At 42.7% G+C, this 288,358-nt stretch overlaps 1 protein-coding gene and 1 long non-coding RNA gene across 3 annotated transcripts; one reads left to right on the forward strand and one right to left on the reverse strand.

Annotated features, from left to right (window-relative positions):
• Positions 1-30,882: 30,882 nt before the first annotated feature.
• On the reverse strand, positions 30,883-209,443 carry LOC118392253 (chemokine-like protein TAFA-5). 2 transcript variants are annotated; one of them, XM_035784042.2, is made up of 5 exons: positions 208,810-209,443; positions 108,977-109,126; positions 49,372-49,499; positions 37,154-37,330; positions 30,883-32,012 (listed from the first exon to the last, which is right to left on the reverse strand). In XM_035784042.2, the coding sequence occupies exons 1-4, from the start codon at positions 208,919-208,921 to the stop codon at positions 37,322-37,324; spliced, it is 399 nt and encodes a 132-aa protein (XP_035639935.1). In that variant the 5' UTR covers positions 208,922-209,443; the 3' UTR covers positions 30,883-32,012; positions 37,154-37,321. The 2 variants fall into 2 exon arrangements, with proteins under 2 accessions (XP_035639935.1, XP_035639936.1); XM_035784043.1 differs by lacking the exon at positions 208,810-209,443 and adding an exon at positions 167,213-168,221.
• Positions 110,694-112,332, forward strand: LOC118392254 (uncharacterized). The gene is made up of 3 exons (XR_004827336.2): positions 110,694-110,843; positions 110,956-111,106; positions 111,317-112,332. It is a non-coding gene; the product is annotated as an uncharacterized LOC118392254 (long non-coding RNA).
• Positions 209,444-288,358: the final 78,915 nt, after the last annotated feature.

Genomic DNA, 288,358 nt, shown 5'->3' on the forward strand with positions numbered 1-288,358 from the left:
TTATTTTATTTATATTGACACAATCTATTTCTATCTATTTCTGATATTTATACTATTCAAGCAACCATTTGGCTTTTACACCTTCTGTAAAGACCCATCCACTTAGCCATACTTAGCAAAATATTGATATATAAAATGAATATTGATGTATGGTCATAAGATGATTATGTGGCATACCACAACAATATCACGTGTCCACCACATAAATATATGGCACATGTATTTATGTGCGGTACATGTGCACCTCACTCAGGTTTCAGCTCAGGTTGCATGGCTTTAACTTATGTATGGAATGCTATGTGATATGTTCCTGTGTAACAGTATATAACGTCTGCTAATGTACTGGTGTAAAGGCATTTGAGCAGTGGTGTAAAGTACTTCAGTAAAAAGACTTTAAAGTACTAATTAAGTATTTTTGCATGGTATCTGTACATTACTTTACTATTTATATTTTTGGCAACTTTTACTCTTACTTTACTACATTCCAAAAGAAAACAATCTACTTTTTTCTCCCTGACACCTAAAAGTGCTCGTTACATTTTGACAAGAAAATTGTCCAATTCACAATTTAGTACTTTTTCCACCACTGGATGTGGCTGGGGGTTATAGCATTAATTTCACATGACCCATCAATTTAGACAAGTTTGTCTGGGTAAGTGTCATTTAATATTTAATATTTATAAAATATTTTTTTCTGTTTACCTGGAATTTTTCCTTATTGTAGGCTACTACCAAGCATAATTACTTTCCTATTGTTCCTCAAAAATGCAGGGTATGATATATCATTTTGCAGCTGGGTGTAACGTCGTTCTTCGTTTGTAGAAAGAGAGTCGGACCGAAATGCAGCGTGGTGGTTACTCATGACTTTAAATGAAAAAAAGTGACACATGAAATAATTATACAAATAAAAAAACAACAAACGGAATGTGAAACCTAATTACAGCCTATCTGGTGAACCTACACAGAGACAGGCACAATCACCCACGAAATACAGAGCGAAACCCAGGCTACCTAAATACGGTTCCCCATCAGAGACAACAAGAATCACCTGACTCTGATTGAGAACCGCCTCAGGCAGCCAAGCCTATACTAGACACACCCCTAATCAACCACAATCCCAATGCCTACAAAAACCCCAATACGACAATACAATAAACCCATGTCACACCCTGGCCTGAACAAATAATTAAAGAAAACACAAAATACTAAGACCAAGGCGTGACACTGGGTCTCTACTTTTATCCAATGTAAAAAGCCTAATTTCAAATTTTGCTACATAAAACCGATTTGAGCTGGTCCATCGCAAATACCAATAATCTCAGTAATTTCACAAGAAGTCAACAACTGTTTGGGGGAATTACAATCAAGGTAAATTAACTTCCCCTTTACTACTTCTCAATCTGAGGTTGGTGGGGTAAATTACAGCGCCTTCAAGTATTCACACCCCTTGATTTTTTTTCAACATTTTTGGTGTTACAATGTGGGATTATAATTGATTTAATTGTCCTTCTTTGTCACTGATTGATGGTGTCAAAGTCGATGAAAATGTACATCTTTATTAGATAATCATTCAACCCCGTGAGTCAATATATGATAAAATCCCCTTTGGCACTGTGAGTCGTTCTGTGTAAGTCTCTTTCGAGTTTTGCACACCTGTATTGTAGAATATTTTTCTTTAAAAAATTAGCTGCCCTAAAACAATACATAATACAACATATTATTTCATACCACTCTACCACATCATATCCACAATACAAAATCAATAATACAGCAAAATAACAATATTAAAATGTATATGTGTGTAGAATGCGTGTGTTAGCATTTGTTTGCATATTCTGTCTATGTACCTTTCTGTGTCTCTTCACAGTCCACGCACAGTCCGGTGTAGTTTTATCTGGGGGGTTTTAAATCTGATTTTACTGCTTGACTGAGTTACATTTACATTTACATTTAAGTCATTTAGCAGACGCTCTTATCCAGAGCGACTTACAAATTGGTGCATTCACCTTATGACATCCAGTGGAACAGCCACTTTACAATAGTGCATCTAAATCTTTTAAGGGGGGGGGGGGTGAGAAGGATTACTTTATCCTATCCTAGGTATTCCTTAAAGAGGTGGGGTTTCAGGTGTCTCCGGAAGGTGGTGATTGACTCCGCTGTCCTGGCGTCGTGAGGGAGTTTGTTCCACCATTGGGGAGCCAGAGCAGCGAACAGTTTTGACTGGGCTGAGCGGGAACTGTACTTCCTCAGTGGTAGGGAGGCGAGCAGGCCAGAGGTGGATGAACGCAGTGCCCTTGTTTGGGTGTAGGGCCTGATCAGAGCCTGGAGGTACTGAGGTGCCGTTCCCCTCACAGCTCCGTAGGCAAGCACCATGGTCTTGTAGCGGATGCGAGCTTCAACTGGAAGCCAGTGGAGAGAGCGGAGGAGCGGGGTGACGTGAGAGAACTTGGGAAGGTTGAACACCAGACGGGCTGCGGGGTTCTGGATGAGTTGTAGGGGTTTAATGGCACAGGCAGGGAGCCCAGCCAACAGCGAGTTGCAGTAATCCAGACGGGAGATGACAAGTGCCTGGATTAGGACCTGCGCCGCTTCCTGTGTGAGGCAGGGTCGTACTCTGCGAATGTTGTAGAGTTACATGATGTGGAATAGAGTTCCATGTAGTCATGGCTCTATGTAGTACTTTGCGGTTCCGATAGTTTGTTCTGGACTTGGGGTCTGTGAAGAAACTTCTGGTGGCATCCCTTGTGGGGTATACAGTGCCTTGCGAAAGTATTCGGCCCCCTTGAACTTTGCGACCTTTTGCCACATTTCAGGCTTCAAACATAAAGATATAAAACTGTATTTTTTGGTGAAGAATCAACAACAAGTGGGATGCTATCATGAAGAGAAACGACATTTATTGGATATTTCAAACTTTTTTAACAAATCAAAAACTGAAAAATTGGGCGTGCAAAATTATTCAGCCCCTTTACTTTCAGTGCAGCAAACTCTCTCCAGAAGTTCAGTGAGGATCTCTGAATGATTCAATGTTGACCTAAATGACTAATGATGATAAATACAATCCACCTGTGTGTAAAGTCTCCGTATAAATGCACCTGCACTGTGATAGTCTCAGAGGTCCGTTAAAAGCGCAGAGAGCATCATGAAGAACAAGGAACACACCAGGCAGGTCCGAGATACTGTTGTGAAGAAGTTTAAAGCCGGATTTGGATACAAAAAGATTTCCCAAGCTTTAAACATCCCAAGGAGCACTGTGCAAGCGATAATATTGAAATGGAAGGAGTATCAGACCACTGCAAATCTACCAAGACCTGGCCGTCCCTCTAAACTTTCAGCTCATACAAGGAGAACACTGATCAGAGATGCAGCCAAGAGGCCCATGATCACTCTGGATGAACTGCAGAGATCTACAGCTGAGGTGGGAGACTCTGTCCATAGGACAACAATCAGTCATATATTGCACAAATCTGGCCTTTATGGAAGAGTGGCAAGAAGAAAGCCATTTCTTAAAGATATCCATAAAAAGTGTCGTTTAAAGTTTGCCACAAGCCACCTGGGAGTCTGCAAAAGACCTGAGACTGGGACGAAGATTTGTCTTCCAACAAGACAATGATCCAAAACATAAAGCAAAATCTACAATGGAATGGTTCAAAAATAAACATATCCAGGTGTTAGAATGGCCAAGTCAAAGTCCAGACCTGAATCCAATCGAGAATTTTACATTTACATTTAAGTAATTTAGCAGACGCTCTTATCCAGAGCGACTTACAAATTGGTGCATACACCTTATGACATCCAGTGGAACAGCCACTTTACAATAGTGCATCTAAATCTTTTAAGGGGGGGGGTGAGAAGGATTACTTTATCCTATCCTAGGTATTCCTTAAAGAGGTGGGGTTTCAGGTGTCTCCGGAAGGTGGTGATTGACTCCGCTGTCCTGGCGTCGTGAGGGAGTTTGTTCCACCATTGGGGAGCCAGAGCAGCGAACAGTTTTGACTGGGCTGAGCGGGAACTGTACTTCCTCAGTGGTAGGGAGGCGAGCAGGCCAGAGGTGGATGAACGCAGTGCCCTTGTTTGGGTGTAGGGCCTGATCAGAGCCTGGAGGTACTGAGGTGCCGTTCCCCTCACAGCTCCGTAGGCAAGCACCATGGTCTTGTAGCGGATGCGAGCTTCAACTGGAAGCCAGTGGAGAGAGCGGAGGAGCGGGGTGACGTGAGAGAACTTGGGAAGGTTGAACACCAGACGGGCTGCGGGGTTCTGGATGAGTTGTAGGGGTTTAATGGCACAGGCAGGGAGCCCAGCCAACAGCGAGTTGCAGTAATCCAGACGGGAGATGACAAGTGCCTGGATTAGGACCTGCGCCGCTTCCTGTGTGAGGCAGGGTCGTACTCTGCGAATGTTGTAGAGTTACATGATGTGGAATAGAGTTCCATGTAGTCATGGCTCTATGTAGTACTTTGCGGTTCCGATAGTTTGTTCTGGACTTGGGGTCTGTGAAGAAACTTCTGGTGGCATCCCTTGTGGGGTATACAGTGCCTTGCGAAAGTATTCGGCCCCCTTGAACTTTGCGACCTTTTGCCACATTTCAGGCTTCAAACATAAAGATATAAAACTGTATTTTTGGTGAAGAATCAACAACAAGTGGGATGCTATCATGAAGAGAAACGACATTTATTGGATATTTCAAACTTTTTAACAAATCAAAAACTGAAAAATTGGGCGTGCAAAATTATTCAGCCCCTTTACTTTCAGTGCAGCAAACTCTCTCAGAAGTTCAGTGAGGATCTCTGAATGATCCAATGTTGACCTAAATGACTAATGATGATAAATACAATCCACCTGTGTGTAAAGTCTCCGTATAAATGCACCTGCACTGTGATAGTCTCAGAGGTCCGTTAAAAGCGCAGAGAGCATCATGAAGAACAAGGAACACACCAGGCAGGTCCGAGATACTGTTGTGAAGAAGTTTAAAGCCGGATTTGGATACAAAAAGATTTCCCAAGCTTTAAACATCCCAAGGAGAACTGTGCAAGCGATAATATTGAAATGGAAGGAGTATCAGACCACTGCAAATCTACCAAGACCTGGCCGTCCCTCTAAGCTTTCAGCTCATACAAGGAGAACACTGATCAGAGATGCAGCCAAGAGGCCCATGATCACTCTGGATGAACTGCAGAGATCTACAGCTGAGGTGGGAGACTCTGTCCATAGGACAACAATCAGTCGTATATTGCACAAATCTGGCCTTTATGGAAGAGTGGCAAGAAGAAAGCCATTTCTTAAAGATATCCATAAAAAGTGTTGTTTAAAGTTTGCCACAAGCCACCTGGGAGTCTGCAAAAGACCTGAGACTGGGACGAAGATTTGTCTTCCAACAAGACAATGATCCAAAACATAAAGCAAAATCTACAATGGAATGGTTCAAAAATAAACATATCCAGGTGTTAGAATGGCCAAGTCAAAGTCCAGACCTGAATCCAATCGAGAATTTTACATTTACATTTAAGTCATTTAGCAGACGCTCTTATCCAGAGCGACTTACAAATTGGTGCATACACCTTATGACATCCAGTGGAACAGCCACTTTACAATAGTGCATCTAAATCTTTTAAGGGGGGGGGGTGAGAAGGATTACTTTATCCTATCCTAGGTATTCCTTAAAGAGGTGGGGTTTCAGGTGTCTCCGGAAGGTGGTGATTGACTCCGCTGTCCTGGCGTCGTGAGGGAGTTTGTTCCACCATTGGGGAGCCAGAGCAGCGAACAGTTTTGACTGGGCTGAGCGGGAACTGTACTTCCTCAGTGGTAGGGAGGCGAGCAGGCCAGAGGTGGATGAACGCAGTGCCCTTGTTTGGGTGTAGGGCCTGATCAGAGCCTGGAGGTACTGAGGTGCCGTTCCCCTCACAGCTCCGTAGGCAAGCACCATGGTCTTGTAGCGGATGCGAGCTTCAACTGGAAGCCAGTGGAGAGAGCGGAGGAGCGGGGTGACGTGAGAGAACTTGGGAAGGTTGAACACCAGACGGGCTGCGGGGTTCTGGATGAGTTGTAGGGGTTTAATGGCACAGGCAGGGAGCCCAGCCAACAGCGAGTTGCAGTAATCCAGACGGGAGATGACAAGTGCCTGGATTAGGACCTGCGCCGCTTCCTGTGTGAGGCAGGGTCGTACTCTGCGGATGTTGTAGAGCATGACCCTACAGGAACGGGACACCACCGAGAATCTGTGGAAAGAACTGAAAACTGCTGTTCACAAATGCTCTCCATCCAACCTCACTGAGCTCGAGCTGTTTTGCAAGCAGGAATGGGAATAAATGTCAGTCTCTCGATGTGCAAAACTGATAGAGACATACCCCAAGCGACTTACAGCTGTAATCGCAGCAAAAGCTGGCGCTACAAAGTATTAACTTAAGGGGGCTGAATAATTTTGCAAGGCACTGTATATAGGTGTCTGAGCTGTGCGCTAGTTGCTTAAACAGACAGCTTGGTGATTTCAACATGTCAATACCTCTCACAAAGACAAGCAGTGATGCAGTAAATCTCTCCTCCACCCTGAGCCAGGAGATATTGACATGCATATAATCAGTGCTGGCTATCCGTGCTGCCAGCCGTGCTGCCATAGATTTCCCAGACAATTTAAATCAAAACTGTAACTCGGCCATTTAGGAACATTTAATGTAATCTTGGTAAGCAACTCCAGTGTATATTTGGCCTTGTGTTTTAGGTAATTGTCCTGCTGAAAGGTGAATTTGTCTCCCAGTGTCCGTTGGAAAGCAGACTAAACCAAGTTTTCCTTTAGGAATTGCCTGTGCTTAGCTATTTTTTATCCTAAAATATTGACATTTTTGTCATTTAGCAGACACTCTTGTCCAGAGCAACTTACAGGGACAATAAACTTCTGTAGTCCTTGCTAATGACAAGCATACCCATAACATGATGCAGCTACCACCATGCTTGAAAATATGAAGAGTGGTACTCAGTGATGTGTTGTGTTGGATTTGCCCCAAACATAACATTTTGTATTCAGGCCAAAATGTTAATTTCTTTGCAGTATTATTTTAGTGACTTATTGCAAACAGGATGCATGTTTTGAAATATTTGTATTCTGTACAGGCTTCCTTCTTTTCACTCTGTAATTTATGTTAGTGTTGTGGAGTAACTACAATATTGTTGATCCATGCTCAGTTTGTTCCTATCACAGCTATTAACTTCTTGGTGACATGGGGGCAGTCCCAGATACTAATATATGCATATTATTAGTCGTATTGGACAGAAAACACTCTGAAGTTTCTAAAACTGTTTGAATGATATATGTGAGTATAACAGAACTCATATGGCAAGTGAAAACCTGAGAAAAATCCAACCAGGAAGTGGGAAATCTGAGGTTTGTGTTTTTCAAAGCTTGGCCTACCTGTCTATGGAGTCAAGTTACACTTCCTACGGCATCCACTAGATGTCAACCATCTTTCGAAACTTGTTTGAGGATTCTACTATAAAAGAGGGGCTCATGAGTGCTGTTTGAGTCAGTGGTCTGGCAGAGAGCCACGGGCTCATGACGCGCGGTCACGAGAGAGTTAGCTCTCATTCCATTGCTTTTCTACAGACATAGGAATTCTCCGGTTGGAACAATATTGAAGATGTATGTTAAAAACATCCGAAAGATTGATTCTATACTTAGTTTGGCATGTTTCTACGACCTGTAATATAACTTTTTGAACTTTTCGTCCGACGTTCGGCTGGACCTGAACCGCGCGTTTGGATTTGTTTACCAAACACCCTAAGAAAAGAGGCTATTTGGACATAAATGATGAACATTATCGAACAAATCCAACATTTATGGTGGAACTGGGATTCCTGGGAGTGCATTCTGATGAAGATCATCAAAGGTAAGTGAATATTTATAATGCTGACTAATGTTGACTACCCAATATGGCGGATATCTTTTTGGCTGCTTTGTTGTCTGAACGCTGTACTCAGATTATTGCATGGTTTACTTTTTCCATAACGTTTTTTTGAAATCTGACACAGCGGTTGCATTGAGGAGAAGTATATCTCTAATTTCATGTGTAACACTTGAATTTTCATCAACATTTATGATGAGTATTTCTGTAACTTGATGTGGCTCTCTGCAAAATCAATGCATGTTTTATAACTACTGAAAGTAACACGCCAATGTAAAATTATATTTTTTAATATAAATATGCAATTTAGTGATCAAAACATACATGTATTGTGTAACATGAAGTCCTATGAGTGTCATCTGATGAAGATCATCAAAGGTTAGTAATTAATTTTATGTCTATTTGTGCTTTTTGTGACTCCTCTCTTTGGCTGGAAGAATGGCTGGATTTTTCTGTGACTTGGTGGTGACCTAACATAATCGTGTGGTGCTTTGGCTGTAAAGGATTAACGAGAATGTCCTCTTTAAAATGGTGTAAGATACTTGTATGCTTGTGGAATTTTAATTATGAGATTTTTGTTGTTTTGAATTTGGCGCCCTGCACTTTCACTGGCTGTTAACCTCAGAGAGGTTAACCTCAGAGAGGTTAAACTATTTAACTGTTTTAAAGTCACCATTGGCGTCATGGTGAAATCCCTGAGCAGTTTCCTTCATCTCTGGCAACTGAGTTAGGAAAGGCATCTTTAGGTTAGGAAAGGTATCTTTGTAGTGACTGGGTGTATTGATACACCATCAAAAGTGTAATTAATTACTGCACCATATGCAAAGGGGTATTCAATTTCTGCTTCTTTTTTTTACCCATCTACAAATAGGCACCTTTCTTTGCTATACATTGGAAAACTTCCCTGATCTTTGTGGTTGAATCTGAGCATGAAATTCTCTGCTCAACTGAGGCACCTTACAGATAATTGTATGTGTGGAGATGGGGCAGTGTGGCGGAAGAATTAGAATTAGCTCGGTAACATAGATAATTAAGATGTCTTATCTGTATAATATGCTTATGTGATTAAAACTGTTGATCTCTTGTTAGAATATATAATATTAGAATATATCCCTAGCAGTTGCACTTCCTCCCTCATATGGGCCTCAGTCATCTGGGGCCCCAGAGATGGGAGACGTCAGGCTTGTCTATCACATGTCCCTGTTGCTATGCAGAATATCAGAAAGAGAAGAGGACAGGAGGGAACATTGTCTTCATATGTGGATATGTATCTTTACCTATTACAAACCATGTGACGGGATGGCGTGATTAATTGGGAACCAATATCTTGGCAGTGTATCAAAAAATTGATTTGACGGTGTTTGTTTGTCAGTACCTTGCAGATGTCACCCTTGATAGCTGGCTGTGTAGTGGGGGTAAAGTTTACCTTGGCCTGGGGGGAATGTAGAGATCAGTGTGTGTAATAGCCTAGCAGGGTGACTCTCTGTAGCATTGCTACAAAATGGGGTTAATAAGGAGATATAAAATGTCGTAGAAAATGGCTAGTTCGAGTCCCCGAACAATATCAGACACCGCCTTATGCTCCACAGGAAGTGAATATGAGCAAAGGAAGAAAGTTATGTAAGTTGTGAAACGTAAGATCTGTTTCATGATGATTATAATGCAATAAAGAGGTATACCATGATATTGATACATCTCAGGGCTTTTAGCCATGACATTGTTCATATACAGTACCATGTCGTTTGTGTGCATTATCACTTAAGTAATCTACAGTCAATTGGAGCTTCTAAGGAAATAATCATTTGTAAAAGACACATTTGAAGCTGGCTCAAACTGTAACACTATATTTGGATAGTCCAATCTGTCGGTGCTCTACAGACTATCAGTAACATTTCAACTAACAATATATACTTACTTAGAAATTAGGGTATGGAATTGTTCCCTGGAGTACAGAAATATCAAAATACACATAATGCACCTTCAGAGGTTAAACAAATTTGTATTTATTTATTTTACTAGGCAAGTCAGTTAAGAACAAATTCTCATTTTCAATGACGGCCTAGGAAAATGAGAATTTGATCGTTAGTACTCTATTGACCTCTCGTCCTCTGCATTGTGTATTTCTTACACCCCCCCAGATAATTTAAAAAATAAATATACTTAAAATGTATTTTTAGAAAACATGAACAAATAGATAGTATAAAAACATTAGCAGTAAGCATAAAATCATTCACATTAAACACATTGCATTTCTATAAAACACAAAAGGCATATTGTACTTGCTGTTACAATAAGAAATAGATTCCAAACAAAGTTATAGAAAATAAGTATTAACAGGTGTAATGATGATGTCCCTACCACATCCTGTATTAGGAGGAAACTCACAAAAAATAATTGTCTACAAGACATTAATATTCAATCGTCCTATTGGCAAGGTAATCATTCACCAAGTCCTTTAAAAGTGACCAGCTCTTCCACACTGGTATCAGTACCACATAGATAACTATTAGAAATTATGTTCTGACAGTCGGCCGGTAGTGAGGAATTCTTCTTCTGTTCCACTGGTTGATAAGGACTTTTCTAATGAACACTTCACTGGTGATTTTGTATCATTTCAAGTACAGACCTTGGGGGGATATTGCTTCAGCTTCAGACGGTAGATTCTTATAACCTGTAACGAAGAAAACAAAAAAGTGAAAATAACATGTCCTGGTTTCAAGAGAAATTGATATTTCACGTAGATTTCCCAAGTAAGCGTGTCCTGATTTTCAGGAACAAGTTTGGCATTTCACCTAGATATCACTAATATGATGACTGCGGTGTACAACATCAGATTCTGATCATCTTACTATGCTTCTTTCCCATCACCCATTGTCCTGGTACTATGTCATGTCCCCCTCGGGGGTTATTCCCCATACCTCTTTTACGTGTCTTTGTTTGGAATATATGATTTCTCCATGTGCTTTCATTTTCAAAATTGCAACTTGTTCAGGTAACTGGAGAGCATTCAGTAATCACCTCTGGTCCATTCTTCACAGGAACTCCCAGTGATGTCATAAATCTTCTGTTTTTCCATATTTTTCCAAAATCATGGGTAACGCCGAAAGCATACCTCGAGTCTGTGTCGATATTAGCTGTTTTTCCTTCAGCCTGTTTACACGCTTCGGTCAAAGCCACCAATTCCGCCACCTGTGCTGATGTTCCTGCAGGTAACGTGGCTGTCACAATCACATCGTCCATTGCAGTAACTGCCCAGCCTACCTTCCTCACACCCCCCTCCACAATGCTTGAACCATCTGTGTATAAGACAAACTCAGGGATTTCCAACGGATGACTAAATAAACCCATCAGAGAGCTGATCGAAAAACCAACTCACAAGAGTCATGTTCAAGTAATGTGGTATCTGGAGGAAGCATCAGAGTATCTGGATTACATGGTGTGCCATGTTGTATGATGTTAGGAGCCTCCACTACTTTAGTAGCAGCCATAGATTTCTTTCGTATGGGATATTGTTTGTGCAAGGTGGGGCAACACCTGTCAAGCACACTGGTACCATATCCAAAGTTTCACACTCAATTTTAATTGTTGTCCAAATAGGATGGTTCTTAACTATAGATTCCTGCAGCTGTCTAATTTGACATGTCTCCTTCCCTTCAGAAATGTTCAATGTAATAATAACAGCCTAAAATAGGTTGTTCTAATGAGCCTATCCACACCCCTGTATCACTTATCATTGGACCAATAGAAATTGATAATGGTTTGGTTTGTTTCATATCTGTCTACCCCTCCCCTGTCCTCAGTGATTCTCTCCTGTCATTATCTCCACAGAACAAAGGGACAGGATGACATTTTATAACCCAGCCCTAGCCTGTGGTTGACCAATTAGAATTCCTTGCAATAAATCCTATTTCAGATTCAATGTATAAACAATTTGGACCAATGAGAACTTGTCATGTAGCTATGAGTCCCGGACTGAAATTCCTCCTCCTCTGACCCATTGATATTACAGAAAAACGACAATTTCCATTGATCGGTAGTACTCTATTGACCTCTCATCCTCCGCATTTTGTCTTCAAAATATTCCTACAGTATCAAGGTGGAGATAACCACTTGTGCATTGGGGAAAGTAAAATAAGCATTTTCAATCATTCCCTTGAATTTATTACAGTACAATCTGTGTCTTGTGTATGTCGGCAAGGGGTGTGGGACTGATAGGGTGGCTGACAGGGAGGGTGCTCAGAGAGGGTGGGTTCCCCTGGGCTTGGGGTTCTTCATTTGTCTGTTCTGCTGTGATGTTGACGTTATGGTCAGGGTCTGGGGTGGACTGTTCTGCAATGGTGTTAAGACTTTTGCCAGGAAAAGAGGTTGGAGGTCTTGTTGGCTTCTCTGCGGGGGTGGCCACCTCTCTAATCGGTTGTTCTCTGTCACACACCATACACCTCATCCTCTCCTCTAGCAATCTGATCCTCCGTTTTTCTCCTGCTCCTACTCTTTCTCCTGTTGAAGTTTTCTCACCACAGTCGAGTGCAGATATGTCTCCCTCCACCTCCAGCTCTCCAATCTGTTTGAGGGGGTGTTGTTGAGCTGGACAATTTTTTGTGCTGATTGGAGTGTGTTCATCTCTTGTTCCAGCTCCACCAACTGCCTTACCTCCTACTGGGTGAATGTGTCCTTAACCTCTCTGTGCACGGAACCCGGTAGTGGAATGAAATTCCACAACATAGGTGATCGCTACATAAATAGTCATATTAAATTCATGAAAATACAAGTGTCTCGCATGTATCGAAAGCCTAGAATCTTGCTAATCCAACTGCGTTGTAAGATTTAAAAAAGGATTTACTGCGAAAGAATACGATGCAGTTATCTGAGGATAAAGCCCAATAAAAAACAACTATTTCAACCAGCACAGGCGTAATAGAATCACAAACTGCATTAAAATAATGTTGTTTACCTTTGACGATCTTCCTCTGTTTGCAATTCCAATGCTCATTGTTACACAATGAATTAGCTTTTATTTGATAAAAATCCGTTTTTATAGCCTAACACGAAACATTTTGTGAACCGCTTGTGTCGTGAATTCCGTCTCATTCAATTTTCGACGACACATTCGAGGTAAATACCTATACAAAACGTGACTTTTCCGGTCATGTTTGGTTTCATTGTAATCAACTGGTTTGTTTGTAACACAACCAACTGGTTTGTTTGTAACACAACCAAACCTGATGGGCCATTTCGCGGGACGTATTGACTGAAAGAAACCGATTTGAAGACAACAAGTAATGACATCACTATGCACCAATGATATGACCACTGTTTCGTTGATTGACTGTATTTTAACCCAATGACCACTGATCGTCTTGAAATTTAGCTGGGTAGATAGCCACTGAGCTGAGGTAAACGGCAATATGCAATGGTTATGTGTTGGAAGACCAACCCATGTAGTAAACTCCGGCGTAAAGAGAGTCCTTCGCTATTGAAGTTTTATACCGGAAGGAGCTACGCATATTACGCACAGCATTGTTTTGGTAAACGCGCAGATTTAGCTGTTTATATATCAATCAGTATGGCGACTAAGTCAGGGAAAGCTAAATCTAAGTCTAGATATACAGATGTACTCACAATTTTAGAATAAATTGATCGGGAAAGTGAGACAGAGATTGTTGTAGGACGATTCATTTAGTGATTCCCAAGTGGAGGAATATTTTTTGAACAGAGAGGACATCGTTTTGGACTGGTAAGTTCTTCTCATGCTAATGCCCTTGTTTGAAATGAATAATATAAAATATTATTTGTATTTTTATTTTTTATTTTAGAGACAATATATAAAAATGTAATGAAATGAAATGTTAGATGCGTGTGTCTGCCACCCCACCCCAACCCACATGAAATAGCCTATTTGAGGCTGTTGAGGGGAGGGCAGGTCCACAACAATGGCCAAAGTGAAATGGAGACAGTAGATACAACTGGTATGTTGTAATATAATAAAGACAGTAGATCTAGCTGGTCTGTCATAATATAATAGAGACAGTAGATCTAGCTGAAATGTCATAATATAAAAGAGACAGTAGATCTAGCAGGTCTATAATAATATATTCAACCTTATGTTCCCTGTAAATATATATCTGTTATTTATACCTGTTGATACAGGGCTCATATGTGAAACTATTCTAACTGAACATTTTCTTTCACAGTGACACTGACTCTGAATGGGAGCCCCCAGTGCCAATGTGTCCATTCCGCCACTGAAGCTGGTTCATCCAGCTCCTGCCACAAGTGGTGTTCATCTGCCCAAATGTATTTCTGCAGGCATGGATGTGCCTCAGGGCCAAAAGGGCACAGCATGGAGGCGTCGCTGTGTTCTTTGCAAAATTAAGTCCCCCATCACCTGCATCACATGCTTGGTGACCCTCTGCTTTACAGCAGAAAGAGACTGCTATGGCACCTTGCATCAGCAGCACAATATTGTGTAGAGCTTTGGCAAAGTGGGTGGGGTTATATCCTTCCTGTTTGGCCCTGTCCGGGGGTCTCATCAGATGGGGCCACAGTGTCTCCTGACCCCTCCTGTCTCAGCCTCCAGTATTTATGCTGCAGTAGTTTATGTGTCGGGGGAGTAGGGTCAGTTTGTTATGTCTGGAGTACTTCTCCTGTCTTATCTGGTGTCCTGTGTGAATTTTAGTATGCTCTCTCTAATTCTCTCTTTCTCTCTCTCGGAGGACCTGAGCCCTAGGACCATGCGTCAGGACTACCCGGCATGATGACTCCTTGCTGTCCCCAGTCTACCTGGCCTTGCTAGTGTTCCAGTTTCAACTGTTCTGCCTCCGGCTATGGAACCCTAAACTGTTGGAACCCTAAAATCACCCACTGTTAGTTTATGCCTGAAAAGGGAGGGATGGATATTGGCAGTATTGGAGGGATGGAGTGAATGGGTAAAAAAAAAACACTGATGCCTTGACATGCAAAATTCAGCTGTCAACTCGCTCGGTGAGCCGGGTCAGAATTATCGCTTGACCGATACAGGGGGATACGGCAACACTCACCGCTCATGCTCAATTCTGTCCTCCCTCCTTCCCTCCTCAGAAAAATCTTCCACCCCAGCAGTCCTGGCCTAATGGAATCTGACAGGATGTAAATTCGTTTTTAAAAGAGTTGCCTGGCGGATGGTCATTTTTCTCATTTAGTGGTAAAATGAGCTGACCGAGCCCCCAGCTGTCTGTCTTCCTTCCTGTGGATTAACAGGATGAGAGGCTCAATTCAACACATCAGGCCTTGATTACCATCTTGACGAGGATGCTCCTCTCCCTATTTCCTTACCTCGCTGTGTCTCTTTTTATTTTTTTCTCTCTCTCCCTCTCTTTTCCCCTCCCTAACTGGGGAAGCAGAGAGAGAAAGAGAGCAAGTGCGAGAGAACAAGAAACCAAGTGAGAGAGAACAAGAAACAGTCACCGTAGCGATGTGCTCTGCTTCTTCCGAGCACCCCTGACTGTCTCTCCAACCTGGCTCTCTCTCCCTCTCTCTTGCCTGTCTCTCTCCAGGCTCCAGCTCGGCTGGCTGTGTCAGAAGCTTCTCCCTCCTCAATATACAGAGCCTATAGGAACAGCCAAACCAGCCTTATTAATCGACTGGCCATATCCATAATGCATGTGTTTATACAAAATACCTGATTAAGGGCTTGATAAGGATTATACATAACAAAAGGATGTACAATAGGCTTTGGGGTTTATATTAATTCTAACAAGTGATGCCAGGTGTTTTTGTGTGTTTCTTTATAATTGCTTTGGTAACTGTAAGCTTGTGATTTATTGTTGTCCAATCTGTCCCTGTTTTTGCTGGGTTGAAGAGATGGCCTTAGTTATCCTGAACATGTAAAATTATTTCATACAGCTCATGGCTCCATGTACTCAATTTGTTCTGGTTCACAACTACATTTGACCTTCCAATAAAGTCTCCAAGCCAATGATATTTACCTTCAATCAAGATGACCTTTTCCTCCTTTGAGTAATGAGCATTTCTGAGAACACACATTTACAATACCAAAAGTGCAGTAACAAAGATTCAAAGCCAGCTCCATGTCCACATGCACCAGATGTTTCCTGGTTTCCTGTGAGCTGCATGTATAATGAGAGAAATAGAGAGATTAGTCATTCACCTCTTGATTCTAGCCATCCCGGATCCGGGATCGTGAATACAGCCTCAAGCTCATTACCATAATGCAACGTTAACTATTCATGAAAATCACAAATGAAATAAATATGCTAGTTCTTAAGCTTAGCCTTTTGTTAACAACACTGTCATCTCAGATTTTCAAAATATGCTTTCAACCATAGCAAAACAAGCATTTATGTAAGATTATTGATAGCTAGCGTAGCATTTAGCGTATCATTTAGCGTAGCATTCAGCATGCAACGTTTTCACAAAAACAAGAAAAGCATTCAAATAAAATAATTTACATTTGAAGAACTTCATGTTTTCAATGAGGAGACTCTCAGTTAGATAGCAAATGTTCAGTTTTTACAAAAATATTATTTGTGTAGGACAAATCGCTCCGTTTTGTTCATCACGTTTGGCTACGAAAAAAACCTGTATCCAGGAGTGTAATTCTCTAGGCAAGCTCATTAGCATAACGCAACGTTAACTATTCATGAAAATTGCAAATGAAATGAAATAAATATATTTGCTCTCAAGCTTAGCCTTTTGTTAACAGCACTGTCATCTCAGATTTTCAAAATATGCTTTCAACCATAGCAAAACAAGCATTTGTGTAAGATTATTGATAGCTAGCGTAGCATTTAGCGTATCATTTAGCGTAGCATTCAGCATGCAACGTTTTCACAAAAACAAGAAAAGCATTCAAATAAAATCATTTACATTTGAAGAACTTCATATGTTTTCAATGAGGAGACTCTCAGTTAGATAGCAAATGTTCAGTTTTTACAAAAAGATTATTTGTGTAGGACAAATCGCTCCGTTTTGTTTGGCTACGAAAAAAACCTGTATCCAGGAGTGTAAGGCAAGCTCATTAGCATAACACAACATTAACTATTCATGAAAATCGCAAATGAAATTAAATAAATAGATTTGCTCTCAAGCTTAGCCTTTTGTTAACAACACTGCAAGATGGCGTGTGTTTTGTCTTGGCCCGTCCTGTCTAGTGTAAATATAGTTTTCTTCGTTTTTTTTTCTGTATATATTTCGTACATATTTTAATCTCACTTTCCAACTAGAGCTGAATATACTCTCCTGCAACCCGCATCACCCAATGTGGTACGGATCTGCTTTTTCTATACTTTACTTTAGAACCGGAACCACCATCAGAAGCTAGCCAGCTAACTAGCTACTAGCTAGTACTCAGTTAGCCATTGCTAGCGGTCTTCAAAGCTAACTAGGACACCAGCGCGACATCAACCCAGAGCATATCAGACTGCTCTTTCTCTACCACATCTCCGGATTCCTACCGCAAGCTCTGAACCTTTACACCGGATCATCGCAACTAGCTAGCTGCAATCCGAGTGGCTACTCCTGGCTAACGTCTCTGTCCCAAAACAAGCAACAGTTAGCCTTGAGCTAAGCCCATCTCTCGACTAGCCGAAGAGGCCCAACAATACCTCTTTTGCCAATTGGCCTGGACCCTTTACTGCCGACACGGAGCCCCGCCGATCCATCACGACTGGTCCGCCGACATAATCGTCCGAGGTGGTTTCAACAGGCTTTTTCGTTGCGACATCGCCAAAGATCCATCTGCTGGCCAAGGCCCGCAAGCTTTCTGAAACGCTGTGTCTCCAGCTCACCTAGCGTACTAGAGCACCTGTAGCATACTCCTGGGCTACAATTACCCGGGCCCACGACCGGTCTGTCAATGTCACCGCAAGAAGAGGAATAAACAGACTCACCCCATCGCGACGTCCCCCAAAGGTTAGCTCTCCAGCCCTCGCTATCTCCCTGCTTGCTAATTCGGCCTGCTAACGGCTAGCTTGTCTAGCCCGGGCCTACGAACTGTTAGCTTGTTAGCACAGGCCTGCTAACCATCTGAATCACCGCATCCCAAACACTCTGAACCCATTTACTTTCTATCTCTCTTTGATTTTTATTTTGTTTATACCTTCCGGAAACCTGCCTCACCCACTGTGATACGGAATCGCTATTACTTTTAATTTTTATTTTATTTTTATGACACACTCAAGAACCTCCAGACGCTAACCAGCTAACTAGCTACAAGTTATTTAGTCATTGTTAGTTTTTTATTTTAAACCTGGATAACACTCGCCAGCTCAGCTTCCTTGCCCATCCACCGCTGCCCCCTGGACACTGATCTCTTGGCTACATAGCTGACGCACGCTGGACTGTCCATTAATCACGGTACCCCATTCTGCTTGTTTGTTTATCTGTCGGCCCAGTTGCCTAGTCAACGCCATTTTACCTGCTGTTTGTTGTGCTAGCTGATTAGCCTCGCCTACTGTTTTTAGCTAGCTTTCCCAATTCAACACCTGTGATTACTGTATGCCTCGCTGTATGTCTCTCCCAAATGTCAATATGCCTTGTATACTGTTGTTCAGGTTAGTTATCATTGTTTCAGTTCACAATGGAGTCCCTAGATCCACTCTGCATACCCCTGTTACCTCCTTTGTCCCACCCCCCACACATGCGGTGACCTCACCCATTACAACCAGCATGTCCAGAGATACAACCTCTCTCATCATCACCCAGTGCCTGGGCTTACCTCCGCTGTACCCGCACCCCACCATACCCCTGTCTGCGCATTATGCCCTGAATATATTCTACCATGCCCAGAAACCTGCTCCTCTTATCCTCTGCCCCCAACGCTCTAGGCGACCAGTTTTGATAGCCTTTAGCCGCACCCTCATACTACTCCTTCTCTGTTCCGCGGGTGATGTGGAGGTAAACCCAGGCCCTGCATGTCCCCAGGTACCCTCATTTGTTGACTTCTGTGATCGAAAAAGTCTTGGTTTTATGCATGTCAACATCAGAAGCCTCCTCCCTAAGTTTGTTTTACTCACTGCTTTAGCACACTCTGCTAACCCTGATGTCATTGCCGTGTCTGAATCCTGGCTCAGGAAGGCCACCAAAAATTCAGAGATTTCCATACCCAACTATAACATCTTCCGTCAAGATAGAACTGCCAAAGGGGGCGGAGTCGCAGTCTACTGCAGAGATAGCCTGCAAAGTAATGTCATACTTTCCAGGTCCATACCCAAACAGTTTTAAACTACTAATTTTGAAAATTACTCTCTCCAGAAACAAGTCTCACACTGTTGCCGCCTGCTACCGACCCCCGTCAGCTCCCAGCTGTGCCCTGGACACCATTTGTGAATTGATCGCCCCCCATCTAGCTTCAGAGTTTGTTCTGTTAGGTGACCTAAACTGGGATATGCTTAACACCCCGGCAGTCCTACAATCTAAGCTAGATGCCCTCAATCTCACTCAAATCATCAAGGAACCCACCAGGTACAACCCTAACTCTGTAAACAAGGGCACCCTCATATAGACGTCATCCTGACCAACTGGCCCTCCAAATATACCTCCGCTGTCTTCAACCAGGATCTCAGCGATCACTGCCTCATCGCCTGTATCCGCCACGGAGCCGCAGTCAAATGACCACCCCTCATCACTGTCAAACGCTCCCTAAAACACTTCTGTGAGCAGGCCTTTCTAATCGACCTGGCCCGTGTATCCTGGAAGGACATTGACCTCATCCCGTCAGTTGAGGATGCCTGGTCATTCTTTAAAAGTAACTTCCTCACCATTTTAGATAAGCATGCTCCGTTCAAAAAAATGCAGAACCAAGAACAGATACAGCCCTTGGTTCACTCCAGACCTGACTGCCCTCGACCAGCACAAAAACATCCTGTGGCGGACTGCAATAGCATCGAATAGCCCCCGTGATATGTTCAGGGAAGTCAGGAACCAATACACGCAGTCAGTCAGGAAAGCTAAGGCCAGCTTCTTCAGGCAGAAGTTTGCATCCTGTAGCTCCAACTCCAAAAAGTTCTGGGACACTGTGAAGTCCATGGAGAACAAGAGCACCTCCTCCCAGCTGCCCACTGCACTGAGGCTAGGAAACACGGTCTCCACCGATAAATCCATGATTATCGAAAACTTCAATAAGCACTTCTCAACGGCTGGCCATGCCTTCCGCCTGGCTACTCCAACCTCGGCCAACAGCTCCGCCCCCCCCGTAGTTCCTCACCCAAGCCTCTCCAGGTTCTCCTTTACCCAAATCCAGATAGCAGATGTTCTGAAAGGGCTGCAAAACCTGGACCCGTACAAATCAGCTGGGCTTGACAATCTGGACCCGCTATTTCTGAAACTATCTGCCGCCATTGTCGCAACCCCTATTACCAGCCTGTTCAACCTCTCTTTCATATCGTCTGAGATCCCCAAGGATTGGAAAGCTGCCGCAGTCATCCCCCTCTTCAAAGGGGGAGACACCCTGGACCCAAACTGCTATAGACCTATATCCATCCTGCCCTGCCTATCTAAGGTCTTCGAAAGCCAAGTCAACAAACAGGTCACTGACCATCTCGAATCCCACCGTACCTTCTCCGCTGTGCAATCTGGTTTCCGAGCCGGTCACGGGTGCACCTCAGCCACACTCAAGGTACTAAATGATATCATAACCGCCATCGATAAAAGACAGTACTGTGCAGCCGTCTTCATCGACCTCGCCAAGGCTTTCGACTCTGTCAATCACCATATTCTTATCGGCAGACTCAACAGCCTCGGTTTTTCGGATGACTGCCTTGCCTGGTTCACCAATTACTTTGCAGACAGAGTTCAGTGTGTCAAATCGGAGGGCATGCTGTCCGGTCCTCTGGCAGTCTCTATGGGGGTGCCACAGGGTTCAATTCTCGGGCCGACTCTTTTCTCTGTATATATCAATGATGTTGCTCTTGCTGCGGGCGATTCCCTGATCCACCTCTACGCAGACGACACCATTCTATATACTTTCGGCCCGTCATTGGACACTGTGCTATCAAACCTCCAAACAAGCTTCAATACCATACAGCACTCCTTCCGTGGCCTCCAACTGCTCTTAAACGCGAGTAAAACCAAATGCATGCTTTTCAACCGATCGCTGCCTGCACCCGCATGCCCGACTAGCATCACCACCCTGGATGGTTCCGACCTTGAATATGTGGACATCTATAAGTACCTAGGTGTCTGGCTAGACTGCAAACTCTCCTTCCAGACTCACATCAAACATCTCCAATCAAAAATCAAATCAAGAGTCGGCTTTCTATTCCGCAACAAAGCCTCCTTCACTCACGCTGCCAAGCAGCTAACCGATCGCTGCAGCTGTACATAGTCTATAGGTAAATAGCTCACCCATTTTCACCTACCTCATTCCCATACTGTTTTTATACTGTTTTTATTTATTTACTTTTCTGCTCTTTTGCACACCAATATCTCTACCTGTACATGACCATCTGATCATTTATCACTCCAGTGTTAATCTGCAAAATTGTATTATTCGCCTACCTCCTCATGCCTTTTGCACACATTGTATATAGACTGCCCATTTTTTCTACTGTGTTATTGACTTGCTAATTGTTTACTCCATGTGTAACTCTGTGTTGTCTGTTCACACTGCTATGCTTTATCTTGGCCAGGTCGCAGTTGCAAATGAGAACTTGTTCTCAACTAGCCTACCTGGTTAAATAAAGGTGAAATAAAAATAAAAAATAAAAAACTGTCGTCTCAGATTTTCAAAATATGCTTTTGAACCATAGCTAAACAAGCATTTGTGTAACAGTATTGATAGCCTAGCATAGAATTAAGCCTGCCATTCAGCATGCAACATTTTCACAAAAACAAGAAAAGCATTCAAATAAAATCATTTACCTTTGAAGAACTTCAGATGTTTTCAATGAGGAGACTCAGTTAGATAGCAAATGTTCAGTTTTTACAAAAATATTATTTGTGTAGACAAATCCCTCCATTTTCTTCATCACATTTGGGTAAGAAAAAAAACGAAAATTAAGCCATTAAAACGCGAACTTTTTTCCAAATTAACCTGTTACTCCTACCCCCTACTTTTTCGAACATTCTGTTAAAAATGGCGCAACATTTCAGCGCCGTGCTACTCATCCCAGGAATATAGTATATGCATATGATTAGTATGTGTGGATAGAAAACCCTCAGACGTTTATAAAACTGGTTAAATCACGGCTGTGACTATAACAGAACGTGCGTTTCATCGAAAAGTGCAGGAAAATCTGATCACTGAAAATCGGAAAATATATCCATGCGCCACTTCAACCAATTGTTAAAGTGAACCACATTAAATGGGGCCGAGGTTGCAATACCTACAGCTTCCACATGATGTCAACAGTCTTGTCATTTGCCTATGATTTGTTTCTTGGTCAAACAGACACAAGGCAGCGCAGTTCTTCCGGTCTCCGACCGGATATTTTGGTTGAGATTTACCCGGACATTATTTCCAGACGTACAGCTATAGAATATACATCACCTCGTGATCAATTTGATCGCTTATTAACGTTTACTAATACCTAAAGTTGCATTACAAAAGTATTTCGAAGTGTTTTGTGAAAGTTTATCGTCAACTTTTTTTATTTAAAAAAATGACGTTACGTTATAAAACGCAATTTTTTTCGTTGATCACACAGTCTTCATAGATCGATATCTAGGCTATATATGGACCGATTTAATCGAAAAAAAGACCCAATAGTGATGTTTATGGGACATCTTGGAGTGCCAACAAAGAAGATGGTCAAAGCTAATGAATGTTTTCTATTTTATTTGTGCATTTTGTGTAGCGCCGACTATGCTAATTATTTTGTTTACGTCCCCTGCGGGTCTTTTGGGGTGTTACATGCTATCAGATAATAGCTTCTCATGCTTTCGCCGAAAAGCATTTTAAAAATCTGACTTGTTGCCTGGATTCACAACGAGTGTAGCTTTAATTCAATACCCTGCATGTGTATTTTAATGAACGTTTGAGTTTTAACGAGTGCTATTAGCATTTAGCGTAGCGCATTTGCATTTCCAGATGTCTAGATGGGACGCCTGCGTGTCAGGTAGGAGCAAGAGGTTAACTCCATAATATCGACAGAAACATGGCAAACGTTGTTTAGAATCAATCCTCAAGGTGTTTTTCACATATCTATCGATGATAAATCCTTTGTGGCAGTTGACTTTCTCCTCTGTGAAGAAATGGAACGCGCATGGACCTGGGGATTACGCAATAATTTTGACGCAGGACACCGGGCGGACACCTGGTAAATGTAGTCTCTTATGGTCAATCTTCCAATGATATGCCTACAAATACGTCACAATGCTGCAGACACCTTGGGGAAACGACAGAAAGGGCAGGCTCATTCCTGGCACATTCACAGCCATATAAGGAGACATTGAAACACAGCGCCTTCAGAATCTGGGGCATTTCCTGTATGCAACTTCATCTTGGTTTCGCCTGTAGCATTAGTTCTGGGGCACTCACAGATATAATAATATCTTTGCAGTTTTGGAAACGTCAGAGTTTTTTCTTTCCAAAGCTGTCAATTACATGCATAGTCGAGCATCTTTTCGTGACAAAATATCTTGTTTAAAACGGGAACGTTATTTATGCAAAAATTAAAAGAGCGCCCCCTATCTCTAAGAAGTTAATGCAGACTGTTAATGGTGTTTAATGCAGCCTGAAAGCTCAGCTAACACCGGCATGTCTTCTTCTTCCTTGGGTTGGAGGGGAGAGCCAGAGTGCCTTGATCAAGAGTCAAGAGGATAGCACTGGCCTGGAGCACCAAGCAGAGATGTGGAGGGATACTGTACAAGACCAGGCAACGGGTACGATGATAAGAGGTGTTTGTTTAGACAGAGGCTGGCTTTTAACCTGATATTAACAGTTGGGTTGAACAGCTCTATTGCAAAATGTTTAGATTTGTTACAAATTCCATTCTGGTTAAGGAAAACAGACATTCCGATTCACAGTCCAACTCTCAGCTATCTTTGCAAAGATCGAAATGTAAAAGGCAGTCAATAGAATCACATCATACAATTGCTTAGCTCTGCTCTCCTCCTACAGTACATCCCTGGTGTATCAGTCAGGAGCTGAGGAAATGTTTAGTCTCTCACTGTATCTAACCTTGACAGATCATTGGATCCAGTGCTCAGAAAACACACAACATTTTTATGGCTAGAAAATATTGCGCAAGCCATATTGCTTATTGATCCCCTTTCGAAAAGCGCTAGTTGCACTTCATTAGATTTATATTGTAAACAAAGACTTATATTATCATATGTGAATTAGCACTTAAATGTTATCCATTACAGCAGTTCGTATTTTGTGCCATTGGTGCAGTATTGGTATTGCAGCAGACTGCAGACATTTTTGTGAAGGGAGAAGGAGTCTTCCCTGTGAGTTTAGTGTTGGTTATTAAAGCAGAGACAGGCTGTCTGCTCTGTCTCTCTCCTCTGTAGATGCAGCTTAATGACAAACACAACACTGTGCCTCAGGACGGTAACTGGTAAGTCGAAGGTATACCATCACCGTCAACACTCACACATGCAAGGAAACACATACACACATGTACAGTGCAATTGGAAAGTATTCAGACCCCTTGGCTTTTTTCACATTTTGTTACATTAGTGTTATTCTAAAATGGATTAAATCGCTTTTCCCTCATCAATCTACACACAATACCCCATAATGACAAAGCTAAAACAGTTGTATTTTTTCGGGGCCCAATTTTTTTGAACAAATATCACATTTACATAAGTTATCAGACCATTTACTCAGCACTTTGTTGAAGCACCGTTGGCAGCAATTACAGCATCGAGTCTTCTTGGGTATGACGCTACAAACTTGGCACATATATATTTGGGGAGTTTCTTCCATTGTCTGTAGATCCTCTCAAGCTCTTTCTGGTTGGATGGGGAGTGTTGCTGCACAACTATTTTCAGGTCTCTCCAGAGATGTTTGATCGGGTTCAAGTCCTGGCTCTGGCTGGGCCACTCAAGGACATTCAGAGACTTGTCACAAAGTCACGCCTGCATTGTCTTGGCTGTGTGCTTAGGGTCGTTGTCCTGTTGAAAGTTGAACCTTCGCCCCAGTCTGAGGTCCTGAGCGCTCTGGAGCAGATTTTTATCAAGGATCTCTATGTACTTTGCTCCGTTCATTTTGCCTCGATCCTGACTAGTCTCCCAGTTCCTGTGGCTGAAAAACATCCCCACAGCAAGATGCTGCCACCACCATGCTTCACCGTAGGGATGGTGACAGGTTTCCATCAGCCTTGACAAGTTCAATCTTGGTTTCAGAGATTCTTGTTTCTCATGGTCTGAGAGTCTTTAAATGCCTTTTGGCAAACTCAAAGTGGGCTGTCATGTGCCTTTTACTGAGTAGTGGCTTCCATCTGGCCACTCTACCATAAAGGCCTGATTGGTGCAGTGTTGCAGAGATGGTTGTCCTTCTGGAAGGTTTTTTCATCTCCATAGAGGAACTCTAGAGCTCTGTCAGAGTGACCATCAGGTTCTTGGTCACCTCCCTGACCAAGGCCCTTCTCCCCCGATTGCGCAGTTTGGCACAATCATGTCTCTGAGCTCTACAGACAATTCCTTCGACCTCATGGCTTGGTTTTTGCTCTGACATTCACCGTCAACTGTGGGACCTTATATAGACAGGTGTGTGCCTTTCCAACTCATGTCCAATCAATTGAATTTACCACAGGTGGACTCCAATCAAGTTGTACAAACATCGATGGAAATAGGATGCACCTGAGCACAATTTAGAATCTCATAGCGAATGGGCTGAATACTTACTTACGTAAATACGTTGTTTTATAGGTTTTCACTTTGTAATTTTTATGTATTTAATACATTTTAGAATAAGGCTGTAATGTTACCAAATGTGGAAAAAGTCAAGGGGTCTGAATACTTTCTGAAGGCACTGTACAAATACAAACGGAACAACAGGATTGGGAAATGCAGATATGATACACATATCACCATAGAGCTACAGTGCTTTGCAAAAGTATTAATCCCCCTTGGAGTTTTTCCTATTTTGTTGCATTACAACCTGTAATTAAATATATTTTTATTTGGATTTCATGTAATGGACATACACAAAATAGTACAAATTTGTAACGGTTTTCTTCCTGGGAAGGAGAGGCAGACAAAAACGCAGCGTGGTTATAGTTCATGGCGCTGGGCAGACGGGTAGCTCAGGCGGCGCTGGGCAGACTGGAGACTCCGGCAGCGCTGGAGAGGAGGAAAGCTCTGGCGGCGCTGGACAGAGGAGCTCTGGCGCCTCTGGACTGAGGGGCGGAAGCTCTGGCAGCACCGGACAGGCAGGAGACTCCGGCAGCGCTGGAGAGGAGGAAGGCTCTGGCGCCTCTGGACTGAGGGGCAGAAACTCTGGCACTGGCGGCAGCGCTGGAAGGGCGGGAGACTCCGGCAGCGCTGGAGAGGAGAAAGGCTCTGGCAGCGCTGGACAGACGAGGCGCACTGTAGGCCTGGTGCGTGGTGCCGGCACTGGTGGTACTGGGCCGAGGACACCTCAGGGCGAGTGCGGGGAGCTGCCACCGTAGGGCTGATGCGTGGAGGTGGTACTGGATAGACCGGACCGTGCAGGCGCACTGGAGCTCTTGAGCACCGAGCCTGCCCAACCTTACCTGGTTGAATGCTCCCGGTCGCCCTGCCAGTGCGGCGAGGTGGAATAGCCCGCACTGGGCTGTGCAGGCGAACCGGGGACACCATGCGCAAAGCTGGTGCCATGTACGCCGGCCCAAGGAGACGCACTGGAGACCAGATGCGTAGAGCCGGCTTCATGGCACTTGGCTCGATGCCCACTCTAGCTCGGCCGATTCGAGGAGCTGGTATGTACCGCACCGGGCTATGCACCCGCACTGGGAACACCGTGCGCGCCACAGCATAACATGGTGCCTGCCCGGTCTCTCTTGCCCTCCGGTAAGCACAGGAAGTTGGCTCAGGTCTCCTACCTGGCTTCGCCATACTTCCTGTGTGCCGCCCCCCCAAGAAATTTTTGGGGCTGCCCCTCGGGCTTCCTTGCCACCCATGTTTTCACCTCATATCGTCGGCTCCTCTCTCCGGCTGCCTCTGCTCTCCTAGCTGCCTCCACCTGTTCCCATAGAAGGCGATCCTTTCCAGCCAGGATCTCCTCCCATGTGTAGCAACCCTTGCCGTCCAATACATCATCCCATGTCCATTTCTCCTTGCGCTGCTCCTGCTTCCGCTGCCTGTCACCACGCCGCTTGGTCCTGTTGTGGTGGGTGGTTCTGTAACAGTTTTCTTCCTGGGAAGGAGAGGCGGACCAAAACGCAGCATGGTTATAGTTAATGTTTTTTTAATAATAAAACTCAACATGAACATAATACAAAATAATAAACGTGGCAAAACCGAAACAGCCCTATCTGGTGCAACAAACACAAAGGCAGGAAACAACCACCCAACCATCTAAATATGGTTCCCAATCAGAGACAAATGACTAACACCTACCTCTGATTGAGAACCATATCAGGCCCAAACACAGAAACAGAAAAACTTGACATCCAACATAGAATGCCCACTCAGATCACACCTCACAAAATTGGTGAGGTGGTGCGTGCATATGTATTTACCCTCTTTTCTGTGAAACCAATTACTTTCAGAACTCACATAATTCTAAAAAATATATATATAAATATAAATATATACAGTTGAAGTTGGAAGTTTACCTTAGCAAAATACGTTTAAACTCAGTTTTCACAATTCCTGACACTTAATCCTAGTACAAATTCCCTTTCTTAGGTCAGTTAGGATCACCACTTTATTTAAAAATGTGAAATGTCAGAATAATAGAAGAGAGAATAATTGATTTCAGCTTTTATTTATTCTTTCATCACATTCCCAGTGGGTCAGAAGTGTACATACACTCAATTAGTATTTGGTAGTATGGTCTTTAAATTGTTTAACTTGTGTCAAACGTTTTGGGCAGCCTTTCCTCAAGCTTCACCACAATAAGTTGGGTGAATTTGGCCCATTGCTCCTGACAGAGCTGGTGTAACTGTGACAGGTATGTTGGCATCCTTGCTCACACACACTTTATCAGTTCTGCCCACAAATGTTCTATAGGATTGTGGTCAGGGCTTTGTGATCGCCACTCCAATACCTTTACGTTGTTGTCCTTAAGCCATTTTGCCACAACTCTATAAGAATGCTTGGGGTCATCATCCCCATCATGCTGTGGGGATGTTTTTCCATTGGCAGGGACTGAGAAACTGGTCAGAATTGAAGGAATGATGGATGGAGCTAAATACAGGGAAATTTTTGAGGGAAACCTGTTTCAGTCTTCCAGAGATTTGAGACTGGGACAGAGGTTCACCTTCCAGCAGGACAATGACCTAAGCATACTGCTAAAGCCACACTTGAGTGTTTTAAGGGGAAACATTGAAATGTCTTGGAATGGCCTGGTCAAATCCCAGACCTCAATCCAATTGAGAATCTGTGGTATGACTTAAAGTTGCTGTAAACTAGCAGAACCGATCCAGCTGGAGCAGTTTTGCCTTGAAGAATTGGCAAAAATCCTAGTGGCTAGATGTGCCAAGCTTATAGAAACATACCCCAAGATACGTGAAGCTGTAATTGCTGCAAAAGGTGGCTCTACAAAGTGTTGACTTTGGGAGGGTGAATAGTTATGCATCTCAAGTTCTGTTTTTTGTATTATTTCTCATTTGTTTCACAATTTAAAAAGAAATGCATCTTGAAAGTGGTAAGCATGTTGTGTAAATCTAATGATACAAACCCCTCCAAAAATGCATTTTAATTCCAGTTTGTAAGGCAACAAAATAGGAAAAATTCCAAGGGGGGTGAATATTTTCGCATGCTACTGTATAGGAAAGAGAGAAAGAGTTTTACACAGACAGATATACACCCACAGTAACATTCTCCAAGTTGTATGTCACCCACTTTGCTTCTTTCTCCATGGGAAAGACATTATCACAAGCTCTCTTTTGTACCTACACGTACCATATAGCTCTAGGAGAAACTCCTCATTGTACTTTGTTCTAATCAAATTAAAACTGTTATGAGACACGACTCCTCCAAACATCCCACCGAACCTCAAGGATACGGGAGAGATTATTGAAATTCAATCAGATGTAATTAAATATTTATAACCGTCTTGACAATAACAGGCTACACTGGCACATCACACACACACACACACACACACACACACACACACACACACACACACACACACACACACACACACACACACACACACACACACACACACACACACACACACTCTCTCTTTCAGGAAAGTCACTTCTCATTTGCATCTTTAGAAAACTTTGTCAACAACAACTGTATTAATTATCTCCAGCTGGTGTTGGTGGAACAGGCTGATCCAGTCAGTTAGGATTAGGAAGGAACGTCAGTCAGTCAGTCAGTCAGCCAGCTAGCTAGTCGGACTGGTCCCAGTCAGTCAGTTAATGAAAGTCAGTCAGTTGGACTGAACAGCAGAGAGCCAAGTGTGGATAAGAGAAGTTCAGCATCTGGATCTGAACCGAAGTGAATCCGGACAAGTTGGGGGTTAATCTGGAAGGTGTAGGCCTTCACTCAGAGCCCAACACAAGACCTTTGAAGCCTCTAAGAAGGCTTGGATTTGTGTCTTTCATGGAATCAGAGCCCCATGGACAGCACCATCTAATGTAGCGGGTGTCTGGTTATGTGGTGCTGTCCAGGGAACTGATATCTCTTTTGATGTGTTTTCACTTGCATTTGATCCGTAGCCCTTTACAGGGTAACCCTTTGTAAGTTCTTCAACATCATAATCTTGAAGGTCATTAAATATTGACCAGGTGTACTATTCTGCATATGTACTGTATATTCTTGTATAAATGTGGAATCCCTTCCACCATAATACATACAGCCAGCAGCATACACATATTGAGTCAGTCAACTTCTATTACTTCAGTCCTAATTGTCACTCTGAGCAAATGCCTTTATCAACTCTGCATCTATACATTCATATTCATATGTTATTGTAATCAAGTCCCAGCGAGACTGTCTATAAATAATTTGATTTGGTTTACTTATGTATATCAGGTGTTTACCTATTAGATATGTATGAGCAACTTACATGTTGACAATTAGACACTGTAAAGTATATGGTCTAGAAGAAAAAAACTATTTCAGGCTGTCAGTTTTTGGCATATAGGACAGAACAATTAAATAAACGTAATACAAAATAAGATATGATAAATCTTACTTGAATAGATTGGATGACTTTGAATATCCAAGTGTCTGTATTAGCTAGTGATGGTTATTTCATGTATTTATTCTTAAAATATTTAATGATAAAAAAGTATGTAAATTGTTCTAAAGCTTTTCCCGCAATGCCTCCCTTCTTCACGTGTCATCATCATTTTCGTCACTCAGGACTGGAGATCAGCATTGTGCGACAAACACAAGCACAAAAATAAAATGTGACATTATGGAGAAATTAGTCAGTATTCCAAACCTTTTACAATGCAATACTTCAGCAATCATCAGGCTCCAAAGGCTGCTCATTGACTAAAGTGACAAAATCTCTGTCTGTGATTAAGCTCAATTCATGTTGTAATGTAATTTTTCATGTTTTTGATAGATAGTGACTCTCATGCCGGAATTCAATCAATTGCAGATAAAGGGAAACAGCATTGAGGGTTCAGTCAGATTGTATATGCTGTGTCAGTTGTTAACCACATTAAAACCATACACAGCAAGACTCTCACAAACATCTGTAAAATATTATTATTAAATATTTAAAACATTCTGAGTGAACTCAAGTGCATTTCTTTCCTTTATCCGTGATTGATAGATTGGGAGATTAGAGGTATGAGGAGAGAAGTTTCTTGTCATGAGAACAGAAAGAGAGCAGGACAAACCAGCGTCAGAGAGCTTGTTTTTCACGTTCTTATGGCTGCCATTTTTGTGACCACATTATTCATGTCGAATAAGGTTCTCTACAAAGGTACAACATATAAAACTGTTAAATATATACGCTTTATGCCTTTCAAAATACATTTAATGAAATTTGCCTTTCCCCCGCCCAACAGCCGCAATCAGAAATGACAGTTTCAATATTCTCTTTTTTGCCTCAATGATGATCAGTAGTTTTACTCTTTTACCGTTTTACCAACCATGCTTATTGCAACGTGTCCCAATTTGTAGCTAATGAAAAATGCAAATCAGATTTTTTTATACACATATGTTTACCTATATCTTCAGTTTCAAAATACAGTGGTGGGTTTAGTCAGAGAAAAAAAAATGTTTTTAAAGGTAACTCCTTTGATTGTATACGTGTCCCACTAGACTATAGTCTATGTTCAAAATTACATAAAGCCCAACATCTACAGCTATGTGGGCAGTCATTGTGGTGTAGCAAGAAAAACAAGTATCCATTTCTCTTTCCCAATCTGGTCCATCTAGTCTTACAATGAACTGTTATTTTTTCCTCTTTGGTCTATAAAAATATGAAGAGTGCCAAAGTTGTACTACTCCAGCAGAAGTTCTATTCACAGCAGAGCACAAGGCAAGCAGTAGGATCTGGTCCAGTCTGGTCCATAGTCTGGATAGATCCAGTCCAACGTTTGGTCCAGTCCATAGTCTGGCGCTAGGTCAGACACTTCAGAGAGGGCCTGGTTCACAATAATCCTTGTTCTTAGGGAAACGTAACTGTCCCATTACAGTCTAACAGAAGCAGGTGTGGTTGAAGTAGTGGGAGTCCTCTGTCCACTGAAAATTAGCAGACATTAGCTGAACAGTACAGTAGTCGATCCAAAATGGCTCCATAGTTACCAGTCTCTCCCTCTCTGGACAAGGCCCCGCTGGACACCTGACCTCCTTGGCACTAGAGGATTCTGCTCATTTACAAAGCAGACGGACAGTAATAGGAGCAGGCAGACGGGACATGTTGATCCAATGACAGACAGTGGGTTATCTACAGCGGATGGTCATTGGTTGGTCAGAGCCGTAGACGGGTAGAGCCAGGAGTCAGGGCACAAGGAAACTTCTCCAGAGTCAAAGATGAGACCTCGCTCTCGACTTCCCCAAAGTTCCCTCAAACCCTCCAGTATTGGCCATGGTTGACTGTGTTTAAGAGACCTGCGGATCAATGAGAACACAAGTTCTGTCAGAGTACAGGATAATCAATGCTAGCTAATGACAAAAAATGCTACGTTGCTAAAACTTCAAAACATGCTAAAGAAACCAATGCTTGTAGTAGTAGTTGCCAAGGCCATAACCACAAACAGATCTAGGATTAGATTTCCAAATGTCAAATCTCAATGTTGACATTGAAGGGGGTGAAGAATACCTTGGACTAGTTGTTAGGGTCAACATCAACCTACTCCCCAATGATTGTCCCTAGATGAATATTGTACTTTCACTCCATTATTTCCCTAATAGATACTGTATGTGGAACGTCTTAAAATGTCTACAACTCTTATAGGAAGTTATGGAGAAATTAGACAGTCCCATGCTAATCACTGTCAACAGCAGGTTACTCTGGCATCCAAATATTGTGAATTCTGCTGGGGCATTAAACCCAATAACAAAACAATTACACAGAGTGCAAATTCCCAAGAAAGGGGGCAGGTGTTAGATTACAACTGGGGAAATCTGGGGATAAAAACACCAGGAACAGAGCAATCAGCAACTAAATGGACCTGCATCATTTAATAGGATAATGTCACAGTGTAGTGTAGTCAGTGGCTGCAGGGGAGACGGTATGGAGGGAATGGGCTAAGAAGAGGGGCATGTCTCCCACTAATACGACCAGTGCAGCACCAGCCAACCTGGCAATTAGCGCCATTAGAGATTCTGAACTGCTGCAGCGTTATTATGGCAGTGACAGCCACGCTGCCCTCTAGTGGCAGAGATTACACTGAGACTGAATTACAGTAACACAGTGGATGGAATAGGCAGAAAAAGTGGTGGTATGACATGGAAATTTTTGTTGATTCGTTTGTTCGTTCAATTGATCACTCATTAATTAATTAATTAATCAATCCATCCACTCATTCAACAGAGGGTAATGGAAAAAACATGGCAGCTAGAGGTCAACCAATTAATCTGCTTAATTAGGGCCGATTTCAAATTTTCATAACGATCGGTAATCTGCAATTTGGATGCCGACTATGGCCGATTACATTGCAATTCACAAGGAGACTGCGTGGCAGGCTGACCACCTGTGGCGAGTGCAGCATCAAAAGGACCTTGTGGCTGCAAGGAGCCAAGGTAAATTGCTAGCTAGCATTAAACTTATCTTATAAAAAACAATCAAACTACACATGGTTAATGATATTAGTAGGTTAACTAGCTTGTCCTGCATTGCATATAATCAAAGCGGTGCCCATTAATTTATCATCGATTCACAGCCTACTTCAACTTCGCCAAACAGGTGATGATTTAACAAAAGCACATTCGCGAAAAAAAGCACAATCGTTGCACAAATGTACCTAATCATAAACATCAACGCCTTTCATAAAATCAACACACAGAAGTATATATTTTTTAAACCTACATATTTAGTTGAAAGAAATGCATGTTAGCAGGCAATATTAACTAGGGAAATTGTGTCACTTCTCTTGCGTTCAGTGCAAGCAGTGTCTGGGTATATGCAGCAGTTTGGGCCGTCTGGCTCATTGCGAACTGTGTGAAGACCATTTCTTCCTAATTAATTTTAATAATTAATTTTCCACAATTTTACATAATTATGACATAACATTGAATGTTGTGCAAAGTAACAGCAATATGTAGACTTAGGGTTATCACCCATTCGATAAAATAAGGAACGGTTCCGTATTTCACTGAAAGAATAAACGTTTTGTTTTCGAAAAGATAGTTCCCAGATTTTACCATATTAATGACCAAACATCGTTTTTTTGTGTGCTTATTATAATTAAGTCTATGATTTGATATTTGATAGAGGAGTGACTGAGCAGTGGTAGGCAGCAGCATGCTCGTAAGCATTCATTCAAGCAGCACTTTACTGCGTTTGCCAGCAGCTCTTAGCAATGCACAGCGCTGTTTATGACTTCAAACCCCGAGATTAGGCTGGCAATACTAAAGTGCCTAATAGAACATACAATAGTCAAAGGTATATGAAATATAAAAATGGTATAGAGAGAAATAGTTGTCGTGTCATAATTCCTATAATAACTACAACCTAAAACTTCTTAACTGGGAATATTGAAGTCTCATGTTTAAAGGAACCACCAGCTTTCATATGTTCTCATGTTCTGAGCAAGGAACTTAAACGTAAGCTTTTTTACATGGCACTTTTACTTTCTTCTCCAACACTGTTTTTGCCTTATTTAAACCAAATTGAACATGTTTCATTATTTATATGAGACAAAAGTCATTTTATTTATGGATTATATTAAATTCAAATCAAATTGTTCATTGTTCAATCAGTATTGTTGTAATTGTCATTATTAGATTTTTTTTTACAGGAATAAATACATTCGGACGATTAATCAATATCGGCTTTTTTTGGTCCTCCAGTAATCGGTATCGGCTTTGAAAAATCACAATCGGTCGACCTCTAACGGCAGCCTAATACAGTAAGTGGCAAGGTATCGCTGTGATATCTCAGAATTTTAATGCAAATTACTTTAAATAGACCACAGGCAGTGAGTCTGTCTGTGTTAGCTCCCCTTTCTCACACTGGTTGTGGTAAAATATAGTACTGTAAAACTTACACACAAATCTGATCTCTATAAACCTGGAAACTGGCCATCAATATGGCAATGTAATATGGGCAATTCTGACCTGTAAATAATATGTATAGGCACATCATGATTATTGAATAGGTTGACATAGAAAATGTTATTTCTTAATCTAATACTGTATCTTCAAGAACAGATTTCTGATGCTTAGGAGAATACTAAAAGCAATCATGTTGGCTAAACAGATATATTCTGCTTTAGCTGCCCAACTTTCAGGGTGACCCAAAACAAGAGCATCAATGGAGATGTGCTATTGTCAATAAAGTGACGAGGTGTTGCATTCTCACGGCACAAATGTTGTTAGGGGCCTCCCAAGTGGCGCAGTGGTCTACCAGCTGTGTTACTACAGATCCTGGTTCAATACAGGGCTGTGTCGTAGCTTGCCGTAACCGGTAGATCCATGAGGCAATGCACAATTGGCCCAGCGTCATTCAAGTTAGGTAAGGGTTTGGCCGGCCAGGGTGTCCTTGTCCCATCGTGCTCTAGCAACTCCTGTGACTTGCACGCTGACACGGTCTCTAGATGTACAGTATTTTCTCCTACAAATTGGTGCGGCTGGCTTCCAGGTTAAGCGTGCATTGTGTCAAGATACAGTGCAGTTTGGCGGGGTTGTGTTTCGGAGGACACACAGCTCTTGACCTTCGCCTCTCCTGAGTCCGTACGGGAGTTGTAGCGATGGGACAAGACTAACTACCAATTGGGGAGAAAAAGGGGAGGAAAATGTTAAATATATTAAAAAACATTTAAAAAAATTTAAATCCACTAAAATAATCATTTGTTAGGATGTGACAGAACTTCTGGGAAATTTTGAAGTCAGGCTGTAAAACATCAAAATGTGGAATAAGTCAAGGGGTATTAATACTTTCTGAAGACACTGTAGTTAGTCTCCTCACCCTGTTTCTAACCCTGACAGTTATTATGAATGCAGGTTACAGATTAATAACAATTCCATGTGTTGGATATCCTAATGTTGGCTGGATTCCAATAACAATTACAAATCTCTGCAAGCCAGTATAACGTGACTTGAAGGTAGGATTGCAAAATTCTCGTAAATTTCCTCATGTTTCGAGAAATCCCGGGTTGTGAACATTCCTGGAAATGGGAGGGAATAAAAGGAAATCCTTCAACCATGATTTTTAGAAAATCTCATAATTTTGCAAGCTTACTTGCAAGGTCTGATTGTGGACTGTAAGATATGAGTTTCAGGCCACTGTGTTAGGGTAAGGCTAGGACTCAAAATAAGGCCTTATGCGATACACTACCATTCAAAAGTTTGGGTTCACTTAGAAATGTCCTTGTTTTTGAAAATTACTTTTTTTTACAGTGTAGACATTGTTAATGTTGTAAATCACTATTGTAGCTGGAAACAGCTGATTATTTTATGGAATACTGAGGCCCATTATCAGCAACAATCACTCCAATGTTCTAATGGCACGATGTGTTAGATAATCCAAGGTTATCATTTTAAAAGGCTAATTTATCATTAGAAAACCATTTTGCAATTATGTTAGCACAGCTGAAAACTGCTCTGCTGATTGAAGAAGCAATAAAACTGAACTTCTTTCGACTAGTTGAGTATCTGGAGGATCAGAATTTGTGGGTTCGATTACAGGCTCAAAATGGCCAGAAACAAAGAACTTTCTTCTGAAACGTCAGTCTATTCTTGTTCTGAGAAATGAAGGCTATTCCATGTGAGAAATGGCAAGAAACTGTACTAACTGTACTACTCCCTTCACAGAACAGCACAAACTGACTATAACCAGAAAATAATGAGGAGTGGGAGGCCCCGGTGTACAACTGAGCAAGAGGACAAGTACATTAGAGTGTTTAGTTTGAGAAACAGACCCCTCACAAGTCCTCAACTGGCAGCTTCATTACATAGTAGCTGCAAAACACCAACCTCAACGTCAACAGTGAAGAGGCGACTCTGGCATGCTGGCCTTCTAGGCAGAGGTCCTCTGTCCAGTGTCTGTGTTCTTTTGCCCTTCTTAATATTTTATTTTAATTGGCCAGTCTGAGATATGGATTTTTCTATGCAACTCTGCCTAGAAGGACAGCATCCCGGAGTCGCCTCTTCACTGTTGACGTTGAGACAGGTGTTTTACGGTTACTATGTAATGAAGCTGCTGTGTGTGTGCGTGTGTGGTGTATCGTTCAATCCTCTGTGTGGATACAAGGCTCTGTAATGGGTGTAATACTTTAAAAACAACATATAAGGCATGTCAATATAATGGTACAGAACTCAAGGGACTCTTCCTTATGCTATACACGTGGATTTTTTGTTGTTGCAAAACTGACTCTGGGGGCCTTTGAGCTCAAGGCGTGGAGTTTCTACACTTCCATAGAAATAGAATTGCAACACTAATATACAATATCATATTATTACCAGTGTATCTTAGTGCACACTTGTCAACATCATGCTGCAAGAATATTACTCTGCCAGAATCATAAAAACAACATCGGTTAGGTTGGATGTTTGCTTTCCCATTATGTTTTGATGGATTCATTCTGTACCTTGCTTTGTGGATAATGCCCAGTATGGTTTAGAATTGGTTGTTCGTGTTCATGGACCGGTGGTGGTGATTGGTGGTGTGGGCTGAGGCTGTCTGTCAGGGTCATCAATGCTCTCCTCTGCCATGGTACTGTCAGAGGAATGGAGGATCCACAGGGACTCCAGTCACGTCATAGAGCCTGGAGGGAAATCAGAGGTTACAACAATTGACCAATAGAATTAGAGCAATATGCTACCGTGCAGCTATCGTAAATAATAATACAGTAACACAAAAATCAATGTGAGATCTCTCTACAAATTTTCAAACCATAAAATACTTTGCAAAATGGAGGTGGTGATGTGTGTGTGTGTGAGAGAGAGAGAGTGTATGTGTCTCTTTCTAGCCAATGGTTTGAAGTGTGCATGGCAGTCTCAGACTAGGGAGGAAGGCTTGGCAGTGGTGGCTAATGGTTTGCAGCGGCTGAGTCTGTTTTGCATGGCAGTTGGAGCATCTGTCCTCTCCGCGGTGATTCTGTTAAAGCCTCAACTGGATGTGTTCTGCACGGCATGCCAGCCATGTGTGTGTGTTCTGTAGTACCAGCTGGGCCCAAAGGGATCAATTACACAGCAAGGCAAGGCAGGCTGTATCGTATCATACCCTGCACCACACCACCGGGAATCCCTCCAGTACCCACAGCACTATACAGCCTCTCTAATGAGTTAGCTAGGACTGGGACTATGGATGATCCAAATCCAAGGGATTTGTTACACACTCTGTTCAACAGTCATACAGTACAAATACACTCTTAGAAAAAAAGAGAGCACTTTTCTAAGAGGGTAGTGTGTGCATATATAAACCAAAATAATGTATTCCCATTTAAAATAATATTTTCCCTAACCTAACCCTTAACCCTAACTCTAAACCCAAAACGCTAACCATAAAACTAAACCTAACTCCTAAACCTTAACCCTAATTCTTACTCTAACCCTCATTGTAACCCTAAAAAATTATTTTCCCTTGTGAGGCCCGAAGAAATGTCACACATTCTTTCCTTGTGAGGACCACACACACACACACACACACACACACACACACACACACACACACACACACACACACACACACACACACACACACACACACACACACACACACACACACAACACCAAGAGGTAACACTCCCAAACTCCATTAAGACTGTGGGATCCGGCCTCTCGAGAGGCATCACTACAGTCCCGGATTCAATCTCCGGCTGTGTCGCGACTGGGAGAAAAAAAAGAGACTGTGGGATCACCCTTTCCTCACAATCTCCTCAGTCCAAACACACGGACTCCTTCACTTCCTTGATTAGCAACTCCTCCACACCATGTCTGCTGCTGTGAAACAGCCTTGATTACAGTGTGGTGCATAATCACAGGCTTTCTCTCAGTGGATGCCTCCGACACCACTCTCTATTCTGTAGTTAAATACCCCAATCAGGAGTGAGCTAATGGATTCACTGATTAAATTCATAATCCGCCACTTAAGAGGCTACCCCACTATGTTTGGTATAATCAGTTTGTGTGTGTGTGTGTTTTAGTTTATTAGGATTATTACTCTTCCTGAGGTCCACATAAAACGTACAAATACATGTCAGTGTGTGTGCGTGTGTGGCTAGCCCTCCACACATAGTGTGAAGACGAGAAGTAGCAAGGGCCGTTTAGGCCGACAAAGGAAAGTGTGTGTGTGTGTTTGTTGTGTTAAATTGTTTTCACTGAGTCAGATGGTTCAATTGAGACAAGCCTCGCTCATTTATTTTGAGTTAATGTTTAGTTCTAAATGGAACTTAAAGTCTGAATCAATCTTTGAGAAATGAGATCTATAACAAGTGAGTGTTTTGGTAGAGCTTTGAGGCATATATTTTAGCTGAGGATGTGTAAACATTAATGTGCAGGGCTTGGATATACTGTATACTGCGCTGTTATATTCACCTCAAGATCCACTGCATGGTGTTCCGAAGATGAGATTCATCTTGGGAAGGCGGTTTTCCGCCAGGAGAATGCAAGTTCATGCATATATCACTTCCTGCCAAGATGAAATGTTCTTTTAAAAACCTCATAATCCAGAGGCGAAAGAAACGCACACCTATTTAGGTGAGGTGCTGGCTAGCGGAGTGGAACACTTTTAAAAAATAGAGCCGGACACACTATAGGAGCTCATATGCAAAAATGTTATGTCCAACGTTTCGACAGACAAGCTGTCTTCATCAGGGTATAATGACAAACACTGCGGGGTGACTAATTTATATAGTGTCAAAAGACACACAGGTGTCTGTAATCATGGCCGGGTGTGGCCTGATATCATTGGTTAATTCTCATATATTAAGATAGCATACAAAAAACATAAATGGATAGCGTATGATCATAGATACAATTTAGCTACATAAGCCTACAAACATTAACAACAGCAAAATCACAAAATTACAAGAATGGCTTCAGATCAAAATCTATGTTGAGACCGAAGGAAGCAAGGGTCTTTAAATTAAAGATCCAGGCAGCCTCTCGTTTTAACAAAAAATTGTCGAGGTCACCCCCTCTCCTAGGGAGGGTGACATGTTCGATGCCAATATAACGTTGAGATGAAATCGAGTGGTTTGCTTCCAAAACGTGGGCTGCAACTGGTTTTTCAACCTAATGGTGCTACGACTGGTTTATTTTACCCACATATTTTTTAGGAGGATCTACATTTATAAGTGCCATTGCATTGAGCACAGTCATTACACTTGTAGTTTCCATCCAGTAGGGGTGCAAATACACATTGTGCAGGGATATTTTGGGGTGGTAAATCAGAGTTTACCAAATGATCTCTGAGGTTTCTGCCCAGCAAGAATACGACCAAGGGAAGGTCAGAAAACACATTACCGATACTATCATCGGATCTTAGAATGTGCCAATATTTGTGAAGGATTCCCTTAATTTGTTCAGAGCACTTTGAATAACGGGTAGTTAGAATGCAAGAATGCTTCTTTTTGCGAGACTGATCTTGAAAAAGGTTATGTCTCGTTTTGTTTTGAATTTTCTCAATGGCAGTATTAATCTGACCATTTTTGACCATCTGACCACTCCTTGAATTTTCTTTGCGTCTCAGATCTCTGTCGAAATCTGATGTTTTTTTTACAAATTATTTTGTATTCAACAAAATTGGCTGTAAGGCAAACTATTTTTCAAGGGAAGTGGGTGACAACTATCAGCCCCCAACAAACTGTTACGATCAGTGTATAGAACATTTTCTTCACACAAGATCAAGAAAACTGATTTGATGTGTATCAGATTGCATAGTAAATCTCAGATGATCAGAACAGGAGTTAAGAAAAGAATGGAACGCCTGGAGCTGTTTTGCATCACCCCTCCATAGAACAAAGATATTTGTCACTATGTACTGTAAGCTTTGTCAAAAGTCCCAGTGCCTTGTCTGTCCATGTTCACAACCAGCACGGGTAGGCAGGAACGTAGGCAGGCAAACACGCACCCACACAAACACACATACACCTAGCCAGTGCGTCAATTCACACAGACAGCTCGTCCCTAGCCAACTAGGGCCTCTGACCGTCCATTTGATGTACAATATGGAGCAGCCATGAATACCTATCATCTCTCAGCCTCTCGGTGCCGACCGTCGACACAGGATGACAAACCGCTTTCTAACTCGGGTCGAAATAGACCCACCCAACCTTCTCTCTATACCTCACATCTGTCATACACAACAGACGTATAGCTCTGGGAATTCTTTGTGTGATAGATATACCTGTTTTTTCTCAGATAATAAATGGTTGAGGTCAATCATCAAGGTTAAGGATTTCATATGCAGGTAACAGTAGAAGGGAGTTAGTTACAAGGGGGTATAGGGCTCCACTTTGACCGATTTCACTTTGACCGTAGCTTGTGCATGTCGTGATAGTCTTAGAAGCAGTCCCTCTCTGCCAGGAAACAAAAAGCGAACAGGTATTTCGGACAGAAGTTCTGTCATTTCACCCCCATATTTTGTGCAATGCTTGCAGTTTTTTTGTCTTTTGGTATGCGTGTGGGATAGTGGCGCTCACCTTGAGTCTTATGATGGTTGTGAGGTTGCTTTGGGCCCCTAATTCAGCCATTTCCAACACCAGCTACTCTCTGAAGGCCCACTGGGACAAAGGGTTTTGACCTTTTGCTTTGGCCATCTGCTTGTGGAGAATGAAAGAATTTACTCTAGCAATGCCCACAAAGTGGTAAATAAAAGTATACCTCTTCCTGGTCTTGTGGAGGACACGGTAGTAGCCTATCAGAGCATCAGATAGGTCGACACCCCCCATGCTGGCATTGTAGTCCTTCACAGAAATGGGGACATTGTTCCTTTTTCACCCTCCTTGAGACATGGTTGTTATTGAATGCCTTATGCTGTGTGGTGAGCATGAATAACTCCCTAGTGTCCTTCAATTTCACAAAATGCAGCTTGTTAGTCCTGATCCAACATATGGTCCCTCTCTTTGCTGTCTTCGTCATCTCGTTTATCTTGTTATTGGGGAAACCAATTATGTTAGGACGAATGGTGCCATAAGCCCCTATTTTCTTTTTCAAGAGATATTTGAAAAGTAGATGTAGAACAATCAGACTAGGTGATTGACATTGCAGGTGGGGGTGAGGACCTTGACTGGCGGGGGTGCTTGCTGGGGGGGGGCTCTCAAACATCATCATCTGCATCCTCCACTCTGTGGTGAATAAAAATGTCATGAAAATAATTTACTTAGAGATCTAAAAGTGGATCCAATCCTTCTAGGAAGCAATCTTTGTCTGCTGAGTCAATCCTCCTTGTACAAATCGCTCCCCTGATCCGAGTCCGACCAGTATTTTATTCAAAGTTTCTATGTTCATTTATTCATTGCTGCCTTCTTTTTAGCTTCCTGTTCGATATTCTTAGTTTTCACCCCCTTTAGAAGCCATCTTTAATGCTAAAACAATGACATTACAGTGATGAAATCTGTTCTCAATGTAATGTAGTGTGCTAGGTGAGTCTCGTCTCTGAGCCAGGTAAAAATAGTTGCCATTACACATAAAAGTTATTGGCCTTGCTTTGTCCAATGCAGGTCAACTACATATCCCTGGAAAACTTATCTTATTGGCTACAATAGTGTCAAGCTGCCATAGTAGCCAATCCCCTGTGTAATGGATGCCTGTAAGCAGGCAACATCATACTTTTGATGCGCAAAGATATAGTCACTCCTTTAAAATTGTTCATAAATATTATCCTGCCAACCACCATATGAAGAAGTTTAGGGAAAACATAAACTCACATTGTACCTTTTGTAATGACCACCCAAAAACTGTGTTGCATCTTTTTTGGCATTGTATTCATGTAAGGGAACCGTGGCAAGACATCAGTAGATGTATAATTTATTAAGATTTCACACTATTGTGGAAAGATGTACTGCTTGCATTCTTTACCTACGATAGAAAGACGCTGAAACAATTTTGTGTAATTCATTTCAATAGTCTTTAGGCCAAATTTCAATGTACATTTACAAACAACACCACATTTTCTTACCATACCAAAATAAATTGAACTAAATTAGGACAAATAAATACCCTACTAACAAAAAAATTATAAGTGTATGTATGTCCCTTAAGGTCCATGTGTAATGTGATATTGTACCCCCTAGCCCAATTGTCCTTTGTATATTATTTATATATACACTTGTGTTCCCACATGTGTACTTCCTGTATTGGTTTGATGTTAATAATATATATATAAATAAAAGTCTCTCCGTGGGTATTCGATGTTGCCATTAAGTCATACATCATCAGATAACATTGCCAATAGGCTGGATTTCTTCCTACCAATTTAAAGATTAATTTCATACCCCGCATGTAGCTATAGCTCAAACACAGCCTTATCGAAGCTTACCTTGTAAGATGTTTGCTGTTCGGTGAAAACGTTGGGTAAAATAAATATTTTTATTCTCGGGGCTGGTGGTCAATAACGGTAGGTTACAGGCAGACAAATAAGACATCCTCATGGTCTGTGGGGTCCCGGCTTTCGGTGTGTATCATTTTATTCCGTGTTTATTTCGCTTATGCTTCAAGACGCTAAACGGAATGTAGGTAGAAGCCACCTTGAAATTAGGTCATCGGCTCGACCTGCGCTTATACATTCGTATGCCCATATATGGTAATAAATCACACCAAAGATTTTAAGGCACATATCAATAGCCAAGATACTCAGCTTTCCGCAGACACGCTTCTACTGATTCTATTACCCGACTGAATTTAATACAACAATCTAATGGGGAGGCTAAATAAAGGTAAAAAATAAAACAAAAAAAGTGATTCTGACTGTAAAAGGTGCTGCATGGTCAATCCGACTTCTGCATTGGCCGTGCAGCATTTCTGCTCATACGGCCTCTGCAGAAGTCTGGGTATTCATACTTTTTGCGCTTTGCAGTGGCGAGCGCAGAGCTGTTGTGAAGGAAATTGTCAAAGAAGTGAGTTTGTGTTTATACAGGACTTCCCGCCTACACCTAACGTCAACCAATCATGTCAATTGTGTCACACCCTCTATATGGAGCCTCCAACCACATACTCAAATGAACCATACATTGGCTTTAAGTCGCTCTGGATAAGAGCGTCTGTTAAATGACTGATATGTAATGTCTACAGTATGCAATGATATAAGAGGTTTGTGGGGCTCAACTTGCGATGTTGAGCAAGAGAGAGACTCGATAATGAACTGCATCAATTGGATTTAATTTTAGATTTAATTTAATTTTGAAAATGCTACCTGGATCTGAGACACTGCGTCAGCGTGACTCAGCGCATCTCTTCAGGAGAAGGATTAAACAAGTTTGAGTTAGCTGATGACTTAAATATGACACATACATTAATGATGTGTCCTATGCTGGTCAGAGGTCACAAATTGCGGGTGGAGGGGTCCAATTGGGGAGAGAATGCTGCGTAACGAATGTGCCCAAATTAACAATATTTCATTACAAATGAGTGGAAGGCAGGGTGGAGGCAGGAGAGTTTGCAACACTGGGAGAGAGGGAAGCGACGGTGGGTGTGTGCACTGTAAAACTTTCCCCTGTAAATTACAGCATTATACTTGCAGCAGATATGCCAGCTAGAGGAATTAATTAATAAATGAAATTCATTGAGGGAAGACAGGGTTTGTATTTTACAGTATTTTACTGTAACTGCATGGGATTGGTGCAAGCATGTTGGCTGCTAGGTAATGTGTTTTCATATTACAGAATATCAAATATATACACACAGTATGTAAAATATGTATGAATAACTTGCACTTCTAGAGGCCTTAACAAAGGCTTCCAAATTGCAGTGACTACAGAGCAAAACAGACCAAGGAAATAGAAAATACTCAACCGTTGAAGGTTTGCAGCTTGCTGCCATTTCCAATCTGTCCCCTACACACATTTAGTTGTTAGTGTACTACTTACTACCACGTATTAGTTAAATTGTACAACACTCTCACTCATGGGTGTAACAAATGTAGCCTCTTACAAGGCATGCTTCAAAATATGTTAATGACGAAGAAACAACAATACCATTCATCAACTAGTGGTCATAAGGTTTTTCGTGATCCAAAAATAAGGTCCACTGTAAACCCCATTTTTAACTCAAATACTTCTAGTAAGTAGTACTCAAAGTCAATGAAATTACTACTTAAATGGCTTATGTGTAACTGACTCAAAACTAAATGAAAATTCACAGAACTACATTTTTGAAAGATATGATAACAAATGAACTTTTTTCACAGCATGCTTTAAAGCAGGAAGATATTTTTGGAATTGTTTTTAATATTTGTGTTTTATCATGCACATTGAGTGATTGATTGATTCAATGTTACGCTACACAAAGATAAATAATTGTTTTCTAAATGAATCCAATCATTGAACTTTTGCACCCCTTACTGAAATGGTTGTTCCAGTTTAAAACCTGTTCAAGATAGGGTGCAGTATTTCCACTTTGGATGAATTGCGTGCTCATAGTGAACTGCATCAAAACCTATCCTAAATTGCTAATATATGCATGTTATTATTAATATTGGATAGAAAACACTCTGAAGTTTCTAAAACCGTTTGAATTATGTCTGTGAGTATAACAGAACTATAACAGACAATCTTCCAAACGAAGATTTGGAATCCCAAAAGTTTTGAAATCCTTAAAGTTGGGGCAACTTTGACGTCATCGCCCCCTCCCTTCCCAACAAGTTATGGATCTGGAAACACTTCCTACGTCTTCCAGTAGATGTCCTCATTCAGTAGAAAGTGTAATGGAGCATTTGCTGTTAACTTTGACCTAATGGGAAGGAAAGTAGTTGGTGTCGCAAAAGGATGCGATTTTGTTGAGGCGCGTTTGCCTTTGAGTGCTTCGGCTGTTCCAATCAGCCCCAGATGAAAACGAATGATCCAGTTGGAATGCTATTGGATATATATGATTATATCATCCTGAAGATTGATTCTGCACTTAGTTTGACCAGTTTCTTCGACCTGTAATATGTCATTTGGAAGTTTTGATGCAAAGTTATCCTGGACCAGAAGTAATTTTTTGGGCATTTGAGCTGAAAGTGGTAGCAAATGCTGCTACTTGGACACTAGAATTGAACATTATGAAACAAAACGATTTATTGTTGAACTAGGACTCCTTGCACTACATTCTGATGAAAGATCAAAGGTAAGGGAATATTTATGTTGTAATTTTGTATTTCTGTTGACTCCAACATGGCAGGGAAATATTGTTACGTCTGAGCGCCGTCTCAGATTATTGCAATGTTAGGCTTTTTCCATAACGTAAGAACCAGTGTATCTTTAATTATATGTAGAACATGTATCTTTAGTCAAAGTTTATGATGATTATTTCTGTTATCTGGCGTAGCTTTCTATAATTCCTCCGGATATTTTGGAGGATTTTCTGAACATGGCGTCAATGTAAACCGAGATTTATGGATATAAAATGCATATTATCAAACAAAACATAAATGTACTGTGTAACATGTCATATGACTGTCATCTGATGAAGATTTTCAAGAGGATAGTGATTGATTTCTTTTTAAATCCTGCTTTTGTGATTTTTATCTTTTGCTGGAAAAAATGGCTACGTTTTTTCTTTGGTTTGGTGGTGGTCTAACATAAATATATTTTGTGTTTTCGGCGTAAAACATTTTAAAATTCTGACACGCTGGGTAGATGAACAAGGTGTTTATCGTTCATTTGAGGAATTGGACTTGTTAATGTGTGGAGGTTAAATATTTCTAAATAATATTTTTGCATTCCCTGCGCCATCTTTTCAGCTGAACGGGGGGGTGGAGAGGTTCCTGTAGGGGAACCCATCACCTCAAGAAGTTTAAATAGCTTAGGTAGCTTCCTCCCACTGTTCTTAACCCTGGCAGTCATTATGAATACAAATTGCAATTTTATCTGTCGGATTACCGACAGTGGGTAGATTCCGATGGAAATGACACATCTATTTGCAACCCAGCATAATGTGATTTAGAGTTAGTGTTGCAAAATTCTGGTAAATTTTCCAGAAATCCTGGTTGGAAGATTATGGTTTGTGGAATTTTGCAACCCTACTTGCAGGCCTGACATGACCTGTAAACTATGACTTTTTCAGGCCACTGTATAAGGCCTTATGGTATATGTAATTAATCATATTTGCCAAAGAACTCACTTGACAAAGACCACAGGAATGAAAACGAACAAATTCAGCAACAATGTCTCTGTCACTAACAAATAAAGTGATTTATTCATTAATATTATTTTATTTAAAAATGATTTAAGTAGGTAAGTCAGTTAAGAACAAATCCTTATTTACAATGATGCCCGACCTGGGCCAAACCCTCCCCTAACCTGGACGATGCTGAGCCAATTGTGCGCTGGCCTATGGGTGGTAACTCTACAATTCATTCGAAAAGGCAAGGCACACTGGGAAATTATTGGAGGTGTGACTTAGTGGGGGCGTTAACCTCTTGCTCCTACGCAGGCGTCCCATCTAGACATCTGGAAATGCAAATGCGCTACGCTAAATGCTAATAGCACTCGTTAAAACTCAAACGTTCATTAAAATACACATGCAGGGTATTGAATTAAAGCTACACTCGTTGTGAATCCAGGCAACAAGTCAGATTTTTAAAATGCTTTCCGTGAAAGCATGAGAAGCTATTATCTGATAGCATGTAACACCCCAAAAGACCCGCAGGGGACGTAAGCAAAATAATTAGCATAGTCGGCGCTACACAAAACGCAAAATAAAATATAAAACATTCATTACCTTTGACCATTTTCTTTGTTGGCACTCCTTCTTTGTCCCATAAACACTATTGGGTCTTTTTTTCGATTAAATCGGTCCATATATAGCCTAGATATCGATCTATGAAGACTGTGTGATCAACAAAAAAAATTGCGTTTTATAACGTAACGTCATTTTTTTAAATGAAAAAAGTTGACGATAAACTTTCACAAAACACTTCGAAATACTTTTGTAATGCAACTTTAGGTATTAGTAAACGTTAATAAGCGATCAAATTGATCACGAGGCGATGTATATTCTATAGCTGTACGTCTGGAAATAATGTCCGGGTAAATCTCAACCAAAATATCCGGTCGGAGACCTGAAGAAATGGGCTGTCTCTTCTTCGTTTGACCAAGAAACAAATCGTAGGCAAATAACAAGACTGTTGACATCGTGTGGAAGCTGTAGGTATTGCAACCTCGGCCCCATTTAATGTGGTTCACCTTTATCAATCGGTTGAAGCTGCGCATGGATATATTTTTCCATTTTCAGTGATCAGATTTTCCTGCACTTTTCGATGAAACGCACATTCTGTTATAGTCACAGCCGTGATTTAACCAGTTTTATAAAGGTCTGAGTGTTTTCTATCCACACATACTAATCATATGCATATACTATATTCCTGGCATGAGAAGCAGAGTGCTGAAATGTTGCGCGATTTTTAACAGAATGTTCGAAAAAGTAGGGGGTAGGAGTAACAGGTTAAATTGACGTTTACCTTTAAAAAAAATGCATTTGTATTACTCATATGAAAGTAGTATTGCTCACTTCAGTTATTTAAATTTCTTAATTTAATGTTTATAGGTAATTGGTTTCCTAAAATGTTTGAGTAGCCAGAACTTCTCCAGTTTTACTGTGTAGGGTACTGTATTCTGTGGGGTGGAATTCCAGTACCATTTAAATACACAACTTCTTTAAGGTAATTTACTGTTAAATCCAAGTTTCATTGGAATTGACTGTGTAATTGACCAGTTACGCCTAATATCACCCAGAGTGCATTGCGATTTACGGCAATTTACTGGAAATAATTAAAACAGTACATTGCTGTTAGTTGTATAATACTGTAAAAACAACTATATTTTTTAACATTGCCGCATAGAAAAAAAACCATTGCGCCTGTATTATGGGTCATATCTTTTGAACTGTTTGGGCTAGAAACAAGCTGTTTTCTCTGTAGTAATGGTGCAAACATAATGGTTACGAATATGTGTGTTTATTCACTATGGCACTGAGAGGCTGTGGTACAGCAAAGCCTAAACATTACAACAATTATTATTTTTCAGCATTTTACCCATAATGCAGTGCAATCTAGAGCATCAATTCTGTAAAACACAAGGTATTTTACTGTAATTTTACATTGTTTTACTGTTGAAATTACATAAAGTCTTACAGTGTGTGCGTGAGTGAAGCGAGGGAGGGAGGCTATTTTTCTCCCCAAAATGCATGCCGTGAAGACTCCATCTGCTCCAGTCATTGGGTTTAAGAGGGAACCTTAATTCAAACTAATTGCGAGCGATGAACAGGTAAACAAACCACTGTGTTGTTGGGGAGAAGTAGGAGGGAGCGGAGAAGCGTTTTAAGTACGCTTGCTTAGTTGTACGTGGATGGGGTTGGATTCATTAATATGAGCGTTCTGCTGTCTGCTGCCAGCTAGTGTAGCTAATTCTGGGATGGAACTGTGGAACTGTCGGGATCTAAACTGAATTGGGAGCCAAGTCATAGCTTGTGGTGTGGTTAGTGAGTGAGTGAGAAAAGGTTCACACTGGGTTGAGGCTACACATTGGTGGTTGATGGAATTAGAATGACTACAATTTACATACCTATTCAAGTTAACATTCTGGTCATTCTAATTCCAAGGAGTTACCCCCACAATGTGCTTTCAAACATAGTGAGAAAGAATATACATTCTGTAAATAAAACTCACTGTAGTGGTTTTGACTCTGCCACCTGGTTGTGTACAAGTCCATCCAGATTTATTGATTAACAGGTCACAGCCCTCATCTTCCAAACATGGGACCATCTCACACCACTGTTTCGTCCGAACGATACTAGCTGCGGAGTGAGAGAGGGAGGGAGGGAGAGAGGATGATAGAAAGGGAGAAATAGAGAAAAATGGTTAACCTCATTCGGAAGGGTCAAAACACAGTCTCAGTTTTTAAAACAATAAGCAGGTATTTATATTATTTTCAGATGCTATTTTGGTTCTATAAACTCAATTGATTGAGGCACTACAAATAGTATCCTTCTGGATATATGGCAAGATCATATTAACTATTAAATAGTTAGCACACAGAGCCAGAGTACGATCAAATATTCTGCGTTACTGAAATCCGCCTGACTCGCTCACCCTACAGATGTATGATCTTAATTGTATCAATCTGTGACATGAAAACTTTCCTGCAGTGTATTTGAAGTTAAAAAAAGGTTTCTGAAGTTTGTAATTTCAACGTTGAAATTTCAGACCTGATTTTCTCTTACGACAAATTGATCAACCCCTACAAAAATGTTCATAAATTATAATCCACATAATAATTAACATTTCTTGTTGCTGCAGGATTATCTTCTGCTTCATCAAACTGGCTCAAATGAAGATCCTACTTCTGTACATCCAAAATAGTATCACTAATCTTTCTTTTTCTACATCAGCCTTGTCTGGGCTTGTCAAAGTTTGTGATGACGCACTTCTGAAACATGTTCATGGGCATCCTTATCCAGCTTGACTGTGGACTAATCAACAGATAGAGTATGGACTAATAATAAACACTTCTTCTGAAACCAACCAAACTGTCTGTCTAATCACAGAGCATTGTATTTGAGGTAGGCTCTTTGGTGTAGGGACTTCATATACAAAAGTCTAATTTTAAAAAGAAGGACACACTAATCCCAGCCCTGCACACCTTCAGACAAATGGCACCCTCAACTGGCCTTCAGAGAGAGAAAGAGTTAGGGAGAGGGAAAAAGGGAGATAGACATCTATAAGAGGGAGAGATTTATTTTCCATCTGTAAATGAGCTTGTGAAGCAATGGGAGACAAACAAAACACAGAGGGTGAATTGTTACACTGAAATATATTGCCATATTCTGTCATGGCACCTATGATATTCAGATCTAGTAACAAACCATATGCAAGAAAGATACATAATATGTTTTGATCCATACACAGCAAATTGGCCAGTGTTATCTAGTGTTAATTTTTCAGTTGAATAATTCTCGTGTTGATTCAAATGTTAAATGAACACGCAGTGGTATAAAAGAACCCCAGTATTGGTGTTAATAACCTGCTAATAACCAGTGTTGAGTGTGAGAGTGTGATTGTGTCAGTTTTACTCTGTGGAGAGTAAAATATTGTTTCCATTATATCCAATAATGTTGGATTCTAGCTTGAAATACACTTATTCATGTTGCCATACTAGAACTTATTGATTACTTTACATGCATAATTAATGTATATATTGGGGTCAATGGAGGGTAATAAATCAATTAAATGTATTATTTTGACTGAATCTCCAACTAAAATTATAGTGTAGAAATGTTATGCTCTTAGTGTAACCTTTATTTAACTAGGCAAGTCAGAACTAGGCAATAAGAACAAATTCTTATTTACAAGGACAACCTACTCCTTCCTCCCCCGTCAGGGAATTGAACCCCGGTCCCTGCGCACAACACGGATATTCTTACGCTCTTTAACTAGCCCAGTACTGTGTAGCCTACTCCCGACCGTCACGTTGTACAGTGCCATATTTTCCGTTCCATCCTAATGGAAACCCAGAGGGTTTTTTGTTTTTCTTGGAATATAAACACCATAATATTAATCAAATTAATCCCAAACTCTGAAAGTAATTGGAAAGGTAGATACAAATTATTTGTGACACTGTGGTTACAATAAAGAATGTAAACAATATGTAAACAAGATGCCGTGTTTTTATTTACAGTAGTGATGGACAGCTGGTGACATTTTGAAAACAGGTTTTCAAAAATGTGTAGCCCGATTAGCAGGACAATAGACTCTTTATAGCCTGGCTACTGTAGGTGTGAACATCCCGTGTGAACATCCCCCTACCTGCAATGTATTCATTGTGTAAGTACTCTGAAACAGCAGTAAAACAGCAGTACACTATTTCTTCATGAGCATCTTTATACTTTCTTTAATAAAATAACTAGAAAAATACATTCAAAATGCAGACGGTTATTTAAACTACATTTTAGTTGCACTTCCACGGGTAAAAAAAACTTGCTGAGATGATCAGTGTATTTGTTGCATTGTAGTATCATCAATTTCTCTAGCCAAAACGTCATAATGGCCTCAAAAGTTTGGACACACCTACTCATGCAGGGTTTTCTTTATTTTTACTATTTTCTACATTGTAGAATACATCGCAACTATGAAATAACACATATGGAATCAGTTAAGAACAAATTCTTATTTACAAAGACAGCCTACTCCTTCCTCCCCATCAGGGAATTGAAGCCCGGTCTCCTGTGTGCCTGCACGACATGGGGATTATTTAGCTAAATGTTTTCTGTTCCATCCTAATGGAAACCCAGAGGGTTTTTCCTTTTTCTTGGAATAGAAACCATAATAATAATCAAATGAATTAAGAAACATTTCTTAAAATCATTCCCATATACAATGTTCTTACAATTTCTTTTTAATTTTTTTTTTTGCCTCACACAGGAAGCGGCGCAGGTCCTAATCCAGGCACTTGTCATCTCCCGTCTGGATTACTGCAACTCGCTGTTGGCTGGGCTCCCTGCCTGTGCCATTAAACCCCTACAACTCATCCAGAACGCCGCAGCCCGTCTGGTGTTCAACCTTCCCAAGTTCTCTCACGTCACCCCGCTCCTCCGCTCTCTCCACTGGCTTCCAGTTGAAGCTCGCATCCGCTACAAGACCATGGTGCTTGCCTACGGAGCTGTGAGGGGAACGGCACCTCAGTACCTCCAGGCTCTGATCAGGCCCTACACCCAAACAAGGGCACTGCGTTCATCCACCTCTGGCCTGCTCGCCTCCCTACCACTGAGGAAGTACAGTTCCCGCTCAGCCCAGTCAAAACTGTTCGCTGCTCTGGCTCCCCAATGGTGGAACACACTCCCTCACGACGCCAGGACAGCGGAGTCAATCACCACCTTCCGGAGACACCTGAAACCCCACCTCTTTAAGGAATACCTAGGATAGGATAAAGTAATCCTTCTCACCCCCCCCCCTTAAAAGATTTAGATGCACTATTGTAAAGTGGCTGTTCCACTGGATGTCATAAGGTGAATGCACCAATTTGTAAGTCGCTCTGGATAAGAGCGTCTGCTAAATGACTTAAATGTAAATGTAATGTAATTCTCTAGTACAGCCACTAATTGAAGGCTATCAAATGCTTCTCAAAGATGCCCTCTGGTGGTCAAAGTAGCACTAACGAGCATCGGTGCTAGTTAGTGCTACTTTGGTACCGTGGTTGGCGCTTAAATAACGTGCTATAGAATTCTGCGGGACCAGCAAGCTGTGCTGCAGTATGCTGCAACTTTTAAAGGACAAACCACTGTATGCTCCAAAAGCTTATTTCTCTCAAATGTTGTGCACAAATTGGTTTATATCCCTGTTAGTGAGCATTTCTCCTTTGCCAAGATAATCCATCCAACTGAAAAGTGTTGCATATCAGGAAGATGATTAAATAGCATGATCATTACACAGGCGCACCTTGTGCTGGGGACAAAAAGGGGGATGTTTAGGAGTATTTTCTTCTGTAATAAAGCCCTTTTGTGGGGCCCACCCATGGTGCCCACCCATTGCAGCACCTTGACCAAGTCATGTAATTTCCTAATATGAACTGTGACTCAGTAAAGAAAATGAAATTGTTACATGTTGCGTTTATATTTTTGTTCAGTATACAATTAAAATATTGCCCTATTCCTCTATGGCAAAGATATGTCTCCCCTTTCATCAGTGTCTGGTGTTAGCTAGTTGCTTGCTAGCTAGGTTATCAGCCAGCATGGAACAAAAAGGGGGAGGGTGGTTCAAAACTCTGACGCAGTTGTCAAGTGAACACATCTGTCAGTGCTGCTGTGAAGAGCATCACAAGTGACATGCCAAATGGGGGATATAAACACTGCTCAAAAAAATAAAGGAAACACTTAAACAACACAATGTAACTCCAAGTCAATCACACTTCTGTGTCTGTCAGCGTAGTGTCCAGAGCATGGAGGCGCTACCAGGAGACAGGCCAGTACATCAGGAGACGTGGAGGAGGCCGTAGGAGGGCAACAACCCAGCAGCAGGACCGCTACCTCCGCCTTTGTGCAAGGAGGAGCAGGAGGAGCACTGCCAGAGCCCTGCAAAATGACCTCCAGCAGGCCACAAATGTGCATGTGTCTGCTCAAACGGTCAGAAACAGACTCCATGAGGGTGGTATGAGGGCCCGACGTCCACAGGTGGGGGTTGTGCTTACAGCCCAACACCGTGCAGGACGTTTGGCATTTGCCAGAGAACACCAAGATTGGCAAATTCGCCACTGGCGCCCTGTGCTCTTCACAGATGAAAGCAGGATCACACTGAGCACATGTGACAGACGTGACAGAGTCTGGAGACGCCCTGGAGAATGTTCTGCTGCCTGCAACATCCTCCAGCATGACCGGTTTGGCGGTGGGTCAGTCATGGTGTGGGGTGGCATTTCTTTGGGGGGCCGCACAGCCCTCCATGTGCTCGCCAGAGGTAGCCTGACTGCCATTAGGTACCGAGATGAGATCCTCAGACCCCTTGTGAGACCATATGTTGGTGCGGTTGGCCCTGGGTTCCTCCTAATGCAAGACAATGCTAGACCTAATGTGGCTGGAGTGTGTCAGCAGTTCCTGCAAGAGGAAGGCATTGATGCTGTGGACTGACCCGCCCGTTCCCCAGACCTGAATCCAATTGAGCACATCTGGGACATCATGTCTCGCTCCATCCACCAACGCCACGTTGCACCACAGACTGTCCAGGAGTTGGCGGATGCTTTAGTCCAGGTCTTGTAGGAGATCCCTCAGGAGACCATCCCCCAACTCATCAGGAGCATGGCCAGGCGTTGTAGGGAGGTCATACAGGCACGTGGAGGCCATACACACTACTGAGCCTCATTTTGACTTGTTTTAAGGACATTACATCAAAGTTGGATCAGCCTGTAGTGTGGTTTTCCACTTTAATTTTGAGTGTGACTCCAAATCCAGACCTCTATGGTTTGATACATTTGATTTCCATTGATAATTGTTGTGTGATTTTGTTGTCAGCACATTCAACTTTGTAAAGAAAAAAGTATTTAATAAGAATATTTCATTCATTCAGATGTAGGATGTGTTATTTTATTGTTCCCTTTATTTTTTTGAGCATTGTATATATATATTAGAGAGAGAATTGATGCAATTTCAATGTTGCTTATCACCAAATTTGCTTGAGATGATTTTACTGCAACACTGCTCACTGCATCCAAGTTGCTTGACATAGGCTTTTCAAAAAGCTGTCAGTCAAGGCGAGCTCATGAATATAAGCTCTCTGCCCACTCAGAATGTATTTTGAAACATCCTGGTAGTTAGTCATTAGAGAAAAAGTACTTTTCAGAATAACTGTTCAGTGTTGCTTTAAGTTAACACTGGAGAATTTGGTGTGTGCCTATAACTCACTGAGATCATAGATCATAGAAGCAGTTCCCTCCTACTCATGAGACTAGATTAAACAAATGTATTCTAAAAAAACATGTTCTGTGAAGCTTTATAATGATGAATGTCATTCTAAGAATAAACATAGCAAAACACTGATGATTCTCATTGCCACATTCTGCATTCGATTTAATATTTTTTTTAACTTCTGAAATGTTCCTTTGTAATAAGCTAATTGTATAAACACAAAGAACACTTGAACACAGCTCAACAATCAACTCAGGAGTGTCGTAACATAACACGCCTTCAGACAAAAGGCCTAATCAGTCCTAAAGTTGGATCTAATCGAGAAATGTAGAGCAACAGTAATCAAGGCTCAATGGGATCTGCTTTAGGCCTGTTTTCACATTGCGTCGTGTCACTTTCACTCCCTGTGCTGTGGTTGTTCACACAATGACCACACAAGAGCAATCAATTTATGCCCCAGGACAGGCTTCTCTTGCTTCACATTCACATCCATGCACACTCGCTCGCATGCACAAGAATACACACACATGCACACACACACACACACACACTCACATGCACATGCACATTCCCTTTCAAATCAAATTGTATTTGTCACATGCCCCCGAATACAACAGTTGTAGACCTTACAGTGAAATGCTTACTTACAAGCCCAACTTTTTAGGGATAGCCCTCTTTTTTTCAATTTTCGCCTAAAATGACAAACCAAACTTAACTGCCTGGAGTCAGGCCCTGAAGGAAGGATATGCATGTTCTTGGTACCATTTGAAAGAAAACACTTTGAAGTTTGTGGAAATGTGAATTGAATGTAGGAGAATATAACAATAGATCTGGTAGAAGAAAATACAAAGAAAAAAAACAACCGTTATTTCTACTACCGTCTTTGATATGCAAGAGAAAGCCATCACTCTGGTTGTAATTCCGATAGTGTCCACAGATGGCAGCAGTGTGTGTGCAAAGTTTCAGACGGATAACTTGAAGTATGAGCGAACTACATGACATTTAGTGTAAAGTCACCCAGGTACATTTGGGCAAATCGTGAAGGAGACATTTGCATTCTTATTAAATTTTTCTGCAAGAATATCATAAAATCTGTATACTTGGACTTTGATTTAGCTTTTCCAGTATTAGCAGCCATTATATAAAATCAACATTTGCATAACTTCATAACTCTGAATATTCTTATAATTCTTGTCCAAAAGGAAAAGGCATGCAGTCACACAAGGTTAGTAGCTACATTTTATGACAGATACAGGGTTTCCAGACATTCCCGTAAAGCCCAGCTAATTGGCTATCTAGCTAGCTTTGTTTGGCCCCGATTGGTGCTTATTTGACAAAGTCAGAGTCGTTCAAGTGAAGACCGCCCGCGTCCCAAATGTCAACCAATTCCCTATACATTGCACTACTTTTGATCAGAGCACTATGGAAAAGGGTGCCATTTGTGACACGGTCATGGTAATATTGTAGGTCCTTCTCGGTTGTTTGGAAGGCTCACAATGATTGTGATAGCCTGTAAGCCCCAATGAATAATCCAATCTAGGATACAACGAGATGAAGGGGCCCTGCTCCGCTAACATTCGACCATGGGATTAAATTACAAGGCACAACTCTACACATGGTTTATCTCATTTCGTACACAACTAACACACCACCTGCAAGCATGCACACACACAGGCACAACACACACCACACACCACTAGCAGCTCAATGAGCCATCTGACAACATTTGAATCAGATTCACCCTCCATCTGTAACACCCTCCACATGTCTTGATGCCATTCATTCTACTCTCTGTCTCCTGGCATTCCTGTTACACTATCTTTCCTTCTTTCTGTCTATAAAATCAAGTCTAATTTTATTGGTCACATACACATGGTTAGCAGATGTTAATGCGAGTGTAGCGAAATGCTTGTTCTTCTAGTTCCGACAGTGCAGTAATATCTAACAAGTAATCTAACAATTCCCCAACAACTACCTAATACACACAAATCAAATGTGGTGAATGAGAATATTTACATATCGTATATGGATGAGCAATGGCCGAGCGACATAGGAAAGGTGCAATAGATGGTATAAAATACAGTACATACATTTGATATGAGTAATGTAACATATGTAAACATGATTAAAGTGGCATTATTTAAAGTGGCATTGTTTAAAGTGACTAGTGATCCATTTATTAAAGTGTCCAGTGATTGGGTCTCAATGTAGGCAGCAGCCTCTCTGAGTTAGTGATTGTTATTTAACAGTCTGATGGCCTCGAAGCTGTTTTTCTATCTCTCGGTCCCAGCTTTGAGGCACCTGTATTGACCTCGCGTTCTGGATGATAGTGGTGAGAACAGGCAGTGGCTCAGGTGGTTGTTGTCCTTAATGATCTTTTTGGCCTTCCTGTGACATCGGGTGCTGTAGGTGTCATAGGATGGCAGGTAGTTTGCCGTAGCAGGCGGATACAGTCCAACAGGATGCTCTCGATTGTGCACCTTTAAAAGTTGGTCAAGATTGTTGTGTGACAAGCCAAATTTCTTCAGCCTCCTGAGGTTGAAGAGGCACTGTTTGCACCTTCTTCACCACACTGTCTGTGTGGGTGGACCATTTCAGTTTGTCTGTGATGTGTACACCCAGGAACTTAAAACTTACTGCCTTCTCCACTGCTGTCCCTTCGATGTGGACTACCAGCAGTATTGGCCTATAAAGTATACCATGTAACCAGGGCAAGCCGTGTTATGAAATAAAAACACTCCTCCCTTCCCAGCCCAGTCCAGTAGATGTAATTTGATTGAGGAAAGGTATCTGTGGGTGAGTTCATGTGGCGGTGATAAACGGAGGAATAACATCATTACACCCACGGTGGGACACTATCTCAGTGAAATGGTACATCACACTCATGTCAACAAGCCAAAGAGGTCTGAGGTGATAAATCCTGGCTAACAGAGAGAAGAGCTGATGCTCTGGCTGGCAGGAAGGAGAGAGGTAGGACATGGAAATGCTCATCTACCAAAGCCTGGGATAGGATGGGGATGGATACAGCAGGAGTCTCTGTACTGATGCTAGATCTGCTCACATGATTATAGCTCGGAACCATCTTTTATAGCTGATAGGGCCAGAATCAGCAGTTAAAGTCTACATCTGGAGTGCTGCTGATGGTGTACCACCAAAAGTAATGTTTCAAGATGTAATGGCTCTCTCTGTCTTTCTGTTATCTGTGTCTTTCTACATCATACACAAACACTGACTGGGGCGGCAGGGTAGCCTAGTGGTTAGAGCGTTGGACTAGTAACCGGAAGGTTGTGAGTTCAAACCCCTGAGCTGACAAGGTACAAATCTGTCGTTCTGCCCCTGAACAGGCAGTTAACCCACTGTTCCCAGGCCGTCATTGAAAATAAGAATTTGTTCTTAACTGACTTGCCTGGTTAAATAAAGGTACAAATAAATAAATACACACATCTCTTAGTTGTCCCCTTTTCTGAATCCATGCCCATTCCTCACCCTCAGTCCCCAGTCCTGACCTTCTGCCTACCAGCTGTTCTCCCACATTAGCATTGTCAGCAGGCCCCTGCTCAGCAATGACAGCTCAAAGACCATTTTAAGTAAATGTAGTGTGTCTAAATTTCACAGTCATTTACAAACACGTTGGGCCCTATTGCCAGTCCCCACTCCTTTCCTATGGGCTAAACGGCTAAACTTGTGTGTGTGACAACTTAGGATCTTAATTAATATTTTATTATTATTGATATCAAGGATATGAAATACTGTAAGGGAATACTGTAAATACTGTAAGGGAATACTAATAATAATAATAAGGGAATACTGTAAAATGCAGGCTATTGCATACAGTTTGATCGTCAGATCTACTCACAAGATCATGATTTTCATCCTCGACCATGAGATGTAAGGGTTCTGACGTAGAAGCCAAGGGAGGCCGAGGATGAAAATCACAGACTGGGTACCCGAAAGCCAGAGGTCCTGCTTCCCTGTCCTTTGTGGTTCCACGTCGGTTGAGAGTCCCGTGGTTTCCCTTCAGCCCAACATCCCGGAGGTATACGGAGGTATATTTCCAAAACCTGCGCCATCTGTCTCCCTCCTCATCACCCCTGGGACTGAACCATTGACCTGCTTGCAGGCTCTGCGCCTCCACGCAGACGCATCTAACCTCTGTTGGTGACTGAAACGCAGGCCATGGAGGAGTACATCCATGAGGCGCTCCAACAAGTTTTCATTCGCATGTCCACTTCACTTGCGTCAGCAGGTGTCTTCCACTTCTCTTACGCCCATGTATTGATTACAGAGGACTCAATAAAATCACCACCAAGTACCGTTACCCTCTCCCATTGGTGCCGGCAGCCATTGAATAGCTCCATGGGGCCTGGTTCTTTACCAAATTGGACCTGCGGAGTGCATACAATCTCATCCCCTTCCAGGAGGAGGATGAATGGAAGACAGCTTATAGCACGATGTCTGGTTACTACGAATACTTGGTGATGCCATGTAGCTTAGCCAATGCTTCGTCAACGAGGTGTTCCGGGACATGCTTGGATGCCAGGTAGTCATATATCGACGACATCCTGGTCTACTCGGCTACCTTGGTCTACACATCACTCACGTCTGAGTAGTCCTGGCTAACCACCTGTTTGTCAAGGCTGAGAAGTGCCAGTTTCATCAGGAGGCTGTTTCCTTCCTTGGCTACCAAATCAGCCCGCAAGGAGTGAAGATGGACGTCAAGAAGGTAGATGCGGTCAGGTCATGGCCAGTCCCAACCACCATAAAGGGGTTACAATGGTTTTTGGGGTTTGTCAACTTCTACCGCCGTTTCATCATGAACTTCAGCTCCGTCGCCGCTCCTCAAGCATGGTCCCCATAGGTTGGAGTTCAGCAGCTGGTGAGGTCTTCCGCCTACTGAAGGGACATTTCACCTCCATTGCTTAAACACACAGATAACCTTTTTATTTATTTTTATTTTACCTTTATTTAACTAGGCAAGTCAGTTAAGAACAAATTATTATTTTCAATGGCGGCCTAGTAACAGTGGGTTAACTGCCTGTTCAGGGGCAGAACGACAGATTTGTACCTTGTCAGCTCAGGGGTTTGAACTTGCAACCTTCCGGTTACTAGACCAACGCTCTAACCACTAGGCTACCCTGCCGCCCCGGCAGGTGGAGGTGGATGCATCAGAGGTGGGCGTGGGGGCAGTTCTGTCTTAACAACAAGGTAATCCACAGAAATTGTATCTGTGTGCGTATTACTCTAAGAAACTGTCCCTTGCAGAGAGGAATTACGACGTCGGTGACCAAGAGCTCCTGGCGGTGAAATTGACATTAGAGGAGTGGAGACACTGGCTGGAGGGCACCAAGGACTCATTCACCATCCTTATCGACCATCGGAACCTGGAGTACATACGGACAGAGAGGAGGCTGATTCTGCACCAAGCAAGGTGGGCCCTGTTCTTTATAAGATTTGACTTCACGCCGAGCTATCACCCAGTTTCAAAGAACACCAAAGCCGATGTCTTGTCCCGTCTTTACGATTCGGTAGAGGTTCCTGTCCAGGATGCACCCATAATCTCTTCCTCTCGAGTGGTCTGGGACGTAGGGCAGGCGGAGTGGGAGGTCTGCCAGGCTCTAGATAGGGAGCCCACACCCACTACCTGCCCTCCTGAGCACATCTACGTTCCCACAGGGATAAGGGATTGGCTGCTGACCTGGGCGCACACAGCTGTCGTCACTGGACATCCAGGTATTTCTCGCTCTACCCAATCTATCTCCGAGAAGTATTGTTAGCCTACCTTGGTGCAGGACATTTGTCGCTACGTCAACTCCTATTCCATATGTGGTCAGACCAAATCCCCCCGGCACGCTCCAGCCAGGAAACCCTTTCCCCTTCTCCTACCTCAGCGTCCCTGGTCTCATCTGGTCTCGTCGTCCCTGGTCTCATCTGGTCTCATCTTGAGTGGTTCAGGCACGCAGAAGAATTGTGGCGCAAGGCTCACGTGAGACTCCAGCGCGCCGTCCACTGTCAGAAGGAGTAGGCAGACCGCCACTGTCGTGAAACTCCCGTGTTCTATCCTGGGGATCGTGTCTGGCTCTCTACCGAGAACCTCCCACTCCACCTGCCCTGCAAGAAGCTGAGAGCCGGTTTGTGGGGCTGTTCAATGTTCTCTGTAGGGTCAACAAGGTGACATATAGGTTACAGCTTCCCAGTGACTACTCTATCTCCCCTTCTTTTCATGTCTCTCTTCTCAGGCCGGTGGTTCCTGGTCCCCTGGCTGATGCTGTCCCCTACGACACACCTCAGCCCCCCTTGGTAGTCGAGGGAGCTCCCACCTATGCCGTCAGATCCCTACTGGACTCCCAACGTCGTGGGGTCAGCTCCAGTACCTGTTGGACTGGGAGGGGTACGGCCCAGAGGAGCGGTGTTGGTTCCGGTGGAGGACATTCTGGATCCCAACATCTTCCGTGATTTCCATCTTCACCCCTGCTTCTCTTCCTCGGGGCCTCTGGTTGGCGTCGTCCTGCGACTGGAGCTTACCACCTGCACCTGCTTCGACTCCCAGCATCTACGTTACAATGATGTAAATGTACTATAGATGTTACTATAGGTTTCATTTCAAGCCTTTGGAATATTTGTACAATGTAGCATACCACTGTGTTTTTGTAGGTGCCATATTTGTGCATAATTGGCTTTTTTTTTACATGCCAATGTTCTTGGTGTCTGCCAGTGCCCACGGCATATGCCTGTGTGTGTGTGTGTGTGTGTGTGTGTGTGTGTGTGTGTGTGTGTGTGTGTGTGTGTGTGTGTGTGTGTGTGTGTGTGTGTGTGTGTGTGTGTGTGTGTGTGTGTGTGTGTGTGTGTGTGTGTGTGTGTGTGTGTGTGTGTGTGTGTGTGTGTGTGTGTGTTCTCTGAGCCATCAGGCACACTGGGGGAAGTATGTGGAGCGGGATGGGAGGTCTTCAGTGATATCGTTCACTTGCAGATGTGCTCTGACATTTCCTCCATCCAAACACACACGCACAAACATAGCCTGGAGAAGCAGTAAGCCAGAGGAGGAAATGTCAACCTGAACAGGAGTCTTCGCCGATGGAGATAATTTAATAATAACTCAGGTCTGCTGGGACCTCTGTCAGTACATCTGCACCAGACAGACACCAAGGCCCAGTCGGCTGCTCCTTCCCAAACGTTGAAACATTTTGCTATTCTGCTTTTTTTATTTTCTATATCAAGCCATTATGTGAAATGCGTTGTACATACTTTACATGATCAGAAGAAAATAGAATAATATATACAGTACCAGTCAAAAGTTTGGACACTCAAGGGTTTTTGATTTGTTTAACACAATTTGGTTACTACATGATTCCATATGTGTTATTTCATAGTTGTGATGTCTTCACTATTATTCTACAATGAAGAAAATAGTAAAAATATAGAAAAACCCTGGACTGAGTAGGTGTGTCCAAACTTTTGACAGGTACTATAAATATATAGAATGTAAGTTATTGGTAGTCCTCGGAGTTTCCCCTGGTCAGGTTCATATGTAGCCATGTACTGTTGAGAGATTGCTGTATAATATGGCCCGGGAAAAGGTCCGGGAAAACTACTGGACCTAGTCATTAGCTATCCTTGAATTATAATTCCTATGAGAGGACACACAGGCAGAAACAACAAGATAGCATACCAGTACACTTAGCAATAATGAAAAGCACACAGAACACGTAGTGCTACATGATGTTCCTGTTCACACTCAGACTCCCAGATGTGTCAGCTCGATGTTTAACTTGTTAATGAAGAATGTATAAAGCTGGGCTAAACCAATGGCCCCTCAGGACACAACACATAACACTTAATCCCCCATCTCTCTCTCTTGCTCTCTCTCTCTCTCTTCTACTTCTCTGTGGGTGCCTCTCTCTGTCTTTCTATCGCTTTCTGTCGCTCCCTCCTTCCCTCCCTTTCTACCCCCTCCCTCTCTCTGTCTCTCTCTCCTCTCTCGTGTGAATCAGGCAATTTAGCCTCTATTGACCTCTCCATACCAAACAAATCCACTCTAAATTATGCATAACCTTTGCTTGGCAGATTTCCCACATAACCAGTGTTTATTCCCTATTCTCACCACATAATACACAAAGACTGCTGAACACTAAACAGTGTATTTCTTCAAGATATGAGATTTATAATAATAATAATAATAATATATGCCATTTAGCTGACGCTTTTATCCAAAGCGACTTACAGTCATGTGTGCATACATTCTACGTATGGGTGGTCCCGGGAATCGAACCCACTACCCTGGCGTTACAAGCGCCATGCTCTACCAACTGAGCCACAGAAGGACCAGATTTCTAACCTTCACATCCTCTCTCTCAATATTCAACCGTGTACCATGAAAGGGACAGTGATGTTTGCTTTGTACAGTATGACATATAAAATAAAATGTTATTAGTCACATACACATGGTTAGCAGATGTTATTGAGATTGTAGGGAAATGCTTATGCTTCTAGATCCGGCATTATCTAACAGGTAATATCTAAAAATTCCACAACAAAACCTAATAGCTAACAAATTCCACAACAAAACCAAATACACACAATATAGTAAAGGAATGGGATAAGAACATATAAGTATAAAATATATGGATGAGCAGTGACAGAGCGGCAAAGATGCAATAGATAAAGAATAGATAGTGAAGGATACAGTCTACATTATGTACTGTACATATGAGATGAGTAATGCGAGATATGTAAACATTCTTAAAGTGGCATTATTAAAGTGACTAGTGTTCCATTTATTAAAGTGAACAATGATATCAAGTCTGTAGGTAGGCAGCTACCTCTCTGTGTTAGTGGAGGGTGTTTAACAATCGGATGGCCTTGAGATAGAAGCTGTTTTTCAATCGCTCTGTCCCAGCTTTGATACTGACCTCGCCTTCTGGATGGAAGCGGGGTGAACAGGCAGTGGCTTGGATGGTAATGGTCCTTGATGATATTTTTTTCCTTCCTGTGACATCGGGTGTTGCAGGTGTCCTAGAGGGCAGGTAGTTTGCACCCGGTGATGACCTGTGCAGACTGCACCACCACCTTGCGGTTGTGGACGGTGTAGTTTCCGTACCAGGCGGTGATACAGCCTGACAGGATGCTCTCGATTGGCACCTGTAACAGTTAGTGAGGGTTTTTGGTGTCAAGCCATATTATGTCAGCCTCCTGAGGTTGAAGAGGTACTGGTATGCCTTCTTCACTATCCTGTCTGTGTGTGTGGACCATTTCAGTTTGTCTGTGATATGAACACAGAGGAACTTAAAACGTTCCACCTTCTCCACTGCTGTCCTGTCAATGTGGATAGGGGGGTGCTCCCTTTGCTCTTTCCTCAAGTCCACGATCATCTCTTTTGTTTTTCTGACATTGAGTGAGAGGTTATTTTCCTGACACCACACTCCAGGGGCCCTCACGTCCTCCCTTTAGGCTGTCTTGTCGTTGTTGGTAATCAACAACACTGTTGTGTTGTCTGCAAACTTGATGATTGAGTTGGAGGCGTGCATGGCCACGCAGTCGTGGGTGAATAGGGAGTACAGGAGGGAGCTGAGAAAGCACCCTTGTGCCCAGTGTTAAGGATCAGTAGAGTGGAGATGTTGTTTCCTACCTTCACCACCTATGGGAGGCCTGTTAGGAAGTCCAGGACCTAGTTGCACAGGGCAGGGTCGAGACCCAGGGTTTCAAGCTTAATGATGAGTTTGGAAGGTACTATGGTGTTGAATGCTGAGCTGTAGTCAATGAACAGCATTCTTACATAGGTATTCCTATTGTCAAGATGGGATAGGGCAGTGTGCAGTGTGATGGTGATTACATCGTCTGTGGACCTATTGGGGCGGTAAGCAAATTGTAGTGGGTCTAGGGTGACAGGTAGGGTGGAGGTGATCCTTGACTAGTCTCTCAAATCACTAGTGATGGGGGGGAATTACTACAGCTACATATCGCAATATTATTTGTGGAAGATATTCTATAGAGTAATATATACTCTGAACAAAAATCTAAATGTAACATGAAACAATTTCAAAGATTTTACTGAGTTACAGTTCATATAAGGAAATGAGTGAATTGAAATGAATAAATTAATCCCTAGTCTCTGGATTTCACATGGCTGGGAATACAGATATACATCTTGTTGGTCACAGATACCTTTAAAAAAGCAGTGGTGTGGATCAGAAAACCAGCCAGTATCTGGTGTGACCTCCATTTGCCTGATCCAGCGTGACACATCTTCTTGCATAGAGTTGATCAGGCTGTTCATTGTGGCTTAAACTAACGGATTTTGATGGGGAATTTTTTATTATATTACTTAGATTGGGGGTCGACTCTAGGGGGTTAAGGTTAAGTTTAAGGTTAGGGTTAAATTTAGGCATTAACTCCTAAAGCTTAAGGTGAGGTATTCACTCTGAATGGTTAAGGTAAGGGTTAAGGTTTGGAGTAGGCTTAAAACAAAATTATATCTCTGGTTTTAAACATGCAAACTTTGGCACATGCTTGTACCCAGTCACCATCCCTGCCGACAACAATGTATCAATGTATCAAAACCCGGTACTTCCGGGTTGGAGCGAGCGGTCGCATCGCACTTCGCTCCGCAGGTTGTATAACTTTTTCATTACATTTCATTATAGTACAACGGTTGATTTGTCTAATCTTAGCAATTTCTTCTTAGCTAGCTACATAGCCGTCCTTGTATCAGAGATAATTGCATAATTATCGTATTTCGTCGCCCTAACGTAGCCTTCACTGCTATTCGCCCAGCAGCTAGCATACGCTAGCAAACGCTAGCAAACGCCCACAGATTAGCATCACTGTAGTATATAGTGCTATTCACTCAACTGAACGACTTGATTAGTTTAGTGTTAGCTAGCTACATAGCTGTCTTTGTTTCCAAGATAATTGTGTAGTTTAGAGTGTGTAGTCTTGGAGTGATTATCTTAATTTACCGAGGATCGCTAGCCAGCTATTTGTCGTCCTTAACGTAGGAGACTCTGCTAGCTAGCCAACAGCTAACAGCTAACAGCTAGCCAACGTCTACTGAATAGTATTCAACAACCCGGTCGCATTCACAGGTAGTATCACATTTTCATTTCATTTCATTACAGTTCAACGGTTTGATTTGTTTGATCGTAGATAGCTACATAGCTAGCTACATAGCCGTCCTTGTATCAAAGATAATTGTGTAGTCTAGAGCGATTTTCTAGGTTAGCTAGCCAGCTATTGTCGTTCTTTTAACGCAACGTAACGTAAACAACACTGCTAGCTAGCCAGCTAGCCCCCGAATAGTAGCACTGTAGAAACTATTACACTCAACGGAACGACTTGATTAGTGTAGTGTCAACAACGCAGCTACTGCCAGCTAGCCTACTTCAGCAGTACTGTATCATTTTAATCATTTTAGTCAATAAGATTCTTGCTACGTAAGCTTAACTTTCTGAACATTCGAGACGTGTAGTCCACTTGTCATTCAATCTCCTTGCATTAGCGTAGCCTCTTCTGTAGCCTGTCAACTATGTGTCTGTCTATCCCTGTTCTCTCCTCTCTGCACAGACCATACAAACGCTCCACACCGCGTGGCCGCGGCCACCTAATCTGGTGGTCCCAGCGCGTACGACCCACGTGGAGTTCCAGGTCTCCGGTAGCCTCTGGAACTGCCGATCTGCGGCCAACAAGGCAGAGTTCATCTCAGCCTATGCCTCCCTCCAGTCCCTCGACTTCTTGGCACTGACGGAAACATGGATCACCACAGATAACACTGCTACTCCTACTGCTCTCTCCTCGTCCGCCCACGTGTTCTCACCCCGAGAGCTTCTGGTCAGCGGGGTGGTGGCACCGGGATCCTCATCTCTCCCAAGTGGTCTTTCTCTCTTTCTCCCCTTACCCATCTGTCTATCGCCTCCTTTGAATTCCATGCTGTCACAGTTACCAGCCCTTTCAAGCTTAACATCCTTATCATTTATCGCCCTCCAGGTTCCCTTGGAGAGTTCATCAATGAGCTTGATGCCTTGATAAGCTCCTTTCCTGAGGACGGCTCACCTCTCACAGTTCTGGGCGACTTTAACCTCCCCACGTCTACCTTTGACTCATTCCTCTCTGCCTCCTTCTTTCCACTCCTCTCCTCTTTTGACCTCACCCTCTCACCTTCCCCCCCTACTCACAAGGCAGGCAATACGCTTGACCTCATCTTTACTAGATGCTGTTCTTCCACTAACCTCATTGCAACTCCCCTCCAAGTCTCCGACCACTACCTTGTATCCTTTCCCCTCTCGCTCTCATCCAACACTTCCCAAGCTGCCCCTACTCGGATGGTATCGCGCCGTCCCAACCTTCGCTCTCTCTCCCCCGCTACTCTCTCCTCTTCCATCCTATCATCTCTTCCCTCTGCTCAAACCTTCTCCAACCTATCTCCTGATTCTGCCTCCTCAACCCTCCTCTCCTCCCTTTCTGCATCCTTTGACTCTCTATGTCCCCTATCCTCCAGGCCGGCTCGGTCCTCCCCTCCCGCTCCGTGGCTCGACGACTCATTGCGAGCTCACAGAACAGGGCTCCGGGCAGCCGAGCGGAAATGGAGGAAAACTCGCCTCCCTGCGGACCTGGCATCCTTTCACTCCCTCCTTTCTACATTTTCCTCCTCTGTCTCTGCTGCTAAAGCCACTTTCTACCATTCTAAATTCCAAGCATCTGCCTCTAACCCTAGGAAGCTCTTTGCCACCTTCTCCTCCCTCCTGAATCCTCCCCCTCCTCCCTCTCTGCAGATGACTTCGTCAACCATTTTGAAAAGAAGGTCGACGACATCCGATCCTCGTTTGCTAAGTCAAACGACACCGCTGGTTCTGCTCACACTGCCCTACCCTATGCTCTGACCTCTTTCTCCCCTCTCTCTCCAGATGAAATCTCGCGTCTTGTGACGGCCGGCCGCCCAACAACCTGCCCGCTTGACCCTATCCCCTCCTCTCTTCTCCAGACCATTTCCGGAGACCTTCTCCCTTACCTCACCTCGCTCATCAACTCATCCCTGACCGCTGGCTACGTCCCTTCCGTCTTCAAGAGAGCGAGAGTTGCACCCCTTCTGAAAAAACCTACACTCGATCCCTCCGACGTCAACAACTACAGACCAGTATCCCTTCTCTCTTTTCTCTCCAAAACTCTTGAGCGTGCCGTCCTTGGCCAGCTCTACCGCTATCTCTCTCAGAATGACCTTCTTGATCCAAATCAGTCAGGTTTCAAGACTAGTCATTCAACTGAAACTGCTCTTCTCTGTATCACGGAGGCGCTCCGCACTGCTAAAGCTAACTCTCTCTCCTCTGCTCTCATCCTTCTAGACCTATCGGCTGCCTTCGATACTGTGAACCATCAGATCCTCCTCTCCACCCTCTCCGAGTTGGGCATCTCCGGCGCGGCCCACGCTTGGATTGCGTCCTACCTGACAGGTCGCTCCTACCAGGTGGCGTGGCGAGAATCTGTCTCCTCACCACGCGCTCTCACCACTGGTGTCCCCCAGGGCTCTGTTCTAGGCCCTCTCTTATTCTCGCTATACACCAAGTCACTTGGCTCTGTCATAATCTCACATGGTCTCTCCTATCATTGCTATGCAGACGACACACAATTAAACTTCTCCTTTCCCCCTTCTGATGACCAGGTGGCGAATCGCATCTCTGCATGTCTGGCAGACATATCAGTGTGGATGACGGATCACCACCTCAAGCTGAACCTCAGCAAGACGGAGCTCCTCTTCCTCCCGGGGAAGGACTGCCCGTTCCATGATCTCGCCATCACGGTTGACAACTCCATTGTGTCCTCCTCCCAGAGCGCTAAGAACCTTGGCGTGATCCTGGACAACACCCTGTCGTTCTCAACTAACATCAAGGCGGTGTCCCGTTCCTGTAGGTTCATGCTCTACAACATCCGCAGAGTACGACCCTGCCTCACACAGGAAGCGGCGCAGGTCCTAATCCAGGCACTTGTCATCTCCCGTCTTGATTACTGCAACTCGCTGTTGGCTGGGCTCCCTGCCTGTGCCATTAAACCCCTACAACTCATCCAGAACGCCGCAGCCCGTCTGGTGTTCAACCTTCCCAAGTTCTCTCACGTCACCCCGCTCCTCCGCTCTCTCCACTGGCTTCCAGTTGAAGCTCGCATCCGCTACAAGACCATGGTGCTTGCCTACGGAGCTGTGAGGGGAACGGCACCTCAGTACCTCCAGGCTCTGATCAGGCCCTACACCCAAACAAGGGCACTGCGTTCATCCACCTCTGGCCTGCTCGCCTCCCTACCACTGAGGGAGTACAGTTCCCGCTCAGCCCAGTCAAAACTGTTCGCTGCTCTGGCCCCCCAATGGTGGAACAAACTCCCTCACGACGCCAGGACAGCGGAGTCAATCACCACCTTCCGGAGACACCTGAAACCCCACCTCTTCAAGGAATACCTAGGATAGGGTAAGTAATCCTTCTCACCCCCTAAAAGATTTAGATGCACTATTGTAAAGTGGCTGTTCCACTGGATGTCTTAAGGTGTATGCACCAATTTGTAAGTTGCTCTGGATAAGAGCGTCTGCTAAATGACTTAAATGTAAATGTAATGTACTTGAAGGTAACAGTGCTCCGTGTTGCCCCTAGTGGCCAGTTTCCACATAATCTCCAGACCTTAGACATGGATGGATATCGAATACTGACTTGTATCATGGGTGACCTGGCTGCAAAATACAGGCAAATAACTGATATTAAGTTACTCTGAAATGCACAGTAACCACTTAACAGTACAGCTCTTTATTGTCACAAATGCTCTTACAAAGATTACAGCACTGACAGAGTTAGAAGATTTGCTCAACCTTTGACAAGATAACCATCAAACACTTAAACTGGTACAACACTTCCACTGACGGTTGGCAGAAACACACAAAATTCTGTAACTTGTTATTTACCATTCTTTCACTGGGACCAGTAGCCTGTAGAGTATGGTAAAATTAAACAACAAATTACTCTCATTTCAATTTCTAAAATCTCTCTAATCTGTAGCAAAACAGTCCTGTAGTTTAGCATCTGCTTCATCTGACAACTTTCTTATTGACCGTGTCACTGGTGCTTGCTTTTTTTGTTTTTGCTTGTTAGCAGGAATCAGGAGAATATAATTATGGTCAGATTTGCCAAATGGTGGGGGAGGGAGAGCTTGTATGTGTCTCTATGTGTGGAGTAAAGGTGGTCTTGAGTTTTTTTCCCCCTCTGGTTGCACATTAATTAGGTGAAACTGCTCCTGTACAGTTGGCTGTAATTCCAGGCAGCACTGCGTATTACAAAAGTATCAACAGTTAAACGGTTAAACGTTCCATGTTCCTCCTCCGCTCTGAATTCCTAGCGTCTCTATTAACTGTGAGTGATTCCCCGGCTTCAGCTGTAAACGAGAGCCGCTGACGGTCCTGTCAGAGTCAGAGAGGATGATAGAAACGAAGAGGAGGCACTGGTTTCCCGGGTCCCCAGCAGTCTTGACCCAGTTAAGACGGGTTCTGTGACTGATGGCCGACGCAGAGATCAGCACAGCCTCAATTGAGACAATGAATGAGGAGGGAAGCAGTGTGTGTGTGTGTGTGTGTGTGTGTGTGTGTGTGTGTGTGTGTGTGTGTGTGTGTGTGTGTGTGTGTGTGTGTGTGTGTGTGTGTGTGTGTGTGTGTGTGTGTGTGTGTGTGTGTGTGTATGTGTGTGTGTGTGTGTGTGTGGGTGTGGGTGTGGGTGTGGGTGTGGGTGTGGGTGTGTGTGGGTGTGGGTGTGTGTGTGGGGATGTGGTACCGGAGCGCCAAGTCTAGGACCAAAAGGCTCCTCAACAGCTTCTACCCCCAAGCCTTAAGACTGCTGAACAATTCATAAAATCGCCACCGGACAATTTACATTGAACCCCACCCCCCTTTTGTACACTCGCTGTTTATTTGTTACCTTTGCATAGTCACTTCGCCCCCACCTACATGTACAGATTACCTCAACTAGCCTGTTTCCCCGCACACTGACCCGGTGCCCCCTGTATAAAGCCTCGTTATTGTTATTCTTATTGTGTTACTTTTATTATTACTTTTTATTTTAGTCTACTTGGTCAATATTTTCTTCTTCTTGAACTGCACTGTTGGTTAAGGGCTTGTAAGTAAGCATTTCATGGTAAAGTCTACACTTGTTGTATTCGGCGCATGTGACAAATAACATTTGATTTCATGTGTGTGTAAGGTGTGCAGCACCACATGGAGGGAGAGCATTAAGGTCTGTATGTAGCTGTCATAATTGCTGTTGTGTTGTGCATCCCCAGCCAGCACTGATGTCAATGTCGATTTCTGATCTTTAACTTCGCCCTGATGTTTTTGCTGCATAAGTCAGAATGGATCAGAATGCATCATTCCCCCCTGCTTGGAAAGTGCTCAGTTAAAGATCAAAATCTGATCTGATTCGTGGACACAAACACATACAAACACACACACACGCATGCAAGAAAATACGCACGCACCCACGCACACACAGCCGTGGTGCGTCACAAAGCACAAAGAAAAAGCCATAACATGTTTCGCTATTATCCTATTTTTATCTTGACTGTCAAAGTTATCGGGAGAACTCGGGAGCTAAAGAAACATCTCAAAACTTTCCACTGAAGTCCAATGAAGTCCAAGTCCAAAGTCCAATGTCAATGTCTCTGTCTGAATCTCTGAAAGGCCCATTGAGGTTAATGAACAGGAACAGTAGACGGACACAGAAAAAGAAGAACAGACTGATTAAAACTTGGCTAATGTGGCAGAGACCCACAGACACACCATCAATGGCTAATTAGGCTAATTGGATATGCCCACCACACCAAGATGACCTCTTGTAATTATCCCAATGGACGCCTAGAAGCACTGAGAGGGTATGTGTGTGTGTGTGTGTGTGTGTCTGCGTTGGGCCGGCGTGTTTTTGCATGCAATGCATGTATGAGTGTGTGTGTATGAGTGTGTGTGTATGTGTGTGTGCGTGTATGTGCGTGTGTGTGTGTGTGTGTGTGTGTGTGTGTGTGTGTGTGTGTGTGTGTAGCAGACCAGATAATACCTGTAGCTCTGAGTAAGCCAACGAGTTTTAACGTGACATTTAGAAAGATCAGTTTTGATCAATTGGAAAGGTTAGGGAAACAACGGCCCCCATGTTTGTTGATGCTAAAAAGAGGAAGAAGAAAACAGTCTGGTTATGACTTTCCCGATCTGCAATTTCTGACCGATTTCTTTCCACATCGATTGAGAACAACACCGCTCAGGTCAGGAAGGGATTGAGGGTGTTTTGATGGTAATTGTAATTGTGATGCAGGTGATTAAGCCCAGGCTGTCTGTTAGAGGAATAAAAATACAGCAAATATTAACTGTGGGGTATAAATAAAATAAAATAAAATTAACATATATAACATATTTTGCCAATGTTGTCGCAGGTGCAGCGAAATGCTTGTGCTTCTACCCCCAGACAGTGCAGTGATACTGAACAATACAAAACAATAGACACACATCCCCAAAATAAAAATAAATATTAGAACGAGCAATGTCAGAGTCTGGAATATAAACATATATATGTATAGTATGTATTCTGTATGGACAATATATGAATAGAAAATGTGTTTACAGCAGTAGTTATATACTGTAGGATGAGCCTTGACTAGAATACAGTATATACATATGAAGTGGGAAAAACAGTATGTAAACATTATTAAAGTGACCCGTGTTCAATGACTATACAACTGCATTGCTTGCTTTTTGGGGTTTCAGGCTGTGTTTCTGTACAGCACTTTGTGACATCAGCTGATGTAAAGAAGGGCTTTATAAATACATTTGATTGATTGATTGACTATGTACATTGGGCAGCAGTCTCTAAAGTGCAGGGTAGTGTACCGGGTGGTAGCCAGCTAATAACAGTGACTAAGTTCATAGCAGGGTACTGGTGACTATTTAGTCCCAGCTTTGATGCAATTGCACTGTCTCCACCTTCTAGATGGTAGCAGAGTGAACAGGCTGTGGCTCGGGTGGCTGAGGTCCTTTATGATCTTCTTGGCCTTCCTAGATGTCCTAGAGTGCAGGCATTGTGCCCCTGGTGATGCATTGGTCTGACTGCACCATCCTCTGGAAAACCCTGCGGTTGCAGACGGTGCAATTACAGCCCAACAGGATGCTCTCAATAGTGCATCTGTAGAGGTTAATGAGGGTCTTCGGGACCAAGCCACATTTATTCAGCCTCCTGAGTTTAATCTCTTGAAGCTAGGGGGCACTATTTTTATGTTTGGAAAAATAACATTCCCAAAATAAATGGCCTATTTCTCACGACCAGATGCTAGAAAATGCATATAATTGACAGATTAGGATAGAAACCACTCCAAAGTTTCCAAAACTGTCAAAATATTGTCTGTGAGTATAACAGAACTGATATTGCAGGCGAAACCTGAGGAAAATCAAACCAGGAAGTGGCTTCTATTTTGAAAGCTCCATGTTCCATAGCCTACCTAAGCTCCATTTAAAGGGACATCAACCAGATTCCTTTTCCTATAGCTTCCGCAAGGTGTCAACAGTCTTTAGACATAGTTTTATTTTGAAAAATGAGCGAGAAAGATCGCGTCAGGTGGTCGCATGAGTTTTGCTCACACAACCGAGTTTGGGCAGCCATTGCCTTTCCCTCTCCTACTGATAAAGACAGGTGTGGTTGATATATTATCGATTATATATTTTAAAAACAACTTGAGGAGTGATTATAAAAAAACGTTTGACATGTTTCTATGGACATTACGGATATTATTTGGAATTTGTCTGCGTTGTCGTGACCGCTCTTTCCTGTGGATTTCTGAACATAACGCGCCAAACAAACAGAGATATTTTGGATATAAAAATAATCTTTATGGAACAAAATGGACATTTATTGTGTAACTGGGAGTCTCGTGAGTGAAAACATCCGAAGATCATCAAAGGTAAACAATTCATTTGATTGCTTTTACTGCACACAGAATGAGTCCATGCAACATATTTATTGACTTTTTCAGCAAATTTACATTTACATTACATTTAAGTCATTTAGCAGACGCTCTTATCCAGAGCGACTTACAAATTGGTGCATTCACCTTATGACATCCAGTGGAACAGCCACTTTACAATAGTGCATCTAAATATTTTAAGGGGGGGGGGTGAGAAGGATTACTTTATCCTATCCTAGGTATTCCTTAAAGAGGTGGGGTTTCAGGTGTCTCCGGAAGGTGGTGATTGACTCCGCTGTCCTGGCGTTGTGAGGGAGTTTGTTCCACCATTGGGGGGCCAGAGCAGCGAACAGTTTTGACTGGGCTGAGCGGGAACTGTACTTCCTCAGTGGTAGGGAGGCGAGCAGGCCAGAGGTGGATGAACGCAGTGCCCTTGTTTGGGTGTAGGGCCTGATCAGAGCCTGGAGGTACTGAGGTGCCGTTCCCCTCACAGCTCCGTAGGCAAGCACCATGGTCTTGTAGCGGATGCGAGCTTCAACTGGAAGCCAGTGGAGAGAGCGGAGGAGCGGGGTGACGTGAGAGAACTTGGGAAGGTTGAACACCAGACGGGCTGCGGCGTTCTGGATGAGTTGTAGGGGTTTAATGGCACAGGCAGGGAGCCCAGCCAACAGCGAGTTGCAGTAATCCAGACGGGAGATGACAAGTGCCTGGATTAGGACCTGCGCCGCTTCCTGTGTGAGGCAGGGTCGTACTCTGCGGATGTTGTAGAGCATGAACCTACAGGAACGGGCCACCACCTTGATGTTAGTTGAGAACGACAGGGTGTTGTCCAGGATCACGCCAAGGTTCTTAGCGCTCTGGGAGGAGGACACAATGGAGTTGTCAACCGTGATGGCGAGATCATGGAACGGGCAGTCCTTCCCGGGAGGAAGAGCAGCTCCGTCTTGCCGAGGTTCAGCTTGAGGTGGTGATCCGTCATCCACACTGATATGTCTGCCAGACATGCAGAGATGCGATTCGCCACCTGGTCATCAGAAGGGGGAAAGGAGAAGATTAATTGTGTGTCGTCTGCATAGCAATGATAGGAGAGACCATGTGAGGTTATGACAGAGCCAAGTGACTTGGTGTATAGCGAGAATAGGAGAGGGCCTAGAACAGAGCCTTGGGGACACCAGTGGTGAGAGCGTGTGGTGAGGAGACAGATTCTCGCCACGCCACCTGGTAGGAGCGACCTGTCAGGTAGGACGCAATCCAAGCGTGGGCCGCGCCGGAGATGCCCAACTCGGAGAGGGTGGAGAGGAGGATCTGATGGTTCACAGTATCGAAGGCAGCCGATAGGTCTAGAAGGATGAGAGCAGAGGAGAGAGAGTTAGCTTAAGCAGTGCGGAGCGCCTCCGTGATACAGAGAAGAGCAGTCTCAGTTGAATGACTAGTCTTGAAACCTGACTGATTTGGATCAAGAAGGTCATTCTGAGAGAGATAGCGGGAGAGCTGGCCAAGGACGGCACGTTCAAGAGTTTTGGAGAGAAAAGAAAGAAGGGATACTGGTCTGTAGTTGTTGACATCGGAGGGATCGAGTGTAGGTTTTTTCAGAAGGGGTGCAACTCTCTACTCTTAATTTCTACTCTTGAATTTATTGTCTTGCCATAATGTGCAAACATTTCGAAAAGCAGAATCCACTTTGACATTTTGGGGTATTATGGCTAAGCCAGTGACAACATTTTTAAAAACAATTTTAAATTCAGGCTGTAAAATGTGTAAAAAGTCAAGGGGTGTGAATACTTTCTGAAACCATACTACAACTCGTGTCAGAGCCGTTGAATTGCGACTCCACTTTGTCCCTGTCCTGTCGTTTTGCATGTTTGATTGCCTTACTTAGGGCATAGCTGGTCTGTTTGTACACTTCCACGGTTAAATGCAGTGGTTCGAGCTTTCAGTGTACAAACAACACACATTTCTTCAGCCTCCTGAGGCGCTATTGTGACTTCTTCACGGCACTGTCTGGTTGGGTGGACCATTTCATTTTGTCATTGATGTGTACACCGAGGAACTTGAAGCTTTCCAACTTCTCCACTGCGGTCCCGTTGATGTGGATAGGGGGGATGCTCCCTCTGCTGATTCCTCAAGTCCACGATCATCTCCTTTGATTTGATGATGTTGAGGTTGTTTTCCTGGCATCACACTCCCAGAGCCCTCACCTCCTCACTGTAGGCTGTCTCATCATTATTGGTAATCAAGCCTACTACTGTTGTATCATCTGCAAACTTGATGATTGAGATGGAGGTGTACATGGCCACACAGTCATGTGTGAACAGGGAGTACAGGAGGGGGCTGAGCACGCACCGTTGTGGGGCCCCAGTGGTGAGGATCAGCGGAGTGGAGATGTTGTTTTCTACCTTCACCACCTATGGGTGGCCCGTCAGAAAGTCCAGGACCCATACCGGAAGGGGGAGTAGCAATGGTCAAGAGTGCTCGATGAGCAAGTAGCACAAGAGATGTGTTGATACAACTTCGGTAGCGGTTTCCTCAGATTTTCCTCATATATCTGGTTTCTACTGCATGAACCCAAACAGTCACACCATATGGCTTCCTTCCCTCCTTCTACAGCTATGTCTGATCCCCTATGGAGCCTCTTAGTGCTTGACACATAACAGTCAATAACAGCCGCCTCACAGTAGATGTTTATGCCTTGAGAGGTGCCTGTTATCTGGCCTCGACGCACTGGAGAACCTCAGAGACCTCCATGATGAAGTCCAACATGCAGTGCGAGAGGTATTGTTCCAACCAGATTGCAAACAACCTAATCAATAAATCATTTGGCATTTGGCTTCTGAGGGAAAGAGGTTTTCGGGGATCCACTTTTCGAAACCAAATGGTCTAAATCAATCATGACTCAGCTGAGACCGCCTCATGGAGAACGATGGTGAGTGGAAGTGATTCTTGATGGCTCCCTCATGATTCTCTTTTCCTATTTTTCTCATTCGGTCTCACTCTCCATCTCTCTTTACATCTCTCCTTCCTCTAGCTCGCACTTTCTCTCTTCTCTCTCTTTACTCTTTCCCTCCATTTCCTTCTCTCCTTCTCTATGTTCTGTTGTGCTGTTTGTTGCTACTTGGCTATCTGCCAAACTTTTCAGTTTTTACTTTTAATACATTTACCAACGTCTTAGTTTTTCCTCGCTCGACTGTTTTCATTAAACTTTTTCACCCCGGACATTTTATCTGGACATGGTTCTACAGGACCTCCACCAGCCGAAGCTAGGTAGTAACACTAACACTATTCCATCTAATTGCAGTCGCTGTACTCATAATATACAGGACAACTATTGCCTTGTGGTGAGGATAGCTGTGTTGCAAGCACAGCTTCAGATGCAATCGTTCGGCAAAGGCAATTTAAGTATAGGAAAGGATGAAACAGTGTCTGTGCCACCAGTAAGTAAAGATAGTAGTATAAATCCCCCTGCACAGTCCCCTTAGCTGGACAATTTTCTCAAGGCTTCTGTAAAGAAATGCTATCGGCGTACTCAACCGGTGTCGCTCATTCAGCAGACAGAAACTTTCAACCCGTTCTCCACATTAAGCAACGAGTCGGAATCAGAGGACGAGCCTTCTCAAGTCTCTCCCCCACCCCTTACGGGGTCTGAGAAGCCGAAGCCTCCCACCATTAGCTCGGACAAATTGAAAACCCTAGTCATTGGCGACTCCATTGACTGCAATATTAAACTTAAAAAGAATCATTCAGCGATCATAAACTGTATACGAGGGGGCAGGGCTACAGGCATAAAGGCTACTTTGAAGATGGTGCTGTCACGCCTTGGTCTTAGTATTTTGTGTTTTCGTTATTTATTTGGTCAGGCCAGGGTGTGACATGGGTTTATGTTGTGGTGAGTTTTTGTGTTGGGGTTTAGTAGATATTGAGTAGGGGTGTCTAGAGTAGGCTTGGCTGCCTGAGGCGGTTCTCAATCAGAGTCAGGTGATTCTCGTTGTCTCTGACAAACCACAAACGGACCAAGCAGCGTGGTAACAGGCATGAGCAGCGAAAGGAGGAATGGACATGGGAAGACGTGTTGGATGGCAAGGGTTGTTACACTTGGGAGGAGATACTAGCTGGAAGAGATCGCCTCCCATGGGAACAGGTGGAGGCACTTAAAAGAGCAGAGGCAGCCGGAGAGAGGAGCCGACGATACGAGGGAACACGGTTGGCAAGGAAGCCAGAAAGTCAGCCCCAAAAAATGTATTGGGGGGGGGCTCAGGGAGAGTGTGGCAGAGTCAGGGTTCAGACCTGAGCCAACTCCCCCTGTTAATCGTGAGGAGCAGCGATCAAAGGACTTCTGGACTTGGGAGGAGATATTGGACAGAAAAGGACCCTGGGCACAGCCTGGTGAATATCGACGCCCCAAAGAAGAACTGGAGGCGGCGAAAGCGGAGAGGCGCTGGTATGAAGAGGCAGCACGGCGACGCGGATGGAAGCCTGAGAGTCAGCCCCAAAAAATATATTAGGGGTGGGCTCACAGGGAGTATGGCTATGCCAGGTAGGAGACCTGCGCAAACTCCCTGTGCTTACCGGGGGGCTAGAGAGACCGGGCAGGCACCGTGTTATGCTATGGAGCGCACGGTGTCTCCAGTGCGGGTGCATAGTCCGGTGCGGTACATACCAGCTCTTCCTATTGGCCGGGCTAGAGTGGGCATTGAGCCAGGCAAGGTTGGGCAGGCTCGGTGCTCAAGAGCTCCAGTGCGCCTGCACGGTCCGGTCTATCCAGTGCCACCTCCACACACCAGTCCTCCGGTGGCAGCTCCCCGCACCAGGCTTCCTGTGCGTGTCCTCTATCCAGTACCACCAGTTCCAGCACCACGCACCAGGCCTTCAGTGCGCTTCGCCTGTTCAGCTCAGCCTGAGCCTTTCTCCTCTCCAGTGCTGTCGGAGTCTCCCACATGTTTAGTGCTGCCGGAGCCTCCCGCCTGTTCAGCGCAGCCAGCGCTTTCCTCCTCTCCTGCGCTGCCGGAGTCTCCCGCCTGTTTAGCGCAGCCAGAGCTTTCCTCCTCTCCTGCGCTGCCGGAGTCTCCCGCCTGTTTAGCGCAGCCAGAGCTTTCCTCCTCTCCTGCGCTGCCGGAGTCTCCTGCATGTTCAGAGCAGCCAGAGCTGCCAGTCTGCATGGAGCAGACAAAGCTGCCAGTTTGCATGGAGCAGCCAGAGCTGCCAGTCTGCATGGAGCAGCCAGTCTGCATGGAGCAGCCAGAGCTGCCAGTCTGCATGGAGCAGCCAGAGCTGCCAGTCTGCATGGAGCAGCCAGAGCTGCCAGTTTGCATGGAGCTGCCAGTCTGCATGGAGCAGCCAAAGCTGCCAGTCTGCATGGAGCAGCCAGAGCAGCCAGAGCTGCCAGTCTGCATGGAGCAGCCAAAGCTGCCCGTCTGCATGGAGCAACCAGAGCTGCCAGTCTGCATGGAGCAGCCAAAGCTGCCAGTCTGCATGGAGCAGCCAGAGCAGCTAGATCCGCCAGTCAGCCATGATCTTCCAGATCTGCCAGTCAACCAGATTCTTCCAGATCTGCCAGTCAACCAGATTCTTCCAGATCTGCCAGTCAACCAGACTCTTCCAGATCCGCCAGCCAGCCAGGATCTGCCAGAGCCAACTACGTGCCTGAGCTTCCTCTCAGTACTGGGCTTCCTCTCAGTCCCGGGCTTCCCCTCAGTCCCGGGCTTCCCCTCAGTCCCGAGCTCCCCCTCAGTCCCGAGCTTCCACCTCAGTCCCGAGCTGCCCCTCAGTCCAGTGGGGTCCTTGGTGAGGGTTATTAGGCCAAGGTCAGCGGCGAGGGTCGCCAATCAAAGGACGCATTACAGGGGACTAAGACTTGGTTAAAGTGGGGTCCACGTCCCGAGCCGGAGCCGCCACCGTGGACAGACGCCCACCCGGACCCTCCCCTATGGGTTTAGGTGTGCGGCCGGGAGTCCGCACCTTGGGATGGGGGTTCTGTCACGCCTTGGTCTTAGTATTTTGTGTTTTCGTTATTTATTTGGTCAGGCCAGTGTGGGACATGGGTTTATGTTGTGGTGTGTTTTTGTATTGGGGTTTAGTAGGTATTGGGATTGCGGCTGAGTAGGGGTGTCTAGAGTAGGCTTGGCTGCCTGAGGCGGTTCTCAATCAGAGTCAGGTGATTCTCGTTGTCTCTGATTGGGAACCATATTTAGGTAGCCTGGGTTTCACTGTGTATTTTGTGGGTGATTGTTCCTGGCTCTGTGGTAGTTGTCACCAGACAGGCTGTATAGGTTTTCACGTTCCGTTTGTTGTTTTTGTATATATATAGTTATTTCATGTATCGTCGATTCTTCATTAAAGAACATGAGTAACCACCACGCTGCATTTTGGTCCGCTTCTCCTTCAACAGACGAACGCCGTTACAGGTGCTGGCTAAGGCTAAAACAGGCGAGTGTAGAGAGTATAGGGATATTGTTATCCACGTCGGCACCAATGATGTTAGGATGAAACAGTCAGAGGTCACCAAGCGCAACATAGCTTTAGCGTGTAAATCAGCTAGAAAGATGTGTCAGCATCAGGTAATTGTTTCTGGACCCCTCCCAGTTAGGGGGAGTGATGAGCTCTACAGCAGAGTCTCACAACTCAATAGCTGGTTGAAAACTGTTTTCTGCCCCTCCCAAAAGATAGAATTTGTAGATAAGTGGCCCTCTTTCTGGGACTCACCCACGAACAGGACCAAGCCTGGCCTGTTGAGGAGTGACGGACTCCATCCTAGCTGGAGGGGTGCTCTCATCTTATCTACGAACATAGACAGGGCACTAACTCCTCTACCTCCACAATGAGATAGGATAGGGTGCAGGCCAGGCAGCAGGCTGTTAGCCAGCCAGCCAGCATAGTGGAGTCTGCCACTAGTACAGTCAGTGTAATCTGCTCAGATATCCCCATTGAGACTGTGTCTGTGCCATGATCTAGGTTAAGCAAAACAAAACATGGCGGTGTTCGCCTTAGCAATCTCACTGGAATAAAGACCTCCCCCATTCCTGTCATTATTGAAAGTGATATCTCACATCTCAAAATAGGGCTACTTAATGTTAGATCCCTCACTTCCAAGGCAGTCATAGTCAATTAATGAATCACTGATCATAATCTTGATGTGATTGGCCTGACTGAAACATCGCTCAAGCCTGGTAAATTTACTGTGTTAAATGAGGCCTCTCCTCCTGGTTACACGAGTGACCATATCCCCGTGCATCCCGTAAAGGCGGAGGTGTTGCTAACATTTATGACAGCAAATTTCAATTTACCAACAAAAAACAATTACTGTTTTCATCTTTTGAACTTCTGGTCAGTCATGAAATCAATGCAGCATACTCCATCACTTTTTATAGCTACTGTTTACAGCCCTCCTGGGCCGTATACAGCGTTCCTCACTGAGTTCCCTGAATTTCTATCGGACCTTGTAGTCATGGCAGAAAATATTCACATTTTTGGTGAATTTAATACACACATCTAAAAGTCCACAGACCCACTCCAAAAGTCTTTCGGAGCCATCATCGACTCTGTGGATTTTGTCCAACATGTCTCCGGACCTACTCATTGCTACCGTCATACCCTGGAACTAGTTTTGTACCATGGAATACATTTGTTTTTCCTCATAATCCTGGACTAATGGACCACCATTTTATTACGTTTGCAATCATAACAAATAATCTGCTCAGACTCCAACCAAGGACCATCAAAAGCCGTGCAAAAAATTCTCGAACAACCCAAAGATCCCGAAGGACCTTCATGATACTCTGGACCCTGATCTCTTTTGACGAACATTTCAAGAATATTTCAAGGACAGCTTTTTCTTCGTAACATTGCAAAAATCAGAATCTTTCTGCCCAAAAATGATGCAGAAAAATGTATCCATGCTTTTGTCACTTCTAGATTAGACTACTACAATGCTCTACTATCCGGCTACCCGGATAAAGCACTAAATAAACTTCCGTTAGTGCTAAACACGGCTGCTAAAATCTTGACAAGAACCAAAGAATTTGATCATATTACTCCAGTGCTAGCCTCTCTACACTGGCTTACTATTAAGGCTAGGGCTGATTTCAAGGTTTTACTGCTAACCTACAACCCATTACATGGGCTTGCTCCTACCTATCTTTCCGATTTGGTCCTGCCGTACATACCTACATGCACGCTACGGTCACAAGACACAGGCCTCCTTACTGTCCCTAGAATTTCTAAGCAAACAGCTGGAGGCAGAGCTTTCTCCTGTAGAGCTCCATTTTTATGGAATGGTCTGCCTAACCATGTGAGAGACGCAGACTCAGTCTCGACCTTTAAGTCTTTATTGAAGACTCATCTCTTCAGTAGGTCCTATGATTGAGTGTAGTCTGGCCCAGGGGTGTGAAGGTGAGCGGCAAGACACTGAAGCGACAAACTGCCCTTGCTGTCTCTGCCTGGCCGGCTCCCCTCTCTCCACTGGGATTCTCTGACCCTATTACAGGGGCTGAGTTACTGGCTTACTACTGCTCTTCCATGCCGTCCCTAGGAGCGGTGCGTTACTTGAGTGGGTTGAGTCACAGACATGATCTTCCTGTCCTGTTTTGCACCCCCTGGGGCTCGTGCAGTGGAGGAGATCTTTGTGGGCTATACTCAGCCTTGTCTCAGGGTAGTACGTTGGTGGTCTGTTGATATCCCTATAGTGGTGTTGGGGCTGTGCTTTGGCAAAGTAAGGTGGGGTTATATCCTGCCTGGTTTGCCCTGTCTGGGGGTATTGTCGGACGGGGCCACAGTGTCCCCCAACCCACCCCTGTCTCAGTCTCCAGTATCTATGCTACAATAGTGCCGGGGGGCGAAGGTCAGTCTGTTATATCTGGTGTCCTGTGTGAATTTAAGCATGCTCCCTCTAATTCTCTCTCGCTCTCTCCCCTCCCGGAAGATCTGAGCCCTAGGATCATGGCCTGATGACTCCTGGGTGTCCCCAGTCCACCTGGTCGTGCTGCTGCTCCAGTTTCAACTGTTCTGCCTGTGGCTAGATAACCCTGACCTGTTCACCAGACGTTCTACCCTGTCCTGCACCTACTGTTTTCAACCTCTGAATGCTTGGCTATGAAAAGTCAACTGACATTTCCATTTATAACCACTGTGATTATTATTGGACCCTGCTGGTCATCTATGAACGTTTGAATATCTTGAAGAACAATCTGGCCTTAAATGACCATGTACTGTTATAATCTACACCCGGCACAGCCAGAAAAGGACAGAGCCTGGTTCCTCTCTGGGTTTCTTCCTAAGCTCCTGCCTTTCTAGGGAGTTTTTCCTAGTCACTGTGCTTCTACATCTGTAATGCTTTCTGTTTAAGGTTTTAGGCTGGGTTTCTGTATAGCACTTTGTGACATCTGCTGATGTAAAAAATGGCTTTATAAATACACTTGATTGATTGAATCTCTCTTTTTTTTCCCTCTTCTCATTCCCTTTACCTTTCCCCATCTCTGTGGTTTAGAAACCGACAGAGTAGGTAGAGGTAGAGAAAGTAAGGAGCATAGCCACATAGCCAGGCAGTGTTCTGCTCTGATGGCACTTTGTGTTTATGTGGAGGTCAGAATGTTCCTGTCAGTGCCCTGAGGCTGAGCGGGACTGGCAGGTGTATTATTCTCCCTCGCTCCATTGTCCCTGGACAAATTCAAAGGCAATGTTACCCTACCACTCCACAGGAGCCACTCTACTCCCTCCCTGCTACTCCCAGACCGAGCCAAGTACCTATCTCAGGAGTGACTCTGTGTTTGTGTTTCTCCATCTCTCACAAAACACAAGCAAATACCGCTTCTCTGGGATATATAACAGCATTGCAGTCATCTGCTCAAAACTGGAAAGTTTGGGGGTATGAATTGTGAAGATGTACTTGCATGACAGTGCATTTAATACTATGAAAACATGATAAAATAACCCAGGGTGGGCGGTATTCGGTAATGGTGAATAAAGTCCTACTCAACCATAAGAGTGCATACATTTATAGAGTGGTGCATATTCCTGCATCCATCGTAGATGTTAAGTGAGTGGAATTGCTGTTATTAGTATATACAGGCGAATCAAGGCCTGCACCCTTTTTGGTAAAGCAAGTTCATGTGGAGTTCAGTGTCAAATTGCCTATACATCATCAAGGAGTGAAAGTAGTTGAAATGCTTGGTAAACAAACACGTACACAAACCTGTTGCGGCTCATCAGACCCTAGGCTTTCATAGTAAATCAACCAAAACACCAACATCACAGACTACAGATCCATTCTAGAATGCTCATTCTAGATTCTCGTGTCCCCTCCCAGTTGCCCTGGCCCTCCACAATCGTCTGTGCATGCCATTGACAGAAACTCATCTCTCACTGAGAAAAAGGAACTTCAGACACATTATAGCAAATATGCCCAAACCTGTTGGTTTTATAACATCATTCTAAATGCCATTTAGCAGACACTTTTATCCAAAGCAACTTACAGTAATGGATGCAAACATTTTATAATATTTTTTACATATGCAGTTTTAAGGGTTTTAAGGGTTTTTCTTGAATTTGACTATTTATACATTGTAGAATAATAGTGAAGACTTCAAAACGATGAAATAACACATATGGAATCATGTAGTAACCAAACAAATCAAAATATATTTTGGCACCGTTTGCCTTGATGAAAGATTTTCACACTCTTGGCATCCTCTCAACCAGCTTCACCTGGAATACTTTTCCAACAATCTTGAAGGAGTTCCCACATATGCTGAGCACTTGTTGGCTGCTTTTCCATCACTCTACAGTCCAACTCATCCCAAACCATCTCAATTGGGTTGAGGTCGGGTGATTGTGGAGGCCAGGTCATCTGTTGCAGCATTCCATCACTCTCCTTCTTGGTCAATCTTGAAGGAGTTCCCACATATGCTGAGCACTCGTTGGCTGCTTTTCCATCACTCTACAGTCCAACTCATCCCAAACCATCTCAATTGGGTTGAGGTCGGGTGATTGTGGAGGCCAGGTCATCTGTTGCAGCATTCCATCACTCTCCTTCTTGGTCAAATAGCCCTTAACCTCTCTGGGATAGGTGGGACGCTAAAAGAAATCTGAATGGCTTGTCCTCAGGGTTTCGCCTGCTAAATAAGTTATGTTATGCACACAGACATGATTCAAACAGTTTTGGAAACTTCAGAGTTTTTCTATCCAAATCTAATAATATGCATATCTTATATTCTGGGGATGAGTAGCAGGCAGTTGAATTTGGGCATGCATTTCATCCGGACGTGAAAATACTGCCCCCTGTCACCAAGAAGTTAAACAGCCTGGAGGTGTGTTGGGTCATTGTTCTGTTGAAAAACAAATGATAGTCCCACTAAGCGCAAACCAGATATGATGACATATCACTGCAGAAAGCTGTGGTAGACATGCTGGTTAAGTGTGCCTTGAATTTTAAATAAATAACTGACAGTGTCAACAGCAAAGCACCCCCACACCTCCTCCTCCATGCTTCATGGTGGGAACCACCCATGCAGAGATAATCTGGTCACCTACTCTCTGTCTCACAAAGACGCGGCTGTTGGATCCAAAAATCTAAGGACAGATTTCCACCGATATAATTTCCATTGCTCATGTTTCTTGGCCCAAGCAAATCTTTATTCTTATTGGTGTCCTTTAGTAGTAGTTTCCTTGCAGTACCTCGACCATGGAGGCCTGATTCACGCAGTTTCCTCTGAATAGTTGATGTTGAGATGTCTCTGTTACTTTTATTTGGGCTGCAATGTCTGAGGCTGGTACCTCTAATGAACTTATCCTCTACTTCAGAGGTAGGTCTGGGTCTTCATTTCCTGTGGCGGTCCTCGTGAGAGCCAGTTTCATGGTAGTGCTTGATGTTTTTGCGACTGCACTTATAGAAGCTTTCAAAGTTCTTGGAATTTACCGGATTGCCTGACGTTCATGTCTTGAAGTAATGATGGACTGTCATTTCTCTTTGCTTATTTGAGCTGTTTTTGCAATAATATGGACTTGGTCTTTTACCAAATAAGGCTATCTTCTGTATACCACACATACCTTGTCACAACACAACTGATTGGCTGAAACACATTAAGAAGGAAATAAATTCCACAAATGAACTTTTAACAAGTCACACCTGTTAATTGAAATACATACCAGGTGACTACTTCAGGAAGCTGGTTGAGAGAATGCCAAGGATTTGCAAAGCTGTCATCAAGGCCAAGGGTGGCTACTTTGAAGAATCTCAAATATAAAATATATTTAGAGTTGTTTAACACTTTTTTGGTTACTACATGATTCCATCTGTGTTATTTCATAGTTTTGATGTCTTCACTATTATTCTGCAATGTAGAAAATAGTAAAAATAAATAAAAACCCTGGAATAAGTATGTTTGTCCACACTTTTGACTGGTACTGTAGATGGCCCCAGCAGCAATCAAACTCACTACCCTTGGTGATACAAGCTCTATGCTCTACCAACTGAGCCTCACAGGACCATATCCACTGTCCTCCAAGACTGGCCAAATGCCTTCTGAACAACCAGATTGTTCTTTAATTCTAGCAGTTTAGTTAGACCACAAGGTTGTGACAGTTTACATTCTCCTGTCAACAGGATTTAACACAGAACCATCATTTCAGACACCTCATTCATTGTGACAGATTAAAGAAAGAACTACATTTCTGTAAAAGAAAGAAACTATGTAGTTTACAGTAGGTGTAGGTCTCTGGTGGATGGCTGGCTCCCTTAGGCGCCATGTTCCTGTTCATGTTCAGTTTGCTCTGTCTCACAACGACATAACTAGCTTCCTACAGGTACTGTAGTATTCTCCTGCTAAAATAGTCTCTCTGCTCTGTCCTCCTCAGTACTAACACAGTCTCAGGCTGTGTCCCAAACGGCACCATATTCCCTACATAGTGCCCTACTTTTGACCAGGGCCCTATGAGGCATGGTCAAAAGTAATGCACTATATAGGAAAACGGGTGCCATTTGAGGCAAAGCCTCACTTCGTAATGCACAAAGCCTCAATCCGTAATGCATTTCCATTATAGTGCAACACCCATTCCACCAAGCATATAAAAGATGCAAGGATATCATACCATCTATAAGTAAGAAGGGGTCTGATCTTAAATCAAAGACTTGGATGACTAGGGTGGAAATCAGATTCACTGTACACAGTACAGGGATTATGTTGGTTTATTTATAAGCCTTCAAGAATATGATTCACTTGTATCATTTTGTAATTGCAAATCTCTACAGCACACATATCCGGCCGTGATTGGAAATCACGGAGCACAATTGGCCCAACATCGTCTGGGTTTGGCCGGGGTAGGCCGCCATTGTAAATAAGAATTTATTCATAACTGACTTTCCTAAGTAAACAATGTTTTTTTTTAAACATACATCTTTCCAATAAACTGTATGTATTATATACTGTATGTGATAGTGCCATAGACGTTTGAATTAGTGACAATCTGTGTGTTTGTGTTTGTGTGTGTGCCTGTGTGCGAGTGTACATGCCTGTGTGTGTAGGATAATCTTCCTCTGTCATTATCTCTGTAATGGGGCTACGTATGGCGGTGAACATGTTGCTCATCAATGGTATTCAAGTCACCATGCAAATGAGATCATTAATATTAGTGATGGGTGTAATTCCTTCACGGCTACCTCAGAGTTGGGCTTCGCACTCACTAACACGCACACAAATGCATGAATGCACACACACACACACAGAGAGAAACAAACACACACACTCACACATGAAAGTACACAAGCACGCACACACACACACATTCACAACATACACACACACACACACTTACGCACACACACACACAGATGCAAAATGACAATGTTTGACCGTTTGTGTATTCACAGTGTTGCTGTCGTCCCAGTCCGTTGCAGTGGCATTTTAGGATAAGCTAACTGTTATTTTTAGGTGGGAGGCATTTCGGGGATGAGAGGAGATGATAAAGTCATTGAACCGGTGCTAATTGTAGCAGTGATGTTGGTGTTCAGTGAATATGTGATGTGTGCCGGGATGTGTCATTGCTGTAGCTACAGCGCTAAAGCATCATGGGTTACAATGTTCACTGACAGTGGTATCAGTTTGACAGCAGAGTGAGACACTTTCTGTTTTGAGAGACCATTTAGGATTTCTGTCCTCTGAAGAGGGGGATGTAGCGAATGGAGGAGGGAGAGGGAAAGAGGGAAATTGAGAGAGAGAAAGAGAACGCGACACAGCAGAGAAGAGATAGAGAGAGGAAGATGTGGAGGGAGAGGGGGGAGTGAGGGATAGGGATAGAGAGAGGGATAAAGAGAGACAGAGAGGCCTCGTCTCCATCATTATTGCCATCAACATCACTCACTCTGACTATTTGTCAAACACACATGACTGTAGCTGTATCTAGGGTGACTAACAATGATGTAGGCGGCTCCAATTTTGGTATGTGACCCATTTTCGGCTGGGTTTTGAGTGGGCTATATCCAGGTTATATCCAGGTTAAGTGCTCTATATAGGGAGCAAGTCTCTGAGCATTAAACCTATGGCCTCAGCTTTAGACAGCTGCAGAACCCTGAGTTCAATGCCCTACAGGCTTATAGTAGATCACCACTAATGGCGAACCTAATAAATACCAAACACCAACCTCTCTGTCTACCTTACCCTATATCTAACACCCTATAGCTCCTGCATCCATCTCTCAATCTACACTCTGTATGAGGAATCAATGGTACTGTGTGGTTCTTATGTCTACAATTTCCAGAAGGCACTGACCTAATCTAAAATCAGCTTTCCCTCCAACCAAATGCTAACCTAAACCACTGAGGGACACAACGCAACCCTGACCACCTGACCGCATGATCAAGCAACTGCATGCTATTCCAGATGGCAAGGGGAATCACACTCCATGCTGCAAAGTAACCTAAATAAATAAATACCATAGGAAGTCCCTTCCTCTACATACCCTATGCTGTGAGGTCACTTCCTGTGACACCTACAAGTCTGGCATTTTAATTTGATCGCCGTTTTGTTGCAGAATGTTTCCTTCTCCACAGGAAAATACAAAGTACCATTAATAAGCTTTATGATTGACATAAATGCAACTATAACCCGCGGAAATCCTGACTCTTCATGCGGGGGCAGTCGAGTCATTCATTCAGATTCAAGTGATAGATTTTGCTTTCAAATGGAGGCCATTCTTTTCCTACAGGAACGTGATGGCCGATTCAGATCCTGGTGCTACAGGAATGTTTTTCTCATTTATCAATAGGGGTCACATTAAGATGCCACATATGTAAATGAACACACTGCCACCTCAACCCAGTCCTGCTGTGCACTGAGTCAGTTAGTTATTAAAATAGGCTCAGTACTCTGCATACTGTAATTCAACGAGAGAGAAGGAGCCCTTGTCTCAGAACCATATTAAGTGATTTATCCTCCGCTCCCAGTGAAGGATTCATTTGCCTTATTTTTATCCTACATTTATATTTTTCTTCACGCGGCTTGTCACTACTGTGCTAAATATACATACACACTGTATATTTATTTTTCCTTCCCCATGTACTGCCCTGTAACAAGCTCTTACAAGTTTTTTTTACGGGCGTAAAGGGTACCAAGAACCAGAGTTGCATCCCATATGGCACCCTATTCCTATTAAGTAGTGTTCTACTTTGAAACAGGGCCCGGGGCTCTGGTCAAAAGAGGTGCACTTCATAGGAAATAGGGTGCCATTTGTGATGCAGAGCAGATGTGGGAAGGGACGGATAATGATGTGTGCCGTCCGGGTGCACTGAGGGACTGAATAGGGTTCAGCAAGTGTTTGTATAACTGACGAAGCTAGCAGCTAGCAACTAGCTGTACCTTCCCAAGGACGTTACTTCCAATTCTCTGCAGTGCTTCACAGAACAATTAGATGAGAAGAGAATACAGCAGTGGGTTGGGTTGTTCCTCCGGATACTGCATGACTCGCACTCACACACTGGTACAGACACAAGCACATACACACTTGTACACCCACACACACACACTGGCACCGACACAGATGCACACACACACACACACACCCACACAAACGCATCAGAGGCCCTCTTCAGATCCATCCAACATATCCTTTCCGATGTGTTTCATTGAGGAGACAACAAACCTTGCCTTCCTCTCTTCCCATCGCCCTCCCTCAAACACACACACACACTTTTCTATCTCTCCCCCTCACCTAGCTCATATCGCTGGTATATCCAGCCCATTGAACACAGCTGCACTCAAACATCTCCTGCAATTACAGGTGGAGGGAAATAATTGTACAATGCTACAAACCACATTCATCATTAAACAAGACATGTTCATGAAATTGCTAACCAAGCCAATAAATGTAAATCACAATACAAAACACAGATAAAGAAAAGGTGACTGTGTAGCATTAATAGAGGATTACTTCCCTAACACACCAAATATAGAAAAGAGAGATAACACATTGACTGCCTAATTATGTTTTTTATCATGTCAGTCACAATAGAGCTCGCTGCTATTCTTGCCTCCTGTAAATGCAGCTGTTTCTTTTACAGCTTTAATGAGGGGAATAAAAAATGATCACATTGGTCTTGTATTATTTCCACACAGCCAACATTATAATTCCAGGCATAATGAAAGAACTGCCTTCACATTAGTTGGAGTTTGGGATTTAAATATCATAGATGCTTGCCAAACAAACACACACACTTCTTTACCACATCTGATCACTACCACTACATAGCCAGACCTCTTATGCATGAAGAACAGAAAGATCTGCCCATTTCTGCTCATCACATTTAAGCACACATCCCAGGGTGCCCTAGGACGCGCACACACACACACACACACACACACACACACACACACACACACACACACACACACACACACACACACACACACACACACACACACACACACACACACACACACACACACACACACACACACACACGCACACGCACACACACACACAATTCACTTTCTCTGCATAACCTCAGCAGCAGACATCCCTGACACTCAGCTGTGCTTAATGCCATGTTGCCAGTCCATCATGGCTGACTAGCCCCGCTGTAGAAACACAACCAGCACCCCACTGGTTTTCGCTACCAATTTCCTGTTATCAACAACATATTCCATGAAACAGGACCAGCAATCATATCTCAGTAGAAAATGACTGAGAAACGAATGAGTTAAGCTGTGCATACAGAAGAAGACAGTATTGTATAGCACAGTAAGCTATACATACACATCACATGTATACAAGCAAGGATATAAAAACGACTGTGAATATGGAGCTGGAAAAGAAAAGGCATTCTCGCTTGATGACAGATGGGGGGGTGAACAAGAGGGGGTGAACAAGAGGATAGAGGAGATGGAGAGAAAGGAAGAGAGGGAAAGGGAAAGGAAAAGAAACCCAGAAGAAAGATTATACAGACAATGTCAAATGGAGCTGAAGCTTTTAGGGTAAAAAAAAAAAGAAGAGGCATAAGGAGTAATTATTAATTGGTCACGCCACGTGGCCTTAAAAACAGACACACCCTTTAGATGAGACAATGGAAGATTATCATAAAAAGCATTGAGGAGCACCGCAGCACGCCACAGAGACAAAAAAGGAGAGAGAGAGTGAGAGACACACAGTGGCGGAACGCAACCCCAAAGTGCCACTGGGGGTTCATTACCAAAAGAAGAAGTGTCAGAGAGGGAGTGAGAGGGAGGAAGGGAGAAGGAGGAAGGAAAGATGAGAGACAGTGAGAGAGGGCAGAGAGAGAGAGAGAGAAAGGAGTAGAGAAAGAGAGAGGGAGTGGGAGAGGAGAGAGCTTGGAGGGAAGGGCACAGCCACAGCAGGATCTGTTAATATTCCCTCCAGAGAGAAAGAGAAATGGAGAGAGAGAAAGAATCTCTGGAGCATATGTGTTGACAGTGATGCTCAGAAATGGTTAACACTTAAAGAGCGATAAGGGCCAGGTGTTTACACATGGTGATAAAGTGTGGGCTGCATGGCTGCATGGGGGTGAGAAAGAGGAAGGTACACTCTTAGAAAGAAGGTGCTAAATAGAACCATACAAGGTTCTTCAGTTTGTCCCCATAGGGGAACCCTTTTTGGTGCTGGGTAGAACCCTTTGCAGAGGGTTCTGTCTAGAAGAATGCCTTTGGAACCCTTTTTTCTAAGAGTGTATACGTAACTAAAGAATTATAATCCTTCAGCAGAAGTAACAGGGTACAGCGTCATTTTTTAATAATAATAATAATATATGCCATTTAGCAGACGCTTTTATCCAAAGCGACTTACAGTCATGTGTGCATACATCCTACGTATGGGTGGTCCCGGGAATATACAGTTCAAGTCGGACGTTTGCATACACTTTAGCCAACTACATTTAAACTCAGTTTTTCACATTTCCTGACATTTAATCATAGTAAAAATTCCCTATCTTTGGTCAGTTAAGATCACCACTTTATTTTAAGAATGTGAAATGTCAGAATAATAGCAGAGAGAATGATTTATTTCAGTTTTTATTTATTTCATCACATTCCCAGTGGGTCAGAAGTTTACATACTCTCAATTATTATTTGGTAGCATTGCCTTTAAATTGTTTAACTTGGGTCAAATCTTTTGGGTAGCCTTCCACAAGCTTCCCACAATAAGTTGGGTGAATTTTGGCTCATTGCTCCTGACAGAGCTGGTGTAACTGGGATTGAGGTCAGGGCTTTGTGATGGCCAGTCCAATACCTTGACTTTGTTGTTCTTAACCCATTTTGCCACAACTTTGGAAGTATGCTTGGGGTCATTGTCCATTTAGAAGACACATTTGCCACCAAGCTTTAACTTCCTGACTGATGTCTTGAGATGTTGTTTCAATATATCCACATAATTGATGATGCTGCCACACCCGTGCTTCATGGTTGGGATGGTGTTCTTTGGCTTGCAAGCCTCCCCCTTTTTCCTCCAAACATAACGATGGTCTTTATGGTCAAACAGTTCTATTTTTGTTTCATCAGAGGACATTTCTTCAAAAATACGATCTTTGTCCCCATGTGCAGTTGCAAACCGTAGTCTGGCCTTTTTATGGCGGTTTTGGAGCAGTGATTTCTTCCTTGATGAGCGGCCTTTCAGGTTATGTTGATATAGGACTTATTTTACTGTGGATATAAATACTTTTGTACCTGTTTCCTCCAGCATCTTCACAGGGTCCTTTGCTGTTGTTCTGGGATTGATTTGCACTTTTCACACCAAAGTACGTTCATCTCTAGGAGACAGAACACGTTTCCTTCCTGAGCGGTATGATGGCTGCGTGGTCCCATGGTGTTTATACTTGAGTATTATTGTTTGTACAGATGAACTCCCAAGGATGAACCAGACTTGTGGAGGTCTTTTTTCCCACTGAGGTCTTGGCTGATGTCTTTAGATTTTCCCATGATGTCAAGCAGAGGCACTGAGTTTGAAGGTAGGCCTTGAAATATATCCACAGGTACACCTCCAATTGACTCAAATGATGTCAATTAGCCTATCAGAAGCTTCTAAAGCCTTGACATAATTTTCTTAGTGTATGTAAACTTCTGACCCACTGGAATTGTGAAATATAAGTGAAATAATCTGTCGATAAACAATTGTTGGAAAAATGACTTGTGTCATGCACAAAGTAGATGTCCTAACCGACTTGCCAAAACTATAGTTTGTTAACAAGAAATTTGTGGAGTGGTTGAAAAACTAGTTTTAATGACTCCAACCTAAGTGTATGTAAACTTCTGACTTCAACTGTAGCCACAGTATAGATGAAGTGACTTAGAACTGGAAACCTGAAGTGGCATGAAGGGTAACAGGAATGAAGGAGTGTCCATTTGAAAGCCAGATGTACCTACAATAGCTAGCTTGATGGAGAGTTACCACAGGGAAGGATATGTGTCTTAGAACTATAAATCTGAAGCAGAGGGAATGAAGGGGTGTCAATTTGGTAAGCGAATATGTAGCTAGCTTGATGGAGAGTTACTTAAGCAATGATGATCATTAACAGGATGACTTGTCAAACCATACATCAGTGGAGAATAACTATTCATACAAGCTTTCATTGTGAGAGGTGCATAACAGAGAGCATTCTCTAATCACAGGAATACTTATATGAAGGAATCCATTTAGATTTCCCTAAATGGCAGGTGACTCACACAGTGCTTAGACACTGCCAACATCGAGTAATTATTAAAGTGAAAGTGAAAAATTAAATTCAGTTAGAGGCACAGAGGCACTGCATACACAATACAAAGGTAACTGCCAAAATAATGGAAACATAAAGTGTCATAATAAGGCATTGGGCCACCACGAGCCAGCTTCAATGTGCCTTGGCATAGATTCCACAAGTGTCTGGAATTCTTTTGGAGGGATGCGACACCATTCTTCCAAGAGAAATTCCATAATTTGCTGATTTGTTGATGTGGTGGAAAACGCTGTCTCAGGTGCGGATCCAGAATCAAATCAAATTGTATTTGTCACATGCGCCGAATGCAACAGGTGTAGTAGACCTTACAGTGAAATCCTTATTTACAAGCCCTAACCAACAATGCAGTATACATTTTTTTGTAAATAAGAATACGAAAAGTAACAAATAATTGAAGAGCAGCAGTAAAAATAACAATGGCGAGGTTATATACAGGGGTTACCGGTACAGAGTCAATGTGCGGGGGCACCGGTGACGAGGTAATTGAGATAATATTTACATGTAGGTAGAGTTATTAAAGTGACTATGCATAACTAATAACAGAGAGTAGCAGCAGTGTAAAAGGGGGGAGTAATGCAAATAGTCTGGGTAGCCATTTGATTAATGTTCAGGAGTCTTATGGCTTGGGGGTAGAAGCTGTTTAGAAGCCTCTTGGACCTAGACTTGGCATTCCTGTACCACTTGCCATGCGGTAGCAGCATGCGATAGCAGAGAGATCAGTTTTTTACAAGGGTGGCTGGAGTCTTTGAAACATTTTAGGGCCTTCCTTTGATACCGCCTGGTATAGAGGTCCTGGATGGCAGGAAGCTTGTTCCCAGTGATGTACTGGCCGTACGCACTACCCTCTGAAGGGCCTTGAGGTCGGAGGCCGAGCAGTTGCCATACCAGTCAGTGATGCAACCAGTGCTCTCTATGGTGGAGCTGTAGAACCTTTTGAGGATCTGAGGACCCATGACAAATTTTTACAGACTCCTGAGGGGGAATAGGATTTGTCGTGCCCTCTTCACGACTGTCTTGGTGTGTTTGGATCATTCTAGTTTGTTATTGATGTGGACACCGAGGAACTTGAAGCTCTCAAACTGCTCTACTACAGCCCCGTCGATGAGAATGGGGGCGTGCTCTGTCCTCCTTTTCAAATAGTCCACAATCATCTCCTTAGTCTTGGTTACGTTGAGGGATAGGTTGTTATTCTGGCACCACAAGGCCAGGTCTCTGACCTCCTCCCTATAGGCTGTCTCGTCGTTGTCGGTGATCAGGCCTACCAGGCCTAAACTTAATGATGATGTTTGAGTCTGTACTGTTAGCTTTGTCAAAAGTCCCAGTGCAGTGTCTGTCCATGTTCACAACCAGCATATATATTGGCTGTACATGTCACAGAGGCAGGTAGGCAAGCAGAGAGAGAGAGAGACAGGCAGGATAGGCATTAGAAAGGCGGGTATGCAGGCACGTAGGCTTGAGGGTGTTGGATTCATGCCTGGCCGTGCAGTCATGAGTGAACAGGGAGTACAGGAGGGGACTGAGCACGCACCCCTGAAGGGCCCCCTAATATATTAAGTGTGTATGTTATCCTATGTTATCATTTAGTTACCTAGTAAATGCATAATTAAACCAATTTGTGTAGTACTGAATCATAAGTAAGGCTGTTTTTTTTCAGATGCAGGAGGTTATGACTGTTACGAATGATGATATGATAAGAGGTTATGATCAATACGTTGACTGTTTTTTGGATGTGATCGGTAAAGACCTTTTGAGTTTAATTTGGGATATGGTAAGACTTTAAACAACCGGTCTCGTGGTGCCCCAAATCTCTAATGAGTTCATTTTTCCATGTTTAATTTAATCGAGTAACAACTAAACATAGTTAGTTGAGTCGATAAATAACAGTCATCAGATTAATGAAAGTAAAGTCACGACACCAAGCACACTGCAAAAACCCGACAGCACTTCTTTACCATGGCATTTTTAATTAATCACAATAGAAATGGAAAGAGAATCGGATGAATAGGTAGTTTTGAGCGATTAGTGCTTTTTGAGGTCGGTTGTGGTTTCAATTATTTAAATGCATTATGAAATAATGAGATTACAATTATTTCAGTATTTAATAGAAATTCCAAAGCCAAAAATAGTAAACATTCAATTGCAAAAACAGTGAAAAAATGTAATTCTCTGTCAGGTCCACATAGAAAAATTGTAAATTACTATGAAATAATACAATATTTCAGTTGTGTATTTTACTTTGTATAATTTTATGACTTTATAATTTTTCATTCTTTAAAGTCAGCATCTCATCTCTGCTCAGGCAGTAGCAGCCAGCCAGCCAGTCAGACAACCATCTAATGTTATCTCTATCTCTGATCATAATGTAGTTCTTCTTCTTCTTTGGTATTATGGCGGTCCGCAAACAAATATTATAAATGCATGCTGCCACCTACTGTATTGGCTGTGTACCTGTAGTATGAATTCATTACACTTTGTGAAAAAATTGGCCAACCAACTAACCCTGCACCCATTAAAACCTCACCACCATTCCACTACTTTGGACCTATCTGATCCTACTCCAGGCCAGCAGCCTGGGAGGACAGGACACTATCATTCAAAACATCTTCTAACTCTTCTGCAATAAAATATCGTACGCCCAAGTACTTCTCTGCAGCTGCCACCACAACATCTATCCTCTGTGATTTACGTTCCATTCCTGCGCTACAATTCACAACCAATGAATGGCAAAAAAACAACCTTACTGAAGGACATGTTATTCCTATCAATATCTATTGGCCTCGGCCTACTCACAGGGATCCTCTTAGGATATCTCACTCTGGACCCATCTTCCTCTACTACTCTTAGCACTGCCTCAGCATATGACATCTTCTGTACTACACTGATCCTGGCAACCTCAACCTCCCTTTCTCTCACCAGACACAACTTTTTCCACCGATACTACACAGGAATCACCTTCCGACACACTGCTGCCACATGACCATAAACTTGACAAATAAAACACTGTAATGGATTCGGGACAAAAGCTCACAACTGACACATCCTAACTTGACTTCACCTGGTAAAAAAGACTGCATCAAAACTCAGTAGTACAGATAGTGTCTTCTCTGTTTCACCACGCTCGACACCTGGTCTGCGTCGGACCAAACGGCGGGCGTCACAGACACCGGGAGTCTTCAACTTCAGTTGATCATCCTCAACACATTACACCACTCCAGTTATCACTTCTTTCAACGGTGCCCTGTTCCGGATAGGAAAGCAAGTCACAGTTCTTGTCCCAAGCCACGAGGTGTTGAGTGCACGCCCCCTCTGGATGGCAGAAACGATAAACAAAATCTACACGATTCCACTTCGAGTCACTTTCCCCAACCCAACATTACCCAACCTCTTCTCCACCCTACCTGACACCACATATGCATCTGCCAGAAAGCAAAAATTGCACTCCCACTGGGCCAGAATAATCTTTGTCATCATCAGGACGAGGTTCAAACTCTGCGTTCTTTACCGCACCTGCCACCACAGTTAATTCATCCTCACTCTCGTTATGTTCACTTTCCTTCTGTAGCTCTTCCAAAAGTTCAGTATGATCTACCACTCCATCTTCACTCAAAACATGTTCCTCATTTTTTTCCTGTCCTCCATCTTCTCCTTCATTAGATCTTCCAGAAGGATTGTGCATTCCACTGTTCCATATTTACTTATAATATGTTCCACTTTCTTCCTTTCTTCCTTACCCCTACCTCATAGCCACCTCATACTGTCTTTAGTTATCCTATTTAGCTAGGCTTGCCGCCTAAGTATGCTGCAGAGCAGACAATAATTGTACTCGTTTTTCAAGGTAGATAAACCATACTTTCACAAGCTGTCTCTATCCCGCTCTTTTGTCATTGTGTTGTGTACATTCCTCTCTCATGCGGAGGCATATGTGGTCTAAAGTAGCAGGCTTGAAAGTGTATCCATCTCTGTCCGATCCGGAAAAGAACAGACGCATTGGATTTTGGTCATTGTCATTCATTACCACGTTTCTGCACTGAACTAGGTTGAATAGTTGCTTAATGCAAACTACAACTCCCTTCAGCCCCGCGTCCCATATACAGTTGAAGGCGGAAGTTTACATACACTTAGGTTGGAGTCATTAAAACTAATTTTCAACCACTCCACAAATTTCTTGTTAACAAACTATAGTTTTGGCAAGTCGGTTAGGACATCTACTTTGTGCATGACACAAGTAAGTTTTCCAACAATTGTTAACCGACAGATTATTTGACTTATAATTCACTGTATCACAATTCCAGTGGGTCAGAAGTTTACATACACTAAGAAAATTATGTCAAGGCTTTAGAAGCTTCTGATAGGCTAATTGACATAATTTGAGTCAATTGGAGGTGTACCTGTGGATATATTTCAAGCCCTACCTTCAAACTCAGTGCCTCTTGGCTTGACATCATGGGAAAATCTTAAGAAATCAGCCAAGACCTCCAAAAAGACCTCCAAAAATTGTAGACCTCCACAAGTCTGGTTCATCCTTGGGAGCAATGTCCAAATGCCTGAAGGTACCATGTTCATCTGTACAAACAATAATCCACCAGTATAAACACCACGGGACCACGCAGCCGTCATACCGCTCAGGAAGGAGATGCTTTCTGTCTCCTAGAGATGAACATACTTTGGTGCGAAAAGTGCAAATCAATCCCAGAACAACAGCAAAGGACCCTGTGAAGATGCTGGAGAAAACAGGTACAAAAGTATATAACCTGAAAGGCCGCTCAGCAAGGAAGATGCCACTGCTCCAAGCCCCCCATAAAAAAAGCCAGACAACAGTTTGCAACTGCACATGGGGACAAAGATACTAGAGAAATGTCCTCTGGTCTGATGAAACAAAAATAGAACTGTTTGACCATAATGATCGTTATTTTGGGAGGAAAAGGGGAGAGGCTTGCAAGTCGAAGAACACCATCCCAAAAGTGAAGCACAGCGGTGGCAGCATCATGTTGTGGGGTGCTTTGCTGCAGGAGGGACTGGTGCACTTCACAAAATAGATGGCATCATGACAAATAAAAATAATGTGGATATATTGAAGCAACATTTTTAAGAGATCAGTCAGGAAGTTAAAGCTTGGTCGCAAATGGGTCTTCCAAAAGGACAATGACCCCAAGCATACTTACAAAGTTGTGGCAAAATGGCTTAAGGACAACAAAGTCAAGGTATTGGTGTGGCCATCACAAAGCCCTGACTTCAATCCCAAGGAGGCCTACAAACCTGACTCAGTAACACCAGCTCTGTCAGGAGGAAAGGGCCCAAATTCACCCAACTTATTGTGGGAAGCTGGTGGAAGGCTACCCGAAACGTTTGACCCAAGTTAAACAATTTCAATGCAATGCTTCTGACCCACTGGGAATGTGCTGAAATAAATATTTCTCTCTACTATTATTCTGACGTTTCACATTCTTAAAATAAAGTGGTGATCCTAACAGACCTAAAACAGGGAATTTTCATTCGGATTAAATATAAGGAAAAACTGAGTTTAATTGTATTTAGCTAAGGTGTATGTAAACTTCTGACTTCAACTCTAGTTCTTGACTTAATTTCTCCCGTGAATGATTTGATTTCTCTTTAGAAACATGGTGTGTTGGGCTCACAAAAAAAACTAAATGGAATGGAATTCAAGTAATTGAACTGACGTCTGTCAATTAGTTGTTTAATAACCGGCAAAAATGCAATTTCAGTTAATCGCTCAGCACTACTAATAGGACATCAATAACAATTAATGTTATCAATAGCTTTGAAACCCTTGAAACACCTTGGGACTCTTCATCATGCCTGATCAGCATTCTGGAAGCAAGGGGTTATGGGTAGGAACAGGAAGTGCGGTTAATAATGTTTGTTAAAGAGGAGGATAAGGAGGAAGCCATTTTGTCTGGTGCCTTCAAACTGCCTCAGCGCTAGATCATCTGATGCATAGGTTTTTCTTGGATGTAGAGGATATTGCTGACTCTCGTGGAATTTCATGTCAACTCCCCCTGTTAGGAACTTATATAACTTGATGATGTATCATGTTCATGTTCTGAATGTATAGCTAGTTCCATTAGGATTATATTATTTTGAACTTTATGAATCTGAGCAATTCAGCATAAACAAATGAAAAGAAAGAGGGGTGTAATGTTAACAGATGGGAAGAGATGTGAGTGGGAATGAGAGAAATGGCACACCACACTTACCACACTTATTTCTATGCTAATATCTGTGTCACATGTCAGTAGACATCCCTGAAGGGAAAAGCATGCAGGTTTCTTTGTGTATTATATTTCTGCCTGTCATACAGAAAACAACCTACACAATGTTTTTTGTAAACCCACCATAAAGCAACTTTGATATAACTTCCCTAGAGAAATAACATTGCATTAGGTTCAGGAAACACATTCAGAGTGAGTCGAAGAGTACTCCTTAGAGTTCAATTTTTCTCGTCTGTCTTTGGTAGGAGAGAAAGCAGTGACGGCTCAACACTCGACAGTTCTCCGGTATTTTCACTGACAACGTTCCGGGGAGTAGAAGTGTTGATAGAGATAGTGGAAGTTGTTGAGAATATCATTGAAGAATAGGAGAATCTCTGGTGCTTAGTTTATTTTCTTCAAGGATTCCCTCTCGAGATCATTTTGTGTTCAAAATGGATTTTGCCAACTGCTGCTAACAAGGAACTTTGGGTTTTTAAGGAAAATGCTCAAGTTGTTGTTTTGTAACACTGTTACCTAAAAATAAACCATGACATGCTCTCAAACTGCCAAAAGAATCAATTTTTCAACCATTTGTCTGTTTAACTGACATTCAAATTCCTCCTTTCCCTCCATCATGTAGCTTTCTCCTACTGCAACTCCAACCCAACATTATATGCAGCGTTCATACGGAGGTGGCAGATAATGACTTCCACCATCTCTAGGGTCTGATTTGTATTCCGGAGGCCTTTCCCCTCCCGACGCAGAGGCCAGAGAGCTGGTTTAACATGCCCATAGAGACTACTAGGCACACCAGCCTCCCCACCCCCCATCTGGATGTCTACTACAGGAACCCGTTATGATTCACTACATCACTAACCCTCCCTTCCCAACACACAGCACTGGCAGACAGCCCCATTCCTTCTAGTTAGAGGTACTGCAGTTCATACTAATGGAATGTACTGAGTTGACATGAAGTGATTTCTCAATTCCATGGTAAAATAATTATTTTTTACTTTAAAGTAACAAACTATACAACTCTAAGAACATGACTACTTTTAACAATTTCCACTAAGAATTTTACAAAAACACATGTACTCAAAGAGCAGTGCAGATGTAAAGTTGGGTAACAGAATGACAGTAAAATCTCCCTCAGTTCATGAAACCAAAACTCTTAAATATCTACTCCGAATTTAAGATTCTTCCGTTTGAAAAAATCTATCTTGGTTATTGAACTACAGTAACAGAATGATTGTAACAGAAGAACATCAGTCCCTGATCTGTAATATACAGTAATGCAAGATTATGAATGTCATTATCTTCATGGTGATGTACCTGAATAGGTACACAAAGGTAAAAAATTAAAAGTATTTTGGATACCATTCTACACACTGGCTATTATTCAAATGAGCTCCGTCCCCAAGCAAGGTCAAAATTGGTTGGATTGGACCAAATCTGTACCAATCATAGACGTCTATTTTTCACAAGTTTGGACATCACAGTACATCACAGTTGAACACAGCACAGTACAGCAGAGTATAGTTCAGTACAGTAGAGTAGAGTTCAGTACAGCAGAGTAGAAGGATAGTCCGGTTCAGTACAGTATAGTTCAGTAGAGTAAAATACAATACAGTAAATTATACTGTGCTCTACTGTACTGTACTAAACTCTACTGTACAGTACAGTACTGTGTTATACTGAACTATTCTCTCCTCTACATTTCTTTACTGTACTGTGCTGTCCAAACTTGTGAAACAGATGTCTAATTTCAAACATTTTCAACATATTTTCCCAATTCTATGCTTGGTAACAGATGTAGGATGAAAGATCTTAATTTGAGCCAGTTTGCTATGGCAGGAAAATAATCCTGCAGTAACAGGAAATGTTCATTTTTATGTGGATTATAATTAATGGATATTTTGTTGTAGGGGTTAATACATTTTGTTGTTAGAGCAAATCAAGTCTGCCATTTTAATGTGGAAATTACAAACTTTAGAAGCCTTTTTAAATACTGCTGCGCAAAACAAATGGTATACAATACAGAAAGCCATTGTATACAAATGTACAGTACACTGTGACTGAACCCTTATGGGTCGTTCCACCTCAAAAAGTACAATAAAGAGAATTGGACACCCACCATCTCAAGATTAGAATTCCTGAAATATTATTTTGTTGAAATACAATTTGATCTCTCGGAAAATAAGCTATTTAGGCCATTTTAATTAATTGGTTTCGTATAATTGTCAATAAATATAGTACCTAATATCCGGACCCTACTTCTTACTAACAATGAGTAAGACATGAGGAATCCAATAAAAGTATCAAAAGCCAGCCACGGACACCCCACACCCAGCTCAAAGCCCATCCCAACAACCAGTATACAGTATAATTTCTTTATGTCTGACCGATAGTATGCTGCGGCTTGGAGTATTGTTTTTTTTCTCCCCTTTTTCTCCCCAATTTCGATCTTGTCTCATTTCTGCAACTCCCAATGGGCTCGGGAGACAAAAGTAATGCGTCCTCCGATACATGACCCACCAAACACCCATCATTAACACCCATCCGCTTAACCCGGACGCCAGCCTCACCAATGTGTCAGAGGAAACTCTGTTCCTGTGATGCCCGAGGTCTGCCTCCAGGCGCCCGACCTACCACAAGGAGTTGCTAGAGCACGATGAGCCAAGTAAAGCCCTCCCGTCCAAACACTCTCCTAACCTGGACGACGCTGGGCCAATTGTGCGCCGCCCTATGGGACTCCTGATCACGGCCTGTTGTGATGCGGCCCGGGATTGAATCCGGATCTGTAGTGACACCTCTAGCACTGCAATACAGGGAGTATTGCATTTTCATCTTATGTAATGCATTTCCCGTGAACCTGGAATATGTTTTTTTAAATTAGCCATTGAAGTCACTTGCATTATTTACTATGAATGAGTGTGAAAGTACCAGGTTCTGCCCACTAGATGCCACTGTTCCTACTACTGCAATACCACTGTTCCTACCACTGGTAAACAAGCACTATATTAGGCTACATAAGTTCTAATGGTTTCAATGTTATGGTCTCTAATGGTCTTCAATGGTAAAAGTAAAAAACACACAAATTTTTTTGCTTTGCAATGGTATTGGATTGGGTTGTTTTAATTGGTAAATGTCAATAATCACACTACATTTAGAGATGTTTATAATAAGTGTATTGTAATACATACCATTGCCATGCAATGGTTAATAATTGAATATTTTTTTAGGGTTGTCTTATGCTGAACGTTTTTTTTTAGGTTGGTTCGGATTCGGTTGAATTTAAAAAAAACTATTATGGTTTTTGATTTTGGTTTCGATACTTTTTTTTTTTTTTTTACATTAAATGCATCATGCATTATGCGGGTTGAATTCTGTAACAACACAGAATAAAACGATGAATAAAAGTCCCATGATGGTAGTGACTGCCCATTACTGCTCATCCCTTATCAACCATCATTTATTCACGTTACTTTACTTGAATAAAATATTTCAGTTGTGTATATTACATTTGTTTCATTTGATTCTTTCATTCCAAGTCATCATCTCATCTCTATAGAGCTGTTGCCTATGCTGTCTGTCAAAAAGTAAATAAGACATACTTTTAAGACTGCTGAATACCAACTATCAATCACTTAGATCATGTATTTTCAGTTATCTCAAAAAGAGACTGCTCTCTATCCCTCTAAATCGCGCATTCTTCTAGCAGGCGTAGCAGGCGTAAAATAAACACAAACCGGACAAGTAGGCACGCAATGGATTATGGTCATTGCATTTAATCAACACGTCTTCTGTGCTAAACGATGTAGAATATTGGCTTGTTGGAAACGCAACTCCCTACTACATCGCACAGTTTGGGCTTTATCTGACTTACATAAACAGAAAAATGTGTACATTGAGCTCACACATTTTTTTTATTGAACTGACATTGGACAATTAGTTGTTGAAAAACATGAAAATAACAGAAATGTCTAAGCACTAGCGTTGTCATAACATTGTAATCACTAGCCCATTTCTCCATCAACCATTTTGGGCTTGTAAGAAAAGTCTTCATATGAGAATTGAACCATAAGGGATGGCCCTCTCAGAAATCTGCCATTCGTTAGCTATTCAAGGAGAATTGGGTTGAAGCAGTATGTTGCTAAGAGAAAGACAAACTGAATTGCTTTCACGGAGGACTGGCTTGACACACAATTTATTTTCATCGTGAGCAAAATCTATTGGTTTGTTGTGATCCATTTAATAAACACAAGACACCATCAAATTTGATAAAGGGCTGTGGCAGTAGCAGGAACAGAGGTATTTATTTGGCAAAACATGGTACTGTCACACTTCAATAGGTTTAGTTTCCCATGGGACACCAGAGGCCAATTGGAGACTGTCTCCGACCCACTTTGTCATGTTGAGTGTGTAACCCACACCATTAGGGGTAGTGTTGTCAGTGTCAATAGCCAACACACACATGCAAACACACACACAGCTTTAAAGTGCACCAAATATTTCACTGTGCAACCTGGAGTTTTAATTTGGGTAAGAAAATTATATCTTTTTTAGCATTCAATTATTATTCTTTAAATAATAATTGCTGTAAGGATAAGGCTTCACACTACCGTTGTTTCCAGAGTGCAGATTCGTTAGAGCCATGCTTGCATCATTAATACAATGAAAACGGTGTGTTTCTAGCACAAACACTTCAAAAGATCTGACCCATTTTACCAGAGCAATGTTTTTTTCTTCCTGTGAGAGGTTGGGGGGGCTGCATTTTACATTCAAAAACTATGTCCCAGGCAGTTCTAAAACTACTTGTGGGCCTTATTGGTTTTACACGTTGTTCAGTCATGTTCGTTAACTCATTAGCTAGCTAGCTAACAAGCTGGTAACTTTACCAGTATATCCAAATATTTTGGGGCACAGAAAGAAAGGAATAGGGATAGCTTCTTCAGGAAATCAATGATCATAACAATGAATGTCTTGCATGTCATCATTACAAACATGACACTCTTAAAGAGCCAGTGTACAATTTTCAATGTAATGTATCTCAATATGAAAATAGTGCTTTTAAAAACCTCAATCTACAAATGACATTTTAATTTGGCAACAAAGCATCCTTCACTCATGCTGTCAAACATACCCTGACCATCCTACCAATCCTCGACTTCGGCGATGTCATTTACAAAATAGCCTCCAATACCCTACTCAACAAATTGGATGCAGTCTATCACAGTGCCATCTGATTTGTCACCAAAGCCCCATATACTACCCACCATTGCGACCTGTACGCTCTCGTTGGCTGGCCCTTGCTTCATACTCGTCGCCAAACCCACTGGCTCCAGGTCATCTACAAGACCCTGCTAGGTAAAGTTCCCCCTTATCTCAGCTCGCTGGTCACCATAGCATCACCCACCTGTAGCACGCGCTCCAGCAGGTATATCTCTCTGGTCACCCTCAAAACCAATTCTTTCTTTGGCCGCCTCTCCTTCCAGTTCTCTGCTGCCAATGACTGGAACGAACTACAAAAATATCTGAAACTGGAAACACTTATCTCCCTCACTAGCTTTAAGCACCAGCTGTCAGAGCAGCTCACCGATTACTGCACCTGTACATAGCCCATCTATAATTTAGCCCAAACAACTACCTCTTTCCCTACTGTATTTATTTTATTTATTTTGCTCCTTTGCACCCCATTATTTTTATTTCTACTTTGCACATTCTTCCACTGCAAATCTACCATTCCAGTGTTTTACTTGCTATATTGTATTTACTTTGCCACCATGGCCGTTTTTTGCCTTTACCTCCCTTATCTCACCTCATTTTCCCACATCGTATATAGACTTGTTTCTACTGTATTACTGACTGTATGTTTGTTTTACTCCATGTGTAACTCTGTGTTGTTGTATGTGTCGAACTGCTTTGCTTTATCTTGGCCAGGTCGCAATTGTAAATGAGAACTTGTTCTCAACTTGCCTACCTGGTTAAATAAAGGTGAAATAAAAATAAATAAATACAAATTCAAATGACAGTTATTCGTATCAACATTTTAACTTTTTATAATAATGAACAAATGTATTTACAGGGTAACATATTTGTTTCTAGGGCACAACATATATCTCATTCAAATTCATATAGGCTATATCTCAATTGATTTTAAAATCTTATTTTCTGGTGCTCCTAAATTTGATGTTGGGCTTCTAACTATTTAAAGTTAGGAGCACCAGTGCTACCAATGATTATTTTGTCATTTAGAGCCTAGTACATTCATATAAACACCCTCATCGGCCTCTCCTCTCTCGGACCAACCGAGGAGAAGGTACAATATTTCTGTCCTCAGCCCCTCAACGAGCTCTCCTCTTAATCAGTGTAGTGGCCCGTCCACTCCAACCCCACACTGCTCGGGCAAAAGAAGCCTTGCTCTCTTTTTCACCAGCCTTGATGGGAATCAATAGATAGACTCTGACATTGTTACAAGTAAAACAAAGGGATCAGGAGAGTAAAATGACATAAGGGGAGTCTGGATTTATGCAACACATTAAAAACATCACATCAGCCCCCTGTGAATCTGGATCAATTGTGCTGAGAGGAATATTTTGACATGGAATTGAGATTGTCTGAAGAGGATTTTATTGTCGGTGTTCATTGTCTTCTTGCGGACCGGGTGGAATGATAGGACTTATAAAACGGGGCAGTTGGGAAGATTAAATGTATCCTGTCCTCCACTTGAACAAACTGCTTCCGAGATGTGTAGCACTCAACCAGCAGAATAACTCTTCTGTAATGGCAATACAGAGAGTAAACAGATAATATATTATTCTGAGGATTCAGTATGTTGCAGCTGACTCATTAGATAGATCATCTTGCAGAATTTCTATCAGGGTTCAATTCCAGAATTCGGCTGCATTGGTTGTGATGGGTCTCATTTGGATTATCCTTCTCGAGAGGTGACCGTCAGGAGTAGAGATTGAGACTTGACACATTAAGGACAGGGATGTGTTGGATGGGAAAGACTCAGATTGTATCAATTTAAATGTGGGAAATTACCATACTGGCCCAGACTTTGAGAACTCAATAAGATAAACAAATTAGATTTCAGTAATTAAAAAAAAAAGGTATTCTCTGTCCTATTCTCTTCCAGTGGACTGGCTACTCCTTGTGTGTGATCCAGGAAGAAACAGAACAAATAACACTGGTTTTAGGGGACAGAGCGGAACCAGACACACAGGCCATGACACAAATTTCAAACCCCTGTGTCGACGCAGTGCGCTCGGGGTGAGGTGTATGTGGTGGGGGATTACATGTCATGATGTCAGTCCTTCTACTCACTATTAGACACACACACACACACACACACACACACACACACACACACACACACACACACACACACACACACACACACACACACACACACACACACACACACACACACACACACACACACACACACACACACACACACACACACACACACACACACACACGAGGCCATCAGAGAAATAGCAATAGCATTGGCTTGGGGGGAATAGGAAAAATGTGTTACATTCACGGCATACTGACACTGCTGACAGAAGGAACGTCAAAGGTAACTTGATAACGACAAGAACATAAGAGAGATTTCACGGACGTATCCATGCAAAGCATCGGATAATGTGAAGCATAAGGTATAAGAAATGATTCACTGACATGACATCACTGAGCTCTTCCAGCAGTCTTTCTGACAAAAACAATGCAATCACAACCCTTACTATATGCTTGCAAAATGTACTGGTTAGTTTGAATGTTTGAATCTGCAATGTATCTTCAGTATCGGTGATAGCATAGGCTTATTTCAGTGGCTAATATGCCCAACTCTGGTCAACACACCACCTGTATATTGTGAGGGAAAAATTACATATTTACCAGATTTATTTGATATTATTCATTTTTAACTAATAGCAAGACATTTATGTCCTACTAGTGTCTGTGTTTTTATTGTCTCCACTCTAGTTCTCTGCAGCTAATCTGGGAGTATAGTCAGTCACCAGAGATGGCTTGAGCTGACAAATGAGTTAAAGACTGCATTACATAGACAATAATGTGTTTAACTAAGGGTTGGCTTGGGAGTAGAACAATCCCTCATTGTCTAAAATCATTCTTGCATCATAGAAACTAAGCCAGGGTGGGGTTAAGACAACAACCCGCTTGCAGATAACGACAGGATGAACCCAGAGTGGCTTATGATGCCTGCATCATGGGATGGGTGGAACCAATCATGACTAAGCATTTTTAGTGTCAGCTTTATATAGTACTCTGCATTTGTGTAAAGGTTAGGTTACTCGGTCCAACACTCAAGGGTGTGGGGTCGACCAGCCTCATTATTGCAACTATTAATCAATATTGGCTCCAATATTAAATGAAGATGGTTGTTTGAAGAAATTATCAAATCTCTCTTAGTAATACATTTCCACAACATTTTCCAAATAATTGACCACATACTGTAAAGGGATCACTCCAGACTTGTTGTAAACTATGTAAAAAGCTCTTACCGTCCACACAGGCTGGCATGGCTCTTGTCGTCCCAGCGATCTGTCCCTTCTTACAGGCGCACCGTGCAGTCTGTCTGGCGATGGTCCGTCTGGGCTGACTGCTGTCCCTGTCCAGCATCACAATCTCACATGTCCCTGCCGCCAGTTGACCTGGAAGTGGCATCACATAGAAAATACATTGTCAGAGTGGCAGAACATACTCTCTTGGGAAAAAAGGTGCTAAGTAGAACCATATAGGGTTCTTCAGTTTGTCCCCTTAGGAGAACCCTTTTTGGTGCTAAGTAGAAACCTTTGCAGAGAGGGTTCTAACTAGAACCTTTAGCGTTCTGTATATGGTTCTTCCAAGAACCTTCTATGAAGGGTTCCACCAAGAACACTTTCATCCTCTAAAGGTTCTTCCTAGAACCCTCTATGAACAGTTCTACCAACATTATTAACAACATTTAACTCTTTATGCCAATCCATTACATACAGTATACCATAAGGCCTTTCTTTGAGGGGCTAGTTATACCCTAAATGAGTCCGCATACAAGGTTTTGTTTGTTCCAAGCAGAACCCCGCTAGGCAAAGCGAACGTCTGTGCCTCGCATACTTCCTAAAAAAAGAAAGGGTCTTTTTGGGGTCAAGTTTAAGGAACTCCTTTGTCTGCAGGGAGAAACTTTGTAGTAGGGCATTGGGAAAAGAGGGAGGCGCATCAGGGCTGGTCGCATTAGAAGGGGTGGGAGATTAGGATATGTTGAACGGGCAAGGAGGCATGGCTGAGTCAAATAGGAATCCTGAATTAATGAAGTGGTGTCACGGTTTTCATGTGGTGAAGGAGAGTCGGACCAAACTGCAGTGTGTATATTGCGATCCATGTTTAATCAAACAACGTAAACACAAACACTACAAACCGAAACAAAAACAGCCTATACTTGTGTCAACTAACACAGCACAAGGATATCAAGACACTCAGGACAATCACCCACAATACAACCAAAGAATACGGCTGCCTAAATATGGTTCCCAATCAGAGACAACGATAAACACCTGCCTCTGATTGAGAACCACTTCAGACAGCCATAGACTCTCCTAGAACACCCCACTAAGCTACAATCCCACTATGCTACACACCACATACAAAAACCCATGTCACACCCTGGCCTGACCAAATACATGAAGAAAAACACAAAATACTTCAACCAAGGCGTGACAAGTGGTCTTTACAGTTTGTTTTTTTTACAATTGCTTACACACTAAAAGTGGTGCTTGAGGCACACTCAGTGGAACCATTAACTCATGTACCTAATCTTCAGACCAAGTCTGCAAAACTGCAGGCCATTATCTGCTTTACACTTAGTTTGCAATTGTAAAACACACTTTTTGCAAAACACTAAACACAGTTCTCCACATTAGACATATCATTCAAAACTAACAGGTCCTGTGTTTCGTTTGGAAAACACCACCATTCAAAATGCCACACTCATTTGCCGATTACCTACATCCAGTGCTCACGTGTGAAAACACTTACAGATAATTACTTTACTTAGAAATCAGAGCTTGAGCACTATAAATTGGCTTCAGGTAGGCTTTCTTGGTATGGACAACAATGGAGGCCAATTTTGGATTGAGGGTTAGAGGAGGAGGAGTGGGAAAAGGAGGAGGAGTGGGAAAAGGAGGAGGAGTGGGAAAAGGAGGAGGAGTGGGAAAAGGAAGAGGAGTGGGAAAAGGAAGAGGATGAAGGTGAACAATCACATATCCGGTCCACTTTGGTTGACCATGTGGTCAACCATGGTTTGAGTTTCAGGGAGGCTGGGCAGAGGGTCCAGCCTAACTTGAGCTGCTACACTGCAGTAAGTGTCATCTGGACACTTTGAAATGAGAACAGGTAAGTAAAGCTACCTTCTATACCATGCTACTGCACTTACAGCACTACATTAACATTTATATTAACATACTGAAAGAAATCCTGCACCCTAACCATTCACATGATTTTGCAGAATTGCTACACAACGCTTCAATGGAGGAAGAAACCAGCTGTTCACAGCAGAGTAGGAACAACACATAATGAATATTGTCATTTCAAACAACCGCATAAGTTTACGACAACTGCAACACCACATCATTGACAACAGTATTCCATAACACAGGGTGAGTTTACCTGCACTTAGCGGTCTCCTGGAATGCCATCAGATCAGATTAGTATGAAGCTCTACAGAGTACCATCTGACAGTGACACAACTGTGCTATAAATATGTACAAGTAAGCTATTCTATCCTGTCATTGGTATTCCAGTGTATTGTGCTACATATTGACTGCTCTGTCTAATCATACTGTCATACAATGTCTTGTCTGTTTCAGAGTTATGGAACTAGACGATGCTGCAGTGCATGATTTCATCTACATTGATGAGGTCTGCTTCAACCTAGTCAAAACAAAACGCAGGAGAAGAAACCTCATAGGACTGCGTCAATGTCCCGGGACAGCGTTGTGGCAACGTCACAATGTGTGCAGCCATTAGTCAGAACAGTCTTCCATCATGCCATGCTTAGTCCTTGCAAAACTACCTACATTATCACCGTCCTTGACACCCAGCATAATTTCTCATTCCCAATGGCCACAGCAGTCCAGGTTTGTTGTCATCTGGGACAACGGAAGTTTCCATCGGGCTGCTCTGGTCCGCAATTGGTTCATTGACCATCCGCAAGTTTTGATGCTCAACCTGCCACCATATTCTTAAATCCCTAACCCAATGGAAGGTATATGATCGCCAACCCCACCCACGCATACCCCTTCTCCAGGAGATGGAGGTGGCCTGTGGTGACATAGACAAGGGGGCATGCCAGGGCTGGATACGCCACTCCAGACATTACTTCCCCCGCTGTTTAGCCAGTGAGAACATTGCTTGTGATGTTGATGCGGCACTGTGGCTAGACCCAAATAGGAGACGGGACGCACCCGATTGCTTTTTTTTTATTTATAGTAACAAGCCTGTTTTTTTTCTTTATAGTAACAAGTCTGTTTTTTTTCTTTAGTAACAGGCCTATTTTGTTTATCTTCTACTGTATTTGTTTTGGCTGTTACTGTTCATCCTGAAATCTGGATGTAAAAAAAATATTTTTAATTTTTCCCCAGCCTTGCATTTCTGTTAGTGTAAAGATATACTGAATATGCATACATACTGTATATTTGTGCAGGTACATGTGAGTGCTATGACAAACTTCAGTGGACTCCAATGAACATGCAAAAGACACACGATAGAAGTCATTTATCACATCCGCGTGTAGTTGGGAGTGTATAAGAGCTAATCATTTGATGGTTTGTGTGTAGAGTTTTGATGCAAAAAAAACAACTTGGAGAAGAGTTAAAATACTTTTGAATTAAGTGTTTGGTTTTGCAAGAGATGTTTTGGGATGTTGTGTGTAGTCTAGAGAAAAGGTGCGATAGTTTCAGAAATCATGTGTAAGCAATTGTCAAACTGTAAAGAGTTCAGCCATGTGCTTCTTGTCAGCAACAACCACACCAACTTGAAAACTTCTTATGGCTGGGGGGCAGTATTGAGTAGCTTGGATGAATAAGGTGCCCAGAGTAAACTGCCTGCTCCTCAGTCCCAGTTGCTAATATATGCATATTATTTGGATAGAAAACAATCTGAAGCTTCTAAAACTGTTTGAATGATGTCTGTGAGAATAACAGAACTCAAATGGCAGGCAAAAACCTGAGAAGAAATCCAACCAGGAAGTGGGAAATCTGAGGTTGGTCGATTTTTCAACTCAGCCCCCATTGAAGATACAGTGGATATTTGTCATGTTGCACTTCCACTAGATGTCAACCGTCTTTAGAAACTTGTTTGATGCTTCTACTATGAAGGGGGGCTGAATGAGAGGGGAATGAGTCAGAGGTCTGCCAGCAGCCACGTGCTGGTCATGTGCATTTCACATGAGTGGTATCTCCTGTTCCTTTGCTTTTCTGAAGACAAAGAAATTCTCCAGTTGGAATATTATAGAAGATTTATGTTAACATCCTAAAGATTGATTCCATACATTGTTTGACAAGTTTCTACGGACTGTATCGGAACTTTTCGTCAGCAACTAGTGAACACGATTCGTGAGTTTTGATTTGTTTACCAAACGCGCTAACAAAAGTAGCTATTTGGACATAAATGATGGACATTTTCGAACAAATCAAACATTTATTGTGGAACTGGGATTCCTGGGAGTGCATTCTGATGAAGATCATCAAAGGTAAGTGAATATTTGTTATTTCTGACTTCTGTTGACTCCAACATGGCAGATTTATGTATTTGTCTGAGCGCCGTACTCTGATTATTGCATGGTTTGCTTTTTCCGTAATACTTTTTAAAAATCTGACACAGCGGTTACATTAGGAGAAGTGTATCTATCTAAAGTTCCATGCATATCTTTATCAACATTTATAATATATTATTTCTATTTCTGTATTTCTGTAAATTTATGTGGCTCTCTGCAAAATCACCGGATGTTTTTGGAACTACTGAACAACACGCCAATGTATACAGATTGTTTTTATATAAATATGAACTTTATCAAACAAAACATACATGTATTGTGTAACATGAAGTCCAATGAGTGTCATCTGATGAAGATCATCAAAGGTTAGTGATTAATTTTATCTCTATTTCTGCTTTTTGTGACTCCTCTCTTTGGCTGGAAAAATGATTGTGTTTTTCTGTGGCTTGGCTCTGACCTAACATAATCGTTTGTGGTGCTTTCAAATAAAGCCTATTTGAAATCGGACACTGTGGTGGGATTAACAACCAGATTACCTTTAAAATGGTATAAGATACTTGTATGTTTGACAAATTGTAATTATGAGATTTCTGTTGTTTTGAATTTGGCACACTGCACATTCACTGGCTGTTGTCATACCGATCCCGTTAACGGGATTTCAGCCCTAATACGTTTTAAGGGACAATGGCAGCTGTGAGGAGGGTTTATTCTCCAGGTCTTTAACCATTTTCCAGAACTTCTTGGTTTGGCTCAGAGAGAACTGCTCCTTAAAGTAACTAACTTTGGCCTTCTGGATAGCTTGAGTGCACTTATTTCTCTATTACCTGTACGAGAGCCAGTCAGCCTAAGTATGTGCGTGCCGAGCCTTTTGCCAAATGCAATACTTGTGGTGGAGTAACTTTGCAAGCTCACGGTCGAACCAGGGGTTGAACCTATTAATTCTAATTTTCTTTATGGAGGTGTGTTTAGAATATCACTGAAGATATAAAAGAAGGTTCATGCTTCTTTGGCAGAGGGGATCAAGCTGATTCTTTAGAGGCCAGGTCAAGAAGGAAGGCTTGCTCATTCAAGTTTTCTTTTAGCAAGCGTCAAATCGGGATAGGTCATTTAACTGAGCAGCCATTACGAACACAGGCTATTTGAAAGTTTAATGCTTAAAACCAGCTAATCAAATTGTTTGGGGACAGACTTGGAGACAACTGAGCACCGAAGGTGATTCTTGGGAGAGATTGCCACAAGGTTGTAGCCAGAAAGGTTAACACCAGTATTCAAAACACTTTTTCATAACCACATCTCAGTAATGACCAACACATCTGGATTGGAGCTGTGAACCCACACTTTCAATTGATCCATTTTAGGTAATACGCCGGCCGCCCAACAACCTGCCCGCTTGACCCTATCCCCTCCTCTCTTCTCCAGACCATTTCCGGAGACCTTCTCCCTTACCTCACCTCGCTCATCAACTCATCCCTGACCGCTGGCTACGTCCCTCCCGTCTTCAAGAGAGCGAGAGTTGCACCCCTTCTGAAAAAACCTACACTCGATCCCTCCGATGTCAACAACTACAGACCAGTATCCCTTCTCTCTTTTCTCTCCAAAACTCTTGAGCGTGCCGTCCTTGGCCAGCTCTACCGCTATCTCTCTCAGAATGACCTTCTTGATCCAAATCAGTCAGGTTTCAAGACTAGTCATTCAACTGAGACTGCTCTTCTCTGTATCACGGAGGCGCTCCGCACTGCTAAAGCTAACTCTCTCTCCTCTGCTCTCATCCTTCTAGACCTATCGGCTGCCTTCGATACTGTGAACCATCAGATCCTCCTCTCCACCCTCTCCGAGTTGGGCATCTCCGGCGCGGCCCACGCTTGGATTGCGTCCTACCTGACAGGTCGCTCCTACCAGGTGGCGTGGCGAGAATCTGTCTCCTCACCACGCGCTCTCACCACTGGTGTCCCCCAGGGCTCTGTTCTAGGCCCTCTCTTATTCTCGCTATACACCAAGTCACTTGGCTCTGTCATAACCTCACATGGTCTCTCCTATCATTGCTATGCAGACGACACACAATTAATCTTCTCCTTTCCCCCTTCTGATGACCAGGTGGCGAATCGCATCTCTGCATGTCTGGCAGACATATCAGTGTGGATGACGGATCACCACCTCAAGCTGAACCTCAGCAAGACGGAGCTCCTCTTCCTCCCGGGGGAAGGACTGCCCGTTCCATGATCTCGCCATCACGGTTGACAACTCCATTGTGTCCTCCTCCCAGAGCGCTAAGAACCTTGGCGTGATCCTGGACAACACCCTGACGTTCTCAACTAACATCAAGGCGGTGTCCCGTTCCTGTAGGTTCATGCTCTACAACATCCGCAGAGTACGACCCTGCCTCACACAGGAAGCGGCGCAGGTCCTAATCCAGGCACTTGTCATCTCCCGTCTTGACTACTGCAACTCGCTGTTGGCTGGGCTCCCTGCCTGTGCCATTAAACCCCTAAAACTCATCCAGAACGCCGCAGCCCGTCTGGTGTTCAACCTTCCCAAGTTCTCTCACGTCACCCCGCTCCTCCGCTCTCTCCACTGGCTTCCAGTTGAAGCTCGCATCCGCTACAAGACCATGGTGCTCGCCTACGGAGCTGTGAGGGGAACGGCACCTCAGTACCTCCAGGCCCTGATCAGGCCCTACACCCAAACAAGGGCACTGCGTTCATCCACCTCTGGCCTGCTCGCCTCCCTACCACTGAGGAAGTACAGTTCCCGCTCAGCCCAGTCAAAACTGTTCGCTGCTCTGGCCCCCAATGGTGGAACAAACTCCCTCACGACGCCAGGACAGCGGAGTCAATCACCACCTTCCGGAGACACCTGAAACCCCACCTCTTCAAGGAATACCTAGGATAGGGTAAGTAAGGGTAAGTAATCCTTCTCACTCCCCCCCAACAAGAGTTAGATGCAAGTGGCTGTTCCACTGGTTGTCATAGGTGTTTGCATCAATTTGTAAGTCGCTCTGGATAAGAGCGTCTGCTAAATGACTTAAATGTGAAATGTAAATGTGTTAAAGTGCAGAAAACCCAGGCTTATACAAGTGCAGAAATCAGTGAAACAGATATCAGGGCACAGGTCAAGATTTGGGGCTAGCACAAGTAGATGGGCCAGGGTGTACATGCACATTTCCAGATTTAACCAGTAATTCAATCAAGGCACGGCAGAGGACAGGGAGAGCTCTGCAGTGTTGATTTATGACATTTGAATGTGCATTAGATGGCAACAAGATCATATTATACAGAAATTTCACAAGGTAACATGAATACAAAGCCGGCGAGAGGTGGTTAGAATAGGATCGGGGGCCAAAAGTCAGTGTAACCAATAGAGAGTCAGAGTCCCGAGTGTGGGAACAAATATAGTCTGTCCCACGGTAGGGTAAACAAGAAAGTTGATAGTCAAAAAAGCATGCAGGAGTCATGAGGCAAATAGCAAAATGCACAAGAAAAAAAAACTACTTACTTCAGGGGAAGTGATGGCTGCCCTTGGGGCCACCTGCATTTAGGCCAATGTTGGGCCGATGAGCAAAGGCATATTGGCCCAATGTTGGCAGTCTACCTGGGTCCAAGGTTTTAACCCGCATTGGGCCCACATCGTGCCAATGTGGAAATGTTTGCCTTTGAAAAGATAGGCTTATTTAGCGAGGGCTGGCCTAACCAGATATGGGCTGCCCACACTGGGCCAATGTGGAGCCGATGACCAAAGGCGCATCTGCCCAATGTGGGCAGCCTACAAGGGGACAATATTTTAATCTGTATTGGGCCCACATCTACTAATGTAGACATCTTTGCTGGGCCTCGTCTTCCAAAAATAATTATTCAGATGAAAACAAATCTTGGTAGAACCCTATCCCTCTGCAAAGAATAATTTTGGAACCCTTTTTTTTTCTAAGAGTGTAAGCACATAAACATTGCAGAAGTGTGTGCAGTATTGTTCTATGAGGCAAAGCATGCTCAGTGCATATGTAAAAAAGCAGACTAGGAGAGCATGCACATTTTGAGTATTGAGATGCACCCAATGTTGAGAAAAAGCTAATAAAGGAGCCTAAACAATTGCTTAAGAGGGCATTTTGGAGGAATGTTTTGTATTCTAATACTTATTAGACCACACAGACTTTACCCCATGGTATTTGTTATTCATTTCTCATTAATTGTAAATGTTTTATTATCCTACCTCCATGGACGTGTTGCATGCACTAGCCATGAACAAAATATATGAATACTGATGAACCCTCCAATCACAGCACAGCGTCCCCCTCACTTCCTGAGTTATTCAATCAGGTGACCACTGACCTTTAATTAACCTCTTGCTGCTCACCCATCAACCGCACACACACACACACACACGTATGTATATACAGTGGGGCAAAAAAGTATTTAGTCAGCCACCAATTGTGCAAGTTCTCCCACTTAAAAAGATGAGAGGCCTGTAATTTTCATCATATGTACACTTCAACTATGACAGACAAAATGAGAAAAAAAATCCAGAAAATCACATTGTAGGATTTTTTTATGAATTTATTTGCAAATTATGGTGGCAAATAAGTATTTGGTCACCTACAAACAAGCAAGATTTCTGGCTCTCACAGACCTGTAACTTCTTCTTTAAGAGGCTCCTCTGTCCTCGACTCGTTACCTGTATTAATGGCACCTGTTTGAACTTGTTATCAGTATAAAAGACACCTGTCCACAACCTTAAACAGTCACATTCCAAACTCCACTATGGCCAAGACCAAAGAGCTGTCAAAGGACACCAGAAACAAAATTGTAGACCTGCACCAGGCTGGGAAGATTGAAACTGCAATAGGTAAGTAGCTTGGTTTGAAGAAATCAACTGTGGGAGCAATTATTAGGAAATGGAAGACATACAAGACCACTGATAATCTCCCTCTATCTGGGGCTCCACGCAAGATCTCACCCCGTGGGGTCAAAATGATCACAAGAACGGTGAGCAAAAATCCCATAACCACACAGGGGGACCTAGTGAATGACCTGCAGAGAGCTGGGACCAAAGTAACGCCAGGGACTCAAATCCTGCAGTGCCAGACGTGTCCCCCTGCTTAAGCCAGTACATATCCAGGCCCGTCTGAAGTTTGCTAGAGAGCATTTGGATGATCCAGAAGAAGATTGGGAGAATGTCATATGGTCAGATGAAACCAAAATATAACTTTTTGGTAAAAACTCAACTCGTCGTGTTTGGAGGACAAAGAATGCTGAGTTGCATCCAAAGAACACCATACCTACTGTGAAGCATGGGGTTGGAAACATCATGCTTTGGGGCTGTTTTTCTGCAAAGGGACCAGGACGACTGATCTGTGTAAAGGAAAGAATGAATGGGGCCATGTATCATGAGATTTTTCCATCAGCAAGGGCATTGGAGATGAAACGTGGCTTGGTCTTTCAGCATGACAATGATCCCAAACACACCGCCCGGGCAACGAAGGAGTGGCTTCGTAAGAAGCATTTCAAGGTCCTGGAGTGGCCTTGATCTCAACCCCATAGAAAATCTTTGGAGGGAGTTGAAAGTCCGTGTTGCCCAGCAACAGCCCCAAAACATCATTGCTCTAGTGGAGATCTGCATGGAGGAATGGACCAAAATACCAACAGTGTGTGAAAACCTTGTGAAGACTTACAGAAAACGTTTGACCTCTGTCATTGCCAACAAAGGGTATATAACAAAGTATTGAGATGAACTTTTGTTATTGACCAAATACTTATTTTCCACCATAATTTGCAAATAAATCCATTAAAAATCCAACAATGTGATTTTCTGGATTTTTTTTCTCATTTTGTCTGTCATAGTTGAACTGTACCTATGTTGAAAATTACAGTCCTTTCATATTTTTAAGTGGGAGAACTTGCACAATTGGTGGCTGACTAAATACCTTTTTGCCCCAATGTATGTATATATACAGTGGAAAGAAAAATATGTGAACCCTTTGGAATGAACTGGATTTCTGCATAAATTTGTCATAACATTTGATCTGATCTTCATCTTAGTCACAATAATAGACAAACACAGTGTGCTTAAACTAATAACACACAAAGTATTGTAATTGTCTTGTCTATATTGAATACACCATTTAAACATTCACAGTGTAGGTTGGAAGAGGTATGTGAACTCCGAGGCTAATGACTTTTCCAAAAGCTCATTTGAGTCAGGAGTCAGCTAACCTGGAGTCCAATCAATGAGACGAGATTGGAGATGTTGGTTAAAGCTGCCCTACCCTATTAAAAAACCTCAAAATTTGAATTTGCTATTCACAAGAAGCATTGCCCGATATGAACCATGCCTCGAACAAAAGAGATCGCAGAAGATTAAGAATTGTTGACTTGCATAAAGCTGAAAAGGGTTACAAAAGTAGCTCTAAAAGCCTTGATGTTCATCAGTCCACAGTAAGACAAATTGTCTATAAATGGAGAAAGTTCAGTACTGTTGCTACTCTCCCTAGGAGTGGCCGTCCGGCAAAGATGACTGCAAGAGCACAGCGCAGAACGCTCAATGAGGTTAAGAAGAATCCTAGAGTGTCAGCTAAAGACTTACAGAAATCTCTGGAACATGCTAACATTTCTGTTGACGAGTCTACAAACCGTAAAATACTAAACAAGAATGGTGTTCATGGGAGGACACCACGGAAGAAGCCACTGCTGTCCTAAAAAAAAACATTGCTGCATATCTGAAGCTCGCAAAAGAGCATCTGGATGTTCCATAGAGCTACTGGCTAAATATTCTGTGGACATATGAAACTACAGTTAAGTTGTTTGGAAGGAACACACAACACTATGTGTGGATAAAAAAAGTCACAGGAAACCGACATCAAAACCACATCCCAACTGTAAAGTATGGAGCATCATGGTTTGGGGCTGCTTTGCTGCCTTAGGGCCTGGGCAGCTTGCTATCATCAATTGAAAAATGTATTCCCAAGTTTATCAAGACATTTTGCAGGAGAATGTAAGACTATCTGTCCGCCAAGTGAAGCACAATAACAGTTGGGTGATGCAACAGGATAACGACCCAAAACACATAAGTAAATCAACAACAGAATGGCTTCAACAGAAGAAAATACGCCTTCCGGGATGGCCCGGACAGAGTCCTGACCTCAACCCAACCTCAACTCAATTTCACAACAGACATCCTAAGAATATTGCTGAACTGAAACAGTTTTGTGAAGATGAATGGTCCAAAGTTCCTCCTGACCATTGTGCAGGTCTTAACCGTAACTACAGAAAACATTTGTTTGAGTATATTGCTGCCAAAGGAGGGTCAACCAGTTATTAAATCCAAGGGTTCACATACTTTTCCCACCCTACACTGTGAATGCTTACACATTGTGTTCAATAAAGACATGGAAATGTATAATTGTTTGTGTGTTATTAGTTTAAGCAGACTGTGTTTGTCTATTGTTGTGACTTAGATGAAGATCAGATCAAATTTTATGACCAATTTATGCAGAAATCACAGTAATTCAAAAGGGTTATTTATTTCTTTAATTTATTTTACTAGGCAAGTCAGTTAAGAACAAATTCTTATTTTCAATGACGGCCTAGGAACAGTGGGTTAACTGCCTGTTCAGGGGCAGAATGACAGATTTGTACCTTGTCAGCTCGGGGATTCGAACTTGCAACCTTTCGGTTACTAGTCCAACGCTCTAACCACTAGGCTACCCTGCCGCCCCACAGGTTAACTGTGTGTGTGTGTGTGTGTGTGTGTGTGTGTGTGTGTGTGTGTGTGTGTGTCTCTATACTCAGAAGGAAAAAATGTCCTCTCAACTGCATTTATTTTCAGCAAACTTAACATGTGTAAATATTTGAATGACCATAACAAGATTCAACAACTGAGACATAAACTGAACAAGTTCCACAAATACAGTATGTGACTAACAGAATTTGAATAATGTGTCCATGAACAAAGGGGGAGTCAAGATCAAGGAACAGTCAGTATCTGGTGTGGCCACCAGCTGCATTAAGTACTGCAGTGCATCTCGTCCTCATGGACTGCACCAGATTTGCCAGTTCTTGCTGTGAGATGTTACCCCACTCTACCACCAAGGCACCTGCAAGGTCCACGGACATTTATATATATATATATATATATATATATATATATATATATACATTTCTGGGGGGAATGGCCCTAGCCCTCACCCCCCGATCCAACAGGTCCCAGACGTGCTGAATGGGATTGAGATCCGGGCTCTTCGCTGGCCATGGCAGAACACTGTCATTCCTGTCTTGCAGGAAATCACGCACGGAACGAGCAGTATGGCTGGTGGCATTGTCATGCTGGAGGGTCATGTCAGGATGAGCCTGCAGGAAGGGTACCACATGAGGGTGTAGGATGTCTTCCCTGTAATGCACAGCATTGAGATTGCCTGCAATGACAACAAGCTCAGTCCGATGATGCTGTGACACACCGCCCCAGACCATGACGGATCCTCCACCTCCAAATCGATTCTGCTCCAGAGTACAGGCCTCAGTGTAACATTCATTCCTTCGACGATAAACACGAATCCAACCATCCTGGTGAGACAAAACCGCAATTCGTCAGTGAAGAGCACTTTTTGCCAGTTCTGTCTGTTCCAGCGACCTAGAAGGCCAGCATCCTGGAGTCGCCTCTTCACTGTTGACGTTGAGACTGGTGTTTTGCGGGTACTATTTAATGAAGCTGCCAGTTGAAGACACTCCTCTTTCTAATCTGGTTAGGGCCAGTATGCGCTGTTCTGTGAATGGAGTAGGACACAGCGTTGTTCGGGATCTTCAGTTTCTTGGCATTTTCTCGCATGGAATAGCCTTCATTTCTCAGAACACGAATACTGATGAGTTTCAGAAGAAAGTTCTTTGTTTCTAGACATTTTTAGCCCGTACTCGAACCGACAAATGCTGATGCTCCTGACACTAAACCAGTCTAAAGAAGGCCTGTTTTATTGCTTCTTTAATCAGAACAACAGTTTCCAGCTGTGCTAACATACTTGAAAAAGGGTTTTCTAATGCCTATAGCCTTTTAAAATCATAAACTTGGATTAGCTAACGCAACGTGCCATTGGAACACAGGAGTGATGGTTGCTGATAATGGTCCTCAGTACATCTATGTATATATTCCATTAATAATCAGCTGTTTCCAGCAACAATAGTAATTTACAACATTAACAATGTCTATGCTGTATTTCTGATCAATTTGATATTATTTTAATGGGCAAAAAAATGTTATTTTATTTCAAAAACAAGGACATTTCTAAGTGACCCTAAACTTTTGAACGGTAGTGTATATATACACACTCCTGTGTGACTCCCTCCCCTTGCTGCTCACCCATTAACCCTGGTCCCCATGTGTCATCCGGCGAGGGTTAACAGTGCCAGGAAGGGATAATTGTGATTGGCAACAGGGTCAGAGGTGTGATTTAATTTGGCCCTTAGTCACCACAGAAACTAATTAACTCAACTAATGGGTCATTCTCAGGGTAATAGTGATCCATCAAGACCAGGATGCTAGAATGCTGTGGAGATCTATTTGCAGTGGAATGGTGTGACGATAGGGGTCGCCTACAACTTTAAATGCATATAGTGTTTGTGTGTGTCTGCGTGTACACTACTTTACCGCACAGTAGGATGTACAGTGTATGTGTTTTTCACTTCCAAATCTTCAGGATGAACAATAAAAAATAATAATAATAAAAAAAATAAAAAAAATATAAAAAAAAAATATATATATATATATATATATATATATATATATATACCAGCGTGAATACTTTACATAATATGGCTCACTTGCATATGCTTTAGCCTGTGCATCTGTCAAGGTGGAGAGAGGTAAACAAACCCATACTGTGTTACAGCATGTTACAAAGAGGAAACTAGGTAGTTTACATAACCCTATGTTTGAAGTAGCCAATCAATTTATGCATGGATCTGTGCACACTGTAGAAAGAAGGAAGCCATGCTGTGGCTAAACAGATAGTCAGGAATGGGCAAATATTATAAAATACAATTACAAAATACCATAAAGATCAATATTTCAAAAAATAAACTGCAAAATAGTTGTATGTTGAAATGTTTTTCAGTGAAATACATTAACATTTAGTATTTTTAAATACAGAAATACATTTGCATGTAGCGCCCCAAAAAGCGACAACATTCTCAGTAAATGTTACAGAAACGTTTAACTTTCTATGACTGTGATATTTAGTTGTTTATCTTTCTTAGTTGAATGCACTGACTGTAAATCACTCCTGATAAGACTGCTAAATGACCAACATTTAAATGTATGTATATGTGAAAATGAACATGCCAAAATAAACTGCAAAGAACACTGGTTATTATTATTGGCCTTGTTTTGAGGGTAGATTTCATTGGAATAATACTTCCCCATTGTTCATTTATATTTAGTTAATTTAGCAAAAACTTTTATCACACCATAGTCCCATCAAACGCCTGATACCAATACAGGGAACAAAGCCATATTAATGCAAATGATTTTGGAATGAGATATTCAACAAGCAAATATCCACATAGTTCTTGCCATGTATTGTATCACTTAATTTGGCACAGAACTCTCACTAACGGGTGCAACAAATATATCTGCTTACAAGGCAGGCACGCCTTAAAAAAATGTTAATGAAACAGTGATTATTTCTCCTCCCACAATATTTCTCCACAATGCGGCATTATATTCAGTTTACTGCAGTAAATATATAGAGAAACAACAATATAGTACTTTTTTGTTGAGTGGCAATTGCTAATAGAGAATATTTAATTAGGCCTATATATTACAGCATACAAACTGATATTTGGTATTTATACCACTTGCACTTTAGGCCTTAGGCTTCTAAACCTCTCTACCAATAACGGTTTGCAACTTGCTGCCACTGATCTGTTCTTTATATGAATGTGATTGCTGGATAACCAGTACCACATATCATCTAAAATGGTACATGCAGTATGGTACTGTATTTTGATTTACTGTAAATTACTGTCATCAATTGGCCAGTAAGATACTGTAGTGTTTCAGGACAAGGTTTTTAGATATCCTAAAATACATTCTGACTCACGGTTGCAACAAATATTGCCTCTTACAAGGCATGCCTTAAATTATGTTAATGAGCCAGAGACTGTCTCCGTCCAAAACATTTTCCCAAATTGCAACATAATTAATATTGTAAACACATTTACGCTATTTTACTGTGCATTCCAAAGTGTTTTACTGTTAAAATTACAGAAAGGTCTTAGTGGGCTGTAAAACAAATGTACAGTATTTTACTGTGCACTCTACAGTAATCTACTGTATTCAGTTCATACAGTATCATACTGTTGAATATTACAAAAACATCTAACAGTGTAACTGTACACTTGCAGTTCCCACATTAAAAGAGCCAAATGTAGTTCTCTCTTTGTAAAGACAGGAGGAAAAGATACAGCCAGTACTTATCAGCACCTACCTGTGTCTTTAGTGATAAATGGATACAGATCTGCAGAGACAGAACACAGGGCTGTAATGCCTTGCTATAACTTGTGATGTCTTGTGTGCGTTGCGATTGCTTTTGATGGGGATGTGATGTCGGCTGCCTTTGCACCATGTCATAATGTACGAAAAGGGGTTTTAATCTCTGACTGTGTCCTTCCCAGCAGGGGCCTATGACTAAGAAACAATGTGAGAGCTCATGATTTTCCTTCATCCTCCCCCTTCTCCTCCTCTTCTTTCTTCTGCCTCTCTCACTTGTCTTCTTCTGCTCTTCATCACGTGTTTCACTAAATTTCCTCCTCCTCCCTGTCTCTTTATTCTCCCTCTCACCCTTGTCTTCCTCTGTTCTTCATCAGACGTGTCACTTAACTTCCTCCTCTTTCTTCTCCCTCTCTCCCTTCATTTCCTCTGCTCTGCTCTTCATCCCGGGTTTCTCTTAACTCCCTTCTCCTATTTCTTTTCCCTCTCTAACTTGAATTCTTATGCTCTTCATCGCACAATTCACTTAACTTCCTCCTCCCTTCGTTGTTCTTCTCATTGATCTTCCTCTGCTCTTCATCGCCTCTCACTTCACTCACTCACCTCCTCCTCCTCAACTCACTGCACATCACCTCCTTTTCTCTCTCCCTTATCTTCATCACGTGTTACACTTAATGCCCTCCCTCCTCCTACCCCTCCTCCTCTTCCTCCTCTTCCTCCCTGCCTCTCCGGGTGATGCAGGATAATGACTTGGCATGTGCGCGTTGCATCAGGCACAGCAGCAGAGTTAGTTTTTATTTTTACACTCTTCTACAAAGGAGCCACTCACTGTCTCTCCCTCTGTCAGAGCCCCCTGTGAAATAATAATTTATTTGTTCACTGAAAATGAGAACATTTCCGTGTCCACCACTGTCTCATTATATACAACATGTGGTTCACTTTGGTGCTGGAGAACATTGTGTTATAGAGGCACAAAGAGCAAGAGTGACTTTTATGAATATCTCCTGCTGCTTTTAGCTAGACAGAGTACCTTTCCAGTCTTACTGCACTGTTTTACTGTTAATGAGTGGTCATCTACATTCCAAACAGATTCCTCTGTGTGCTGGTGATGGGTAATTACACCTAATTATTAAGAACTGAGCACTGCAGTCGGTGTGAAGAATATATTTTGTGTTGCATCCATCTCAGGGCTTTGAATTAAAAGAATGATGTCCAATACACAATCTTCTCTGAGACTGAAAAATCCACCCAAGAATGGATGGACACCGCTAGTCACATATACTGAGACACATTGTTAAAATAGCTTGAACAAAACTAATGTTAGCCCGATTGATGTATGATTTTTCTGTCCTGTTGTCATCCTGGCACGCGAGATAGCTGGTTTAAAATGTATATGTCCGGCCCTTCAGGGAAATGAAGCCTCCATACACAGTTAAGATGGATTAACTTGGCCAGGCATACAACTTAATACACAGCAAGATTATTCATATGTTCCTGTGCTTTGTTATTTCTTTGAGCGATCCCAGAAACACATTAGGATTGTTCTTTTGTACCGTGTCATTTGACAAACGTCTGGCGCAGCAGCGAGTACACAAGGATGGAATGCGTGATTGATTTTACGTTCCTGTCAACGCCTTTGGGCCCCTACGGTCTCAGAAGTCTGCTCGTCCATTTTTTGTGAGGAAGAAATGCTCTAGACTTTTTTTCTCAAAAAAAATTCACCGTGAGCATCTTTAAGTGTGAATCTGACTAATCAATGCTTTGCTATTTATAAGTTGAGTGGTTCATGTGTTTTTTTAATCGGCCAAGAAAATGTAAACAAGGTCATAAATAAACAGAAAATTACATGGTTTCAAAAACTGCTGGAAGTCATGTAGAAGACTCACTCTGTCATTTTTACATTCCCATTTCAGTATTTCCAGTTTCCATTCTATTAAATTCAAATGTAAATTCCGACTCCAGATTCGACTTGGGGGAAAAAACAGAAGCGAAGAGAATGAAAAACATTATTTTGCTAATTACCACTTACATTCTTGGCATCTTGTGCCACATGTAGCCCCTCGAGGCGGTACTGTAGTAGAGTTCAAACTAGATAACGATGCACTGGAGTACAGTATTTTCCCTCCAAAATTACAATGCCTATAAAAAAAAGCCTCTACTCTGAGCCCCTCAGCAACAAAATAACAGTGTGTTACAGAGCAGATAAGGCCACTCCAGTGACTTTCGTTCACTATCAATCTCTACTGTATGGGAAGAGGACTCAGCTTCTGCAAGTACAGGCTCTATATAGCCAGAGATGAGAGATCACAGAGGGCTAGCAGCACTACTCTGCACCCTCCTCACCCTGACCCAGTCAATGGTCAACAAGACAGGGCAGAACAGAACACATTCATAACACATTCATGCAGTACAGCCAAAGATAAGCAACTTCTACAAAGTCTTGGCGATATCTGTGATGAGAAATCCATCGCACACGCATTTGACTACATTTTACCGAAATACATAATGTCCTTGAGGGAAGTGTGGCAAAAACTGTAGCCTTGCTAGTTAGACAGTATGCACTGCAAGTCATATTCCTTTTTATGTTTCATTCTAACCATGGAGTTAGTTGTTTTACTTACCTCTGTTGTCTTGGACACAATTTCAATTATTTAGGGAATTTAGGCACAGGTTGCACTTTGTGGTAAATGCAGGCAATAAATACAATTTCATTGATGAATCTCCAAACATAAGCATGTTGATAGTGTGTGAATACAGTACTCTTAGAAAAAAGGTATTAAGTAGAACATATAGAGTTTTTCAGTTTGTCCCCATAAGGGAACCATTTTTGGTGCTAGGTGGAAACCTTTGAACCCTCTATGTAGGGTACTTCATAGAACACACTGTAAAACGTTCTACCTAAAACTCTCCATGAAGGGTTCTAGGCAGAAGTTAAAGGTGCACGTCACATGCACACGTACAAGGAAATGCCTTTCTTGCAAGCTCTAAACCCAACAATGCAATAATCAATGATAAAAATGACGTAAGGTAGAACAAAAATAAACAAGAAATAAAAATAAGAAGAACACAAGAAAGTATGTAAGCATACTATACATAGGATCAGACAGTTCTAGTACCATATCTACAATGTGCAGGGATACTGGAGTGATAAAAGTAGATACAGTATGTACATGGTAAGGTGACTAGGCATCAGGATATTTGATAAAGAGTAGCAAGAGTGTATATGATGATTGTATGTGAGTGGGTGTGCGTGTGTGTTGTCATGACTAACTCCTGGGTGAGGATCAAAGGTGCCAGATCAGCTTGGCAAATGTATGACAGGAAAAGGGGAGTTGTGCCGGTTTTGACACCATAACGCCCGGTCATAAATTGTGTGCTGCAAAAGGGTCTTTCCTGCCCTGCAGTATTGGGAAAGGAATTCCTTTGTTATAGAGACATTTTGCTGCCCAAAAAGTCTAACGGCAAAATAATTAACTTCGGGAACAATATTCATGAGATAGGAATGTTATGAATGGTCCGTGGGGATCTAATCCTGTCATATTGCTTTTCATTTTGTGATGTCATTAAAAACTGTATGACGAAAATACTGTAACTTAGGAAGGAAACGCATTCTATCTGTCAAGTTTATATCTAAATGTTGTATAAAATATATGATGAAGTATGACATTTTTTTGGAAAGATAAAATCCCATTGCTATCTTCTAATGAGATAATGGTTTTTCATGTCCGTTGCATATTAACTAAGCCACACCACTAATGAGTTCAGTGGTCAGGAGCTGTAAAGTGGTCAGGAGCTGAACCCTGAATAATCCACCAAAGCAGATGGACAGTGTGAGCCGGATGTTACGAATGGTTGAATCTACCAGACCTGACAGCGTAGACACCAAAAGATGTGAGACCATGGTTTACACGTTGAAATGGTTAGAAACTCTGAAGCTTTCAACCTCAACACTAGATGAGAAGATAACCTCACCTACGAGACCAGAAACATTCACAGTCGGCAGCTGTGCATGTAAAAGTGGTCCTAGAACTTTGACTGAAGACATGAGGTGGGAAGGAAGAATCTCATCTCAGACAACCATTGGTGCATCTGAAGTATTTGTCTAACAAACATTTCACTACAAGAAAAGCTCTACAACTAAGAAGTACATTGTGACTTCTGGGGGACAACCAGAGCCTTACATCGAGCTACTCCCCATAGACGGATCGATTGGCTTCAACTGAGAGATGACAGAGAAAGACATCTACGCGCAAATATATATATTGCATTTCTTATCCGAATGACAGGTGGTTCATGTGCAAAGTATTACTATTCCTTTGAGCATAGGTTCCAAATGTATCCAAGTGTTGTCTCTCTTTGTCCCTCTCTCTTTTTACCTACCCCTCCCTCTCCATATGTGTAACAAATCATCATATCTTGTCAGTCTTCTAGTTTAATCTTCTAGTTTAATTCAGGGGACGGTAACTCGTTAAACAACTTCTTCCGTGGTGCCCCAAATTCCTAATGAGTTAATTGTTACATGATTAATTTAATCGGGAAACAATTAAATATAGTTAGTTGATTCAATAAATAACAGTCATTAGATTAATAGTAGTCACATCACGACAGTGTAGAGTCAGTATAACTGTGCATATTATGTGAGTGTAAGAAAATAAGGGAGTGAGTGTTTGTGTGTGTTGGATTGTCAGTGTGTGTGAGTGTGAAGGGCACTGTGAGCGTGCATAGAGGGTGCAAATATATGAAATAATATAAAATGCAAGGGTCAACTCAGATAGTCCATGTAGCCATTTTGTTAGCTATTTAGTTAGAAATATTGTAGTTTTATGTTGGTGTCAGACTTGAAGAAAAGAGAACAGGCTATGGCTTGGGTGACTGGAGTCTTTAACAAATTTCTGGGCTTTCCTTTCACACTGCCTGATATAGAGGTCCTGGATGGCAGGAACGTACAGCGCTGTCCACACCACCCTCTGTAGTGCCATGCGATCATGGGGGGTGCTATTTCCATACTAAGCTGTGGTGCAGCCAGTCAAGTTGTTCTCAATGGTACAACTGTAGAACGTTTTGAGGATTTGAGAGCCCATGACAAACCTTTTTCACGACTGTGCGAAACATTATAAGTCCTTAGTGATTTGGACACCGATGCCATTTCCTATAGTCCACAATCAGCTCTTTGGTTTTACTGATGTTGAGGGAGAGGTTGTTGTTTACGGCATCACACTGCCAGGTCACTGGAATAATTTAGTTGATATCTACAGATTTGACTGCTACAGTGCAGTAGTCATTGTGGGATGAAGCCCTAGAGTTCCTGGGAACAGGAATGATTGTGGTCATCTTATCAAAACATTTGGGGATTACAGACTGAGACAGGTTGAAAATTGAGAACACGCCATGGAATAGTCGGGCCCCGCGGCCTTACAGGTGTTGACCTGATTGAAGATCTTTATTGTCAGCCTTGGAGAGCTAGATCACCCAATCCTCTTGGCCCTCACACCCGGCACGACATTGTTATTGTTGAAGAGTGCATGACATGCATTGAGTTTGTCTGGTAGAGAAGTATTGTTGGACAGGGTGGGTCTTCCTTTGTAATCCGTGGACTGTAGCCCCTGCCACATGCAACAGGCGTGGAGCCTGTGTAATAGGATTCTACCTTATTCCTATATTGTCCTTTTGCTGGTTTTATAACTCTGTGGAGGACAGAGTGGGACTTCTTGTACTTGTTCCTGTCCTCAACTGTAGCCTCAGGGTTGTTTTGATGATACTTTGCCCAGTAAGTAGCCATGCCCGAGGGAGCTCAAATAGCGTGTCAGCATGATGGCAATGCCCGTTTTTTTTTACCCGGAGTGTGTAAAGAATGAGTTAAGAATTAACATATCAGACCAGAAGAACTCAAGCTGCAGAGTAGGTCTCCATTGGTTACAACCCTGGAAAACAACACGAGGTGAAGACGACAAAGTAGTCTCTCTAACAATCAATGTTACAGCTGAGTAGCTGTTCTATGTACTGTATCTAAGAAAGTAAATTTAAGTAGGACCATCCTATTACTCTCTTCAAACCATCGTCTACTACACTATTCTCATCACCCACTAGGGATCATCGGCACAGCTGATTAGCTGTCTTCAGAGGATCACTCTTCCAGAACGGGTGAAAGTATACACCATCCTGTTAGTTCTGCGTAAGACTACAGGACAAGGCATTGAAGCCACGGACAACTAAGAAGAAGGACATTGTGACCTCTGGTGGACAATCAGAGCCTTACACTTTATTTGGGAGAATGGTCTGCATTTGACCATCAGATGTTCCAAGATGAGTGAACAATGAGTCAACACTTCCACCACACTCGATTCAGCACACCAGATGTTGTTGATGAAGAGGCAAACCCCTTCTCCTGTTGATTTTCCTGACTATCCTGTCTGCACGGTGATTGGAGAATCCATCGAGTTTCAGAAAAGTAGAGAATATTGCAGTTTCGGGAGTCCCATTGGTAGCAAATCCGCGATCGGAGGTCATCTATCTTACTATCAAGTGACTGTACCAGTAGTTCCAGCCAACTGTGTCGAAAATAGGTTCAATACTCAAGGCTTTGATCAACACAGTGTACACTAGTGGAACCTGCTTCTACCAAACCAGGTTGTTTGACGAAACAAAGCTTTGGATGTCATTGATCACATGCTTCTGATAAAGTGATACAGGCATCGACACACTGCTTCAAGGTACACTGCTTAGCAATTTTGACACATGCCTCAGAGCTTCGGCATCAAACGTAACATCATTACCGGTTTTCCCTTTGCCTTAATCTCACAGGATCCCCCCTCTCTTGCCTCTGTAAGGCAAAAAATTAGGTCGGAATTACAGAAAGACCCAGGCTAGATGAGGCTAAATCGAAGTTAAAGCTGGAATTGAGGTAAGTAACTGCCGATCTGATGTTCAAAAATGATTGTTGGTTGTAAGAAATGATAGCAGATACATTTAAAGAAAATACAGTAAAACTAAATACAAAATAATCACAAAATAGCAAAGTTGGGTCGGAGGTTACAAAACTCTGGCTATCCAATTCGGCACCATTTTAGAGAGTTCTAGGGAGAACTATTTTTATCTTTGAAGGGTTCCTCCTAGAACCCTCTATGAACGGTCCTACTAAGAACCCTTATATCTTTGAAGGGTTCTCCCTAGAACCCTCTATGTACAGTTCCACCAGCCTAATTAACCTTTAAAATGTTACTCTTCATGAAAATATATAACATATATCATAAGGCCTTTCTTTGAGGGCCTATTGAAACTCCTAGTTTATAGGCCACAATGCGGAACGCAAGTCAAATTATGCTGGCTTGTAAAGTGTAATACAATTGGAATCCAACCAGAGAGAGAATATCCAACAATTTTTAATTTTAATCACCTGCAACCTGCATTCCGAATGACTGTCAGGATAAGAAAGATTGATTAGTGAGACTACCTAAATCCTCTAAACTAGAACAACAATCTCAGTAAGGGATACAATAAATCCAACTACTAACAGATTGGAAAAGTGCATTTTATTTATTTTTGTGTAGCATAACACTAATCAACCAATTAATGTACATGAAAAGCAAACAGTTGTGAAAATCAACATGCAATAGAGCATACTGGGGATTTGATTGTTGATTGTGATTGTCTGCAAATGCTGGGAAAGGGCTCATAAGTAAGCATTTCATGGTAAAGTCTACACCTTTTGTTTTATTTGCCACATACGTCGAATACAATCACACTCAACTCTTTTACACCACTTTGTGTTAAATTAATCTAACTCCTGAATCTACACTAAAAATGTTAAACTGAAAAAACAACACTTGGTAAAACTGGCCAATATGCTGTGTACCATACAATACACTGCTAGTTCACTCATACTCCCTTCTATTCTCCTACTCTCTACTCAATAAAATCACAGAAAATACTTATTTGAAAGACTGAAATCATGGCAAGGATATCAACTATGTCAGTACTGTATATGTAACATTATTAAGAAAATAGTATATACATGCACAAATATTCCCATATAGGTACGGTTTAAAACATTCTCACACCTATCTTTTTAAATTTATCAGATTACTCAAACTCCTAATGTTAAGACCACACTCAATGAGCTGTATACGGCCATAAGTGGTCCTTCTGTGGCTCAGTTGGTAGAGCATGGCGCTTGTAATGCCAGGGTAGTGGGTTCGTTTCCCGGGACCACCCATACGTAGAATGTATGCACACATGACTGTAAGTCGCTTTGGATAAAAGCGTCAGCTAAATGGCATATATTATTATATTATAAGCAAACAGGAAAATGCTCATCCAGAGGTGGCGCTCCTAGTGTCCGGGGACTTTAATGCAGGGAAACTTAAATCAGTTTTACCTCATTTCTACCAGCATGTTAAATGTGCAACCAGAGGGGAAAAAACTCTAGACCACCTTTACTCCACACACAGAGACACGTTCAAAGATCTCCCTCGCTCTCCTTTTAGCAAATTTGACAATAATTCTATGCTCCTGAATCCACTTTACAAGAAATATTAAAGCTGGAAGCACCAGTGACTCGGTCAATAACAAAGTGGTCAGATTAAGTAGATGCTAAGCTACAGGACTATTTTACTAGCACAGACTGGAATATGATGCAATTGCACTCTATTGCATTCCACGCTGCCCTTTCACACCTGGACAAAATAAACACCTATGTGAGAATGCTATTCATTGACTATAACTCAGCTTTCAACACCATAGTGCCCTCAAAGCTTATCATTAAGCTAAGGACCCTGGGACTAAACACCGCCCTCTGCAACTGGATCCTGGAGTTCCTGACGGGCCACCCCCAGGTGGTAAGGGTAGGAAACAACACATTCCCCCCTCCTGTACTCCCTGTTCACTCATGACTGTACGGACTGGCACAACTCCAACACCACCATTAAGTTTGCCGATGACACAACAGTGGTAGGCCTGATTACCTACAACTAAGAGACAGCCTATAAGGAGGTCAGAGACCTGGCCGTGTGGTGCCAGGACAACAACCTCTCCCTCAACATGATCATGACAAAGGAGATGATTGTGGACTACAGGAAAAGGAGGGCCGAGCACTCCCCCATTTTCATCGACAGGGCTGTAGTGGAGTAGGTTGAGAGCTTCAAGTTCCTTGGTATCCACGTCACCAAAATATTAACACGGTCCCAGCACACCAAGACAGTCATGAAGAGTGCATTGACTCTGTACTGGTACCCCCTGTATATAGCCTCGCTATTGTTATTTTACTGCTGCTCTTCAATTATTTGTTACTTTTATTTATTTTTGTTCTTAACTGCATTGTTGGTTAAGGGCTTTTAAGTAAGCATTTGACTGTACCTGTTGTATTCGGCACATGTGACAAATACAATTTGTTTGATGTCAAGGTTAAACACTGAGGTAAACACTAATGCTCAGGCACTATTTGAAAGAATAAAAATACAATAAATAAGCTAATTCAGATTTGAAGTGTTCTATATAGGTTCTATAAGTCAAAGCATAATTCAATTTCCGTGAAATTGCCCTGGACCAGTGTTCAATGTAAGACTCTCAGTGTAGATTTAACACTGGAGCATTTGCTGTGCACCGATCCCATATCAGCCAAACGTGCAAGCCGACACCAGCCCAACACAGGCTAGCCCACACCAGCCCAACACGGGCTAGCCTACACCAGATTAACACAGGCTGAACCACACCAGCCCAATACGGGCCAGCCCTCACCAAACCCAACACGGTCTAGCCCAATCCAAGCCCACACCAGCCCAACACGGGCCAGCCGAGCATGGACTAGCCCACACCAGCCCGACGTGGGCTAGCCCACAACAAGCTGAACACAGGCTAGCCCACATCAATCCCACACCAGCCTAACACAGGCCAGCCTACAACAGCCCAACAAATGCTATCCCATACCAGCCCAACAGGGGCTAGCCCACACCAAGCCCAGCTAGAGGTGTTGGCTTGTTATAATATTTGGATGTGTGGTTTGCACACAGTTATTTTAGTTAATGATGAAGTCTGTAGCCCTTTCCTGCAGTCAACTATCAAAAGCGCCCTTTTTGACCTCACGGGTGGAATGCTATTGATATTTTTCATAATGTGACCAAAATACGGTATTTCTATGTCTTTCTATGTTTAGTCTTCTGTGATGTAAAAAACTGTAATATTGGGATGCAAACTCAAAATTAAATACATTTCAACTCTATATCTGACATGGTACAGGTCTCTTATTTTTTTTAAGCCCATAACCATGTGTGTGAAGTGCATACTTTTGTTAAAGAAAACCAAGAATCACTTGGTGTGACTGATGTAGCCCACTGCAGTAAAAGGTTATTAAAAATACTTAAATAAGTGCATGTGACATATGAGAAACTTGCATTTCTTTTGTTCAAAACATATGTATGATTGTATCAGAAAGACAAAGAAGTTGTTTCTATGTGTCATGTTCCCTAAGTGCCTTTATAAAAATTTGGCAATTTATACATTGAATCCAATTGTAATAAATCAATTAAAAATAAATAAATTCCTATTAATTAGCAAAGGTGCATCGGCCAATGTGGGCATGTTTGCCGGGGTTCTTTTAAGTTAATTTAACCCTTTACCACATTCGATCACATATTTGTGATCAAATCAAATCAAATTGATTTATATAGCCCTTCGTACATCAGCTGATATCTCAAAGTGCTGTACAGTGATCATAGTTGAGTGATCCCTGCAGCGTACCATCGCCAATATGAACAGTAGCAACAGAATGAATGATGCAACAAATGTGTCGAAACAGCATTGTTGTCTGAAAAGCATCTAAACAATGTTTTGTACTGATGGTAAATAAAGGTCTTTATTTAACTTTATTCCACAATGTACCCTTTTATTGTTAAAGATAAATGCAAACTTCATCATCCAAGCATCACATGGAACACATCCACAGCCAAACTCATTCCTTAAACCAGTCTAAATAACAGGTTGCGCTTACAACAACAACAAAAAAAATGAATAAGTTAGCGACCTAATAGCTAGACCTGTTTACAATGCACCTCATCTTTGGTGAGCACAAGGAAGAAATGTAATATCGTTTAGAAAAGAGATGTGTGCCAGCTAAGATAACAGCAGCTAAATTCTTTACGATGGCAGCCATGTTTGTTTATGCGAAAACTACCTAATCCCAGAATGCCATTCACTATAAAATGCAAATAAACAAAGTGAAAGTCAAAGATGGCTGTGCCCATCCCCCCCCAAAAAAAAAAAAAAATTACTTAATTTGGCCACTTTTCAGCATATTACAAATCTTTGATGTACTTGTTATAGTGTATATACGATCCAGAGCACATGACTTGACAAATCGTTTACGGTTTTTGACAAATCACAAAGTAAATCAAATGTTATCACCTCACAGCTCTTCACCCCAAATACAAGCCTACTGCCTAGCATAACCGTAGAGTAAAAACTAATCAGGGATTCCAGATTTGGGTGAGACTATTTTAGAGGTGTTGGTGGGGGTTTCGTTTAATTTGTGGGGGATTTCAAGTCCATGGGGGGTAGAAATGGGGTGAAGGTATATCGTAGTGGGATATGATGCAGGGAATATTACTATGAAGGGGGATTTATCAATAATGGGGGCAAACATATGAGAAGTTTATAAGCTAAATTAAAAACCCTTGAAAGGAGGGTACGAGCTGGCATCACTGGTAATTACAACCTAGGCCAGTAAAGTGAACCATCCCTTCACCTTGTTTTGTTATAACATCTTTGGTCTGACAGACATTTACATGACAGCCAGAATGCATTGTATGATGTCAACAAACGTGGTGCCACACATAGCTGGCATTTAGCTTAGCATTAGCTCATCATAATCAGTACAACCTTCCAAAAATATTTTTTACACACATCATATGTGTTCATTACAATCTATACAAGAATCGGAATGCATGATGTGTCTTCAGTACTTGAAAACATGTGAATAAAACAGTAAATACATTATGCTCCATACATACATATAGTGTGCTACAGTAGAAACGACAACACGATACACAGAAACTATAATGATAACTTAATAAGGCATCTATTTGATAGGAACGCATACATGTCCAAATTATTATAAGTAAGGAAAACAACAATATAGGCAACGCAGGAGCAGGCTGGAATATGAGCCATGGGGGAAAAGTTTGTGCAAGTTCTGTACTGACTGGAGCTGTCTGCATACTTGAAATGGGGAAACACTGGGGAAGTGCTTTGGCTCTCGTCGAAGAGACAAGTTTATCCAGCTCATCCGTGTCCGCAACATTGAAATGGGCGAAACTTCTATGTGAATTAATGAGGAGAAAATAAAACTTGTTCGAAAATAATTCGAAATTGACAAGTTGAAACATAGCCTATATATAATTAGCAGGCAGCGTGCCTTGGTTTGAGGGAAATTAACTGTCTGGTTGCGTAACAATCACATTTTGGAACTGTGAGTGCATTCTGACATCACGTGCGTAAAAAAACTCACACTGGGGTTAGAGATATTTGGAACTCACACGTGAAAAGGTTAACGCCTGAATCAACACTAGAAATGTTACACTGAAAAATCAATAGATAAAACTATCCAATTTGCTGTGTACCATACAATACACTGCTGGTTCATGTGTACTCACTTCTATTCTCCAACTCTCTACTCAATAAAATCACAGAAAAAAATGTTCAATCACAAAATTCATGGCAAAGATACACTGCAAACTGAAAATGGATGAATGCAACAACCATTTCTCTGTCACTAACAAATGCGTTCATCAGTGGTACCTCTACAATTCACTCAAATAAGCAAACCAGGCTTTAGACTAAGCAGTGTGTTAATTTAACAATAACAAGTGTGGACCTGTATAGACACTGGACCAGTGTTAAATGTAACTTTTCAGTCCTGCCTTCACCAAGTGAGGTCCTAAGCGAATATGTTATCATTAAACTTACATTATCTAACACAATACAACTCTTATTTCACTTATTTACTTATTTATTTATTTACTTATTTACTTATTTACTTTTATTTCTTATTTCGCAGCCCGTCTGGTGTTCAACCTTCCCAAGTTCTCTCACGTCACCCCGCTCCTCCGCTCTCTCCACTGGCTTCCAGTTGAAGCTCGCATCCGCTACAAGACCATGGTGCTTGCCTACGGAGCTGTCAGGGGAACGGCACCTCAGTACCTCCAGGCTCTGATCTGGCCCTACACCCAAACAAGGGCACTGCGTTCATCCACCTCTGGCCTGCTCGCCTCCCTACCACTGAGGAAGTACAGTTCCCGCTCAGCCCAGTCAAAACTGTTCGCTGCTCTGGCTCCCCAATGGTGGAACACACTCCCTCACGACGCCAGGACAGCGGAGTCAATCACCACCTTCCGGAGACACCTGAAACCCCACCTCTTTAAGGAATACCTAGGATAGGATAAAGTAATCCTTCTCACCCCCCCCCCCTTAAAAGATTTAGATGCACTATTGTAAAGTGGCTGTTCCACTGGATGTCATAAGGTGAATGCACCAATTTGTAAGTCGCTCTGGATAAGAGCGTCTGCTAAATGACTTAAATGTAAATGTAAATTTCATTATGCCTTATATTGAGGGCCTAGTTTTACCTTATTACCGTTGCCTGAAACTCACAGTTTACAGGCCAAATCAGGCCTTCATGTCACATTATGCTGGCTTGCAAAGTGATGTGTATTGGAATCCAGCCAGAGTGGGGATATCCGACATTTGGATTTTTTGTTCAAATTCTGAATTTTTGCCCCTGATGTGCATAATGTTCGACTCCATCACCTCATCATCACCACTCAGCCAGAGAGCGAAGGGAGGCAAATATCTATGCTCACACACTCATACACATTCCTGCCAAAATCCCTCTGAAAAACACCAACAAAGCAACACACAGTCAGATGCAGCCATGTTCTCTCTCTCTCTCTCTCTCTCTCTCTCTCTCTCTCTCTCTCACACACACACACACACACACAGAGGTCTGACTGTTTTAATAAACTACAGTAGCATACAGCTGTTCACAGAGAGACATAGATACAGAGCCAACAACAAGCTTAATTGTCTGAAATCTAATTTGGATTCAAACTGTAAATTAGTGAAACCTTGATGATCCTCCCTGCCCTCGGGCCTGGCTTAATAAAGGTCTGTAAGAGCCAGCACAGAGTCAGCACAGCTTCTCTACACAGCATACCTCTAGGTAGGAGAGTGGCACACCGCCCATGGGTCTCATCCTGACACACAAATGTGCATGTTATGTACACACACACAGACACATATACATCGTCATGAACGCATGAGCCAACGCAGGCAGGCAGGCACACAAACACACACACTACACTTACATGCCCAGGGTAGTGGGTTCGATTCCAGCACACATGACTGTAAGTAGTAGCTAAATGGCATATATTATTATTATTTACTTACTGCTGAAATATACATCAGCTATGGGGCTGACAAAATACAGCCATAGACTCTGCATGCTGATAGGAAAACAGATATCAGGGAGTGGCAGCTTAGGCCTCGAAAGTGCTGGGCAAAGAGGAGAAATATTAGCTCTCTGTCAATGCTACCAGAAGTCAGAAATGTTCTTGAGACAACTCTTGTTACAAGCTTTGTCATCATAAAAAGGAAAAGTGCTGCCTGTCCAATCTATTTTGGAGACTTGTGTGGTTGTTTGGAGCGGGAAGCAGCGGAGCACCTCACTGGCTATTGGACTGACTCCAGCCAGGTGATTTTATTTTCTCTCTCCTGAAGATACTGCACAAACAATAACATAGTATATGCCATTTAGATGAAGCTTTTATGCAACTTACAGTCATGCATACATACATTTGGACATCAAAACCACAATCCATGCGTTGCAAGCGCCATGCTCTACCAACTGAGCCACACAGACAGACAGACAGACAGACAGACAGACAGACAGACAGACAGACAGACAGACAGACAGACAGACAGACAGACAGACAGACAGACAGACAGACGCATACACTGGTAGACTGCAGTCTGAGTAACATTGGCTCCATTTACACAGGCAGCCCAATTATTTTTTACTAATTTAGACCAATCAGATCAGCTCTGAAAAATATCTGATGTGAAAAGATCTGATGTGATTGTTCAAAGACCAATGAAATTGAATAAATATCAGAATTGGGCTTTCTGTCTAAACGCAGCCATCTAGAGGTAGTGAGTAAGACGACCTTCTGCAGTATAAGCTATATGCTTCAAGGCATAGTTCACGCAAATGAAAACACATTGCTGTTTATCACAATGCAAATCTCTGCTCCTATTATACACTAAATACACAGGGTGTATACACTTAATTGAATTTATCAGCTCTGTATGAAAATACATCTAAATGAATTAGTATCTACCAGGCAAGTATCTTTCCATAATGATGGTAGCCTTTTTTCCTCGTTTGACCTTGAAGTAGCTTGCATATGGAGAATGCTGGTTTCCCATGAGGGGCAACCTTTTCCTCTGTGTTAGTCTTTAAGAATAATGAATTCTTGTAATATCACGATTCGTTTTAATTCTGAATGTTCATCAATTAAAATGGTGGAAGACGGGAAAACAAATGACCCTGATCACCCTAGCGCTACACACACACAACCCCCCCCACCGCCCGCCCACACACAAACTTATACACACAAAGCACCACTGCAATTAAGCACATCTTCCAATCCCTGAGGATCTACAAATGCTCGTCCCTTAAACGTCACTGTGATTTCACAGGTTAAACCTCCATCTGAAACTAAACACCATGTCTCAGCCCTCGGGGCCAGGGGGAAGGATAGAGAGGCCACCCTTAGGTATGCAATTGATCTGTGGCAGCAAAATCCTATAATCAGGCCGAGTTGGGATGTGTTTGTAGTTGGAGTGTGTGTCCGAGTGCGCTCGATCGTGCATGTGCATGTGTGTGTGGTTGTGTGTGGGAGTAGTGCAAGTCCATGACTTCTTTCATGGAGGGTTGATCAGCATTCATCAGGAGGACTCAGGGACTGCAGTGATTGAATGCAGACTCCAAGCCAGACTTCTTTTAATCTCACTCTCACATTCAGCTGGCCTCTCACTGTGGCTCAGCTGTATGATAAAGAACGCTCACATTCTCCCTCCATCTCTTTCTCTTTGCATTTCTCAAATTTTTGCTGTACCTCTCTCAGTCAGACAGTTGGTTGATAGGTAATCTCTCTCTCTTTCTCCATTGGTCTCTCTCTATCTCTCTCTACCTCTCTTACTCACAAACTCTAACATACCCGGGGCAATATTATATATCTTTCCAAACAAGTACACAAACACAAACCCTCATAAACTATTTGCCCAATTATCTATTTGCATCAACACCAAAAAACAGTCCCATCCCATGCCTATAATACTTGTTACTGGTTACCCCAGTTAACGACTGTCACGTGTGCTCTCTCTGGGCTCTAGTTCGCCATGCTTCCGCGCCTCAGCTGGATCGACAGGTTCCTGCGCCTTAGCAGAGGTGACCGGTCCGCTCCTGATCCCCGGGATCGTCATCTTGGTCGGCGTTCTGCGGCTGGAGCCACGCGTCGGGGAGGGGGTACAGTCACGTGTGCTCCCTCTCCGGCCTCTAGGTCACCAGGCTGCTTGTTATGGCGCACACCTGTCACCATCATTACACGCATTATCACACTCACCTGGACTCCATCATCTCCTTGATTACCTGCCTTTTATATGTCACCCCCTTTGATTTCTTCCCCAGTCGTCATTGTTTCTGTGTCATGTTGGTGTGCTGTTCGTGTTTCTTGTTTTGTTCATTTACATCGTTACAACGACAGCTCTATTCTAACCTCCAGGCAGTCAGTTCACCACTCAGCCAGCTAATCCTCCCACTCCCTGCCCGCCATTCTCTTCTCCCAGAATAACGATGAGCTTCACTCCACAAAGCCTTTCTCCTAATCATCCCAATGACGGGTCTGACAACTGACTGTATGACAATGAACAACACACACTAAGAGCATGAAACACAGCTCATGTCGACGTCGGAGAGGATTGATTCAATGACTTCAATTCAACAGCACCGAACTCCCTCTGTGTGTCACTAAATGAGAATTTTTGTCTCAGCACTGTCTGCAATATTTTATCTAGGCTCAGAAATGGCATAATTCAAATACAAGAAGAGAGGAGGATTTTTATTTTCTATTGACTGGGCTTTTATAGATATGGTATAGTAATTATTCTGAGAGATTGATGGCTAGCTGGGGGAATGTGAGGTAACATAGAGATTCATGTTATTCAGACACAGAAATAGGGAGAGATATTGTGTTGTCACCAGGTGGCAACTACAGTCATTGAAGGAAATAATGAAACGGTGTGAGAGAACTTCTATTGAAACCCAATGACAACACACCTGATTCAATTAAATATGGTCTAAACTGAAGACCATGAATTAGACCGACCATGACAATTCGAAGACATGATTAGTGTATTGATGGAATCAGGTGTATTACATAAAGCTGGGCTGGAACAAACACCTGCACACAGTACAGTCCTTTACTACAGATGTAGTCATTTGAGACAGTTTGCTACACCAGGGAAATAATCATGCAGCAACAGGAAATGTTCATTATTATGTGTATTATAATGAGTGGACATTTTTGTAGGGGTTGATACATTTTTCGTTAGGGCAAATCAAGTCTGAAATTTCAAAGTGGAAATTGAAAATAGACTAGAAGTTTGCATTTCTTGCCGTGCAGGAAAATTCACAGGAACAAAAGAGTGTCCAAATTAAGATCCTACATCTGTAACCCAGCTAAACTACTGTTTCTACGGGACAGAAATGGGGCATGTTTCTGGGTTGAGCCTGAAGAGCCTCAAGTAATTAGGGATGCCCCCATCTGGTTCGTCCCTGGAGATGGTGTGTGTGTGTGTGTGTGTGATGGTGGTGGTGGTTTGCCACTAGGGGCTGTCAGTCACTCAGTCACCCCACTGACATGTCACCCTGATGGGCATTTGACTAGCAACCCCACCCCACTATCCTGGAGAGACCCAGAAGGGGGGCTGAATCTACACATCTGCTTCTGGGCCCTAGATATTCTATTCTATTTTATTCTACCCTCAAAAAACATCCCTATGTTTGATATGCAGAACCAGATACCACACCGCAAAAGCTCCCAACTGTAAAAGCACCGTCAACAAACACAATAACATAAAAATCAAACCACCTCTTACATTTCAATGTTATGGCTGAAAAGCAGTTTGGCCAGACATTTACTCAAGAATATTTAGTTCTACATATGCATTATCTCAGTTTAGTAGCAGCATCAGCTATGGCATTTATGGGTATGGGAGATGATTATAAAGCAGGAGGAGGGCTGTGTCCCAAATAACACCCTATTCCCTACATAGTGCACTAATTTTGACCTGATCCCATTGGGCTCTTTTCAAAAGTAGTGCACTACATAAGGAATAGGATGCCATTTGGGACGCATACCTGGATGAATGTAACCCACCCAGAGGCATGAAGAACACAGACCCTGCAAAGAAAATAAGACCAGGTGGTAGTTTTAGGGCCTTATTAATCATTCGGTCTTTCCAAGCAACTTCTCTCCAAGTACCTTAGGTTGGATTGTGTTTATCTTCCATTATAGGCCTACTTTTCACTGATTATGTATTTACATCGCAATGACTCAAATGGAAAGGTGGGGTTCGTAGATGAAATAACTTCTATGTAAATCCAACGACGCAAGTCTCACATAGGTCTACTTAGCTGTGCCATATATAACAAAGTCCTTCAATATCCCATTGACTTCTAAAGCGGTTGAAGGGAAGATGCAGCAGAGCACATAAATAGCATCACATGATTATGCGATAACCTTATTGTAATTTCTGGGCCCTGTGTGTGTGTGTGAGGTGAATTCCCTGGGAGCTAAAGTATGCTCATCTCGCCATCTCCCCTCTGTTGTGTGTGTTAGTGTACCATGATAACAAACCTCTATCGCCTGGCCGTTCACATAGAGATAGCGCCACCACATGCTGGGAGCAAGGAAAGAGCTGACAGGCAGCCCACAACTCACTACCGTCTTCTCAGTACTAGAAGCTGTTTATTTACCAAAAACATTTGATAAATAAATGTATAAATCTAGACAAGCCTCACCACTATTACGCTCTCCAAACTCCTGCCATTTCATAGAGCTTTGTTTCCCAATTATAAATGTTTGTTCATGTTAACCCCCGAAGTTAAACTTAATTTCTGTTCAATCTTTATAGCATATATTCTTACAGTAATCGCGAGCGTTTCACAATTTCATTTCATTACCGTTTATTGCAACATTGTTGCATTTAATTGACCAAATTCCTATCCTGAATGGCGATGTTTAAAGTGCACATGAACATTCATTAACTCATGTGGTAGACGTTCATTTCATTTCCATCAAATGTGTTTATTTTCAGTTAGTCCTTGGAGCTCCTTATCTCTGTCAAATGTTTGGTGAAAATTTGTGAAAATTGTGGGTGTGCGAGCGGCTGCGTTCCAATACCTATGCGCGGCCACCCCATAAGGACACCAATGGGGGAGTCAATTTAGACTGAACCAGGGAGCACCGGATTATGGCCCAAAACATGAACGGTCCAACCAGTGAGGGCGAGGAGGACCAGTTACTGGAAATAAATCCTTGTGTAGAAGAAAAATCTATTTTAGCCTACAGATGTCTACCAATTATTTTATTAGTAGCCTATATTATTGGTAATAGTTTGTTCAGCAATTGCTGAAGAAAAGGAAAGGAAAAATGCATTACCAAGCACAATGTAGACGATATTGTACACCATGTACAGAAGAGTAGAGCTGCTGAGGTTGTAAAACGTGATGCTTTTAAAGCCAATACAGAGCATCACCAGGCTTTGTGCCAATCACAAAGGTGGGCTTCTTGACAGTTGACTCCTGAAATAAACACATTTCTGTCTCTCTGATGAGCAATGCTTCGGAAAAAAGAAAGGGGAAAGAATAACGGAAGAAAATAGAAGGAAAAACGAATATAATGTGGCTGTCAATGGTGAAGGTGACACAGGGTAGAGCGTATGATTTCAATGCGACTCGCATCCTCATTTTTCTCCCTACTGTGACTCAAAGCCCTGTTATTCATCTGGTGAAAATTGTCCGTTTGAGTGCTATTATCAAGCTGACACAATACACGGCTTGACTCCCCTCTCCGCTTCCATCACTGTGTTGTGTGTGTGTATTATGCCCATTGCTTTGTCGTATAGACATTCCATACAGTACAGTACTTTATTGGAAGAAATATTTCTCTGTTAAGGTAATGTACCGTGTCTACATTAGTGTGTGTGTGTGTTTGTGTGTGTGTGCATTCCTGTGTGCCTGTCTGTGTGTGTTTCACTATAGTAATAAAGCTAGTAGCTGCCATTAGGCTCAGACAGACAATCCAGTCTAATAGGGGGGATGTTCTCTACTGTGGCCCAGCATTTAGACATTCATTATTCATTCCGCTCTACACCCCAACTATTATCGAGCACCACACTTTTGATACTAGTGCACTAGGGAATATGATGCCATTTGGGGCTCAGACACTATAGCTAAGCTATTACTGCATGATCATTCTATCTGGGCAAAGCAAAGCTCCAATGTACTGTAAAGTTCAATCTTCATATTAAATGCCTGCTGATGCTGTTATAGGGGCTTTTTTGTTTTGTACTGTACTGTACTGTAAAGTGCAATGCTTTTGATCAGGTCCAATTATGGGCTTTGGTCAAAAATAGTGCACTATGTAGAGAATAGGCTGCCATGTGGGACGCAACCTAGGTCTCTGGTCACGTTTGCTAAATGGTATTAGGAAATTATCAAGGAGCTCATGAATATGACAGGGTTGAGGCTGCAGAAAGAGTTGAAATTATAGAGTAGATTATTTTTCACTCTTTCCTTCTCCTCACTCTGGCTCAGAGCAGAGTGGAGGTTGCTTGCCAGTAGTGAGGTATTGGTTCAGAGTAATTGGTATTCTCTGCACATCAGACCCAATGCAGAGCTTCTTATGAGAATAAGAGAGGAAATACGCTTATCTGTATTTCCACAGTAACTGGGGGGGGAGATCTAAGCTCTCACTCTGCAGCGCTAGTCTAGCTGGCTGCCCTTATTTTCTTCCCTGTGCTGTTCTCTACTGTCAGAGCTCATTATAGAGGGTTGCTTTGCTTTGCTCAGTGCCGCTGTCCACACGTTTAGCCTTTCAGCATTCACCACCCCCAAGCTCTCCCACACCACCACCCCATCCTCCCTCCTCATCATCTGCCCCCACCAAACACACACACACACAGTGAATTTGGACAGTAATTCAGACCCCTTGACTTGTTCCACATTTTGTTACGTTAATCTTATTCTAAAATTCATTAAATATTTTTCCCTCTCATCAATGTACACACAATACCCCATAAAAGTATTTTTAGATTTTTTTGCAAAATAACTCCCTGAAATATCACATTTACATAAGTATTCAAATCCTTTACTCAGTACTTTGTTGAAGCACCTTTGGCAGCGATTACTGCCTTGAGTCTTCTTGGGTATGACCAACAAGCTTGGCACACCTGTATTTATTTGGGGAGTTTCTCACATTCACCTCTGCAGATCCTCTCAAGCTCTGTCAGGTTGGATGGGGAGCTTCACTGCACAGCTATTTTCAGGTCTCTCCAGAGATGTTCGATTAGAGAGACCTGATGTTCGAGATGAAGTCCAGTATTTGGCTGGGCCACTCAAGGACATTCAGACTTGTCCCTGAAGTTGCTTAGTGTCATTGCCCTGTTGGAAGGTGAACCTCTGGAGCAGATTTTCATCAAGGACATCCCTGTACTTTCCTCCATTTATCTTTGTCTTGATCCTGACTAGTCTCCCTGTCCCTGTCGCTGAAAACCATTCCAAAAGCATGATGTTGCCACCACCATGCTTCACAGTAAGGATGGTGCCAGGTTTCAATCTTGGTTTCATCAGACGAGAGAATCTTGTTTTTCATGGTCTGAGAGTCCTTTAGGTGCCTTTTGGCAAACTCCAAGTGGGCTGTCATGTGCCTTTTACTGAGGAATGGCTTCTGTCTGGTCACTCTACCATAAAGGCCTGATTGGTGGAGTGCTGCAGAGATGGTTGTCCTTCTGGAAGGTACTCCCATCTCCACATAAAAGTAAACAAATCCATTTCCGATAGAACATTGCTCCCCCTGTGAAAAAGCCAGAATTAAACTGAAAATACAAATATCGAAATTTAAATTACACAATGAAATTCACATCACTCTTTCCTAATTGGAGCTTTTCTTGCCGACCAAAGCCCTTCTCCCCCGATTACTCAGTTTGTCCGGGTAGCCAGCTCTAGGAAGAGTCTTGGTGGTTCCAAACTTCTTCCATTTAAGAATGATGGAGGACACTGTGTTCTTGGGGACCTTCAATGCTGCAGAAATTAGATGGTACACTTCTCCAGATCTGTGCCTTGACACAATCCCGTCTCAGAGCTGTACGGACAATTCCTTCGACCTCATGGCTTGGTTTTTGCTCTGACATATACTGTCAACTGTGGAACCTTATATAGACAGGTGTGTGCCTTTCCAAATCATGTCCAATCAATAGAATTTACCACAAGTGGACTCCAATCAGTTGCAGAAACATCTCAACGATGATCAATGGAAACAGGATTCACCTGGGCTTAATTTTGAGTCACATACCAAAGGGTCTGAATACTTATGTAAATAAGGTATTTCTGTTTGCAAACATAAAAATAACAGTTTTCTCTTTGTGATTAGATTGATGTAGATTGATGAAGAAATTTTATATTTAATACATTTTAGTGTCACGATTTCCGCCGAAGTCGGCTCCTCTCCTTGTTCAGGCGGCGTTCGGCGATCGACGTCACAGGCTTTCTAGCCATCGCCGCTCCATTTTTCAAATATCCATTTGTCTTGTCTTGTTTCCATACACACCTGGTTTTCATTTCCCCAATCAATCTGCTTGTATTTAACCCTCTGATTCCCATCATGTTTTGTGTGTAATTGTTTCATGGAACGACATGTTATGTGGTGTTAGTTTACGAGCTTTACTTTTATGTTCCTTTTTGAGCGAGTTTGATTTATGTAGTGCTCTCATTTTTGGAACAAAAATAAAAGTGCGCCTGTTCATTATACTCTGCTCTCCTGCACCTGACTTCGCCTCCAATACACCATTGACAGAATTACACACCGCCCATCGAGTCAGCAGGAGCAGGTACCGCGGTTAGAGGAGTCGAGGAGCGCGTCCAGGAACATTCGGCCATGTTACATCATCTTGGTGCCATGGATTGCGTTGTCCAGGCCATGGACCGCTGGGAGAGACAGGAAGTCTCTCCAGTGCCTCGATCAGCACAAACAGGGTTGTCTCCACCCGTTCCATCCGGAGAGAATTCCGGGGGGATGCGTCTCTCCCTTACCAGGGAGTATAATGGAGCGGCAGCACAGTGCCAGGGATTCTTGTTACAACTGGACCTCTACCTAGCCACTGTGCACCCAGCTCCCTCAGGAGGGGAGAGAGTGGCAGCCCTTGTCTCCTGCCTCACAGGAAGAGCACTGGAGTGGGCAAACGCTGTGTGGAGAGAAAGAGACACGGCGCCAGACCACTTCGAGTATTTCAACCCGTCGCTTCAGGGCCGTCTTCGACCATTCACCTGAGGGCAGAGCGGTGGGGGAAAGGCTCTTCCATTTGAGGCAGGGGACAAGGAGCACCCAGGACTTCGCCCTGGAATTCTGGACCTTGGCCGGAGCAAGCTGGAACGACAGGGCCCTCATCGACCACTATCGATGCAGCCTACGAGAGGACGTCCGACGTCAGCTGGCCTGCAGGGATGCCACCATTTCCTTCGACCAACTGGTGGATTTGTCCATCCGGTTGGATAACCTGCTGGTCACCCGCGGACGTACAGAGGGGGCTCTGTCGGTTCCATCATCTATCACCCCCGCTCCGGTACAGCGCAACAGGCGGGGCACTCTGGCGCCACCCTAGGTGAGTTTGCACCACACTCATCCAGTCCTCTGTTGATCAACTGTTTGTGCCTGTTTGTTTCCCTGAGTTTTCCCCACATTCCCAGCATAAGGCACTCGTCGATTCAGGCGCAGCTGGGAATTTTACCGACAGAGCATTAGCCATTAGGTTAGGGATGCCCATTTTTCCTAAAGTTAGACCCTTCCCGGTACACGCTCTAGATAGTCGACCATTAGGGTCCATCTAATCAGGGAGGCCATCATCTCCTTGGCCATGGTTATGCAGTGGGATCATGAGGAGAGAATCAGTCTCTTTCTCATTGACTCTCCTGCGTTTCCTGTGGTACTAGGCCTTCCCTGGTTGGCTCTGCATAACCCCACTATTTCCTGGCAACAGAGGGATCTCACAGGGTGGTCGCGAGAGTGCTCAGGGAGGTGTGTAGGGGTTTCCGTTGGTGCTACCACTGTGGAAAGTCCAGATCAGGTGCACATCCCCGCCCAGAATATACCGATTTGATTTTCACCTTCTGTAAAAAGAAGGCGACTCAATTACCACCTCATCGACGGGGGGATTGTGCAATAAATCTCTGGGCAGACGCTACGCCACGCAGGAGTCACGTGTTTCCCTGTCGCAGGCAGAGACGGTGGCTATGGATACATGTCTCTGAATCCCTGCATCAGGGGTGCATTTGGCCCTCTACTTCACCCGCCTCCTAAGTTTATTTTTTCTTGAAGAAGAAGGATGGAGGTTTAGGCCCATGCATTGACTATAGAGGTCTCAATCACATCACGGTGAGGTACAGTTACCCCGCTACCTCTTATCGCCACAGCGATTGAGTCAACGCACGGGGCGCACTTCTTCACGAAACTGGATCTCAGGAGTGCGTATAACCTGGTGCGTATCCGGGAGGGAGACGAGTGGAAGACAGCGTCCAGTACCACCAAAGGGCATTATGAGTACCTCGTCAATCCAGTTTTCCAATCCAGTTTTCTTGTCTTGTTTCCATACACACCTGGTTTTCATTTCCCAAATCAATCTACTTGTATTTAACCCTCTGGTTCCCAGCATGTTTTGTGTTTAATTGTTTCATGTTATGTGGTGTTAGTTTACGCGCTTTACTTTTATGTTCCGTTTTTTGAGCGCGTTTGGTTTATGTAAGTGCTTTCGTTTTTGAAACAATAATAAAAGTGCGCCTGTTCATTATACTCTGCTCTACTGCACCTGACTTTGTCTCCAGTACACCATTGACATATAGAATAAGGCTATTAACAAAAATCAAGGGGTCTGAATACTCTCCAAATGCACTGTACACACACATACAGGTAAACAGAGTGAACCATGCTAACTACATGCACATCACACACAAACTTCATCTCTCAAATACTTTATGGTATTGTATAGTCTCTGACCGGCTGTTACACATGGCTTGGCAATAGCCATTCACTTCCTACCAATACCTTTTTTTTAGGACGAGTCACCATAGTATCCCCCCAAAAATAAAGCAGAGTAGCAGACCAGCTACATACAACCTGTGGCAATCTCTTTCTGTCTCCCTCTCTCTTAAAATCTCTCTCTTCTTTCTTCCTCCCTCTTTCAATATCTCTGTCTCTCCCCCCTCTCTCTTCCTGACAAAACTCAGTCCATCTGTCCCTTTCCTTTCTACCTCATTAACTGTCACAGCGCTATGTGTCAGTCTGTGGTCAGTCAGTCCAGTCGTAAGCTACCACTGCTCCTCCGCTCATCATTCCATTTGCTCTTACAAGCAGTGGCATGGTCCATCAGGCATATCCAGTTGAGCGGTTATCTGTACTGATGGGAGAAAGGGCCTGACAAAGCAGTGAGCCCATGTGTAACCATTTGTGCCAATTATTTCATTAGAGTCTGATAGACTCCCTTCCCTCCACTGGCAGCAAGCAGGCAGGCAGCATCCCTTTCTACTCTGCTCTGCACGCTGGAGCGCACCGCAATGGGTTCAAGTCCATCAATTAATGAGGCAATTTGCTCAAGTGGTTACACCTGGGCTGAACACTGTGTGTAGCTCTGCTAGCTGATCACAAGCTATTAGGGTGAGGTAAGATGAGGGTGGGTTCTGCTAGTTTTGCTGTCTCACTAGGCTTCACTGGTCGTGTGTGTGTGTGTGCGTGTGTGTGTGTGTGTGTGTGTGTGTGTGTGTGTGTGTGTGTGTGTGTGTGTGTGTGTGTGTGTGTGTGTGTGTGTGTGTGTGTGTGTGTGTGTGTGTGTGTGTGTGTGTGTGTCTGCCTGCGTGCTTGTCTGTCAGTCAGTCTGTCAGTTTCTCTCTCTCTCTGCTAGCATGTTGTGTGAGTCATGCCATCTCTCAATCTCTCCATCAGACTGCTGCTGCGTGTCAGTGTGTTTGTTTGTGCGTGTGTCAATTTTGTGTGTGCGTGCGTGTTACAGAAACAACTCCTTCAATGCATATAATTGTGTGGACTGTAACTGATCTACAAGTAATTTTGCATACCAACCTACCCCAGGCAATATCAGCAGCCTAGTTAAGCTGCACTGTGCGGACCAATGAGAGGCAGGCCGATACCTTATCTGGCAGCTCTGCGCATCACCTTCAGCATTAAAATGCTTGTAAAATGGCTTGTGCAATATTACGCTTGATCAGTTGTAGTTATTTTTATAAAATGTGCTGTTGAAATTTGTATTTTACGAAAGTAGCCTAAGCTACTGCTGGAGACACAACTTTTATCTGGCTATAGGCCCTGATCAGGGTTTATGATTTTATTCATGGCTCAGCTCAGGTGCCTACATACACCATAGACATATACATAATTTACACACACACACACACACACACACACACACACACACACACACACACACACACACACACACACACACACACACACACACACACACACACACACACACACACACACACACACACACACAGCAGTCATCTCATGAGTTGGAAAATGAATGTGTTTATGTAACAAATGTTAGTGCATCGAATCGTATTTGCATCAAACAGAATCGCTTCGTTCCTCTAATCAAACGGTATCGTTTCGTATAGGAGCCCATGTATCGTATGGAAAGGGAAAGATACACATTCCTAGTGTGTGTGTTTGTGTGCTGCTGACACGCAGAACTAGAAGCAGATACTTGTTGTCTCGTCCACATTTTCAGGCTTCCTGAATCTTTGATGACACTGCTTCAGAAATGTTGGTCTCTACCAGTCATATAGGATAACCAGGCGCCATGTGGTTTGTATTGCTTCACGAATCGGCAGTGGATACAGAAGAAGAAAATCGTTGGTCAAATCTTTACAGACAGATTCTTCTGTTCTGTATTTTAAATCAAATAAAATAAAAATATTAAATATTTGTCACATGCCCCCGAATACAACATGTGTAGGCTTTACTGTGAAATGCTTACTTAAAAGCCCTTAACCAACAATGCAGTTCAAGAAATAGAGTTAATCAAATATTTACTAAATAAACTAAAGTTTTAAAAAAATCTAATCAATCAAAAAGTAACACAATAAATGTACATAACAATAAGGAGGCTATATACAGAGGGGGTTCCCTGACCGAGTCAATGTGCGAGGGTATAGGTGGGTCGAGGTCATTTGTAAATTGCTAGAGAAAATATGCTCGAGAAAACATGAGCTGCTATATTCAGTAAGGCAAACCGATGCAGAGTATTGTGGACATGGTCTGTCAACGCTGGTAGATTTTCATGGCTTAATTGTCCTTTCTCTGGCACAGTTTTTTATGAAGTTCAAGCCTTGTGCAAGTTCATAAAATGATTTGGTTATAGTGAGTACACTTAATATCTCACTGCATATGAGATTCTTCAGTGTGTGTGTGTGTGCGCAAGCAGGCATTCGTGTGTGTGTGTGTGTGTGTGTGTGTGTGTGTGTGTGTGTGTGTGTGTGTGTGTGTGTGTGTGTGTGTGTGTGTGTGTGTGTGTGTGTGTGTGTGTGTGTGTGTGTGTGTGTGTGTGTGTGTGTGTGTGTGGTCTGAATAGAGATTCCTCTGAGCTAAAGAGACAAACACGGACACACCGGCTAGGTGAAGTTGTGCGTTTACAGACTGACCCCATTGCAGCGAGCTGTGCAGAGCCGTAGCTATTAATGTATGCTTGAGGTAACCCACTATGACAGGACCTACATGGGAATGTTTCTGTTTCCATTTGGTTTAAGCAAGGGGCATTCTCACTCCTGCATCCAAGCAGCCCTATTTATTTTATCTCATTGGGTGCGATATTATCATTGGGCTTCTGTAGTAAAACAAGGTATAATTTATTGTTTGTTCAGCAACGCAAATGTGCAAGCCCGGCATATTTCATTTTCTGTATAAATATCATTATTTGTATTATTTGTGTGTTCACACTGTGTTCTCTGTGGCACAGATACCTCATTGTCGGAGTCATATCCTCTCCGAGATTGTATAATTTTACCCCACTGTGATTATTCCCTGCAATATGAAATATCATGGGATATGTATGGACTCAAGGTGCAAAGGGAGTTTTAAGTCAATGTTATATCAAAGAGAAGAGAAAAAGAGATTGGTGGTGCAGTACCCATCAGCCTGCCAATATGCACACCAACGCATAACAAATGGATGGAGTACCACTCAGGGGAAGAAATATTGAGATTGTAGAAAGCTTTGACCCGACTGGCCAGCCCAGCCCTATTGCATGTTTCTATACAGACATTATGTGTGTGTGTGTTTTATGTTTGTGTCTGTGTCTGCATGCCTATGTGTTTTTCTGCATGCAATGCATGTGTGCATGTCACGTGCATACATGTGTGCATGACACCTAATCAACAGCCAGAACTCAACGCCTGCTGGTGCTAGCACTAGCAGTAGTTTGGCTTCGACCCAGAAGCTAAGAAAAACGTTCTGTATTTATGACTCTGTTTTAACAAGCCCAGTCTGTCTAATAATTAAGTTATTCCATCCATATGGAATTAACTGTAATGATTAAGCTAAAGCAGTCTTGTTTTTCTCTGTGGGTGTTGAAAGGGTTGTAAAGACGAGCATAAAACTATATGTTCCCATTTACTGACGTCCAACGAGAGAGAGAGAGAGAGAGAGAGAGAGAGAGAGAGAGAGAGAGAGAGAGGTGGGTATAATGTCGGCCTTACACCTCCGGAGTACATTGCACTCATACAGCCATACACTTCCATGTCTATGTACGGTACGCCAGCACTGAATGTCCATTCCTATTTATTAACTGCAAACCATGTTAATGGTCTAGTCTAACGCTAAATGCAAGCAATCCACTTTCACCACTACAAACCTAAAATGAGTTTCAAATGAACAAATTAAATAGGACATTTTTATGATCCCAATAACACTGTAGCTGAGATAGCAGTTGAATATCATGTCAGTTGAAGCACATATCATTCTAATAGCAGAGAACGGAGTCAATTAAGTTGATCACTGAATCATGATTTTGGCGGTTTAGCTGCATGACTAACATCTACATCACCCCACCAGACCGTAATCCAGACACACATAATAAAATTACCAGGTAGATGAGTATGTACTTCAAGTAGACAGTCATGATTACTTTTCCCATACGCCTTCACAGAAAAAATATTTTCCGCCATTGTCTTTGGGTCAGGATGAAATTGTTCTCAGCATTCAATCTATTCAAGTTGTAACAAGCTAAGGGAATGTGGCGTCCAATGTTTTAGGATATTCATTGTGTCATTTCTTTTAATTCGTTTTTCAGTTGAAAATAAAGAGTTGGCGATCATTGACAGATGCAGGAGGGGGTGGAGAGACATGAAGGAGCCTGTTTGGCTTCAAGTCAGCTGCCGAAAATCTTTATCAAATTGCTTTAGACACAATCTGACAGGCAAGACAAAGACTGTTGCTGGCCTTGCTAAAATCAATGTCTCGATTATTCAGGCTAAAAGAAACATGCAATTCATTCCAGTGAAACGTGGAGTATGTTTTTACCCAGTTAGACAGAAGGTAATGTTCTACAAACAAACGAATCCCATATAAACTAACATGTCTACAATAGTGCAATCAACAGTGGTACTTTGAGACTCCTTCAAAATACTTTATCTATACAGTATAATGCAATTGTATCATTCAAGCATATATGTATCTATGTCAATGTAGATCGACAACAACAAGAAACGCTCTTTTCAATGTAGCCGATACACTCATTATGAGTAGGATCAGCTGGGGATGTAAACAGAGATTGAGTGGAGGAAGCACACACACACTCGCAGGCGTGCACACACACACACACACACACACACACACACACACACACACACACACACACACACACACACACACACACACACACACACACACACACACACACACACACACACACACACACACACACGGTGCGCTGACTCCTGTTCAGTATGGATCTGCTACAGTGGTGCTGCTATATTACAGCTGATGATCTCAGTTATTTACGAGGAATTAATAAGTTGCCTCCTTTTTAAATGCTAATGATTGATATGTTGCCAATGCAACAGATAGAGAAGGAGCACCCCCTGGTTTCCACCCCTGGAGGAAAACGCTGATCTGAGAAGATCCTCCTCCCACTCCCTGACAGTCAATTAGACAAACAACCCTCCAAGCCTCTAACCTCGGGGACCTGGCAGGGTGGCTCCCTCCCTCTCTACTGCTGTGTGTGTGTGTGTGTGTGTGTGTGTGTGTGTGTGTGTGTGTGTGTGTGTGTGTGTGTGTGTGTGTGTGTGTGTGTGTGTGTGTGTGTGTGTGTGTGTGTGTGTGTGTGTGTGTGTGTGTGTGTGTGTGTGTGTTGTGGGCTTTACTGAGACCCTAGTTGCCACTAAACACTGATCTATGTCCGAGGTGTTCTGGTGCGTTTTACCCCTATTGGTTCAGGTTAAGGTGAGGATTTGCTGAAGGATAGGCTGCCACTACAGTAGATCTGTACGGGGTGGATTTTCAATACCGTCAAAACGGTTTAATACATTTCAATATTTGTAGCTACTTTTTCAGTTAATATCTGCAGTCAACTTGTGAAATACGTTAGGAGATAAAGCAGACTGCGTTCTTCATTTCACCTGTCACACATTATGAAGCTTACCGCAATTTCCAGTTGAGTCAGTCACTTGTTTGTTTGTAAATACCACAGCTAGTCAGTCAAGTACTGTAAGTGTCTGAATTAATATGAAGACGGGGCATCATTAAGTGTTAGCTTTCTGCAATGTTTGGTAAGTCAAATGGCTTTGGATGAGTTACAGCTGCCACTGCTATCTTTGTCCTTGTATTTTTTTTCTCCTTTCTGTTCTCGGACCCTCAGTCTGCTACTCCCCCATTTTCTCCGAGCAGAGCAGGCAGGCCTGTTGCCCTAGCGACTCCAAACTCCACACAGACATGGCGTGTACACATGCTGCTCCAGAACCAGTGCTGTTCTTCCTTCAGACAAGCATGTTTCAAAACGTTGTTTGTTTGCACAATGTCTCTCGTTCACATTAGCTTGCAAATTTCCAAGCTCACCAAAAATGACATTCGGTAGCTACTACCTACACTTGTATAACATTATGAGCTGGATTGCCTTGTCTTTGCAATTAGTTTATTTTTGTTTGCGATCCTTAGTATATTTAGTTAGCAACCTCTATGAAATCCACTAGTAGTTGTGCTAATTGTGTTTGCATTCTGCTAATAGATGCCCAATGGCCTTTTTTTGCGTTTTTAGCATTCCCTTGTTTATTAAGCCGGTAATGCTGTAATCCCGTGATGAGAGAAGGATGGTATGAGGATATACAAATCTGGATTCTGTCCAACCCTAGCCATAACCCGGGGCTGTTTTATCTGAATTGTGACTAGATAACAAATACCACAACAAATCTATATTTTCAATTATCTCCGATTCAATATGACCTGATTTTTCACTAATTCAATCAGTTATTGTTGTATTCTTAAGGTTGTCAATTACAGTATATTCCAACCCCTTTCAGATAATTATATTCAACTGCTAATCCTTGATGTGAGGTACCCCTCACCTACACAGTATAGTTGGTGAAGTAACAAAAAGAGTTGGAGAGGTGACAAAATAGGGTACATAGTGTACAATAACCATGAGCTCTTATTTGCATCTGTGTTGTGTGTAGTGTGTGTGTGTGTGTGTGTCTGCCTGTGTGTGTGCATGTCTGCCTGTGTGTGTGCTGCATGGGAGTATTACTGGCACGCTAAACAAATGTATTATCTTCATCACATCAGCCTGGAGGTATGCAGTGCTCAAGGGCAAAACATCAAAATCCCTCATTTTCTTTCAGCAGGTTTAAGCATCTTTGTGAGGAAGAGCAACATTGGTGAATGTGCCTGCCATTTGTACATGCTGTACATGTAAGTCACACTACTATGCCACGGTAACTACACTATAATGTTTACCAGCACTTTCACCTTAAATATGCAATCTGGGTATTACAAAGACAAACACACACCAGAGGATCACACTCCTTTCACTTAGACACTATAATGCTACATGTCAAATTGTTTGTCAAATATTATGTCAAACTGTTCTTGCCCCCCTTCCCACCACATCCATATCCCCACAATCCCTATGTCATTGTTCTCTCCGACACACCATACCATACCACACCACATGCCAAACTGTGAGACATCAATTAAATCAATGGATGAAGACTGATCTGGCACAGAGAGAAGGGACAGTAGAGAGGAAGGGAATTTAGGGGAGGGTAAGGTTTCTTATTACTGAACTCCCAATGGAGAGGTTCCCCAATCCACTGTCACTCTAGGCTTTCTTTTCTTATTGGTGGTCTGTAACAAATGCCTTGGTAAACTGTATTTATTGATTTACTAGCTGAATCAGATCAGATCTTAAGTAAATTTGTCAGTCAAATTAGTTAAATGACAGAGGTGTAAAATCAGTCCAAAATGCTCCATTTAAACAGTGTCAGAGTCAGGGACTTCATGGATTAAATTAAGGATTATTTAGTCATTGTCATAGTCATAGGTGAGCCATATAATGTGGCATTCTAAATCCTCCACCTCCACCTCCATCTCCACATCCTCAACTCATGAGGCCAGCAGCATACCACCCTGCATCCCACTGCTAGCTTGCCTCTGAAGCTAAGCAGGTCCAGGTCGGTCCCTGGATGGTGGGAGTCCTAGTCGAACCAGATGCTGCTGGAATTGGTGTTGGAGGGCCAATAGGAGGCATTCTTTCCTCTGGTCTAAAACAATATGCCAATGCCCCAGGGCAGTGATTGGGGACATTGCCCTGTGTAAGGTGCTGTCTTTCGGATGGAACGTTAAACGGGTGCCCTGACTCTCTGTGGTCACTAAAGATCCCATGGCATTTTTCGAAATAGTAAGGGTGTTAACCCTGGTGTCCTGGTTAAATTCCCCATCTGCACTCATACCATCATGTCCACCTAATCATCCCCAGCTTCCAATTGGCTTGCATTCATCCCCCCTCCTCTCCCCTGTAATCATTCCCCAGGTTGTTGATGTAAATGAGAATGTGTTCTCGGTCAACTTACCCGGGAAAATAAAGGGTGAATAAAAATTGAGATGCAGTGTCATATTATGCAACCTCTCTCCTGCCTGTTCAAAATTCCAGCAATGCAATGATGCATGCCTACCTAAGATACCCTGTCCTGACACCCTGCTGATATCTGAAAACATGCAGAAGTGGTGACATTTGTTTCCTTTTATTTACATTAAAATGTCAGGGTGCTGCCAATATACAGTTGAAGTCGGAAGTTTACATACACTTTAGACAAATACATTTAAACTCAGTTTTTCACAATTCCTGATATTTAATCCTAGTAAAAATTCCCTGTCTTAGGTCAGTTAGGAACACCACTTTCTTTTAAGAAAGTGAAATGTCAGAATAATAGTAGAGAGTATGATTTATTCAGTTTTATTTCTTTCATCACCTTCCCAGTGGGTCTGAAGTTTACATACACTCAATTAGTATTTGGTAGCATTGCCTTTTTCCATAAGCTTGTGGAAGGCTACGAAATGTTTCGAAACGTTTCAGGTTGCCTTCCACAAGCTTCCCAAAATAAGTTGGGTGAATTTTGGCCCATTCCTCCTGACATAGCTGGAGTCGGGCATCCTTGCTCGCACATGCTTTTTCAGTTTTTCCCACACATTTTCTGTAGGTTTGAGGAGTGGGGTTTGTGATGGCCACTCCAATACCTTGAATTTGTTGTCCTTACGCCTTTTTGCCACAACTTTGGAAGTATGCTTGGGGTCACTGTCCTTTTGGAAGACCCATTTGTGACCAAGCTTTAACTTCCTGACTGATGTCTTGAGATGTTTCTTGAATGTATCCACATAATTTTCCTACCTCATGATGCCATTTATTTAGTGAAGTGCACCAGTCTCTCCTGCAGCAAAGCATCCCCACAACATGATGCTGCCACCCCCATGCTTCACGGTTGGGATGGTGTTCTTCGGCTTGCAAGCCTCACCCTTTTTCCTCCAAACATAATGATGGTCATTATGGCCAAACAGTTCTATTTTTGTTTCATCAGACCAGAGGACATATCTCAAAAAAAGTATGATCTTTGTCCCCATGTGCAGTTGTAAACCGTACTCTGGCATTTTTATGGCGGTTTTGGAGCAGTGGCTTCTTTGTTGCTGAGCGGCCTTTCAGGTTATGTCGATAAAGGACTCGTTTTACTGTGGATATAGATCATTTTGTACCTGTTTTCTCCAGCATCTTCACAAGGCCCTTTGCTAATGTTCTGAGATTGATTTGCACTTTTCGCACCAAAGTACGTTCATCTCTAGGAGACAGAACACATCTCCTTCCTGAGCGGTATGACGGCTGCGTAATCCCATAGTGTTTATACATGCGTACTATTGTTTGTACAGATGAACGTGGTACCTTCAGGTGTTTGGAAATGGCTCCCAATGATAAACCAGACTTGTGGTGGTCTACAATTTATTTTCTGAGGTCTTGGCGGATTTCTTTTGATTTTCCATGATGTCAAGCAAAGAGGCACTGAGTTTGAAGTTAGGCCTTGAAATACATCCCACAGGTACACCTCCAATTGACTCAAATGATGTCAATTAGCCTATCAGAAGCTATTTAAACCATGACAGCTGTTTAAAGGCACAGTCAACTTAGTGTATGTAAACTTCTGACCAACTGGAATTGTAATACAATTTTTTATAAGTGAAATAATCTGTCTATAAACAATTGTTGGAAAATTACTTGTGTCATGTACAAAGTAGATGTCCGAATCGACTTGCCAAAACTATAATTTCCTAACAAGAAATTTGTGGAGTGGTTGAAAAATGAGTTTTAATGACTCCAACCTAAGTGTATGTAAATTTCCGACTTCAACTGTATATAATGAAATATATTATTCCTCATGTCCTCTGGTTACAGTGCATTAAAACCAGACCCGCTTGAATTATCCACATTCTGTTATTCTCCAGACCATTTCCGGAGACCTTTTTTCCCTCATACCTCACCAATACGCAAAATGACAAAGCAAAAACTATAAAAAAATCCCAAATGACCGCTAAGCTATTCGACCCTCCTCAGTCTTCAAGAGGCACCTTGCACAATTACAACATTGAGTCTTCTGAAAAAAACCTACACACCTGATCCCTCCGATGTCAGATCCTCTACAGACCAGTATCCCTTCTCTCTTTTCTCTCCAAAGATGTCTGATTGGGTTCAGCAGTGCTCTGGCTGGGCCTTGGCCAGCTCTACCGCTATCTCTCTCAGAATGACCTTCCACCCAGTCTGATCCAAATCAGTCAGGTTTCAAGACTAGTCATTCAACTGAGACTGCTCTTCTCTGTATCCTGACTAGTCTCCGTCACTGCTGAAAACATCCCCAACTGATTCTCTCCACTGCTTCACATCCTTCTAGACGTGATGTTTGCCATTCGAAAGAGTTCAATCTGTGAACCATCAGATCCTCCTCTTTCCACCCTCTCCGAGTTGGGCATCTCCAAGCGCAGTCAAGTGCCCACGAGGAATGGCCTGATTGGTGGATTGCAGAGATATCCTTCCTGAAGGTTTTCCCATCTCCACCAGGTGGAACGTGGCTCAGAGAATCTGTCTCCTCACCACGCGCTCTCACCACTGGTGTCCCCCAGGGCTCTGTTCTAGGCCCTTCTCCATTTAAGCTGATGGACCAAGTCACTTGGCTCTGTCAGAACCTCACATGGTCTCTCCTATCATTGCTATGCAGATCAATGGGCACACACAATTAATCTTTCCTTTCCCCTTCTGATGACCAGGTGGCATTTACAAATCATGCAATCAATCTGCATGTCTGGCAGACATATCAGTGATGGATGAAACAGGATCACCACCTCTCAAAGCTGAACCTTAGCAAGACGGAGCTCCTCTTCCTCCCAAAAGGGGTTCACTTAGGACTGCCTGTTCCATGATCTAATGTCAAATTGATCAGAAATACAGTGTGACATTGTTTATGTTGACAACTCCATTGTGTCCTCCTCCCAGAGCGCTAAGAACCTTGGCGTGATCCTGGACAACACCCTGCAGGTTGTTAACTCAACATTTCAACATCAAGGCGGTGTCCCTTAGCAATTCCTTAGCTAGGTTCATGCTCTATCAACATCCGCAGAATTATCGACCCCCTGCCTCACACAGGAGGAGCTAGCGCAGGTCCTAATCCAGGCACTTGTCATCTCAACTGTACATAGCTGTCTTTGTTTCGATAATTGTGTAGTTTACTGCAAGCCTTGCTGATTATCTGGGCTCCCTGCCTGTGCCATTAAACCCTACAACTCATCCAGAACGCCAACAGCTAGCCCGTCTGGTTTTGTTCAACCTTCCCAGGTAGTTCTCATTTTCATTTCGTTTCATTACCCGGTTTGATTTGTTTGATCGCTCCTCCGCTTTGTCCACTAATTGGCTTCCAGGTTAGAAGCTATTGTCGCAACTCCGCGTAAACAAGACCATGGTGCTCGCAGCACGGTAGAATTATTACTGTGATTAGGGGTCAACGGCACCTGCCAGCTAGCCTACAGGCCCATTTTAATCAGGCCCTACACCCAAACAAGGGCACTGCGTTGTCATCCACCTCTGCATTAGCGTAGCCTCCCTACCACTGAGTGTCTGTACATCCCTGTTCCCGCTCTGCCCAGACAAAACTGTTCCACACCGCTGCTCTGGCCCCCTAATGGTGGAACAAACTCCCTCACGAGTTCCAGGACAGCGGAGCCTCAACTCACCACCTTCCGGAGACACCTGAAACCCCACCTCTTCCAGGAATACCTAGGCATAGGGAAACATGGATCACCACAGATAATCCTTCTCACCCCCCTTCTCCGCCCACGTTCCCCCAACAAGATTTAGATGCAAGTGGCTGTTCCACTGGTTGTCATAGGTGTTTGCACCTTTGAATTCCATGCTGTCAAGTTACCAGCCCTTTAAGAGCTTAACATCCTAAATGACTTAAATGTTCCCTAAATGTAAATGAGCTATTCAGACCCCTTTAATTAATCCACATTCTGTTATGTTACGGCCATGTTCCAAATGGATTAAATTGTTTTTCACCCTCATATCTACACACAATACCACAAAATGACAAAGCAAAAACAGTATAAAAAAAATATTTTAGCAAATGTATAAAAATAAAAAATATATGAAATATCACATTTACATAAGTATTCAGACCCTTTCCTCAGTACATTGTTGAGGCACCTTTGGCATCAATTACAACATTGAGTCTTCTTGGGTATGATGCTAAAAGCTTGACACACCTGTATTTGGGGAGTTTCTCCCATCCTTCTATGCAGATCCTCTTAAGATCTGTCAGGTTGGATGGGGAACTTCGCTGCACAGCTATTTTCAGGTCTCTCCAGAGATGTTTGATTGGGTTCAAGTCAGTGCTCTGGCTGGGCCACTCAAGGACATTCAGAGACTTGTCTGGAAGCCACTCCTGTGTTTTCTTGGCTGTGTGCTTAGGGTCGTTGTCATGTTGGAAGGTGAACCTTCCACCCAGTCTGAGGTCCTGAGCACTCTGGAGCAGGTTTTCATCACGGATATCTCTGTACTTTGCCATGTTCATCTTTCCCTCGATCCTGACTAGTCTCCCAGTCCCTGCCGCTGAATAACATCCCCACAGCATGATTCTGCCACCACCATGCTTCACCTTAGGGATGATGCCAGGATTTCTCCAGACGTGATGTTTGCCATTCCGGCCAAAGAGTTCAATCTTGGTTGGTTTCATCAGACCAGAGAATCTTGTTTCTCATGGTCTAAGAGTTTGCCTTTTGGCAAACTCCAAGCGGGCAGTCAAGTGCCTTTTACTGAGGAATGGCCTGATTGGTGGAGCGTTGCAGAGATATTTGTCCTTCTGGAAGTTTTTCCCATCTCCACCACAGAGGAACCCTGGAGCTCAGAGTGACCATTGTTTTCTTGGTCACCTCCCTGACCAAGGCCCTTCTCCCCCGATTGGTCAGTTTGGCCGGGTGGCCAGCTCTAGGAAGTGTCTTGGTGGTTCCAAACTTCTCACATTTAAGAATGATGGAGGCCACTGTCTTCTTGGGGACCTTCAATGCTGCAGAAATGTTTTGGTACCCTTCCCCAGATCTGTGCCTTCGCACAATCCTGTCTCTGAGATCAATGGGCAATTCCTTCGACCTCATGGCTTGGTTTTTGCCATGACATGTACCTTCAACTGTGGGACCTTATATGGACCGGTGTGTGCATTTACAAATCATGTCCAATCAATTGAATTTACCTCAGGTGGACTCCAATCAAGTTGTAGAAATATCTCAAGGATGATCAATGGAAACAGGATGCACCTGAGATACTTTTCTAGTCTCAAAGCAAAGGGTCTGAATACTTATGTAAGTTTGGTATGATATATACACTCCTGTTCAAAAGTTTGGGTTCACTTAGATATGTCCTTGTTTTTGAAAGAAAAGCACATGTTTTGTTAATTAAAATAATGTCAAATTGATCAGAAATACAGTGTGACATTGTTTATGTTGTAAATGACTATTGTCGCTGTTAATGGAATATCTACATAGGCATACAGAGGCCCATTATCAGCAACCATCACCCCTGAGTTCCAATGGCACATTATGTTAGCTAATCCAAGTAGCATTTCAAAAGGCTAATTGATCATTAGAAACCCCTTTAGCAATTATGTTAGCACAGCTGAAACTGTTGTTCTGATTAAAGAAGCAATAAAACTGGCCTTCATTAGACTAGTTGAGTATCTGGAGCATCAGCATTTGTGGGTTCGATTACAGGCTCAAAATGGCCAGAAATAAAGACTTTCTTCTGAAACTCGTCAGTCTATTCTTGTTCTGAGAAATGCAGGCTATTCCATGTGAGTGAGAGAAATTGCCAAAAAACAGAAGAGCTCATACAACTCCCTTCACAAAACAGAGCAAACAGGCTCTAAACAGAATAGAAAGAGAAGTGGGAGGCCCCGGTGCGCAACTGAGCAAGAGGACAAACAGACGACTCACAAGTCCTCAACTGGCAGCTTCATTAATTAGAACCTGCAAAACACCAGTCTCAACGTTGACAGTGAAGAGGCGACTCCGGGATGCTTGCCTTCTAGGCAGAGTGGCAAAGAAAAAACAATTTCTAAGACTGGCCAATAAAAATAAAAGATTAAGATGGGCAAAAGAACACTGATATTGGACAGAGAACTTTGCCTAGAACGCCAGCATCCCAGAGCCGCCTCTTCACTGTTGACGTTGAGACTGGTGTTTTACGGTTATTATGTAATGAAGCTGCCAGTTGAGGACTTGTGAGGCGTCTGTTTCTCAAACTACATACTCTAATGTACTTGTTCTCTTGCTCAGTTGTGCACCGGGGCCTCCCACTCCTCTTTATTTTCTGTTTAGAGCCCGTTTGCGCTGTTTTGTGAAAGGAGTAGTACCAAGTGTTGTACGAGATCTTCAGTTTCTTGGCAATTTCTCGCATTGAATAGCCTTCATTGCTCAGCCCAAGAATAGACTGACGAGTTTCAGAAGAAAATTATTTAATCATGGCCATTTTGAGCCTGTGATTGAACCCATAAATGTTGATGCTCCAGATACTAAACTAGGTTGAGGAATGACAGTTGTATTGCTTCTTTAATCAGTACAACCGTTTTCAGCTGTGTTAACATGAATGCAAAAGGGTTTTATAATGATCAATTAGCCTTTTAAAATTATAAACATGGATTAGCTAACACAACATGCCATTGGAAAACAGGAGTGATGGTTGCTGATAATGGGCCTCTGTAAGCCTATATAAATATTCAATAAAAACTCTGCAGTTTCCAGCTACAATAGTCATTTACAACATTAACAATGTCGCCACTGTATTTCTGATGAATTTGATGTTATTTTAATGGACAAAAAAATGTGCTTTTCTTTCAAAAACAAGGACATTTCTAAGTGACCCCAAACTTTTGAATGGTTTATTTTTGTTTTATTTTTTTTATACATTTGCAAAGATTTCTAAAAAACTGTTTTTGTTTTATCATTGTGGGGTATTGTGTGTAGATTGATGAGGGAACAATGTGTTTAATAAATATTAGAATAAGGCTGTAACATAACAACATGTGGAAAATGTGAAGGGGTCTGAATACTTCTGAATGCACTGTATATAGAGTCCTGCCTGCCTGTATATGTTAGTTATTTGTCATGCTGGGGAAGCTAAAAAAGAACACTTATTTATTTCATTTGGAAAAAATACATGTTCATGTTTTGGTTCGTTAACATTCAATGCAAAGAGATGTGGAAATATGCCATTTTGACTGAGAACATTTCAAAAGATTGTAGCTACTAGCAAATGTATGAGAAAAATCATATTATTCTGGCCCCAATAGAATAAGCAGTTAATGCAGTTCCTTTGAATTCATTATATCAGCAGCGTGTTTTTTATTCTGTAGCCTACCGTGCGTTTTGACCTTGGCAATTCTAACAGCACAAAGGGAACATGGTCCCAGCTTCCTTTGTATGCCTCTTCCTGCTTCCTTGCATATATTTCTAGAAAAATACCTTCCACAATAGACTTCCAATTCCAAACCTCTGATATATTAAAGCTAACAACATTAACAAAATAACCGAAGGCTACAGGACATAAAATACATGTTTTCTAGACATAAAAGAAGTGTTAGAGAACCAATTTGCTATTTTTGTGTTGTGGAAAGGAACATAATGATATTCACAAAATGCTATTGAACATGGACAAATGTAGCCTTGGTCACGATCACAAACTCATTGACCAGGAAGCGTAAGATATATTGCATTTGTGTATTAATTTGCAATTCCGGAAGAATACCACATCCTATGATATGCTGCCTATCACATTCCCATTCCAGAAGAAAACCATGCCCTGGCCTATCACACGCCACACGAATTCAGTTGGGTGGATGTGGATTATTTGGTCTGTAACGTTAGTCAGAGCTCAGAGCCCTGACAGCCCCTTTAGCCCTGTCGGCACAAGACTAACAGTAAAAGTATTTCTCACTTGGCACGCATGAATATATATTTCCACCATGTGGCACAGAGATGCCACAGAGAGAGAGACCATTTGCCACCGTTTGACCTGCCTTTCTACTGACAGTGAGGAGAGGAGCCTGGCCGAGTCGTAACCTAAGGACCCTGCTGCCTGCCACACACCCACATACAAACAGCGCTTGTTTGCCCCTAGCCTCAGGCCAGACATGAGAGAAAAGGCATGGCAGTTTGTGCATAGAATGCACATTTAAAGCTTTACCAATGTGATATCCAGGGTTATTTGGGGTTTAAAAAAAATACAAATAAAAAATGAAATCAAAACAACTGGAGAATGTGTGCAGATGAAAACAAATTAATTGTCTTAAAAGCTGTACAAAAAACAGCTCCCTATACATTTATAAACGATATTAATACAGGCCATAATATAAACCACAGAGCGATACGGCAGAGGGTAACAAACACTAAGATTTGTAACTAGCGCTTCGCCATAACGTGAATGAATGTTTAGCAGGGATGGATTGTATCCAGTGGTCATGAAGCATGACAACAAGAATAACAGCAGGCTAATAGGAGGAAATAATAAGGGTTTGACCTCAGCCTTACCCTAAAGCTAGACTATAGTGCCATCTATTGAAGAACTCAACTTTAAATCACACTATCTATTGAAACGGGATAGTATCACCCATATATTAACGTTATATACAGTATCAATGTATTTATCTTCTGTTATTTTTAGTTGGTAAATTACAAAAAATATATAATAAATATAATTGGATCAATTGGATAGGTCTATAACTTGTTGCCATTAACCAGCAGGAAAGTAATTGCTGGTGACAATCAGACCATGGAAGTGTTCACATTCATCGAATAGATAGATATTGGTATTATCGAATCGAATTGTATGTTTTGGCTTGGGGTCAAATCCAGCAGGTTTACGCCATGGAAATGTTGATTAAGCATGAGAGCCAAAGACGCATTCTGCACGAGGCTCTCTTATCTGATGTAATCTGGGGCTATGAGACTTGATATATGAAAGACAGTGGGTGTGCTACAGTATAGACAGGCGACATGAAAACAGAGCTATGAAATATGACAACGCCATTATATAATGCTCTGGAATCATTTACATAAACAATTACCTTCTTTGAGCAAGCGTGAGTGGATGAGAAGAACAACAAAACAACAGATTGCCGCTCCCGCTAAAGCCCACGCAACTCTAAGAAGCTGCATCCTGGCTGGCGAGTGGCGACGGCTTATTGACACCCGAGGAGAGAGGCCAGCAGTCTTCAGAGACACACACAGCCTTCCATTCTGCTCCCATCCAGCGCAATGCTTCTCACCCCCCAAAAATAAGAGAAAACAGTCTACAACACGTGTGGAATGCACAAAATAAATCCCCCTTCAGAAATAGCTGGGGCGAATAAAAATACTAGACAATCCGTCAGCTGAAGGGGAAAAATAGATGATCATGGCCGTGGAAAAGGACTCAGTGCTGGGTCAAAATTGAAGTGTTTGGTGCATCAGTATGAAGCGGGGCTGTTAAAGCCCCATCGTTTGAAGTGCTGGCATTCCCACTACCACTTCAGCCCGCGTCCGTGCCTCGGTCACCACAGGCTCACCAGCAGCTTTCTATTCGCCCCCTCTCTCTGACTGCTGTGCGCGGATACGGTAATTCGGTGCGCTGATCACCACTCTCCTCCAGTACATCTTCCACACAACTCCCGCGCAGGAATAGACTCAGAGGCAGGCAGCACGTCTATGTCGCTATGCAGTAGGGTATATATCCATTCCGTTTCAGCCAGACAGCACGCTTGCCATTTTACGCACAGGAATAGCTCATCATCTGTGGATACGTCTCGTCTTAGTTGTTCTCCATGTAGATCATGAAAGATGCTCGCATCTCTTTCGATTTGGAAGCGATACCTCCCGACCTTTAACGGATAAAAAAAAAACTAAAAACAAACGCGCAATAGAGCGTATCCGGTTTAGTTGCTTTATCTACTTCTGGATTTCGATACATTTGTCCGTTAGTGATGATGATGACACAGTATATATCGGCATCACCATCCCTGATCTCAGTGCCAGTTCTTCGGGCTTGCCGCTTTTCTTCGTCAGGCAGCCGCATATAAAGTCTACATACGCGACTTTCTCTCTCCCTGCTCTGTGCGCTCCCGGTGAGTGACGTCACAACAACTCCTCCAGAAATATGTTTCTTCGGGCGATTTCACAGAGGCAGTGTGAGGAGAAGAGAAGAGGCGTGCGCGTGGAGGGGATTGAGGAGGAACTGGGATGGTTGGCAGATTAAAAACCCTGCATTGCTCGTTGTAAACTCGCTAATTATAGTGTCCCTATTCTGCGTTTGGTGAACTACAGTTGTAATACCTTAGGGCATGTCCAATGGAATGTGAATGCATTTTTTCTTTGTTTTTCAATTTCAAAAATAGCCTAGCACCCAGCGTGTGCCTTTAATAGCATATATACATTAAATTTCAAAGACAGATTTGCACAGATGATTTCAAGTTTTTTTCAATACAAGAATATGGGCATATGGGCCAATCACATGCAATATCTCCTGCAAAACAGTGTCCATCCCATTTCCAAAACCCTTGATGGGTCTGTGGCAATTCTTATATTCTGCAGCCTATCCATCTATAGAGACTATAAACAAGTGACACCACTTATATACTGTACATAGGGATTGAAGTTCATCCAAACAAGCAGTTTGCAGTGTCAATAACTTGGCTCCTGCAGCTATTTCACCGCTAATTAATGGTGTGTGTGGGGGGTGGAGGAGGTGTTAACAACAAGGGCATCCATGTTTGATGCTGCCTTTGCAGAGAGAGAGAGAGAGAGAGAGAGAGAGAGAGAGAGAGAGAGAGAGAGAGAGAGAGAGAGAGAGAGAGAGAGAGAGAGAGAGAGAGAGAGAGAGAGAGAGAGAGAGAGAGAGAGAGAGAGAGAGAGAGAGAGCTCTCTCCTCCCAGCCTCTTCCATTCTCAGGCTGTAATCTATCAATCAGTGGGACAGCAATTAACGGAGACCTGTCCACAAGGTGTCTGCCAAGGAGGTGGGTTGCGTGTGTGTGCCAGGGGGGGTGGAGGGCTGGGGGAAAGTGGCTTACATTAAATATGGTGAACCCTGTCATTGCCGGTCACGATATATTACTATAACCCCCAAGCCTAATCCTATTAACCTATTAAGGGAATGATAAATAACTGACCCTGCATCAGTGCTTGGTGGCAACATGTCAAACATCCTTGAGCTGCACAGTAGCCTCAAGCACACATAATATAGGCCTTCTCTTTACAGTATTTCTTCATCGAATGTCCAGAGAGCCTTATTACACTGTTGTACAGTACATATAAGCTAAAAGTCCAGGTTTCTGCAGCAAACACATGAGTAGGAGTACAGCTACAAAGCCTAGTTACAGTGTCCAGTTTTGTACAGAAACAAGAGTTAGAGTCCTACAGAGAGCCTTATTTGAGTGTTATACTGTCTGTAGCCTGCCTCCTTGTTCCACCTGCCTTCCCTCCTTTCTCTCCTCTCTGTGTCTCCCTACGCGGAGCTAAGCGAGGCATTGCTTGCTTTGTCCTCTGTTCTGTTCAGGTCGTCGGCCAAACCATGGCCCATGCCATAAAAGGCCATACAACTCAGAGCAGCAAAGCTTTTATATTCACGGTAATTCCCCATTATCTTCTACATGGACAATACTCTATAAAGATGACATGATCAAGAAATAGGCCATATAGTCCAATTCTGCTTTTGTCTCAATGCTTGTAGAAGTCCACTGCAGGAGAATCGCTCTACGGAATTCAGAGGAGCAGTTTGATTAATTGCTACAGAAATAAGAGTTGAACCATTTTGAAAAAACTTTTACTTAAAAACTGGAAATCAAATGATCCTCCAAATCAAATCACATTGCATTGGTCGCATACACACATATGCTATTGTAGGTGTATTCATCTTTAAAACAGTAGATTCATCAAATGCATGACTATTTAAACATTGAAAAAATGTGGGCTACAGATAAAATACTGCAGAACATGTTTAAACCATATGGCATAAAGTATTACAAACCCTAGAAATATCCAGAGGAAAAAAACATGATTCTTTTTTTTACTATGAGAACAAACAAGATGGGTACGGATACTGTGGGAACATATAGGTTTGAGCAAGTATGATGTCATTAATTAATGTTTGTTGAAATGTATGCACGTCGGAGTTGGAGTTTTTTGTCTTTATTCATCTTTTTTCTTTATGTTGAAGATTGAGCATTACGTCCCAGCCAATGTCATGTCTAGTTTAATGGTATCCGTGTCTGTGAAATGTTAAGTTGTCTATTGTCAAAGAATTTTACCAAAGAAGAAAGTGAAAAGCAGTCGATAGTTCCACTGAAACCAATATATTAATTATGAAATATACAGTACACTAAGGCTCTCCAGGGATTTTCCTTTTGCCAGAAGAAATTCATATTTTCAAGACACAACAATAGAAAAAGATACTTAAATCCAAACAGCTCAATCAAGTCTCAAAGTTTTAAAACCCCATAGAGTCGATTGAAGCACCGGTGTGTCATTCTAAATGGCATAACGAGAAAATCCCCATCAAAATCTGCCAGTTTAAACTAGATATCTGTTTTTGCATTGGATGCGTCTCAATCCACCGCACCACCAATGCCGCACTTAGGCCTCTGTGGTGAAAGGTGGCAGAGCTAAAGTGGCGTTTGTCAGAAAAAGGGGTTAAATACGTGTACAAATATATATATATATACATACAGTATATATACCGTATATATAAATATATATTTTTGTACAGCTCTGGAAAAAATTAAGAGACCACTGCAAAATGATTAGTATCTCTAGTTTTACTATTTATAGGTATGTGTTTTGGTAAAATGAACATTTTTGTTTTATTCTATAAACTACTGACAACATTTCTCCCAAATACCAAATAAAAATATTGTCATTTAGAGCATTTATTTGCAGAAAATGACAACTGGTCAAAATAACAAAAAATGTGCATTTGTTCTTAACTGACTTGCCTAGTTAAATAAGGGTAAAAAATAAATAAAAATAAATAAATAAAAACTCCCGGTGCAAAAATTCAAGCAGCTCGGCTTTGTTTGATGGCCTGTGACCATCCATCTTCCTCTTGATCACATTCCAGAGGTTTTCAATGGGGTTCAGGTCTGGAGATTGGGCTGGCCATGACAGGGTCATGATCTGGTGGTCCTCCATCCACACCTTGATTGACCTGGCTGTGTGGTATGGAGCATTGTCCTGCTGGAAAAAACAATCCTTAGAGTTGGGGAACATTGTCAGAGCAGAAGGAAGCAAGTTTTCTTCAAGGACAACCATGTACGTGGCTTGATTCATGCGTCCTTCACAAAGACAAATCTGACCGATTCCAGCCTTGCTGAAGCACCCACAGATCATCACCGATCCTTCCACCAAATTCCACAGTGGGTGCGAGACCTGAAGAGGCCTACAAGCCACAGTGTCTTGCACCCACTGTGAAATTTTGTGGAGGCTTGATGATGATCTGGGGGTGCTTCAGCAAGGCTGGAATCAGGCAGATCAGGCAGATTTGTCTTTTTGCCGTTTTATGAATGCGTTGTTATTCAATGCATTTCTCTGTATTAAAGGCCGAATTCAATATTTTATCAAATAATTTATTTATATAAATTTTTTATATACTTAAAGGGGTCCTAAAATTCCAAATCAAATTGCTAAATGATCCATAGGATGACCATCTTAAAACAATTACATGTCAGCTCAGCACCCCCCCAATCACTCAGACATACAACAGTAGCCTATACACTTCCTCAAGACTCTGAATACATATAGTTAAGTATAGCACCCCCCTCTCGCTCTCTCTCTCTATACTTTCTCTCTCCCCCCCTTTCCTGCACCCCCCCCCCTTTCTCTCCCCCTCTCTTTCTCTCTTCGTCAGTATAAGCCACTCAGGACTCACCTGCTCTAATCCCATTCATCAGCAGTTTAAGTGGCGTACGTTGGTGTGTTATGAGGCTGATTATGTTTGTTTGCTCTTGAATATTCATCAGTTTCTCAAAGTTTTACAGCCAGGAAGACACCTCATTAACTACACAAATCTGATTGCTCAGGGTTGAAAAAGCCTACTTATTTCAAATCATTTGCAGTGAATTAAATATGTGCTGCTTCAATGGTATTTTAATGATTTCCATCCTGAATGGTATTGTTATAATAATACATTTTCTATAGAAAATAATAACATCAAGTGTAACCAATATAAATATTATTCTTAAAATGGTTAACCATGAATTAGCCATGTTTTCACAATGGTTTGTTAAAACACTCACTTTGAGGACCCACTTATTTCGCCACATTGGCACACATACACTGAGTATACAAAACATGCTTCTTCCATGGCATAGACTGACCAGATGAATCCAGGTGAACGGTATGATCGCATATTGGTGTCACTTCTTAAGTCCACTTCAATCAGTATAGATGAAAGGGGAGGAGATATGTTAATGGAGGATTTTTTTAAACCTTGAGACAATCGAGACATGGATTAAGTGCATGTGTGCCATTCAGAGGGTGAACGGACAAGACAAAAGATTTAAGTGCCTTTGAACAGTAGGTGCCAGGTGCACCAGTTTGTGTCAAGAACTGCAACACGGCTGGGTTTGTCACAGTTAAAAGTTTCCAGTGTGTATCAAGAATGGTCAACCACCCAAAGAACATCCAGCCAATTCCGACACCTGGTAGAGTCCATGCTTCAACGAATAGAGGCTCTTCTGAGGGCAAAAAAACAACAACTCAATATTCAAAAAACCTCAATATTAGGAAGGGGTTCTTAATGTTTTGTAGTGTATATATATTGTGCCAAGCAACACAAAAGGAGCATAAACTAAAAAACCTTTATACAACAGATGGAATTCAATGTTGCCCGAACATCAAAGGTTGTTTACCTAGTGTTGTCATAGCCACAAGGGCAATGCAATAATAGAAGACTAAGAATACTTATCCTTATGAAGTAAAATTAGAATAAATATGTTCACAGTGAGCACCACATATGGCCACAACAGTCTCTGAAACCTGGACTTGAGGAACAACAATAGCACCGTAGATACAAACAGAATAGTCAGTGTGGTCTAGGGTTTGATCTCCCTTCCAAGTATTATTACTGGCAGTTTTTACAAATGTCATTCTTTTTTTTATACTAGAATGGGAAAGAAAGCATCCGATTTTTGTAAATAGCCTATATTCCCAAGCAAGGGTAATACTGTTTCATACCAATCCCTTTCATATCTAAAACCGTGGTTGCAGGCAAACCTTGGGCAGTCAGCCTATAGGGTAGTGTAGGACACGTACTGTATGTTTATATTGAAAGAAATTCCTTTTGACCTTTTTATAGATTCTCTGTGATATTCTTTAATCACCTTCCAAGTTTTGGGAAAAGTTGATTTGTTATTCAATATATTGCATGAATATTCCAACTTATCCAATGTTTTCCCTAGTTGGTATGCAGGCCATGGAAGAACAGGGACATTTTCAGCTTCCAGGAATTGTGTACAGATCCTTCCGACATGGGGCCGTGCATTATCATGCTGAAACACGAGGTGATGGATGCGGATGAAAGGCACAAACATGGGCCTCAGGACCTCGTCACGGTATCTCTGTGCATTCAAATTACCATCGATAAAATGTAATTTTGTTCGTTGTCTATAAGTTCACGCCTGCCCATACCATAACCCCACTGCCACCATGGGGCACAATGTTGACAACAGCAAACCGCTTGCCCACACAACGTCATCTGTCGGGTACAGTTGAAACCTGTATTAATCCATGAAGAGCGCACTTTTCCAGCATGCCAGTGGCCATCGAAGGTGGGCATTTTCCACCTGAAGTTGGTTACGAAGCCGAACTACAGTCAGGTCAAGAACCTGGTGAGGACACAGAGCACGCCGATGAGCTTCCCTGAGACCGTTTTTGACATTTTGTGCAGAAATTCATCAGCTGTGCAAACCCACAGTTTCATCGGCTGTCTGGGTAGCTGGTCCTGGAGGTGAAGAAGCCTGATGTGGAGGTCCAGGGCTGTCATGGCTACTTGTGGTTTACGGTTGTGAGGCCGGTTGGACATACTGCCAAATTCTCCAAAACGACGTCGGAGGAGGCTTATGGTAGAGAAATGAATATGCAAATGTCTGGCAACAGCTCTGGTGGATATTCCTGCAGTCAGCATCCCAATTGCATGCTCCCTCGACTTGTGAGATCTGTGACATTGTTGTTGTGTAAGAAAACTACACATTTCAGAGTTTTATTGTTCCTAGCACAAGGTACTTGAGAGTATTTGAACTTTTTGTATTGTTTGTTGGTTTGGCAATGCTACTGTCAGCCAGAGAAATATGTTGAGAATGATTATTACCACAGCAAGCAAGGTACTTGGAGTCAAACAGTCAGGCCTGGATGAGATCTTTAAGGTCAGGGCCCTCCGTAAGGCTCACAAAATAATTTTAGACCCAAGCCTAAACCTGGACTTTAAACTACTCCCCTCTGGGCGCAGGTATAGGGCACCCCTCAGCAGGAAAAACAGAACTACACAATCATTTGTGCCAGGTATGATATCCCTCCTAAATAGCTCGGGCTAATGTTCCTATCGACTCTGTAAGGCCAGCAGGCTAGTCATTTAAAAATATATATATATTTCTTCATTTATTGTAATTAGTATTGTTATTATTTTATTGGTATGTAACTGTTATGAAAGTTGTATTGTCAATTTTGTTTTGTATTTAAATGCCACTTTAAACATGTACATGACACTGCAACAAAATTTCCCCAATGGGGACAATAAAGTAAGTAAGCAAGCAAGCAAGTAAGTACACCTGTGTAATGATCACTCTGTTTAATCATCTTCTTGATATGCCACACCCGTCAGGTGGATGGATTATCTTGGCAAATGAGAAATGTTGACTAACAGGGATGCAAACATCTGGAACATTTCTGAGATATTTTATCTCAGCTCATGAAACATAGGACCAAATCTTTACATGTTGCGTTTATATTTTGGTTCAGTGTGTCTATGTTTGCTCACGTGTTTCTTCCTAAGCTTACATGCCCTTGACAATTTACATCACAGCTTTGCAAATGTCTGTAAATAATCTATGGTGTTTATACATACATACAGCATATGAGCTACTTATAAACCATTCATATGCTCATTATTTGTAGTATAAATATAAGTTAATAAAACTGCAGGACAGCACGTGAAGGAGGAGAGGATGAGGAGACGAAAGGAGGATAGAAAGGGTTGAGAGGAAACAGGTGAGCACCGCGGGTGTGTTACGGAAGAGAGGAGGAGTGGAGAGAGAGAATATCAGTATGCAAATCAGAAGACTTTGAGGAAAGGAGTGAGAGAACGAGTGAGTGGAGGTACTGATGTTGGTGATAAAACCGCTCCTCGTCTACCGGTAGTCTTTCCCCTGATACAAATGTATCAGCACTATGTGAGTTCGGATGGACTACCTTGGGAAAGACTCGGGTAAAGACGAGCGCATGCATGGCAACAGTGTAAAATGCAGGGTAAAGATACTTTATAATAGAACAGCCTTTAAAACCCCCAAAATACTTTGTTTATATACCGTACCAATACATAATACATGGAAAACGTTGAATATGCGTGTGTGTGTTTGTGTGCGTGTGTGTGTGTGTGTGTGTCACTGTCTGCAGAAATGGATGTAGAGGAGAAGAGAAAATGCTACGAATGAGACAATACAGTTAAAAACTCAGACTGAATGTGTGGCCTCCACTATCAACAGCCTATAGAGAGATAATGCAAAGAGAAGAGATCAGCAGGCTAACAAGCTCTATGAAATGATACCAGTCATCCTAAGATTACTGTAACCTAGACATCACCTTTAGATGCCTCGAGGTGGTGGGGGAAAAATAAAATTATGAAAGAAAGAAAAATGTGATTATCAGACGGAGACAGTGAAAGGATAGTGGTAAATAGTTTCACTTTGAGAGAGAGCGAGAGGTTGGAATGTGAGCTCTCTATGTCTTTGCTAGAGATGTGTGTGTGCACGTGTGTGTGTGTGCATGTGTGTGCGTGCGTGCGTGTGTGCGCGTGCGTGTGTGTGTGTGTGTGTGTGTGTCTGCATACAAACTGAGGGAAAAAGGCTGAGCAGGTTGTCTAGTTTGAATAACATGCTGTTGATTTGTAATTTCACAGTGATGTGCCATTGGAGGGGCAGGCAATGTTGCTGTCAGTTACTATCACCACAGTGACTGCTTCTTGATTGGCAGCTGCTATTGTATTCATATACCCTCTTGCTTACTTTCAATTACTCTCTAAACATGTGGCCTTCAGTTAGTTGTTAGTGTGTGTGTGTGTGTGTGTGTGTGTGTGTGTGTGTGTGTGTGTGTGTGTGTGTGTGTGTGTGTGTGTGTGTGTGTGTGTGTGTGTGTGTGTGTGTGTGTGTGTGTGTGTGTGTGTGTGTGTGTGTGTGTGTGTGTGTGAGTTGTCAGACAGTCTGTGCCTTGCCTTATTGGGAGCACACACACACATGCACACACACATACAGCCACTGGCAGAGTTATAGAAATGGCTCATCCTGATTCCACCATGGATTTAGACTCCTCACACCGTGAAAATACGATCTCTGGAATTCCATTATCCCTGGATAGAGATCTAGAGACTGTATTTGATTCAATTGTGTGGCGATAAGGATGCCCTATATTTGAATCTAAAGGGCATTTCCATCATAAAGGACTCATAAGCACCATCATGTGAAGTTCATAGGAGCTTATCAAATTGGGTGTCAAATGAACGCTAAGAGTCTATAAGGAATAGATACATTTTCAACCATTTTCCATCTTAACAATGAGGTACAAGTAAAGGCTTTGATTTCTGGATTAACAGATGGAAAAGGGGTCTTAGAAAAGTACAGTATCAGAAATACATCAACACACAATAACGTTGATGTAAAAGACCCCAAACAACTAATATCAACAATTATTATTTAGTTTTGCTGAAATGGCTTACATTCTGTAAATTTAATAAATAGGCCTTGTGCCTTGTAATTCCGTTACCAAAAACCCACATATATTTCAGATAGTTTCTCATTTCTCTCCCTCATGAGGTAGGATAATGAAAGTTCACAGAAGTAACAAGTAACGGTTGACCTACCAATAAGTTATAGTGATTTTACTAACATCAGTTTTGTTTATGAATTATTAAGTGATTCAAACAATTGAACTAATTGGTAACGGAATTACCAAAAATGCAGTAACAGAATTACTGCAACTGAATTGGCTACAATGGGACATCATAATAGTCAGTTGGGTCAGCTGCTACTGTCCCCATGGCATACTGTTATGTTCAGCTCATAACTGTTTTCTTTCTCTTTCTGTCATCTGGTGGTCAAACCAAGAGTGTTAAAACAGTCTGAGTCTGAACAATCCCTTCCTTCTTCCTCCTCTCCCGCACTCTCACTCTCACTCTCTCTCACTCTCTAGTTAATGTCACCTCTCCCAGTTCTTACCGAGACCTACCCATGAGCCCCTTGTAAACCAGCATCCTAACCCACTGAGCACCGACCAACACTGGATGTCCATGGAAGTTGAAAAGTAGTTGAAATTAGGTCAGTCCACCCTGGCCTTGATGTTAACATCCACAGATGGACCGGACTGGACCAAATCTGGACCTATCATAGACTTGTTTCACAAGTTTGGATAGCACAGTACAGTACAATATAGTACAGTAAAGTATTGAGTACAGTACAGCACAGCTATGCTCAAAGAGGTTGTTCTGATGTTGTGAGTGCGCAGTCGGCAGCATATGGTATAAAAGCAATTGGAATTTCTTGCTGGATCTTCAAAACGGTAAACCATCAAACTAAACTCTGGATCTCAAAGCCAGTTCCACTGCAGTTTACATTGTATTGTTCACCTTCTAAACAGGGACTGATTTAGACATGGGACTATCAAATCCAGATCTGTTTCACCTGTCCTTGTGATTGTCTCCACCCCTCCAGGTGTCACCCATCTTTCCCATTATCCCCTGTGTATTTATACCTGTGTTCTCTGTTTGTCTGTTGCCAGTTCGTTTTGTTAGTGAAACCTACCAGCGTTTGTTCCCCTGCTCCTGCCTGTTTCTTGCACCTGTTTTCTAACCCTTCCCGGTTTTGACCTTCTGCCTGCCCTGACCCTGAGCCTGCCTGCCGTTTTATACCTTACCACACCTTACTGGATTATTGACCCCTGCCTGCCCCGACCCTGAGGCTGCCTGCCGTTCTGGTCCCTTTGCACCCTCTCACGGATTATTGATCCCTGCCTTCCTTTGACCTGCCGTTTGCCTGCCCCTGCGTTAGAAATAAACTTTTATTTCTTCGACAATGTCTGCATCTGGGTCATACCTTAAACATGATAGAACAAACTGGCCATGACTGACCCAGCAGACTCGGACCAGCTACGCAACGCCATCTCCTCCCAAGGAGCCACCATTGGAAGACACGAAGAGTTGCTTCACGGTCTTATGGAAGGGTTCCAGACCTTGGCCGAACGCCATGACCATGCGTTTAACACTTTGTTGGAGAAATTCCGCGGCTTGTCTGTTAGGCAGCCTACCACGACAGTAACCTCCCAGCCCCTCAGTAACTCGGCTATTAGCAACACTGCCTCCCCGGTCACCCCAGTGTCCAGAGAACCCTTTTTACCTCCTTCGGAGCGCTACAATGGAGATTTCGGAAACCTGCCAGGCTTTTCTCTCACAGTGCTCCCTCATTTTCGAGCTGCAGCCTTTTCTTTCCCGTCGGACCACTCGAGGATAGCGTTCATCATTACACTGATGTCCAGGAGGGCACTCGCCAAGGCCACAGCGGTGTGGGAGCGACAATCCGCCATCTGCCTCAGTCTGGAGGTGGTCGTGGAGGAAGTTCGGAAGGTGTTTGATTCTCCGTTGTCCAGGAGAGAGGCTAATCGCAAGCAGCTGGAGTGTGGCAGGCTATACTATCCCGTAGTTTGGCAGACTATGCAGTGTATTTCCGCATGTTGGCAGCTGAGATTGCTTGGAACCCAGAAGCTCTGTTTGACACGTTCCTACACGGAGTATCGGAGGAAGTTAAGGACGAGCTTGCAGCCCGGGAACAACTAATGGATCTCGACTCACTCATCACCTCGACGATTTGGATTGATGGACGACTACAGGAACAAAAGAAGGAGAGGAGAGTTGATTCCACTTCGCCTCCAAGATATCCCGGAAGTCCCCGACGGCTCCGTTGCCGAGAGAACCCGAGGTTAGCCAAGTTCCCACAAGAGCCTCCGAAGACTGACGATTCACCCTTCCCGAGTCCATGCAACTAGGCAGAGCTAGGCTGTCTCCAGCTGAACAGCTATATAGGCTTCACGCTAAGAGTTGCCTGTGTTGCAGGACTACTGGTCATTTTGTCTCCACCTGTCCACTAAAAGACCAGGCTCACCGGTAGGAGCGAGTACTCTGAAAACCCTTACAGAGAACATTTCCTCTCCCCTTACTCGTATTCCTTTTCATGCCATAATGCTGTGGGGGAACCAGTCAAAATCTCTCCGGGTAATCATCAACTCTGGGGCTGATGAGAGCTTTATGGACCCTACCCTGGCTTTCGAGCTTGATTTCCCCACTCAGCTCTTTTCCAATCCCATGGACATTAGAGCACTTGATGGGCATTCTACTGTCCGGGTCACCCACAATACCACCCCCACCCCCACCCCCACCCCCACCCCCATACCACCTTCATCAGGGAACCACAGAGAGACGATCCAGTTCCTACTCATGGTTTTGGTATTCTCTTGGCTCCAGTGACACAATCCCTCATTATTATTATTATATTTAAATTCACCCCTATTTCGTGGTATCCAATTGGAAGTAGTTAGTCTTGTCTCATCGCTGCAACTCCCATACGGACTCGGGAGAGGAGAAGGTCGAGAGTCATGCGCCCTCCGAAACACAACCCAACCAAACCGCACTGCTTCTTGACACAATGTCCATTCAACCCGGAAGCCAGCCGCACCAATGTGTTGGAGGAGACACCGTACACCTGGTGACCGTGTCAGTGTGCACTGCGCCCGGCCCGCCACAGGGGTCCCGATGAGACAAGGATATCCCTGCCGGCCAAACCCTCCCTAACCCGGACGACACTGGGCCGATTGTGCGCCGCCCCATGGGCCTCCCGGTCGCGGCCGGCTGCGACAGAGCCTGGGATCGAACCCAGAATCTGTAGTTAGTTAGACCACTGCGCCACTCGGGAGGCCCCAATCCCCTCATTGACTGGTCTGCCAGTGCCATCATGGGCTGGAGCCCATTCTGCTACGCCCACTGCCCGGAATCAGCACAACCTGTTCCGGGACGTCTTCCTGGGGCCTCGGAGGTTGCCCCGATCTCTCCGCCATTCACACGGAGTACCAGAAACTCTGGGAGGTGTTCAGTATGCCTGGGCCAATTCACTGCCGCCACACCGACCATATGACTGCAGGATTGATCTTCTCCCCGGCACCACTCCGCCACGTGGACGACAGTACTCTCTGTCGAGTACGGAGACCAAGTCTATGGAGACCTATATTGTAGACTACTTAGCTGCCGGGTTCATCCGTGCTTCTGCCTGGAGAAGAAGGACAAAACCCTGCATCTGTGCATCGACTACCGAGGTCTCAACAAACATCATGGTGAAGAACCGCTAACCTCTCATCTCCTCGACCTTCAAGCCGTTCCAGGGGGCCACCGTGTTCTCGAAGCTGGACCTACAGAACACCTACCACCTGGTGCGGATACGATGTTCTCCTCAACATGTTGAACCAGTTCATCTTCATCAACCTCGATGACATCCTCGTCTTCTACCGCTCCACCCAAGAACACATGCTCCACGTCTGTCAGGTTAACCCTCCTGGAGAACCAGCTTTTTGTAAAAGATGAGAAATGAGAATTCCATCTCTCCACCATCCCGTTTCTGGGTTACATCATCGCTGCAGGGAGCATACAGAAGGATCCCGGGAAGGTGAGTGCGTTGGTGGATTGGCCCCAGCCCACGTCCAGAGTCCAGCTACAATGGTTCCTGGGTTTCCCCAACTTTAATCACAGCTTAATCTGGGGCTACAGCACCCTGGCTTCCCCTGTCTGCACTCACCTCTCCCAAGGTTCCGTTCACGTGGTCTCCAGCTGCTGATCAGGCGTTCTGGGATCTCAAACACCGCTTCAACACAGCTCTCATCTTGGTTCATCTTGACCCATCCCGCCAGTTCCTGGTTGAGGCCGATGCTTCTGATGTTGGAATGGGGGCTGTCCTGTCCCAGCGGTCTGCCCTGGACCTCAAGTTGCATCCCTGCACCTCCTTCTCTTACTGCCTCAATGCCACAGAGGGGAACTATGATGTGGGGAATCGTGAGCTGCTCGCGGTGAAGATGGCATTGGAGGAGTGGAGGCACTGGCTGGAGGAGGCGGAACATCCATTCATCGTGTGGACCGACCACAAGAACCTGGAATATCTCCTCACTGCAAAGCGCCACAATTCCAGGCAGGCTAGATGTTCAACTTCTCCCTCTCCTACCGGCCAGGATCCAAGAACGTCTAGTCAGATGCGCTGTCACGCCACTATAGCTCCACGACTACTACCCCAGAACCTGAGACCATCCTTCCCACCTCTTACCTGGCGACAGCGATCAGCTGGGGAATAGGGAAGCAGGTTCAGGAGGTGCAGCCTTACCTTACCCCATCTTACTGGATGATGGACCCCTGCCTGCCCTGACCCTGAGACTGCCTGCCGTTCTGGTCCCTTTGCACCCTCTCTGGATTATTGACCCCTGCCTGCCTTTGACCTGTCGTTTGCCTGCCCCTGTGTTAGAAACAAACTATTGTTTCTTTGACACTGTCTGCATCTGGGTCATACCATAAACGTGATTGGGACACCAGGTGGATGCAATTAATTATCAGGTAGAACAGAAAACCAGCAGGCTTCAGACCTTGTTGGGCAAGAGTTTAATACCCCATCTATATGGAATAGGGTGCCACTTGGGACTCAGCCTCAGTCACCTTAAAAGCAACAAGGAATTGTGATGATTCAGTTCTCCCTCTCAGGCACAGCTCATCCTTAGAGATCCTGGTGGCACACAAAAAATCTCCCTGCAAACACTGATATCCTGTGATTAGTGTTAGTATGGGGTGGATCAGGCTGAGGTGTGCCTGTGTGTGTATGTGTGTGTGTGTGTGTGTGTGTGTGCGCGTGTGTGAAAGGAACAATAGATTACCAAAGAGGAGGATTTACAGCTCAAATCTCTCAAGGCACAAAGGCTTCCAAGGTCGCCTACTCCCTGTTGTGAAGCGTGCAAACACACACACACACAAACACACACACACGCACACACACACATACACAGACAAACACACACACAATGCATCCCTTGCAGTTAGGCAGAGGGAAAGCAGTGATGTAACATATTCATAATATTTCTCAACACACAGCCACACAGTATCACTGCTTCCACTGGTAATCAAAGTCACAGGAAACAAATGGGTGTTAATGGCTATCATTCGTCTGGGGGGCAATACTCAGAAAAGTCAAAGGGACGGCATCCTATTCCCTAATGGCTGTGTCCAAAATAGAATGGATTCCAAATGGTGTTCTATTCCCGATAGTGCCCTACTTTTGGCCAAACTGTATCAGTTAAAAGACAAGTGCACTATACAGGAAATAGGATGCCATTTCAAATGAAGCCAAAGTTTGCATCAAATGTACATCATGTCCCTTAATGTGGTCTTTGGACCCACTCTGATTAATGCTGTGATGTGTTTTGGAACCAGGCCAATGGAAAAAGAGAGCAAGAGAGACCGAGAATGAGAGAGAATCAAAGAGAGAGAGAGAGCCTGGATTACATGCAACAAATAACAACAAAGCCTTGGTGTGCTGCCATCATGAAACGACCATCAGTTCTCTATGATCAGTCATGTGTTTGCATCTACAGCAGGTCCCCAAAATGGTTGCAGGGTAATCTACCATCTATTCAAGTCTGCTGTATGTGTCACGCCCTGACCTTAGAGATCCTTTTTATTCTCTATTTTGGTTAGGTCAGGGTGTAACTAGGGTGGGAAATCTAGTTTTCCTATTTCTTTGTTTGGCCTGGTATGGTTCCCAATCAGAGGCAGCTGTCTAACGTTGTCTCTGATTGGGGATCATACTTAGCCAGCCTTTTTCCCACCTTAGTTTGTGGGATCTTGTTTTTGTACTGTTGCATTCCAGCCCTACAGAACTGTGTGTTTAGTTTTGTATTTGTTGTTTTTCCAGTGTCATCAATAAAAGAAAGATGTACACCTACCACGCTGCACCTTGGTCTACTCCTTACATCGACGAGCTTACCAGTATGTATCTTTATTGTTTTATTTTATTTATGAGCAGTAACCGTAAAAAGAAAAACATAAAGTAAGACGTGCTGATGGGGCTTTTCCTTTTTGAAAAGGGGCATTTGTATGCAGATTTGGGCTCTTAAACATACATGCGTGCGAGAGCACACACACACACACACACACGCAGTCACACACACACGCACACACACACAGAACACACACACATACAGAACACCCCCCTCTCCTCTTGGGTCTATGGGTTCCTTGGCTGGCAGAGCTCTCTGCAGTGAAGGGAGGCAAGTGGGAGGGGAGGCAGACACCGCTCCATCTGTGCAGGGAACAGGGGGGCCAGGCAAGCTCCCTCTGCAGACAAGATCAGCCATCCCCTCTCTCAGCTCAGCCATCATTTCCCCCTCTGCTTTCATGTGACTGGGACTGGAGGAGCAGAAGGGGGGTGTGGCCATACAGTCAGTTCAGTCTCCCCTCTCTCTGTTTGGCTGTAAGATATAATGGCTAGACAACGCACAACCCCCATAGAGATGACATATATTCAGTTCTATGGCACCAGACCATGTTGATGGCACAACCCCCATAGTGATCACATATGTATTTCTATGGCACCACCACCTATGTAAATATTCCATATTAATTTAATCTTGATGGCAGAGGCACCACAAGGGATGAAAATGGCGGTGACAGAGAGGGCTGCCTTCTAGTTATTTCTTACATTTATTAGCCCATTACATACAGCCGAGAAGAACTATTGGATATCAGAGCGGTGGTAACTCATTGGCACTACCAGCATTACGACCAGGAATTACAACTTTTCCGAATCGGATCTTTCGTTCGTACCCTCCTGGGCAATTGAACTGACTCCAGAGGCCGAAACAAAACAAGGCCAGCGGCGGAGAGGTACTCGGAGTGGTCTTCTTGTCCAACTTATATTCATCGCCAATGTTCAATCTCTGGATAAAAAAATTGACACGCTCAGGGCAAGGATTTCTTCAGGGATTGTAACATACTTTGTTTCACGGAAACATGGCTCTCTCGGGATATACTGTCTTGAGTCTGTCCAGCCAGTTGCCTTCTCAGTTCATCGCGCAGACAGGAATAAATATCTCTCCGGGAAAAGGAAGGACGTGGGTGTATGTTTCATGATTAACGATTCATGGTGTGATTGTGATAACATACAGGAAGTCAGGTCCTTTTGTTCACCTGACCTAGAATACCTCACAATCAAATGCCGACCGTATTACCTCCCAAGAGAATTCTCTTCGGTTATAGTCACAGCCGTGTATATCCCCCCTCAAGCCGATACCACAACGGCCCTCAAAGAACTTCACTGGACTTAATGCAAACTGGAAACCACATATCCTGAGGCTGCACTTATCGTAGCTTGGGATTTCAACAAAGCAAATTTGTTAAAATCACATTGACTGTAGTACTCGCGCTGCTAAAACACTCAACCACTTCTACTCCAACTTCCGGGATGACTACAACTACCTCCCCCGCCCTCCTTTCGGCAAATCCGATCACGACTCCGTTTTGCTCCTCCCTTCCTACAGGCAGAAACTCAAACAGGAAGTACCTGTGTTAAGGACTATTAAATGCTGGTCTGACCAATCGGAATCCACGCTTCAAGATTGTTTTGATCACGCGGACTGGGATATGTGCCGGGTAGCCTCCTAGAATAATATTGACGCACATACTGATAAGGTGACAGAGTTTATCAGGAAGTGTATAAGGGATGTTGTACCGACTGTGACTATTAAAACCTACCCTAACCAGAAACCGTAGATAGATGGCAGCATTCGCACAAAATTGAAAGTGCAAACCATCGCATTTAACCATGGCAAGGTGACTGGGAATATGGCTGGGAATACAAACAGTGTAGTTGACTGGGAATACAAACAGTGTAGTTATTACCTCCTTAAGGCAATCAAACAGGTAACACGTCAGTATAGTATAGAGACAAACTGGGGTCTTTGAGAGACTAGTCAAGGATCATATCACCTCTAGCTTACCTGACACCCTAGACCCACTTCAATTTGCTCACCGCCCCAATAGATCCACAGATGATGCAATCGCCATCGCACTGCACACTGCCTATCCGATATGGACAAGAGGAAAACCTATGTAGGAATGCTGTTCATTGTCTATTGCTTAGCATTCAACACCATAATACCCTCCAAGCTCATCACTGAGCTTAAGGTCCTGGGTCTGAACCCTGCCCTATGTAACTGGGTTCTGGACTTCCTGACGAGCTGCCCCCAGGTGGTGAAGGGTAGGAAAAAACACCTCCACTTCTCTGATACTCAACACTGAGGCCCCACAAGGATGCATGCTCAGCCCCCTCTTGTACTCCCTGTTCACCCATGACTGCATGGCCTTGCTTCGCCTCCAACTCAATCATCAAGTTGCAGATGACAAAACAGTAGTAGGCCTGATTACCAACAATGGCGAGACAGCCTACAGGGAGGAGGTGTTACAGCAAGGCCAAAAAGTTCATCAAGGACAATAACCACACAGGCCACTGTCTGTTCACCCTGTTATCATCCAGAAGGCAAGGTCTGTACAGGTGTATCAAACTGGGACCGAGAGACTGAACAACAGATACCATCTCAAGGCCAGATTCTGTTAAATAGCCATCACTAGCACAATAGAGACTGCTGTCCTATATACAGTTGATGTCTGAAGTCTACATACACTTAGGTTGGAGTCATTAAAAGTCATTTTTCAACCACTCCACAAATTTCTTGTTAACAGACTATAGTTTTGGCAAGTCGGTTAGGACATCTACTTTGTGCATGACAGAAGCTTCTGATAGGCTAATTGACATAATTTGGGTCAATTGGAGGTGTACCTGTGGATGTATTTCAAGGCCTACCTTCAAACTCAGTGCCTCTTTGCTTGACATCATGGGAATATCTAAATAAATCGGCCAAGACCTCAGAAAAAAAATTGTAGACCTCCACAAGTCTGGTTCATCCGTGGGAGAAATGTCCAAACACCTGAAGGTACCATTTTCATCTGTACAAACACAGTACACAAGTATAAACACCATGGGTCCATGCAGCCATCATACCGCTCAGGAAGGAGATTCGTTCTGTCTCCTAGAGATGAACGTACTTTGGTGCGAAAAGTCAATCCCAGAACAACAGCAAAGGACCTTGTGAAGATGCTGAAGGAAACAGGTACAAAGGTATCTATATCCACAGTAAAACGAATCCTATATCGACATAACCTGAAAGGCCGCTCAGCAAGGAAGAAGCCAATGCTCCAAAACCGCCATTAAAAAAAACTGACTATGGTTTGCAACTGCACATGGGGACAAAGATCATACTTTTTGGAGAAATGTCCTCTGGTGTGATGAAACGCAAATAGAACTGTTTGGCCATAATGACCATTGTTATGTTTGGAGAAAAAATGGGAGGCTTGCAAGCCGAAGAACACTATACCAACCGTGAAGCACGGGGTTGGCAGCATCATGTAGTGGGGGCACTTCACAAATTAAATGGCTTCATGAGGCAGGAAAATTATGTGGATATATTTAAGCAACATCTCAAGACATCAGTCAAGAATTTAAGCTTGGTCGCAAAAGAGTCTTCCAAATGGACAATGACCTCAAGCATACTTCCAAAGTTGTGGCAAAATGGCTTAAGGACAACAAAGTCAAGGTATTGGAGTGGCCATCACAAAGCCCTGACCTAAATCCCATAGAAAATGTGTTGGTAGAACTGAAAAGGCGTGTGCGAGCAAGGAGGCCTACAAACCTGACTCAGTTACACCAGCTCTGTCAAGAGGAATGAGACGAAATTAACCCATGTTCAACTTCAACTGTACATATACTTGGAATCACTGGCCACTTTAATAATGGAACACTATTCACTTTAATAATTTTTGCCATATTTTGCATTACTCATCTCATATGTATATACTGTATTCTATACTATTGTACTGAAACTGAGGCTATGCCGCTCTGACATTGCTCGCCCAATATTTATATATTCTTAATTCAATTCCTTTACTTTAGATTTGTGTGTATTGTTGTGAAATTGTTAGATATTACTGTTAGAGTTAGAAACACAAGCATTTCGCTACACCCACAATAAAATCTGATAAAAACATATATATGACAAATACAATATGATTTTACTTGATTCGACCTATCATGATAAATTAGCATTGTTAACATTAGTGCTTATGTAAATGGACAACGCTTAGGTTGAAATGGAATGGAATTGTCCTATTCTTCAGAGTTGTTACCATATCCTCCAGCAACCAGAAGGCAAGGAGAGAGAGAGAGGGCCTACTCTTTCTGTATGCAGTCCTCAAGGACACTCAGGTGATACCAACACACATATAATTACAGCGTTTAAATGAGCTGACAGACACTTAACAAATAAACCCCATGAGCAAGTCATTCAAAACAGAGGTCTGGAGGAAGGATGACTGACCTTTCAATCACCATGAGGCCATAGACACATACACAGAGACGGACACAAAGACGGACAACGATACAGACACGGGCACACACACACACAGTGGTCTTTGCAGCAGCAGCATCGATCAGATCTGGGTTCACGCCAGTCAGGCTCTATCAAAAGCTCAACGTATCTGAAAGACAACAAATACTCAAACCCAGGTCTGTCTGTCGACGGTGAGTGAGGGAATGAAGTGACAGGCAGCCTGTGGCTGTGGTCCCGAGGGGAAGGTAATCGATGATAGTGCAACTCTGCAATATCAGTCCTGCTGCGGCTGCCGAGCCCAGACAGTTGATGAGAGAAATCACAATCAAGGAGCAGGTGAGTGACTTTGATTAAGTTGCCATGACAGCTGTGGACAGTTGGGGAGAGGGGAGAAGACATTTGATTGGTACTTGGCTCCTTTTCTGTCTGGTAGTTATATGGCCCTTTAGTCTGTCTGTCTCTTTGTCTCTGTCCTCTCATTGGAGTCATCAATCATAGTGATTTTTTTTTACTTGTCTGTGTATAATATAGGTATCACTGAGCCCACCCTGGCAGTTGGTATGTACCTGAGGTGGAGGTCGTATACCAACACATCGATGCAACACTACACTGGCCATATACATTGGCCATATCGTGTGGTGTCTCTGAGTCATTCTTCCCCTCATCCTCTCTCCTCTCTGGCCCTCATCCCATGTCCTGCTGGGATGGGATCTGGCCTGCTTCTTTATCAACATACAGCCAGGTGCATGGTGGGTAGGTTCCTGTCTGGCCTTTATCAGTGCTGGGACAGCAACGTCCTGGTTGTGTAAATCAGAGGTGTCGGAGCAGAGGGAATGGAGGTAGAGGAGGGGCCTGCCACAGGGGACCGACGGGCCTGCCACATCAAAAAGCTTACGGGGCCACACCGCCATCCACATACACACGTGAACAGGCTCACATACACACACACACACACACACACACACACACACACACACACACACACACACACACACACACACACACACACACACACACACACACACACACACACACACACACACACACACACACACACACACACACACACACACACACACACACACACACACACACAGGAAGTCTTGTCAAGTTGAGAAAAGCTAATGACCAGGGTGTTAAGGTCTATCTGTGGGATTTCAGAGGGCCGCTGGGCTGTCTCCTCCTCAAAGCCTCCTCACTGTTCGCCCCTAAGACAGAGATGCTGTGGAGAACGGTGTGGAAGTATAGCGGGTAATTTAGCTGGTGTAGAGTAGCCAAAGAGTTTGAGAGGGAAGAGGTGCATCTCTGTTGAAATGGGATGATTGTAGCCTGTGATGCTTGACTTATCCAACAACATTGATCTGTGTTTGAGTCGTGCTAATCTTGGCTCTTTGTATTCTTTGGTTGCTTTTTGTAGGAACTCTAAGTCTAAGGACTTGTAGAGATAAAGTTGGCTACGGCTGTCTTACTTCACAATGCAACAGGTACTTTGTCACATTTCTGATACATTCAAATTGAAGTGCAGACAGTTTGACATTTGTGACATTTTGGTACATCTTAGTTGAGTGCTTGTCCTTGATAATCAAACTGCATTGTGATTTCTTGACTTTCATAGTCTAAGTGTCAAGTTTCTCAATCAACATTCAGCAAAGTATTTCAGATCAATGTGCACGGGTGATTTAGTAAAAAATATTAAAAATGAATGCAAACATTCAAAATGAGAGGACTATAAGAATGATTTTATAACATAAGTGAATTGATTTCAATCACATTAAGATATTTTTAATGACAAAGTTAACAACATACTTGATTTTCTACTGTATTCGTATCATCGTCATGACACCCTAATGGAATAGAGTTAATTGAACACTCAGTGATACATAACAGCGATTTAACAAAGTCCTAAGATCTGATATCAAACCATATAAATCAATGATATACTCTGAAATATTATATTTCTAGAGTGGTAATAAAATTGTCCCACAGACAGAGCCATAATTTTAGTTCTCTCCAGACGACACCATAAAATACAGAACCCTGAGCGAGAGAGAGAGAGAGAGTGAGAGAGAGAGAGAGAGAGAGAGAGCGAGAGAGACAATAAGAAGAATAGGATTACAAGATGGTATAATATAATATATGCCATTTAGCAGACGCTTTTATCCAAAGCGACTTACAGTCATGTGTGCATACATTCTATGTATGGGTGGTCCCGGGGATCGAACCCACTACCCTGGCGTTACAAGCGCCACGCTCTACCAACTGAGCCATAGATTACAAGATGGCATGCACAGTCAAAATAAAGTAAACATACCGCTATTGCCCGGTGGTCATAACAGCTTTACTAATGGAATCCTGTATACTGGGTCTTATACCTTGGAACGGGTCTGTGTCTCTTGTCAAGCTGGCCCTTGTCCAATGCAACAAACTGTTCTTTAACATCATTATGTTTTCACTGTTCACTCTTCATGAGACTTGTTGGCTTTGTAACCACAGGAATTTCTATTAAAAAAAACATTGCTTGAAAGTACATATGAATGGGCTGAACTGCCTTCAGGACCTCAAATTCTCCTCCACACACTCCACATCTACTGTTGGCTACCAGAAGCCACTTGTGTATTTCTTGTTACTGTAGAGTGACGTGAAAAGCATATATTGTGGGATCAGTGCGTTAATTCACCTTCTCCAGTGCAGGTACACTCTTAGAAAAAGGGTTCCAAAGAGGGATATTTGGCTGTCTCCATAAGAGAACCCTTTTTGCTTCCAGGTAGAACTGTTTTTGGTTCCAGGTAGAACCATTTTCGGTTCCATGTAGAACCCTCTGTGGGAAGGGTTCCTCATGGAACCCCACAGAGTTCTACCTGGAACCAACAGGGTTTTACATGGAACCAGAGGGGGCACTTCAAAGGGTTCTATAGGTACAGCCTGCAAACACTTTTAGGTTCTAGAAAGCACCTTTTTTTCTAAGAGCGTATGGTCTGCTAGGTTACTATAAAGCTCAGTATGGACAACCTAAGCTTCTGGGGATATTTGATGTATTTTGGAACAGAACAGTCTGGATGGATGCAAAGAAAGCTAATACACTCACACAACACACCCACCCACCCACCCACCCACCCAACCAACCAAAGCACACACGCACTCACATACCCACACCTACATCCCCCCTCTAATATGGGTGATTGTTAATGGGACTACAAATGGGCTACAAAAATCAAACGAGAAGTAGTAGTTACAGTTTTAAAAAATGTGGTGCACAAAATTATATATATTATAAAGTTATCGTTCTATTTATCAATTCAGACAATTTATCGCAATATGGATTTTTTTGACCACATTGCACATCTCCACTCAGTCGGTGGCCATCTTTATTATGTAACTGTTTAGAAAGCATTCTGTGAATTAGTTCAATGCACTGTGACGACCCTCCCACTGTCTGTTGTATTCATTCTCTTTGCTCTTGTTTTCCTTATTAGGATGTCAGTGGGCAGGGCCAGGAGGGTCGTCAGCAAAATGGGACGCACCTGGGCCCGGGTGTGTCCGTGGATAAATACACCTCTTCCCCATTCATTAAGGAGCCTCTCTCCATGCAGACACACTGTTGGATTGTGATTGTGGCATTTTTGTGGCTTGTTTGTTTGTTTGTTTGTTTGTTTGTTTGTTTGTTTGTTTGTTTGTTTGTTTGTTTGTTTGTTTGTTTGTTTGTTTGTTTGATTTGTTTGTATTTGGCACCTTTTCAACACCCGTCATTATCACATCTATGCAAACAACCACTCACTTACACTACTGACTACATTCACCATTGTTAATTGTATATAGGCTACCTCAGTTATTAAATATATTTCTGTTATTCCTTATCTCCATGTTGTCTCCGTTTTTGTTACTGGCTTCGAGCCGGGTTCGTGACACCACTAATCAGGGGATACAAGACCCCTGCTTAGCAGTTGGCACGCCTCAAAGTTTCTGCTGCTTTAACTTGATTAGAGTGTGTTGCACTATGATGAGAGAGGTTGGAGGATGGCACAATACAATGTAATACAATAAAACTCAATAGAAAACTACACAGCAGCCACAAGGCTGCAACAACATTTCTACGGGGAGAAATAGAATCAGTAGCTAACAGAGTTGTCTAACACACACACACACCAAAAACAACAAATCCCTAGCAGATTGGAAACCAAATAGCACTTTACTCAATCGTCTATATCTGTGATGGCTATGTTTACCGGCATCTGTACCACAGAAGGCTTTATGTCGGTTTTTTTATTACAGAAAGAAATAGACTTGAACTGGTTTCTTCTTGCTTTACCCTTGAGTCTGTGTATTTTTTTGCTACAGCAGCTGCAGAAGCAGCCATCAACAGCCGAACATGTCCCTAGTTCCCATTTTACGAGAAACAAGGCTGTTCAATGAAAAGCTAGGGAGGGAGGCCCACAGGAGCGGAATGGTAAAAAGACTGTGAGTATTTGATTGCGGCTGAATTATCCCGGGGTGAGTTGCTTACTGTGGAAAATGTATGGGTTACTTAAACCCCAAAATGCTCAATCTGCCTCTCACAAATGAGAGCTAAATGTTGCATGGTTCTAGAGAGTTTGATGTAGAGATTGATGGAGCTTTTTATCGTAGCAAGAGGTGCATTGTTGAGTATGTGTGTGCTGTGTTGTCGGTTTAAAGGGACCCCTAGCATGGGTTTAATCGTAGTGTCATGACTGGCCTGTGAGGATCAGGTTACAGTGATTCAGCTGAACAGAGATATCTCTCTCCCGCCGAGGGGGAGAAAGATGAATGGAGGTTTTATGACACCTAGTTTGGGTGTCTGGAATGTTGTGTGCCTTATGAGAGTCCACTGCCCAAAACTAAAACATCAAATAAATGGACTTTGGGACAATATATTTGATCAGCCAAATGGTGGAAATAATGATGGATGGAATATGAAAATTAATGTATATTTTATGATATTATTAGTTAAAGCAGGACAGTATAATAAAAACATTGTAACTTGAAGAGTTTTCAGAATGTGTATATGATGTTTACATTCTTTACGTTGGGTAGGAAATATCCAGATTAAAGAGAATGTTTTCCTGATGATAAGACTGTGATTTTAGTTGTGTAAATGAGATCATAGTAAATTCTAATACCTTGCCTCGTAATGAGCTGGACTCCATGGAACCCAGAGAACTTGTCATAAAGATGGAAACGCCCCCTTTTGACCTGAAGATATAAAGCATGTGAGTTAAGAATTAACATATTAGACTAGAGGACCATGGCTGCAGCCAAGGTCCATGATTAGTCACGACCCCGCAACGTAACACAAGGTTGAAGAAGATCTTGAAGGAACCACTTAACAATCAATGCTACGGTTGAGTAGCTGTCCTAAGTACTGTATCTGAGAAGGTGAAGCAGGACCACCCGGTTATTCATCGTTTTTCTAGACTCCTCTCATTCCCACGCTGGTATAATCTACATGGCTGATTAGCCATCCTGAGAAAATAACTCTTACAGAACGAGTGCAAGGAAACAGACAACTAAGAGAAAGGACATTGTGACATACACCCGAGAACAAAGGAGACCGCCATCCAAAGAACAAGGCATTACACTTACCCATAACAGTGGCAGTTAGGGGCAAGGTATTAGGGCTAAACTAAGCATAGTTTACAAGTGTATCTAAGTATTGCTTTGCTCTCTTGCTCTCTCTCTCTCTCTCGTTAAATCTCCATCTTGTGTAACGTGTCATATTGTGTTGGTCCGCTAGGGACCTGTTGCCATTGTAATAAGTTCTAATCAATAATCTAGACTGTGTGTAGGTGTTTCTTATGTCAATGTTTAGCTTGTTAGTAAATAAATAATCAATTCAATTTGTGTTTGTATGGAATGATTAGTGAGACCCGGGTTTGGGTAGATTAACCGGATTATCCTACGTTCAGAATGAGACTGATTTGAGGAAATGATTGATTATTGACTGTTATGATATCGAGATATTCAGGTTTATTCGGGAAACATCAACTCAATAAACAAACTTTTCCTGTGGTGCCCCAGGTTACTAATGAGTTCATTGTTACATGATTAATTGAATCACGTAATAATTCAACATAGTCAATTATTCAATAAATAGCATCACTTCACATTAATGATCACGTCACGACAGTAGAAACAGTCAAACAGTAGAAAGGGTTGGCACTAGCATGGCCATGTTGCTAGTGTCCTTACAAACTGCGGTCATAGCCTTTCTCTCTATATATAGTCTCTCCCTCCTTATGACTCCCCAGTTAGTCGGTAAACACTACAGTTTTATTCTGCAATTACATGCCACAGTGTCCTGGGCTAGATTTAGCCCTTTGGGTAAGCAACACACTTCATTTAGCCATTCTGCTAAACAAGAAGATTTGTCAACCAATCAGAGTCAAATTAAGTGTGCTGTCCCTTGGCAGAACGGCGCATGGCGCATGCTCCCAAAATGAGCCACTTAGGGCTGAAATAGAGCCCTTTGAAAACCCAGTACAATGCAAAAACTTCCGAGCATTTTTACGACAAATACTCATGAAGAGGAAATTCAAAAACCGTGCAGCTCAGCGTTTTTTCCCTTTTTTAGAGAAAAACAACTACTGGTTTGGTTATGTGGCCTGTGTGTGTGTGTGTGTGTGTGTCTGTGTGCGTCAGTTTGTCTGTGTGTCTGTGTGTGCGTGTGCACACACAAGCGTGTGTGTGTGTATTCGAGCCAGTGATGTATAACCAGGACCTTGCATTTAATTAAGAAGGCCTCCTCCACTTTCTGCAAGTGTGCATAATCATTCCATCCACTGTGATATCATCTACTTAATGCGTTATTTTAACATACAGTTAAACCTGGCCAATAAATCTAGCAGCGCTCTCCTTTAAATAGATGCTGGTTGGCTGAATAATGTGTGCATTAGATTAGTAGTGGATGGACCCCCCGAACCTCCAAGCTGAGAAAATAGGGATGGGGGCTCCCTCCCTCAGGATCACATCTTCACACCTTAGTGCCGCAGATAGCTATGATGATGATGATGATGATGTGTGTGTGCATACGTGCATGCGCGCGCAGGTTTCTGTACGTCCATCTGTGAATGCTTGGTGCATCTATGAGTATTTTCTCTCTGTCTGTTGATTCACTCTATCCATAGTATTCATCTATGTGTATATCCCTGCAGAAATAGAACCATATCTCATTAATTCTTTCTAGCCATAACACCCCACACTTCACAACTGGCTTCACCATGTGTGGCCCTGTCTACCGTCTCACCTCCCATCAGAGGTCAAGGTGTGGCTTTTGAAATGAGACTATGGAATCCACTGAATATCCAATATCACAGTGTCAAGGTTGCAATGCAACGTCAAACCTTTTTCATTTGTGACATTTGCAGTGGATTATATTATTTTTGTCTCTTCCGTAGAGCCTGGTGGAGTGATTCTATGTGACCTCATTATGGAAATTGCTAAGCTTGTGTCCCAAATGGTACCTTATACCCTGTATAGTACACTACTTTTGAACCATAGGGCTCAGGTCAAAAATAGTGCACTATAAATGGTATGCACTGAAAAGGGTCCCGTTTGGGATGCATGGAAAGCAACCAAAGATATGATACAGTGTGATGTGAAATCCAGAGATTATATACATTTCCCTGGTTTCTTTATCTCTCTAATACAGTACAGGGAGCAGCTAGGACTCATTATTTGTTGCTTTCCCCCTCCCTCTCTCTCTCTCTGTCATGCCTTTAAATGATGTCATTCGTATGAATAATACAAATGTTTCTTAGGGAGTTCTAGAAACTGGGGTTATTCTGTTGTCTTTGATTTGTAATGTCCGTCGGAATATCCTCCACAAGCTAAAAGGAAAAAATATGTAATGATTAAAGAATGTTATTGAATGATTATGGGTGTGATTAAATAATAATGGAGACCCGGAGGGATAAGAAAGTAATTGTGAAATAAAGAGTTTCTCCACACTGGAAGATCTGTGCAGGGACTAAATGCTGTCTGTCTCTAGACATTGACAAATTAAGAAATTACATTTGTGTGAATCTGTGGGATCGGTTTGTCACTGGATAGTGAAATGGTGTTAGATTACACCCGTTACTGAGATTCACTTGAGGGGCTGATGAATCTGGCAGAATATCATATTAATGAATTTCACCAAAATACAATACCCCGTAAACCATATTTTGGTTTATTAAATAGATGACATGTTTTTCTATGTTAAATATGATCAATATTTTGTCATTTTCTGTATGGTAGGAATAACTGATTTTCCAACCAAACACTATCCTATAAAGCATTGCAGGAAAAAATAAACAATAATAATGTACATTTTTTACTGCAATGTCCCCTTTTATGTGACAGAGTTCCTACATCTCTGGAAACATAACTAAGTCACATGTTATTGCATAAAAGGGGTACACAATACTCTGAAAAGCACACTGGATTTCAACTGAAACGTGCCTGCATGTCTCAGGCAGCTGACACACAAACACACACACACACACACACACACACACACACACACACACACACACACACACACACACACACACACACACACACACACACACACACACACACACACACACACATACAGAAACACACACACATAGGCAATGCTGACACTCTATAGCATAGGCTTCTCATTAACATCAAGGAAATGGCACCCTATTCCCTATTTAGTGCACTACTTCTGACCAGGGCCCATAATGTTCTGGTCAAAGTAGTGTGCTATATAGAGAATAGGGTTACCATTCGGGACACAACCACGATTACAAGATCTCTGTTGTTCCACTGTAAATGGGTATTCCATATTCTAACCCTGAGGTACCCCACTTACTGTATATAACTCACATGCCATGCCAGTGTCACTGTAACAATTAAACATTTTATCATATGCTCCAAGGGTTAGGGAGAGATAGTTATGAGAGTGGAGGGAGAGGGGGGGGAGAGGGAGTGAGAGAGTGAGAGAGAGAGAGAGAGAGAGAGAGAGAGAGAGAGAGAGAGAGAGAGAGAGAGAGAGAGAGAGAGAGAGAGAGAGAGAGAGAGAGAGAGAGAGATTCCCCCATCCAGAAGCTGCCAGGCAGGCTTAACCAAGCCATGTTTCACATGTAGAAAAGTATCAGCTGGAATTACATTGCTACAGCTGAAAGGATACCTTCAGGCTTCATTTCCTGCTTCTCTCTTACAGTGTCTTATCTCTTCTCTCTTTCTACTTGCATTCTGGGGTGGCAGGTAGCCTAGTGGTTAGAGCGTTGGCCCAGTAACAGGAAGGTTGCTGCATCCAATCCCTGAGCTAACAAGGTAAAATGATATTGTTCTGCCCCTGAGTACGGCAGTTAACCCACTGTTTTTCCTGGGTGCCATTGATGTCGATCAAGGCAGCCCCCTGCACCTCTCTGATTCAGAGGGGTTGGGTTAAATGTGGAAGACACATTTCAGTTGGACTACTGAATAGGTATCCCCCTTTTCTTTTCCTTTATTCCACATAATAACATCACATAGTACTACATCAAGTTATCCAGAATGTGTGTGGAATGCCATTTCTTACAATACTCGACTCTGCATTCTGAAATGACATTTTCAGAACAAACAGTAAGACACAACACAAATGGCAGCATGCTGAGATTTGCAAATCAATCACATCAATTACTAAATAGAAATAAATACAATGTAGTACAACGATTCCAGTCCAGAAATGGCCAATGATTGATGCAAATCTTTAAAAAAAACTATTTTGTAAAAGAATCCATTGAGACAGGGATCCAGGTAATGCACCTTATGGCATACTGCCATAAGAATAGTTTGAGAAGACGGACTATTCTATTTTTACACAGACCTGAGAATGAGCCATACATTTCAACACATGCTCATATCTGACTCTGGGTAAAGTGCTGCTGTCCATCTACCATATAGACTCATGTAGATGGAAGATGGTATGTAGATGTCATTTACCATGTACTGTAGTGCACCGGATTCATAGCTCTTGTGTTTCAACTACTTAAACATGTCGCAGGGCCACAACCTGTTATAATACCTTCAGATCAAGGATCTTAACATTAGCCCTGACAGTCATAACTAAAACGTCATAGTATAGCTCTGTAGTCTTGTTAAGCATGTGTGGGGCTCCATGGCGGGACAGCAGCAATTGATTGAATAGAGTTGACTTCAACTCCATTAGGTGCCCCGGCAACATTCACCAACCAGACACGGTTCCTTATTCTGCAGCTGAACTATCTCTCAGGCACAGAGATTAATGGGCCTGCCTCGTCTAATGTAATATTTGTTTCTACTCCTTGAAGTCTCCACTCCGCTAGTCTCCGTCTCCAGCTGACATCTTCATTGTATTACCTCACACTATATTCCCAAGGCAGACTGTGGATCTGTGGGTCGGAGGACTGAGCATTTTCATCCTTCTGCTTTTGTCTCATTGTCTAATGTGGGTTTTTTTCTTCTCTGCTGTAAACTCACTCTCTCCACCCCTCTCTAACTCTCTCGCTCTCTCGCCACTTTGCTGGCATCTCCTCTCTGCTCCAGGCGTTTGTTGTCATGGGTCTGTGAGCTGCCTGCCTGTGACGGGGCAAGGGCCCTCCAGGAATTCAAAACGCCATTGTGGAATTTTCTTCCAAGCAATTGCTTTTTCAACAATACAGATAAGTAGCTCTAACCATCCTCTTTGAAGGGCTCTACTCTCCCTTAGCAAATCAAACTGACTTTCTCTTTTTCTCCGAGTGTCCAGACAGGACCCCAGGTGTATTTGTGTATTTTGTAAATCATTATTATCACTCAATATACCTATCAACTTCTAAGGTACAGTAAAGGCAATAAACTCATCAGTGTGAAACGTCAATACCCATGCATTATGCCTATCAAATATATAATACATTCATATCAACTCATGATATGAGTGACACGCGGCATTTAACCAGAAATAATCTCTATAATTGATGAGAGACTCACTGATGCCAGAGCTGAATGCAAACACATGTAGGCTAGTTCGTTTACTTTATTCACCACATGCTTCGTAAAGAACATGTGTAGACTAACAGTGAAATGCTTACTTACGAAGCAAATGTGATTTCATTTGATTCATTATCAATGACATTTATGAGAAAGTAATTCAACTAGCCTACATGTGTTTGATATTATGGTCTATTTTTCTGTTTGGGTGTCAATTACATCAGCTTTCACAATGACAGAGAGAGGCTTTTCGAGAGACAACATGGTCTCAGTAGAATATGTAAAAAATAGTGACATTTAACCATTGTAGTCATACATAACCCAAGCTGACATGTTAGTTAGGGTAGACCACAACACAAGAAACCAGCACTTTACCCTGTGAAACCAACTTAATATGAACTGCTATCACAACTAGAACCCCTTTATAGACCCCCAAGAACCTGTTAACATGTCTTCTCGTCAACAAACCTCTCTTGTGGTGACCCTTTGCAGGCAGTAGAGAAGTTGCCATTTCACTGCTGAATGAGTTGTGAAAACAGAGCTACAAACATCCACAATATCCAGCTCTTGAACAAGACAAGCTGGTAGTTTATAGTGTGACAGATTTGATTTTCTCCAAAAACACGATGCAATTGTCTGTCTAATTTCCAATCACCCATATGTATATTTTTCTTATATATATTTGTCTTTGATTATTTTCCCCTAAACCTACCACCCCTCCTGTATTTGGATTAAATGTATGGACAACAATTTGTATGCTTATACACTACCATTAAACAGTTTGTGGTCACTTAGAAATGTCCTTGTTTTTGAAAGAAAAGCTCATTTTTTGTCCATTGAAATAACCTCAAATTGATCAGAAGGACAGTGTAGACATTGTTAATGTTGTAAATGACTACAACATTTGTAATGTAATATCTACATAGGCGTACAGAGGCCCATTAACAGCAACCATCACTCCTGTGTTCCAATGACACGTTGTGTTAGCTAATCCAAATTTATCATTTTAAAAGGATAATTGATCATTAGAAAACCCTTTTGGCTATTCCATGCGTGAAATTGCCAAGAAACTGAAGATCTCGTACAACGCTGCGTACTACTCCCTTCACAGAACAGCGCAAACTGGCTCTAACCAGAATAGAACGAGGAGTTGGAGGCCCCGGTGCACAGCTGAGCAAGAATTACATTAGAGTGTCTACACAGCTCCTCAACTGGCAGCTTCATTAAATAGTACCCGCAAAACACCAGTCTCAACATCAACAGTGAAGAGGCGACTCCGGGATGCCGGCCTAGACTGACAACGAGTTTCAGAAGAAAGTTATTTGTTTATGGTCATTTTGAGCCTGTAATTGAACCCACAAATGCTGATGCTCCAGATACTCAACTAGTCTAAAGAAGGTCCGTTTTATTGCTTCTTTAATCAGGACAACAGTTTTCAGCTGTGCTAACATAATTGCAAAAGGGTTTTCTAGTGATCAATTATACTTTTAAAATTATAAACTTGTATTAGCTAACACAACGTGCCATTTGAACACAGAAGTGATGGTTGCTGATAATGAGACTCTGTACACCTATGTAGATATTCCATAAAACAATCTGCAGTTTCCAGCTACAATAGTCACCATTAACAATGTCTACATTGTATTTCTGATCAATATCAGTAGTGTACTTCCAGCTTATACATACTACATACATTTTTCAGACAAGGTACATTTGACACTAGTTGTCTTTTTTCTATCCTTCAGCTACCCTCAACCCCTCCCATTTGTTATGTTTGATTGTTTGTTGTTTGTTTGTGGTTTGTGTTTGTCTCTGTAAACATTAACAACGGTGGTGACAGAGATGGATTGTCCTGGTGGTTTATTTCATTAAGCTATTCTCCTGGGTGTTCCCAAAATGAATTGTTTGGAACAGATGGAGCCAATAAATAAGATGGTGATATGTGGAAGATGGGACACTGGGCTTGTAATTGAATAGTGCGACTTTATTTTTCCTAGGTGTTAGCAGGTGTGAGGTATTGGAATAGCAGATTGTCTCTGAATGATTTTTGATTTGACTTTTATCTTGGACCAACGTAACTGGATCATTACTTCTCTAGAAGACCGGATTTACAGTGGGGCAAAAAAATATTTAGTCAGCCACCAATTGTGCAAGTTCTCCCACTTAAAAAGATGAGAGGCCTGTAATTTTCATCATAGGTACACTTCAACTATGACAGACAAAATGAGAAAAAAAATCCAGAAAATCACATTGTAGGATTTTTAATTAATTTATTTGCAAATTATGATGGAAAATAAGTATTTGGTCACCTACAAACAAGCAAGATTTCTGGCTCTCACAGACCTGTAACTTATTCTTTAAGAAGCTCCTTTGTCCTCCACTCGTTACCTGTATTCATGGCACCTGTTTGAACCTGTTATCAGTATTAAAGACACCTGTCCACAACCTCAAACAGTCACACTCCAAACTCTACTATGGCCAAGACCAAAGAGCTGTCAAAGGACACCAGACACAAAATTGTAGACCTGCACCAGGCTGGGAAGACTAAATCTGCAATAGGTAAGAAGCTTGGTTTGAAGAAATCAACTGTGGGAGCAATTATTAGGAAATGGAAGACATACAAGACCACTGATAATCTCCCTCGATCTGGGGCTCCACGCAAGATCTCACCCCGTGGGGTCAAAATGATCACAAGAACGGTGAGCAAAAATCCCAGAACCACACGGGGGGACCGAGTGAATGACCTGCAGAGAGCTGAGACCAAAGTAACAAAGCCTACCATCAGTAACACACTACGCCGCCAGGGACTCAAATCCTGCAGTGCCAGACGTGTCCCCCTGCTTAAGCCAGTACATGTCCAGGGCCATCTGAAGTTTGCTAGAGAGCATTTGGATGATCCAGAAGAAGATTGGCAGAATGTCATATGGTCAGATGAAACCAACTTTTTGGTAAAAACTCAACTCGTCGTGTTTGGAGGACAAAGAATGCTGAGTTGCATCCAAAGAACACCATACCTACTGTGGAGCATGGGGGTGTAAACATTATGCTTTGGGGCTGTCTTTCTGCAAAGGGACCAGGACGACTGATCCGTGTAAAGGAAAGAATGTACCATGTATGGTGAGATTTTGAGTGAAAACCTCCTTCCATCAGCAAGGGCATTGAAGATGAAACGTGGCTGGGTCTTTCAGCATGACAATGATCCCAAACACACCGCCCGGGCAACGAAGGAGTGGCTTCGTAAGAAGCATTTCAAGGTCCTGGAGTGGCCTAACCAGTCTCCAGATCTCAACCCCATAGAAAATATTTGGAGGGAGTTGAAAGTCTGTGTTGCCCAGTAACAGCCCCAAAACATCACTGCTCTAGAGGAGATCTAGATGGAGGAATGGGCCAAAATACCAGCAACAGTGTGTGAAAACCTCGTGAAGACTTACAGAAAACATTTGACCTCTGTCATAGCCAACAAAGGGTATATAACAAAGTTTTGAGATAAACTTTTGTTATTGACCAAATACTTATTTTCCACCATAATTTGCAAATTAATTCATTAAAAATCCTACAATGTGATTTTCTGGATTATTTTCCCTCATTTTGTCTGTCATAGTTGAAGTGTACCTATGATTAAAATTACAGGCCTCTCTCATCTTTTTAAGTGGAGAACTTGCACAATTGGTGGCTGACTAAATACTTTTTTGCCCCACTGTACATGATACCCATGGTCATACATTTTTTTTAAGTAGCTCTATTTTCGACACAGAGATCCATTGTGGTCTTTCTATCTTTTTCCTTTCTCTTGGTGAAAACTTCAACAAGTTTGATAGTTATAGATGTACATGTGGACAGTGGCTCAATTTCTTTACCCAGAAAAAGGCCCTTCGGGCAATGCCAGAAGAAGACATTCAAATGCAAGCTTGTTTACCTACTAGTACTGCTTGGGTTTTGAGGACAGTTCCTTTTCATCTTGCTGCAGACATTTCAAACACATTGACATCTCAGGGAAGTTCCTCAGGCTAGGTATCAGGGGCTTGGGTTAACAGATGATATCCTATTGGGTTTTCTCCATGAATGCCCTGAGGGCTGAGTCTACAGTACTGAGGCTACAGAAGGCTGTGTTCCCCATGCAGCGTCGGAGGGCCAGTACAGTGTTATTGATTCAGGTAGAGCAGACTAAGACATATACATAAACGAACAGAACAGAGAGCATTAGACGATGCTTAATCTAAAACAGTGGGATATCTGTGGGTGTGTGTGCTGGTGTTGGAGTGAGCCGGGTATGCAGTGTGCTGAGTGACGTGTATGTTGAGGATTGGGGTGAGTGATGTGTATGCTGAGGATGTGGGTGAGTGATGTGTATGCTGAGGATGTGGGTGAGTGATGTGTATGCTGAGGATGTGGGTGAGTGATGTGTATGCGGAGGATTGGGGTGAGTGATGTGTATGCTGAGGATGTGGGTGAGTGATGTGTATGCAGAGGATGTGGGTGAGTGATGTGTATGCTGAGGATTGGGGTGAGTGATGTGTATGCTGAGGATGTGGGTGAGTGATGTGTATGCTGAGGATGTGGGTGAGTGATGTGTATGCTGAGGATTGGGGTGAGTGATGTGTATGCTGAGGATGTGGGTGAGTGATGTGTATGCTGAGGATTGGGGTGAGTGATGTGTATGCTGAGAATGTGGGTGCGTGATGTGTATGCTGAGGATGTGGGTGAGTGATGTGTATGCTGAGGATTTGGGTGAGTGATGTGTATACTGAGGATGTGGGTGAGTGATGTGTATGCTGAGGATTGGGGTGAGTGATGTGTATGCTGAGGATTGGGGTGAGTGATGTGTATGCTGAGGATGTGGGTGAGTGATGTGTATGCTGAGGATTGGGGTGAATGATGTGTATGCTGAGGATGTGGGTGAGTGATGTGTATGCTGAGGATGTGGGTGAGTGATGTGTATGCTGAGGATGTGGGTGAGTGATGTGTATGCTGAGGATGTGGGTGAGTGATGTGTATGCTGAGGATGTGGGTGAGTGATGTGTATGCTGAGGATGTGGGTGAGTGATGTGTATGCTGAGGATGTGGGTGAGTGATGTGTATGCTGAGGATGTGGGTGAGTGATGTGTATGCTGAGGATGTGGGTGAGTGATGTGTATGCTGAGGATGTGGGTGAGTGATGTGTATGCTGAGGATTGGGGTGAGTGATGTGTATGCTGAGGATGTGGGTGAGTGATGTGTATGCTGAGGATGTGGGTGAGTGATGTGTATGCTGAGGATTGGGGTGAGTGATGTGTATGCTGAGGATGTGGGTGAGTGATGTGTATGCTGAGGATTGGGTTGAGTGATGTGTATTCTGAGGATGTGGGTGAGTGATGTGTATGCTGAGGATGTGGGTGAGTGATGTGTATGCTGAGGATGTGGGTGAGTGATGTGTATGCTGAGGATGTGGGTGAGTGATGTGTATGCTGAGGATGTGGGTGAGTGATGTGTATGCTGAGGATGTGGGTGCGTGATGTGTATGCTGAGGATTGGGGTGAGTGATGTGTATGCTGAGGATTGGGGTGAGTGATATATATGCTGAGGATGTGGGTGAGTGATGTGTATGCTGAGGATGTGGGTGAGCGATGTGTATGCTGAGGATGTCGGTGAGTGATGTGTATGCTGAGGATGTGGGTGAGTGATGTGTATGCTGAGGATTGGGGTGAGTGATGTGTATGCTGAGGATGTGGGTGAGTGATGTGTATGCTGAGGATGTGGGTGAGTGATGTGTATGCTGAGGATTGGGGTGAGTGATGTGTATGCTGAGGATGTGGGTGAGTGATGTGTCTGCTGACGATGTGGGTGAGTGATGTGTATGCTGAGGATTGGGGTGAGTGATGTGTATGCTGAGGATGTGGGTGAGTGATGTGTATGCTGAGGATGTAGGTGAGTGATGTGTACGCTGAGGATTGGGGTGAGTGATGTGTATGCTGGGGATGTGAGTGTGAGTCAGTGAGCGTCTAAAATGAATGGGGATGTGTGGTGGGTTGTAATGACTACTGAAGATGTGTGGGGCGGTAGTGACTCACAGTGGTGTGTTATAGGGGTTGGTGGTGCTCTCGTTCTATCGCTGGCAGCAGGTGTTACAGCAGGACCAGGCATGATTCATTTGCTACTGCTGGATTTGACACTGAGGGTGGGAGGTACAGCAGGGGGGAAGGGACAAAGTGTACAGTCTTCCCTTCCCTTCACCCAACTTCTTCCTCTCTGCTCTCTCTAAGCACCCTGAGAAACAATATGCTCCTGAGCTCCTACTTATAGACAGACTCCCACACAAAACACTGTGCACACACTCAAACACACACACACACACACACACACACACCAACACACTTTTCCCATTCAAATACATCCAGTGATAATGATCCAGCAGCATCAACATCCCGACCTAACCTCCCAGTGCAGCATGTTAATGGCCCAGCGTTTGTTCTAATTTGCACGTTCACAGCCATCAGACTGATATTCATGTAGTAACCCAACAGAGGACCCCAGTCAGACACATTCCTATGGTTCTAACTAGCACTGTGCTAGCGTTATTGCCAGTTTCTTTTATCTCTGTGGCCTCATCGTTAGCACTTCAAAGCTAACAAGCGGAGCCAATGAATGAGTAATAATAATATCACTGGAAAACAAACGCATCTCGAGTCACATCCAGAGGAGGGAGCTACAGTGCACTGAATAAAACTGTCTCTATAACTAAACATATTTGTGTGTAATTCACTTAATAACAATAAATATCATCAGAGGCTATGGACATATTTGAAACTAAATCAGGATATCCATGGGAATAAACTAACACCAGTCTTTGACATGCTGTTGGTGAATTAGGCTGAAGTGTCATTCTAGTGTGCAGCCTTGTGTGTCTCTCTCTCCCTCTCTCTCTCCCTCTCCATCTCCCTCTCCCTCTCAGCTGTGTCTGTGCATATCTCACAGTGAGATGCTAATTTTGAGAGACAGTTACCATATGAGTCACAGCCATAATCACAGACCTCCCATTTCTCTCCTCTCAGCCGCTTACGGTCACACGCTTGAGCAAATAGGTGTCACTCTGAACATGTATTTATGGTCAATAGTACACAAAGTCAGATGACATTGCTCTGCAATATATGCTAATTAAAACATAGACTAGATCCTCTTTAGCCTTATGTAGGACACCGTGCATGGGCGTGCTAGATGGCTACAATGAGGAACCTGGAAAATAATTGGCTAAATATTTTAGAGGGCATTTGTTTCCAAGAATCCTCTGAAAGCATATCTATAATCTGTAAATCCTTGTCCTTCCATATGGTATGTATAATGTGTGGATATCTGTATAGAAACTTTTCTCCAAACCAGCACCTATAACTCTGCTGTGGTAGACGGCGTGCAAGAGACACTTCCATGTAGCCTACCACTGTCTACCACAGCCGAGTTATAGGTGCCAGTTTGGACAAATGTTTGCCTCAGGTGGTTTCTATACAGATATCCACACATTATACAATTGGGATTATACAAGGAGTTACGGATGATAGATATGCCTTCAGTAACAGGATTTTCAAAAACAAGTACCTCCTTAAAACATTTTGCCGGTTATTTTCCAAAGCTATATAGGGCTAGATTGTCCTTATTTTAACTCTGCCATTGCCTGACGTAGATTATCTGCGGGCTTATAATGTCTGTGGACTGGGCGATATGACTAAAACATCATATCATTATATTCGTACAATTTCTGACAGTGTGACGGTATTTTATGTTTTTTAATAACAAAAGTTATAGATATGCTTCATGAGTAGTTCATGACCCTAGGGTGGCAACACAGAATAAAAGTGATTTCAATGGGGTTTCCTCCATTCGGATTGTTTTATACTGTTCAATTCAACTCCAACAACAACAGAAAATCAGCATTTACATACATTTTGGCATTTCCTGCACTCATTTGTTATCATTTCTAGTCCAAACCCTCTCATCCAGCTGCTGTAATCACACACAGGCTATACTTTCATCTCATGCCCAAGAGGAGAGTTATGTCTCAGCATAACAAACATGGATCAGCTCTGGCTATGTCTCTGCTCTGTGACTCACAGAAGAGAAGCATGCGATACGTTGGTCAGCCAGTCCAGTCAGGTTCTGAGATTCATGTCAGAGACCACAAGTAGGTCAGGGCACTGCTTCAGAAGCCATTTTGGATAGGGGGAAGAGTGCAGGAGAGACAGGCGAAAGTAGAAAGGAGAGACAGCCTGGGGCAAGAGAGACAGGACTGGACAGGAAATGTGCAAGGACAGGCAAGAGGGACAACAAGCCAGGACAAGGAAAGGGACAGCGGAAGGAGTCAGGCCATGGGGGAAAAGACGAGTCAGGAGGGAAGAAATTGACAAAAACATGTAGGTCAGGACAAAAGGGAAGAGACAGGGAGGAGAAAGTGAGGCAAAGAAGAAATCGTCAAGGAAAGGGACACAGGAAACAAGTGTAAAATCAAGTTAGAAACAAACGGATGTTTAACAGTAGGGAAGATCAGTATGGCTCTGTAGACTGCTGACCAGAGCAAACAGCCAACATTGCAGAAGAGAACCTCCCTTTACACTTTTTTTTTTCTCTTCAAAACCAGAATGTGGGGGATTTAGTTTCAGGCTTTTCTTTTAAGCCTGCTACATTATGTTTCCACTGAGGAAGAGTTGCTACACACACACTTGCACACACACTTTACACCCCCCCGAAACATCCAGAGAAACACTGATTAAACAGCCACAGTCTCTATGTGATCGAAAGACACAGGCCGTTCATTCTCAAGACCAAAGAGAAGAAAATAAATGCAGATTCAATTCCCTCCTCGACTTTTGCTGCAGCCTATAATGAATCTAAGACCCTGGCAGAGGAGAGGAAATTAGTCCCATGTGGCTCAGTTGGTAGAGCATGGCTCTTACATGCCAGGGTTGTGGGTCAATTCCCAAGGTGGCCCAGTACGAAAATGTATGCACTCACTACTGTAACTCGCTCTGGATAAGAGCGTATGCTAAATGACAAAAATGTCAAATGAAATTGTAGCGAAAAAGAGGGATCTATTTTTGTGGTAAATGTGCCCCTAGACAACGGAATGATTATATTAGTCATTAGCTTAAGTGCTAACAAAATAACTTAGCTTGTAATAGGCTTATCGTAGTAAATGCACAACGAACGCTTCCTTTCCCACACGTTTTCACACATAACGCAATAGTGCCAGCTGGAGATTTCTCTCGAGTGACTCAGACTGGGTGATTGGTTCCCTGGAGGTGAATAATACTTGGAATGGCATGCTATATTTTCATGGTCAAAATACACAGATGAGTTAGGGCCAGCCATGAGACTAACCTGGGTGGGCTAAATAAAGATTAGATCAAATAAATACGAAATTAGATTTTTTTTTTAATTCATGATCAGACTTGGTATTTTCGTCATTTAAATTTGATGATGATTAAGCTTCTCCCTAATGAGTTTGTCACAGTCCAGTGCAATCCAACTGCAACCAGGTGAAATACAGTAATGATCCAATTGCACAAACAGTGGCTGATGCATGACTGTCCTTTCCACAGAATGATGGTCACGATGATGAAGTAAGCAGCCAACTTTACAATTCCACGCATTCAACAGAGTGAGTGTGCTGCTCTAATTATTTGTTGTGTTCGTGTGTGTGTGTGTGTGTGCGTGTGAATGTGTGTGCTCGCGCGCGTGTGTGTGTGTAATTGTGCATACGTGCGAGGGCGCGTTCTGGCATGAGAACTGTTATCCCATAGCTTACTTTTGAAACGATATTAGCTCGACTGCAATGACAAAACCAATAACCCTTGAAGTGATTTCCGATAATGCTGTCGCATAATGTTCATGTCAAAGCAGCAGACAGTGACACCACGGTCACCCTATGGTCTACCGCCGCAGCACTTTATAAATATGAACCAATATGATCAGGGAAAACGAGTCAGAGAAAGAGGAATTACCGCAGTAGATGATTAGGAGACTGGTCAACAGTATTACAGTCCAGAAAGTTGAAGACATCCTTGGCCAGGGGCTGGCATCCTTCCGCTTAGTCAACCTTAAAGCCGGAGCCATTGAACAAAGGGAAATCCTCTCACAAAAATCTAAAGTAATTTCACCAGCAAGGTCTTCCTCTCACGAAGCGCCTCTCTCCACATGTAATCCGTGGAAAAAACATGTTGAGAACGAACCTCTCATTGCAAAAGCTGTCATATGGCTATGCAGCCGGTGTGTAAAAAAAGCTGCATCTTCTTGAGGTTCATAGTTGATGAAAAAAGCTGTCTTGACACGTTTGGGAATTTGCATATGTTGCAATTAAATGTTTAATGTTCCTTATTCCAAAAATAACCTACTTCTTTGTGATATTGGTAGAAGTAATAGGCTAGTTCAGGAGAAAATCCTGAAATCGCAGTATGATCTCCAATATGCTTTAAAGGGGTGAAAGATGCAATCATTTGTACCGCAACGTCGTAAAGCTCCTCTAATTCAACTGTGGTAGAGGATGTGTGAATCGTTTAGGCTCCCAGGTAAAGACACACTGAAAATATGTAGTTCATCAACAATGTCCATTTAAATCTGATAAAGAATAGTATATGGGATCTACCCTAGAAAGAAAGTCATTGGAGATCTCGACTCACTATCGACTGTTCTTAAACCCAAACTAGCAGATGATCAAGATCACCATCATGCGCACGGTTATTCTATACCGGTAGAATAAAACGGAGGAGGGAGAGAGAAATAACGAGAGAGAGTGAGAGAAGGAGAGAGTGACCGCAGGATGCATCGTAAATTCCCTCAAAATAATTGTGAGACTAGAATGTAAATTATATCACTGGAATAAAATAATAATAATACAAATACGTCTGACATCTGTACCCATAAACATCTAATAATGTGATTATTGCTGTATGTGCAGGACATACAGCAAGCAGCCCTCCCTAAACTCTCATACTGGGATGCTCACAGGTGGCGTGTGTGTGTGTGTGTGTGTGTTGATTTTTTGGCGAGAGTACTGGCTATATCTGTCAGCGCATTTCCTGGAAATAAACAAAATCACACACACACAAACACAACATTATTTTTTTATTTGTGCTGAACATAGTTTATGTCCTATAGTGCATAAACATATTAAGAATGTCAGAGGACGTTAGTTGATTGATAGTAAACATCATTTATTGGAAAGGAATCCCATAGCGACTGTGTCTAAACCTGCCCTAACTCGAAGTTCAGCATCCCTTTGCTACTGGACAGCGCCACGACTCGCGTCTACTGGACAGCACCAGTGATGATCGCATAGAAGAGAAGTGCTGTTCTGTTTTTGGGGTATGAGCCACTATGCATTAATGACCTGAGTCATTACATCTAATTAATGAATACCCTAAATTCTAAATATGATCGTTTTTTATAGTAGGCATTCTATTTCTACGATAAGGCAGTATGTGGCTCCACAGCATCTTTGAATGGTTTATAGGCCTATCTCTTGGTTAGAAGTTTGGCCTACAAACCATTCAATGACGCTATGGACTGGACCCACATACTGCCTTACCATAAAAATACAATCCTATTAGAAAAATGATTATATTTCTATGAGCCTTACTCTCTTACACACTTCAGTGATCTGAAAGACCCAGATCTCAGAGTTATGCTTAGTTATTCTAACAGACAAGAGCTGAGTCGGAATACTATTTTCCACTACATCAATTCCCCCTTCCCCCTCTCTCTTCTCACATCAAAACTTAAGCATTTTAAATTCTAAGCCTGTTTTAAATGGAAAGTAGTGCATGAATAGATGGTTGGAATGAGAGCCAGAGAGAGACAGAGCGAGAGAGAGAGAGGGAAGGGAGAGTGAGCGGTTGGCATGGTGCCCGCACTACACTGGCAGTGGGTCAGGTACAGCGGGCCAGGCCGCACCTTGGCACAAGGCACACTCACCCGCTGCGTTAACTCCAGCCAGGAGACAGGGCACGAGGTGTGGCTTACATATGTTTTTCATTCCCTCACATTTTTCTCACTGGTTTTTCCAATCACCAAATGCAAAGTCTGTTGATACGGGTAGAAATGACTAGGAATGAATAAACAGGGGTATGGTAGAAAAGATAAATCTTGTTGTGAATCAGTAGCTTAAGCTGCAACCCATGACTGATGGCATTCCCCTGTAATAGCTAAATCACAGCACATTTATTCTGAGTATTGGCAGGGAGAAGGTTGATCACATAAGCATCGTCCATGCAGAATTAAGCCTACATAGTTCATTCAAAAATCTGGTATTCGTCATTTTGTCATTCTGAAAGTGTGACCAAAGCCCTTCTTGTAAAGCCTACTCTCTTCCTAAAAGTTTGTGTTTGAAAACTCTATGTCTCCCTATTCCAATACTCTAACTTTGCTCTCAACCTTCAGATTTTACAGACTCCTTCCTGAAGTTTTGTTATTAGTTTTTGGGTTGTGTCCTATGGTGCGAAGACAGGGTTCTGTCTTAGGCTTATCTGTTCTGTAAGAAACCCAGACCCAGGATGCGTCCAAAATGGAAAGCTGTTCCCTACACTCCTTTGACCATGGCCCATATTAGATGCACTATGAAGGGAATAGGGTGTCATTTGGGATGCAATTCTCGCCCTTTCTGTAGTGCTTCTGTTCTGGTAATACACCACTTAGTAGGGAGCCTCTCCTGATGCTACCTCGCGCAGCCGTCTGTGATAGTGTGTATCCCAAATGGAACCATATTCCTTACAGAGTGCACTACTTTTGACCAGAGCCTGGTCAAAATTAGCGCACTATAGAGGCAGAAGAGTGCCATTGGGCATGCAGACTCAGCCCGACCTGACCTTCTCTCTCTGCTACTCTCTGCTATCCCTTTGATCTGGCTAGATGTGATGACTTCCTCTTTATTGGGTCTAGCTGGATGGTGAAGTGGCTTTGAACTCAGCATGTCGCCCACTGAGCTACCCATGCCCACCGAGGACACTTCCTGATGGGAGAGATTTACAATACAAACCTACTGAACAGCAGGCGGTGAGACATGGTTGAAACAGAAACAGGCCGTTAGATAGGAGAAGTTTTACAGCTACAGAAATATTGGTGTATGGTGAAGTTGTACCTAGTCGCTGACCTTGGGTCAGTTTACCATTTTCCCTACTGATGGTTAAGGCTAGGGTTTGTGGCTGGGGAAGCTGATCCTAGCTCTGTACCTAAACTTCACCCTGGAACACACTACATTGTTCAAACAGGTTCTCACTAATTCCCTTTTATTCTAAAGGATCCTGAGGTCCATGAGAAATACAATCCATCCATGCATGATAGATTCATCAGGTAGAATTTGTTCTCTACTGCTCTATTGCACTTGGAGATTTCAGAAGAAATACTTTTGTATAGCGTTGTATCCAGCAGGATAGACCCGCTTGTCTCTGGTGCTGTAATTACAGTCTGCTACAGAGGGCCTCACCCAAAATAAGCCTCCAAACACATTCATTATCATGTTCAAGAAAATCAAGGGGGTTGTTTCTAGCTGAATTTCCTAGTTCAAAACACAATCGTTTTACGTGGGTAGACTTGAATGTCTTTTTTAAATTTATTCAATTCACCCCTTTATTCAGGGTAACATAGGCCTACTCTGCATCCCAAATGGTACTGTATTCCCTATAGTTTTCCCTATGGGCCCTGGTCAAAAGGAGTGCACTGCATAAGGAATAGGGTGCAAATTGAGATGCGAACATGAACATCCTCCTTTGGATCATATACAATACTAGCAGCCAGAACAGACATCAACAACATAATTAAACAGTGTTATTATACATGTTCCAATGCTTCCAAAGCTGGAATAGTCTATGAATACCTGAGTGCCAGCCAGGGTGACTGGGGAACTGGGCTGTGATGTGTGTGTGTATGTGTATGGCCTCTGATGGCTCTCTGCTCATATTGTGGGTGCTCTCTGATATTTTACACTGGCGAGAGAGAGATCCTTCTGATGACCAAAGTACTTCTGTTCTCTCAGTGATCATCTTCAAGAGGGATGATGATGTACAGAAAAAGAGCACCAAGTCTAGCTATACAGACAATGGATCCTTGAGGGAATGTAATAACAGTGATTATATAATGGCATTTGAGACATTTTGATGGTGCGATTATACGCCCGGTGATAATTTGGACTTAGAGAGCAAAATTTGGGACATTAAAATACCCTATTAGAGAGGTCACTACAGATACTGTGTCCTCACACAGAGTTTAAATGGAAGGAACTCAGTGACCTGGAAATAATTTAGTAGGCCAAGATTAACCCCACTACACTATTTATCCAGTGTTAAATCAACACAGAGAGTGTTACATTTACTATTGTTCCAGTGTCTATATATATATCCAGTGTCTATATCCAAACTTTTCAGTGTTAAATTAACACACTGCTCCTTATTTCCATATTTCCCAGGTTGCCTTGCCTTTCGAGTGAATTTTAGAGTTACCACCCATGACTGTATTTCTAAGTGACAGAGACATGGTTGTTGCCTTCACCAAGTGATATCTTAAGCTAATATTTTATCATTAAAATTACATTCTTTAAGGCAATGCAATACATACAGTATTTTTACCATAATATAGAGGCCTGAAACGCATGGTTTACAGGTCACATTAGGCCTGCAAGTCACATTATGCTGACTTGCAAAGTGATGTGTAATTCCTATTGGAATCCAGCCAGTGGGGATAGCCAACATTTTGAATTTTTATTCACCTGCATTCAGATTGACTGCCAGGACTGGGAAGACTAAGATATGAGACTACTACATAAGGCATCTGAACTGGAACAACCATTTTAGTAACAGGTGCAATAAATCCAAATAATATATTGAATTTGTTTAGAAAAATGTTATTTATATTTGAGTTGCAAAAGATGAATTAATCAATCAATTTACATGCAATAGAACATGCTGGGAAATACATTTGATTCTATTCTCTATTTAACCTTTATTTAACTAGGCAAGAACACATTCTTATTTATAATGACGTCCTACCAAGAGGATGGGATTAAAAATGAAAATGTAGGACAAAGAACACATCATGACAAGACAGACACCACAACGCTACACAAAGAGAGACCTAAGACAACAACACAACATGGCAGCAACACATGACAACAACCCGGTAGTAACACAACATGGCAGCAGCACAACATGGTAGCAGCACAAACATGGTACAAACATTATTAGGCACAGACAACAGCACAAAGGGCATAAAGGTATAGACAACAATACATCACGCGAAGCAGCCACAAGTGTCAGTAAGAGTTTACATGATTGAGTCTTGGAATGTAGAGATGGAGTTAAACTGTCCAGTTTGAGTGTTTTTTGCAGCTTGTTCCAATTGCTAGTTACAGTGAACTGAAAACAGGGGCAACCCAGGGATGTGTGTGCTTTGGGGACCTTTAACAGAATGTTACTGGCAGAATGTGTGTTGTATGTGGAGGATGAGTGTTGCAGTAGGTATCTCAGATAGGGGGGAGTGAGCCCTAAGAAGGTTTTATAAATAAGCATAAACCAGTGTGTCTTGCGCCGGGTACACAGAGATGGCCAGTTTACAGAGGAGTGCAGTGATGTGTCCTATAATTAGCATTGGTGACAACTCTGATGGCCGAATGGTAAAGAACATCTAGCCACTCGAGAGCACCCTTACCTGCCAATCTAAAAAATGATGTCTCCTTAATGTAGCATGGGAAGGATGGTCATCTGAATCAGGGTTAGTTTGTCAGCTGGGGTGAAAGAGAAGTGATTACGATAGAGGAAACCAAGTCTAGATTTAACCTTAGCCTGCAGCTCGGATATGTGCTGAGAGAAGGACAGTGTACAGCCTAGCAATACTCCCAAGTACTTGTATGAGGTGACTACCTCAAGCTCTGAAGGGGGGACATTCAACCACATTATCTTTGTTTTGGAGGTCTACCGAACAAGGTTAAGGGCAGAGAAAGCTTGTTGGACACTAGAAAGGTAGTCAAAAAAAACAGGACAAAGACCCCTCAGAGACACCAAAACTCCTTATCCGACCCACAAGAATGGAATGGTCTACCGTATCAATAAAAATAGCAGCACATTGCTTTCCCCATGTGACCTACTTTGTGTGTATGTACTGACATGTAGTAGCTTGCGAAAGTATTCACCCCCCTTGACATTTTTCCTATTTTGTTGCCTTACAACCTGTAATTAAAATAGATTTTTGTATCATTTGATTTACACAACATGCCTACCACTTTGAAGTTGCAAATTATTTTTTATTGTGAAACAAACAAAAAATAAGACTTAAAAAACTGAAACTAGGGCCTCCCGGGTGGCGCAGCTGTGCCACCAGAGACTCTGGGTTCGCGCCCAGGCTCTGTCGTAACCGGCCGCGACCGGGAGGTCCGTGGGGGCGATGCGCAATTGGCCTAGCGTCGTCTGGGTTAGGGAGGGCTTGGCCGGTAGGGATATCCTTGTCTCATCGTGCACCAGCGACTCCTGTGGCGGGCCGGGCGCAGTGCGCCCCAACCAAGGTTGCCAGGTGCACTGTGTTTCCTCCGACACATTGGTGCGGCTGGCTTCCGGGTTGGATGCGCGCTGTGTTAAGAAGCAGTGTGGCTTGGTTGGGTTGTGTATCGAATGACGAATGACCTTCAACTTTCGTCTCTCCCGAGCCCGTACGGGAGTTGTAGCGATGAGACAAGATAGTAGCTACTAAAACAATTGGATACCACGAAATTGGGGAGAAAAAGGGGTAAAATTCACACACACAAAAAAAAATGAAAACTTGAGTGTGCATGTTGAATGTTGAGTATGCTTAGGGTCATTGTCCTGCTGGAATGTGAACCTCAGTCCCAGTCTCAAATCTCTGGAAGACTGAAACAGGTTTCCCTCAAGCATTTCCCTGTATTTAGCGCCATCCATCATTCCTTTATTTCTTCATTTCTGACCAGTTTCCCAGTCCCTGCCGATGAAAAACATCCCCACAGCATGATGCTGCCACCACCGTGCTCTCGGGGTGATGAGAGGTCTTGGGTTTGTGCCAGACATAGCGTTTTCTTTGATGGCCAAAAAGCCCCATTTTAGTCTCATCTGACCAGAGTATCTTCTGTGTACTTATCTGTGTACTGTGTACTTATCTGGCTCCTGATCCACAGTCCTCTCCTCTGTCACGTGAGAACAGCTGGCTCAAATAGGAAATATTCTCAGAGGGATTAGCCAGGTTAAATGAGTTTGAGCGAGTTGTAATTGAGACATCTACATAGCCACTAAGGATGAGTCACACAACGTAGGTGAAAGAATACAACATACAACATCTGTTTTTCTTTGAATCGACGCATATAGTACTACTCATTTCAGACAATGCGAGCCCGACCCATGGTACTGTTTCACATAAATGAGGTTGTTTTATTCATTTGATCATGAGAAAATATTCACTCTGCGACAAAAGGGGAATAGGCCTAGTTGACATTGTGTAAGCTATGTATCTCATTTCTCCAACATACTTTCTGCAGTCATCAAAGGCCTATTGAATACTCCTCCGGGACAGTGAGGATACCCTGCTCATGACCCCATGAAGTGTTGGAGTTGGCTGGTTCTGCTCAAATAACAAAGGATGACAGTTCCTTTTATCACCATAGAAATGCTTTCCCTGACATTTTATTTTGAGAGTGAGAGATTGAGAGAGAAATAGCCTAGTGCTTCTTGTTAACGGCATAATTCACAGCTCCCAATTTGGACTCTGCTTATTTGAAAACAGTAGGCGCCCTTGCCTTGCACAAAAACTTGTGTCTCTGTGTCTGTTCATTTATGGGGCTTGGCTGAGTCTCAGAATCCCTCGGTTGCTAATTTTTCTTTCTTTCTTTCTCTTTCTTTCTTTCTTTCTCACTCTTTCTTTCTCCTCTACTTGTTTCTCTCCCAAAGTCATTCAGTTGCTCATTCATTTCTGTCTCTCTCTCTTTCACTCCCTACCTCCCCATCCCTCCCCTTTACTCCCTTTATTGTAAGTAGGATCTTAAGCGACGGTAGCGGTTGTCAGCAGCAGCAGGCTGCGACTAAGTTTCAGGTATTTGCACAGATTGACCTCAGGATGGTAATTGAACAAGGGGACTCTCAGAAGTCATGGTGGAAAACTTTTCGGGGTGCTTTGCTGTGAGTATCGCTCGACCCATCGATCCTGAGAACCTGAAGTAGCGTGCCACTGGTCTATCAAAGTGTACCAGAGCCATGGTTTTGGTAGACCAACAGTTTTGGTAGACCACTGGCTACCATGCTGCTTTTTGGGTACAAAATATTGTTGTGGATGAATGTTCAAGTTCTGGGCTTGAACTCCAGTAGACCCCCCACCAAGCAAACCAAAGCTGGTAGAGCCCCACCAGACAAACCAACCCTCTGTCTGTCTTCATGTCCTAGCAGAGCCCTGATTGGATCCCCTCTGCCCATCTTGATCTCCATGGATCATAGTCCAGCCTTCCTCTTCATATCTTAGAGCTGAGGCCTGATCCTGTCTGATCTACCCACAGCCCAGCCCTGTATCTGTCATAGAGAGCCGAGACCCACAGCCTAGCACTCAGCCCTCTGACTGTAGAAGACTGTATCAGCATGAAGGAGAGACATTTGTATTCTCAGAAAAACACAAATTGACAGGCCTGGTCCTCAGGGTTGGCTTTATGGATTCTGTCTGTTGCTCTTCTCCCCTCTGTGCTGAGCTATGCTCAGTCATGCGAGACCAAACTCTGGAAGCAGGATGAATACAAGAATCCCTTAAAGAGATTCAGGAATATGCATGTCTCAAATGGCACCCTATTTCCCAAATGGCATCCTATTTCCCAAATGGCACCCTATTTCCCAAATGGCACCCTATTTCCCAAATGGCACCCTATTTCCCAAATGGCACTCTATGGGCCCTGGTCCAAAGTAATGTACTTTACAGGGAATAGAGTGTTATTTGGGATGTATGCATGGTCTGTCTGTGGTATAAGTTTCCTGGAAAGAGAAAATAAACTCCAGGGCTGATATACGATGCATCAGGAGAGGAATATAACCCGGCCTCTTGCATGGGGGAATGCTGTGTCATTATACATCTGTGTGTATTATCTGTGATAGCCGACAGAGAGCGGGATATACATTCTTAATCTCTCCATGTTGTTTGCAGTAACATATCTCAGCCGCTGCCCGCCTGGCGCCAACACATTGGCTGCTGATTCCAACAAATAGATGTTCGCAGCTCACGCCTCAAACTGCATGACCCGGTGTGCTTGGAGGCGACGATGCTCCCATTCCAATGAAATATGGTGTGTGTACGTATGTGTGTTTGGTATTTTATTAGGATCCCCATTAGCCGTTGCAAATGTAGCAGCTACTCTTCCTGGGACCTATATACACTACATGACCAAAAGTATGTAGACACCTGCGCGCTGAACATCTCATTCCAAAATCATGGGCATTAATATGGAGTTATTCCCTCCTTTGCTGATATACCAGCTTCCAGTCTTCTGGGAAGGCGTAAGAGTAATGTAAATGTCCACTTGATTTTGGAACATTGCTGCGGGGACTTGCTTCCATTCAGCCACAAGAGCCTTAGTGAGGTTGGATACTGATGTTGGGAGATTAGGACTGGCTCGAAATCGGCGTTCCAATTCATCCCAGAGGTGTTTGATGGGGTTGAGGTCAGGGCTTTGTGCTGGCCAGTCAAGTTCTTCCACACTGATCTCGACAAACCATTTCTGTATGGATCTCGCTTCATGCACGGGGGCATTGTCATGCTGAAACAGGAAAGGGCCTTCCCCAAACTGTTGGCACAAAGTTGGAAGCTCAGAATCATCTAGAATGTCATTGTATGCTGTAGCGTTAAGATTTCCCTTCACTGGAAATGAGTGGCCTAGCCCGAACGATGAAAAACAGCCCCAGCCGGTTATTCCTCTTCCACCAAACTTTGCAGTTGGCACCATGCATTAGGGCAGGTAGCGTTCTCCTGGCATCCGCCAAGGCTTCGTCCGTCAGACTGCCAGATGGTGGAGCGTGATTCATCAATCCAGAGAACGCGTCTCCACAGCTCCAGAGTCCAATGGTGGTGACCTTTACACCACTCCAACCGACGCTTAGCATTGCGCATGGTAATCTTAGGCTTGTGTGCGGCTGCTCGGCCATGGAAACCCATTTCATGAAGCTCCAGACAAACAGTTATTGTGCCGATGTTGCTTCCAGAGGCATTTTGGGACTCGGTAGTGAGTGTTACAACTAAGGACAGACAATTTTTACATGCTACGCATTTAAGCACTCGGCGGTCTTGTTCTGTGAGCTTGTTTGGCCTACCACTTCACGGCTGAGCCATTGTTGCTCCGAGACATTTACATTACACAATAGCAGCACTAACAGTTGACCGGGGCAGCTATAGCAGGGCAGAAATGTGATGAACTGACTTGTTGGAAAAGTGGCATCCTATGGTGGTGCCACTTTGAAAGTTACTGAGCTCTTCAGTAAGGCCATCCTACTGCCAATGTTTGTCTATGGAGATTGTATGGCTGTGTGCTCGATAGCTGAATGGCCGAATCCACTAAAGGGGTAGCCACATACTTTTGTATATATAGTGTATCAATCCTCTAGAGTAGCAATAATTAGTGAACACTGACTGTTGCTTGCAGATCTGATCTGACGATGCATATTTAAATATTTTCTATGTATTGGATTTGCTCTCAGGGATTCAGGTATACGTCGCAGAGATGACGTTTTCTCCTTTATGCGTCATTACTCAATTCCACTGACATGATGAAACAATCATCTATGTGGAATAGCTTCAAACAATATCACATTTACAAGTCTTCATACAATCTGACAGTTTTGATTAGAAATTCTACCCTACCTGTGTCATGCACTAAAGCAGATACCTTCTAGTCATTCCCCTTACATACAATCACCAACACATGTGGAATAGCTTCAAACAACATCACATTTACACACAAGTCTTCATATTCTGACAGTTATGATTACACTAACCTACCTGCATCATACATACGCGATCAACAGCAGATACCTGCTAGCTATTATATTTCCATTACATAAATGCAGTGTTAGACTGTCAAACAACAACCTCGCTACCTGCCAAAATACCTCAGCTGAGGCCTTCTCCTTTGCTGACTGTCTATGAGCTACTCTGAAACAGGGGCTGTGTGTTGGTTTGCTTCCGCTACAAAGCAAAAACACATTATTGATGTGCAACTGCAGAGCTCTACTCACTCTGTAAGCCAAGCTGTCAAGTTGTCATTCAGTTAGTCAGTGTAGAAGATGGGAACTAGTCGGTGCCACCCTTTATTAGTTTAGAGAGCAGAAGCACTTGAGATAATTAATAAACATCAAGTAAAGAGGATAGTCTTCATTCATTAATGACATATCCTGTCTGCATCTCTATAACTTATGTGTATTAAACGGATGTGTGTGACTGATATTAATCAAAGAGAGCACAATGTCAATACGCGGAGCAAAGATAAACTGTTTGTCGTCATCACACACATAGTACAGTATGCCATCTTGAATTACTAGATTAACATTTTGCTGATAACTCTCCCGGCTTGTCTCGTAATCGTGTATTATGGTCAGTTAGATAGTAGATTATTTATCAAGCAGTCAGGACGGCAACTGTTGATATACATTTTATCCACTTTCAAAAACATTCCTTTTATTGGCTTTTCATTCATCTTCAATGATTCAAGTAAATTATGCCTAATTGGAGTAAAACTCTACACAATGTCTTAGTTAGAAATCACCAGTCAGGCTTACGTGAATATACTATAATATACAGTATCACATATGTTGACATTTACATTTCTTTTTACTGCTATACAAAAAAACAACTAGTGTCAATCCAGGACAGGTTAGTGTGGAGGGAGTGACAGGTCTGCTGTTTGCCGTCACCAGTAGAAGTCTCCAGGTGTTTCTCTATCCTAACCTTCCGGACTGTAGGTGGACAGGTGACAGAAGGACTCTGCTCCGCGCTCACCTACTTGCACTTGTGTGTGTGAGTGTGTGAGTGTGTGAGTAAGTCTGTGTGTGTGAGTGAGTGAATGTGTGAGTGAGTGTGAGTGTGCGAGTGAGTGTGTGCATGCTTGTCCACATCTGTATTCCTGTCTCTATCTGCTGTGTGTGGGAGACTGGACAAGCTGTGGGGGATGGGGACCATCGCCATGCTTGAGAGAGAGCTGATAGTCATGGACAGTGACAGGTTGGTGAGGGCCTGCTGCTGGTGGTGTGAGAAGAAATACAGTGCTTCCCAAACAAGACAGATTCAAGGATTCAATCATGGGCATCTTCACAGTCCCATACCCCGTTCATGTTTCTCAAATGGCACCCACAGGGCTCTGGTCAAAAGTAGTGCACAATGTTGGGAATAGGGTGCCATTTGGGACACAGCCCAAGTGATTTTTAATGGCTGGTTCCCATCTCCACATAACTGTGGCTCTTTGACTAACACCTTGCTGTTGTCTGTTACTGATGTACTGGTATGTGACTGTTAGTGAAGGATCGTCCCATTACCCAGACTCCCCAGTGCTCAGCTGTAATACCATGTCTTAAGTGGAAGTGGACAATCAGCCTGCAGCGTGGTGGATGGAGGCTGTGGGCTGTGTTGGGTTGTCATTTAACTGCCTGCTTACCTACTGCTTGTCTGCTTTCTCTCTCTCTCTCTCTCTCTCTGTGTGTGCGTGCCTGCGTACTTGCGCGTGTGGGGACAATATGTTTTTTTCAGTTTTGTGGGCAAGATGTGCTTGTCCGTTTTGACCAAGATGTTCTTAATCATGCAAGTAATCATCACTCACATCATGCCTGTCTAGAAACATTCATTCTTCAATATTAATTTCCTGTAAACATCCACTTTACTCTACCTATGCATGTCACTACACAGACATAATCTTACCACAAATAAACAAGAATAATGTGTCTATACAATGAATGACTCCTACGCACCTGGAACAGACACTATTCAGTAGTAAGGACTTTAAAAAGAGCACAGACAGCCTTTTACCATTTATACGATGAACCAGACGTACATGTACTTTAAAGCATGAGTCATAGGCATAGTGCTAACCTCACTGGGGATCATCCATAGACGTACAGGCAGAGCTAGAGGCCCCAGGCTTCCGTGTTTCATTCACCATTCACCAGCATAGTAGAATCAATACCTCTGTCATTCATTCATACAAACAGACACACACACAAATTGACTGTATATATGTATTTCAATTACTTCTGAGTACTTTGTTATTTGAATTACATTGGGCTGAACTACACTCCAGTGTATTTTCAGAATGCAAAATACTTTTCTATACTATTTTTTATTGCAGTTTACATTTTGTGGCTCTCTTTCACCCTGCATTGGAATCAGCAGTCTGATGGCACTTTGGTGTGACGAGAGCATCTGCTAAATGAATGAAATATAAATGTAAATGTAAAAATGAACAATTGCAAAGCAAGTATTATTCTAATGAACTCTGCCCTGAAACAAGACCGATAATAATACCCAGTGTGCTTTGCAGTTTATTTAGGTATGTTAATTTTCACATATACATTTATATTTTGGTCATTTAGCAGACAGTCTTATCCAGAGTGACTTACAGTCAGTGCATTCAACTAAGATAGATAAACAACAGCATACTATACCAGACATTAGGAACCCTACAAGGTGTCGAATGCGTTCCACAGGGATGCTGGCCCACGTTGACTCCCATGCTTCACACATTTGTTTCAAGTTGGCTGGATGTCCTTTAGGTGGTGGACCAATCTTGATACACATTGGAAACTGTTGAGTGTGAAAAACCCAACAGCATTACAGTTCTTGACACACTCAAACCGGTGTGCCTGGCACCTACTACCATACCCTGTTCAAGGGCACTTAATTATTTTGTCTTGCCCATTCATCTTCTAAATGGCACACATCTCAATTGTCTCAAGGCTTAAAAATGATTATTTAACCTGTCGCCTCCCCTTCATCTACACTGATTGATGTGGATTTAACGAGTGATATCAATAAGGGATCATAGCTTTCACCTGGTCAGTCTATGTCATGGAAAGAGCAGGTGTTTTCCCATCCGCACGCACACACGCACACACACACACACACACACACACACACACACACACACACACACACACACACACACACACACACACACACACACACACACACACACACACACACACACACACACACACACACACACACACACACACACACACACACACAACCTTCACCTTTATGAGCCCTCTGAGCGGGTTAAAGAGACATGGCCAAATCCGGAGGAGCTGGAGGCTGAATATATTAAATTAGAGCGGGTTTAATACAGGCAGACGAGGCAATAAGGAATCAGTCACTTAGTCTCTGGTCCTGTAGACAAAATGGAGACTCATGACCAAACGATCAATCCCATTGGCCCTCCAACTACAATTAAAGTCTACAGAGAATAGGTAGGACACGGGACAGGTCGGGTTAAAGCTAAGAGCTATAGTCTGCCATAACGCAGTGATCTAATTATTTTTACTCTACAGCATCTAACCCCAAATGCATAAGCTACAGTGTAATTAAGGCCCCATTGTTTTGCCTGACTCATGCAAGCTGTCAAGGAAAGATTCTGTCCCCTAGCGGTTTTACCTTGACAGGTCACATAAACCTCAGGGCCCTAAAAGTTAGTGATGCAGGCAGTCTGATAGTCTGACTATTGGTTTACTGGGAGGAGAGAGAGGAGTACATATGAATGAGAGACTGCATGGTGCTGGGAAAATGTCACTGTGTATCTGTTCTGCTTTGCCCTTTTACTGGTGTCTGGCTATGTGTGCTAACCAGACCCGGGTCTGTACCAGCTATAGAGGTGTGTGTGTGTGTGTGGGGGGGGCGAGGCATCTATTTTCCTCTGCTCTGCGAGAGAGAGAGAGAGAGAGAGAGAGAGAGAGAGAGAGAGAGAGAGAGAGAGAGAGAGATCTCCATAATGAAAGCATTAAGGTAACTCTTATTTTCCGGACAGCATTAACAGATAATTCCACTATCCTTGAGAACCTCTCTCGATCTCTCAATACTATTTTTAATTCAATAGTTGTTCTATATCCTCCTGGCATCATTTCTTATTTCCCTTCAACCTGTAATAAAGAAGGTAGGAACTGACTGGGCCTACCAGCTGTCTCAGTCGATTGGAAAGGGGAGGGTGTTTTCCCCCTTTATTTTTCGGTTCTAAACTCTATTCTCCTTTATGGGCTTCTGAGGTACAGTAGCAGAGGTAGACCATGTGATGTGAGCACATATGCTGAGTCGAGTCCTATGTGTCCTGACTCGAGGCCGACACTCACTCAATGAGAAAATCCATTCACCTTGTAGCACAACAGCCACAGGCATACAATACCAAGTTACCAATAGCATGTTCTCCCCCTTTATTTTTCTTTACTGAAAAAATATTATTCTTTATGGGCTGCTGAGGCCATTATGCTAAATCGTGTCCTAGATGTTGAGTAGTAAGGCTTCTCATCCTTGCAGGACAAGGTGATACTATTGAAACCTCGTTTTTTTCCCTCAATGCCCAATTTCCCTTTCAAAACCCCCCACAATGATCTCAAACTCTGTTGTTAATGCACACATTTATTTTGTACATTTTTCTTGCTGATCAGGATTCTCTCGGGTATGTTGTGGTGAACTGTTATTACAATTGCTTCATGGGAACATGGTCAAATTAAGTTTGTAGTGTGGCTACCACTGGATAGCTTTCAATTGCACTGGCCATGCAGACAACGCTGCTAATTAAGAGGGTGTGAATGATGCTGGATGGCTGTAGACAAAGAAGAGCTCTCCAGTAGGTGTACCAAATATTCAAGGTCCATTTTCTCAAAAGTGGTTTGACAAGTTTAGCAACTTTCAAAGCAAAATACATTTTCCATTGTTCCTCAACTGTAGTATACCATTTTCTAGCTCGGAGTCTCTACTTTTATCCAATGTAAAAAACACAATTTCAAATGTTGCTACATAGGGCCGAATCGAGTCATTCGGTCACACATGTAAAAAAGAAAAAACCCTAAAAATACAGAATTTCAAGTAAAAATCTATTTGTTCGTGCCTTTGTTACAATTATGAAACAAAAGGCAAATGTGTTGGAACACAGTAAACGTTTATTTTTTATGAGGTAAAACAAATAGGGTTAAAAATACCCAAACCACCAAGACACACAATACGCACGGTCACGACAGAAAATATCAGAAAATATGAGTAGCATAAACATCAGTTTAAGCAGCAACCTGCTTGTGAATTGTGAAAATCAGCACAAAAGCAATAAAGGCATTGTAATGAATATGTGTCAATATGACAGCGGTCAACATTTTTATATTATTATAAGGACACATTATTTATGGCCTCGCTCCTGCTTACATTATGGTGTCTGTCTTCACGCAACAGTTGGATCTCATTTAGCTGTTACCTTTGTCCTATCAGTCACCACAAATCTTATTCTCTTTTCACTTGATTGCAACACTTCCCACAAACAAGTAGCTTGCAGCTGAAACAGGTGTTGTGGGTTCTGTTCCGAGTGCATCTGCTCACCTGGCAGCTTCTCCTCCCTGGGAGATGTGAGCAATTTGGCTCACGCAAGGGCTCCCATGGAATCTTTGATGCTGCCGCCTTGGCCCTCATATGTCTCTCACGTAGCCCATGTGCCAGACTCACGAGGAAGTCTCTCCTGCTCAGGGCTCATGCACTGCTTGAAAAATACATGTGCGTAGATAGCAGCCAAGTCAAGCATGTTGTAGAACACAGCAACAGGCCAGCAGCGAGTTCCTTCTTTCACTGAGTACAGCTGTGCCATCTGATCCTAAACATTAGCCAACACTCGCTCACCTGCTGCCCAATAGGGACCCTTTCCCAGATATGGAAATCCATTCAGCATGAACCAGATTAATAATCATCAGAGATTTGATTTGATTTATTAGGATCTACAATAGCCGACGCCAATGGCAACACTTTAGAATGAGTGTAATGTAACAAAATGCGGAAAAAGTTAATGGGTCTGAATACTTTCCGAATGCACTGTATGTTTTCTCAACAACAGGTTATGGTCAATAATGTGAAAGGCTGCACTGAAATCTAACGGTATAGCTAGCTTCCACAATCTTCTTATTATCAATCAGTCATTTGTGTCAGTGCAGTACATGTTGAGTGCCCTTCTCTTTAAGCATGCTGAAAGTCTGTTGTTCATTTGTTTACAGAAAAATAGCATTGTAATTTGGTCAGTTTGTATTTCCAACAGTTTGCTAAGAGCTTGCAGCAAGCATTGGTTCTTATATGTGTGAAATTTGTTTTGCTATAGTTAAGGTTATTTTTCGAGGCAATTATCAGGGTGATTGCCAACTGGCCATGGTAACTTCAACTATCGGGACAAGGAGTAGAGCAGGCCCTACTGTCCGGAGAAGGCGGAGCAACGGGGGAAAATTGGTTATACTGTAACTCCAGATTTGTTTGTGATAGTAAGATTCTAACAACGACAGCGTGTTACGTAGACTTATTTAGGAAAAGTCAAGGACGAGTGGGACATGACTTAAAATGGCAATTAGGCACTAAAATAAATGTTTTGTCCTTATGATGGTCTCAGCAGTTCTAGAGTTAATATACACAGTCACTAAGAAATCCATACAGTTTTTGTTTAGGAAGGTCATAAAAACATAAAACAAGACAATTTATTTCAAAAGAACACAATAGCATGTTTTGAGTTTTATTTATCTGTGCTCAGTAGCCAAGGCTATGACTGTGCCATGCCAATTAAACTGCCATACCAGAGTCAACACATTGAGTCGGAAGTTTGCTAACACCTTAGCCAGATACATTTCAACTCCATTTTTCACAGATCCTGACATTGAATCCTAGTAAAAATGTACTGTTTAGGTGAAATGTCAGAATAGAAGAGAAAATGATTAATTTCAGCTTTAATTTCCTTCATCACATTCCCAGTGGGTCAGAAGTTTACATACACTCAATTAGTATTTGGTAGCATTGCCTTTAAATTGTTTAACTTGGGTCAAGCGTTTCAGGTAGCCTTCCTCCTGACAGAGCTGGTGTAACTGAGTCAGGTTTGTAGGCCTCCTTACTCGCACACGCTCTTTCAGTTCTGCCCACAAATTTTCTATAGAATTGAGGTCTGGGCTTTGTGATGGCCACTCCAATAGCTTCACTTTGTTGTCCTTAAGCCGATTTGCCAAAACTTTGGAAGTATGCTTGAGGTCATTGTCCATTTGGAAGAACCATTTGTGACCAAGCTTTAACTTCCTGACTGAGGTCTTGAGATGTTACTTCAATAAATCCACATAATGTTCCTACATCATGATGACAAATATTTTGTGAAGTGCACCAGTCAATCCTGGAGCAAAGCACCCACACAACATGATGCTGCCACCCCCGTGCTTCACGGTTGAGATGGTTTTCTTCAGCTCGCAAGCCTCCACCTTTTTCCTCCAACCATAACAATTGTCATTATGGCCAAACAGTTCTATTTTTGTTTCATCAGACCAGAGGACATTTCTCCAAATAGTATGATCTTTGTCTGCATGTGCAGTTGCAAAGCGTAGTTTGGCTTTTTTTAGCGGTTTTAAAGCAGTGGCTTCTTCCTTGCTGAGCGGCCTTTCAGGTTATGTCGATATAGGACTCGTTTTACTGTGGATATAGATACTTTTGTACCGATTTCCTCCAGCATCTTCACAAGGTCCTTTGCTGTTGTTCTGGGATTGATTTACACTTTTCAAGTACATTCATCTCTAGGAGACAGAACGCGTCTCCTTCCTGAGCGGTATGACAGCTGCGTGGTCCCATGGTGTTTATACTTGTGTACTATTGTTTGTACAGATGAATGTGGTACCTTCAGTAGTTTGGAAGTTGCTCCCAAGGATGAACCAGACTTGTGGAGGTCATCCCAAACTGCTAAATGGGTGAAATGTCTGGCGAGTATGCAGGTCATGGAAGAACTGGGACATTTGCAGCTTCCATGAATTGTGTACAGATCCTTGCGACATTGGGCCGCGCATTATCATGCTAAAACATGAGGTTAAGATGGCAGATGAATGGCACGACAATGGGTCTAAGGATCTCGTCACAGTATCTCTGTGCATTCAAATAGCCATCGATAAAATGCAATTGTGTTCGTTGTCCGTAGCGAATGCCTGCCCATACCATAATCCCACCGCCACCATGGGGCACTCTGTCCACAAAGTTGACATCAGCAAACCACTCTCCCATCTGCCATCTCTCAAAACTTGAGGCTTGACAAACTCCACATTTTCGAGCTGCCTTTTATTGTCCCCAGCACAAGGTGCACCTGTGTAATGCTCATGCTGTTTAATCAGCTTCTTGATATACCACACCTGTCAGGTGGATGGATTATCTTGGCAAATGAGAAATGCTCACGTTCCGGTATGTAAACTAATTTGTGCACAACATATATGTAACGATATTCATCGTGAGAAGGAGAGGAGGACCAATGCGCAGCGTGATAAGTGTCCATATTTTTTATAAAATAACTGAACACTGAAAAAACAACAAAACAACAAACAAACAGTCCTGTACGGTGAATGAAAAAACACTGAACAGAAAATAATCACCCACAAAACACAGGTGGGAAAAGGTTTCCTAAGTATGATTCTCAATCAGAGACAACGAATGACACCTGCCTCTGATTGAGAACTATACCAGGCCAAACACATAAACGCAACATAGAAAAACTAACACAGACTACCCACCCCAACTCACGCCCTGACCAAACTAAAACAAAGACATAACAAAGGACCTAAGGTCAGAACGTGACAATATAGCTTTTTGTGCATATGGAGAATTTCTGGGATCTTTTATTTCATCTCATGAAACATGGAAGCAACCCTTTACAAATTGTTTATATATTTTTGTTCAGTGTATGAGAAGAAAAAATAAAGGATATTTTTCCCAATTGGCTATTGCTGATTGTCACCAGTTGTCTACTCACATGACGAACACGCACAGAGCCACTGTTTTTATGAGCAATTTGTAGTTGTTTGGCAAAAATAGGTTCATTAGCAACCTTGGACTCTGCTCTTTCTGAAATCAAAACGTCTGTCCTGCATGGACCTCAGTAGGATGGCATGGAAGAAGTGCTCTTTGCTAAGCTCCTTTCCCTTCTTTGTCAAGGCATGCTGCGGTGATCATCAGTCTCTTCATTCTTCATTTGACAACTGATAAAATTGTCACCCCATCAGACTATTGTCAGTTTAATCTTGTCTTTATTCCCCATCTATTATTATTATTATTATTATTATTATTATTATTATTATTATTATTATTATTATTATTATTATATGTGTGAAATTAGTTTCAATATAGTTTAGGTCTAGTTTGGAAAGGCCAGCTGAGCAGACAACTGTTGTCTTGAAGTTCGAAAAGTCTGATTTTTTTATGTACAGTCTATGTGCTTATGGATCAATCAATACATTTTCTGACTGATTACAATTTACATTTGGTGTTCTAAGGTTTCTTATGACCTATTTTAACATAATAAATGCATTCATTTAGCAATTTCTTATTTATTATGGAATATTTAATCAATTGAAATATCAACAGCCATTCAGAAGTTATGGAATTCAGGCACTTGGAGTGTTAAAAAGTGTATCTTTTGATGAAAACTCTCAGTTATTTGCCATCCATCTGAGCATTGAGATTGGATGTCCAAAATTCTGGGGCTGGGCTAGCAATGGGTCATAATATTACCGTTGCTTCCTTGAACCCATTGAAGTGAGCTTATTGAGTTACATTAAGCAGTGGTAAGAAAGCAAATGCTTTCCCAGTTCACATTTTTTATCCAATTTTATCCAAATCCCAAAGTAATTTGCTGAAGACATTTCTTGTTTGCATATAGGTCCCTGAGGTCTTTTCCCTTCTCAAATAGCATTAAGATATTTTTGTATTATGGCGCTTCAAAATATGTTTCGAATTGATTTCTATCTTTGCATAAATAGAAGTGAATAACAACCTGTGGAAAATACTGAAGTCTCCAATGTCTCTGTTTATGAGGGATTCAGTTTTGAGATCTTTGCCTTTAGGGATGATATGGGTTAGGCAGATTGGGTTTGCAGTGGGAGTACTGTTTGTATACCACAAGTGTTAGTCCACTGCTAGCCCGCCGAGCTAAATGCTGGGCATTAGTGCTTGGCGAGCTAAAGCAAGTCTTCTGATCTCAGAGAAGGTTACCATCAAGACTGTGTTGAAACAGTGACATCCCTCTCTCTCAGACCCTACCTTCAAATATCCATGCATGCCCATCCCCCATACCTCTTGGGAAATCACAGCAGCTGAAGGGCTGTCTGACTGACTTGACAAACTCTCATGTGGACATTCCGTTCTATCCTCTCATCTGTCTGTGCTGCCATCATCATCATCGACTAGTTCTGAGCTCTGTGACAGGAAGGATGGAGGGAAGAAGAAATGGAGGGTTGACTCAGATGTCCCTACAGAGGTGGCCTCTTGAGGCCTCTCCTCTCCTCTCTTCTATCTCCTTCTCTTCTGTTACCCTCTTCAAACTTAATTTAATGACATATGATAATTATAGGTAATCATCTTCATCATCATTATCCAGTCTACCACAAGCTTCCTCCATTAACTTCTGTCAGCAGCAAGGAATGCAAGAAGGGAAATAACTATGTGAGAATGCTGTTCATACAGCTCAGAATTAAACACCATAGTCCCCTCCAAGCTCATCACCAAGCTAGGGACCCTTAACCCCTCCGTCTGCAACTGGGTCCTAGACTTCCTGACGGGGCAGCCCCAGGTAGTGAGGGTAGGCAACAACACCTTTGCCACACTGATCCTCAACACACCCTCAGGGGTCTGTGCCGAGTCCCCGCCTGTACTCCCTGTTCACCCACAACTGCATGTCCACGCACGACTCCAACACCATCATCAAGTTTTCTGACAACATGCTGGCGATGAGTCAGCCTACAAGGAGGAGGTCAGAGACAACAACATCTCCTGCAACATCAGCAAGAAGCTGATCGTGGACTATAGAAGACAGAGGGGAGAGCACGCCCCCGTCCACATCGACGGGGCTGTTGTGGACAGGGTCGAGAGCTTCAAGTTCCTTGATTTCCACATCACTAAGGACTTAACATGGTCAACACACACCCGCACAGTCGTGAAGCGGGTACGGCAGGAGGCTGAAAAAAATTGGCATGGGCCATCGGATCCTCAAAAAGTTATACAGCTGCGCCATCGAGAGCATCTTGACTGGCTGCATCACCGCTTGGTAGGGCAAATACACCTCCCGTGACCACAAAGCGCTACAGAGGTTGGTGCGGACAGCACAGTACATCACTGGGGCCAAGCTTCCTGCCATCCAAAACCTCTATCAGGCAGGGTCAGAGGAAGACCCAAAAAATTGCCAAAGACTCCAGCCACCCAAGCCATAGACTGTTCACTCTACTACTGTCCAGCAAACGGTACTATAGCATTGGCTCTCGGCCCAACAGGCTCCAAAGACATCTTTCCCTAAGCCATAAGACTGCTAAATAGCCAGACTGCTAAATAGTTCATTAATGGAACCCACCTATCTGCAATATCTTGCACTGACCCTATACGCAGACTCACTAGGCAGACTAACTATTATACAGTGCATTCGGCAAGTATTCAGACCCTTTGACTTATTCCACATTTTGTTATGTTACAGCCTTATTCTAAAATTGACTAAATCATTTTTACCCTTAATCAATCTACACACAATACCCATAATGACAAAGCAAAAACAAAGACATTTTTGCAGATTAAAAAAATATATATAGAGAATTTTTGGGGGGAATTTACATAAGTATTCAAACCCTTTACTCAGTATTCTGTTGAATCACCTTTGGCACCTCTGAAATTACAGTCTTGAATCATATTCGATATCATGCTACAAGCTTGGCACACCTGTATTTTGGGAGTATCTCCCATCCTTCTCGGCAGATCCTCTCAAGCTCTGTCAGGTTGGATGTGGAGCGTCCCTGCACAGCTATTTTCAGGTCTCTCCAGAGATGTTCGATTGGGTTCAAGTCCGGGTTCAGGCCATTGAAGGACATTGAGACCACTCCTGCGTGGTCTTGGCTGTGTGCTTAAGGTCATTTTCTAGTTGGAAGGGGAACCTTCACCCCAGTCTGAGGTCCTGAGTGCTCTGGAGCAGGTTTTCATCAAGGATCAGTCTGTACTTTGCTCCATTCATCTTTCCCTTGATCTTGACTAGTTTTCCAGTCCCTTCCACTGAAAAACAACCCCACAGCATAATGCTGCCAGCACTATGCTTCACTGTAGGGATGGTGCCAGGTTTCCTCCAGATGTGACACTTGGCATTCAGGCCAAAGAGTTCCTTCTTGGTTTAATTAGACCACAGAATCTTGTTTCTTATGGTCTGAGAGTCCTTAGGTGCCTTTTGGCAAACTCCAAGCGGGCTGTCATGTGATTTCTACTGAGGAGGGGCTTCCATCTGGCCACTACCATAAAGGCCTGATTGGTGGAGTGCTGCAGAGATAGTTATCCTTCTGGAAGGTTCTCCCATCTCCACAGCGAAACTCTGGAGCTCTGTCAGAGTGACCATCGGGTTCTTTGTCACCTCTTTGTCTTGTTGGTTCAAAACTTATTCCATTTAAGAAAGATGAAGGCCACTGTGTTCTTGGGGACCTTCAATGCTGCAAACATTTTTTGGTACCCTTTCCCAGATCTGTGCCTCGACACAATCCTGTCTCTGAGCTCTACGGACAATTCCACGACCTATGGCTTGGTTTTTGCTCTGACATGCACTGTCAATTGTGGGACCTTATAGAGGCAGATGTGTGCCTTTCCAAGTCAATTTAATTTACAATAGGTGGACTTAAATCAAGTTGTAGAAAAATCTCAAGGATGATCAACGGAAACCAGATGCATCAGAGCTCAATTTTGAGTCTCATAGCAAAAAATCTGAATACTTATGTAAATAAGTTTTTTATTTTAAGTAAATGTGACCCGTTTCAGGAAACTAGGTGTATGTCGCGGGTCACTACTTCACAGGAGAGCCGTTTCAACGTAAACTTCTTTTTTTTAATCAAAATGTTTTTTGGGGGCAGAAATGCCTTCTCGGACATGTGAACTTTCATGTGCCTTAATAACAAATGTGTATGCCATCTGTAAATACAAATGAAATGGTTCAATTGTGAGCTTGAGCCTAGTTGCTTTAAAACACAGAAAAAGGGAGCAACCTTCCCGCTAGCCATGATTGGCCGAGATAATAAGTGGGCTGGACATTTCGAGAGATGAGTTTGGATTGGTCTGCCATATAGCACACTTCTGTCTATTTGAGCTGGTCAGTAGATAATCCTGTCTAACGTGGCTTAATTTGTTTTTATTGCATATTAAAACTTAACAAAAGATTTGACTATGCAAGTATCCATTTCAATAGAACTTCACTGCAACAACTGTTTCAGAGCACTCTCGTCTGATTGTGCCAGAGCACAGAATAACTGATGAATTTATGAACGCTTAACACCGGTTGAATGTGTCAATTAACATCTGCAAAAAAAGTGTCATTAAATTGTTGCCAGGAGCACAGTTACAGTCACCAACACTCTGGATAACATGAAACACCCTAACCAGCTCTGATATGGCGAGTGAAATGGTCAAAGTTTGGGTGGGGCTAAAGCCTAAGATGATTCTTTAGGCATTGTACAGTGTGAACTACAGTGACTTGACACAACAACGGGCCAAGCAACGGAAACGACACAGGACGTCTTATTTAATGCAAGGGGTTGCAGTCTGCCTTGAAGCATTCATTCATGTATACACGTAAGAGTCTAGCTACAGTTTCAGATATTATACGTTTCTAATTTGTCAGAAAGTTGTTTTCATTGCAAGTTCTGGCATACTGTTAGCTAGCTGACGTTAGATGACTGGCTCGCTAGCTAACATTATCTTTATGATCTGTCTGTAGGCGATGTTCTCAGAACGCCATTTCACATTGTTAGTTATAGCCTAATGTTAACTAGCTAACATTGAATCTATTTGGTTAAATTTAGCTAGCTTTGACAATCGGTTTGTATTGCTAGTACTCTATGGATTAGGAGTATGGTTCATTGTTTAGCTAGCATGTCTTAACAAAAGACTCCACTCGGCAGATCATTACATGACCCATCAAGTTAACCAGATGTGTCTGACGTGATTACGGCTATAATAATGCCAAAATATTTGTGTCTGAAATTTGTCTTTCAGCATCAGTAGAACACGCCTGACTCTCCTCCACCAGTCATACAAGGAGAATGGTCTAATGCCTTCCATCAAAAAGAGAGCTGGCCCAAGCAAGCACAGGTTAGACCTGAACCATGAGGACTTGCAGCGAGTGGTGAACTTCATCAACAACTATGGAGAGGATAATGCAATAGTGTTACCAAGGAAGCCACTCATGACACAAACACTTTCGTGGAAAGCTGCTGCCATCCAATGTGACAAAAGCAGCAGTGTGGCGTCTCTACAAGGAATTGATGATAACACTTGTATGTAAAGAAAGTGCAATCGCAAAAACCATCAAGAGCTATGATGAAACTTGCTCTCATGAGGACCGCCACAGGAAATGCTCTTTAATTATTTGTTACGTTTATTTCATATTTTTGTAGGTATTTTTCTTAAAACTGCATTGTTGGTTGTAAGTAGGTAAGTAAGCATTTCACTGTAAAGTCTACACCTGTTGTATTCGGCGCAAGTGACTTGATAAACTTGCGATTTGATAAACAATATGTTTTGATTATTTAATTGACTTCCCACATGATTGGCGCTACTTCTACTGATCTCACATTATCTCTGTATTTTCCAGAGGTACGTGCAGTCGGGCTGTGTGTTATCATTTTAACTTCCACTTTCCAAGTTGATGTTTCTGTATGCAGTGCTGATGCTCTTCACATTTGTAGGTAAGGGACACTTACCTGATAATGATGCATTAAAAAATGATATTACGTTTCACGTTTCATTTTCTTTTCATTAACTTACCTTAATGTTCTATTGTTTTTTGCAGGTGCACTATCCTTCTGACCCTATGCAGCCAGGTCCCATCTACTTTTAACTTCCCTCAATTGTAGCTTGTTTGGTGTCTGCTGTGAAGTTATACCACAACAAGTCAACTACATCATTGATGAAAGCATGTCATCCAGCAAAGGCAGCAGCGTAGTCAACTACATGCAACATTTCTTCACCAATTACGGAGTTAGGGAAACACATGTGGACCTGAACTGTGATAACTGCAGTGACCAAAACAAGAACAGGTTTGTCCTCTGGTATTGTGCCTGTCGTACAGTCACAAGCTGCACCACAGTCTGGACCTTCACTTCCACAGATCACAGGCCCCACCAAATTTGCCCCCGACTGGTGTTTCGGCCTCATCAAGCAGCGCTTCAGAAAGACCTGAATTAACACTTTGTCTGAGATTACTGGTGTTTTGAAGGACATCACTGTGACAGGGGTCAACATCCCACAACTGGTTGGACTGGAGGATGGTACAGTGCTGGTGGAAAGCTATGGCTGGCAACAACACCTGACTCCGTACTTCAGGCCGTTGCCACAGATCAAGCAGTGCCAGCACTTCAGGTGAATATAATTTTCATTGCATTGTATGAGGTTATTCTTCTTATCTTAACTTGGGAGGTTAATTGATGTTGTGCAAGGTTATAATGTCTTCATTATTTAGTTATTTCCTGTTTTACAGCTTCGATGCTCTGGAGCCTGGTGTTATTGTTGCCAAGGAGCATTCCGACTCAGTCGGGACCAGGTTTCAGTTGCTGCACAACGCTGACATCCTTCCTCCCATAGATGGTCTGCCTGTACAAGCACCAACTGGACTAGACACAGCTAGACAAACTTATGAGAAGATCAGGGAGTTTTGCAACGAAGAGGCTATGGACATCACACGCCCTGCACCAAAGTCAAGGGCAGGACAGAAACAGGCTCTTCGAATATAGATTGCCTTGTTCATGCGTGGTTCGGACGGACCAGTCATCAGCACTATCGGCAGTGCCTCTATTCAAATGACTCTCTCCTAACACACGTTGCTGCTACTATTTTTTTTATCCTGCTGCTCAGCCCTGATTGTATGCACTACCTCATCCATCACTGATATTGTTATTGATATTGTTCTTGTACATACTGCATATTTTATTTGTATTGACACTATATTTTTCTGATATGGCTTCTATATGCAAGTAACCATTTGGCTGTACCATTTACACCTTCTATAGATACCCATCCACTTGGCAATATGTGACTGGGGGTTATAGCATTTATTTCACATGACCCATCAATTTAGACAAGTGTGTCTGGGTAGGCGTCATCTAATATTTATAAAATATTTTTATCTGGACACTTTCTGTTTACCTGGAATTTGTCCTTATTGTAGGCTACTGCTTTTACCACTTTTAGTCTTAATCTTAACTACACTACTCACTGTTTAGCACATGACCTCACATGTGAATCCTTAAAGATATGGGTGGAGCTGGCTTAAGAGGCTGTGACCAATGCTGAATGGGTGAGACAAAGTAGAGCTCTCCAGCAGGTACCAAAACATTCAAAGAGCATTTTCTCAAAAGTGAATTTACAAGTTTGTCAACTTCCAAAGCAGAATTACTTTCCCATTGTTCCTAAAATGCAGTGTATGATATATCGTTTTGTAGCTCTGAGTCTCTACTTTTATCCAATGTAAAAAAGCACAATTTAAAATGTTGCTACATAAGACAGATTTGAGCCAGTTAAAAACTGTTTCGCTTTGTCATTATGGGGTATTGTGTGAAGGTTGATGAGGAAAATGTGTTTTCGAATAAGGCTGTAACAATTTTTTTTTTTAAAGTCAAAGGTCTGAATACTTTCCGAATGCACTGTATACAGTATACACACCACATACACACACTACATTGACACATCTACAGTACACAGTGCCCACACACTTTCACATTCACTACATCAAAAGTTTGTACAAACCTACTCATTCTAGGTTTTTCTTCATTTTTACATTGTAGAATAATAGTGAAGGCATCATAACTCTGAAATAACACATATGGAAACATGTAACAACCAAAAAAGTGTTAAACAAATCAAAACATAGTTTATATTTGACATTCTTCAAAGTAGCCACCCTTTACCTTGATGAAAGCGTCAAGCACACTCTTGGCATTCTTTTAACAAGGTTCATGAGGTAGTCACCTGGAATGCATTTCAATTAACAGGTGTGCCTTGTTAAAATGTATTTGTGGAATTTCTGTCTTTCTTAATGCATTTGAGCTTGTTGTGAAATTAGTCTGCTTTCCTGTGAATTAATACAAATATACAATACAAATACAAAAGAAACTTCAGCAAAAGGCAAAACAAACAACCTCAGCAGCCATGATTGATATCACTTTGACAGTTGTTCAGTAGGACATGCTCTATCGTAGGTACAAGGTAGGGGTGGTATACAGAAGATAGCCCTATTTGGTAAAATACCAAGTCCATATTATGTCAAGAACAGCTCAAATAAGCAAAGAAAAATTACAGCCTATCATTACTTTAAGACATGAAGGTCAAGCAATTCTGAAAATGTCAAGAATTTGAACGTTTCTTCAAGTGCAGTCGCAAAACACCATAAAGGGGCTATGATGAAACATGAGGACTGTAAATGAAGACCCAGAGTTACCTCTGTTGCAGAGGATAAGTTCATTAGAGTCACCAGCCTCAGAAATTGCAGCAAAAATAAATGCTTCACAGATTTCAAGTAACAGACACATCTCAACATAAACTGTTCAGAGGAGACTGCGTGAATCACGCCTTCATGGTTGAAATGTTGCAAAGAAACCACTACTAAAGGACACCAATAATAAGAAGAGACTTACTTGGGCCAAAAAACACGAGCAATGAAAATTAGACCGGTGGAAATCTGTCATTTGGTCTGATTAGTCCAAATTTCTGATTTTTGGTTCCAACCGCCGTGTCTTTGTGAGACGCAGAGCAGTTGAAAGGATTACCTCCGCATGTGTGGTTCCCACCGTGAAGTATGAATGAGGAGGTGTGATGGTGTGGAGGTGCTTTGCTGGTGACACTATCAGTGATTTACTTATAATTAAAGGCACACTTAACCAGCATGGCTACCACAGCATTCTGCAGCAATATGCCATCCTATCTGGTTTGCGGTTAGTGGGACTGTCATTTGTTTTTCAAAAGGACAATGACCCAACACACCTCCAGTCTGTGTAAGGGCTAAGTGCTGCATCAGATGACCTGGCCTCCACCATCACCCAACCTCAACCCAATTGAGATTGTTTGGAATGAGTTGGATCATAGAATGAAGGAATAGCAGCCAACAAGTGCTCAGCATATGTAGGAACTCCTTCAAGACTGTTGGAAAAACATTCCAGGTGAAGCTGGTTGAGAGAATGCCAAGCGTGTGCAAAGCTCTCATCAAGGCCAAGGTTGGCTATTTTGAAGAATCTCAAATATAAAATATATTTTGATTTGTTAAAAACGTTTAGGGTTACAACATGATTCCATATGTGTTATTTCATAGTTTTATTTAACTAGGCAAGTCAGTTAAGAACAACATTTTATTTACAATGACGGCCTACACCGGCCCATCCTGGACGACGCTGGGCCAATTGTGGGCCACCCTATGGGATTCCCAATCACAACCAGCCTGGATTCAAAGCAGGGTGTCTGTAGTGACACCTCTAGCACTGAGATGCAGTGCCTTAGACTGCTGCGCCACTCGGGAGCTCCCTGTGTTTTGATGTCTTCACTATTATTCAACAATGTAGATAATAGTAAAAAAATAAAGAAAAACCCTTGAATGAGTAGGTGCTCTAAAACTTTTGACCGGTAGTCTATATATAGAGAGGGTTATTTGGGGTTATTTTGTGATGTTTTTACCCAATTGATCATTCTATTCATTCCATGTTGCTATGCTAAACAAATCATTGACAAGAAGCTAACTAGCTAGCAGAGGTTCAATGATGACAAGAGACAAGAACTTCAATAAATAATGATTTAATAAACAATTTATGAATAGGCAACAAGAAGTTTAGCAAATAATGTTTTGATAAATAATGTATAGTATAAATAGGCAAAACCTAGCTGATTTTCAAGTCAATAATATAGTTATAGAGGATAGCTAGGCTAACATTATTTATCCTTTGCTAGCTAACTAGCTAACTGAAGCTACCACACATCAAACAGCTGAAATGACAGCAAACTTTGTGCATTTTTGTTTGTTTTACCGTCGTTTCTATATTGCCATTTCTTTGGATATATCCATTATAATGATTCTGATAAACAAATCTGCCTGGTTCAAAGCTGTCAGTCTCGTTACTTTCATATGCATGGCATGGTGGAGATCGCAAAAAACAAAACATGTAGCACAGGTCAGATAGGCACACAGCCATGTTTATATTAACCCCTGCTCTACCAAACCAAATGTTATAGGAAAATAAAGTCCAAACACTTAATTTAAATGTAATTGCCTGGCTGGGCTGTGGGACAGTGGATTGATACTTTAAATGGAATTATAGCATCATGGAATTTTGCGAAAATTATTGAGAATAACTCACTGCTAACTCTTCCCATTGACTGCAAAGTATTGAGAAAAACATCAACCCTATGACACTCATATTTTCCCATTGACTACAATGTATTGAGAAAAATGTCAGCTATTGTGACATTTTGTATTTTTTGCCAGGATGATGTTTGCAGGGTGATAATGGGCTAAAGGACCGTCACTCATCATGGTCGTTAGGTTTTTACAGGTGCTGTAAAAAAAATACGTATCTGCAAAAACAAATGATTGCTAGCTAGCTAAGTTTTTCTTTGTTATCCTATTTCGGCTTATGTGGATGTTGGTTTAGCTTTCTGTAACTTTGTACGTTCTGCATGGTGCAATGCTTTTAGAAAAGGTGAGGTGTCCTATATTTTCCAATTGTCCCGTATATCTGGTTTTATACCATGGCATTGTTAAATACTGGTTTCTGATTGGCTTGAAGGGCACTTTAGAGTGTAAAGTATGTCCATATAATGCATGGTATAATTCAATGGCTATAAAGTAAATTCTTACATGTTCTATGTTTGAGCTGCTTTTGAAAGCAAACGTTAAATTGAAAACATTATTGGCATTGTTGAATTCGATTTTCATAATACCAAGCTAGGACTGATGGTTTGGTTAGCTAAGTTGGGAAGTCTGTTTGTTTGGTTACCAAGGCAACTACTGTAGCTATCTAGTAAACCTGCTAGCTCTATTTTAATTTCATCTGATCAAAGAACCAGTTCCAATCCAAGTGCCAATGCCATTTAGCAAACTGAGTTTATTTTATTTTTAAAGGGACAGTGCACATTAATCAACGTTTCAGTAAAAGTGGCGGAGTTAGCCAGCCGGCTAATTTTCAACCGCAGTCCCTGGGCAGGTTATTAAAAACAATTACAATATAGCTAATAGCAACATAGGACAAGCAAGACATATAGCATACAGACATAGCAACATAGAACAAAAAGCAGCAAGACACAATTCATAAAAGCAACAAAGTGTTTCCACACCTCACAAGCTACAGACAACAGACAACATGGAAAGTGGCAAAACACAGCTAGGGACCATGTTGACAAATCTGATTGACCCTTCGCCATGTCTTCAAGCATTTTGTAAAAGTGTGATATGTGGTGCAGTTATGTGTGTCTGATGGCAGTGTATTCCAGACATGGGAATCTCTCACAGAGAAAGCAGATTTACTAAAGGTGCTTTTCCTTAAGGGAACTATACAGTCACCTCTCATGGCAGACCTTGTTGATCTGCTGCCATATGTTTGGGTTTTCGGTTTAACAAAAATACTGAGTGGAGGGTGAGCCAGGCCATTTAGGATCTTGAATACAAGACATGCGTCGGTGTATTGCCCAAGATTTTCCCAACTCAGGAGCTCATGCTTTCTGAGGATGCAACAGTGATGATGGCTATTGGGCTTCCTATCAAGCACTTTGAGAGCCTGTTTGTAGACAGACTGAATAGGTCTTAATGTTGTACAGCAAGATTGGGCCCTACTAGTCAAGCAGTATGTTAAGTGGGGGAGTATCATAGATTTTAAGTACAGTTTTGCTACCTCTGTAGTCAAACAATTTCGTATAAATTGGAAATTAAGTAGGTTGAATTTGGTTATTTGAATTACCTTTTTCACATGATTTTTAAAAGAGAAGTTGGAATCAAGCTTCTCCCCTAACACATAGACATCTAGCTCAGTAGCATCTGTTGCCCTCTTTGTGAAGAACATGCAAACAGTTTTTTTCACATTGAGATGCAAACATGAGTCACTGAGCCACTTTGTAACCTGGACCATTACAGTAGTGAGGTCTTGTGCAGCTTGTTGTTTGCTCTTTGCCTGCACATATATCACTGTATCATCTGCATACATTTGAACTTCAGACCCAGTACAGACAGAAGGCAGATCATTAATGAACAGGCTGAACAGGAGGGGCCCCAGTATTGACCCTTGGGGCACGCCCACATCATAGCTAAGAGTGGGCGACAGCTCATTGCTCACTCTGACACAGTTCTGCCTTCACAAGGTATGATTTCATCCATCTCAAGGCATCAGGGGAAAAGTTGAACTTGGACAATTTTGTGATGAGAATCTCATGGTTAACAGTATCAAAAGCCTTCTTTAGGTCCAGAAACACAGCCCCAACAACGCCCCCTTTGTCCATCTTGGACTTCACATTTTCCAGAAGAAAGCAGTTGGCCGTTTCTGTGGAGTGTTTTGCTCTGAAGCCAAACTGCATGGAGTGTAATGTGAAGGGGCTGTTGTTGAGGTGGGCAATCAGTTGTTCTGCTACACACTTTTCAACAAGCTATACAGGTAGTATACTTGTAACGGTCGTCGGTGGAAGAAGGTTTTCATATCTTTTAATTAAGTAATAGAACACTTGAACAAAACAATTAACGACCAACGAACAGTCACGTAAGGTGAATGACAAAAAAAACACTAAACATGTCACGTTTTTTCAAAATCGAACCCAGAAGCAGACCAGGACAAGGAGAGTAGGAAGAAGGTGAGTATTTATTTACAAGTGAATGTGAATGGGTAGATATATCCAGGTGGCGTAGCGGGCAGCGGTGGTGAGTTGATGGGAGTAAATAGGTGGATCCAATGGGGTAGCGGAATCCTCCGATGACCAGGCGGGAATGGGGTAAATGATCCGGGTGAGTAACTGAAGACAGAACAAGCGGAGGTAAGTTTAAGGCAAGCAATACGTCTAAAAAAAACAACAAAACAAATTCTATCCAACTTGAGGCTGATACTGTGGCACAACATACTGTTCATGGCTAACGATCCGGCAGGGAATGGATGTCAGGTCCGGGCTTATGAAGAGGAGAGATGATGATCAGGACCAGGTGTGCAGATAGCTGATGGGATACAGGTGCGGGTAATCAGAACTCACAACTGGCAACATTGCCCGGCAACCAGATAGGGTGCGTTCCAGGACACCGGAAAAAACACTCCAGGACAGAACACAGGCAAAAAACAGACTCAGGAAACGGGATTCCTGACAAAACAGGAAAAGAATCACCCACAACTAAAGGGTGAAAACAGGCTACCTAAGTATGGTTCTCAATCAGGGACAACGATTGACAGCTGCCTCTGATTGAAAACCATACCAGGCCAAACACAGAATCCCAAATTATAGAAAAAGGAACATAGACTGCCCACCCCAACTCACGCCCTGACCATACTAAAACAAAGACAAAACAAAGGAACTAAGGTCAGAACGTGACAATACTAATGGGCCTGTAGTTACTCACGTCAGCAGGGTCGCCTGATTTAAAGATGGTCGTTATTATGGCCAACTTCCATACCCTTGGAAACACCCCGAGACCAATAGATGTGTTGGTGACCTTAGTAATGGGGCCAATGAGCGACTCTTTGTCGTTTTTAAGAAAGGTAGAGTCCGGCCCAAACACATCTTTGGCTTTAGAGTTCTTTAGTGAGCTAATCACCTTGTTCACCTTTGACTCAGAAACCTCCCTTATGATGAAGACAGGTTGACATCATTTACTAGCATCATTTACTAGCACTGAGCCCAAGAAACCAGTGGAGGGGCTCTGTGTCAGAACCCTGACAGAGTCAATAAAGTAGGAATTTAAGGCTATTGCTATTTCAAATGCATCCTGTGTTAGATTGCTATTCACCATGATTTCTATTCTTTTTGCAGTGTTACTATGGTCTTTCCCCATACCTACTGTAAAATATGGTGGTGGATCTTTGATGTTATAGGGCAGTTTTTCTTCCACTGGTCCTGGCGCTCTTGTACAGTATTATGGGAGTTTGTAGATTGTACTCAGCGTGTAACCGACATATTTAGCGGATTCATCTGCAGTACATAAAGGGAAGCACAGAACTAGGGTTGGGCGGTATCCAGATATCCATAACATCATACCGTCCTTCTCTCATTCCTGAATTTACTGTATTAGTGGCTTAGCACACAATGGGGTGCCAAAAAATGAATTATAAAAAGCCCATTGGGCGTCTATTACCAGAATGCTAAGAAAATGAGCACAAGTAATAGCGAATTTCCATGGAGGCTGCTGGCTAAATATGCTCACATGTAATTTCTGCATGGCATCAGACTAATTTTCTGCTTCAGTTGCACTTCTCCACTGATGAGAAATCACAAAGGGCATTTTATCAGCAGACAGCGCAGACAGGGCTCAATTCTCCCATACTTTTCTCTTTGTAGCCTACTTTTCTCTTGTAAAATGCTAGATTAACTTTAAACAAAACATTAGGAAATGTAGCTGGCTACATTCTATGATAAACATTAGAAGTAAGATGGCCATTCATCTGTTTTTGCAAAAAATACCGTGGTTTTTCATTGTAAGCTTCTTCACTTGTGTGGTTGACAGCCAAATACTGTTGCACTTCTGTTGTCATCTGATGAAAATGAAGCTATATTCTGCCAAATGTGTTACACTGAATTATTTTCTGTGAAGGAACAGTTGCATGCCACTGATCACTCTATTGTTGCAAAAAAAAAACGTTCAATTTTAAAAGCTTCATAATGTAAAATAATGTGACAGATGTAATTAAGAATGCAATCTGCTTTATCTCATAACATATTGCAAAATTTGACTGCAGGTATTTACTTAACAAGTAACAAAAAAATATTGAAATGTATTGAAAAACTTAAAATAAAATAATTTCAAAAGGTATTGACGGTATTGAAAAATCTTTGTGGCTATTTCCAAATACACAGGTGTACGTTATATACGGTATACCGCCCATGGCTACACAGAACACCACCTTCGAAAAACACAGAGAATTTAAATGTCCCACAGGATTCTTATCACAATTGGCTGAGTTGATCTGTTCCAGCCCAGCGCTGCCTGTATCCATTAAATAATAAAACGCCCGGAGGACTGCGCTCTGGGAGGAGGTGAATTTGTACAGATAGGAGGAAAGACTGTGACATTTTTTTGCAGCTATTTTCTAAAAGTAAAAGTGGAAATACAGGAGCATAGCACTGGTGTGAAAGAACATAGCTGGGGAATATTGGTCCAATAATAAATCCATATTGAACTAAGAGTATGAATGCCATCACTACATTAGTGTGCCCGTACTTGAACCTTTTCTTTGAAATCCCACATGAAAGAAAAATCCAAAAGACTGAGGTGTCTGACAGCAGAAAAGATGGTGAGCTCTGCCAAAAAAAGAGAAACATATATACTTTCACTTGAATCTATATAAATACATAATGAAAAAGCTCAACAGAAGATTAGCACGACTACAACAACAAACACAACATAAAAACATCCTTCAACAAGCTTAAATACCATGACCTTCCACACATTCAACCTCAGTCTGGTGAGCATTCGGTGTGTTGTTGTAAAACATACCATATCTAGTCATTAGAGTGCATAACAAAGAGCTCTAGTCGCCGCTGAAGGTACAGTAGCAGTAAGGCAAAAGTAAGGTAAAGTAAAGTAAGGTTTGTCCACCTTGCTCTGGCTCCATGTCCCCTTCTCACTTAGAGAGAGACAGAGCTATCCAATTACCTTCAGCACAGAGAGACCTGGCAGTGCATGCCCCGGGTTAGGGCATCGCTGAGAGCATCAAACCCAAACGCTGAGTCTCTTTAAGGGTCAGAGGTCAGCACGCACGCACACACACCCTCACACACACAGGCGTCGGGAAGGCGCGCACACACTGTACACACCGTACAAACAAACACAAGCACAGGCCCACGAGGAAGAAAATAGCTCCTCTTTAGAAGATGAAGTCTCACAGCAGCCTGTGTTACATTTTTTTTTTATTGTTAGCACCTGTATGAAGTGACCTTTCAGTTCTCTGTTTACTCCCCAGCTGATATCCACAGTCTTTTGTGTGTTTTCAAGTCACTGCAGTATGGAGCCAGTGTGTGGAAAACAGAGAAGGTCAGGACTCTACTCATTTTCTAGTCTAGTGGAAGGGAGAATGGCCAGCCATACTTCAACATGATGTATATACGGTAGTCGGTGACTCCAGTTGGTCTGTTGATGTATTACATGATGAATGTTAGAACGCAATGTTAGATCATTGATAATAGGGAAATTGACATTTAAATATAATTTCTTATGATCAATTATGCAATAATAATAACAAAACAAATTGACCCTTTGGTGTAATCTTGTGTTAATAGCTTTATTACACAATGTCACAATACTGACATATAGGCATTTTACTTTAATGTATTATAATCGCATTCTGCATACTCTATTTTCCACACACTGGCTCCATACTGCAGTGACTTTAAAACACACAACAGACTGCAGAACACCTCATCTAAAGGCTACCCAGACTATTTGCATTGCCCCCCCCCCCCTCTCTCTTTTACACCTTTGATACTCTCTGTTGTTATGCATAGTCACTTTAAAAACTCTACCTACATGTACCTATTACCGCAACCAACCGGTGCCCCCACACATTGATTCTGTACCGGTACCCCCCTGTATATAGTCTCACTATTGTTATTTTACTGCTGCTCTTTAATTACTTGTTACTTTTATATATTATTCTTATCCATATATTTTTTTAACTGCATTGTTGGTTAGGGGCTCATAAGTAAGCATTTCACTGTAAGGTTTACACCTATTGTATTCGGTGCATTTGACTAATACAATTCGATTTGTATTTGATTTGAAGGTGTGTACTTATGCTATAACCTCCAATATATAATATATCTATTCATAGACTGTATCAACAATCATTCATTTAAAGTGGAACATCAAATCAAAACCCTCCAGTATGTATCGATGCAACTTTCCCTGAGAGAAGAGCATCCAGAGAGGTTTCTTATCCAACATGGACGCCACCAGGGAATAGCATGTAATGTACAGCATTCATCCTCCTCCACCTCTCATCTTCCACATGCACCTCTCAAAGCCCAGAGACAGATTCCAACCTCAAACACACATTTAGCATCCCTGGCTCTACATGATTAGCAGTGATGTCTCAAACACGCCCCAGATCTCCCTGACTCAAATAGGGGGTGAGGTCCCTGTAGGCTGCAGTGGGTAGTCGCTCTGGTTTTTATGGTCTCTCTGGGCTACAGGATAGATAGCTTCTCCCCAGGGTTCTATCCTTACCTAGGAACACAGCTTGAGACTTGCATACATGTGAGTATATATTGAAAAAATAATATGAATATCTTCTGCTACTGGTGTTTATACTCATATTTGACCCCTATCATCTTTCAAGTAGATTTTCCTCTGATCATAGATATAGGATTGTACCCAATACCAATTTTAACTCAATTGCCTTCTCTCTTTATCTCTCTCTCCCCCAACACTCTCCCCACACACATAGGCACACAGGATTTGAATTCATGTTGTAATTATGCTCCTCTTAGGTTACATACACTTCTAAAAATCTGTCCGTTTTTACAGTATTATACTATAAAACTAATAGCAATGTACCGTATCCATTATTTACATAAAATTACCATAAATCGTAAGGCTCTCTGATTTTAGGCATAACTGTTAAATGATACAGTAAATTCCAATGAACCTTTCGGTTAACAGTACATTACTGAACCATGAGTGAGAGTGCTGTACCAATTTAACTGATATGTGGTAGTGCACCAATAATTCAATATGTGTAGGGGACAGATTAGAGTGGCAGCAAGCCTAAAACCTTTAATGGTTGAGTATTTGCAGTGTCGCTGGTTTGCGCTGTAGTTTGGAAGCTTTTCTTATGGATTCTAGAAATGCAAGTGATATGAAAGACAAAATACTAATATATTTGATATGCTGTAATATGAAAATACAGTACCTAGCAGTCAAACTCATTCATTCATGACAATTGCTGTAAAAAGATTACAGTAAGAGCATTGGTACCACAAAACTGATTACAGTTAGATGCTGTACTGTACATTTACAGCATTATACTGGCAGCACAGTTGCCAGCAAATTAGTGTAATTATATAATAATCTATGTTGCTGTAATGATTACATAGGTATTTGTCACGCCTTGGTCATTGTATTTTGTGTTTTCGTTATATGTTTGGTCAGGCCAGGGTGTGACATGGGTTTATATGTTGTGGTTCGTATTGGGGTTTTTGTAATTATTGGGATTACGGCTGAGTAGGGGTGTTGCATAGGCTTGGCTGCCTGAGGCGGTTCTCAATCAGAGTCAGGTGATTCTCGTTGTCTCTGATTGGGAACCGTATTTAGGTAGCCTGAGTTTCGCTTTGTATTTCGTGGGTGATTGTTCCTGTCTCTGTGTAGGTTCACCAGATAGGCTGTAATTAGGTTTCACGTTCCGTTTTGTTGTTTTGCATTTGTATAGTTATTTCATGTATCGCTCTTCCTTCATTAAAGACATGAGTAACCACCACGCTGCACTTCGGTCCGACTCTCTTTCTACAAACGAAGAACGACGTTACAGTATTTACCTGGAATTTGTTACATATCAGGATTATTGCAAATTCGTAACATATTATACTAATTGTAGTTAAAATGGATGATGGACATCCACAAATGAATACATACCATATGAAACGTAACATATACTAAATGGAGGGAGACAAATGTACATTTAATATGTTACATCTACACCCGATTCCAGGTTGCGATGTTGGGTTCAATTCCATTTCACTTGCTGAATTGACTGAATTGAAATGGAATTGACCCCAACCCCCCAATGTCACTATATCTGTCTTTATAGAAACTACTGTATACGAGTCTGATCATTGAAGAAAATGCACATTTCTGATTCTACCAAACACTCATTATCTTCATGATTGAGACAATTATGAACAATCTCATCCAAACAAATGTCCTATTCATGTGGACACTTGTCAGTGTGATTCTGATTGAAGAGAGCCTGAGAGAATGAGCTGAAGTGTCCTCACACATGCAAACACATGTACAGTATGCACACACACATCGTTCTATTTCTCTCTCTTCTGCCCCAATAGCTCGGTGGCGTTTTCCAGGCTGTAACTGATGATGAATGAGGCAGAAAAGAGATTCTAACAGCCATACAAAATATTGTGAAAGCGGCTATTGGCATGTCTCTGAGCCAACTGTGTAACTGCTGCTGTAACACTGCTAATAGATCTAGACTGAAGCATTTGATTTGATTAATGTGGTGGTGTGAATATAAACCTGACTGACTGGTTGTGTGGGTGTGTGAGGGTGTGAGGGTGTGTGTCTCATTGTTATGAAGACTATACCTAAAGAGGACTGCGAGAGGAGGTGGGTGGATAAGATACGCCAGTATCTGTCTGGGCTTAAGGTTCTGTCATCTACTGTCTAGGAGGACAGTACTCGTTTTGGATTGTGCCTCTGGAAAATATGGTAGAAAAGAGAAGGATAAAGAGAGAGAGCAAAAAATAATTAAAAAAATTTTGAGACATCCTCATTACACTAAAAACACAATTTTACCCCTCCAGCACCCTAAAAATGCATTGCGTGCCACCACAATCTCTACACAATACACCTTACAGAATAACACAGTTCAATACACAATCGGGCACCACAGTACAAACATCCTCTCCAGTCGTACATATTACCACCTCCCTCTGACCCAGATCTTTCTTGTTAGCCATACAGCCAACTTGGCCTGGCCAAACAAAAAAAGTATACAAAACTATCTGAATACCCCACAGACAGGTACACCCTCACACACACACAGACAGTCTACCAGAGACAGCATTATGAAAACACCCTGGCACTCACAGAACAAATACACGATGAACAGTCTCTGTTATTGCACAAAACAGACACCCTTCCCCAACTCCCACACCAAGCCTGAGCCAAAAAGCCATTGGTGACCAAGGCTATGGTTACCCTCCACTGGCGATCCCCTGTCCTTTTCGGGCACTGGTAGCTTATCTGGCAGCTCGAAGTGTTAAAGTCGTCTGGACCCTCCTGCCAGTTTAGATATGAGATTTTATTGGCATCCCTATTAGCCAACATCAATGGCGACATCTAGTCTTCCGTGGTTCCAACATATAACAAAAAAACATTACAGGTAAAAATTATTTACAATTTACATACATTTTAATACATGAAAATAGACATTAAAGACTTACACGTTACAGGCTTTGGGTTTCCCATTTATGATTTCAGGAAGCACGTTCTAGACAAACAATTCTTTATCTGATTTTGTTTTGTTCCATTTTTTTTGTTTGCTTCCTGTCTCTAAGTTTGGTGTGGGTTTTTCTTTTGTTCGCCTCTTCTTGGACAAATTTAGTGGGCGCTCATGGTGGGTGTCTTTTAGGTTCCAGTTGTTGCTAGTCAACTTTCAGTGGACACCTCCATGAGTGTCTTTCAGAACTCCTCCTAAAACCCAACCTGTTTCATGTTGGTTATTGGTCCGTGACTCTTTGTTAGTTCCCTCTTCTGTTTGAGCTACATTTTTTGCTGGGGAATGTAATACACATTACTACATATACTGTACAAATGCCTTAACTACACTGTTTTTTTCCCCAGTAACTTACTGTATTAATCAACAGTACTGTATAAAGTGAATGCAGTAGATTACCAGAGAATGCACAGTAAAATACCATACATTTGTTTAACAGCACTGTCACGGTCCTCCTCCTCTTCATCTGAAGAGGAGAGGCGAGAAGGATCAGAGGACCAAAATGCGGCGTGGTATGTGTTCATAGTGAATTTTAATAAAGAGAACACTGAACACTGCAACACTATACAAAAACAATAAACCAATGACGACCGTGAAGCTCCAAATGAGACCTGTGCTGACACAAGCCACTAACATAGACAATCACCCACCAACAAACAGTGCAACCCAGGCTACCTAAGTATGATTCTCAATCAGAGACAACTAATGACACCTGCCTCTGATTGAGAACCATACTAGGCCGAAACATAGAAATCCCCAAATCATAGAAAATCAGACTGTCCACCCAACTCACGCCCTGACCATACTAAATAAATACAAAACAAAGGAAATAAAGGTCAGAACGTGACAAGCACACTGTAAGACCTTTCTGTAATTTAAACAGTTAAACAATGTAGAATGCACAGTAAAATACATTAAATGTGTTTTACAGTATTATATATGGTGCACTGTGGGAAAATGTTGTAGGTAGGGAAAGAGTCACTGGCTCATTAATATATTTTAAGGTGTGCCTTGTAAGAGGCTACTGTATATTTGTTGCACTCATGAGTTATAATGCTGTACCCCCACAGAATATAGTAATATACTCTATTTTAGAAACTTTACTTTACTTGACTATTTATATATTTTTGGCAACTTTTACTTCACTACATTCCTGAAGAAAACGGTGTACTTTTTACACCCTGACACTCAAAAAGTACTCGTTGAATTTTGAATGCTTAGCAGGAAAATAACATTTCCTAATTCACACATTTATCAAGGGAATATCCCTGGTCATCCCTACTGCCTCTGATCTGGCAGACTCACTAAACACATACTTTGTTTGTAGATGATGTCTGAGTGTTGGAGCATGCCCCTAGCTATCTGTAAATTTAAAAAAGAACAAGAAAATTATGCCATCTGGTTTGCTTTATATAAGCAATTTGAAATTATTTCTACTTTTACTTTTAATACTTAAGTATATTTAAAACCAAATATTTTTAGACTTTTACTCAAGTAGTATTTTACTGGGTGACATTCACTTTTACTTTAGTTATTTTCTATTAAAATAAGGTACCTTTACTTTTACTCAAGAATGACAATTGGTACTTTTTCTACCACTGCATTATGGTTAATTGTGGAGCAATATTGTGGGAGAAGAAAGAATCATTGTCTAATTAACATATTTGAAAGCGTGCCTTGTAAGTGGCAATATTTGTTGCACCCATTTATGAGAGTTCTATACCCTGAAAATCAAATGTATATAGGAAATAGATCAGAGCGGTAGAGGATCGTAAACCTTAAAATGGTTTAATATTTTCTATAAGCATGTTAAATGTGCAACCAGAGGAAAAAGAACTCTGGACCACCTATTCTCCACACACAGAGATGCAAAAAAAGCTCTCCCTCGCCCTCCATTTGACAAATCTGACCATAATTCTATCCCCCTGATTCCTGCTTACAAGCAAAAATTAAAGCAGAAAGTACCAGTGACTAGATCAATAAAAAAGTGGTCAGATGAAGCAGATGCTAAACTACAGGACTGTTTTGTTAGCACAGACTGGAATATGTTCTGGGATTCCTCCGATGGCATTGAGGAGTATGCCACATCAATGGCTTCATCAATTAGTGGATTGATGACGTCGTCCCCAAAGTGACCGTACGTACATGGGTGATTATGCAACTTCGGGCACTTTGTCCGTGAAATTAAAACTTATTCTAACACCATTTTATCAGTATTGTACTTGTCTTTGATTTGTCTAGAACCTATATCTTATAATGTCTGCTATCGTACTATTCAGGAATTTATATATTTTTGTCATTTTTCCCCAGACTGCCACAGACAAATGTAATTTCCATCACGTCATTAAACATCAATTTTAAATCAAAATGAAATATCATACAATTAATTTATAACGGATTTCTTATAAATTTGTACATGAACTTTGTATTGAACATTATTTAAAGTGATTTAAGCTTTTCCTAATATTAATAATTCAACACGAAGCCTGAATGTATAAACTTGCCTTGGTGACAGGTGAAAACATTTGTTTATCATGAAAAATAAGATATTTCCACCCAAACTTTTTGTAAGATTGTGATAACAACCATAGTATTTCCCTATCTAAAACAAATAAATGTATGTAAATTATACATGATATTGTAACGGTTCTCTTGTGGTGAAGGAGAGTCGGACCAAAACGCAGCGTGTAGATTGCGATCCATGTTTATTCAACTAACGTAACACGAATCTAAATACAAACACTACAAAATGACTTAAATGTAAATGTAAATGTAAACAATAAACGTAACGAAAAACCGAAACAGCCTAATACTGGTGCACATACACACAGAACAAGGACATCAAGACACTAAGGACGAGCTGGAATATACCGCACCAGGCTATGCACCGGGCTATGCTACAATCCCAATACCAACACACCACATACAAAAACCCCATGCCACACCCTGGCCTGACCAAATAAATGAAGATAAACACAAAATACCTCGACCAGGGCGTGACAGAACCCCCCTAAGGAACCCCCCACCTCAAAACAATAGGGAGGGTCCGGGTGTGCGTCTGTCCATGGTGGCGGCTCCGGCGCGGGACGTGGACCCCACTCAATCACCATCTTGGATAGTCCACCCTCGCCGCCGACCATGGCCTAGTAGTCCTCACCCAGAACCCCACTGGACTGAGGAGCAGATCGGGACTGAGGGGCAGCTCGGCACTGAGGCAGCTCGGGACTGAGGGGAAGCTCGGGACTGAGGGGAAGCTCGGGACTGAGGGGAAGCTCGGGACTGAAAGGAAGCTCGGGACTGAAAGGAAGCTCAGCACTGAGAGGAAGCTCAGCACTGAGAGGAAGCTCAGCACTGAGAGGAAGCTCAGGCAGGTAGTTGGCTCCGGCAGATCCTGGCTGGCTGGCGGATCTGGAAGAGTCTGGTTGACTGGCGGATCTGGAAGAGTCTGGTTGACTGGCGGATCTGGAAGAGTCTGGTTGACTGGCGGATCTGGAAGAGTCTGGTTGACTGGCGGATCTGGAAGAGTCTGGTTGACTGGCGGATCTGGAAGAGTCTGGTTGACTGGCGGATCTGGAAGAGTCTGGCTGACTGGCAGATCTGGAAGAGTCTGGCTGACTGGCAGATCTGGAAGAGTCTGGCTGACTGGCAGATCCTGGCAGACTGACGGATCTGGCTGCTCCACGCTGACTGGCGGCTCTGGCTGCTCCATGTAGGCTGACAGCTCTGGCGGCTTCTTACAGACTGGCAGCTCTGGCGGCTCCGTGCAGACTGGCAGCTCCTTGCAGACTGGCAGCTCCTTGCAGCTCTGGCAGCTCCTTGCAGCTCTGGCAGCTCCTTGCAGCTCTGGCAGCTCTGGCTGCTCCATGCAGACTGGCAGCTCTGGCTGCTTCATGCAGACTGGCAGCTCTGGCTGCTCCATGCAGACTGGCAGCTCTGGCTGCTCCATGCAGACTGGCAGCTCTGGCTGCTCCATGCAGACTGGCAGCTCTGGCTGCTCCATGCAGACTGGCAGCTCTGGCTGCTCCATGTAGACTGGCAGCTCTGGCTGCTCCATGCAGGCTGGCAGCTCTGGCTGCTGAACCAGGAGACTCCAGCAGCGCTGGCAGCTCTGGCTGCGCTGAACAGGCGGGAGACTCCAGCAGCGCTGTAGAGGAGGAAGGCTCTGGCTGCGCTGAACAGGCGGGAGACTCCGGCAGCGCTGGAGAGGCGAGGTGCACTGTAGGCCTGATGCGTGGTGCTAGCACTGGTGGGACTGGACCAAGAACACGCACAGGAAGCCTGGTGCGGGGAGCTGCTACCGGAGGGCTGGGGTGTGGAGGTGGTACTGGATAGACCGGACCGTGCAGGCCCACTGGAGCTCTTGAGCACCGAGCCTGCGAAACCTTACCCGGTTGAATGCTCTCGGTCGCCCTGCCAGTGCGGCGAGGTGGAATAGCCCGCACTGGGCTATGCAGGCGAACCGGAGACACCGAGCACAAGGCTGGTGCCATGTAAGCCGGCCCAAGGAGACGCACTGGGGACCAGATCTAGCCCGGCCGATACACAGAGCTGGAATATACCGCACCGGGCTATGCACCCGCACTGGAGACACCGTGCGCACCACAGCATAACACGGTGCCTGCCCGGTCTCTCTAGCCCCCCGGTAAGCACAGGGATTTTGTGCAGGTCTCCTACCTGGCGTAGCCATACTCCCTGTGAGCCCCCCCCAATAAATTTTTGGGGCTGACTCCCGGGCTTCCTTGCCAACCGTGTTCCCTCATATCGCCGGCTCCTCTCTCCGGCTGCCTCTGCTCTCCTCGCTGCCTCCACCTGTTCCCATGGAAGGCGATCCCTTCCCGCCAGGATCTCCTCCCATGTGTAGCAACCCTTGCCATCCAATATATCGTCCCATGTCCATTCCTCATTGCGCCGCTGTTGCTGCCTTTGTTGCTTCTCCTGCGGCTCCTGCCTGTTGACACGCTGCTTGGTGCTGTGTGGTGGGTGATTCTGTAACAGTTATCTTGTGGTGAAGGAGAGTCGGACCAAAATGCAGCGTGTAGATTGCGATCCATGTTTATTCAACTAACGTAACACGAATCTAAATACAAACACTACAAAACAATAAACGTAACGAAAACCGAAACAGCCTTATACTGGTGCACATACACACAGAACAAGACACTAAGGACAATCACCCACGAAACACACAAAGAATATGGCTGCCTAAATATGGTTCCCAATCAGAGACAACGATAAACACCTGCCTCTGATTGAGAACCACTTCAGACAGCCTTAGACTTAACTAGAACACCCCACTAAGCTACAATCCCAATACCAACACACCACATACAAAAACCCCATGCCATACCCTGGCCTGACCAAATAAATGAAGATAAACACAAAATACCTCGACCAGGGCGTGACAAATATACTAATTTACCTCAAAATATGGGTTGTGATGGAAATGACAAGGTGTGGTGGAAATGACATTATGTAAAAAAAATATATAAAAAAATAAACATATGAAAACAATATTTTATTGCAAACATTTTGAACAACAACCGTTGTTAAACATTTCAGACCTATACTGGGTTGTAAAGGCCCATCACTCACAAAGTGTACAGCAGTAGCCGATGGGAAGTGGACCAATGTTTTTGAGAGATGGGCCCAGATAACAAAGGGGTCACGCCGCATAGAAGAGCTCAGTGAGCAAAGTCAAACTATAATTTGTGGTATATCCAACACAGGTGTGGAGGGTCACCTGCTAGTGACAGTCACCAAAGTGAACTGCCTGGATTTCGCTGGTATATTTACACACTCTGCAAAGTCAATATGCACAATGATCTCCTTTTTCCCCAGATTCTCTTAATTCTCTCAGTTTGGAGTATTGGTGTGGAATGTTGTACACGTGTTTCCCCAACTTCTCTTTCAATCCTTTGGAGAAGCCCTCCAATAGAATCTGCAGTGTGCCACACAGGTTTTCTTTTACTGTCAAATGTACAGTGAACTACTCCATGTTTCCCTCTGTTTTTCTTCTCTCTATATATATAACTTTGTTTTTCCACTCAAACCACCATGTCTGCTAACCAGCATCAAAGTCAGATGTTTTCTTTTGCTTTGCAAAGTGAGCACTTGTCACGTTCTGACCATCGTTCTTGTGTGTTTTCCTTGTTTTAGTGTTGGTCAGGACGTGAGCTGGGTGGGCATTCTATGTTGTGTGTCTGGTTTGTCTATTTCTATGTTTGGCCTGATATGGTTCTCAATCAGAGACAGGTGTTAGTCATTGTCTCTGATTGGGAACCATATTTAGGTAGCCTGTTTTGTGTTGGGTTTTGTGGGTGGCTGTCTGCTGTGTCAGTACCACACGGGACTGTTTCGGGTTTTCATGTTTCTTGTTTTGTAGTATATTTCATGTATAGTTTTCGTTATGATAACTACGCTACGTCTTGGTCCGATCCCTACTATACACCTCTTCTTCAGAGGAAGAGGAAGTAGAGAACCGTTACAGCACTCTCTATTAGAGGTCGACCGATTATGATTTCTCAATGCCAATACAGATTATCGGAGGACCAAAAAAAGCAGCTACTGATTAAATCAGCCAATTTGATTTTTTTTCTATTTGTAATAATGACAATTACAACAATACTGAACACTTATTTTAACTTAATATAATACATCAATAAAATAAATTTAGCCTCAAATAAATAATGAAACATGTTCAAAAACAAAGTGTTGGAGACGAAAGTAAAAGTGCAATATGTGCCATGTAAAAAAGCTAACGTTTAAGTTCCTTGCTCAGAACATGCGAACATAGGAAAGCCGGTGGTTCCTTTTAACATGAGTCTTCAATATTCCCAGGTAAGAAGTTTTAGGTTGTAGTTATTATAGGAATCATAGAACTATCTCTCTCTATAACAGTTGTATTTCATTTACCTTTGACTATTGGATGTTCTTATAGACACTTTAGTATTGCCAGTATAAGAGTATAGCTTCCGTCCCTCTCCTCGCTCCTACCTGGGCTCGAACCAGGAACACATCGACAACAGCCACCCTCGAAGCAGCGTTACCCATGCAGAGCAAGGGGAACAACTACTCCAAGTCTCAGAGCGAGTGACGTTTGAAACGCTATTAGCGCGCACCCTGCTAACTAGCTAGCCATTTCACATCGGTTACACCATCATAATCTTGGGAGTTGATAGGCTTAAAGTCATAACAGTGCAATGCTTGAAGCATTGCGAAGAGCTGCTGGCAAAATGCACGAAAGTGCTGTTTGAATTCATGCTTGCGAGCCTGCTGGTGCCTACCATCGCTCAGTCAGACTGCTCTATCAAATCATAGACATAATTATAACATAATAACACACAGAAATACGAGCCTTAGGTCATTAATATGGTCGAATCCGAAAACTATCATTTCAAAAACAAAACATGTATTCTTTCAGTGAAATACGGAACCTTTCCATATTTTATCTAACGGATGGCATCCCTAAGTATAAATATTGCTGTTACATTGCACAACCTTCAATATTATGTCATAATTACGTAAAAGTCTGGCAAATTAGTTGGCAATGAGCCAAGCCGCCCATTGCATATACCCTTACTCTGCGAGCAATGAACGCAAGAGAAGTGACACACTTTCACCTGGTTTATATTGCCTGCTAACCATTATTTTAGCTAAATATGCAGGTTTAAAAAGATATACTTCTGTGTATTGATTTTACGAAAAGCATTGTTGTTTATGGTTAGGTACACGTTGGAGCAACGACAGTCCTTTTTCGCGAATGCATACCGCATCGATTATATGCAACGCAGGACACACTAGATAACTACACATGGTTGATGATATTACTAGTTTAACAAGTGATTATGATTGATTTATTGTTTTTTATAAGATAAGTTTAATGCTAGCTAGCAACTTACATTGGCTTCTTACTGCGTTCGCGTAACAGGCAGGCAAAATATGTCGTTGTGCCCCTGAACAAGGCAGTTAACTCACCATTCCTAGGCCATCATTGAAAATAAGAATGTGTTCTTAACCGACTTGCCTCGTTAAATAAAGTTGTAAAAAATACAAATAAAATAAAAAATCTGCAAAATCGGCGTCCAAAAATACTGATTTCCGATTGTTATGAAAACTTGAAATCAGCCCTAATTATTCGGCCATTCCGATTAATCGGTCGACCTCTACTCTCTATATATGCACTCTTTCTTCAGTTTCTCACAGCACAAAGACTCAATACGTTTCTCAATGTTGCTGCAGCTGATCACTTTGTGATACTGTAGTTTGTCCTCCATGAACTGTGGGTTTTGCAGAGACATGTGTCCATATCCTGGATTGTTGGCTTGACAACCCAAAATGGGCGTCTTTTGCAGAATTCACAGTAGGAAATTTGAATTTCTGAATAATATTTCCTCTTAAACTTCTGAATAAGGTTCTAAATTGTGCCATTCAAGAAGTGCTTCTGCTTTTTCTTCTTGTTCCTTGTTCGTGTGTCCTTTTTCACTGTTGTTGCTCCACTATTGTCATCACATTCACAGAATCTAGTGGTTTTCTCTTCTGTGGCAGTGCTAATTCTGTTACAATGATTCTTCCTGGAATATTGAAGACTTGATGGCCTGTTTTCATTTGCCCTCATTGCCTTCACTGAAAATCCTAATTCTCTGTTTGCGACTTTGACCAGGCCATACTTTCTCAGGATGTTGCCTCTGAGCATTTTTGAAGCCACTTGTTCGTCCTTGGCTCTGCACATTTTCTTATACTTTTGTTTTAACTCTGCAATGATGGCATTTTGAAACAATAAAATCCTTCTCAAGTTCTTCGGAGTTCCCTTCATTTGCTGTTTTGTCCTTGTCTTTGGGGAATCTTATCTCTTCATTTTGTTCATCAGTCGATCAAACCTTTTTTTTGTATTTCTCAGCTTTCCGTAAAGCATTGTCAAGTTTGACATTTGTCATAGGTACAGTGGGGAGAACAAGTATTTGATACACTACCGATTTTGCAGGTTTTCCTACTTACAAAGCATGTAGAGGTCTGTAATTTTTGTCAACGGTCCACTTCAACTGTGATAGACGGAATCTAAAACAAAAATCCAGAAAATCACATTTGTATGATTTTTAAGTAATTAATTTGCATTTTATTGCATGACATAAGTATTTGATACATCAGAAAAGCAGAACTTAATATTTGGTACAGAAACCTTTGTTTGTAATTACAGAGATCATTACAGGGAAGGATGTTGTTGGCCAAGATCTCGCGATACATGGCACCATCCATCTTCCCCTCAATACGGTGCAGTCGTCCTGTCCCCTTTGCAGAAATCCCCAAAGAATGATGTTTCCACCTCCATGCTTCATGGTTGGGATGGTGTTCTTGGGGTTGTACTCATCATTCTTTTTCCTCCAAACACGGCGAGTGGAGTTTAGACCAAAAAGCTCTATTTTTGACTCATCAGACCACCTGACCTTCTCCCATTCCTCCTCTGGACCATCCAGATGGTCATTGGCAAACTTCAGACGGGCCTGGACATGCGCTGACTTGAGCAGGGGGATCTTGCGTGCGCTGCAGGATTTTAATCCATGACGGCGTAGTGTGTTACTAATGGTTTTCTTTGAGACTGTGGTCCCAGCTCTCTTTAGGTCATTGACCAGGTCCTGCCGTATAGTTCTACATTTACATTTACATTTAAGTCATTTAGCAGACGCTCTTATCCAGAGCGACTTACAAATTGGTGCATTCACCTTATGACATCCAGTGGAACAGCCACTTTACAATAGTGCATCTAAATCTTTTAAGGGGGGGGGTAAGAAGGATTACTTTATCCTATCCTAGGTATTCCTTAAAGAGGTGGGGTTTCAGGTGTCTCCGGAAGGTGGTGATTGACTCCGCTGTCCTGGCGTCGTGAGGGAGTTTGTTCCACCATTGGGGGGCCAGAGCAGCGAACAGTTTTGACTGGGCTGAGCGGGAACTGTACTTCCTCAGTGGTAGGGAGGCGAGCAGGCCAGAGGTGGATGAATGCAGTGCCCTTGTTTGGGTGTAGGGCCTGATCAGAGCCTGGAGGTACTGAGGTGCCGTTCCCCTCACAGCTCCTTGATACTTGATAGAGAGGTGTTTAAAAAAGTATGGGGTGATTCCAGTGTGAACTTAACATACAAATTTTTTTAAATAAAATCTCCAAAATTGACCTGAGGACATGGAAGTGCCCGTAGTTGCACAATCACCCACATTCCCCAACCAGAAGCCATGGGTTACAAGGCAGCATCCGCACTGAGCTAAAGGCTAGAGCTGCCGCTTTCAAGGAGCGGAACTCTAACCCGGAAGCTTATAAGAAATCCCGCTTTGTCCTCTGACGAACCATCAAACAGGTGAGCTTACCATTCCCAAAAAGCATGGATTGAGTAATATTAGTTTTACACTTGAGACATGACTCTGCCTTTGTGCTGTAGAATAAAGTGTCGATACAGGACTGAGATCAAATCTTACTCCACCGGCTCTGACGCTCGTCCTGATGTGGCAGGGCTTGCAAACCATTACACTACAAAGGGAAGCACAGCCGAGAGCTGTCCAGTGACACAAGCCTACCAGATGAGCTAAACTACTTCTATGCTCGCTTCGAGGCAGATAACACTGAAACATGCATGAGAGCACCAGGTGTTCCGAAAGACTGTGTGATCACACTCTCTGCAGCCGATGTGAGTAAGACCTTAAAACAGGTCAACATTCACAAGGCCAGACGGATTACCAGGATGTGTACTGCGAGCATGTGCTGACCAACTGGCAAGTGTCTTCACTGACATTTTCAACCTCTCCCTGTCCGAGTCTGTAATACCAACATGTATTAAGCAGACCACCATAGCACCTGTGCCCAAGAACACTTAAGGTAACCTGCCTAGATAACTACTGACCCGTAGCACTCACGTCTGTAGCCATGAAGTGTTTGAAAGGCTGGTCATGGCTCACATCATCCCAAAAACCCTAGACCCACTGTAATTTGCATACCGCCCCAACAGATCCACAGATTATGCAATCTCTATTGCACTCCACACTGCCCTTTCCAACCTGGACAAAATAACATCTATGTGAGAATACTGTTCATTGACTACAGATCAGCGTTCAACACAATGGTGCCCTCAAAACTCATCAATAAGCTAACAACCCTGGGACTAAACACCTCCCTCTGCAACTGGATCCTGGACTTCCTTACGGGCTGTCCCCAGGTGGAAAGGGTATGTGCTCAGTCCCCTCTTGTACCCCCTGTTCACTCATGACTGGCCAGGTACGACTCCACCATCATTCAATTTGCATATGACACAACAGTGTCAACAGTAGGCCTGATCACCGACAACGACGAGACAGCCTATATGGAGGAGGTCAGAGACCTGACCGTGTGATGCCAGGACAACAACCTCTCCCTCAACGTGATCAAGACAAAGGAGCTGATTGTGGACTACAGGAAAAAGAAGACTGAGCACGCCCCCATTCTCGTCGACGGGGCTGCAGTGGAGCAGGTTGAGAGCTTCAAGTTCCTTGGTGTCCACATCACCAACAAACCAACATGGTCCAAGCACACCAAGACAGTCATGAAGAGGGCATGACAAAACCCAATTTTTCAGTTTTTGATTTGTTAAAAAAGTTAGAAATATCCAATAAATGTCGTTCCACTTCATGATTGTGTCCCACTTGTTGTTGATTCTTCACAAAAAAATACAGTTTTATATCTTTATGTTTGAAGCCTGAAATGTGGCAAAAGGTCGCAAAGTTCAAGGGGGCCGAATACTTTCGCAAGGCACTGTATATATATTTTTAACTGTTCTATACATCAGTTGGGGTCTCTATTAGCTTCAATGTAAGGTCCTAAACCTAGCATGAAAGTGCATCCTTGTAGCTGTGTGGGCTAATATAGTGAAAATGATTGCTGTGGGGTAAATTGTGCCATTTGGCCAGGGGCAAGTTGAGCCAATGGTTGAGAACATTTAAGTGTTTTCTTTCCATGGCGTAATGCAAATCATTATTGTAGTATCATCTAATAGAAGGAGGCTATTTTACCTGAACTGCACAAGGTTCTCTACTCCGACAATTAATCCACACATAAAACGGTCAACCGAATGAATCGTTTCTATTCATCTCCCCTCCTTCCAGGATTTTTCCTCTTTGGACTTTATATGGTGATTGGCATCTAACTTTCATAATAAGGTGTATTACCACAGCCAACCAACCGACCTCAGTTCATCTTTCAATCACCCACATGGGTATAACCAATGAGGAGATGGTACATGGGTATATGCTTCCATAAGCAGGACTTGCACCATGTTCAGTGTCACAAATAGAACTGACTTCTATTTTAGAGCTTGGCAAAGCAGACGCTCGTTGGCGCAATGATTGAATAACGTGTCAATTTATTTTGCAGTGTGGTCAGCCTCAGCACTATTGATGGTGTCTTTGAGTTTGTAATCTGCACACATTCACCTTCTGTTAGCTCTGGCCTCTCCGTAGCACGGTGTCTCCGATTAAAGTCACCAGTTTGTGTTTGTTTCAGCCGTTTGTCTCTCTCAGCAAAGGCCTTCCTGTTAGGCCATCAGGGTTTAAGCTGAGCAGGCGAGACAGGCAATGGGGAGCACAGCCTCCTGTCCATCAGGAGCTCAGCAGGCGACGGCCCATGATGCAGTGGTGTAACTCTGTAAGCAAACAGAGACCTGTAGGGATCCTTGTTCTTTTTCAGCAGTTCCTTGACTGTTTTCACTGCTCTCTCTGCCTCACCGTTGCTCTGTGCATGGTAAGGATTACTGGTCATGTGTGAAGTCATATTCTGCAGCAAAAGCAGAAAAGGAGCTCTCGAAGAACTGGGGAGTGTTATCTGTAACCAGGACCTCTGCGACCCCTTGCCTGGAAAAAATTTACATCAGCTGATGTGGTTATGGATGTCTTTGCTATTTCAATCTATCTTGAATAGTTACCTACCACTAGCAGATAAGCCCCTACCTTTTGCCATGGCCGTTTTGGCAGTTCCGTTGCCATCATTGGTTCAGGATGACAAGGTTGACATTTTGCACACACCTCGCACTGGGCCACCACCTTGGCAATCTGAGTACTCAGACCAAGCCACCACATCGACTGTTGAGCTCTGTCTGCATTTGGTTATCCCCATGTGTCCCTCATGCACTCTGTCTAGCATTTCCAGTTGTAGAGTCTCTGGGATAACTATCCGTTGTCCTTTCATGAGGTCTCCATTACAGTGGAAGTCACTTTGGTGCACCCAATAGGGCTACAGCAGCTGAGGCAGTTCCTCCTGCCTGGGCCATCCCTTTTTTCACTGCTGTACTATCTGTCGGCAGATGTGGTCTCGCTGTTGCTCCTCTGCAATCTGCTGCAGTTTAGTCTAAGATGCAGGTAGGCTGTCTCTTATTGCATTAATGGACACCTGTACCTCACCCTCTAGACATTGATATGTTAATGGACTGTACCTCTCTGGGATATGTGGCCAAAAGCCAGGGAAAAATGCAGAGCGCCAAATTCAAATAAATTACTATAAAAATCTAACTTTCATTAAATCACACATGCAAGATAGCAAATTAAAGCTACACTTGTTGTGAATCCAGCCAACATGTCAGATTTCAAAAAGGATTTTCGGTGAAAGTAAACAACACTATTATTTGAGGATAGCACCTCCGTAAACAAAGAGAGAAAGAATATTTCAACCCTGCAGGCACGACACAAAACGCAGAAATAAATATATAATTCATGCCTTACCTTTGACGAGCTTCTTTTGTTGGCACTCCAATATGTCCCATAAACATCACAAATGGTCCTTTTGTTCGATTAATTCCGTTGATACATATCCAAAATGTCAATTTATTTGGCGCGGTTGATCCAGAAAAACATCGGTTCCAACTTGAGCAAAACATTTCAAACTACTTTTGTAATACAACTTTAGGTATTTTTTTACGTAAATAATCAATCAAATCGAAGACTGGATGATTTGTGTTCAATACAGGAGTAAAACAAACTGTAGCTCGCTTTCTGGTAACGCGCCTCTAACTAACAGTACACTTCAAGTGACCCTCGTTCAAGATGGCCGTACTTCTTCATTACACAAAGGAAAAACCTCAACCAATTTCTAAAGACTGTTGACATCCAGTGGAAGCGATAGCAACTGCAAGAAGGTCACATAGAAATCTGGATTCCCAACGAAACCTCATTGAAAAGAGAGTGACCTCAAAACAATAATCTGAATGGTTTGTCCTCTGGGTTTCGCCTGCTAAATAAATTCTGCTATATTCACAGACATGATTAAAAAAGTTTTATAAACTTCAGAGTGTTTTCTATCCTAATCTACTAATAATATGCATATCTTATCTTCTGGGGATGGCAGTTGAACTTGGGCATGCATTTCTTCCAGACGTGAAAATACTGCCCCCTTAATGGAGAGTGCATCTGCTGTGATCAGTGCCTTCCCTGGCACATACACCATCTTGTAGGTGAACCTCAGCAATCTGAGGCAGAAGCGCAGAAATCTGGGAGGCAAGTCATCCAGTACTTTTGTCCCTAACAGAGCCAACATTGGTTTTTGGTCAGTCTCTGCTGTAAACTGCAAGCCAATAAGGCATTGGCTGAGCCTGTCACATTGCCATGTAATAGTCAATGCCTTTGTCTCCACTTGTGCATACCTTTGCTCCGTGCCGGATAAGCTTTGTGAGATGTATGCTATTGGACACCAATCCATGTTGTCCTGCATCTGTGTGAGGACCGTCCCTAGCCCAAAGGATGATACATCTGCTGATACCTTTGTCTTATCTCCTTTGATTTTGTCAAATGCCACCTGCTGCATGTGACCCCATGACCAGTCATTCTCTTTGGCTAGTAAGTCTGTCAGAAGTTTGGATGTATCTGAAAACTATGGGAGCAACTTACCCACATATTTGACCATGCCTAAGAAGGTCCTGACTTCAGTCACGTTCTGGGGGATGAGCATATTTGTGATGGCGCTGATATTGTCAGGGTCCGGCTCTATTCCAGCTGCACTTATTTTGTGTCCCAAGAACAAGACCTCTGACTGTGCAAAGGTGCATTTTTCATTGAGTGTCAGGCCAGTCTCCTGGAGTCTGGTCAGAACTGCTGTGAGCCTTACATCATGTTCAACTCTGTCCCGTCTGCAGCCCATTCAACAGCTGGGACATGCGTCTTTGGAAATGTTCAGGACCGGAAGCGATTCCAAATATCAAAACGTTAAAACAGTACCGGCGAAATGGTGTTATAAATGTTGTGAGCAACCTACTCTCTGGTGACAGGGGTATCTGCCAATCCATCCATTGCACTTCCTAATCTGCGGTGAATGATGAGCAATTTTTTGTGTTTTTTTTTTATACTTCAAAATCAAATAGCAAAGTGATAATTGGTATGACATTCTTAAGACAATTCCATACAGCTTAGTAGAACCCCCCCCCCCAGCTTCGACAGAGCTTTGACTGTTTAGTGCCAAAATTAAGGGGTTAAATACAGTACATGTACAAAATTATGTTTCCTGATCTTTCTTATATCTACCACATATTGACAGACTCTACAGAACAAACTTCCTTTTATGGACAGACTCTACAGAATTAATTTTAGGTGGACCCTCTTTTGTTCCATGTAGTGAATGTTATTCAATGCATTTATATGGGCTACTAGCCCTTTTTTTGATACTTCAAGGTCTTAAATTCAAAATCAAATAGTTAAATTATCCTTGGTATGACCTTCTTAAAACAATTCCATATAGCTTAGTAGAACCCCCCTCCACTGGCTTAAACAGAGTTTAGTCTCTTGTGGGATAAAAGTGTTTTAAAAGTGTTTGTTAGTTGCTAAGCCTGTGTTAAATTACGCTTAAAATTATTTACAAATTATTTATTTAAAATTACAAAAAAGTGATTGTGATTTTGTTGAATTGTGTTAGGGAAGTATAGATAGACATGGTTTTAAAACAGTAGTGGTAATATTTAATTCAGTACAGACATTTGTGGGCTGCTCAACTTGTACTTATGCTCAATACGTTGTGCCAAGAGACAAGCTAAAACTGTTATGTTTACATGAATCCTGATTATTTCCAGATACATAACATCCGGGGATACATAACATCTGGAAATAAATGTAGATATCTTTGTACAAAATAATACAATATTTCCATTGATGTGGTGATGCTGAATGTAAATAAAATGGCTCAACATACACCACTCTCCCCTACCAACCAAGAAAGGTTATCAGAGTCAACATAGCACCAGATGCTTTTTTAGGGTACTCTTGCTGATTCAAATGTGCATGTGATATTAAACTAGTTCCCTTTGCCCCCCCCCACCTTGTCCTTTGGATAAACTCACACTTTGCTTTTTAATCTTACATTAATTCTCCTAAGATTTTAACCACATTGTTTATTGTAGAGAGAGAGAGAGAGAGGGGTGGGGTAGGTGGTGCAAAGGTGAACACATATACATATGGACTAGTCTTGAAAACCAGACCCTAGGCAACAGTGGTCTACCAAGCGTTCCATGAAACTCATGAAAAGAGAGGGAAATTCAGAGGAAGAAAAAAAAAACTGGATATTTCTCTTCCATTTAAATGTTTTTTTTGACCACTGCTACAAGCCTTTTCGATGCGGGTATAAGACCTTCTCCCGTCCTCCTTTCGGCAAATCCGACCATGAGTCCATCTTGCTTCTCCCCAGCTACAAACAAAAACACAAGAGGAAAGTTCCGTTGGTCAGGTCTGTACAGTGTTGGTCAGACCAATCAGAATTCTCGCTCCAAGACTCTTTTAATCATGTGGACTGGAATATGCTCTGGGTCACCTCTGTAGATAACATCAATGAATATGCTGACTCAGTCACCGGATTCATAAAACAATGCATAGATGATGTGATACCAGTAGTGTCTTTCAAAACATTCCTGAATCAAAAAGCAGGCTTGTAGAAAAACTGAAAGAGATGCTGCCTATAAAAAAAAGGCAAGGTGACCGGGGAGAATAGTTTGCTTAAACAGTACAAATACGACCTACGCAGATCAACCAAGATGGTGAGACACAAGTATAGGAACAAAGTGGAGGAGCAATTCAGTAGGTCGGACACAAGGCGTACAGTACATAGCAGGGGCTACTAACGATCACGGATTACAAAAAAAAAAGACAGCCACATCACGGTCACCAATGCCACCCTACCGGAGGAGCTAAACACCTTTTTCACACGATTTGAGCACAATGATGCCGAGCTGCCAAGGAGAGCCCCCGATGACAACGTGGGCTACACAATCAGTCTCCACTGAGGATGTATGTAAGTCATTCAAACGTGTTAACCATCACAAGGATGCCGGCCCAAATGACATCCCTAGCCGTGCCTTCAGAGCATGTGCAGACCAGCTGGTTGTTGTGTTCTCTGACATTTTCAATCTCTCCCTAGCTCAGGCTACCTACCTGCTTCAATATGTCCACTATCATTCCTGGCAGCCTGCCCCCAGGTGGTGAAGGAAGGCAACATTACCTCCTCGATACTGATTCTCAAAACGGGTGCTCCACAAGGGTGCGTTCTCAGTCCCCTCCTGTATTCCCTGGATACCCACGACTGCGTGGCCTCACACAGTTCCAACTCCATCATCAAATTCGATGACACCGTGCTAGGCCTGATTAGCAACAGCGATGAGACAGCCTACATGGAAGAGGTAGGCACTCTGACTGCATGGTGCCAGGTAAACAACCTCTCCCTCAACGTTAGCAAAACAAGGAGCTGATTGTGGACTTAAGGAGGAACCAGACTGGAAATGCCCCCATCAATGGGGCTGCCGTGGAGACGATCAATAACTTAAAATTGCTGAGGTGGTGAAGAAGGCACGACCGCAACTCTTCAATTTTAGGATACTGAAGAAATTTGACCTGTCCCCGAGAGCCCTCACAGTGTTCTACAGGACCACCATCGAGAGCATGCTGTCGGGCTGCATTTACATTTTAGCAGACACTCTAATCTAGAGCGACTTACTGTAGTGAGTGAGTATATTTTCGTACTGGTCCCCCATGGAAATCAAACCCACAACCCTGGTATGGCATGGGCCATGCCCTACCAACTGAGCCACACAGGACTGCAGCACAGCCTGGAACAGCAACTCCACTGGCGCAGACCGCAAGGTGGTTCAGAGAACAATACATGCAGCCGAACGCACCATTGGGTGTACACTGTCTGCCCTACAGGACACCTACAACACCAGATGTTGCAGGGAGGCCAAAAAGATAATCAGGGACCCCAGCCACCCAAGCAATGCCCTGTTCTCCCCACTTCGATCCCACAAACATGGGCAGTACAGGAGCATCATGACAAATTGGAAGACTGGCCAATAGTTTCTACCTTCAGACCATCAGGCTGCTGAATAGCCACCACAAGTGATCCAGCTGCTCCTCCCTCCCCCTGCTACTCCCCCTATGGACAGTTTCACCTCACACCACATCAACGGTCACTTAATTTACATGCTGCTCTCCCATGGACATTTCCCCCCACCCCCACCCCAACAACACTGTTGCAGTTAGTATGTACAGTATATTCTAGGTTTTTGTTTATTCTAATTTGGATTGTTTTAATTTCACTTGGCCCCCACTCCCCCTCAACGGTCATACTGCTCCCCCTAAACCGTCTTGCCACTTGAAATGGAATGGATGATCAGGGGTACACTGAGAAATCCTTTTAAAGTGGATCTAGAGATGCACTGTGACTCTAGTGACATAGCTTTCAAGCCTTTCATTTGAAGCCTCCCTCCATCTGTCTATCCTAAAGGATCGTAAAGAGAGAGCCGTCATTATTGCTAAACATATTGCCACAACTAAATGCTAGGTTTTTTTCTGTTATGGTGAGAAAGAAAAATGAGAAGCGGACAGAGCCCAGTGGCTTCACAAAAACAGATAGTGGTGAAATTATGCTATAGATTTAGGATGAATGCTATGCAGAGTCTGTCCTGAATGAGTACAGAGCCATCTTAGAAAACAGCTCATCGCAGTGGGCCATATGCTTTGACTGCATGGCCTTGGTGTGAGTGTACCATAGAGATAGGGTACAGTGCCTATAGTAAGTCTACTACCCTCAAACTTTTTCACATTTTGTTGTGTTATAAATTGGGATTGAAATAGATTTAATTGTAATTTTGTCATAGATCTGCATAAAATACTCCATAATGTCAAAGTGAAAACAACATTCTACACATTTTTACAAATTAATATACAGTACATTTACTTACTAAAATAATGTTGCATAAGTATTCCCTCCTTTTGCTTAGGCAAGCCTAAATTAGTTCAGAAGTAAAACTTGGTGTAACAAATCACATAATACGTTATACGGACTCACTCTGTGTGAAATAATAGGGGTTGACATGATTTTTGAATGACTACCCCTTCCTCTGTCCCCCATACAGTCAAGTGTTGAATTTTTAGCAAAGCTTTTCAAAAGCCTCATAAAGAAGGGTATTGATTGGTAAATGGGTAACAATAACAAATAACACATGGAACATACACTACATGATCAAAAGCTATCAGACACCTGCTCGTCAAACATCTCATTCCAAAATCATGGGCTTTAATATGGAGTTGGTCCCCCCTTTGCTGCTATAATAGCCTCCACTATTCTGGGAAGGCTTTCCACTAGATGTTGGAACATTGCTTCCATTCAGCCACAAGAGGATTATTAATAAGATCCAGCATCGATGTTGAGCGATTAGGCCTGGCTCGCAGTGAGTGTTCCAATTCATCCCAAAGGTGTTCAATGGGGTCGAGGTCAGGGCTATGTGCAGGCCCGTCAAGTTCTTCCACACCGATTTCGACAAACCATTTCTGCATGGACCTCGCTTTGTACATAGGGGCATTGTCATGTTGAAACAGGAAAGGTCCTTCCCCAAACTGTTGCCACAAACCATGAAAAACAGCCCCAGACCATTATTCCTCATTAACCAAACTTTACAGTTGGTACTATGCATTGGGGCTGGTGGCCCCTCCTGGCATCCGCCAAATGCAGATTTGTCCATTGGACTGCCAGATGGTTTAGCGTGATTCATCACTCCAGAGAACACATTTCCACTGCTCCAGAGTCCAATGGCAGCGAGCTTTACTCCACTCCAGCCGACACTTGGCATTGCGCATGGTGATGTTAGGCCTGTGTGCGACTGCTCGGTCATGAAAACTCCCGACGAACTGTTCTTGTGCTGACGTTGCTTGCAGAGGCAGTTTGGAACTCAGTAACGATTATTGCAACTGGGGACAGACGATGTTTACTCGCTATGTGCTTCGGCACTCTGGGGTCCCGTTCTGTGAGCTTGTGTGGCCTACCACTTCACGGCTGAGCCGTTGTTGCTCTTAGATGTTTCCACTTCACAATAACAGCACTTACGGTTGACCGGGGCAGATCTAGCAGGGCACACTTTTAAATGTGCCTTTAGACGCCATGCTATTCAATACTCATCCTTAAAACAAAAGCAATTTAGGTCAAAAGAGGTAATATTAATAAAGGAAATAGAGGGACTAACTGTACAGATAGATAGAATAGAATAAAAGATCAAGTGTAAAATATTATAAAATTTAAAGCAAACTGGATAGGCTAGCCCGCTGTGTCGATTGTTCCCATTGGGTGATGAGAGTAGCTTACTAAATTTGCTTAATAGCATACTTAAATTTGCTTTCTATATACTTTACTTAGGGGCAGTCTAAGGCACTGAATCTCAGGGCTTGAGGTGTCACTACAGACACCCTGGTTCTAATCCAGGCTGTATGACAACTGGCTGTGATTGGGAGTCCCATAGGGCAGCACACAATTGGCCCAGTGTCATCCGGGTTTGGACGGTGTAAATAATAATTTGTTCTTTACTGACTTGCCAAGTCAAATAAAGGTTACATTTTTTTCATTAGTACAGCTAATCAGCCGTACCAGTGATTGTCCGGGAGGTGAGCTTATCGCCTCTACCTTGTGTTTATATTCAGAGTTTGAACTTGTGAGCTGCAGCTACACGTCTCTCTGGTCTCAATGTTCATATCTTTACCAATCCTTTTATGCACTCTGGTCGAAAGTGATGGTTCCGTCACGCTAACGCGCTCTCTGACCTCACTCGGGGCATGGCTACTTACTGTGCAAAGTTTATAGGAGACAAATGATCTCTTATGGCTCCTAAAATCAAATTAAAATCTTAGCAAAAATACTTTTGTAATTTTTCAAATTTCATGCACAAACGTAGAGAATGGAGATTTCGTACATGTAGTGTATATACTTTTCAAGTTACAGTATTTAATTTACAACATTTTTATGACATCACAAAATAATAACCCATAGGACATTATTCTTTAGCTCACCTCTGATGATTCCCTACGTTCTCTGTTAGGAATATTGTTCCATTATTCGCTTTAGAACATGTTAGAGTTTTAGCGGCAAAACTCTCTGGAGACAAAGGAACGTTCCCGTGTGAATATGATGAGGGAGACCCTGGATCTCCTCTCCTTGAATTTACAACAGGGTGTGAGGTGTCAACCCTCCACCAGCTCCCTCCTCCCCCCTCTGTGGGTGAGAGAGGGCCTGGTTACTGGCATCCATTGCCAAGTTGATCTGACCCATTCGTATCCTAACTGGACAGTCATGACACCAGTGATTCACCAAATTATATTTTCTATCAATAATGTAAAATGAACAGCTGTACAGAGAGACTCATGTGAAGGCCAAATTACAGAGGAGGAACTTCTTGGTGCAATTAAAGCCTTTAAGTCCGGGAAAACTCCAATTGAGGCATATCAAAGCTTTTTTGATGTACTCAGACTACCATTATTAGCATTGTTTTAATCACTCCTATAAAAATGGTAGATTATCAGATTCTCAGCAAGAAGGTCTGATTTCACTACTGAAACAGGACCCAGGTGGTAAATATAAAGATCCAGATCATTAAAAAATTGGAGGCAACTTACACTTCAATGTTGTGAAGCAAATAATTCGAACAGAATGCGTAGCACATAGAATTAAAAAGGCATTGTCGGATATTATTCATCCTAATCAGACAGTTTTTTTTACATGGACTATACATTGGAGATAATGTAAGACAAGTACTGGAAACAATAGAACACTATGAAAAATCTAGGAACCAGGCCTGGTATTCATAGCTGACTTTGAAGAGGCTTTTGATAAAGTACAACTGGAATTTATATATAAATGCCTGGAATATTACAATTTTGGAGAACCTCTTATACAATGGGTTAAAGTTATGTATAGTAACCCAAGGTGTAAAATAGTAAATAATGGCTACCTCTCAGACTGTCAAGGGGAGTAAAATAAGGTTGTCCACTATCGGCATATCTATGTTAGAAATTATAGCTATTAAAATCAGATCCAACAATAACATCAATAAATCCAGGGCTTAAAGACAAAGGTGTCATTGTGCGCTGATGATTCATGTTTTCTTTTTAATCTCCAATTTGGTTCCCTTCATTTTCTCATAGAGGATCTAGATCTTTGTTCTAACCTCTCTGGATTACAACCAAGTGTACAATATTACGTATTGGATCACAAAGTAGTTATACTTTACATTGCTGTGTAATAAAGTGGACAATACCTGTCTATCTGTCAGGCGGTGGGTGTAGCTGGTGCATGAAGTCAGGCGTAGGAGAGCAGAGATGAGTGAACAACTCACTTTACTTAAGAAAATTGCCCAAAGTAAACACATACCAATGTTCAAACAATAACGGTTGCCACAAAACACGGGTGAAAACAGCACCCAGAAAAAAACAGCCGGAAACGTACCGACCTTAACAATGAACAATCACACACAAAGAAAGACATGGGAGAAACAGAGGGTTAAATACATGACCAGTAATTGGGAAATGAAAACCAGGTGTGTGGGAAAATGAGACAAAATAAATGGAAAATGAAAAATGGATCGGCGATGGCCAGAAGACCGGCAACGTCGACCGCCGAACACCGCCCGAACAAGGAGAGGCATCGACTTTGGCAGAAGTCGGACACTATCTTTAGTCATATCCCAGTTTAGCTATTTGCTTATGGCCCTGCCTACACCTAACAACTTGTTTTTTAAATTATATGAGCAAAAAATATTCAATTTTATTGCAAGCCAGACAAAATGAAACGGGCCTCTTTATACAATGAATATTATCGTGACGTGAGTATCATTAATGTGATGATGATTATTTTATCAAATCAATTAACTATGTTTAATTATTACGATGATTAAATTAATCATGTAACAATTAAATAATTAGCAATCTTGGGGCACCACGGAAAAACTTTCTTTAATTAGTTACCATTTCCAGAATTAACTCAAGAATATCAGAATATATCGTTATCATATTTGTCATCCGTGAAATACTATTACCTCATATCAGTTTCATTCTGAACATCGAAATATTCTATAAATCTGCATGAACCCTACTCTATATGATGATTCAGCGATACACAAATTGTCTTAATTATTTATTTACTAACTAAATAAGTAATCACACTGAATAACATAAACACAACACACAGGATAGATTATACGTTAATTACTAACATAATGCAATGAAAAGTTCCTAGTGGACTAAACTGATATGATGGCTTCGTACACAATGAAAAGAGAGGGGCATGAAAGGAGAGGGAGAGACAGAGTCAACTTATTGTACATACAAGTCAAAGTTATGCAAATGGCAATATGAATACTTTGCACATGACCCGGACACTCATTTGAAAGTAATTGCAATGTATATATATTTACGCTTGTATGTCTTTGTCGTATCTCTCTGTTGAAATCGCACAGTCCATCTATTGGGAGTCAGTTCAACAGTCTCTGGTTTGTCCACCAGAGTTCACAATGTCCCCAGTTGTAGTAGAAGGCTTTCTTTGTTCTGGAAGTGTCTGTTAAAATGGATCCATCAGATGTACAGCACGGTGTTGAGAGGTAAATGTTCCTCTTTTCTCATCTTCGGTCGAGTTTCCTAGACTGGATCCTTCAGATGTTACACACGCGGTGGTGCTTAGACATCTTCCTTCTGTCTTTGGTAAAAGTTCTAGACTACTTTACAATACAGCTGCAGACTGTGAATGTCAAGTCTTCAACTTCACTCATCGAGTGTTTGAGGGTCTTACCATTTGTAACGTCTTCAGCTCGCGCTGCACGCATTCTGGTCTGGTAGAGTCTGACCATTCGTCAGCCGTGTAGTCATCGCTCCACGCTGTCTGGTCTCAATGGTTGATTATTCAGGGTACATCAGAATGCACTCCCAGGAATCCCAGTTCCACAATAAATGTTTGTTTTGTTCGATAATGTCGTTTACTCTGGTCACCTTATTCATCCAAGATACTCAAGATACTGCCCCCAGCTATAAGAAGTTAAGCATGTGAACATTGTCTGTCCTCGGTTGTAACACTCACTACCAAGTTCCAAACTGCCTCTGGAAGCAACATCAGCACAATAACTGTTCATCGGGTCCTTCATGAAATGGGTTTTCATGGCGCTGCACACAAGCCTAAGATCCCCATGTGTAAAGCCAAGCGTCGGCTGGAGTGGAGTTAAGATCGCTGCCATTGGACTCTGGAGCAGTGGAAACGCGTTCTCTGGAGTGGTGAATCACCGATGAATCTGGGTTTGGCGGATGCCAGGAGAACCTGAAACTAAATTTTGGTGGAGGAGGAATAATGGTTTGGTGCGTTTTTCATGGTTCGGTCTAGGCCCCTAAGTTCCAGTGAAGGGAAATCTTAACGCTCTAGCAAACAATGACATTCTTGGCTATTCTGTTTTTCCAACTTTGTGGCAACAGCTTAGGGAAGTCCCTTCCCCGTTTCAGCATGACAATGCCCCTGTGCACAACTCGAGGTCCATAAAAAAATGGTTTTCGAGATCGATGTAGAAGAACTTGACTGGCCTGCACAGAGCCCTGACCTCAACCACATCGAACACCTTAGGGATGAATTGGAATGTCTACTGCGAACCAGGCCTAATCGCCCAACATCAGTGCTGGACCTTACTAATCCTCTTGTGGCTGAATGGAAGCAAGTCCCCACAGCAATGTTCCAACATTTATTGGAAAGCTTTCCCAGAATTGTGGAGGCTGTTATAGGAGCAGAGAGGGGACCAACTCCAAATTTATGTCCCTGATTTTGGAATGAGATGTTTGACGAGCAGGTGTCCACATACTTTTGGTAATGTAGTGTAGATGGGAGGGGTTGAGGTTAGCTGGAGGATGGGACTTTAAAAAAACTAAAGATAAATAACGAAAAATAATCTGTGTCCTTAAAATGTACAGAATATGGTATGTATAACCTGGAAGTCGAAGCATAAGTGTTTTTGTCCATTAGTTTATTCCAATTAGGGGAGTGGTGGTAGGGTTAGGGGAAAATAATAATGGAAAATATATATATATAAAATATATACATATACAGTACCAGTCAAAAGTTTGGACACACCTATTCATTCAAGGGTTTTTTCTTTATTTTTACTATTTTCTACATTGTAGAATAAAAGTGAAGACATCAAAACTATGAAATAACACATATGGAATCGTGTAGTAACCAAAAAAGTGTTAAACAAATCAAAATATATTTTATATTTGAGATTCTTCAAAGTAGCCACCCTTTGCCTTGATGACAGCTTTGCACACTCTAGGCATTCTCTCAACAAGCTTCATGAGGAATGCTTTTCCAACAGTTTATGTTGAGCACTTGTTGGCTGCTTTCCCTTCACTCTGCGGTCCAACTCATCCCAAACCAATTGGGTTGAGGTTGGGTGATTGTGGAGGCCAAATCATCTGATGAATTGAAAGAAAATACATAAAACAAAGTACACAGCACATTTTCCAGTGTTGCCTCAACACTGATAGTGTTACATTTAACACGGGTCCAGTGTCCATACGGGTCCACACCTTTCAGTTTTAAATTAACACACTGCTTAGTGTAACGCCTTATTTGTATATTTCCCAGTGTTCCTTTCCTTTTGAGTGAAGTGTAGAGTTACTAGTGCATACGTGTAGAGCGCCGAGGCCATGGCCTACTCTCAGTGGTGCTGAATGTAAAGCGCCACTGATGCAGCTACACTAACCTGACAGGTATACTTAAAGCAGTAGTGGTGGTTCGGAACAACTCTGTGGTTCCGAAAGGACGCCACCTCTGTCTAGCAAACTGTACATTTTCCTGTTTGTGGGCAGTGAGACATTTTGTGGGAACCGTTTGTCACACTGAGCATTCATTAAACCAGTCCACCAAGGAATACATCAAGTTTACATAACAAAGCGCCAAGTCTAGGTCCAAAAGGCTCCTTAACAGCTTCTACCCCCAAGCCATAATACTGCTGAACAACTAATCTATTGGCCACCGGACTATTACAGTACATTGAAGCCACCTTAATTTGTTTTGTACACTGCTGCTTATCGCTGTTTATTGTCTATGCATAGTCACTTCACCCTACCTATATATACAAATTACCTCTAACCTCTACCCCCACACACTGACTCGGTACCGGTACCCTCTGTATATAGCCTCGTTATTGTTATGTTATTGTGTTACTTTTTAAATATTTTTTTACTTTAGTTTATTTGTAAATCTTTTCTTAACTCTTCTTGAACTGCACTGTTGGTTAAGGGCGTGTAAGTAAGCATTTCACGGTAAGTTCTACACTTGTTGTATTCGGCGCATGTGACGAATAAAGTTTGATTTGATTTGAAATAAATCTCTCGTTTCTCCACAGTTGCCATTTTTTTTTAGCATTGGATATTGCCAGTATTCACCAAGTCACTAAACAGAATCGCTGATACAACACTACATTACTTTCTGAATCGAAGATTCAGTGAATGTGATATCCTCCTTAATGAGTATGTGTCAAAGGAGATGTCATTAACGATTGAGTCCCGGTAGAGGTCTAGTCTGGTGAGACATCTGATAGAGTGTCTGTTTGGCTTCATGAAGAGACTGTTGAGAGGCCACTGGTCTGCCTGTTAGAAACCTCAGCAGCAGACAGACACCATTACACCCGCTACGCTCTCTGCAAGAACTCGCTCCTCTTGGTTCATTGGTCAAATAATAAGACGATGCCTGTCTCAAAGACTGTGCACTTTGAGTTATGACAAACCAGTTTGTGATCTAAGTCTGTTGTTGTCAAAACTTCTCACTAGCTAAATTATACACTGAGAATACAAAACATTAAGAACACCTGCTCTTTCCATGACATAGACTGTCCAGCTGAATCCAGTGAATGCTATGATCCCTTATTGATGTCACTCAATATTAGGAAGGTGTTCTTGATGTTTGGTATACTCGGTGTATGTTCCCATGTTAGCTTTATGAATGCTTGGTTGATTTACAGTACATCATTGCATTGGTTATTCAGGTCTTTAGGAAGAAAAGAAGTTGATAGTTGAGGCATTGGAGCAGAGACAAATTATTCCCTGGTGTGGTCGGCCATTTCATTCATTAACCTGCATGCATAATACATTCTCATGATAAATAATGCATTGTTATTCTTGTAGCAGAAATCACGGTTTAATTTAGATTATTCTCAGGCCAGAGAATCATTAATTAATTAACCACTGTGGCCTCATTCGAATTGGTGGGAAAATCAATTACTTTTACACTGACTTCTTCTGATCCAAATGGTCTCTTTAATTTAATCTACACATGCACGCACACACACACATCTGTCATATCCCGTTTCTTTCTTGGCTGATCAAAAGAAAGCGGATGTCAATCAAACACACGCCCCCCAATCTGGACCTCTCGTCCTTCACTGCAACACCAGGTCTCCACTCCTCTGTCTGTCAGACATCATGTGAATACTCTGATGCTCTGCCCTCTTTTCTCTGATATGCCACTGAGGACAGCTGTTGGATCTTATGGGTTCTACATTTGACCAGAGTATTTGACCTGTAGTGTCTACCAACCCTTACAAAAACAGTGTTTATAATGGATTCACAAGTTCTATTTTTTTTTTTTCAAACTTAAGTACAGTTTTTCCTCTACTGTCCTGATGTCACGACTTCCGCCGGAGTCGATCCCTCTGGTTTCCCCCATGTTTGTGTGCATTTTTGTTCTATTGCTCAGGCTGTTACTGACGACGGGTATTTGTTGCCGGGTTTTGTTATTTCGCCCGTTTATTTCGTGGTACTGGTATTGTTCCCGCACCGTAGTATTGTGTTTATACGGGTGTTATCTTGTATTGAATACCTTGTCCACGCATCTCAGCTCTCCTGCACCTGACTCCTTTCACCAGTTACCCACAGCCTTGACACTTGATCTGCCAATATTCTAGAAACCTGACTTCTGTCCTGTCCTGTCCTATTGAAAACCTTTCCTGTTCTGTCCGGAGCTCTACTGCTAATTGTATCTCACATCCCACCAGATTATCTGATTTAAATCTTGTTGCTGCAATGTTGTACCTGGTGCTGGGTGTTGCTTGAGTTGTCTGTAGCGCTAGGCTTGTAGGAGATCTGATCAGCCTTTTTTTCATTCCTGAACCCTATCACCTCCACATCCATATGAAACTTACAGTATCAGAATGTTTCTTAACAGAGTGGAACTTCTTAATAGTAATCTCTCTCTCTCTCCCCTGCCCCGTTTCCTCCTCTCTGCCAGTGAGGATAGCTGTTGTAATGGTGAATCTAAACTGCGGTCCACTGAGGATGGATGGGTGAATGGATGGATGCACCAGGTAAATTAATCTGCTTTTGCATTTAGATCCAGGCCAGATCATCACAACTGCCACATCTATACAGACCTGGAGGGGCTTAAATTGTGAAAATGTGCAAACAGGAAAACAATGAGACATAAACACAAGCCATTGACCAACACAAGTCTCCAATCCTATCCATACTCGTCTCCCTCTTTAGATTCTCTGTCCTCAGGCCTCAATCATATTACAGAATAGAGGGTTCAAGGTTTTGTTTCTATTGGTTGTGATGGTCTATTCGATAAGGAATCCCATGTGTCTGGGTGGCTGTAAAGGCTGGGATGGAACCAGCTGGCCTCATCTCTGTGTTCTGTTGGCTTTACGGAGGCAGGAGAGGGGGGGGTGAACGAGCGAGAGGGAGAAAGAGAGAGGGGGGGCGAGAGGAAGAGAGAGAGCGAGGGAGAGGGGGAGCGAGAGTTGGCCTGCTCTGTATTCTGTTGGCCCTACAAGGCAGGATAAATGTGGTCCTGTTTGATGCCAGTGGAGCAATGTGGGATGGGGGGATTGAATCACCAGGACCAGAAGCACTGCCGGTTTATACACCTGCCCATAGGCACTGTATGGCCATGCAACTGTACTGTAGCCAAATTACACTGGATAGAGAGTGGTTTATTGTGATTTAGGTTAATCAGCTTGTTGGAGAATAGCATGATAAACCATTTGTAGGTTGTCTTTAGTTATTCAAACAGTATTGTTGTTTTTAATCCTACAGGTCCAAGAAGCTTCCAGGAATTGTTGTATTTGAGAGTTGCATACGATTCACTGCACAGGGAAGGATTGTCTCGCTCCAGTTCAGGTTTGGCCAATGCCCAGCTTCTGATGGTGCAGAGGCTTCCTTTTGTCTTTTCCATTTTGATACTGTAATAATAAGTACATAGTAACAGATGCTTTCCTTTGTGGTACATTAAGTTCAATCATGCAGACGAACCTAGTTTGTAGTGTTTCACAGGTTGTAAAAAGCCAAACTTTTGCACAGTAAACAAAGGATATGTTTTAAACTCGATCACTTTGGAAACTGTTTTTATTTTACCTCCCTTGAATAATTCATCTAATTTGATGAAAGTAGTAGTAGTGGTAGTGGTAGTGGTTTGTGTTGCTCTCTGAAAGTTACAATGGTAATGGTGTTATGTTTAGCAGAGGAAATAAGGATAGAGGAAAACAAAGTATTTTTTCCCCCCTGGTATTAATTTGATTAGCTGACAACTTCAGGACCACAGCATGGGTATGCCAATGGGATGAAGGTATTAGGCCTTATATTGGCCATATACCACAAACGCCCGAGATGGCTGATTGCTATTATAAAACTTGTTACCAACATAAATAGAGAGTAAAAAGTCATTTTGCGTCATATTTGTCTAATCTGAACAAAAATATAAATGCAATTTCAAGGTTTTACTGCGTTACAGTTCACACAAGGAAATCAGTCAATTGAAATAAATGTATTATGCCCTAATCTATGGATTTCACATGACTGGGCAGGGGTGCAGCCATGGCTGGGCATAGGTGGACATTCCTGCAGTCAGCATGCGAATTGCACACTCCCTCAAAACTTGAGGCATCTGTGGCTTTGTGTTGTGTGACAAAATTGCACATTTTAGAGTGACCTTTTGTTGTCCTCTGCACAATGTGCATCTGTGTAATGATCATGCTGTTTAATCATCTTATTGATATGTGAAACGATGTGCGCTGGGAGTCGGGAAGCAAGTTCAGAGAGTGAGTGATTTAATCAATAAATGAAACAAAATACAAAACAAGAAACCCAAAAGAACAAACATGAAACAGAAACAATGATGCCTGGGGACGGAACCAAAGGGAGTGACATACATATGGCAGGTAACCAAGGAGGTGTTGTCCAGGTGAGTGTCATAATGCGCTGATGCGCGTAACAATGGTGATAGGTGTGAGCCATAATGAGCAGCCTGGTGACCTAGAGGCCGGAGAGGGAGCACACGTGACAATCCCCCCTCCCTGACGCTCAGCTACAGCCGCAGGACACCAACCAAGATGACGATCCCGGGGATCAGGAGCAGACCGGTCACCTCTGCTAAGGCACAGGAACCTATCGATCCAGCTGAGGCGTAGGAGCATGGCAACCTAGAGCGCCGGAGAGAGAGCATAAGTGACAGTACCCACTCCCAAGTGTCTTCGGCTCGAGCCGCAAGACGCGAACCACAGGGACGATCCCGGGGATCAGAAGCAGACCGGTCACCTCCGTAGAGAAGCAGAAACCTGACAAACCGGCTGAGGCATGAGAGCCTGATGAACCGGTTGAGATCTCCCCGGTCAGGTCGAGGCACGGGAACCTGTTCACCCAGCTGAGGCATGGGAGCCTATCAATCCCACTGAGCTAATGAAACCCGTCGAGCCAGCCGAGGCATGGGAATCCGACAAACCGGCTGAGGCCTCCCATGTAGCTCCGGTTCTATCACCCGGACCAGACATCACCTCTAAAACAAAAAAAAACTAAAAAATCACTCCCTGATGCTTCCATTTGGTGAGGTGTCATTCTGTAACAATGTGCGCTGAGAGCCGGGAAGCAAGTTCAGGGAGTGAGTGATTTAATCAATAAACGAAACATAATACAAACAATGATGCTTGGGGAAGGAACCAAAGGGAGTGACATTTATAGTGCAGGTAATCAAGGAGGTGATGGAGTCCAGGTGAGTGTCATAATGCGCTGATGCGCGTAACGAAGGTGACAGGTGTGCGCCATAACTAGCAGTCTGGTGACCTAGAGGCCGGAGAGGGAGCACACGTGACAATTTGCCACAATTGTCAGGTGGATGGATTATCTTGGCAAAAGAGAAATCCTCACTAACACTTACCTGGTTAAATAAAGGTAAATAAAGGTTCAATACAAATTAACAGGGATGTAAACAAATTTGTGCACAACAATTGAGAGAAATAAGCTTTTTCTGTGTGTGTAAAATTTCAGGGATCTTTCATTTCAGCTCATGAAACATGGGACCACCACTTTACATGTTGCGTTTATGTTTTTAAGTATAAATCACTTTGATAATGTCTCATTGCAGATCATTCAACCATTCCGTAACATAAAAATAAGAACGAGAATACAAGGCAACATGCAATGCATCATACAATTACCATTCAATGAATGAGTCCTCAACACCATCTAGTTCCTAGCCATTCTAAGAACACAACCTAGCCAGTGTTCCAACCCTCCCTGCATCATGCCTATAATCTCCTGGTGTGAGAGAGGCTCCATGATTAATGTCTAATTGACTTGATGAATGGTTGTGGGATTGTGTGAATCAATCAAAACATTCTGTAATTTAACAGTATTGATCACACCGCTGCGTGATGGCTTAATGTGAATACAAACAAGCTCCATAATGTTAGGATTTGGATAGTTGGCAACGCCCACTGGTTAACTATGTGTCCTACCATCAGTACCATGAGTAGTCATAAGGAGGCTGTGCAGGGTATGAGATTAATGTGGTAATAGTTTGTCAACGTACCACTCTCTCCACAGAAAACTCATACCAGTTTCAGATATGTGGAGAGGAGAACAAGGTTGGAAAAGAATGGTGGAGTTTAAGAGAAAAGGAGTAGGAGCAACAGGAGTTCGAAAAAAAGCAAGGAATGAGAGAAACATTAGCTCAGGAAGCTAAAACAAGTCTTCAAGTCTCAGAAAAAGGTTATTCATCACCAGAGCATGGTTCATCTAACCATCTTCTTTTCTTCTACATAGACAGCCAGGCAATTTCCACCTCTTTCCACCCTCTGTGGCCTCAAGGAGATTCAACAAACCCACATGTCGCTCGCTCTTTGAAGATGATCTACTCTGAAAAGGGACAAAACCTACAACATACTGTTTGATATCAATATGACATATGCATATAAGTCATGGCATATTAAATCAATATCAACATGACCTTGTTTTGTTCCCTTTCAGTCGGAACTCTCAGTACAACACAATGGGATGTCGCGCTCGATCGATCTCTACTTGAAGGATATATAACCATTCCTGACAAGGCCAATGAAAACCGTGCCTCGCCGGAAGCCCCGCCTTCCACAGGTGATAACCTAGAGGCTCGGATTCATTTCTGCAATTCCCAACTCTTCAACTCATACTGAGCAAGAGAAATTCCACGCTAGTAAAAACAAGGATTTCTGGAACATGAGACGCTCTGACTTTGCACCAACTAAACTGCCACTTGGGTATTTGTTGCACATCCTCGAGGCATTGTGCGCTGAGAGTTGGTATTTGTTCTCTATAGTTTACAAAACCACAAACCAATCTAGCTATGAGTAAGCTGGCTAAAAGATGCAAACGAATCAACGATGCGGCTACAATGGGTTCGGGTCCACAGCCATGCCCCCAGTCATGCGGCTATACTATTTCTCCCAGAGATACAAACAATCCCTGCAATGTTTGTCTCGACTTGCCACAATCTCATGTGGCACTTGCTCGTACCAATCCATTGTAAACGGCTGTGCACAAACTCCTTCGTTAGACGTGTAGCATTCTTATGAAAACTTGGGGTCATTGATGATAACTTTCCTTTCCCGGATGGCTGTACGCAGCGAGGGATTTGGGGTTGGTGTCTGATCAGATGGAGCTAGCCTCCCAGCAGGGCGATAATGAGCTGGCTGATTCAGTCTCTTATGGCCACACACAGGGCCTATGTTTGGATGAGGAGGGATTATGGCAGCCACTTTCCTCAATACGAACATGGTAGGGGAGTCCCTAGTATCCAACACATCATTCATAGAACTGGGCATCTACGCAGATGTGTAGTTGCCTACCCTCCCCACCTGAGGACGGCCCGTCAGGAAGTCCAGGATCCAGTTGCAGATGGAGGTGTTCAGTCCCAGGGTCCCGAGCTTAGTGATGAGCTTTGTGGGCAGTATGGTGTCGAACGCTGAGCTGTAGTCAATGAACAGCATTCTCACATAGGCGTTCCTTTTATTCATGTGGGAATGGGCAGTATGGAATGCGATTGAGATTGCATCATCTGTGGATCTGTTGGGTCGGTATGCGAATTGGGGTGGGTCTAGGTTTTCCAGCATGATGGTTTTGATGTGAGCCATGACCAGCCTTTCAAAGCAATTCATGGCTACCAACGTGAGTGGTACAGGCGATAATCATTTCTTCAGGTTCTTTGCTTTCTTGGTCACAGGAACTATGGTGGTCTGTTTGAAACATGTAGGTATTACACGTCCTGTTAATCCGTCTGACCACGCGGATTTGTGAATGTTGATCCTATTTAATGGTCTTGCTCACATCAGCTACGGAGAGCCTGATCAAACAGTTGTCTGGAACAGCTGGTTCTCTCATGTATGCTTCAGTGTTGTGGCTGGGTTTCCCTTCGTAGTCTTTCAATTCCTGCCACATCCGACGAGCATCAGAGCCGGTGTAGTAGGATTCATCGTAGTCCTGGATTGATGCTTTGCCTGTTTAATGGTTTGTCTGAGGGATGTCTTATAAACTTCCGGAGTAGTGTCCCGTTCCTTGAAAGCGGCAGCTCTAGCCTTTACCTCGGTGAGGATGTTACCTGTAATCCATGGCTTCTGGTTGGGAAATGTACATACGGTGACTGTGGGGACGACGTCGTCGATACACTTATTGATGAAGCTGGTGACTGATACTCCTCAATTTCATTGGATGAATCCCGGAACATATTCCAGTCTGTGCTAGCAAAACAGTCCTGTAGCGTAGCATCCACGTCATTTGACCACTTCCGTATTGAGCGAGTCACTGGTACTTCCTGATTTAGTTTTTGCTTGTAAACAAGAATCAGGCGGATAGAATTATGGTCAGATTTGCCAAATGGAGCATATCAAGATCTGGATATAGATCTCAGCCAAGAAATGCATGTCTGGACTTAATATACTGTTTAAAGGGTTGCCGGTAGGGGATATTTGTGCAGCAGGGAATTGGGCAACACCGCACACTTTTGTGAGTTTTTATCACTTGGATGTCACTGCTCTCAGCATGGCTCATAGTGTGCTGACAGCTGGGACAAGACAGGGTCATTTGGCAGTGAGCAGGTATGCAATACCCAGACTACCGCTTGCGGATGGGAGGTCTGGATGGTCTGCTGTGGGTCTTTTCATTTTGTATCTGTTAGGGCCGGCTTGGGGCGGGGTGCTCCATCCCATAGTGTTTTACCAATAGTACAGAGTGAACTGAAACGTACCGTTACGACTAGAACTACTGTTCCCTGAAGGAGTGAAATGGGGAAGAGGGAGCTGGGCTTGGTAAAGAGCGGTACTGAATTGAAGGAATTCATCTGAGCCTCTGAGTTATCATCTGTGGAAGGCGGGGCTTCCGGCAAGGCACAGTTTTCCTTGGCCTTGTCAGGCCTGGTTATATATCCTTAGTAGAGTTTGCTCATCCCATAGTGTTGCACCTCATTTCCCTCCTTCAGGAAACAGTATTTAAAGTCATAACTGTACATTTTCTACACTGTAACTGACAGGAGTGAGCGATGCTTTTGTTCTGTCGGAGGATATACTGTAACTTTTCAAACAGGTTGAATAAATACAGGAGTACAAGATGATGAGAGTTCCATTTGAGTCGCAGCTCAGGCTACAGTATACAATATTTGTCGGGGAAGATTTGGACATAACTGGACATCTGTTGGTTATAATAGCAGTAGTTAACATATCTGTAACATACTTCAATTGTAACATTCTAAATGACACGTCAGGCACACACTTCTATTCAAGCAACGTACAATTGCTGCAAGCCTCCTTATTCAGGCTTTGATTGAACTCATCTGAGCTTCTACCTAACCTCAGGCTGTGAGTGATATTAATGGTGAATCTACAAACTGCAGATCTAATTTGGTATTTTATTTGGATTCCAATTAGCTGTTGCTGGGGTTCACACAAAACATAAAACATGACAAAGTGCATGATACTAATAGACAAGAACAGCCACACAAACATAAAATAAGAACAATTCAACAACAGAAGAGGTCCTGTATCACATACAGCATATACCGATGTCAGGTTTTAATTTGACCCCTTTTTTGACAGGAGGAAAATAATCCTGCAGCAGGAGGATTTTAATATCTGAAAAAATACATTATGTAGAATTGCTGCCAGTGGGCAGCTGGAAGCAGTGTTTGTATACAATGTACACCGTACCTACAGTGCCTTCGGAAAGTATTCAGACCCCTTCACTTTTTCCACATTCTGTTACATTTAAAAAAGTAACTAAAACTAAAATTGATTATGTTGTTCCTCCCTATCAATCTACACACAATATCTCATAATGACAAAGCAAAAAAAACGTTTTTAGAAATCTTTCCTAATTTATATTTTTTAAATGAAATATCCCATTTACATAAGTATTCAGACCCTTTACTCTGTACTTTGTTTTAGCACCTTCAGCAGTGACGACAGCCTCAAGACTTCTTGGGTATTGACGCAACAAGCTTGGCACACCTGTATTTGGGGAGATTATTCCATTGCAGATCCTCTCAAGCTCTGTCAAGTTGGATGGGGAGAGTTGCTGCACAGCTATTTTCAGGTCTCTCCAGAGATGTTTGATCGGGTTCAAGTCAGGGCTCTGGCTGGACCACTCATGAACATTCAGAGACTTGGCCCGAAGCCACTCCTTTGTCTTGCCTGTGAGCTTGCCTGTCTCCCAGTCCCTGCCGCTGAAACACATCCCCACAGCATGGTGCTGCCACCACCATGCTTCACCATAGGGATGGTGCCAGGTTTCCTCCAGACGTGATGCTTAACATTCAGGCCAAAGAATTCAATCTTGGTTTCATCAGACGAGAGAATATTGTTTCTTATGGTCAGAGAGTACTTTAGATGCCTTTTGGCAAACTCCAAGCGGGCTGTCATGTGCCTTTTACTGAGGTGGCTTCCGTCTGACCACTCTACCATAAAGGCCTGATTGATGGAGTCCTGCAGAGATGGCTGTCCTTCTGGAAGTTTCTCCCATCTCCACAGAAAAACTCTAGAGCTCTGTCAGAGTGACCATCGGATTCTTGGTCATCTCCTTGACCATGGCCCTTCTCCCTCGATTGCTCAGTTTGTCCAGGCAGACAGCTCTAGGAAGAGTCTTGGTGGTTCCAAACGTCTTCCATTTAAGAATGATGGAGGCCACTGTGTTCTTGGGGACCTTCAATGCTGCAGACATTGTTTGGTACCCTTCTCCAGATCTGTGCCTTGACACAATCCGGTCCTGGAGCTCTACGGACAATTTCTTCAACCTCATGGCTTGGTTTTTGCTCTGACATGCACTCTCAACTGTGGGACCTTATGTAGACAGGTGTGTGCCTTTCCAAATCAATTGAATTTACCACAGGAGGACTCCAAGTTGTAGAAACATCTCATGGATGATCAATGGAAACAGGATGCACAATAGAGTATTGTGTGTAGATTACTGAGGAGTTTTTTTTCTCATCAGTTATAGGATAAAGTTGCAACAAAACAAAATGCGATAAAAGTCAAGGGGTCTGAATACTTTCCGAAGGCAATGTACATCAAATCAAATGTTATTGGTAACATACACATATTTAGCAGACGTTACTGGTGGTGTAGCTACATGCAAGCTACAGCGTATCTCATGTGAATTCTTATGTGGATTCTAATAAATTGACATATGTAGGGGGTAGTTTTTTTTTACGTTCGTGAAAATCATATTTTTTAAAGATTTTTTTGTATATTTTGAAGGCAAGCAATATGCAGAATACATTATTGGTTTCCTTGTGGTCCAGTGATTACAGCCACTGACACCAGCACATTTTTGCCAGAGTCAGGATTGGTTTGTATCTGGCCCGCTGCTCTTTGACTCAGGATGAAAGTCTATTTTTGACGCATTAATTCCAAGTGGTTACAGGGTGGGTACAGAAACAACTCAAAGGTTGACAGTTTAGGCAATCATTTTGAATGGTTAAGGATAGGGCTGTGGTTTGGGGAAGGTTTCAACAAAATAATGAAAAAATATGCGCCTAAGTATCATCAGTATTCCTAGTGCTTATTAGAGCATTGTGAACTGCTGTAGAGCAGTGGTCTAAGTAGCGCGCTCCAGCTCTGACCTTCCTTAGTTTAAGCCCAGTGCTGGGCAATATAGTGGCCAGCCAGAGCTTACGTTTGGCCAATAAATGAATTGCATTTATTTCAATAAGTAAAACGAATAGTCATCAAAGAAAAGTGTCTAAGCTCAATGAAATCATCTTTGGATTGGCTCAAATGCATTAACATCTTGACGGCTTTACGAAATGAAATATTAAAGCCTCACAATACAGGCTTTCAGTCCACACCAAAAACCAGAACTATATTAACAAATTATACATAGCCTAACTGTAACGAATCTCTTAGTTGTCTGAGGATCGGACTAATATGCAGCGTGGTAAGTGTCCATGTTAATTTATTAGACTGAACACACGAAACAAAATAACAAAGTGAAAGGAAGAAACGAAACAGTTCTGTCAGGTGAATACACAAAACAGAAAAAAGGAACTAAGGTCAGGAAGTGACACTAACTAGAAAACGTGGACTAGCATCCACACCAGAGTAAAGTTTATGGTTCTACAGTAGTCCTATATCGGTCAATCAACTGATGGCCCAAATCAGCTCATCAAGCCAGGGAAACACAGACCATTATCGAGTTTTCACAACTTTCATTATGCAGCCTATTGGAATATAATCAAATAACAAGGAACCTATTGCAACCATTAATGTCAATAGATTATTTCCAGCTAATGTCTCGTTGAACCATAAATACATGCAACATTCACCCTTCACAGCTGATCTCAATTGCAACCCTTATTGGTCACCTCATTACTGCTACCTAAAATATTATGTCGGTGTTACCCTTAGTCCTGCTTGCAACCAAAGTCTTTTAAGATACAGTATGTTCACCATTTGGTTGACATTGTAAACGGAACAAATTACTCATTTTGAAACAGACTGAGGGTGATTTATCTATTTGACAAGCATTCCATACAGTAAAAAATAAAGTATTTAATTGTTTACCACGGCAAATCAACTGTGGTAATTTACCCTAAATGAATGTAAACTAATGTTGGTGTGGCCTACTGTTATTTTATTTATTTCCTATTTCTCTTATCCAATAGTGTCTGGTATGGTCAATTCTTATCAAGATTGGGGGTAAAATATCCCTGGAATGTCCATATTTGAAATGTGTAACTAAATCAAGTACACCGAGGGATTGAGTTATTTGTGCCAGAAGGCCACAGGCTGGAATCAAACCCACACCGACAAGGTAGGCCTATATGTGCTCTGAAGGCAGCAGCCATAAAAGCTAGACCACCCCAGGT

The sequence above is a fragment of the Oncorhynchus keta genome, chromosome 13, assembly GCF_023373465.1.
Source record: "Oncorhynchus keta strain PuntledgeMale-10-30-2019 chromosome 13, Oket_V2, whole genome shotgun sequence".
NCBI classification, from domain to species: Eukaryota; Metazoa; Chordata; class Actinopteri; order Salmoniformes; family Salmonidae; genus Oncorhynchus; species Oncorhynchus keta.

What these genes read in the sequence shown, in the direction of transcription:
- LOC118392253 (XM_035784042.2), bottom strand. Translation starts at nt 208,921, where the DNA reads ATGGCTCCGGCTTTAAGGTTGACTAAGCGGAAGGATGCCAGCCCCTGG. An exon ending in TCTCCTAATCATCTACTGCG is followed by an intron (nt 109,127 to 208,809) that starts GTAATTCCTCTT and finishes TGCCACTTCCAG; the next exon opens with GTCAACTGGCGGCAGGGACA. An exon ending in CATGCCAGCCTGTGTGGACG is followed by an intron (nt 49,500 to 108,976) that starts GTAAGAGCTTTT and finishes CTCACTCCGCAG; the next exon opens with CTAGTATCGTTCGGACGAAA.